Consider the following 288358-nt stretch of genomic DNA (forward strand, 5'->3'; position numbering starts at 1 on the left):
GTGAACAATGAATAATGTGTAAACCCTCGGCACCAGTTTAGTAAAGGCCTCGTCGTTACTGCTGTGGAGGCCGAGTTGCCACTGTTGTTAAGGTAGGCCGAGTTGGTGAGTTCGTGAAACGGCCTCTGGTGCCGTACACCGCTAAGACAATTTTTCCCTGCCACTATTACACAGCTGTACCGCAGGGTCAGGTAACAGGGTAGGAGAACGGAGGCTCTACAACAATCCAACAAATTAGTAACACAGTCTCACAATGAGTTAAAAAGGTTTACTTATCTTTGTGACTTGTTGAATAATGAAGTCTGCAACACTGCATGTAATATAACACAACAAAAGGCCCTCAGTGGCTAAGTGAAAATAATCGTAGGTAAACTTCGCAGTACATTGCGTATGCAATTTTACAAGAACTGTCTGTTCATTTTTAAGATTTCACTAAACGAAGTTCCCTATCAGCCCTGCACGATGATCTATAACCAAGTGGGCGAGAGATGCTCTTCTGTCTTTCAGGGAGGCTTCTCCGTTGTCGACTGGTCACTAGCGAATTGTACTCGGCCGGCAGTTGTCCGAGGCGACGTTGATATCTTCATCCTCAGCACCGCCCATGGCACTGTTGAAACTCAAGCAAGTGGCGAGTCTCTATGGCACTGGCACCATCTCAGATCTCTCCGCCTGCGTGCTTTTGCCCTAGCTGTGTTTTGTTCGGACGACACAGTAGAATAATTATCGGCGGAAGGAATGAAGTGCATGAGACGTTGCTCCAACAATAAGCGCGGCCTAGTAACCGTGTGTTATGCGGGAATGAGACCGTTGGTACAGTGCGGATCGGATCGGAGCGTTTACGGTCTGGAAGGCAGTGAAAAACAAAGAAATGAATAAAAGTAAACAGCACAACCGTATTCATGTACACAAAAGAAAATATTGCCTCAACTGTTTCACTTACGAATGAAACGTGATTTCTTTAAACTTAGATTACCATCGTATCGATTAGCAGGCTATACCCGTAAACGGCGCATTTTTGATGAAACAAGTACTTTTCCACACAATCGAAGTAGCAGATGCTATGTGGGACAGAATCGCAGAAGTCGATAGATATCTCGAACGGTCGAAACTGTGCACGGGCGCTTCAGGGTGACATCGACGGGAAAGTATCACGGTAGTGAACCATGGAGGTATAAATTTGATGTACCTAATGTTTCGGACTACGTAACATGGCGGACGTCGGCTTCAAATTTCTGGCCGGCCGTTCTGGCCGAGCGGTTCTAGGCGCTTCAGTCTGGAACCGCGCGCCCACTACCGTCGCAGGTTCGAATCCTGCCTCGGGCATGGATGTGTGTGTTGTCCTTAGGATAGTTAGGGTTAAGTAGTTGTAAGTTCTAGGGGCTGATGACCTCAGATGTTAAAGTCCCATAGTGCACAGAGCCATTTTTTTTTTCAAATTTGTGACGTAATGACAACTCTCTCCTTTTTTTATCTCCGTGACGACAACGGTTCATACTCATGAACAAACGAATGTAGCATACGACAAAATTATAGTTCATTTTACACGGCTATTTTCTTAGCCACGAATTGCATCGAAACGTACTGAAGGTAGTGAAAGTAAACAGAAGAAAAATGAAAGAGGAATATAAATGTCTAATTTAAATTAGTATCGCAAGTTATGCGTGTGAGAAAAGCACAAAGGCTCTCCAAACCGCATTACAGTACAGCGCATGGTGAAGTCGTAAAACCACGAAATGGCATTAAGTTTTATTAATAATTATTTATTCTAACCGGACGAGCGCAGGAAACAGAAGTCTGGCGATGGGAGAGCACAAAATGTAACAAAACAACGTGAAAATGAAATAAATTATAAAATATATGAAACAGTAGCATGAAACATGAAGAAACTGAGACACTAAATCCTAAAAGAAAAGCAAGTACAAATGTAACGAAAGTTCATAAACAGCAACAAATATTGGAATCGACAACTACTATTAACTGTACAGGTCAATTCTAGTTATCGATTCCAACCATTCGATCATTTATAATTTTGGACGATTTGCAGTAAGTCTTTGTGTAGGGTTTTGTAGGATTTCTAGAGTTCTCTTTGATTTATGAACTTCTGCAGAAAAGTAACAAATACTCTAGGTATCGATTACAAGCTTTTTTTCTTTTCCATAGAACTTAAGTGAGTAATACCAAATGCAGAAAACTTCTAACGCTGTAGTGCACACACTTGCTGCAAAAAAAAGGTCTAAATAACGAGCCGTAATGACTGGAATTCATAACTGCAATTAACTTATGAAGCTTAATTCCAGTAACCGACTCCAAAATTTGTTGGCACTATAGACTTACGCCGGAGTGCAGTGGCCCGACCACATCTTAAATAGTCCAAAACATTGGACAGACTGCTGTTTACGATTGCTTCTTGTTCATTATTTATGTCATGTGCAAGCAACAGCCGTTTTAAATGTTAAAAATTACAGGGTTTATGTGAATAACATGAGGACGGCAATTTCAAACTTTTTTTTATTCTTAAATGGGTATTTGCTCTAGTAATACAACGCATTTGGTATCGTTAATGTTACTGGTTTTTTGTTGACATATTTCGAATAACCAAGAAGAGAAGGAAATGACGTGAAAAGAATGCTTTCGTAATCAAATTAATTCCACTTTTACTGTATTTTATAGATAACACGTGAAGCTGGAACCCCGAAACCAATGCTTGTTTGCTTACTGGTGCTGCTTCTTCTTCGTTACATTTTCAGCTTTCCACTCGTATGTACAATTTTTTTATGTTCACGTTTGAAAAACACTTACCTCCGTGTTCTTTCCTGGCCTATAACGGCGTGCGATGAGGGAAGAAGCGACGCATGTTATTCTATCTTGTGAATGTCAAAGAAATAGAACTGTATAGAGATGTTCCTCCATGCAGAAGGGAGTTCTTGTTTCAGTAGATTGACACTATATTAGTTTCACTGTTGTTTACGCATCTTCTCGCTTTGAGATCGTAACCTATGATGCTTCATTCGGTCTTTGACCAATAATAGCAATTTACAGGGTAATTTTTTAAACATGTTGCAGCATTGTGCAATACTACAAACTCGATTAAGAGAATGGTCTCAAACGCTTAGACTCCCGTAAAATGGATATTTTGCTTTAACATGTATGAATTACATTTCTTTAGTGAAGATAACCTAATCTGTGAAAAAATAGTCCTACCTTTTCAGCAGTAGCCTGTTTGCTTCTTTTCCACGAATATTTCTCTCCAGTAACTCTGTCAATTTTCTCGGAATAACCGAACATATCACATTTGGAATGTACGTCTGCTTTGATCATTTGCTTCGTTTTACTTTCTAATTTCATTTTGAGGTTTTTAAAAGCTTAGAAGTCTATAACATGTATTTTGAAATGCCAGTAGTTAGTTTGTTAGTTTCATTTTCCACCTATCATTCGCCGATAAATTTTAGATTTTCAGTTTTTTAATTAAAGACAGACAGACGTTAATCAGTAATTCCTACTCATCACGATTTGCACATTACGTTAATAGTCTTCTGCAGAAAAGGAGGAGTTGTCAAAGAGAACGTTTTCAGTTTAGTTTCAGTTTTACTTTACTGTCTTTCTAGCATTTTTGTCACTGGCTAACTGGTCAAAACTTTTGGTTGCAGCATTGTGAACCCCTGTTCGTGCTACAAATCACCTTAATGTGGCGTAATGAATGCCATTATTTTCGTCTTTTATTGTAATTATTACAATTGTGGATTTCTTATATAAGTTTCACGAGGGAGTAACTACACTGTGAAGCGGTTTTATTGATACTCAGATGCACAGCAGCAGGCAGGAACGATAAGTGTTCACATAAGTTTTCGGCCAAAGCCTTCTTCAGAAAGGAAGCAAAGCACTCTCTCAAATTCATATAATGATACACACAAAACTCACAAACGCACGATCGCTGTCTCCGGCTGTTCTAATCAGAATCTTTTTTAAAGAGGGAGGAAATGTGAACAATGAATAACTATCGGAGGGACGAATTTTGGGCATGAGGTGCTGCACCAGCAATAAGCGCTGTCACGTATCCGTGTGCTATGAGAGGGCGAGACCGTTGATACAGTTGAAACGTCCCCTTAGAAAAATTATAAATGACTGTGCTTAAACTGACACAATATTTTTAGCGCAACGCAATCTGACTTTCAAAAATCCCTACAATAGAATGGCCCTGACTAACAATAAGGTATACCTTTCATGAATGACTTACCTCACAAAAATCTTCCTTACTCAAACTACTGCAATACAGTGTGCGCCAGTACTACCAGCTGATTAAAAGATTCTAACTACTGAAGGCACTAACTACTGATAGGCATACTTAGCAAATGAAAGATTTTGATAGAGAACAAACAATGTATTTACCTTAATAATGTTCAAAATCATTATATATATATACATACTACTGGCCATTAAAATTGCTACACCAAAAGAAATGCAGATGATAAACGGATATTCATTGGACAAATGTATTGTACTAGAACTGACATATGATTACATTTTCACGCAATTTGGGTGCATAGATCCAGAGGAATCAGTACCCAGAACAACCACCTCTGGTCGTAATAACTGCCTTGATACGCCTGGGCATTGAGTCAAACAGCTTGGATGGCGTGTACAGGTACAGATGCCCACGCAGCTTCAACACGATACCACAGTTCATCAAGAGTAGTGACTGGCGTACTGTGACGAGCCAGTTGCTCGGCCACCATTGACCAGACGTTTTCAATTGGTGAGAGATCTGGAGAATGTGCTGGTCAGGGCAGCAGTCGAACATTTTCTGTATCCAGAAAGGCCCGTACAGGACCTGCAACATGAGGTCGTTCATTATCCTGCTGAAATGTAGGGTTTCGCAGGGATCGGATGAAGGCTAGAGCCACGGGTCGTAACACATCGGAAATGTAACGTCCACTGTTCAAAGTGCCGTCAATGCGAACAAGAGATGACCGAGACGTGTAACCAATGGCACCCCATACCATCACGCCGGGTGATATGCCAGTATCGCGATGACGAATACACGCATCCAATGTACGTTCACCACGATGTCGCCAAACACGGATGCGACCATCATGATGCTGTAAACTGAATCTGGATTCATCCGAAAAAATGAAGTTTTGCCATTCGTACACCCAGGTTCGTCGTTGAGTATACCATCGCAAGCGCTCCTGTCTGTGATGCAGCGTCAAGGGTAACCGCAGCCATGTTCTCCGAGCTGATAGTCCGTGCTGCTGCAAACGTCATCGAACTGTTCGTGGAGATGGTTGTTGTCTTGCAAACTTCCCCATCTGTTGACTCAGGGATCGAGACGTGGCTGCACGATCTGTTGCAGCCATGCGGATAAGTTGCCTGTCATCTCGACTGCTAGTAATACGAGGCCGTTGGGATGCAGCACGTCGTTCCGTATTACCCTCCTGAACCCACCGATTCCATATTCTGCTAACAGTCATTGGATCTCGACCAACGCGAGCAGCAATGTCGCGATACGATAAACCGCAATCTCGATAGGCTACAATCCGACCATTATCAAAGTCGTAAACGTGATGGTACGCATTTCTCCTCCTTACGCGAGGCACCACAACAACGTTTCACCAGGCAACACCGGTCAACTGCTGTTTGTGTATGAGAAATCGGTTGGAAACTTTCCTCATGTCAGCACGTTGTAGGTGTCGCCACCGGCACCAACCTTGTGTGAATGCTCTGAAAAGCTAATCATCTGCATATCACAGCATGTTCTTCCTGTCGATTAAATTTCACGTCAGTAGCACGTCATCTTCGTGGTGTAGCAATTTTAATGGTCAGTAGTGTATATATATATATATATATACAGGGTGAGTCACCTAACATTACCGCTGGATATATCTCGTAAACCACATCAAATACTGACGAATCGGTTCCACAGACCGAACGTGGGGAGAGGGGCTAGTGTAATTGGTTAATACAAACCATAAAAAAAATCACGGAAGTATGTTTTTTAACACAAACCTACGTTTTTTTAAAAATGGAAACGACGTTAGTTTTGTTAGCACATCTGAACATATAAATAAATACGTAATCAGTGCAGTTTGTTACATTGTAAAATGTTAATTTCATCCGGAGATATTGTAACCTAAGTTGACGCTTGAGTACCACTCCTCCGCTGTTCGATCGTGTGTATCGGAGAGCACCGAATTACGTAGGGATCCAAAGGGAACGGTGAGGGGTGAGGTACACGTACACACGTGGTTTCCGTTTTCGATTACGGAATGAAATAGACTGTGTCCCGACATGTCAGGCCGATAGATGTTCAATGTGGTGGCCATCATTTGCTGTACACAATTTCAATCTCTGGCGTAATGAATGTCGTACACGCCACAGTACATCTGGTGTAATGTCGCCGCAGGCTGCCACAATACGTTGTTTCATATCCTCTGGGGTTGTAGGCACATCACGGTACACATTCTCCTTTAACGTACCCCACAGAAAGAAGTCTAGAGGTGTAAGATCAGGAGAACGGGCTGGCCAATTTATGTGTCCTCCACGTCATGGTAATGTACATGTGCGTCAGTGAAAAAGACCAATAAAAAGGTGTTAGCATGTGGACGTAATGTGCTGTTCCAGTCTCTTCTGTACCTGAGGTCCATCACCGTTCCCTTTGGATCCCTACGTAATTCGGTGCTCTCCGATACACACGATCGAACAGCGGAGGAGTGGCACTCAAGCGTCAACTTTAGGTTACAATATCTCCGGATGTAATTAACATTTTACAATGCAACAAACTGCACTGATTACGTATTTGTTTATATGTTCAGATGTGCTAACAAAACTAACGTGGTTCCATTTAAAAAAACGTAGGTTTGTGTTAAAAATTATACTTCCGTGCATTTTTTTATGGTTTGTATTATCCAATTACACTAGCCCCTCTCCTCACGTTCGGTCTGCGGAATCGGTTCGTCAGTATTTGATGTGGTTTACGAAATATATCCAGCGGTAACGTTAGGTGACTCAACCTGTATATATATATATATATATATATATATATATATATATATATATCAGTTCATGACATCCAGTCTTAGAAATTTACTGTCTCTGATGTACACACGTCCAGATCATCTGCTCTCAAAAGTCCGCCATCTCTATCCCCACATCCACCACTGCTGGCGGCTCACCTCCAACTGCGCAACGCTATGCTCCGTCCACATCCAACTGACCACCACTACAATAGCGAATATTTCAACAATGCCAACCAACCACAGACCGCGCACAGCACAGTCAGTGATTTTCATACAGAGCGCTACGTGGCGTTACCAGCATAGAAACCTAAACAGCCTACTTACACAGTGAAGCTCGGATATCGGAGCGTTTGTGATTTGGAAGGCAATGAAATACGGAGGAATGAATAAAAGTAAACAGCACAATCATAATTCAAGCACACAAAAGCAAATATTGCTTCAACAACTCCACTTACGAATGAAACGTGATTCCTTTAAACTTTAGATTACGATCGGATCGATTAGTACACCCGTAAACGTCTCCACACAGTCAAAGCACCAGATGCCATTTGGGATTCGACAACAAAAATTGACAGATATTCCCAACGGTTGAAGCTGGGAGCGGTCGCGTCAGAGTGACATCACGGGGAAATATCACCGCTGGGAACCATGGAGGTATAAATGCGGTGAACCTAACGTCTTGGGCTGCATAAGATGTCAGACGTCGAATTCAAGCTTCAGTTTTTACCTCTATGCGGACACTAGAATTTACTGCCATCTTGAGCACTAGCAAATGTATATTCTTTTATAACCTCACGCACAAGCTACATTTTTAGCAACGAATTCAATAAAAAGACTAAAGTCTAGAAAGTCTCTAACAAGTTCATGGAATAATTATTGCCTTCTCAGAGAATTAGACCTCTGTAATACTTCACAAGAAGTTGACATTTGAGAATATGAACAAATATTAAGTTATATCACCTACAAGGGTCGGCGCTGCAGCAAAACGTAATTTAGAACGCTATGATGGTAAGGACACAGCCCGTGAGTTGTGCCTAGGCGGCGTAACTCTTAGTTAATTGTTCTTGAAAAGCAATGGTACAGGCTGGAATTGCGATCCCATAAAGTGTTCCTAATTTTTCACACGGGAGCAAACACTCTTCTGAGAATATTAAGTATAGACAATGCCAGTGTCATTTACTCTAAAATAATAGGATTTTCTAGTTTAAGCCTCATGATTAAAAGAACCAACTTTATAAACGCTGAACTCAGTCGATGATAAAATTTTATAGAGCAATGGCAATTCCTACAATACTTTATGGAGCAGTGTTGGAACCTGACAGCGAAATGAAAACGAAAAATCCTTGCAGGAGAAATGAGATTCATACGTTTGCCTGCAGAAAACAAAAGTGGTAATCGCATCCGAAATAATGATATAAAACTCATATTGTACATAAGGATTATACTAAGCGCCTTTGAAATACACAGTGGTTAAATCGTATTGAAAGAACGGAACATAATAGATAATCAGAAACTATTTAACCACCTCTGCGGTACTAATTCTCGATTATGATGGTAATGGCGATCATGAAACAATATTAAAAAATAACAACTCTGATTTAAGTCATCACTGCACAGTTTCAATTAGATGGATCTCACAAGATAAGGTCCCCGTGGATGGAATCGACTTTTTGAAACCACCTACGCGATGGGATGCGTTGCAGTCCTAGGTAGCTCATTCTGCGATTCATTCTCACTATTAAGCCCTCGTCTGCAAGTAATCGTAAAAAAAATTAGAATTTCCAGTGATCCTCTGCGGCATTAGGAAAAGATTAATACAAGAATGGCGCCATATCGTAGCTGTTAAGTTATATGGTTGGTATGCTAAAAGATGTGGATTTGAGGCTTTACTGGTGCCATCCTTTTTCATTTATCGAAACGATTTGGAACATTTTTATTCTTTAATTAACTGCTCTACATATTTTTTTTTAATTTCTGACGCTTTGCTACATAATTGCAAACATGGTAGAACCCCTTTGATTGCTCTCATATTTTAATTTCTTTTATGTCTTTCCATTTGGAATCTTTCTGCATGCGATTGTAATAAGTTTTATTTATTTGTCATTATATGTAAATGCTCAAAAATACTGATCTATCTGATGAAAACAGCTTTATCTATTTGTATTGGCTGTCATGTAAAAATTTATTACTGATTACAGGATATACACGTAATCGTCATATAAACATTTAAAATTATATTCTTGTTGCATTTAAACGAAAAAAGGTTTTCCAAATAAAATGAAATTCAAGAAAAATGAATAACAAACGTAATGATAGCAATAATGCGGACGAATATATGAAGTGATGAAAAGAAAGAAATAAACTAGAAGTAAATGCATGAAGTAATTAAAATCATATAGGGAAAGATACCACACGGAAAAGAATAAAATGAAGAAAAAAGAGAGCTAATAATAAAGGTATGGATGATTAAGACGAAGTAGAAAAGGATTAGAAATGAAAAAAGAGTATTTTTAAACGGGAAATTGAATTAAATTAATGATCAGAATCATTTCGATTAAGATGTAAACAGAAAGGTAGATATTATTCTACAGGACGTGAATCCGCCGCCTTCATCATACCAAGCAAACTACTTTACCACTACGCTACAGGCTCGTTTTTAAAATTAACACCGCTTTTAAGGCTCTAGCTGCTCACAAGAAATATGAAAATTCTTTTTTGACGATCACTCGCACCGGAATGAATGACTGTAGGATTTGATACCTGGAACACTAACCTACAACACCGTGTCTGTGGTTTTAATAAGTCAGTTCCACCTCTGGGGACCTCTCCTTGTTCATTTTCAAACAGGATGGAGTTCCACTTCACTGGAGAAACAACGTATGTCGGTTTGTCTGTGACACTCTGTCTCAAAGCTGGGCAGGGCACATGGAGCCCGAAACAGTACCCTGCATTCTTGGCTTTTAAGGTCGTCAGACATGACCTCATGCGTTTTTTCCTTGCGGGCGTATGTAATGCAAAGAGGTTTCATTCCCCTTTACCTCTTGACATAGAAGAAGTGAAGAATTGACGCCATAACTTCTGTAAAAGTAGATACATAGTTTAAAGTTTATGACGAATTAAGCTATCGTCTAGATATTGTTCGTGCAGCTGCTGGTGCACACACAGAGCATTTGCAATAGCGTAACTAAAACTTGTAAGATTTTGTGAGTATTTTGCAGTGCATGCCATGTTTGTAACAAGTTTTTATGAATAAATAAGGAGTTTCGAAATCAGATCAGTCTTTATGAAACACCCTGTACATCACTAACGATGTCCAATCTACTTGTAACCGGCGAAATTTTGCTTCTGACGTACCAAATAGGATGACAAGCGAAAGAAGGAGGTTGTAAGAAGCAGAGTGGCACAGGCAAAGAGGTATTCCCTGCCAAAAAATTGTATTTGTATCAAACATGGGCCTTAATGCAAAAAAAAAACCTGTAAAAATGCGCGTCTGGAGTGCACGATTTGGGGAAGTGAATCATAGAATGTGGCAATCCCTGAAAAGAAAAGAATCGAAGCGTTGAAGTGTTCTTTTACAAAAGGGTGCTGAAAATTTGGTGGCCTGTTAAGAAATGTGTCCCTGCAGAACAGACAGAAGGCTTATGTAGAAAAACTTACTGGGCAAAGCGACAGGACGTAACTTCCATGGTACAAGAAGGAGAAGGAGACGTAGAAGGAAAAAGGCTGTAGGAGAAGGCAGAGATAGGTACAAAAATGGTACAAATGGTTCTGAGCACTATGCGACTTAACTTCTGAGGTCATCAGTCGCCTAGAACTTAGAACTAATTAAACCTAACTAACCTAAGGACTTCACACACACCCATACCCGAGGCAGGATTCGAACCTGCGACCGTAGCGGTCGCTCGGTTCCAGACTGTAGCGCCCAGAACCGCACGGCCACTCCGGCCGGCGGCAGAGATCGGGAATATCCAATAAATAAATGAGGATTTTGTTTAGAAGTGTAAACCTGTTCTGAGTTTGGCACAAGTGGCTGTACGCATCGAGTCAGTCTAAGGACTGAAATCCGGATTAAATAAATACTTCACCATCGATCTATCTCTACGTGGATGATGCATAAGCACTTCACCTACAACCTACCTCTGGTTGAATGACGCCTAAATACTTCACCAAAAACCTATCTCTTCAAATGATATATTTCCAACGAAACACACAAAACGACGCGATCTATATGTATCACTTTGCTATGAATTGATATGTATAGGTATGATTTAGGCATTAATACAGTTCGAGTGTCTTTTTCGCAAGATTTATAAATGAACGTTCTTTTACCACCTGCGAGGTATAACAATATATAAACTCTTAAGAGTGCTGTATTTACTCAGTGGCACTAGGTTACCTCTGATTCATTGTTTGCAAGCTGAAGAATTCCTATGATTTAACTTTTGTTCTGCATTGTGCTGCGACTTTCTATAGGTGTAAAGTAAATAATTTCCAAGATATTTAACAACGTTAATAATTTTCTTCGACAAAACCTAGTGAGATGATTGCCACTGCATATTGACAGTATTCAGACGATTGCAACCTGTGAGGAAATTCGTGGGTTTGAGCCTGCTTGCGTTCCGGCTTTATATACGGAAGAATTTTCTCAGATAAAGTCGTTAAATCAAATTTAAAATTTTCATCTTATGCAGACCAGTGATTTTTTCTCCACGGAAAGCGCTACGCTGCATGGTAGTCTCCAATCTGTCCTAAGACCTCCGCCGAATCCTTCTTCAAGTTTCAGCATCGGAAGGAATAGCATCTGCAACGGCGTGGAGCGTACAAAATTCTACGGCAACCGTCTTGTTAACATCTGCGCCTCTGCGAGATACTGAGCAGCGCTTTCAACAAATACAAACTGCTATCAAAGATCTATTCCTGTAACTCATTTATCTCGGTTCAATATACGAAATTGAATGGATCTGTACAACAGACTTTAACGAACTGCAATTTAATAATCTTAGCGTTTAATAAATTGAATTGAGTTAGACTTGACAAGAGTAATAACCTATTGAACTAAATGCCGATAGCCGTAAAACTAATTACCAGAATTAAGTCAAGTAAATCAAATATTGCCTTTTCACTATTAAAATACACACCACAACAAAACAAAACATAATTCCTTCTGAAATAAACAACGACGTTGGTTACTTACAAAAAAGTCATTACAAAGCAAAGCAAGCTGTCTCCTAAGTGTACATCTTGAAAACAAAATACTGAAAGTCTTTACCTCATAATGATGATTATTGGTCTTTAGTAGTAAGTCTGTCCTCCCCACACATGGGTAAGTTCTCCCACTCAGCGAGGCACGCTCTGTATGAGACTATCAAGTTTATTTGGGCTAAGGTCCCACTCCTCAATGACCGAGCGAGGTGGCGCAGTGGTTAGCACACTGGACTCGCATTCGGGAGGACGACGGTTCAATCCCGTCTCCGGCCATCCTGATTTAGGTTTTCCGTGATTTCCCTAAATCGTTTCAGGCAAATGCCGGGATGGTTCCTTTGAAAGGGCACGGCCGATTTCCTTCCCAATCCTTCCCTAACCCGAGTTTGCGCTCCGTCTCTAATGACCTCGTTGTCGACGGGACGTTAAACACTAACCACCACCACCACCCACTCCTCAATGGCAGCTTCAATGCGGTCCTGAAAATTGTCAGCTGGATTCGGACGCTGTGCAATGGCTACCTTCAACGGGTCCCATGCATGCACAAATTGTATTCATGTCTGAGAACTGTGCTAGTCAGTGCATTCGGTTGTTGTTGCATCTTTGAAAGTACCGAGACCTTGCCTTGTCATCGACTAGGATGATGAAGTTGTCACCGACTTCACGTCTGTATAGGGCCGTACAATCGTTTGTAGGACCTCTTGGAGCTATTGGGGACCAGTCAAATTGCCGTAGGTGGGAATCAGAGGTGTCTGTCGTCCCATCATTATTGCCGGCCTTAACATTACACTTCCACTTGCAAACGGATGGACTTCCTGAACGTATCGGCGTTCCTAGTGTAGTCTAGCACTTATCCAAACCCTAACACGTCTAGTGTTTGGTCGCAAACCAGTCCTGGTCTCGTCAGCAAATATGACATTACTCCAAACTGCACTGGTCCAATGTTGATGTACGAAAGTTCAAGTCTTTAGATTGAATCGGTTCCGTTGTTTTAGTGTAAGACTTATCATTGGTCTTCTGGAATGTAGACCACCCTGATGCAATCTTCTATCCACTCCTCGGTCCGAGATACGAGTCGCTGTTGCATGGGAGAAGTCATTTCCAATACTTCTGGCAGTTGATGTTGGGCGCCTGCTAGTTGAGATTTCAAAAATGTTCAAATGTGTGTGAATTCCTAAGGGGCCAAACTGTTGAAGTCATCGGTCCGTAGACGAACACACTAGTTAAACTAACTTATGCTAAGAACACCACACACACCGATATGAATCTTCAGGTTTTGGCGGCGCAAAGACTGTTCCATTAAGTTTCGGGTGTGCAGTCGCAAGAATTCTCCTCCTTCTTCTAATATTTCGGCGTATAACGTTCAGCCATCTTCACAGTGAACTGCACAACTGCCGCTCCAGTTTTTTTTTCTTTATTGAATTTCAATTTCCCCCGAAGGGGGCGGGCTGGCAGCAGCTTAGTATGCCGCTCTTCAGCCTACAGATTTTGCGAGAAAGTGCAAGAGAATAAATAATGAAAAACAGGCGATAAAATCGGAGACTTAAAGAGTAACATGGCGAAAAGAAATCGTGTAACTTAAAACAAACAACAGAGGGATGATGATGCTAATAAAATACATACGAAGCAGACAGGGAAAACAATAGACAGACAATTAAAAAACACGGCGACAGTTCCGCTCCAGTGCTCGCTCCGTCCCTTTATACTCGTGTACTGCACAACTGCGCATGCGCCCACAGATGCAAATGCGCCAGAGACGTTGGTCGGCGGCAGAGACGTGTACATTGCACTAGTTACATCTATGACTCCGAAGTCGATCTGTGTTGGCATGTCGATATATCATTGTGGGCTGCACTGTGATGTCGTCTTTGTGAGTTTATTACAGGAAGAGCCGGATTCCATGATTTGTCAAGGTTCAAACCACTATCTCTATTCATTAAATTCAATGTCAAGCGAATTTCAATTGCCTCCTTCACTATCGAGTCCCAAAAGATGATGTAGTTGCCAAAATTTCGACGTTGTCATATAATATACTGTGACCAGTGTCAATACAGTTCTCTGCCACCGCCGACTTGTTAGGTTGTAAAAGTCGTGTACACACGACTTTTACAACCTAACAAGTCGGCAGTGGCAGAGCACTGTATTGACACTGGTCAATACAGTTCTGTACATATTTCTTGGACAATACGAGTTGTTTGTCCAATGTAAGAAAGGCCACACTCACATGGAATATTGTAAACTCCAGATTTTCGGAGCCCACGAGTGCAACTGTCTTGGGTGGAGGAAGAAAAATCACTTTTACTTTGTGTCTGCTAAGAATCCGTCCTATTCTTGATGAGAGGCTACCCACATATGGCAGGAAAGCCATCGATTTAAAGGTTTCTTCGTCTTCTTCTGCTTTCTTTGTGGACTCTTTCGATTTCATTTTCAGGCCTTCTGTATTTGCTGTGGGGAGTACCCATTGTCTTCAAACATTCTTTGTCAGTGGGAAAGTTCACTTTGCAGACTGCTTTCGTCAGAAATAATATGCGCTGTGTAGGTCAAAGTTCGGAGAACACTCATAGTCTGGGCAGGATGGTGGCAGCTATTTGCACGGCAGTCTTGCGTCTCAGTCTGAAGATGGCTGAACGTTATACAGTCGAAATATTAGAAGAAGAAGGAGAATTCTTGCAGCTGTACACCCGAAACTTAATGGAACACACACACCCATGCCCGAGGAAGGACTCGAACCTCAGGCGGGAAGGACAGCGCAATCCGTGACATGGCGCCCTAAACCGTGAGTCCACTCAGCGCAGCAGAGCTGAGTTGTAGTTAACGATCCTTTAATGGTGTTGTCATATGAGGAGGACCACCTTGAGGTCCGTCGCCACACTTTATAAACACCACTTTGAGTGACATGTAACCTATCGCCAACATCTAGCTGTGTATGACCTGCTGAAAGTAAAGCCAGTATCCTGGTTCTATCAAAGTGTTGTATGCCTCTGCACATGGCATGTTACTGCAGCGCTGAACACAAACTGAATGAAGATGTTGCTGATACGGAGCTGCTGAAAGTACGCCACTGCAGCAGCGGTATGTTTATAAGACTGGGAAGTGGCCACAAACCGTTCCAGTAGTAATCACTACCCAGTATATGGGTTCTAACTGGATAATGCACGAAATACCTGGGTCAATGAGACATCTAGTGTTGTAGACTACATTTTACAATACTATACCAAACTTTTGTTGAGCAGTTCGGTTATTTTACGCTGACAGGCCAGAACATTATGACCCATGCCTAATAGCGTTTTGGCCCATTTGGAACGCAATACAGCACAGATTCTACACAGCATTGGTTGGTTCCAAGAAGCATGCAGCAGCAGATGTCCCCGCACATGTCACCCAATTACCGGCTGGTGGGACGGAGTGTGCAACCCGTCCTCCACATTTGGTGATGAGGAGTGGACTTTCAACACATCGTCACCCACTGGTGGTTTCTACCAATTCCCATAGACGTTCATGCCACTTGTATAGCAACGAATGCTTCGCCTCTTCTGAGGTACTCACTCACATGCGGCATGCTGTAACCAATCTGACTTTGATCGGAGTTGCTTATGGTTCAAATGGTTGAAATGGCTCTGAGCCAAACTGAAATATCTGTAACATTCCAAATGTTTCGTAAATGGTTTTAGATATCGAAATGAGACTTTCGCAAATAATAACACACAAAGAGGAGAAAATTTTGCAGTGTATGGTTATTATGTAAAACTACATTATCTACTGTGTTATTCCACTAACTACATTCATTTTAGATGAAAGTGTGTAATTTTTCAGGGCCATCGATAATTGGTGAAACGAGAAATGCTATGGGTTTTGTAGCAACGTCAGTGAATACATTACACATTTATTTTGTACTGAGGACGTGCTTTTTTGTAAGACACTGATCACTACCCAGTACCTTCCTCAGTACCTCCTGTAATAAACTAAATAAATCTTCTAGCAATTGCATCTGCACAGTATATTAGTGAGTTGAGACTGTGTAAACTCCGCTGCGTTTTGGGAAAAGAAGCAAATTTTAACATGGCAAAGAGAGAAATGTGTAGGTTTTACTCAAACTTCGCCACTCATGATGCTTTTCTCAAAGTTACAATTGGCTAAGAAGTCAGGCGAAAATAAATGGCTGCATTCTCTGCAGGATTATTTTTAGATACTACCAAAACCAGAGCTGTCAGGTTTTTTTTCGAAGGGTCACCATGGGGCGTAGACAGGCCCTACTTAATGCACACATAAAAAAAAAACGTTTGCATCACCCCAAGATCTCCTGAAGATAGACGTTGATTGTTGATATTGTATCACAGATACAGTCCCTTTGACTTTTCAGAGATGTTACTAAACCCGCCCACAGATGTAAACAACCATGCATGAGCAGCGCCTATTAGACGGAGGGTCGGGTCCGCATTGCTACTTTGTGCCAGAAAGGGCTCTCAACGAGGGATGTGTCCAGGCATCTCGGAGTGAACCAACGCGTGTTGTTCGGAAATGGGGGAGATACAAAGAGACAGGAATGTCGATGACATGTCAGGCTCAGGCCGCCCAAGGGCTACTACTGCAATGGAAGACCAGTACCTGCGGATTATGTCTCGGAGGAAAGCTGACAGCAACGCCACCATGTTGAAAAATGCTTTTGGTGCAGCCACAGGACGTTGTGTTACGACTCGAACTGTGCGCAGTACGTTGCATGATGCGCAACTTCACTCCCGACGCCCATGACGAGGTCCATCTTTGCAACCACGACACCATGCAGCGCGGTACAGGTGGACCGAACAACATGTCGAATGGACAGCTCAGGATTGGCATCATGTTCTCTTCACCGATGTGTGTCGCATATGCCTTCAACCAGATAATCGTCGGAGACGTGTTTGCTGGCAACCCAGTCAGGCTGAACGCCTTAGACACACTGTCCAGTGAGTGTAACAAAGTGGAGGTTCCCTGCTGTTTTGGGGGTGGCATTATGTGGGGCCAACGTACGCCGCTGGTGGTGATGGATGGCCCATAAAGGCTTTACGATACGTGAACGCCATCCTCTGACCGATAGTGCACCCATATTGACGGCATATCGGTGAGACATTCGTCTTCGTGGACGACAATTTGTGCCTCCATCGCGCACATCTTGTGAACGGCTTCCTTCAGGAAAACGACATCGCTCGACCAGAGTGGCCAGCATGTTTTCTAGACATAAACCCTATCGAGCACGCCTGGGATAGATTGAAAAGGGCTGTTTATGGACGATGCTACCAACCACTCTGAGGCATCTGCGCCGCATCACCATTGAGGAGTGGGACAATCTGGACCAACAGTGCCTTGATGGACTTGTGGGTAGTATGCCACGACGAATAGAGGTATGCATTAATGCAAGAGGACGTGCTACTAGGTATTAGAGGTACAGAAATCTGGTCCACCACCCCTGAATGTCTCGCTGTACGATGGTACAATTTTCTGTACAGATTCCGGAACTCTCGGAACCAAGGTGGTGCTAAACGTTTTTGATGTGAGTATTTACAAAAAAACGCGAGTTTAGGCTTCAGTTTAGAGCAGTACGTATCCTCCAGCGCTCGGCATCTCCTCTAAAGCGCCTTCCCATAACCCCCACCACTGCCGCTCTCCCCACACGTGCCCTGCCGTCTGCGCCTCTACCTGCCAATGTGTCGCAGTGGGCAGTGATCACAACGCTCCGGCCGGTCAGAGTATGCTAGAGACTGTATCGTCGAGGTTGGTCCGCCCTGCCCTGCTCTGCCCGCCGGCTTGTAGAACGGTGTGCCGTCTCCCGTGTTGCAGCCGACGCCGCTCGCCATGTCGCCGCTGGGCGGCCGCTCCCCCGGTGTGACGCTGACGTGGCGCGACGTCTCCGTGTACGCCGTCTCGCGGGGCGGCTTCTGGAGGCGCAGCCTCCACCACCGGCGCATCGTCAACGGCGGTGAGTACTCCACCCCCACCAAGGGCAGGTTTGAAGTCACCCCTGTTAAACAATATCACGATCATACGCCACTAAACGCAGCGCCTTGTTAACACAGACATTCTTCTCTGTCCTTCGGTATCTTCATCACGTGTCTCTCCCCCTCGCTCTTTTTCGTTTTCCTTAAAAAAAAACACACACACACACACTAATCGCATCTATGTGATCTGAAGCTCCAACAGCTAGTTATAAGTTCAAAAAGAAACGAGGCGGAGGCATAATTACAGAGGGTTGGGTTGGGTTGTCTGGAGGAAGAGACCAGACAGCGAGGTCATCGGTCTCATCGGATTAGGGAAGTACGGGGAAGGAAGTCGGCCGTGCCCTTTAACAGCAACCATCCCGGCATTTGCCTGGAGCGATTTAGGGAAATCACGGAAAACCTAAATCAGGATGGCTGGAACCATCGTCCTCCCGAATGCCAGTTCAGTGTGCTAACCACTGCGCCACCTCACTCGGTCATAATTACAGAAACCAGAAACCTGTATGTTAGAAATATTGACCCTGGCTGTTGAGACACTTGTCGCACTGCGACACAAGGCGGTGAATGGCTGTCTCATAAGAATTCCCGGTGCTGCGATGTTAACCAGTTCCGCACGTACAGCTGGATGTCGTCCGCCGAGGTGAATCGTTTGCCCCTCAGAACCTTTTTAAGGGGACCAAAAATTGCGTAATCACAGGGAGAGAGGTCCAGACTGCACACACCGAGCGGGGTGGCGCAGTGGTTAGACACTGGACTCGCATTCGGGAGGACGACGGTTCAATCCCGCGTCCGGCCATTCTGATTTAGGTTTTCCGTGATTTCCCTAAATCGCTCCAGGCAAATGCCGGGATGGTTCCTCTGAAAGGGCACGGCCGACTTCCTCCCCAATCCTTCCCTAATCCGATGAGACCGATGACCACGCTGTCTGGTCTCCTTCCCCAAACCAACCAACCAACCAGACTGCACAGAGGGTGGCCGAGAATGTCCTCTTTCAATTTCTACAGGAGTGTCGAAACTGTGTTGGCCGTATGAGGCTTTGCATTGTCGTGGAGCAGAATGACCCAACAGGTGAGATTGCCCGGTCTTTTTGATTTCATAGCTTGGTGAAAGGTGGTCAAGGTTTGCGAGTAACGCTGGGCATTCACTGTTGTCCCGTGCTGTGAAAGTGAATCAGGAGGGGGCCATCTTGGTCAAAGAAGAACGTCAGCATTACCTTTGCTGCACTCCTGTGGCTGGCCTTGACTTGTTTTGATGGTGGTGACCCTGGATGCTTCCACTGGAGACTTTGTCGTTTTGATTCTGTTTCGAAGTGATTACACCACGACTCATCTCCACATGGGAGGACACGAACATGACCACAGATTCCGAAAGCGAGGAAGGAACATTAAGTGAACATGATTCAGAAGGGATCAACATGTAAGGGACCAAAACCAACAACGTATGACACTGCATGCCACAACACAGTCACAAACAACACAACAATCATAAAACAAATAAACACCGGCACCACACACTGTCTAACATTCTGCGTGGTGTCTGTTTGTTCTAAGTCGTGTCTCCCTACCACTTACGCACAACGATGCTCTTAGTGTGCTTTTTAGGGAATTGACTAGTTTGAACCTGGGACCTGTTGCTGGTAAGGAGACGCCAGACCACACATGACATGTAGAGTTCAGGAGAGTTCAGTGAGACAAGCGATGATATAATCAAATACTCAATAATTTCAGTGTCAGTTCTTAATGCTAACTAAATTTAGTGGAAGGGGTTCAAGGCTTTCCTATTTTTAGTTAGCTGGTAAAATAACGTCGAAAAAGCAATTAAGTTTACCACTGGAATTTTTATTCTACTCACAAAACATTGTTTATAAATTGTGCTATTGATGAAAGGAAATATTTTAATACAGGATGATAAGAACCAACTGCGTTCAACAAAAATGTGAACGAACATTCCCTGAACTGGTTTCCAAGTTCTATAATGGATCGAAGGATGACCTATGCCATATCACATCTATAATCTCGGTTTAAATTAAGTTTCATAAAAGAGAAAACTATCAAAAATGGTCTACAGTGACCCTCAATTATCTTTAATTACTTATTTATCTTGTCGTAAATTACAGTGGCTGATGTGGCTTCTCAATAATTATATAACAGAAAAATCATCGTGTTTCAGATTTTAACTTCTAGTAGCAAATGTGAATACTATGAAGTTTAATTGATGATCGACACTAGTATTACGTAAAAAGGGGATGTAACAGATGAGACTTCTGAAGTTCTGAATGAAGCCTTATGAGCTCTCATGCAGCATCGTGTGCGTTCATTACCTTGTCGGTGGTTAGGCAGCGTCAGGGAGTGGTGGGTGGTGCAGGTCCACACACCTCGTCGTCTCAGTAGCAACTCTTTCTAACTTCTCCTTACTACAATTTCCCAAAGTTGGTTTAAGATAAAGATATCTAGCTGTGTTTTCAACTGACCATTCAGGGTCTCAGTGTTAACCTTAAGCTCTGCCCACAAAAATTCTGTCCATCCAATGAGAAATGTTATACTTTTCGTGGTGGGGCAATGTTTTTAATGTTTGCAACGTAACAGAGACGCGTATAGTCTCACGCTAAAACTTGCAGCTGGTATGGCCCTTTTAGTGCTATCATAAGATCTATACTGTTCTTCTGGAGGGCTCTATCTTTTAACATGGGCTGGGGGTTGCTCTTGGCGATGTGGGTGTCCATCCTTTATCATAGGGCCTTCTAGCTTACACAGCTCTGCTCTCGGCTTCTGTTCTCGTTTCTCCCCTCAGAACTGCGTCTGTTTCATGGTGGGAAGGTATGACATGCATTTAGGCGTTCTTGTGTTAGTCTATGGTATTCCATTTGCTCACTTGTTGATCGTATTACTTTGGTTAATTTAATGTCAGGATTTATTCGGAGCTATGTGACATACTGCTGGATTTGGTATCATGTCAGGGATTTCATGGAAGGTGTTGGATTTGCCTGACACCTTAAGTATCACTGCCCTTCGAACTTAATTTTTGCACTGAAGTTAGGCAATGATTGACTCATTGTCTAAGTCAGTCAAAAATTATTCCTTTATCTAAATTTTGTTGCCTACTGTTCAGCCACGTTATTCTAGTTCTACGCTAGTTTGTATTACTAATTTATATTTTTATATTCCTCCACATTATTCTCAAAAATATGATTATATTGACAAGAGAAGAATATTTTATGCTATTATCATTATTAATTTTTAATTATTTTCTTTCTTTATTTAAGTCTGAAGTTTTTTTTTTAGAAGTTTGTTATTGAAAGTGAGGAGTCTTTCACATCGATTTTCTTAGAAATATTTTTTTTTTATAAATGAATTAAGTAGCACCTATTTCTAACACATTTTCTAAATATCATGTACATGTAAATACTGTGATTGTTACACTAACAAATAAGAATTATTTCCAAGAATTGCTTTGACAAAGAAAGATACATACATAGGTATTGAGATATTATCCTAACAAATGGTACAAATGTTAAAAAAGGGAAAACATCCAACAAGATAATTTTTTATTCTTTGTTTTTATAAGGAGAAAATAAGTAAAATATAGTTATTCTTTTATTTTTATGAGGAGAAAATAAGTAGCATATAGTTTTAGTGTTTATTATGCCTTACTTTTGTTCTTTACACACTGTCCATTTCAGAACTAATGACTTATTTTTATCGATAGTCTATTTTTACTTAAGTCCATAGTCAATTACTGTTATTTTGTAGTTTATTACCTGTCTGGTGTGCTTTACTTATTTAGTTTTTCACACGTGTCTTTTGCACAATTCCTACATCACATGATTTCACACATTTTCACGATCCTATGAAAGTTTATGCATGAGGTTGATGAATGTTTTTGTATGAAGTTGTTGAACTTGAGCGAGATGGATGTGGGCAAGTATTTCATGTGCAGCTTCATTCGTCGTTCCTTATTGGCTTTGCAATGGTATATTGCTGTTGTGGAGGTCCCATAATGGAATGGAGCTGTAAGTGTGGAAACTAGTGGTTTACTGGCTTGTATGTGTGAAAGTCATCGTTATATGTCGCTGAAAGCGGTTGTTTTTCGTTGTAATATTTTGCAGACGACTAGTTTGCAATAGGATAGGGATTTGGGAAGGTATGTCCTCTATTCTTCACCCATCTTCTTTCTTGGTCTCAATTTTGCGAATCTTCAACTTCTGTTCTTCCTGCTTTTTCTCTGCTTCTTACTTGATTCTTGGTTCTTATCTGGGCAGGATATTGGAATATTTATTGATAACTAGTCACTTTGAAGTTCTCCTCTTAGTAACAGTCTGATAAATTGTTTGGACATCTCATTGAACTTTGTGGAAGTTTTCTTCAGTTTCGTGCTCCAGCGCTGTTGTTTAATTGCAGTAGTGTGACTTTTACACGTATTTTTTTGGCAGTGGTGGTTTGCCCAAGCCGTCTTCTCGTCGGGCCGTTTTTCGCTCGCACTGCTGAGTTTGGGCGTCCCGGCACCCTTCTGGCCTTCCGTCTCGTGTCCCTGCAGGATTCGCCTTAGCTGTAGATTTACAGCCGACTTCGGATACAAGTGCCCTTTGTTGGTCTCGCTGTCATTTCCCTTCTCTCGACGCTTCTGCCTTGTAGGAATCATGTCTTGCTAATTACGTCCTTTCCTTTCTTGATACTTCTCTTATTGCAACATGTGGGTCGTTGGATCTGGTTCTTGCTGGAGTTTTTTACAACGGTTCTTACCAAAAGTTTTACTTACAATCATCTAACATATGTCTAGTACCTACATTGTTTTACGCCTTTTTAAAAAGATTTACAAATTTTGGCGCCCTTTCCATGTTACAATTCTAAGATTAGTGAGTCTTAATGCATCTACAAGAATCCTCAAATTTATTTTTTATTTTTGTGTAGTGTCGTGGTGTATAGCATTTTAGTATTTCATGCTGTTAGACTATCTATGCTCTATCCCTTCACCTTAATTTATGCTACTATTGATGTTATTTTTGTTTTTATTGAAATTACTTTCTTTTTCCCACCTTCCTCTCTCTTCATTCTTCTCTCTCCTGACGATCTTATCTGCAACATAAACATGAAATATTGTGCTAATTATTTACTTGAACTTCTTGAAATTTTTCGTCAATTTCTTTATGGACTTCTAACATGAGTTCAGGCGATTCCCTCTTTTATGCATACCATACTAATTCTTCATACTCTTTATCTCGCATCATTCTTAATTGTTTCTTTATAACTGGTATTTCTTCTAATTTTAGCTTTTGCTCAAACAGAAGTGAGACATTCCCGAATGTTATGCTACCTTTGCCCATATCTATTATCGCTCGTCTCTCATTTAAAAAATCTGCACCTATAATCAAATCTACAGTTAGTGTAGGTGTAATCACGAAGTTGGCTTCGATCTTTTGACCTTGGCACAACAGAGTTATCCTTGTTTGTCTCGTAACTTCCGCAGCATTGTTTCTAATAGGACCTCTTACTTTAATCTTACGTGTTTTCAGAACTGGCAATTCCTCATTGGCATTACACTGCATGAATAAATTTTCTGAGATCGCAGTCAGTTCACTTCCGCTATCAATTACAATATTGACTGGGATATGTTTTACCATGGCTTTCACAATTGGTTGAATTTGAAAGAGTTGGTTCTGTTCTTCTTCTTCTTGCATCAACGAATCCTCCACTGAATCATACATGAGTCCTTTCAGGACTTTCTCCTGTGAATTCGAACTTTTTGTAGGATAAGCTTCGACTGCTACTTCTCTTTTATTTCCTCTTCTCTATTTCTTCCTTCATTTACGCTTTCTTCAACATCCTCTACTTTTTCATCCTCGTCTATCTTCTCCTTCTTCGTCGCTACTTCCTCATAATCGCATCTAAATGCTCTAATTATCGCTTCATAACTTCCTTTATTATATACGTTAGGTTGTGTGCCCACTAGTAACTTATTTTCAACTTCTGTCAACTGCGCATTATCCTCATTGAATTCACTTTCCCTGGTTTCCATCTCAAATAGCTCTGCAATACTCATTACCTCGTCCTTTCCTCCTACATTAGTTGTGCATGTCTCTGGTAATTCATCTTCCTCGTCAGTATTCTCCCAATTAATTTCGTCCCAACATGCTATTGTTATTTTCCTGTCTTCGTTTTCATCTGGTCCCTGCGATTTTTTTTCTTCCTTCTTCTCGTGATAAGTTATTTACTTAATTATCCTGGGTCGGTGCGTCATTCTCTTTGGCTTGGGCGCTTAGCTGTCAATTCGAACGTTTTTCGGGGTTTGGTGGTCTTACCTCCACCTCTTCTATCTGTATTCTCTTTTCTTGTTCAGCTTGTTGATATTGGTTTCTTTGTTGATAATTTGTTGGTCTATTGGTTCTCCAACACCCGTTCCGGTTGTCATTACTCCCTCTGTAATACTTGTTGCCATTCCTGGGTGAATTATAGTTATTGCCATATTCTCTTCTAAATCCATAACCGCTTCTTTGTTGAAATCTGTTGTCGTTTCTTGGTGAAAAGTTATCTTGTGGTTCGTAATTAATGTTTCTTCGTACTGTGTCTTGTGGATTCCACTGCTTTTTGCTTTCGTTGTCACGTGCGCTTCGTCTTTTTCTTGCGTCATCTTCCGAAAATATAAACTCTAGTTCCTTTAGAATTCCTTTAAATGCTTCAACGTCATTGCCTCCGCGACGTACTAATGATTGCTGGTATTTCAATGGTAACTTCATCGCACATAATTTAATCAACTCTCCGTCACTGTATGGTATATCTAAGCATTGATTTTTCTTTGCCATTACTTCGAAAAATTACACGGGACTCTTCTCTCCTGAATTTTCAAAGTATGGGTACTTCACTCTGTTCTGATCTTTGCTGGACCAATATCGTGAGAGAAACTTCTCTCTAAAATCTTCGTACGGTCGGCATGTCGCTGCAACATTCTGCGTGGTTTCTGCGACTGTTCCTGACATGTGTGCACATATGAAGTCTAATTTGTGTGCTAGCGTGCAGTGTTGTCGTAATCCTACTCGGAATTGGTCAATAAAAGTTCGTGGATGTAGTGAGTTTCCTTCTCGAAAGTGTTGAAATTTTCTGACTGTGAGGAAGTGATCGTTGTACTTCGTCATGGTTCCATATGAAATTCGCGATTCTTCGCCACTTTTGTTTCTGATCATTTCTCTCGTCGTTGTTTCCGGTTGTGGTAGATCCATTGGATATTGTCCACTGTAACTTTCGCCTACCCTTGCATGATATCGTTGGAGTGGTACGCAATAATTTTCTTCCATCGGTTGTGAACGTATAGCTGAATGCATTGCACTGTACTCTTCGCGACCTGGCTTTCCATTGTCACGTATTGATTCGGTATCTTGTCTGGCTAACCTTGCCGCTTCATTGCACGATCCAAACTGTCTTGAAACATACATCTGTGGTTCCGCATGTGTTTGTGGTGCCGTTTGTTCATCAAGAGTTTCGAAACGAGTTTGTTGCGGTGCAGGTTGTCTGATTTCACGTATGTTACTTTCCGCTTGTGATTGGAATCGCAAATGCATGATATCTTCGTTAATTGCTTGTTTTTCCGGTGCTGTTACAGATACGGATGTGGTTGCAGACTCAGTGCTTGTTCGATCCTGTTCACTACGCTCTTCAATGGTTTGCAACAACTCTATTCGCAATTTCTGAAATTGTTGCTTCGTTTGCGGTTGTATTTTGTCTATGCGATTATCATATCTTTTCAGCGCTGCTTTTGTGATACGTTTGTGTAACACACTGTTTTTAACCATTTCACGCGCTATACTCTGCTTGTCTAGTAATTACGTTTATCTGTTTCTCTACTTTCTTGACTTCTCCCTGGGTGTTGTTACGTAATGTTTTGATTTCGTCCTGAACGTCATTACGCAATGTTTGTACGTCCACTTGTACCTTGTCAACGTCGGTTCTCAGTTGATTGTGACCTGTCATTAAGTTTCCTATCACTTCTCGAGATTCTTTTGCCTCGTCTTCAATATGACTTAGGTGTAACTGAATTTTTTTTATTTTGTTCTTTAATCACACGCATTTGTTTCGTGGTTTCTGCAATTTGTTTCGTCGTTTCTGCATTCGGAATTATAATTTGTTTCGCAATTTTTTTATTTTGCCTTGTCATGGTTTCCGTCATTTGTTGTAATAATTCTGCCATATTGGTGGGTCCTACTGCGTTTTCTTCTGACGTCCTACGCTCTGTATTTTCGGCCAAGTGTTGGTTTGCAACCGATTGCATTGAACTGTGCGGTGACACGTTTCTGCTCGAATTCCTTGTACTCTGTTGTGAGGGAGCTCTGATTACTTGTACTATGGGCTCTACATATTTAAGACGCAAGTTAGAATCCTCATCGACTGTCTCTCTACTTTCCTGCTCCTCTGTCGTATGCTGACCTACGTTTTCTGTGCCTTGGCGTACTTTATCCTCGTTATGGTGCGTTATCTGTCCTATTTCTCCCGCTACTGCATCGTCTGTTGTACTGTTCTCTTTTCTCTGTCCGTCTTCATGCTGGATCTCTACCTCAATTCGGTCAATGTCTCGATCTGCCATTGCTAATCTTTCCGATTCCCTTATTTTCTGTTTTAAAAGCAATTCAGGCGCCCTACTTCGCGTTAACATGCGCTCATACGATCTCACGCGTTTCATAAACTTCTTGTTCACACGACTTGACACTTATTATACCCAAGACTGACAATCCATTCACTTACTTGTCGGGTTAGAACCAACTTGTCAACGATGTATCCGCCACCTGTGCTACAATATAGCAGGTCAGCAATCCAACGGAGAGCAGCGCGCTTCGTTACAGGATCATTTAGTAATCGCGAAAGCGTTACGGAGATGATAGATAAACTCCAGTGGAAGACTCTGTAAGAGAGAAGCTCAGTGGCTCGGTACGGGCTTTTGTTGAAGTTTCGAGAACATACATTCACCGAGGAGTCAAGCAGTGTACTGCTCCCTCCTACGTATATCTCGCGAAGAGACCATGAGAATAAAATCAGAGAAATTGGAGCCCACACAGAGGCATACCGACAATCCTTCTTTCCACTAACAATACGAGACTGGAATAGAAGGGAGAAACGTTAGAGGTACTCAAGGTACCCTCCGCCACACACCGTCAGGTGGATTGCGGAGTATGGATGTAGATGTAGATTACGATTCACTGTCAGACGGCTTTCATGCTTTCATTACATGTGCTGCGTTTCTTACTGATTAGTTACCGCGAAATGTCATTTTGGAGTACTTGTTTTCATAGTTGTCGTCCAGCAGACAACGTTTGTAGTTTTTGCCGCATTCACATCATTGCACACATAAACTTGCATAATTGATCGCTTCAGATTTGTCACTGAATGCATTTCCACCATATTTCTGTCGTTACACAAGTAAATTTGTATCACTGGGCACTTCACCTTATTCACTGAACAGTCTGGTATGTTTTGATAGATACATGGTGTTTACACACATATGTTAGAAGTCTGTTCTGTGATTAAGCTGAAGTGCTCAGCGAAGCAGAAAGAATCACTCTTGCGTTCCAGAGTGCTGCCAGCAGTCCACCTACCGTACTGACAGTCTGTAGACAGTTGAGAAGAAATGGATACATAGGTGGAAGAGCTCCTCTTAAGCTAAACATTTCTGTCGATAGGGCTAAGCGACTCTTGGGCAGGGGCAACGAGTAACGCCACTGGATCTTTGAAAAGTAGTGATTCAGAATGATGCATCACGCTACGCCCTGTGACAATCCGCTGGAAGAGATTGGTTTGGCTGATGCCTGGAAAACGTTAGCAGTCTGACATGCAGTGCCAACAGTGGAGTAAGGAGGAGCCGATGTAACGGTATGGGTGGTTCTTTTCGTGGTTAGGGTGTGATCCCGTTATTGGACTTGAGAAAACGATAAATGCGAAAACACATGAATACATTTTAGAGCATTGTGTACTGCGTACTGTAGAGTAACATTTCGGAGACAATAATTCTCCTATTCCCCCCCCCCCCTATGAACCATGGACCTTGCCGTTGGTGGGGAGGCTTGCGTGCCTCAGCGATACAGATAGCCATACCGTAGGTGCAACCACAACGGAGGGGTATCTGTTGAGAGGCCACACAAACGTGTGGTTCCTGAAGAGGGGCAGCAGCCTTTTCAGTAGTTGCAAGGGCAACAGTCTGGATGATTGACTGATCTGGCCTTGTAACACTATCCGAAAAGGCCTTGCTGTTGTGCTACTGCGAAGGGCTGAAAGCAAGGGGAAACTACAGCCGTAATTTTTCACGAGGGCATGCAGCTTTACTGTATGATGATGATGATGGCGTCCTCTTGTGTAAAATATTCCGGAGGTAAAATAGTCCCCCATTCGGATCTCCGGGCGGGGACTACTCAAGAGGACGTCGTTATCAGGAGAAAGAAAACTGGCATTCTACGGATCGGAGCGCGGAATGTCAGATCCCTTAATTGGGCAGGTAGGTTAGAAAATTTAAAAAGGGAAATGGATGGATTAAAGTTAGATATAGTGGGAATTAGTGAAGTTCGGTGGCAGGAGGAACAAGACTTTCGGTCAGGCAAATACAGGGTTATAAATACAAAGTCAAATAGGGGTAATGCAGGAGTAGGTTTAATAATGAATAAAAAAATAGGAGTGCGGGTAAGCTACTACAAACAGCATAGTGAACGCATTACTGTGGCTAAGATAGACACGAAGCCCACGCCTACCACAGTAGTACAAGTTTATATGCAAACTAGCTCTGCAGATGACGAATAAATTGAAGAAATGTATGATGAAATAAAAGAAATTATTCAGATAGTGAAGGAAGACGAAAATTTAATAGTCATGGGTGACTGGAATTCGAGAGTAGGAAAAGGGAGATAAGGAAACGTAGTAGGTGAATATGGATTGGGGCTAAGAAATGAAAGAGGAAGCCATCTGGTACAATTTTGCACAGAGCACAACTTAATCATAGCTAACACTTGGTTCAAGAATCATAAAAGAAGGTTGTATACATGGAAGAAGCCTGGAGATACTGACAGGTTTCAGATAGATTATATAATGGTAAGACAGAGATTTAGGAACCAGGTTTTAAATTGTAAGACGTTTCCAGAGGCAGATGTTGACTCTGACCACAATCTATTGGTTATGAACTGTAGAATAAAACTGAAGAAACTGCAAAAAGCTGGGAATTTAAGGAGATGGGACCTGTATAAACTGAAAGCACCAGAGGTCATACAGAGTTTCAGGGAGAGCATAAGTGAACAATTGACAGGAATGGGGGAAAGAAATGCTGTAGAAGAAGAATGGGTAGCTTTGAGGGATGAAGTAGTGAAGGCAGCAGAGGATAAAGTAGGTAAAAAGACGTAGGCTACTAGAAATCCTTGGGTAACAGAAGAAATATTGAACTTAATTTATGAAAGGAGAAAATATAAAAATGCAGTAAATGAAGCAGTCAAAAAGGAATACGAATATCTCAAAAATGAGATCGACAGGAAGTGCTAAATGACTAAGCAGGGATGGCTGGAGGACAAATGTAAGGATGTAGAGGCTTGTCTCACCAGGAGTAAGATAGATACTGCCTTCATGAAAATTAAAGAGACCTTTGGAGAAAAGAGAACCGCTTGTATGAATATCAAGAGCTCAGATGGAAACCCAGTTCTAAGGAAAGAAGGGAAAGCAGAAAGGTGGAAAGAGTACATAGAGGGTCTATACAAGAGCGATGTACTTGAGGACAATATTATGGAAATGGAAGAAGATGCAGATGAAGATGAAATGGGAGATATGATGCTACGTGAAGAGTTTGACAGAGCACTGAAAGAGATGAGTCGAAACAAGGCCCCGGGAGTAGACAACTTTCCATTAGAACTACTGACAGCCTTGGGAGAGCCAGTCCTGACAAAACTCTACCATCTGGTGAGCAAGATGTATGAGACAGGCGAAATACCCTCAGACTTCAAGAAGGATATAATAATTCCAATCCCAAAGAAACCAGGTGCTGACAGATGTGAAAATTACCGAACTGTCAGTTTAAAAACTCACGGATGCAAAATACTAACGCGAATTCTTTACAGACGAATGGAAAAACTGGTAGAAGCCGACCTCGGGGAAGATCAGTTTGGATTCCGTAGAAATATTGGAACACGTGAGGTAATACTGACCCTACGACTTATCTTAGAAGCTAGATTAAGGAAAGGCAAACGTACGTTTCTAGCATTTGTAGACCTAGAGAAAGCTTTTGACAATGTTGACTGGAATACTCTCCTTCAAATTCTGAAAGTGGCAGGGGTAAAATACAGGGAGCGAAAGGCTATTTACAATTTGTACAGAAACCATATGGCAGTTATAAGGGTCGAGGGACATGAAAGGGAAGCAGTGGTTGGGAAGGGAGTGAGGCAGGGTTGTAGCCTATCTCCGATGTTATTCAATCTGTATATTGAGCAAGCAGTGAAGGAAACAAAAGAAAAATTCGGAGTAGGTATTAAAATCCATGGAGAAGAAATAAAAACTTTGAGGTTCGCCGATGACATTGTAATTCTGTCAGAGACAGCAAAGGACTTGAAAGAGCAGTTGAACGGAATGAATAGTGTCCTGAAAGGAGGATATAAGATGAACATCAACAAAAGCAAACCGAGGATAATGGAATGTAGTCGAATTAAGTCGGGTGATGCTGAGGGAATTAGATTAGGAAATGAGACACTTAAAGTAGTGTTGGAGTTTTGCTATTTGGGGAGCAAAATAACTGATGATGGTCGAAGTAGAGAGGATATCAAATGTAGACTGGCAATGGCAAGGAAAGCGTTTCTGAATAAGAGAAATTTGTTTACATCACCTATAGATTTAAGTGTCAGGAAGTCGTTTCTGAAAGTATTTGTGTGGAGTGTAGCCAAGTATGGAAGTGAAATATGGACGATAAATAGTTTAGACAAGAAGAGAACAGAAACTTTTGAAATGTGGTGCTACAGAAGAATGCTGAAGATTAGATGGGTAGATCACATAACTAATGAGGAAGTATTGAATAGGATCGGTTGGTAGGACATGTTCTGAGGCATCAAGGGATCACTAATTTAGTATTGGAGGGCAGCGTGGAGGGTAAAAATCGTAGCGGGAGACCAAGAGATGAATACACTAAGCAGATTCAGAAGGATGTAGGTTGCAGTAGGTACTGGGAGATGAAGAAGCTTGCACAGGATAGAGTAGCATGGAGAGCTGCATCAAACCAGTCTCAGGACTAAAGACCACAACAACAAAAACAATTCTCCTACCAGTACGACAGTGCAGCCTATCATAAACTGGCATCTAAAAGGGGATGGTTTGTGGATAGTAACATTTCTTAAGTGAGTCCCGATACCGTCCCAGTGTACGACCTCTGGGGTGAATGAGAACGTCGACTTTGCTCCAGATACCAGTGTGTAACATCATTGCTTTTCTGGTTTCGGCTCTTGAGGAAGGATGGACTGCCATAGCTCCACAGACATTCAGACAATTCGCTGAAAAAGTCCCCAGCAGAATCCAAGCTGTCATACACACGGAGGATGGACTCAACTAGTGATGTAAAATACCTGGGAGTTTATGTATGTTGGGGCAAATGCCCAGGATGAATGCACGGCAAACTGTCCAGAATCCATAAATACCCGGGAATTTATGCATTTTGAGTATTAACTGATAAACTGAGCTTATAAAAAAATTTAAACTGATATTTCGTTTCCAAAAGTTGTTTTGCAACTCTGCTTCTGTGGTAATTGGGTAATCAAGTTGTAGAAGCTGCTTGAGATTTAGGGAAGAGTTATTAGGGGAAATAAATTGGACTCTGAACATAAGTACACATTTTTAGTGAGGTCAGTTCTTGGGGTAATACATAATTAAAAAAGAAAACAAATTCAAGTTCAAAAGTTATTCCTGAAATAAAGTATGGTTTGCATTAAGTAGGTATTCTGTAGGTAGCATTTTTACTTATACCATACTGCTGAAAAATATTAGAATAAAAGAAAATTGTCCATAGTGATTTTAATTAGGGATGAGTCGTATGTCGGTTCCGATTCCCTAAGTCCAAGAATCGCCAATTGTCTAGGAATCGACAAGTATTGGAATGGAACGATTGAAGCGTCATCGGCATCGGTTCTTTGTTTTAAATCTTTTTTGTGTCAATGTTCTCATTTTATCTTCACATCAGTGCAGGCATACGAAAGTAGGTAAAGAAAGGAGCAGGATAGGAAACAATAGTCTGTCTCATATGTCACTACACCTGACAATAAAGCACTTTCTTCTTTCAGCGAAAAGAGTTTAACGTACAAGAATACGTTTGTTATCCAGAAACACATGCCAGCTGTTTAATACATTCTGTAATAATTTTGCTTTCATTAACCATTCTTCAGTATTATCCGGCGATTCGACACGGATTATAAAGTATGTTACATTACAAACCGATGACGTAAGGACAATGTTTTTTTATATTTTTTTTTACCGGCTTATCACTACTGAGCTGTCCAACGCGGTGTGTGTGTGTGTGTGTGTGTGTGTACAGAGTACAAATGGTCAAAAAAAGAGGACAGTTTAAACGACAAGTAGCTGTTAGTAACACACGACCTTCCTTGTTACAACAAGTTGGTATGCTGTTAAAAAAAAAAAGCTTATTTCTTCTTTCCTTTCATTCAAAGTAATAAAGGCATTGGATTTTATACCTTTGTTTAAATTTAAACATTGACTAATTTCTGTTATTGGGAGTATCGTCCCATCCCTTATTTTAATTGGTAAGTTATGCATTCTAGTAGTAAAAACTTTTAAAAGTACTTTTTTTTATAAATGCCCAGATTTACAAGTGCTTTATGCAAATTCCCGGGCAAATTTTCATTTACAAATGTTCTGCCCACTGCCTGACCCACATCTCTAGACTCAACTACACCAATAGATGTCCGAAAACTGTTCATTATATAGTATACTTATAGCAGCCCCTCCTTTTACTGCTGAACTAGGTTCATTTCCTCTCCTCTCCGTTGCTAAATCTGAACTCTGCCTCCAAAAAGGCTGCCTGCAGTACTGCTGCATTCTCTCAGGCATCTGCGAGCCATAACTTGTACGTAGCGGTCGTAGATGGGTGTGTTGACGATCGCGAGAAGCCACTCAGAGGAAGATCTTCGCTGTTTGGCATCTCTATAGAGGCTGAACGTTTCAGTGGCGTCGACGTGGAATACACCAGCTCTGCGGGCAACTCTTTTTTTGTTCAGAGCGATTATGCACGCACAATAAAAGCTTGAAATGAATCTTAGAGGCACGTTGGAAAATTGGAAATTTGTCGTAAGGTCTTATGGGACCAAACTGCTGAGGTCATCGGTCCCTAAGCGTACACATTACTTAATCTAATCCAACTTAAACTGACATATACTAAGGACAACACACACACCCATGCCCGAGGGATGACTCGAACCTCCGACGGGAGAAGTCGCGCGGACCGTGACAATGCGCCATAGACCGCTCGGCATGAGACGGTTCATATCCTGGTGGTGGATGGAGATTGCGTTGCCGGTATTTGGCCGTAAAGGAGAGAAGATGTGGAGAGAGGCGGCGTAAAATTCCTGGAAACGAGTCTTGGAGTAGGGTCCTAGATTACATTTCAAATTTTCCGCAGTGTCTCAAGTGTGGGGCGAGTGAGGACATGTGAAGCTCTTGATGGCGATCCTTCCCTCGAATGAGGACGTTAAGTCCGGCGGCGTCCTTGGAGCTGTCCGAGAGGTGTAGGCTATGTGCCGTCACCAGGTTTCACCTTCTTCCTTCGCTCCGTCCATAACAACACAATCCCATCAATACAGTATACGTACATTACCCTCATCGACACTCTGTCTGCCTCCGTAACTGACAAGGGAACCTCCCCATCGCACCCCCCCACAGATTTACTTATAAGTTGGCAGAGTGGATAGGCCTTGAAAAACTGAACACAGATCAATCGAGAAAACAGGAAGAAGTTGTGTGGAAGTATGAAAAAAATAAGCAAAATATACAAACTGAGTAGTCCATCTGCAAGGTGGGCAACATATAGGATAATGTGAGCACAGGAGCGCCGTGGTCCCGTGGTTAGCGTGAGCAGCTGCGGAACGAGAGGTCCTTGGTTAAAGTCTTCCCTCGAGTGAAAAGTTTAGTTTTTCATTTTCAGGCAATTATCAGAGTTCAGGCACTCACACATAATCAACTTCGCTCTCCAAAATTCCAGGACATGTTCAGATTTGCTTGGACATATGCAGGATTTGACGGTCTACACACGGAAAAATTTGAAAACGTTAAAAACATATGTCTTGACAGAGCACAGAGAAAACTGTGCGACTGTGAAACTGTTGCATCCATTTGTTGCAGTTTATGTGACACACTCTTATGTTTTCATCACTTTTTTGGGAGTCATTATCACATCCACAAGAAAACCTAAATCGGGCAAGGTAGAAGAATCTTTTTACCCATTCGCCAAGTGCGCAACTTAGGTGGTCGACAACATATTCCAGTCATGTGACGCACATGCCATCACCAGTGTCGTATAGAATATATCAGACGTGTTTTCCTGGAACAAATGTTTTCGGTTAGCATTGGAGAGGCACGTCCTTTCTTCTACTAATCGCACAGTTTTGCGGTGCGGTCGCAAAACACAGACACTACACTTATTACAGTGAACAGAGACGTCAATGAACGATCGGACAGATCATAACTTTGCAAAAATAAAGTAAGTAAACTTTTCGCTCGAGGGAAGACTTGAACTAAGGACCTCTCGCTCCGCAGCTGCTCACGCTAACCACGGCACCACGGCGCTCCTGTGCTCACATAATCCTTGATGTTACCTATCTTGCCCATGGACTACTCAGTTTGTATATTTTGCTTATTTTTTCATAGTTCCACACAGCTTCTTCCTGTTTTCTCGATTGATCTGTGTTCAGTTTTTCAAGGCCTATCCACTGTGCCAACTTATAACTAAATCTGAGGGGGGTGCGATGGGGAGGTTCCCTTGTGAGTGGCAGTCTGCCTTTGGCAGGGCAACAGAGCGGACGCGTCCGTGTTTACCGTGTGCGGAGCGCAACCTAGCCTTGTTTAGATTCTAACGGCCGTTGCTTCAGTGCCGGCTTACCTTATATGGCGAACCGTTACCGAAAAATGTACTCTCAGATTTACTTTCGGCAACGATTATGCCCGACCCAAAGCACTTGAGGTGGAGCGTTTTCTGCGAGAGGAAGTTAAGATCCCGGAGAACCGATATAATCGGCGCTGTCTATGTTAAAATCATTAACGACGCGGCGTGCGAACGCATCCCGCCCCCCCCCCCCTTTTTTTCCACCTGTCTTCTAACTGGTTTGATGCGGCCCGCCACGAATTCCTCTCCTGTGCCAACCTCTTCATCTCAGAGTAGCACTTGCAACTTGGGTCCTCAATAATTTTCTGGATGTATCCCAATCTCTGTCTTCCTGTACAGTTTTTGCCCTCTACAGCTCCCTCTAGTACCATGGAAGTCATTCCCTCATGTCTTAACAGATGTCCTATCATCATGTCCCGTCTCCTTATCAGCGTTTTCCACATATTCCTTTCCTCTCCGATTCTGCGCAAAACCTCCTCATTCCTTACCTTACCAGTCCACCTAATTTACAACATTCGTCTGTAGGCTACATCTCAAATGCCTCGATTCTCTTCTGTTCTTGTTTTCCCACAGTCCATGTTTCACTACCATACAATGCTGTACGCCAGACGTACATTCTCAGAAATTTCTGCCTCAAATAAAGGCCGGTATTTGATATTAGTAGACTTCTCTTGGCCAGGAATGCCCTTTTTGCCATTGGTAGTCTGCTTTTGATGTACCCCTTGCTCCGTCCGTCATCGGTTATTTTACTGCAGGTAGCAGAATTCCTTCATCTACTTCGAGACCATCAATCCTGATGTTAAGTTTCTCGCTGTTCTCATCTCTATTAATTCTCTACGCATCCTACGTGAGACCACACAGGGGCTCCGCTGCTGTCATGCTGATGGAAATGTGGGGGTGGTAACCGTCGACCACGTGGACTTAGGTATGCGTACGATACGTATTTTCGAACTGCCAGTAGAACTTCCTGCTAAGGAAGTCGTCGCGGCACTCTGACCATATGGCGGAGAAGTGGATACAGTTTTGGACATACCCTGTCCTAAACGACGTCCGACAAGTCACCACTGACCTCCGAAGCCACGCCCCGTCCTACTTACAGGTCGGCGGGTGCGGTGTAAAAATTATATACCAAGGTCAGCGTCGAACCTGTTTGGGGTGCTGCAAAGAAGGTCACCTTAGATCCGAATGCCTACAACGGCGTATTACGCAACTTCCAGCTGCCGAACGACCACCCACGTCGCAACCTGCCGGTGTCCTGCGCCGCTACTCTAGGTTCTCCTACCGCTTCGCAACGCCGCCCTGACGCCACAAACAAGCCCGACTAGATCCCGCCGAAGAGCGCCTCGGACGGCCATTGACGTCGCTCCGACGATGCCGACGCGACCGACCGCCAAACCTACCCTCGGCAACACGATGGAGATCCACCCGCTCATCGTCCCTACGGCGGCCTTCCTGCCAGAGCGACGCGACGCCCTTCCGTCGTCAGACACGGAGGGTCGCACAAGGAAACAAAGTCCTCCGAAACGTCGCAACTGCCTCACCGTTTCCGGCCAAGAGGAGACGTTGCAGGTCGAGGATGACGCAACTGTCGACCAGCACGACGCCCCAGAACCCGATACTGCTGACGAAGACGTTATGAGCGCGGAGACATCCCCATGCGGACGCTGAACTAATTAATGGACATATCACAGCCAACACTAGACCACGAACCATTCCATCATCTTCTGCAGACAAAATGGACGATACACCGGTGCCCGCCTCAACGGCGTGGCACGAGGGGAGGTCGTTGCGGGATCCTGCGCCGTCGGAGCTGATCCACTAATCATATTCTCCCCAGAATCCCCTGCAGGTGAGCGGGATAACGTTCCACTGCGACGCCCACACCCTTGCGCTGACGCCAGAGTGGACCAGCCTCCAGCAGTCCGTCACCAGGCCTACCGGTTAGCAACCATTAATACCAACAACATCCGTTCCAGGGTGAAAATCCGCCTTATGCCGAAGGTGTTCTGGGCTTCTGATACTGATTTCGCCCTTCTGCAGGAAGTTCACTTGGCCAGTTTCCATGATGTCAATGGCTATACCACCCACGCCTTTGCGAGTAATCCTACGGACCGCGGAGTGGCCATCTACGTCCGCCACGGGATTTCTTTCACCGACGTCGTCTTCCTTCCATCAGCTCGGTGTACGGCACTCACTGCGACGGGGACACGCACCATTAATGTCTGTGCTCCTTCGGGCACCGACCAACGACATGAACGGTCGCAGTTTTATTCAGAGGAAATCGCCCCCTGTTTTTAAGGCGATATGACTAGTGCCTACTAGGAGGTGATTTTAACTGCGTTCTGCACCCCAAAAATCAGATTCCACACTATACTACGGGCGAGGAACTACGTATATGGTGCGGGACCTCCCGATTCACGATACCCGGGAAGTTCAACACGGCGACAGTTCTGGCCATACCCTTCTTACCAGTCACCCCGCAAGCCGACTAGAGAGTATATATGCCTCACAAACTGCGATATGGGGCGCCGAACGCTGGAAACTGGCCTTTTCTGACCATTGCACTTAACATCTATACGGTCCTCCTTCCGCCGCAATTTGTACAGCGCAGGCGTGCTCCATGGAAACTAAATACTTCTCTAGAATGAAATTTTCACTCTGCAGCGGAGTGTGCGCTGATATGAAACTTCCTGGCAGATCAAAACTGTGTGCCGGGCCGAGTCTCGAACTCGGGACCTTTGCCTTTCGCGGGCAAGTGCTCTACTTGAGCACTTTCCCGCGAAAGGCAAAGGTCCCGAGTTCGAGTCTCGGCCCGGCACACAGTTTTGATCTGCCAGGAAGTTTCGTTTAAATACTTCTCATCTGCATGACCTGGCATGTCGCCAACAAGTCACTGAGACGTTGACAGCGTGGGAACGCCGCCTTATCCGCTACCGCTCGACATTGACATGGTGGTTGGACTGCGTCAAAGGAACGATCCGGAGGACAATGATGAGATCCGGGAAGCACTTGGCCGACTGGCATCGCAACGCTGCTGACTTTTGTTATGCGAATCTCCGAGATCTGGACACTCAGCCGTCAACACCAGACAACCAGTTGGAACGGCAAAGAACTAAAGAGAGTATAATTGCGCTGGCACGCCGGAAATTGCAACGGGTGCTGATACGGGCGCGGCGCTGCGATCGTGCGGGTTTAAAAATTCCATCCATGCATCATATAGAATAGTCGGCAGATCATCAACACTCTGACCACGCCTCATGGCACGCAGGTCACCAATCAGAATGACATCGTCCACCCATGCTTCTTCTGCTGCTATTGAAGCTGACGACTCCATTTTGCATTACGTCACGCGCACCCTCCCCCACAGGGAGGCGGATTCTTTGATAGCGGCGGACACGCGAGACGAAGTCTACAACGCAATCGACAAGGGTGCAGTCAGCAGATTACCCGGCATTGACAGCTTACCGATAGAGTTTTACCGTACCTTTCGGGACCTCATGGCAACGCGGTGCACCATCAAGAAATGATGGCATCTGACCAAGCAGTCCCACCCGCCGTTGCTGACGGCATCATCATTCCGGTCCAGAAACCAGCCCGTGGTTCGACGGTCACGAGTTACACACCGATCACTGTACTCAATGCCGATTACAAGATTTGCGCTCGCTCACTGGCAATGCCTCTCAGAACAATACTCCCTCACATCCTCTCCCCAGAGCAAAGAATGCCTGGGGGACAGGTTAAGATAGAACTGCCACAGAGGAATGGCGCAACTTAATTGCGATGGCGGTGGCTTGCAGACTCGGTGCAGCGGTCGTCGCTATAGACTCCGATAGCGCCTTCGATGAAGTGCGCCATCGTTTCCTGTTTTCGGCCCGAATGCACATCCGCTCCTCTGTTCCTCGACGTCATCCGGCGTCTTTGCGACAGTGCCAGTTCACGTGTCCAAGTCAATGGACATTTAGCAGGGCCGGTACCTATTTGCCGTTCCATACGGCAAGGGTGCCCCCTCTCTACCCTCCTGTATGCCATTGCCCCCTCATTGGGGGCTTGACCACCAAGCTCTCTGGCCTCAATCTTCGCCAACACACTTTTCGCTGTCGGGCATATGCTGATGACCTCCTCCTCCTCATTCGCTCCGGCTCTGAGTTTCCAGCAGTCCTCGAATTGATGACACGTCACGGGGCTGCCGCTGGCAGTGCCATGAATGTCGCCAAATCTTCTACAATGCGCATTGGACGAGGCCTCCAAGAAGGTGAAATGCTACCCCTGCCGCTTGTGCGGACTTTCCGGTACCTGGACATTACCTTTACACCCAAGGTCTCACGCACAGCGGCACCGAATCCCCGCGTCGCCTGTTACACGTCATCCGCAACGACGTCCGCCAGAACCTCTTGCGCCGCCAGGACACATTTCAACCCGTTGAGTTTCTTAATCGTTATGTGGCATCAAAATTGGTCCACATCGCGCAAGTTCTCCCTTCGACAACCTGTGGTGGCCTTCGCTCTTCTCCTGCTTACGGGAGAAAGAGTGTCCAGGGCTGCTATACGGTTGCCTGAGGAGCTATTGCAAGGATCGGGAGGTCCTAGCGAAAGAGTTGGAAAGACAATCACCAAAGGATGTCCCCAAGGTTCCGTCTTAGGACCCTTCTTCTGGGACATCCATATGGAGCCTTTATTAGATAGTCTACAACAAAGTGATGAAGTGCTACAGGTGATAGCCTACGCGGATGACCTCCTCCTGTTGGTTGGCGGCCGTAGCCGCGAAGACATTGAACCGAAAATAGAGACAGCTTTAGACGAACTCCAACAGTGGTGCCATACGACTAAAATGACGATATCGCCCAGAAAATCCACTTACCTGTTGCTAAAAGGACATCTTATCAGAAATCCGACTGTCAGAATAGACGGTTCACCAGTTCTCCGACGACGTGAGAGACGCTACCTAGGAGTTATCATTGATGGGAGGTGGAGTTTCGGAAAACACATTGATACCGTTACCCAGAGAGCTCTTCAGATATTAAATATCCTCATTTCAATAGGCCATAAAAGATTCCATCTCCCTCCACACCTAATTAGAGTCTATCATAATAGTATCCTAACCTCAGTTGTGGGCTCCGGCTCGGGAGTCTGGGCGCACAGGCTCACGGGGGTAGTGCCCGCCATGGCAGTGAGAAGGGTCCAGAGAAGCATGGTATTAAGAGCTGTGGGTGCCTACAGAACATCTCCAGGGCGGGCCCTATTAGTCATAATGGGGCTCTGCCCTCTGGACATAAAGATAAGAGAACAGGCGGCTTGGTATTGGGCCAAAAAGGGAAATTATGAGAAGATCGTAGATATCATGGGTATTAGGGTGGGGGATAAAATAGAAATAAGGAAAAGAGGGGAGCAGCTCTGGCAGGAGTCTTGGGAGGCAGAAGAGGCTGGACGTAGAACTTTCCAGTTTATACCTGATGTAAGGGAACGCCTGGAATTGAAATACTTTGAGCCTACACGAGGTCTGATCCACTTTCTCACTGGCCATGGACCCTATCCGACATATTTATGTCGATTTGGGAAGAGGGCTACACCAGTGTGTGACTGTGGCGATCCGTAGGGTACACCCGAGCATGTAGTTTACGAATGTCCCCTCTTCAATGATATCGCAAACACACTACGAGACAGACTACCCAACAATGACACATATCAACTACTCAGACGAGAGGAAACTTTTCAGACCTTAAACACATTGGCTAACGAGGTATCTTGAAAAGTTCTAACTGAATACTTAAGAGAGATACACTAAATAATAATGACAATAACCACCGATTGCGTCCAAGAGCCCTATTCCCATGCCGCCTGTGCGTGGACTGGCCGATTTCATCTCAGTTGGAATCCGCCACGTGCAGGATTAGCAGGAGTAGGGATCAACACCACCGATTATGACACACACCCGATATGACGTAGGATAAGTTAGTTTGTAGGACTTAGTTATAGGAAATTACGATAGGAACTGCAGCGAATTTAACATCGAGGCCTGCCCAGTACCAGGGGCGTGCTCTTCGGGATTAGCTCGAAGAGCAAGGCATAAGAAAGTAGGTTTATATCTTTCACTGGCACACATGTGACGCTGCATAATAAATATAAATTAAAATAGTTATAGGAATTAGGTATAAACAGTAGATGTTAGATATTAAATGCCCATTGTTTGTTAATAACTGTAGCTCACTTATTAAAACTGAAACTAGCTGCAAACTTAATATAAATTTATAACTGTTATGACCCACTAATGAATTAAGGAAGTGGGTTAACTTGTATAATTATAATGGTTTTTGCTAATAAAGAATTTAAAAAAAAAAAACAATAAATAAATTTCTCCCTGGATGACTGGATAATATATAAAGATCAAGAATAAATATTAAAAAAAGGAAGGTTCTCCCTCTGCTGACGGTGACTGGGCGTAACCTTCAGGTGGCCTTTGGATATTGTCTCACGCCCGGTTCCATGTTTAAAGTCCGTTATGAGACACTTACCCTGCCCCCACGGGATGGTGGCCTCGGGGTCGTCAACGTCCGTATGCGAGCTGCGGCCTTGTACATGAGTACCATGAGAGGCCAGTGGAGCAGACAGGGCACATCTCTAACACGCAGCTTCCTTGAGGTCTGCCTACTCCCACCTCACCACCGGTGTCTGTCGGTCACACCGTGCCTCATTTGTCTCACATTTAGAGCTTTTTCGTCGACTACAGTTACACACATACCAGTCTCCCAGGTACGCGCCCACCCGGGACTAAGGATTTTTACAGCCTGCTGCTGCGCTGTGTTCCCCGGAATGTAATGGAGACCAAACATCTCTCCATCCAGTGGCCCATAGTGTGGACTACCGTCCACCTGACCTTCCTCCCTACGAACGTCCGGGCACTGTGGAATCACATAGTCAACAGAAATTTTGCCACGAAGCAGCGACTGCACAACATTGGCTTGTCTCCTTTGCCAGCAACTGGACACTGACGACGACCGTCCGACATGCGCCTCTTCGCAAGATGTCTGGCGCTTCGAGCAGCAAATCATTGCCTGCTGCCTCCGAGTGCCACCGCACCCAACCGAACCTCGAATGTTTCTATACCCGGAATATAAACGTTTTCCCACCGCCAAATGTCATGCAATTACATGGGTCAAAGGGTGGGCGGTCGCTTATTTTCTATCTTCGACGGGTCTTTGTTAGACCTCCACTAAGCTGGGGGGGGGGGGGTGCCTGGAGCTGTGGGCACCTACCCCCCCCCCCGCCCTCTGGCGGTGTCAGAGTTTAAGCCTCCTATGATTGATTCAACCTCTGACGTCCGTGGATGGGGAGTGCTCGTCGTAGATTGCGCGGATTTTTTTCTTTTTGTTTTTCTTTTCTTTTTTTTCTTTTCTTTCTCTTTACCCAGCACTTACATTTTTTTCTCTGTCGCTGATGTACGTTCCACATAATTTCATAATATTAGTGAATACTACAAAAACAAAATGTAAATAAATAAACAACAACGACTTCCACTTCTGTTGATTCCTGTATTGCCTCCCTCTTCCCTATACTCCACGGGCTCGGTGTTGGTGACGGAGACACCGTTGCCAGCTCTCGGGTTTCAACCGCTGCCCACTTTGCCCCCTGAGCCCCCACCGGTTGGTCCACTAAACCTACCTAAAAAAAAAAGAGGAAGAAGAAAAGGAAAGCGGTCAGTGTGCCGAAAGTCAAGCGGGGGTCTAGGTTCGATTCCCGACCGGGCTGGGGATTTTCTCCACTCAGGTCTTGGTGTCTTCATCGTCATTTTATTCTCATCGAGACGCAAGTTGCCCGAGTGGCGTCAACTAAAATGACTTGCTGCAGGCGACCAGTCACATGCACGTTTGATTTCATCTACACTTTCTGAACTACTGGCCATTAAAATGGCTACGCCAAGGAGAAATGCAGATGATAAACGGGTATTCTTTGGACAACTGACATGTGATTACATTTTCATGCAATTTCGGTGCATAGATCCTGGGAAATTAGTACCAAGAACAACCGCTTCTGGCCGTAATAACGACCTTAATAATCCTGGGGATTGAGTCAAACAAGGCTTGGATGGCGTGTACAAGTACAGCTCCCCATGCAGCTGCAACACCATACCACAGTTCATCAAAAGTAGTTCAAATGGTTCAAATGGCTCTGAGCACTATGCGACTTAACATCTAAGGTTATCAGTCGCCTAGAACTTAGAACTAATTAAACCTAACTAACCTAAGGACATCACACACAACCATGCTCGAGGCAGGATTCGAACCTGCGACCGAAGCGGTCGCTCGGTTACAGACTGTAGCGCCTAGAAGCGCACGGCCACTCCGGCCGGCATCAAAATTAGTGATTGGCGTATCGTGACGAGCCAGTTGCTCGGCCACCATTGACCAGACGTTTTCAGTTGGTGAGAGATCTGGAGAATGTGCTGGCCAGGGCAGCAGTCGAACGTTTTCTGTATCCAGAAAGGCTCGTACAGGACCTGCATCATGCTGTCGTGCATTATCCTGCTGAAATGTAGGGTTTCGAAAGGATCGAATGAAGGGTAGAGCCACGGGTCATAACACATCTGAAATGTAACTTCCACTGTTCAAAGTGCCTTCAATGGGAACAACAGTCACACCGAGACGTGTAACCAATGGCACCCCATACCATCAAACCGGGTGATATGCCAGTATGGCGATGACGAATATACGCTTCCAATGTGCGATCACTGCGATGTCGCCAAACACGGATGCCACCATAAAGATGCTGTAAACAGAACCTGGATGTATCCGACGTTTTGCCATTCGTGAACCCAGGTTCGTCGTTGAGTAGACCATCGCAGGCGCTCCTGTCTGTGATGCAGTGTCATCGGTAACCGCAGCCATGGTGTCCGAGCTAATAGTCCATGCTGCTGCAAACGTCGTCGAACTGTTCGTGGAGATGGTTGTTGTCTGGCAAACGTCCCCCTCTGTTGATTCAGGGATCGAGACGTGGCTGCACGATCCGTTACAACCATGCCCATAAGACGCCTGTCATTTCGACTGCTAGTGATACGAGGCCGTTGGGATCCAGCATGGGGTTCCGTATTACCCTCCTGAACGCACCGATTCCGTATTCTGCTAACAGTCATTGGATCTCGACCAACGCGAGCAGCAATGTCGCGATACGATAAACCGCAATCGCGCTAGGCTACAATCCGACGTTTATCAAAGTCGGAAACGTGATGGTACGCATTTCTCCTCCTTACACGAGGCATCACAACAACGTTTCACCAGGCAACGCCAGTCAACTGCTGTTTGTGTATGAGAAATCGGTTGGAAACTTTCCTCATGTCAGTACGTTGTAGGTGTCGCCACGGTCGTCAACCTTGTATGAATGCTCTGAAAAGCTAATCATTTGCATATCACAGCACCTTCTTCCTGTCGGTTAAATTTCGCGTCTGTAGCACGTTATCTTCGTGCTGTAGCTATTTTAATGGCTAGTAATGGAAATACACGTGCGACACAACTCTCACACATCCACAAGGAAAGGGACAGTATGCTCTATGGAAGTACATCCACTCCGAAAGGCGCCTCAGCCCATACGAAATTTATATTCTGGACAGTGTGGATGGTGCACGCAACCACAACTAGTCCACTCTTGCTTACAAAAAAAATGGTTCAAAAGGCTCTGAGCACTATGGGACTTAACATCTATGGTCATCAGTCCCCTAGAACTTAGAACTACTTAAACCGAACTAACCTAAGGACATCACACAACACCCAGTCATCATGCTTACAGACACAGCGCGCTCTACTGCCCAGTACCGAGGGTGCAGGTTTACTTATACTTCCATTACCCAAACGGCTGTAAGTAGCAACTTCCTGTGGTCAAAAGAGTAATAAGCAACAGGTTTCTAGTCATAAACTAACAAACGAAGTAATTAATGATCATAAACGTCTTTGAGCAGTTCATTTAATCCAGGAACTACTGTGCTCGCAGTTCAGTTGTTGGACCGTGCTCAGCTGAGCCTGCTGGTGGCTGTGTCTGGTGTTCCAGTGACCGGACTGGTGCGACCCGGCACCCTGGTGGCGATGCTGGGGGGCAGCGGCGCCGGCAAGACGACGCTCATGGCGGCGCTGGCTCACCGCTCACCAGGTGGGTGAAGCTCGTCTCCACCAGCCTGAGCGGGACCACCTGGTCTGCTCGTATTTGTTTATCTTTGAGCCGCGCAGGATTAGCCGAGTGGTCATGGACTGTGAGGCTGATCCCGGCGGAGGTTCGAGGCCTCCCTCGGGCATGGGTGTGTGTGTTTTCGTCCTTAGGATAATTTAGGTTAAGTAGTGTGTAAGCTTAGGGACTGATGACATGGCAGTTAAGTCCCATAAGTTTTCACACACATTTGAACATTTTTATCTTTGATATTGAGTTTTTATCTCAGAGCACACTGCAGGGCTTTATGAATGAAAAAATAAATCGACTAAGCTTCATGAAATAGTTGCTCATTAAGGGGACCACACCCTGCCCATCTAACCCATGTTAATTTAGGCAAGTATTTGACCCATTTTTTAAAAAACTATTTCATGCAGGACCTTAATAATTTTACTGTATGTTACGTGACGCTAATAGAGTCGGCTCTACTAAAATCTACTTTAGCCATTTTATGGTTTTTAAGAAATACTTTTTTAAATTTATTAACTAAAAATATTAAGTTTTCTCTGCAGAAAATATTTTTTTGTGAACTTCCTAATGGGGGAATATTAATGAATGTAGTACCAGATGTAGCATTTTATCTTACGCTGAGTCTCTGAAAATTTCATTCATTTATCTTTGACAGTTTCTGATATAATGGGCCATATGTAATGAAAATTTTAGTTTGCGGGAAACTGACTTTAAAGAAAAAAGTTTCGAAATTTGTTACTTGCAGTTAATTTGTCCTTCTGCATATGATTGCCCTTCTTTGGCCTCTAGCAGGTCTTCCAGCTTCTTTTTCACATTCCTCGATGTTTGTTCGAGGATAATGGAACGTAGTCGAATTAAATCCCGTGATGCTGAGGGAATTACATTAGTAAATGAGACACTTAAAGTAGTAAAGGAGTTTTGCTATTTGGGGAGCAAAATAACTGATAATGGTCGAAGTAGACAGGATATAAAACGTAGACTGGCAATGGCAAGGACAGCGTTTCTGAAGAGCAGAAATTTGTTAACAACAAGTATGGATTGAAGTGTGAGGAAGTCTTTTCTGAAAGTATTTGTATGGAGTGTAGCCATGTATGGAAGTGAAACGTGGACGATAAATAATTCAGACAAAAAGAGAATAGAAGCTTTCTAAATGTGGTGCTACAGAAGAATTCTGAAGATTAGATGGGTAGATCACATAACTAATGAGGAGGTATTGAATAGAATTGGGGAGAAGAGAAGTTTGTGGCACAAGTTGACTAGAAGAAGGGATCGGTTGGTAGGACATATTCTGAGGCATCAAGTGATCACCAATTTAGTATTGGAGGGCAGCGCGGAGGGTAAAAGTCGTAGAGGGATACCAAGAGATGAATACACTCAACAGATTCAGAAGGATGTAAGCTGCAGGAGATACTGGGAGATGAAGAAGCTTGCACAGGATAGAGTAGCTTGGAGAGCTGCATCAAACCAGTCTCAGGACTGAAGACGACAACAATAACAACGGATGTTTGTCTTGCTTTCTTGGCCATTTTAGATGCAGACTGTCTGTATCGGCCATTCTCATTTTATCGCAATGTTGCATCGCAGTGATCATATTTTCAGCAGGATTAGTTCCTAACTTTTTCAGTACCCATCACTTTCCAATATTACCACAATTGAGTGTAATAACAGCATCATGAACTACAAATACACTTTTAGGAAGGCGGTTCCAAATTATGCTCTTGAAACATTCATTAGGGTTATGCGTGTGCCCATGTAGAAAGTTCCTTAGAAGGTCAGGACGAGCCATATTTCTGAAAATATGTTTAATTGCTGTAATAACAGCAGCAGGAAGAGAATTCTGGTGAGAATAAGATTCTCCAGTTGCCAGAGCCCTATTGTATTTGCACCACAAATTTTCTCCTGATGGACACAATCCATGACATGGCTTATCATCAGTAGAGGACTTATGGAACAATATGGCCCAAACATCTCTCTTCATTGCCTCCAGATTTTCTTTATTTCTCCTAATCGCCTGCCAATAGTACACAATTTTCCATCTTCTAATTTTTTTCCTCTCATATCAAAAGTCCCCCCCCCCAAGAACCATGGACCTTGCCGTTGGTGAGGAGGCTTGCGTGCCTCAGCGATACAGATAGCCGTACCGTAGCTGCAACCACAACGGAGGGGTATCTGTTGAGAGGCCAGACAAACGTGTGGTTCCTGAAGAGGGGCAGCAGCCTTTTCAGTACTTGCAGGGGCAACAGTCTGGATGATTGACTGATCTGCCCTTGTAACACAAACCGAAACGGCATTGCTGTGCTGGTACTGCGAACGGCTGAAAGCAAGGGGAAACTACAGTCGTAATTTTTCCCGAGGGCATGCAGCTTTACTGAATGATGATGGCGTCCTCTTGGGTAAAATATTCCGGAGGTAAAATAGTCTCCCATTCGGATCTCCGGGCGGGGACTACTCAGGACTACGTCGTTAACAGGAGAGAGGAAACTGGCGTTCTACGGATCGGAGCGTGGAATGTCAGAGCCCTTAATCGAGCAGGTAGGTTAGAAAATTTAAAAAGGGAAATGGATAGGTTAAAGTTAGATATAGTAGGAATTAGTGACGTTCCCTGGCAGGAGGAACAATACTTTCGGTCAGGCGAATACAGGGTTATAAATACAAAGTCAAATAGGGGTAATGCAGGAGTAGGTTTAGTAATAAATAAAAAATAGGAATGCGGGTAAGCTACTACAAACAGCATAGTGAACGCATTATTGTGGCTAAGATACACACGAAGACCACGCCTACTACAGTAGTACAAGTGTACATGCCAACTAGATCTGCAGATGACGAAGAAATTGAAGAAATCTATGATGAAATAAAAGAAATTATTCAGATAGCGAAGGGAGACGAAAATTTAATAGTCATGGGTGACTGGAATTCGACAGAAGGAAAAGGAAGAGAAGGAAATGTAGTAGGTGAATATGGTTTGGGGCTAAGAAATGAAACAGGAAGCCGCATGGTAGAATTTCGCACAGAGCCTAACTTAATCATAGCTAACACTTGGTTCAAGAATCATGAAAGAAGGCTGTATACATGGAAGAACCCAGGAGATACTAAAAGGTTTCAGATAGATTATATACTGGTAAGACAGAGATTAAGGAACCAGATTTTAAACTGTAAGACATTTCCAGGGGCAGATGTGGACTCTGACCACAATTTATTCTGCAAAAAGGTGGGAATTTAAGGAGATGGGACCTGGATAAACTGAAAGAACCAGAGGTTGTACAGAGTTTCAGAGAGAGAATAAGGGAACAATTGACAGGAATGGGGGAAAGAAATACAGTAGAAGAAGAATGGGTAGCGTTGAGGAATGAAATAGTGAAGGCAGTAGAGGATCAAGTAGGTAAAAAGATGAGGGCTAGTAGAAATCCTTGGGTAACAGAAGACATACTGAATGTAATTGATGAAAGGAGAAAATACAAAAATTCAGTAAGTGAAGCAGGTAAAAAGGAATACAAACGTCTCAAAATTGAGATCGACAGGAAGTGCAAAATGGCTAAGCAGGGATGGCTAGAGGACAAATGTAAGGATGTAGAGGCTTATCTCACGAGGGGTAAGATAGATACTGCCTACAGGAATATTAAAGAGACCTTTGGAAAAAAGAGAACCACTTGCACGAATATCAAGAGCTCAAATGGAAACCCAGTTCTAAGCAAAGAAGGGAAAGCAGAAAGGTGGAAGGAGTATATAGAGGGTCTATACAGGGGCGATGTTCTTGAGGACAATATTATGGAAATGGAAGAGGAGGTAGATGAAATGGGAGATACGATACTGCGTGAAGAGTTTGACAGAGCACTGAAAGACCTGAGTCGAAACAAGGCCCCGGGAGTAGACAACTTTCCATTAGAACTACTGACAGCCTTGGGAGAGCCAGTCCTGACAAAACTCTACCATCTGGTGAGCACGTGTGTATGACACAGAGGAAATACCCTCAGACTTCAAGATGAATACAATAATTACAATCCCAAAGAAAGCAGGTGCTGACAGATGTGAAAATTACCGAACTATCAGTTTAATAAGTCACGGATGCAAAATACTAACGCGAATTCTTTACAGACGAATGGAAAAACTGGTAGAAGCCGACCTCGGGGAAGATCAGTTAGGATTCCGTAGAAATATTGGAACACGTGAGGCAATACTGACCCTACAACTTACCTTAGAAGCTAGATTAAGGAAAGGCAAACGTACGTTTCTAGCATTTGTAGACTTAGAGAAAGCTATTGACAATTTTGACTGGAATACTCTCCTTCAAATTCTGAAGGTGGCAGGGGTAAAATACAGGGAGGAAAGGCTATTTACAATTTGTACAGAAACCAGATGGCAGTTATAAGAGTCGAGGGGCATGAAAGGGAAGCAGTGGTTGGGAAGGGTTGTAGCCTATCTCTGATGTTATTCAATCTGTATATTGAGCAAGCAGTGAAGAAAACAAAAGAAAAATTCGGAGTAGGTATTAAAATCCATGGAGAAGAAATAAAAACTTTGAGGTTCGCTGATGACATTGTAATTCTGTCAGAAACAGCAAAGGACTTGGAAGAGCAGTTGAACGGAATGGACAGTGTCCTGAAAGAAGGGTATAAGATGAACATCAACAAAAGCAAACCGAGGATAATGGAGTGTAGTCGAATTAAGTCGGGTGATGCTGAGGGAATTAGATTAGGAAATGAGACACTTAAAGTAGTAAAGGAGTTTTGCTATTTAGGGAGTAAAATAACCGATGATGGTCGAAGTAGAGAGGATATAAAATGTAGACTGGCAATGGCAAGGAAAGCGTTTCTCAAGAAGAGGAATTTGTTAACATCGAGTATAGATTTAAGTGTCAGGAAGTCATTTCTGAAAGTATTTGTATGGAGTGTAGCCAAGTATGGAAGTGAAATATGGACGATAAATAGTTTAGACAAGAAGAGAACAGAAGCTTTCGAAATGTGGTGCTACAGAAGGATGCTGAAGATTAGATGGGTAGAGCACATAACTAATGAGGATGTATTGAATAGAATTGGGTACAAGAGAAATTAGTGGCACAACTTGACTAGAAGAAGGGATCGGGATGGTAGGACATGTTCTGAGGCATCAAGGGATCACCAATTTAGTATTGGAGGGCAGCGTGGAGGCTAAAAATCGTAGAGGGAGACCAAGAGATGGATACACTAAACAGATTCAGAAGGATGTAGGTTGCAGTAGGTACTGGGAGATTAAGAAGCTTGCACAGGATAGAGTAGCATGGAGAGCTGCATCAAACCAGTCTCAGGACTGAAGACCACAACAACAACATCAAAAGTTAGTTTTCTGAGCCTTGTTCACAAACGTTTTGAACATGTCCTACACATTCTATTTTGCTAGGAATGGCATCTCCATATGGCTTAGAGTTGACAGTGGGTGGGTTGACAGTGGGTGACAGAAAAGTGGGCGTGGTACATAAACACACGTGGTAGGAAAATGCTCTTAAAGCGCTCTAAAAAATTTTTTCAACAAAATCGTTTTCAGAGTATTTAAATAAAACCTTAATCTATCGAAATATGATGAAAACCGAAAATTGATTTTTTTCGACATGAACCACAGTGTGGTCCCCTTAAATAAGAAGGCAATGAACAGATGACAGGTTTAGGCTTGGGTCCAAAACGAAGCAGACCGTGTAGTACAAAGACAAATTTACACATGATTTTGCTTCCTCTTGTGGTATCGTCTTGAACCGAATGATATTTACCACATCATTCGTAGGGCAAAGGCAGCAGTTCGTAGTAACCGTAAGGTCTCACAGAATTGTTGAGTGTCTGACAGTTTTCGGCCAAAAACAAAACGATATTTGTTTCACACCAGCCAGATGATGTTTTCCTGTTCTCTACGCTCTAAAGGAACGGAAACGGGAAGCATTTGCAGGAGGAGACGAAATAACAATAGTTTGACGTACTGTGTGGACTAACAGTACAACTTAAGAAAGTATTTACTGCAGCGGATGAAATGTTCAAACAAAACAAGTGCATTGAGTTTGATGTATACTATATAGGAGATACTGCCATTTTCTGAGAGATCTTAATGATTGTATGATTCCCGATAGTTTAGAACCCCCGTGAGCCCTCCGAACCCCTTTGTATATGTAGTTACAGCAGTACATCCACATCTACACGAAGTTCTGCAAACCACTGTGAAGTGCATGACAGAGGTAATGAGCATTGTGCCATATGTCAGAGTTTCCTCCAGTTCCGATCGGGTATGGAGCGCGTTGTATTTTTGTCTAATTGGTCTCCACGCTCCGTAAGGAACCAATACGTGGGGGCTGAAGTGTGTTTGCAGATTCTCCACTTAGTTCTGATTCTTGAAACTTAGTAAGTATGTTTTCGCGCAATAACTGACCTCTGCTTTGAGCATGTATCACTTCCCATTACTCTATAGTGAGTGAAACAAGCCTTTGACAATTCATCCTGACTTCTTTGAATACGTAGAATATACCCGTCAGTGTTTGTTTGGTAGGTGATCAGCTTACTTGAGGAATATTCTAGGATGCATCGTAAGAATATTTTTTTACGCAGTTTCCTTTAAAGGCTGACGGCATTTTCCCAATAAGCAACGGGTGAATCGAAGCCTCCCTTCTGCGGTACGCCTGCGTTAATATCGTGTATGGTTTTAATTGAAACAATTAGATATGTTATTCAACCAGGAACATTAGCAGTACGATTAACCGCAAATATAATTGCTGGACATTTACTGCTAACATTATTTGGAAATACAAGACCATCAAGAGTAAAATATTTAATTTATTAATTATTGGAGAAATACATTCACTGACCATATGTGATCACTTCATTTCATACCACTACCAATTGTTACACCCACGTATTGCTGCCTTATTCCAGTTGTAACTGATATAGTAATCAGAGGATTATATTTTTCTGTGTTTTGTGAAGTGTGCAATTTTCATTTCTCTGCATTCGAAGATTGCTTACTTTTACTTTTAAGCACTTCTCCACTCATCAGCAGTTGCTCTATATTTCCATTCACCAGAATTCGTGGTCACTGCAGTCGTTCACATCTCTCTTCTTCTTCATTACAATTAGTCCCACTCTCATTGTTGTTCTCGATCCTCTGCACTTCCTCTTTCCCGGCTGCGACCACTCCAGGATTCCGAGTGACCACCATCCTTGCTGCATTTACTTTACATGGCCACACCATTGAAGCGCCCTTTTCTGGTTTTCCATATCAGTTATCTCCATGATTTCCTCATTTCTTTTCCTCTTTCCTCTGGACATCTTAGCTGCCCTCCTTATTACATCCATCTCTACTGCCCGTACTCCGCTTCTCTGCTGCGCCCACAGGTTTTGTTCCTCTGCACCAAATGTTAGTATACTTTCTATAACTGTTTGCAGAACCTTCTTCTTTGTTTCTTTTGATACTGCCCTGTTCCACCTTAACTGCTCCTCTTGCCTGCTGGATCCTGATTTCTATATCTGCATCACACCATCCCGACGTATGGACAAACTATGCTAATTATTTACACTGCTTTACTGCTTTCATAGTTCATTGCAGAAGTACTATATTTCATTCATCTCCTCTCACTACTAGATATTCTATTTTGCTCATATTTATCCTAAGCTCGTCCGCTTCAAATGCTTGCATTAATTTCTTTATCATAAATATGACATCCCCTCTCTCCTACTCTTTCCTATCAGTACTTGGTCATCGGCAAATTACAATGAGGATGTAGTGTCACACTGGAACAAAATTCCTATACCTTCGCACGACTGATTCCAGTATTTACTTCATATCTATTTTAAATAGGAGCAGCGACGTACTGCAGTCCTTCTAGGTCCTTTCGATGCATGGAATGGCTCACTCAACTTTCTAACTTATTTAACTACTGCTGGTATATTCTACATTTACATATATTTTCCACAAGCCACCTTATGGTGTGTGGCGGAGTATACATTGTATACTAGTGTCAGTTCCCTTTTCTTGTTCCAATTAGTAATAGTTTGCGGGGGGAATGATTGCTCGTAAGCCATCGTCCGGCGCCGAATCTCTTTAATTTTATCTTAATGATCTTTTGACGTGTACAAAATCATACGCCGTTTCTAAGTCTTCAAATATACTTAAGGGAAAAAAAAACACCAAGAGAAACAGTTAAGCTACATAAACGAAACTTGGTACGCGTGTTTCTACACCTGAAAGATGATGCGAATTCAGATATTGCGCCACTTGTATAAGAGTGGCGCTAGAAGCGGCACTATGAGAATGCCAATCGGGTTTGCTTTAAATTCACTCTGTAACGGTCGTGAACGTTGGTTACCCTTGAGATTGGATTTGGCGAGTTGACGTTCGTCAAGAATGCCTTTAAGGCGACAAACACGCCATTACCATTGCCTGACTGACTTTGAAAGAGGCCGTGTAACAGGGCTACGAGAAGCTGGACGTTTCTTTTCCGATACTGCCGGAATGTAGCCAGTGTACATGATTGCCGGCAGTGGTATTCACGTATTCACGACAATGTACTGTCGCGAGAAGACCGAACTCCGGACGACCACGTGGAACTACACTACTGACCATTAAAATTGCTGCACCAAGAAGAAATGCAGATGATAAACGGGTATTCATTGGACAAATATATTTTACTAGGACTGACATGTGGTTACATTTTCACGCAGTTTGGGTGCATAGATCCTGAGAAATCAGTACCCAGAACAACCACCTCTCGCCGTAATAACGGCCTTGATACGCCTGGGCATTGAGTCAAACAGAGCTTGGATGGCGTCTACAGGTACAGCTGCCCATGCAGCTTCAACACGATACAACATTTCATCAAGCGTAGTGACTGGTTTATTGTGACGAGCCAGTTGCTCGGCCACCATTGACCAGACGTTTTCAATTGGTGAGCGATCTGGAGAATGTGCTGGCCAGGGCAGCAGTCGAACATTTTCTGTATCCACAAAAGGCCCGTACAGGACCTGCAACATGCGGTCGTACATTATCCTGCTGAAATGTAGGGTTTCGCAGGGATCGAATCAAGGGTTGAGCCACGGGTTGTAACACATCTGAAATGTAACGTGCACTGTTCAAAGTGCCGTCAGTGCGAACAAGAGATGACCGAGACGTGTAACCAATGGCACCCCATAACATCACGGCGGGTGATACGCCAGTATGGCGATGACGAATACACGCTTCCAATGCGCGTTCACCGCGATGTCGCCAAACACGGATGCAACCATCCCGATGCTGTAAACAGAACCTGGATTCATCCAACGAAATGACGTTTTGCCATTCGTGCACATAGGTTCGTCGTTGAGTACACCATCGCAGGCGCTCCTGTCTGTGATGCAGCGTCAAGGGTAACCGCATGCATGGTCTCCGAGCTGATTGTCCATGCTGCTGCAAACGTCGTCGAAAAGTTGATGCAGATGGTTGTTGTCCTGTAAACGTCCCCATCTGTTGACTCAGGGATCGAGACGTGGCTGCACGACCCGTTACAGCCATGCGGATAAGATGCCTGTCATCTCGACTGCTAGTGATGCGAGGCCGTTGGGATCCAGCACGGCGTTCAGTATTACCCTCCTGAACCCACCGATTCCATATTCTGCTAACAGTCATTGGATCTCGACCAACACGAGCAGCAATGTCGCGATACGATAAACCGCAATCGCAATAGGCTACAATCCGACCTTTATCAAAGTCGGAAACGTGGTGGTACGCATTTCTCCTCCTTGCACGAGAGATAACAACAACGTTTCAGCAGGCAACGCCGGTCAACTGCTGTTTGTGTATGAGATATCTGTTGGAAGCTTTCCTCATGTCAGCACGTTGTAGGTGTCGTAATCGGCGCCAACCTTGTGTGAATGCTCTGAAAAACTAATCATTTGCACATCATAGCGTCTTCTTCCTGTCGGGTCCATTTCGCGTCTGTAGCACGTCACCTTCGTGGTGTAGCAATTGTAATGGCCGGTTGTGTACTAAGAGGGAAGACCGTCGCACTGCATCTCCAGCATCAGTTTCAGCAGCAGTGGGCACCACAGTGACAAAACGAACTGTTAAAAGTCGGTTACTTCAACAACAGCTCCGAGCCAGACGACCTATAGAGTGCATTCCACTGAACCCAAACCACTGCCATTTGCGACTTCTGTGGTGTCAAATGACAGCTCATTGGCGGGCAGGGTGGAGGCCTGTTGTGGTTTCTGATGAAAGCTGGTCCCGCCTGGGTGGCAGTGTTGGTCGGAAGGAGGCCTGCAACCAACCTGTCTGCGTGATAGACACACCGAACCTACTCGAGAAGTTATGGTTTCTGTGCTGCGATTTCCTGCGACAGCAAAAACATTCTCGTGATAATCTTACGTAACCTGACGGCAAATTTGTAAGTCAGTCTGGTGATTCGACGTGTTGTGGTGCCATCCACCAACAGCGTTCTAGAGGGTGTTTTCCAGCACGATAACGCTTCATGCCCTACAGATTGTGGACATGTTGCCGTGGCCTGCTTGATCAGCAGATATGTCTCCAGTAGAGCAGAAATGGGACACCATCTGACGGCAAGTCGCGCATCATCCACAAACAGCATTAACTGACCTTGTATTGACCCAGCAAGTGGAACAGACGTGGAACTCCATCCCACAAACTGACGTCCGCCACGTGTGCAATAGAATGTATGCACAACTGCATGCTTGCATTCAACATTATGGCCGTTACACAGGTTATTAATGTACCAGCATTTCACGTTTCACCGGCTTGTTTCACCTGTGTTCTTGCAATGTTAATCACTTAAATATGTAACCTAACTAAATGTATTTCTCAAATTTCATTACTGTACGTTAAATTTTTTGGTGTTGCGATTCTTTTCCCTTTGTATACACCTTCTCACTTATTTCTGTAAGGGTAAAAATATGATACATGCAAGATTGTCACACCGTAAAACCTGTCTGGTTCTCAAGCATATTTCCCTTAGTGTCGTTCTCCAATCTGTTTTCTGGATAGCGCTAGTAATTTTGTTGACAGGTACCATACCGCTAATGTTACTACACTTGCTTGGGTGTAAAGCAAGTTGTCAGTGTTTACACAAGACTGAAATCATAAATACAGCTGACTGGGTATTTACGCAGCCTTTTTCAAAAAAATGGTTCAAATGGCTCTGAGCACTATGGGACTCAACTGCTGTGGTCATAAGTCCCCTAGAACTTAGAACTACTTAAACCTAACTAACCTAAGGACAGCACACAACACCCAGCCATCACGAGGCAGAGAAAATCCCTGACCCCGCCGGGAATCGAACCCGGGAACCCGGGCGTGGGAAGCGAGAACGCTACCGCACGACCGAGATGCGGGCGCAGCCTTTTTCAAGTAGCACGTTATGATAACCGCTGGTTAAGATACAACACGAACAGCAAGGGTTCCAGTACACCTCCATGGGGCATGTCTGTGGTTACTTCTACTTCAGGTTTTTGTATGTGCATCCTTTTGACTGGAGATCTTGGGGACCAAGGTCGTTCACTATTGTAAGAAAATGAAACGCCTACAACCGTCCTTATGATCTTATTTATTGTGTAGCTACCAGTTTCGGCGCTTCAGTGCACCATCTTCAGGCCTTAGTTGATATATATACGCTGCATCAGTGGCCATCACAACTGGTATACGCAGACTATCTGTAACCGTCATGTCAGCGCTCCAACCATCATCTACCAATGGGAATTTTTCTGCAAGTGGTAGCTGATTGTTGGAGTCATTTACAGATGGTAAACCAGTTACGTTGCCCAATGATGCAGCGTATACACTATGTCATCAAAAGTATCCGGACACTCTAAAAAACATACGTTTTTCATATTAGGTGCATTGTGTTGCCACCTACTGCCAGTACTCCATTTCAGTGACCTCAGTAGTCATTAGACATCGTGAGAGAGCAGAATGGGGCGCTCCGCGGAACTCACGGACTTCGAACGTGGTCGGGTGATTGGGTGTCACTTGTGTCACACGTCTGTACGCGAGATGTCCACACTCCTAAACATCCCTAGGTCCACTGCTTCCGATGTGAGTGTGAAGTGGAAACGTGAAGGGACACGTACAGCACAACAGCGTACAAGCCGACCTCGTTTGTTGGCAGACAGAGACCGCCGACAGTTGAAGAGGGTCGTAATGTGTAATAGGCAGACATCTATCCAGACCATCACACAGGAATTAAAAACCACATCAGGATCCCCTGCAAGTACTCTGACAGTCAGGCGGGAGGTGAGAAAACTTGGATTTCATGGTCGAGCCGCTACTCATAAGCCACTCATAACGCCTCGCTTGCTGTACGGTGCGTAAACACTGGACGATTGAACAACGGAGAAACGTTGTGTGAAGTGACGAATTACGATACACAATGTGGCGATTCGATGGCAGGGTGTGGGTTTGGCGAATGCCTGGTGAACGTCTTCTGCCAGCGTGTGTAGTGCCAATAGTAAAATTCGGAGGCGGTCGTGTTATGTGGTGTTTTTCATGGAGTGGGCTTGCACACCTTTGTGATTCGCGTGGCACTATCACAGGACGGGCCTACACTGATGTTTTAAGCACCTTCTTGCTTCCCACTGTTGAAGAGCAATTCGGAGATGGCGATTGCATCTTTCAACACGATCGAGCACCGGCTCATAATGCACGGCCTGTGGCGATGTCATTACACAACAATAACATCCCTGTAATGGACTGGCCTGCACAGAGTCCTGACCTTAATCCTATAGAACACCTTTGGGATGTTTTGAGCGCAGACTTCGTGCCAGGCCTCACCGAACAACATCGATACCTCTCCTTAGTGCAGCACTTCGTGAAGAATGGGCTGCCATTCCCCATTAAACCTTCCAACACCTGATTGAACGTATGCCTGCGGGAGTGGAAGCTGTCATCAAGGCTAAGGGTGAGCCAACACCATACTGAATTCCAGCTTCGCCGATGGTGGGCTCCACGTAGTTGTAAGTCATTTTCAGACCGGTGTCCGGATACTTTTGATCAAGCTACGATCGCTGTTTCGAATCCTGTCTCGGGCATGGATGTGTGTGATGTCATTAGGTTAGTTAGGTTTAAGTAGTTCTAAGCTCTAGGGGACAAATGACCTCAGATGGTTCAAATGGCTCTGAGCACTATGGGACTTAACTTCTAAGGTCATCAGTCCCCTAGAACTTAGAACGACTTAAACATAACTAACCTAAGGACATCACACACATCCATTCCCGAGGCAGGATTCGAACCTGCGACCGTAGCGGTCGCGCTGTTCCTGACTGAAACGCCTAGAACCGCTCGGCCACCGCGGCCAGCTGACCTCAGATGTTCAGACCCATAGTGCTCAGAGCAATTTAAAATACAAAAACATCAGTTTCGAGATTCAAAAGATGATAGCATCTACGTCTACATCTAAATTTATACTCCGTAAGCCACCCAACGGTGTGTGGAGGACGGCACTTTACGTGTCACTGCCATTACCTTCCTTTCCTGTTGCAGTCGCGTATGGTTCGCGGGAAGAACGACTGCCGGAAAGCCTCCATGCGCGCTCGAATCTCTCTAATTTTACATTCGTGATCTCCTCGGGAGGTATAAGTAGCGGGAAGCAATATATTCGATACCTCATTCAGAAACGTACCCTCTCGAAACCTGGACAGCTAGCTACACCGCGATGCAGAGTGCCTCTCTTGGAGAGTCTGCCACTTGTGTTTGCTAAACATCTCCGTAACGCTATCACGCTTAGCAGATAACCCTGTGACGAAACGCGCCGCTCTTCTTTGGATCTTCTCTATCACCTCTGTCAAGCCGACCTGGTACGGATCCCAAATTGATGAGCAATGCTCAAGTATAGGTCGATCGAGAGTTTTGTAAGCCACCTTCTTTGGTGATGGACTACATTTTCTAAGGTCTCTCCCAATGAATCTCAACCTGGCACCCGCCTTACCAACAATTAATTTTATCTGATCATTCCAATTCAGATCGTTCCGTATGCATACTCCCAGATATTTTACACAAGTAACTGCTACCAGTGTTTGTTCCGCTATCATATAATCATACAATAAAGGATCCTTCTTTCTATGTATTTGCAATACATTACATTTGTCTATGTTAAGGGCCAGTTGCGACTCCCTGCACCAAGTGCCTATCCGCTGCAGATGTTCCTGCATTTCGCTGCAATTTTCTAATGCTGCAACTTCTCTGTATACTACAGCATCATCCGCGAAAAGCCGCATGGAACTTCCGACACTATCTACTAGGTCATTTATATATATATTGTGAAAAGGAATGGTCCCATAACACTCCACTGTGGCTCGCCAGAGGTTACTTTAATGTCTGTAGACGTCTCTCCATTGAGAACAACATGCTGTGCTCTGTTTGCTAAAAACTCTTCAATCCAGCCACACAGCTGGTCTGATATCCCGTAGGCTCTTACTTTGTTTATCAAGCGACAGTGTGGAACTGTATAGAACGCCTATATTGATCGTGATAACCCCTTCAGCATCAACTAAGGCCTGAAGATAGCGCATTGAAGCTCCGAAACTGGTAGCTAGACAGTAAATAAGATCATAATGATAGCTGTAGGCGTTTCATTTTCTTACATTACTTCTACTTCTGTCGACGATGCTTCCTTCTTACTAACAAATCCTGAGTCCCGTAACAAATTTCGTTTGGTACCCATGTGGCGGTACTTTCGCTAATAAACTTTGATGTGCTGGCTAGTGAAATGGGTGTAGGAAGTGGAAAAGTACTGCACGCATGTGTACCTGGTTTGTGTGCCTGCAGCGGGCACGCTGGTGGACGGCGACATCCGCGTGAACGGTCAGCCGGTGGGTCCCGGCATGCGGCGCCTCAGCGGCTACATGCACCAGCACGAGCTCTTCGTCGGCAGCCTCACCGTACGCGAGCACCTCACGCTCATGGTGAGCACCTGCTCCAGCCTTTGCGCAGCTATCTGGAATTCTCTCTCCACACATTGCTAACCAACAGTTCACCACAATATCGTTCTAGCTGCAATGCCACAACAGAGGTAATTGGGCCTCTTTGAACTGACGGGGCGATAACATACGGTGTAAGGTGTCAGGCAGATCCCACCTTCCATGAAAACCCTGACATGATAGCAAATCCGGTAATATGTCACATAGTTCCGAATAAATCCGGACATTAAATTAACCAAAGTAATACTATCAACGAGTGAGCAAATGAAATACCACAAACTAATACAAGGACGCCTAAATGCATGTCATACCTTCCCACCGTGAAACAGACGCAGTTCCGAGGGGATGAACGAGAACAGAAGCCGAGAGCAGAGCCGTGTAGGCTAGAAGGCCCTACGATAAGATCGGGACAATGGGACACCCATATAACTGGCCGACCGCCGGGAGGTCCATCCCCCAGCCCATGTTAAAAGATAGAGCCCTCCAGAAGAACAGTATAAACTTTACGATAACACACCAGCTGCAAGTTTTAGCGTGAGGCTATACGCGTCTCTGTTACGCAGCAAACATTAAAAACATTGCCCCACCACGAAAAGTTCGAGAGAGTTGCTACCGAGACGGTGAGGTGTGTGGAGCTGCGCCGCCCGCCGCCCCTGACGCTGACTAACCACCGACAAGGTAATGAACGCACGTGATGCCGCATAAGAGCGCATAAGGCTTCACTCAGAACTGCAGAAGTCTCATCTGTTACATCCCCTTCTTTACATAATACTAGTGTCGATCGTCAATTAAACTTCGTGGTATTCACATTTGCTACTTCAAGTTAAAATCTGAAACGCTATAATTTTTCTGTTATATAATTATTGAGAAGCCACATCAGCCACTGTAATTTATGACAAGTTAAATAAGTAATTAAAGAGAATTGAAGGTCACTGTAGACCATTTTTGATAGTTTTCTCTTTTATTAAACTTAATTTCAACCTAGATTATAGATGTGATATGGCATAAGTCATCCTTAGGTCCATTATAGAACTTGGAAACCCATTCAGGGAATATTCGTTCACATGTTTCTTGAACGCAGTTGGTTTTTATCATCCTGTATTAAAATATTTCCTTTTATCTATAGTACAATTTATAAACAATGTTTTGTGAGTAGAATAAAAATTCCAGTGGTAAACTTAACTGCTTTTTCGACGTTATTTTACTAGCTAACTAAAAATAGGAAAGCCTTGAACCCCTTCCACTAAATTTAGTTAGTATTAGGATTTTTTTACAGCGAGTGCAGCTGACGCTGAAATAATTAAGTATTTGATTATATCATTGCTAGTGTCACTGAACTCTTCTGAACTCTACATGTCATGTGTGGTCTGGCGTCTCCTTACAGCAACAGGACCCAGGTTCAAACTTGTCAATTCCCTAAGAAACACGCTGAGAGCGTCGTTGCGCGAAAGTGGTAGGGAGACACGACTTAGAACAAACAGACACCACGCAGAATGTTCGAAGGGGTATTCTCTCGCTAACGATTCCCTTAATGTTCACGACAAAGACCAAGAACGGACCTTCAGTTTCGATGAATTCTCCCATGTGGGCGACTACAGCGAAGGTAGACACAGGGCTGGGTCACTAACACCCAGTCCGTTTTGGTCACGACAGTGTCCTAGAGCAGACTTCGAGATTCAGAAAGATTCTTCAATGTGTGTCGTCGCTTATAAGGTAAACGCAGGGCTAGTCCTTTAAGGTACGAACATAGTGGGAGTCAAGCTTACCTGATTCTTTTATTGGTCACAGCAAAGCCTAAGAGCAGACCATACGGCATTTGCATCAAAAGTAGCCTGTAGACGAACCAGTTGCACGCAAGTCTTAACAGGCTTCACCGGACACAGTAATGGGAGGTACAGGAAAGGTGCAACTGTCTTTTTTCGCGACTCATTAGCTACGGCACGGGAGAGAACTCTCCTCAACACTACCACAAGCGGACTACGGCAGTCTGTGAGCCTGGTGTGAGATTACCATAGAGTAACCTATGCTTAAAACAAATTAAACATTAAACTTCTTTATTCTGTTAGTATAGATGTATACCCAGGAATGTAAATAGCTATCGTTACTTGAATTACTTGTCATTGGTTCCCTACTGCTTACTAGAGTTAGTACCTGAAGTTTTGGACTTTGTCCTGTACTACTGATTTGGCTAGCGCCACTGTCTTTGGGACTGTTGGAGTCGGTGATAGATTCTTCATTCCCTAAATCGACATGAGATACTTTTACTTCAGAATGTCTCGTAACATTTTACACTCTGACAACTACTATCACCTGACTGTATCGCTAACCGTGCTTATTAAAATTTAACAGTTTATTCTGGCAAAGTGACGTCTTTGAAACTTGTAGAAAGTTCGTATGGGACCAACTGCTGACGTCATGGGACCCTAGGCTTTTTTTTTTTTTTTGGTCATCAGTCTACTGACTGGTTTGATGCGGCCCGCCACGAATTCCTTTCCTGTCCTAACCTCTTCATCTCAGAGTAGCTCTTGCAACCTATGTCCTCAATTATTTGCTTGACGTATTCCAATCTCTGTCTTCCTCTACAGTTTTTGCCCTCTACCGCTCCCTCTAGTACCATGGAAGTCATTCCCTCATGTCTTATCAGATGTCCTATCATCCTGTCCCGTCTCCTTATCAGTGTTTTCCACATATTCCTTTCCTCTCCGATTCTGCGTAGAATCTCCTCATTCCTTACCTTATCAGTCCACCTAATTTTCAACATTCGTCTGTAGCACCACATCTCAAATGCTTCGATTCTCTTCTGTTCCGGTTTTCCCACAGTCCATGTTTCACTACCATACAATGCTGTACTCCAGACGTACATCCTCAGAAATTTCTTCCTCAAAGTAAGGCCGGTATTTGATATTAGTAGACTTCTCTTGGCCAGAAATACCTTTTTTTCCCATAGCTAGTATGCTTTTGATGTCCTCCTTGCTCCGTCCGTCATTGGTTATTTTACTGCCTAGGTAGCAGAATTCCTTAACTTCATTGACTTCGTGACCATCAATCCTGATGTTAAGTTTCTCGCTGTTCCCATTTCTACTACTTCTCATTACCTTCGTCTTTCTCCGATTTACTCTCAAACCATACTGTGTACTCATTAGACTGTTCATTCCGTTCAGCAGATCATTTAATTCTTCTTCGCTTTCACTCAGGATACCAATGTCATCAACGAATCGTATCATTTATATCCTTTCACCTTGTATTTAAATTCCACTCCTGAACCTTTCTTTTATTTCCATCATTGCTTCCTCGATGTACAGATTGAAGAGTAGGGGCGAAAGGCTACAGCCTTGTCTTACACCCCTCTTAATACGAGCACTTCGTTCTTGATCGTCCACTCCTATTATTCCCTCTTGGTTGTTGTACATATTGTATATGACCCGTCTCTCCCTATAGCTTACCCCTACGTTTTTCAGAATCTCCAACAGCTTGCACCATTTTATATTGTCGAACGCTTTTTCCAGGTCGACAAATCCTATGAAAGTGTCTTGATTTTTCTTTAACCTTGCTTCCATTATTAGCCGTAACGTCAGAATTGCCTCTCTCGTCCCTTTACTTTTCCTAAAGCCAAACTGATCGTCACCTAGCGCATTCTCAATTTTCTTTTCCATTCTTCTGTATATTATTCTTGTAAGCAGCTTCGATGCATGAGCTGTTAAGCTGATTGTGCGATAATTCTCGCAATTGTCAGCTCTTGCCGTCTTCGGAATTGTGTGGATGATGCTTTTCCGAAAGTCAGATGGTATATCGCCAGACTCATATATTCTACACACCAACGTGAATATTCGTTTTTTTGCCACTTCCCCCAATGATTTTAGAAATTCTGATGGAATGTTATCTATCCCTTCTGTCTTATTTGACCGTCCTCCAAAGCTCTTTTAAATTCAGATTCTAATACTGGATCCCCTATCTCTTCTAAATCGACTCCTGTTTCTTCTTCTATCACATCAGACAAATCTTCGGCCTCATAGAGGCTTTCAATGTATTCTTTCCACCTATCTGCTCTCTCTTCTGCATTTAACAGTGGAATTCCCGTTGCACTCTTAATGTTACCACCGTTGCTTTTAATGTCACCAAAGGTTGTTTTGACTTTCCTGTATGCTGAGTCTGTCCTTCCGACAATCATATTTTTTTCGGTGTCTTCACATTTTTCCTGCAGCCATTTCGTCTTAGCTTCCCTGCACTTCCTATTTATTTCATTCCTCAGCGACTTGTATTTCTGTATTCCTGATTTTCCCGGAACATGTTTGTACTTCCTCCTTTCATCAATCAGCTGAAGTATTTCTTCTGTTACCCATGGTTTCTTCGCAGCTACCTTCTTTGTACCTGTGTTTTCCTTCCCAACTTCTGTGATGGCCCTTTTTAGAGATGTCCATTCCTCTTGAACTGTACTGCCTACTTCGCTATTCCTTATTGCTGTATCTATAGCGTTAGAGAACTTCAAACGTATCTCGTCATTCCTTAGTACTTCCGTACCCCACTTCTTTGCGTATTGATTCTTCCTGACTAATGTCTTGAACTTCAGCCTACTCTTCATCACTACTATATTGTGATCTGAGTCTATATCTGCTCCTGGGTACGCCTTACAATCCAGTATCTGATTTCGGAATCTCTGTCTGACCATGATGTAATCTAATTGAAATCTTCCCGTATCTCCCGGCCTTTTCCAAGTATACAGGTAAGGCTTATACACTACTTACGCACCCATGCCTGACGGAGGACTCGAACCTCCGACGGGAGGAGCCACGCGAACCGTGGCAAGGCCCTCAAGACCGCGCGGTTACCTCGCGCGACAGTAACCTCTTACAGTACCTTTCCCTACAATAACTGCTCACAATTCTTTCGTATATAACTTTGCGTCCTGAAACTACACTATGTGCTCCTGCACTACAGTTATCACATATTGATGGTCATATGCATCAGCCATCTTAGAAGATTGCGGTGAATGTCGTTATATTGTGAAGTAAAAGACATAAACAGCCCACGTTTGTGTCGCCATTTGACACAGCCTTCCTCAATCTGGTAGCTTGCTGTGTGTCACGCTACCTGTATTCGTAATACCGGTAGTCTGCCCTTACCTGTATTACTGTGCACCTATCCCGGATCCCAGTGTCAGTTACAGGTTGCCTATAGAACGCTTGCAGGAGCAACAAACATTTGATTTTCAATATTTCGCATAATTATTGAACGAATTTAAGAATTTAAAATACTATCATAATCTACTCATTAAGAGGTATAAACTCTATATACAAATAGCAATTGTCCTGACTGAATGACTGACTTACTCGGCAGAACAGAAACTTGAAATTTGGAGACGATGAGGTTTTTATTCAGCAGGTGTCGTTTAAGAAATTTTTCGAAATTCTAGCCCTGATGATGTGACATAGGGATGAAAGACGTTCTTTTTTTTAATTTAATGTCGCTATTAAGACAATTTTGCAGCTATACCTGCGAAAATTGGTATTTTATTTCTCGGTCAGAAATAAAGAAATGCGTGTTGAGCGTTTTTGGAAATGTAACTTTATGGTTATGAAATACTGTGTGAAAGCATTTTTTTTTAAATATTTCATTATTAAATAAATATTATAGTACTTTTTAAAGCTACATCTATGAACATTGGTATTTGACTCCTGGGTTACAAATAAAGAGGGAGGTGTTTCAGTGGTTTTGGAAATTCAGCCCCCGAGGTGGTGGAATGGGGGATGAGGTCTTTTGTGAAACTATTTCATTATGAAAGCATTTTTAAAGATACATCTATAAAAATTTAATTTTGGCTTCTCAGGTAGAAATAAAAAAATACGAGTTTCACTGTTTTTGAAAATTCAACACCTATGGGGGTGAAATAGGGAATGAAAATTTTTAAGGAAATATTTTGTTGTGCAAGCATTTTTGAAGCTAAATCTATGAAAATCTGCATTTGGCTTTTATGTTGGAAGTAAAATATACACATGTCACTGTCTTTGGAAATTCAGTCCCTAATAGGGTGAAATATGGTGTGAAATATTTAATGAAAATGTTTCATTGCGAAACTATTCTTAAAGCCAAATCTTTAAAAATTGGTGTTTGGCTTCTCGGTCAGAGATGAAAAAATACGTGTTTTGTTCTGTTTGGAAATTCAGCCCCTAAGGGAATGAAACAGCTGACTCATCATCGCCCAACCCAAACCGCTAAGGACAGAAACTTGAAGTTTGGAGAGGGAGTAAATCTTATAATGTAGGGATCGTTTAAGAAGGGATTGTATGAAGTGTTGCTCCTGAAGGGGTCAAATAGGGAACGAAAGGCTTTATAAAAGTATGTCACTATTAAGGGAATTTTGAAGCGGAACTACGAAAACTGGTATTTGGTTTCTGAGTCAGATAATGAAAAATACGACTCTAAGCATTTTTGGAAATTCCACCACGAAGGGGGTAAAACAGAGGGTGAATGTTTTTTGAAAATAAATAGTTACTAAAGAATCATTACAGGATTTTTAAGGCTACGTCTATGCCCATTGGTATTTGAGTTCTCAGTCAGAAATTAAAAAAAAGTGTTTCAATATGTTTGGAAACTCAACCCTTAAGGGAGTGCAACAGACGATGAAAATTTATAAGAAAATATTTCGCTACATTAAAAAAAAATTAAAGCTAAATTTATGAAAAATGATATTTCACTTGTCGGTTAGATGTAAAGAAATATTTGTTAGAGGATGAAATTTTGCTATGAAAATATTTCCAAATGAAAGCAAAAGACATGATTAACAAAAACTTCGGACTCCAGCTTCCAGAATCGCTTTTTGGTCAGAAGTACATTCTTGGAAGACCATCCCTATATGGCCTTAATTAGCGTGAAAAGCTTAGAAGTTGTTGCAATTTGTGAACAACATAAAAATTTGATTAAATAAAAGCATCTTTGCAGGCCATACAGTCTAAACGAGCGAAGCAGCGGGTTGTAATACAGTCTTACGTTAAAAATTTAACACAATAAGACAACTATTGGAGTTAGAAACTGTATGTTTGTCTCGAGGCAGCGGAACTGACACCGATCAAATATCCCTAGTTTATTCATCCAGCATTTGAGCGTGAAAGAACTTGGCTACTTGAAATAAACTTTACACATAATTTGAAAGCCCTAAGAAACTTTTTCTTGCTGACATTCCCCATAAAACTACGAAAAGAAAAAGGTTTATCGCTTGCTGTTCTTTCGCTGTTTATGATGTAAAACTTCAGCAACAGACATGACGTTTTAATTTACTATTTTACTATAGCCGGCCGGTGTGGCCGAGCGGTTCTAGGCACTTCAGTCTGGAACAGCGCGACCGCTACGGTCGCAGGTTCGAGTCCTGCCTCGGGCATTGATGTGTGTGATGTCCTTAGGTTAGTTAGGTTTAAGTAGTTCTAAGTTCTAGGGGACTGATGACCTCAGATGTTAAGTCCCATAGTGCTCAGAGCCATTTGAACCATTTTGTCTTTACTATAGACTATTCGCAATGCATTTTGAAGACAGTATCCACATATACCACTGAATATACATGCGAAAATGTATCATTGTGCGACAGATTGATCAGGGCATATGACATCGTAAACATTTAGATGCGTGAGCTACTTGTTTTTTCATAAAATGAAGCGCAATATACCCAGACTATATGCATCCTGTTTTTTATACTGAGAGCGCTTAGCGATTCCCAACAAATTTTAATCATAATGTCCGCCTCCGCAGCGTTGCGGTACCGTTTCCGAATGTGACGCATGGGGCCCGGGTTCGATTCCCGGCTGGGAACTGTCCTTCGTCATCATTTTCATCATCATTGACCAGCAAGTCACCGAAGTGGCGTCAACTAAAAAGGACTTGCAATACGGTGGCCGAACTCCCCCGCATGGGGCCTCCCAGACGACAATGCGATATGCTCATTTCCATTTTTTTAAGCATAATTTCAAACCTTATCTAAACTTTTTGTCAAGTAATTGCTTGCCTTTAAATTTTTGACACCTCATTTGTAAAATAAACACTCGTTTCTAGCTGTATAATGTACGGGAATTCTAGCCTTTAAAAAACTGGAAGTTTACTGGTATTTGCTAAATGGGAGGTTCGTCTTGCCACAGCTCCTGTTGCTCGGATGACGGGAGCAGTGACAAGAAGTGACTCAGATGAAGGCAGCCTATAGCAATAGCTGAAGGTTCGTTATAATTATATTTCATATCGTGTCCTATTAACACAACAGTTTCACTGAATCGTACTGTGCTTCTAGTTTGACTTACATACACTCAGGCACGAGCAACACTGATAACCCAGAACATTATGACCACCCACATAATAGCCTGTATTTTCCACCTTTGCCGCGGGTAACAGCAGCGACGCGCCGTGGTCTGGAAGCAATGAGACCTTGGTAAGGTCCTGGATGGGGTTGGCACCACATCTGCACTCACGTCACCTAATTCCCCGGAGGGGATGATGAGCTGTGACGCCACGTTCAATCACATCCCAGATGTGTGTAATCGGTTTCAGATCTGGCGAGTTGGCTGGCCAGAATATCGATTGGAACTCGCCACTGTGTTCCTTGAACCACTCCATCACACTCCTGGACTAGTGACATGGGGCATTATCTTGTTGGAAAATGCCACCTCCATCGAGAAACATGATCGTCATGAAGTGGTCTGCGACCAGTGTAGGATGCTCCTTGGCGGTAATGTTCCCTTGCACGAGCACCACTGGATCCACGAATGTCCGCGTGAATGTTTTCCAGCGCATAGTGTAGCCGCCGCCAGCTTGTCTCGGTCCCGCAGTACAGGCGTCAAGGAGCCGTTCCCCTGGATGACGACGGATTCGTGCTCTCCTATCGGCATGATGAAGACGGTATCGAGATCCATCAAACCATGCGACGCTCCGTTACAGTATCGACGTCCAGTTCCGATGGTCACGTGCCCATTCCAGTCGTAGTTGCCGATGTCGTGGTGTTAACATTGGCACGTGTGTGGTTCGTCCGCTGTGGAGGCCTCTCCTTAGGAGAGTTCGATGCACTGCGTGGTCAGACACACTTGTACTCTGCCCAGCACAAGTCTGGTATTAGTTGTGCCGCATTTCGCCGCCTGTCCTGTTTTACCAGTCTGCCCAGCCTACGACGTCCGACGTCTGTAATGAGGGGCGGCCGCCCACCTCCACGACCCCTTGGTATCGCCATGTGTTGAAGACAAACACCACAACACTCTTCTAACACCCGACAAGTCGTGCAGTTTCCAAAATACTCGTGCCGAGCCTTCGGGCCATCAGAATCTGCCCACGGTCAAACACAAATAGATCGCGCGCCTTCCCCATTCTACATACGGACAGCACGTTGACTGACACTACATGCACCAAAAGGTTCAAATGACTCTGAGCAGTGTGGGACTTAACATCAGAGGTCATCAGTCCCCTAGAGCTTAGAACTACTTAAACCTAACTAACCTAAGGACATCACACACGTCTATGCCCGGGGCACGACTCGAACCTGCGACCGCAGCAGTCGCGCGGTTCCAGACTGAAGTGACTACAACCGCTCGGCCACTCCGGCCGGCCACTACATGCACCGTGCGTGTGTCTGAATTGCAGTAATTCCTCGTCTGGTGATGCTACTATCGTCTGGAAGAGGTTTACATCGACAGTAGGGTGGTTGTCATATTCTTCTGGCTGACCAGTGTATATTTCCTTCATTAAGGGCGGGGTAGGACGTCAAACGGGCCGACTTGGAGCAGGGGAGGCACCACAGGACATTTTAATTTGCACTGTCTATACTTTCGCAAATAAATTCATAAAACTTTGTCAGCGTGTCCAGGAAGGATTCAGAATTCACACTCTTCGCAGTGGAACTTCGAAAACAATAACCAAATAATTTTTTTTACATGTGAAATTTCATCATTTTTTTTCACTTACTAATGGCAGCATTTGTTGCTATATGTACACTTTTATTCATAAGTAAGAGAGATCCTTCGATGAATTTTGCACAGCATACAAACCAGAGGTGTATGAAACTCTAGAATTTTCCAAATATATTAAAAACTGTGGTAAAAATTTGTGTTTATTCTAATCATGAAGTTTAAAATATAGCACCTCATTCGTTTTTTCATAAATTAAATAAATTCTGGAGTTTCATACACCTGTAAGTATGGTATGTGTGCTGTGCAAAATTCATCGAAGTATCTCTCTAACTATAGTGTACCTATAGCAACAAATGCTGCCATTAGTAAGTGAAACAAATGATGAAATTTCACACGTAAAAAAATTTATTTAGTTATGTTTTCGAACTTCCACTGCAATGAGTGTGAATCCTGAATCCTTCCTGCTGATGCTGACAAAGTTTTATGAATTTACTTGTAAAAGTATAGACACTGGAAATTAAAATTTTCTGTGATGCCTCTCCTGCTCCAAGTCGGCCCGTTTGACGCCCTACCCCCCTTAACTCAGATATTACGGAACTCAAACACATGTTTTCTACGATATGTCGTGGCAAAGAAGTGGTTTCTCATTTTATCTGGTGTTCCTCCTGTGTTTTAATTTTGACAACAATTTCATTTTAAGTGTTGCCCAGTATCACCAGTGAGTGGCCACATCAAGTAGTCGAATTAGCAAGGGCCTGTTGCCTAGCTTTCCCTCGCCTGTCTGCACAGGCGCGGCTGAAGATGGACCGCCGGACGCACAGCAGCACCCGCGAGCGGCAGCTGCAGCAGCTGCTGGCGCAGCTGGGGCTGGAGGACCGTGCCGACGCGCGCATCGACGGCGCCCTGTCCGGCGGCGAGCGGAAGAGGCTCGCCTTCGCGGCAGAGGTGAGGGCTGCTCCTTCTGTGCTCTGTGTTACTAGTTACTATCTCTGACAACAACGTCTGTGCTCAACCCCTCGAACATGCTAATGCAACGGCCTAACTCCTCTGAAATGCCCCGCCTAAACCGCAGGACACGACACACAGAATAAATTGTGGAAAAAGGCCAAAATAAGGGGCTATCACTTACACTCGAACATACAACTTTATTATTTGACCAAACATTACAAGAGCCCAAAAAAATTTTTTTAAACACACAGCTTTATTCTTTGGGACTTAATTACCGGCTGTAAGCCACCTTCATTTAAAAACGACGGAAGGGCAATAACTTAAAACGCAAGCATAATCAGAAATTTAAAAGGCAAGCTTTATGTTAAAACATTTTGTTAGGCTGAAGTAAACAAGTTAAGGCGAATACTTAAATATCCAAAACATTATTTTTTTTTAAATACCAAAGTCCTTACGTGAAACAGTTCCTTTATTTAGGCTGAAGGCCTTAAGAAACAACAACTAAAACTCAAACCGGCTGAAGGCCGAAGACTTAAAAATTCAATACGTTGAAGTAAACAAGTTAAATTCAAATTGGCTGAAGGCTGAAGACTTTAAAAATTAAATTTTTTTTTAAATGCCGAAATGCTTACGTCAAATAGTACTTCACACTAGGCGGAAGGCCTTAAGAGTAAAACAAACTCTAATTTAAAACACAAAACCGGCTAGAAGCCACACAAGTACGAACAACAAGAACAAATTTAAAAAAAAAAAACTTCGTACACACAACAGCGCCCAGATGTTCGAGGGTCGGCCTGTAATTCAAACATTAACGCTCCGTTAGGTGAGACAGGCAGTCGGGTCAGCCATTCAGAATCCGACGACAACTCAACCAAGCGGCCGGCCGGGTGACCGAGCGGTTCTAGGCGCTACAGTCTGTAACCGGGCGACCGCTACGGTCGCAGGTTCGAATCCTGCCTCGGGCATTGATGTGTGTGATGTCCTTAGGTTAGTTAGGTTTAAGTAGTTCTAAATTCTAGGGGACTGATGACCTCAGAAGTTAACTCCCATAGTGCTCAGAGCCATTTGAACCAATTCAACCGAGCGAAAGTCAGCGGGCCCACCGACAAGGTAACTTCCACTTCACCCGACCAGGGCACAACAGGGACCTCAACGGCACAACGTGGAAGATATTGGCGCCCACGACAAATCATACACGTAGCTGTCAAACTACACACCGTGCTGGACAGCAACAACACGATGAGGAAACTACAAAGCCTGAAATTTACGTCAACGCCCAGGGCAGATAACGGGGACGGACACAAGGCAAAAGATTCCGCTGGTGCACTTCAATTCAAATAACCAAATACAGTGAAACTCCACTGGAGGGTGGATAGAATTTTCCAACTTGAAAACCACGTTCCAAAAGCCGACAACGAACTCCAAACGACACAATGTCAACAATCTTGACTTGCTGGTAGGTTAAATCAAAACTCAACTTTCGTGTCGAGGGTCGGTGAGCCACGGACCTCGTAGCAATGGGAACAGCCCCACATTCTCCGACTCCGCGTTAAGACTGCCAGCGGGCCCCGACCAAACTACGCGCCCTGCCGAGAATTCCTCACTGCTCCACGCCAACCGACCGACTCCTCAGAGCCAGTACTCCGACAACACTTAGAATAACATGTCAGTCAAAATCACACAAACTACACACAGTTTCACGAACAGTTGCACAAAGAACCAGACAATGCTAACGGCAGTGACTGTACAATAACAGGGACGAATCACGAGTCGGCACACACAGCCAGCCCACGAGCGATCGCCGGGCAAATACACGTCTTCCGGCAAGACCACCGACCGACGACCAACCGAAGTCGTCGCCACTCCAATCATGTGTGTCGGTAACCGTCGGGCGAGGCATGGCGGTTCGGACCTCACTGCTGCCTCACAGTGACTGAACTTGTGCCGCGTGCCAACTCAAACACTGCCAGGTCCCCAACTAACAACACACGACGACCGGGAAGTAACAGCAGTCCAGCAAGACAATACGGCAGGCCTATATCGATAAGAGCTGCTGCTGCCGCTCACGGGCAGGCAAGGCAGCAACGCAGTGACACCAGGAATTAACATAACGAGGTGGCAGTACTGTAAAAACAAGATGAAAATAAGAAATGGCACTAACACGAGCCACGCGCAGCTCTTCATCATCTTGTACCTCAAGTAGTATGTCACTGATGTGGTAACTGAAAATCCGTAGAGGTGTATTTCGCCGCTATTCGGAAGGCTGCGTATGCACTCTGTAAACCACTGTCCAGCTGCTGTCTCACTCTGTTAACTATTCTATTTCGCATGCAACGGCGCGGTTGTTTGTGGTTCGTCCCACAGAAACAATGCCATTCACGTTGCGGTAATTTCTTCTTCTGCAGTCAGGTCCACAGTACAATAAGCAGTATTACACGAGTTTAACGGGTGCCACAAATGTTTTTCAGTATCAGGTTAGCTGAACGATCAACTTAAAGGTAGTTTACGAGTGCAAACTTTAATATACTGTCAGTTGTTTGACACCAATACACTGCCAATTCCGTGATAACCTATAGTGATAGTTTACGCATTGGCATGCAATCACATTCACTCATTATAGCCAGATTTTCGTGGTTAACCGAAGCCGTTACCAAAAAGATTACAAAACGGTTTATAACACAATCTGACCACTACTAATGTTCAGTTTGCGGTCACGGATTATATATCACGGCACGCGTATTTTGGTTATTCAACAGCCATAGTTTACAATTAAAATCGGAATTTAGAGTTTTCGTCTTCCTCACACGTTCTCATTAACTTTGCGACACTCCTCGATCAAATTTGTAATCACTATGCTGCAAAATATGCGCATCTATTCAGAGCTCCTTATATCCGCGTCTCAACATGATCGAGTCTGAGCTCTGAACTGCAATTAGCCTTCACAGCTCAATTCTCTTCTCGTATTTTTATACGCGCGAACTTACTGTTATCTGATTGGCTGATATACAGGGTGATCAAAAAGTCAGTATAAATTTGAGAACTGAATATTCACGCGTCTAGCAATACTGAGTTTTTTTTTTGTTTTAATAAAACCCCATATCATTCCAAGCATGTGTGTCATTTTTTACCTTCCTATCTACATTATTCCGTGATTTTTTAAGTTTTCAGTTTTATATTGACTTTTTTATCACCCGGTACATCGCAAAAATCCAATATTAGTACTCAACCGTACAATGACGCGTCTTTTATTTTTGATCAGTCACATTTTAATAGCTTTTACGAACGATGTATCAAAAGAACAAATTTCTAGTTTCCTTGTTTTATCAGTCCATAAACTGGCTAGTTGCACTTTACAATTTGTCCTGGGTATGGTTTACTACCTCAGTGCACAGTTCTCATGCTAACGTATTCTCAGTTAGCAGACATAACAATACTCATTTATTTAATACTTCCACTCACACCATCATCACGTTAATAACTAAACAAATTAGCAATAACTAATTAAAGTCACAATAATCACAACAAATACAGTTTTGTTTGCAAAATGTACAGTTTTAACTGCCTGATAACTTCGTAGTCCATAAGATGCTGGCACCTCTCCGCCACAGTCGTAACTACTGGCAACTAGCTACTGGAGCAGAGCGCATCTGTCACGCCACAACCATGGCTCATTATATCTATCTGCTCGCTTCTGTCTCTTACTTGGGCGCGATGCAAGGCGCTAAGCTCATGCAAATTTAAACATCGGTAACATTATCTTGACCCTGTTCATATCCATATAGGCACTTTTAAGCATTCCTGCTCATTGCACAAATAAAGATAAATATGTATATTTCCAACCAAAACAGGGTACTTTATGAAATTATTGGCGTAATGGTAGAGACAATCTGGAAAAACACTGTGCTGAGTTGTTTAGAAAGCTGTTCTCCTTTCCTGTTGATCTGTTGACAATGTTCCTTTTGCCGTCCTTTCCCCATACCTGCTCTCTATAAGCAGGTGATCTCTACATCGTCCGCCCATAGGGCGTCCCCATCGTCTGGACTCTATATGTGACGTCCGCGCTTACACCAGTCAAGACCTTCACATTTCTTGCTACACCTGGCATCTGGAGAAGTAGTGCAGGAATACTTTCTTCGATTCTTGAATATCAAACGCTTCTTTTCCATCTGTATGCAGGCATCATCGCTTCATCAGTGACTGAAATAACGCTGCACTACGCTTGGACAACATAGAAAATCTTCAGTGGCCGAGTTGTGAATGTAATACCACTACTCATGACATATGATGAGATGAAAATCTTTACTCAGACTCCATGCTGTATTGTGGAAGGTACACTTCAGCAATGAGGTTCGCTAGGTTTCAGAGTACCATAAAACACAACACGCGCAATAGTGATTGTACCATTTGTATAAAAATGGCCACGAGTAAGACAATTACTGAAGGACGGTTCATAGTGAATGTTCTCACTTTTTATTACTCAGTCCGCTATATACACTGAAGAACCAAAGAAACTGGTACACCTGCCTAATATCGTGTAGGTCCCTCGCAACACGACGTGCCATGGACTCGACTAATGTCTGAAGTAGTGCTGGAGGGAATTGACACCATGAATCCTGTCCATAAATCCCTAAGAGTACGTGGGGGTGGAGATTCTTCTGAACAGCACGTTGCAAAGCATCTCAGATATGCTCAATAATGTTCATATTTGGGGAATTTGGTGCCCAGCGGTGTTCTTTAATCGCAGAAAAGTGTTCTTGGAGCCACTCTGTAGCAATTCTGGACGTGTGGGGCGTCGCATTGTCCTGCCGCAATTGTCCACGTCAGTCAGAAAGCACAATGGACGTGAATGCATGCAGGTGATCAGACAGGATGCTTACGTAATGTGTCACCTGTCAGAGTGTCGTATCTAGACGTACCAGAGGTCCCATATCACTCAAACTACACACGCCGCACACCATTACAGAGCCTCCAACAGCTAGAACAGTCCGATGCAGATATGCAGGGCCCATCGATTACTGAGGTTGGCCATACCTGTGCACGTCCATCCGCTCGATACAACTTGAAACGAGACTCGTCTCACCAGGTAACATGATTCCAGTCATCAACAGTCCAATTTCGTTGTTGACGGACCCAGGCGAGGCGTAAAGCTTTGTGTCGTGCAGTCATCAACAGTACACGAGTGGGTCTTAGGCTCCGAACACCCATCTCGATGACGTTTCGTTGAATGGTTCGCACGCAGAAATTTTTTGACGGCCCAGCACTGAAAACTACAGCAATTTGCGAAATGGTTGCACGTCTGTCACGTTGAACGATTGTCTTGAGTCGACCTTGGTCCCATTCTTGCAGGATCTTTTTCCGGCCGCAGCGATGTCAGAGATTTGATGTTTTACCGGATTCCTGATATTCTGAGTACACACGTTGAATGGTCGTACGGGAAAGTCCACACTTCACCGCTTTCTCGGAGATGCTGTGTCACATCACTCGTGCACAGGCTATAGCACCACGTTCAAACTTACTTAAATCTTGATAACCTGCCACTGTAGCAGCAGTAACCGATAACTACGACAGATACTTGTTGCCTTACATAGGCGCTGCCAACCGCAGCGCCGTGTTTTTATCTGTATATGAGTCTGTATTTGAATACTCATTCCTATACCAGTTTCTTTGGCGCTCAGTGTAAAGACATAACTCTGGTTCGAAAGACAGCCAGCCGTTGTCAGCTACAGTATTCGACAAGTTTCATTGTGAATCAAGGTCCAACTCCAGTTAATGGATATTTCCAAGAAATTTTAAACCCTATTACCTGTGGAAGACTGGCTGTAGTCTTTTATCTGCTGGATCTAGTTGTAACTAGAAGGCTGGCCGTCTGTTCTGGGAGTAGAACCACCGATTGAGTGTATAGGCGATTCCCTTTTGTAGGTCCGGGCAGTCCACATAGCCCTCATCTCGTGGTCGTGCGGTAGCGTTCTCGCTTCCCACGCCCGGGTTCCCGGGTTCGATTCCCGGCGGGGTCAGGGATTTTCTCTGCCTCGTGATGGCTGTGTGTTGTGTGCTGTCCATAGGTTTGTTAGGTTTAAGTAGTTATAAGTTCTAGGGGACTGATGACCATAGATGTTAAGTCCCATAGTGCTCAGAGCCATTTTAATCATTTTTTGCAGTCCACATAAATACCTGGCGGGCAGAAAGATATCGAGCGAAGGTCTACTTCCGCGTATGTATGTGTCGGTCATACAGCTTGAGACTGTTGCCAATGGGCATCACTGTGGGGGTCCGGATGGGGGTTTGTCGGGGACGGCCATCTCGTACCGCACATCCCCCGATCAGACTACGACTGTGGCTGCCCGGGATACTGCCCACATTGAGGCTGATCCCTCACGTGTGGTGGAGTGGGAGGTCGTCTCGAGGTGTGGTAGGGGGCGAAAGACATTCCGGAGGGCTAAACGGAAGGACTCTCCAGTTTGTCTGACGAACCGGTTTCAGGCTCTGTCTCAGGCTGATACTGATCTTCTGCCGGACGTGGCTGCTTGTCCTGTTCCAGAGGTTGCCCCTCAGTCTGCAGGATCCGGGCGGTCGCAGAGGGTGGGCATACTGGTAGTTGGGAGCTCCAACGTCAGGCGCGTAATGGGGCCCCTTAGGGATATGGCAGCAAGAGAGGGGAAGAAAACTAACGTGCACTCCGTGTGCATACCGGGGGGAGTAATTCCAGATGTGGAAAGGGTCCTTCCGGATGCCATAAAGGGTACAGGGTGCACCCATCTGCAGGTGGTCGCTCATGTCGGCACCAATGATGTATGTCGCTATGGATCGGAGGAAATCCTCTCTGGCTTCCGGCGGCTATCTGATTTGGTGAAGACTGCCAGTCTCGCTAGCGGGATGAAAGCAGAGCTCACCATCTGCAGCATCGTCGACAGGACTGACTGCGGATCTTTGTTACAGAGCCGAGTGGAGGGTCTGAATCAAAGGCTGAGACGGTTCTGCGACCGTGTGGGCTGCAGATTCCTCGACTTGCGCCATAGGGTGGTGGGGTTTCGGGTTCTGCTGGATAGGTCAGGAGTCAACTACACGCAGCAAGCGGCTACACGGGTAGCAGGGGTTGTGTGGCATGGACTGGGAGGCTTTTAGGTTAGATGGCCTCGGGCAAGTACGGAAAGGGCGGCAGCCTCAAAGGGTGCGGGGCAAAGTCAGGATATGCGGGGACCAAGCAGCAATCGGTATTGTAATTGTAAACTGTCGAAGCTGCATTGGTAAAGTACCGGAACTTCAAGCGCTGATAGAAAGCACCGCAGCTGAAATCGTTATAGGTACAGAAGGCTGGCTGAAGCCAGAGATAAATTCTGCCGAAATTTTTACAAAGGCACAGACGGTGTTTAGAAAGGATAGATTGCATGCAACCGATGGTGGCGTGTTTGTCGCTGTTAGTAGTAGTTTATCCTGTAGTGAAGTAGAAGTGGATACTTCCTGTGAATTATTATGGGTGGAGGTTACACTCAACAACCGAGCTAGGTTAATAGTTGGCTATTTTTACCGACCTCCCGAAAAAGCAGCATTAGTGGCATAACAACTGAGAGAAAATTTGGAGTACATTTCACATAAATTTTCTCAGCATGTTATAGTCTTAGGTGGAGATTTCAATTTACCAGATATAGACTGGAACACTCAGATGTTTAGGACAGGTAGTAGGGACAGAGCATCGAGTGACTTTATACTGAGTGCACTATCCGAAAATTACCTCGAGCAATTAAACAGAGAGCCGACTCGTGGAGATAACATCTTGAAGCTACTGATAATAAACATACCCGAACTTTTCGACTCTGTAAGTGCAGAACAGGGAATCACTGATCATAAGGCCGTTGCAGCATCCCTAAATATGGAAGTTAATAGGAATATAAAAAAAGGGAGGAAGGCTTATCTGTTTAGCAAGAGTAATAGAAGGCAGATTTCAGACTACCTAACAGATCAAAACGAAAATTTCTGTTCCGACACTGACAATGTTGAGTGTTTGTGGAAAAAGTTCAAGGCAATCGTAAAATGCGTTTTAGACAGGTAGTGCCTAGTAAAACTGTGAGGGACGGGAAAAACCCACCGTGGTTCAACAACAAAGTTAGGAAACTACTGCGAAAGCAAAGAGAGCTTCACTCCAAGTGTAAACGCAGCCAAAACCTCTCAGACAAACTGAAGCTAAACGATGTCAAAGTTAGCGTAAGGAGGGCTATGCGTGAAGCGTTCAGTGAATTCGAAAGTAAAATTCTATGTACCGACTTGACAGAAAATCCTAGGAAGTTCTGGTCTTACGTTAAATCAGTAAGTGGCTCGAAACAGCATATCCAGACACTCCGGGATGATGATGGCATTGAAACAGAGGATGACACGTGTAAAGCTAAAATACTAAACACCTTTTTCCAAAGCTGCTTCACAGAAGAAGACTGCACTGCAGTTCCTTCTATAAATCCTCGCACAAACGAAAAACTTGGCTGACATCGAAATAAGTGTCCAAGGAATAGAAAAGCAACTGGAATCACTCAACAGAGGAAAGTCCACTGGACCTGACAGGGTACCAATTCATTCTACTTGCACCCCTTCTTACAGCCGTGTACCGCAAGTCTCTAGAGGAACGGAAGGTTCCAAATGATTGGAAAAGAGCACAGGTAGTTCCAGTTTTCATGAAGGGTCGTCGAGTAGATGCGCAAAACTACAGGCCTATATCTCTGACATCGATCTGTCGTAGAATTTTAGAACATTTTTTATGCTCGCGTATCATGTCGTTTTTGGAAACCCAGAATATACTCTGTAGGAATCTACATGGATTCCGGAAATAGCGATCGTGTGAGACCTAACTCGCTTTGTTTGTTCATGAGACCCAGAAAATATTAGATACAGGCTCCCAGGTAGATGTCATTTTCCTTGACGTCCGGAAGGCGTTCGATACAGTTCCGCACTGTCGCCTGATAAACAAATTAAGAGCCTACGGAATATCAGATCAGCTTTGTGGCTGGATTGAAGAGTTTTTAGCAAATAGAGCACAGCATGTTGTTCTCAATGGAGAGACGTCTACAGACGTTAAAGTAAACTCTGGCGTGCCACAGGGGAGTGTTATGGGACCATTGCTTTTCACAATATATATAAATGACCTAGTAGATAGTGTCGGAAGTTCCATGCGGCTTTTCGCGAATGATGCTGTAGTATACAGAGAAGTTGCAGCATTAGAAAATTGCAGCGAAATGCAGGAAGATCTGCAGCGGATAGGCACTTGGTGCAGGGAGTGGCAACTGACCCTTAACATAGACAAATGTAATGTATTGCGAATACATAGAAAGAAGGATCCTTTATTGTATGATTATATGATAGCGGAACAAACACTGGTAGCAATTACTTGTGTAAAATATCTGGGAGTATGCGTACGTAACGATTTGAAGTGGAATGATCATATAAAATTAATTGTTGGTAAGTCGGGTACCAGGTTGAGATTCATTGGGAGAGTCCTTAGAAAATGCAGTCCATCAACAAAGGAGGTGGCTTACAAAACACTCGTTCGACCTATACTTGAGTATTGCTCATCAGTGTGGGATCCGTACCATATCGGGCTGACGGAGGAGATAGAGAAGATCCAAAGAAGAGCGACGCGTTTCGTCACAGGGTTATTTGGTAACCGTGATAGTTTTACGGAGATGTTTAGCAAACTCAAGTAGGAGACTCTGCAAGAGAGGCGCTCTGCATGGCGGTGTAGCTAGCTGTCCAGGTTTCGAGAGGGTGCGTTTCTGGATGAGGTGTCTAATATATTGCTACCCCCTATTTATACCTCCCGAGGAGATCACGAATGTAAAATTAGAGAGATTCGAGCGCGCACGGAGGCTTTCAGACAGTCGTTCTTCCCGCGAACCATACGCGACTGTAACAGAAAAAGGAGGTAATGACAGTGGCACGTAAAGTGCCCTCCGCCACACACCGTTGGGTGGCTTGCGGAGTATAAATGTAGATGTAGATGTAGATGTAGAAAAGTGGGGGTGGCAAAAGTGGTGCCCTCTGTAGGCCAGACCGAAACGTTGTCTCGCTGCTTAACGCCTGTTGAGAGGGCAACCCAAATGTCACGGCTGTATCGCAGGCAGCTCTGTGCCCCGCGGGATTCAGCACTCGCGTGTTCAAATGGTTCAAATGGCTCTAAGCACTATGGGACTTAACAGCTAAGGTCATCAGTCCCCTAAACTTAGAACTACTTAAACCTAACTAACCTAAGGACATCACACCCATCCATGCCCGAGGCAGGATTCGAACCTGCGACCGTAGCAGCAGCGCGGCTCCGGACTGGAGCGCCTAGAACTGCACGACCACCGCGGCCGGCTACTCGCGTGTTGACACATTTACATTGCACAAGCGAATTAACGCGTCAATTTTTCGAAACGCCCATTGCGATATATAAGTCTGAAATTTGGCTCAAAGGAGCCTACAATCTCCTCTGCAATGGTGCAAAAGCGTGGTGCCCTCCGAAGTCACTCCTGGGCACAACGACGCTTCATACACATGCGAAAAAATGGTCACAGCTCGGAAGTTCATGTGACCTGTAAGGTGGGTTAATGATGTGATATTGGCACCAAATTGCAAACTGCATCACAAATCTGCCAAATGCCACCGTGGACGTGTCACACGTTGGAAAGGTCAGCATAACCCCTCTTACGCACGTTTTAACCCTTCGTTTGACGGCTCTGCGATGGAGCTCACTACGGCGACACTCAGCGTTTACATTACGCGGTTTTATTGAGGAAATCATTCCAGACACACCTGCGCTCAGAATCCACATGAACAGCCCTCAGGAAGTAGCATAATGTGCGTCAATGAAAGCATCCTTTCTTTTGGGCGTTGATTGTCACACATTTCGTAGTCGAAAACGAAAGTTCGCAAACCTATGAGCAAGGAAAGACGTTCTTGACAATCAATGCCACTGCCCCTAGGACGTTTCAGCCTTCCTCTAATGACACTGTGAGGCTGCTTCTTCATTGAACGTGGTCTCGCCCCTTTGGAGTGCAGCGCGACAGCAATTTTTGCTTTCATTTGCAGAGACCAGAGACAGTTTAAAAGAGACGGTGGTTTAAAAGTAATCGACTAAATTTCAGCGTGATCCGATGCAACAAAGGGTACTTCCACTTTTTAAGTCTTCCTGTTTTCCACCCTCTTGTGTTGTGAACATGGGACGTACTACTTTAATATATACGCGAATAAATCGGCAAAGGATCTGTCTAAGATCCTTCTAGTTCGGACACTTCCTCGGCAACACCCATGCACCTTAACTGAGCCCGTTAAAAATGTACCTGTCAAAAACTTCGACTTACTTCCAGCCTCGCGGCTGCTCCTGCGTCTGAGGTGTTAGGCAACCACTTAGATACCCCGTCGATGAGGTTTGCTTACCATCAGGCGCTAGAGCAGTCGACTTGCTGAAATGTTGTCGAAGTTTCCGACAGACACATTTTAACCTGATCAACTAAGTTGCATGGCTAGCACCGAGGGTATTGCCAAATTCGAGTTCTTAGAGGGACCCTTTGCCATTTTATTCGCACGCATGTAATGTTGCACTATCCTGTGTTCACGTTGAAGGAGTGCGGAAAACGGGAGAGTTTAGAAATCGTAAGTACTCCTTAATTCTTCGGATGACGTTGAAATTGCGTCGAATGGTTTGAACGGTTTATGTTGGTTCCAGCTCGCCAGCTCGTACACGAGAGCAAAAACTGCGATCGTGCTGCACTCCAAAGGGATGAGATCATGTTCAATTACGATGCAGCGCCACAATGTCCACCGGACGCTGTGGCCGAGCGGTTTTAGGCGCTTCAGTCCGGAACCGCGCTGCTGCTACGGTCGCAGGTTCCAATCCTGCCTCGGGCATGGGTGCGTGTAATGTCCTTAGGTTAGCTTGGCTTAAGTAGTTCTAAGAATAGGGGACTGATGACCTCAGATGTTGTTGGGGGTTGGTTAGTTTAGTGAAGGAGACCGGACAGCGAGGTCATCGGTCTCATCGGATTAGGGAAGGATGGGGAAGGAATTCGGCCGTGCCCTTTCAAAGGAACCATCCTGGCATTTGCCTGGGGCGATTTAGGGAAGTCACGGAAAACCTAAATCAGCATGGACGGACGTGGGATTGAACCGTCGTCCTCCCGAATGCGAGTCCATCAGATGTTAACTCCCATAGTGCTTAGAGCCATTTGAATTTGAACCACAATGTCCTTAGAGAAGAGTTGAAACGTACGACGGTATCAGCAGAGTCAGGGGTTATTGTGATTAAAATTCTTCTGGGTATTAAGGCCGCTAAAAACTAACAACAATTTCGCATGTGTCGACACATTGCTATATGAAACATCGTCGATTCCTGGGGTGACTTCAGGGGGCGACACACTTCTGTACCATTATTGAGGAAGACCGAAGGCTCCTCGGAGCCTTTTTTCAAACTTATGCATCACAATGGGAGACAGTTCCAGGGCAGCGAGAAACGGATCCTTTAATTTTGTTGCGCAAGGCAAAATCGAGTTGGGGTAAATCTGATCTTCAGAGACTCTGGTTACTTGTTCGGCAAGGTTTGGAATCCCATGCATAAGTGCGAGGGTCACTGCAAAAGAAATGCACACTATTTTTTTTGTAAATGCAGCTTTTATTCTACAGGTTTGAAAGTTTTACAGTGTGTAGATACATCCTTCAGGAACAATATTTTCATTTCTCCATATAATTTCCATCCCTCTCAACTGCCTTACCTCATCTTGGAACCAGCGCCTGTATACCCGCACGGTAAATTTCTGGACCATCCTGTTGGAGCCTCTGTTTGGCAGCGTGCTCACGGGAGTCATCATCTTCAAACCTTGTTCCGCGAAGAGAGTCTTTCAGTTTCCCAAAGAGATGACAGTCACATGGAGCCAGGTCAGGACTGTAAGGCGGGTGTTTCAGTGTTGTCCATCCGAGTTTTGTGATCACTTCCACGGTTTTTTTGACTGACATGTGGCCGTTCATTGCCGTGCAACAGCAAAACATCCTGCTTTTGCCGATGTGGTCGAACACGACTCAGTCGAGCTTGAAGTTTCTTCAGTGTCGTCAAATATGCATCAGAATTTATGGTGGTTCCATTTGGCATGATGTCCACAAGCAAGAGTCCTCCGGAATCGTAAAACACCGTAGCCATAACTTTTCCAGCAGAAGATGTAGTTTTGAATTTTTTTTTCTTGGGTGAATTTGCATGATGGCACTCCATTGATTGCCTCTTCGTCTCTGGTGAAAAATGAAGGAGCCATGTTTCATTACCTGTCACAGTTCTTCCAAGAAATTCATCTCCACCATTCTCGTACTGATCCAAAAGTTCGCTGCATACCGTTTTTCTTGTTTCTTTGTGAGCCACTGTCAACATCCTGGGAAACCACCTGGCACAAACCTTTTTAACGCTAACACTTTCACTATACTCCAAACACTTTCTTCCCCTATCCCAATGTAGCGTGACAATTCATTCACTGTGATGCGTCTGTCAGCAGTCACCAATTCGTTAATTCTCTTCAACATTGTCTGGAGTGCGTGCAGTTCGAGGCCTGCCACTGCGAGGACAGTCCTCAATATTGCAGTGCCCGCTTTCATCACGTAACCTGCTTGCCCACCGACTAACTGTACTGCGATCGACAGCAGCATCTCCATACACCTTTTTCAACTTCTTGTGGATGTTTCCCACTGTCTCGTTTTCACAGCACAGCAATTCTATGACAGCACGTTGCTTTCTGACGAACGTCAAGTGTAGCAGCCATCTTGAAGACGTGCTGTGACGGCGCCACTCATGGGAACAGGTTGAACTAACTTTGAAAACAAGCGGGAAGGAGGTATCTACACACTGTAAAACTTTTACACACGCGGAATGAAAACTGTATTTTTACAAAAACAGTGTGCATTTCTTTTGGAGTAACCCTCGTGACAAGGGATGACGGAAGAGCACAAGGTAACGTCCGTGTGGGCGGACCGTATACGGAAACCTCCATCTCGAGAGCAGCCCCTACTTCTAGTGGGACACTCTCAACAGCGTCTCAGGAAAGCCATTGGAGGAAGACAGAGGAGGTCAGATATAAAGGGGACACTTCAGTCAATATTAGCCCCGGAAAATATAAGTCGTTACACTGTTGACTTGATGACGTAACGCACAGTGGCTGAGGCTGTGTGTTGTGTCGCCGCGCAGCTGATGACCGACCCGCTGCTGCTGTTCTGCGACGAGCCGACCACCGGCCTGGACTCCTTCTCGGCGCAGAAGCTGGTGCACATGCTGCGCCAGATGGCCGACCAGGGCCGCACCGTGCTCTGCACCATCCACCAGCCGTCCAGCGAGGTGCTCGACCTCTTCCACGAGGTCATCCTGCTCGCCGACGGGCGGGTCGCCTTCGCGGGCGAGCTGTCTGCCGCGCTGTCCTTCTTCAGCAGGTAACGTAGAAAGAGACGATCTTAAAACTAGGTCAGCTGCCGCTAAAGAAAGTGTACTAACTAACTTAGCGTCCGCTGCTTCACTCCGGTAGGCCGTACCGTCTGCTCAGACATTTTGTTTTTATTTAATCAAATTTTATGTTGGCCGCAAATTGCGAGAGCTTCTAAACTTTTCACACTGATTGAGGCCATAGAAGCGTGGTCTTTTCTCAATGTGCCTTTGACCAAAAAGCGATCCAGGGTTATATAATCGTCTTTTTCTTCCATCTTGTGGTGATACTTCCATAGAAACTTTCATGCCCTAACACATGTATCTAAATATCTAAGCTAGAAATGAAATACTAATTTCCTTTTTTTGCTTTCTTTTGCTACCGCCTTTATAACGCATTGTGCGCAGGGTCGGCAGGGTGAAGTACGGAATTGGCACGGTTAATTTTTAGGGGTGGCCGGATGCCCTTCCTGCCCCCACCCCATACCCCCCAGGACGGAATTAGTGTACCTCAGCCGTCTGCGTCTAGTGTAAATCGTGAAATAGTGTGAATGTGTCACAAATGTCTGCGAGTCGTGTAAATGAGCCCGGTATTCACCTAGTAGGATGTGGAAAACCGCCTAAAAACATCCAGGCTGGCCGGCACACCAGCTGTCGTTAATTCGCCGAGCAGATTTGATCTGGGGCCGGAACGCCTACCCGAGTCCAGGAAGCAGCGTGTTAGCGCTCTCGGCTATCCTGGCGGGTGAAATACTAATTCCCATAGGTTTTTATTAAAATTTTTTTTAATACAAGAAAAGTTTCGTTCCCTATTTCACCTCCTTAGTGACTGAATTTCCTGAAACGGTGAAACACGTACTTTTTTAAAAAAATTTGCGGCTGAGAAACGAAGCACCCAATTTTCGTAGCCCTAGCTTCAAGATAACCTTAATAGCGGGGTATTTTCAGATAGCTTTCATCCTCCATTTTACCCTCTTAGAAGTGCAATTTCGAACAATCCTTTCTTGAACGATGCCTACAGTGTAAGCTCCACACCCTCACCACATTCTATCTTTAGCGATTTTGGTTGGACGAAGATGAGTCAGTGAATACGTCTGGCCTTGTTCCACCCCCATAGGGGTTGAATTTAACAAAAAAAGTGAAACATAAATTTTTTTAATCTCCAACAGAAAGCCAAATACCAATTTTCAAAGGTTTAGCGTTAAAATGCTCGCAGAATGGAATGTTTTCGGAGAACATACAACCTAAAACATACGACCCCCCATTTCAACCCTTTACCGTTATTTCCAAAAAAGTGAAAATATATTTTATTTCTAACAAAGAATCGAAATACAAATATGCATAGATTTAGCTTCAAAAATGCTTGCATAATGAAATATTTCTATAAAAAGTTTGATCCCCAGACTGTTGAATCTCCAAAACCAGTGAAACAGTATTTCCTTATCTCAGACCGAGAAGCGAAGTTAAGATTTTCATAGGTTTAGCATTACTGTCATAATGAAATATTTTCAAAAAAAGTTTCATCCCTTATATCACCCCCTCATAAGTTGAATTCCTAAAAATATTGAGACATGTATTTTTTATTTGTAACCGAGAGCTCATATACCATTTCTCGTAGATGCAGCTTTAAAAATATCTTAGAATTTCTCTAATAAAGAACTAATTCCAAAAAATATTGACCTGTTATTCCACCTCCATACCGGTAAAACAGCCAAATATGCTCAACCACGTAATTCTTTATTTCTGACCGAGAAACCGAATACCAGTTTTCGTAGTGCTAGCTTCAAAATTGCCTTAATAGTGACGTATAATTCTTTATTAAACAATGCCTACGGTATAAGATCAAAATCCCCTGCAAATTTCAAGTTTCTATCCTTAGTAGTTTTGGCTGGGTGATGATGAGTCGGTGAGTGAGTGAGTCATTCAGTTGAGACATCGCCTTCCATATATAGTGACAGACTGACCAAGACATACAGTGTACCAGGTGTTTATATTTATGTGTGAAAACTATTAAAACGTAAAACTCAATGAAAATTCAAATAGTCCGCAGTAGCCGTTCCTATTGAAGGCGATTAGAGTCTCACACAACCCGTTTCGCAACATTTAAGTTGCGTCTTCTGGTGTATATCTGTACAGAAATGTTTATAAATTAATACTTCAGATACTGAGTGAGCAGACTTATGCAAGGTAGAAAATATTATGCATGTCATTAGGAATCTAGGTGTGGATCACACACGCCCCACGAAGAACGAGTCTATTCGTATACAATAAATAAAATTTGTAATATGTTAACAAAAGATGATTACTTACAGTGCTATGTCATATGATATAGGTATAACGTCTCCAAAACTGGACATTAAAGACTGTGATTTTTGTAACCCATGAGTAGAATGTCAGAAGTGTACAATAATTACTTTTCATCAGAGACAGTCTGAACAATAGAGCTTCCATCTCTGATATATGCATTTATCTACAATAATGTCTTTTCTTGTTCTATAAAAGTAGCGGTCGTAATAGCCTCTAAGCCTTCTATCTGTTGTTGTAGAAGGAGTCATTTACTTTGAAAAGGTGTGTATGTTGTTAATATATGTATGAAATGTTAGCGTCGTTATTATTGAAAGTAACCATCCGATCTCTGAAATCAGTGTATTGATCCTTTAAACAATTTCTAGCAATTTATAGCAGCCGCGCCGCCAGGAAACACAACATTGCTGGTGTGCACCAATCAGCTTCCATTATGCCCGGACTTCAAATATTACAAAATATTCATGTCTTTTTCACAGCAGAAGCCACAAAGCAGTGTAAAGCATTTCATCTAATAATAAATTGCTTAGCAAATAGTTTATTTTGTTACAATGTCAGTATTTACAGTATTTTGGATCCAAGTTAGATATAGCAGCTTTGGCCTTGACTACGAACGAAAGACTCTTAGAGTATATAAATTGTTTAGGTGACTCTTACGATAAAAGTGAACCCACCAACAAAATGGAAATGCAAAGCCAGTATCTTATTCTCTTTACATAGTCTTATTTCATTGGCTTTGCTACAGACGTATGACCTCTATCATACGCAAGTTAACTTAATTTATAGGCAGGCTTGGTGTTCCTAATCGAGAATAAAATGGAACAAGTGCCATCCTCTTACGTGGGGTCAGAACCAATTGATAAGCAAATATGAGACAGCAAGTGCCTGGCGCAGTTCTTAGATCGGTTACTACAGCTACAATGTAAGGTTATCACGATTTAAGTGAGTTTGAACGTGGTGTTATAGTCCGCGCACGAGCAATGGGACACAGCATCTCCGAGGTAGCGATGAAGTGTGGATTTTCCCGTCGACCATTTCACGACTGTATCGTGAATATCACGAATCAGGAAAAAGACAAAATCTCCGACATGGCTGGGGCCGGAAAAAGATCCTGCAAGAACGGAGCAAACGACGACTAAAGAGAATCCTACAGCGTCACAGAAGTGCACCTCTTCCGCGAAGTGCTGCAGATTTCAGTACTGGGTCATCCACAAATGTCAGCGTGCGAACCATTCAATGAAACATCATCTACACTCCTGGAAATTGAAATAAGAACACCGTGAATTCATTGTCCCAGGAAGGGGAAGCTTTATTGACACATTCCTGGGGTCAGATACATCACATGATCACACTGACAGAACCACAGACACATAGACACAGGCAACAGAGCATGCACAATGTCGGCACTAATACAGTGTATATCCACCTTTCGCAGCAATGCAGGCTGCTATTCTCCCATGGAGACGATCGTAGAGATGCTGGATGTAGTCCTGTGGAACGGCTTGCCATGCCATTTCCACCTGGCGCCTCAGTTGGACCAGCGTTCGTGCTGGACGTGCAGACCGCGTGAGACGACGCTTCATCCAGTCCCAAACATGCTCAATGTGGGACAGATCCGGAGATCTTGCTGGCCAGGGTAGTTGACTTACACCTTCTAGAGCACGTTGGGTGGCACGGGATACATGCGGACGTGCATTGTCCTGTTGGAACAGCAAGTTCCCTTGCCGGTCTAGGAATGGTAGAACGATGGGTTCGATGACGGTTTGGATGTACCGTGCACTATTCAGTGTCCCCTCGACGATCACCAGTGGTGTACGGCCAGTGTAGGAGATCCCTCCCCACACCATGATGCCGGGTGTTGGCCCTGTGTGCCTCGGTCGTATGCAGTCCTGATTGTTGCGCTCACCTGCACGGCGCCAAACACGCATACGACCATCATTGGCACCAAGGCAGAAGCGACTCTCATCGCTGAAGACGACACGTCTCCATTCGTCCCTCCATTCACGCCTGTCGCGACACCACTGGAGGCGGGCTGCACGATGTTGGGGCGTGAGCGGAAGACGGCCTAACGGTGTGCGGGACCGTAGCCCAGCTTCATGGAGACGGTTGCGAATGGTCCTCGCCGATACCCCAGGAGCAACAGTGTCCCTAATTTGCTGGGAAGTGGCTGTGCGGTCCCCTACGGCACTGCGTAGGATCCTACGGTCTTGGCGTGCATCCGTGCGTCGCTGCCGTCCGGTCCCAGGTCGACGGGCACGTGCACCTTCCGCCGACCACTGGCGACAACATCGATGTACTGTGGAGACCTCACGCCCCACGTGTTGAGCAATTCGGCGGTACGTCCACCCGGCCTCCCGCATGCCCACTATACGCCCTCGCTCAAAGTCCGTCAACTGCACATACGGTTCACGTCCACGCTGTCGCGGCATGCTACCAGTGTTAAAGACTGCGATGGAGCTCCGTATGCCACGGCAAACTGGCTGACACTGACGGCGGCGGTGCACAAATGCTGCGCAGCTAGCGCCATTCGACGGCCAACTCCGCGGTTCCTGGTGTGTCCGCTGTGCCGTGCGTGTGATCATTGCTTGTACAGCCCTCTCGCAGTGTCCGGAGCAAGTATGGTGGGTCTGACACACCGGTGTCAATGTGTTCTTTTTTCCATTTCCAGGAGTATATATGGGCATGCGGAACCGAAAGCCCACTCGTGTACCTAGCAAGACCGCACGACACAAAGCTTTATGCCTCGCGCGGGCCCGTCAGCACCGGCAATGGACTGTTGACGACTGAGAACTTGTTGCCCTTTCGGACGAGTCTCGTTTCAAATTGTGTAGACTGAATGAACTTGTACGGGTATGGTGATAACCTCATGAATCCATGGGCCCTGCATGTCAGCAGTGGACTCTCCAAGCTGAGGGAGGCTCTGTAATGGTGTGGAGCGCGTGTAGTTCGAGTTATATGGGACCCCCGATGCGTCTAGATACGACTCTGACAGGTAAGCATCCTGTCTGCTCACCTGCATCCGTTCATATGCATTGCGTGTTCCAACGGACTTGGACAATACCAGCATGACAATACGACACCCCACACGTCCAGTATTGCTACAGAATGGCTCCAGGAACATTCTTCTGAGTTCAAACACTTCCGCTGGTGACCAAACTCCCCAGACATGAACATTATTGAGCATATCTGAGATGCTTTGCAGCGTGCTGTTCAGAATAAACCTTCACACCCTCGTACTCTTAGGGATTTATGGATAGCCCTGCAGGATTCATGGTATCATTTCCCTCCAGCACTACTTCAGACAGGGTAGTCCATGCCACGTCGTGTTGCGATACTTCTGTGAGCAAGCGAGGGCCCTACACGATATTAGGTAGGTGTACCAGTTTCTTTGGCTCTTCAGTTCGTTGGTTGGTTTGGAGAAGGAGACCAGACAGCGTGTTCATCGGTCTCATCGGATTAGGGAAGGAGTGGGAAGGAAGTCGGCCGTGCCTTTTCAGAGGAACCATCCCGGCATTTGCCTGGAGTGATTTAGGGAAATCACGGAAAACCTAAATCAGGATGGCCGGACGCGGGATTGAACCGTCGTCCTCCCGAATGCGAGTCCAGTGTCTAACCACTGCGCCACCCCGCTCGGTAGGCTCTTCAGTGTATAACTATATACAGATATATAAATATATTTATATACAGGGTGAGTCAGGAGGAATGGTACGTATTTTGACGAGTGATAGCATTACTGATTCTGAACAAAAAATTTGATGTGGACATATGTTCTATTCCGAATGGTTTCTGAGATAGAACACTTTGAATGTACATTTCTATTTATTTTCTGTATTATTCAATGCCATTGTTTACAACATACCACAGTAATATAGAGGAAGTTGAGATGAACATTTTGATACAGGACGCTTGTGGTCTATCAAGTCGGAAAACTACCTCAAACTGGTACCAAAAGTACTTAAGCTACAGCGCACGTGCGTCGAGCGAGATTTCCAACATTCTCGCGATCTCTCCGCGCAAACTGTTAGTCCTAGACAAATAGTAAATAGTACCTTTTTTGTAGCAAATTTAATTTAGTTTAATTCTGTACTGAGACACGTTTTCGTTGGGGTGTGTGGTTTTCGAGTTATTAAGGAAAAGCATACAAAAGTGATATTAAACGTGACCTATCTCGGAAACCAATTCCAACAGGGCATATGTCAATATGAAGTTTTTGTTCAGAATTACCAATACTATCGCGTCTCAAAGCATGTACCTTTCCTCCTGACTTACCTTGTACATGTTGTATGTGATCATGTATATGTACTAGTTACGACAAAATTTGTCTTGCACGCTCAGACTACATTGAGAACAAAAATCGAAAATTATGAAAAAGTGAATAAATTAGCAGAGATGAGAGTGACGAAATATTTTACAGACAAACACGAACAAAATTAAATATGGGGGTAGGGGGGGGGGGTTACAGAATGCCGCAGAGTAACAGTGGGCGTTGCTAGGCATAGTTCTCAGGCTTTTACAGTTGGTAAAACCATCATCAATGACGGATGTCTCAGCCTATAAAAGCTGCGGATTCGAATTAGGAATCAGAAACTGATCCTTCACTAAAAAAAAAAAAAAAAAAAAAAAGAAAAGAAAAGGCTGTGCATCGCGGTTACTAAAATGAAAAAAGTATGGGAACAACCACCATGTAACGTGGAACAACAACCAAAAACTGGACTAACGTGTATTAAAATCACGAAATGTCGTCACTTTACCGATTAAAATTTAAAATATGTTACTGTGGGCCTGTGTCAAGCCACGGACGATGCCCATCGTAATTGTTATGCAGAAAAATAATGAGCCCTGGATTGATTAAAGAATAAAAATGAAGTTAGTGATGAAAACTAATAAAATTAATGTATAGAAATAGACTGAAAAAATTGTTTTTAACATATTTTAGGGGGCGCCAATGGTGCAGAGGAAAAAAACTGTGCTGAAGGTCAGACTTACGGAAGCCGACACGTTTATGTGTGTTTCTCACCAACATAACAGTAACCGTAGTGGCTGACACACAAGCTACTATATGACCACAGTGTATTGCCGAATCGTATGTAGCGGCTACCGTGCGGATTACTGAGACGGTCAAGTAAATCTGACTAAGGCGGGCAACACGGAAGATTAGAGAAGCGCGCTGTTAAGTGTTCTACTGAGGAACTGCGAGCTATGAGACTCAGCCAGCCGTGTTACATAAGAACAGAACTTGCGTGATACAAATGTAATAATGTTACTAACGTGAATTTTCTTTAAATACACTCCTGGAAATTGAAATAAGAACACCGTGAATTCATTGTCCCAGGAAGGGGAAACTTTATTGACACATTCCTGGGGTCAGATACATCACATGATCACACTGACAGAACCACAGGCACATAGACACAGGCAACAGAGCATGCACAATGTCGGCACTAGTACAGTGTATATCCACCTTTCGCAGCAATGCAGGCTGCTATTCTCCCATGGAGACGATCGTAGAGATGCTGGATGTAGTCCTGTGGAACGGCTTGCCATGCCATTTCCACCTGGCGCCTCAGTTGGACCAGCGTTCGTGCTGGACGTGCAGACCGCGTGAGACGACGCTTCATCCAGTCCCAAACATGCTCAATGTGGGACAGATCCGGAGATCTTGCTGGCCAGGGTAGTTGACTTACACCTTCTAGAGCACGTTGGGTGGCACGGGATACATGCGGACGTGCATTGTCCTGTTGGAACAGCAAGTTCCCTTGCCGGTCTAGGAATGGTAGAACGATGGGTTCGATGACGGTTTGGATGTACCGTGCACTATTCAGTGTCCCCTCGACGATCACCAGTGGTGTACGGCCAGTGTAGGAGATCGCTCCCCACACCATGATGCCGGGTGTTGGCCCTGTGTGCCTCGGTCGTATGCAGTCCTGATTGTTGCGCTCACCTGCACAGCGCCAAACACGCATACGACCATCATTGGCACCAAGGCAGAAGCGACTCTCATCGCTGAAGACGACACGTCTCCATTCGTCCCTCCATTCACGCCTGTCGCGACACCACTGGAGGCGGGCTGCACGATGTTGGGGCGTGAGCGGAAGACGGCCTAACGGTGTGCGGGACCGTAGCCCAGCTTCATGGAGACGGTTGCGAATGGTCCTCGCCGATACCCCAGGAGCAACAGTGTCCCTAATTTGCTGGGAAGTGGCGGTGCGGTCCCCTACGGCACTGCGTAGGATCCTACGGTCTTGGCGTGCATCCGTGCGTCGCTTCGGTCCGGTCCCAGGTCGACGGGCACGTGCACCTTCCGCCGACCACTGGCGACAACATCGATGTACTGTGGAGACCTCACGCCCCACGTGTTGAGCAATTCGGCGGTACGTCCACCCGGCCTCCCGCATGCCCACTATACGCCCTCGCTCAAAGTCCGTCAACTGCACATACGGTTCACGTCCACGCTGTCGCGGCATGCTACCAGTGTTAAAGACTGCGATGGAGCTCCGTATGCCACGGCAAACTGGCTGACACTGACGGCGGCGGTGCACAAATGCTGCGCAGCTAGCGCCATTCGACGGCCAACACCGCGGTTCCTGGTGTGTCCGCTGTGCCGTGCGTGTGATCATTGCTTGTACAGCCCTCTCGCAGTGTCCGGAGCAAGTATGGTGGGTCTGACACACCGGTGTCAATGTGTTCTTTTTTCCATTTCCAGGAGTGTATTACTATTTATTTCTGTGCCATTAAAACAGTGTACACATTAAATCGATTATATGACCTACAAGTGGACCAGCAGTGCGAGTAAACGTGGATATGAACATTAAAAAGGTAGTAAGCCAATCAATTTGCGTATCCAGGGATACTGAGACCCATTGCTTTCAGAATTCAGATATTCAAAATTGACCCGATTGTTAAGCGTATTATCAGAGCACTGTCTTATGGAGTCTGTTATATGTATTTTCTAAAGCACATTTAAAACACCATCCTTGATATCATTATGCAGCATCTCCAAGTTATTGTGGAGTTCTAAAATAGAATGTTGAACATCACGTAAGTGAGGTGTTAGTGTGGACTTCGAACTGCCTACATTGATGTGCTCTTTAAAGCAAATGTCGAAACTTGTATCAGTTTGCCCAATGTACTTCTGAGAACAGTCATTACAGGAAATTCAGTAAACATCTGGGGTCTTATATGGGTTGCTGGGTGACTATTCCCCGTGTCTATATTTCGCACCCGCATTCTGCGGGATAAAAAATGCGAGATTTTTTAAAATGTTTACCAATTGTTTCTGGAAATAGTATTTATTAAGGAATGCGGTGGTGGTTCTTGTTGTAATTCACCTGTCTAACTAGTGATAAAGAGGAAGAAAATGAGGAGTGGTTAGTGGAAGAAGTTTTCTACCTCAATAATTCTGTATTAATATTGTGAACAAAATTTTTTACGTAACCATTAGCAAGTGTAATACTACGCATAACATGATGCTCATGGTCGACAGGCTGGGGGATCAGGGGAACTTGCTGGAGGCGGTAGCAAAGCAAACGGAAGACAGGGTTTTTATATTTCATAGGATTTGAAGAACTCTGGAGTATGGTGTCAGTGGTTGACACTTCTCTGTAAATCTTTAAAGAAAAGTAATGTGTAACGTATTACTATCATTACGACGTTTCTCATCGAGCCATATACGTTATCTCGCATTTCTAGCTGCTTCTCTCACACAAATAACGGTAAAAATTCAGAAATTCAGGGTCGCCACCAGCCCAAGCCCTTCCTAACCATTTAAAAAAAAAAACGGAGTTGGAAAAGTATTAGTTTAATTACTTTAATAATTTAATTACAAGTATGCAAATTTATTTAAGTAGCCAGATAAATAGCACTCCATGTCGTGCATGAAGCAACTTGATTAATTCAGTATTGGAAATAGGAGTAAATGGGTAAGATCAACCCCACAGAATTTATCTTTCGCGTAGATTGTTTATTGTATCTAAGTATTTGGTTGCACATGCTAACTACACATAACTGGTGCCTGACTAGAAATATTTCAGTAAGAATTACGTGAGAATGTAACAGAGCACAATTTAACTACAGCAAGAAGAAACACAGAAAACGGGGGTGGGAGGCAATGATACTTTCATCTCCTTTACATTCATACCATAAAAATATCTCAGTGAGATTCGCATTACGATTCTACGCATGCACTGTTCTGGACAGAGGTTTAACCAATGCACGAGGTTGTGCGATAATTATTCAACATACTAACTGCGTCTGCTGCTTGCGAACGGCCGAATTAGAGAACGTGGTGTATTCCTAATCAAACTGTTGTGCTGCTTTGTAGAAAGCGCCCGAAAGAACAGATATTGTTGCAGAAATTATAGCTCATTAAACAAGCAAACTTTTAAAATAATGCCCACTGCGGTGCCGCGGTGGACCGTAAGGGTCATTGATTATCAAACACGTGGCACAAAATCGACACACAAAGACAAAAGCAACATCCACAAAATATAACATTAAAAATAATAAAAAATCATACTCTCTTCGACACGGTATTACACTCACGTACGGTTGAAGTGATCCTAACCAGCTTTTCCTCATCAGATTTACCGTTTGAAATTCTACTTCATCATTGTTCAAAATGAACAAAGTAACTTCCACACTTTTAACTCAAACACCCAAAAATCGCCTATTTAAAGCAGTATAATTATGGCACATTCGAAAAAATAACTCACTTCGCACGCTTCAGTTAAGCTGAAGTTTTTAAGTATTTCAACAGTTAAACATAACTAAGTCCTAACTCAACCTTCTTCCTATCACCTGAAAGCCCCTTTAAGAGCTACGAACCGTACTCACCAAGCGTTCACCGAAGAGTGCCGCTTTCTCTTTCGAGATTACCTAGCTCCCCTTGCAGAGGGGTAGCCCTCCGTCACCAACCTCACACACAAAAAAAAAACAGCCTTCGACACAGCCTTCGACTAAGATGGGTAAACCTCTCTGGTCAGGTACTGGAAACATAAGCTGGTCATCCTGAGCTCTCCTTCGAACGAGAAGCAACATAGTCTGCTACCAGCAGACGCTGACCAGCTCAGCGTTTCCCACAAAACAAAACCGAAACCGCACATTAAAACACACATATAATATTCAATAGGCCTTATTTGAGTGCTCAGTGTTTCTGGAAGAGTTCATGAACTGAGCTAAAATCAGGTAGTAAAGTGAACAAGTTGTACTGAATTCCACAAGCGTCTTATGAAATGACTTCACAGAGACGTTTAAAATGTTTCTTAATTTGATTAAGAGGGAAAGGTAAGGGATGTGCCATTATCACTGTATTCGATTTTAAACTGAATACCTGACTGCTGCGATTTCAAGTGGTCTATTAGGGAATCGCAAAGCTCAATGGGACCTTTACATAGTAAGAGAACGTCATCGGGATAACGAAACCACCTTAGTAACATTGTTACACTTGTATCGCTCACGTTCTGTTCTATGTAATACGGATAGCCGACCCTAATAGTTCGCGTGGGGACCACAGTTGCTCAACAGGCCCTTAGCAGAGAGCTTCTCTTCCGTATTGACCGCGTTAGTCCGATTTACTTAACCGCCTCGCTCCGGCGACATCCTGTGGACACCTCGTAGCTTGTGTTGCCAGCTGCAACGATTATTATCCTTGTGGTGACAAACACACGCAAACGCGTTGGCTTCCGGTAAGTTTGACATTCAGAATTGTCACTTTCGTTTCAATTTTTGGTGTCCCCAAAAGATGTTAAAAACATTTTTTCCAGTGTATTTGTACACATTAAGGTTATTAGTTTTCATCATTAACCTTATTTTTATTCTTCAATCACTCCAGAACCCAATATTTTCGTGTACAACATTTACGACGGCACCGTCCGTCGCTTGTCACATATGCCCGCAGCAACACATTTTAATCCGAAAGTGATGACGTTTCGTGATTTTAACACAGGTTAATCCCGTTTCTGGTAGTTGTTGCAGGTTACATGCGACTGATAGCATATCTTTTTCATTTCAGTTATTGCTTCGCCGTTTTTTAGTCAAAGACAAGTTTCTAATTCCCAGTTCAATTCCGTCGCTCTTACACGCTGGATATTTATGACTGATGATGGTTTTAACAACTGAAGAAGGCTGATAACTAAGGCACACTAGCTGTTACCCTGCGGCATTCTGGAATAACTTACTACTCCGTCCGAGTAGCATTCCAAGTAACCATCTTTTGGTATGAAATTACAAATCATATTTTTAATATACGAAGAAGCCCGTTCTTTGTGGGGCGTGTGTCATCCACACCTAGCTTCCTAACGGGATCCATAATATTTATTACCTTCTTTAATTCTATTCACTAAGTATTTTAAAATATGTGAGATAATTTCATTTCTCCATCATCGAAACTTTCTGTACATCAGAAGATGCAACTTAAAAGCTGAAATCGCCTTCAATAAAAACAGCAACTGCGGACTATTGGACTTTTCATTCAGTTTGGTATTTTAATACTTTAACACCTAAATGTAAACACCTGTTATACTGTACGACTTAGTCAATCAATTATGTATGAACAGATGCTGTATAATCGTGACAAAGCCCGTAACACACGGCGCAGCGCCAAGTGAACGAAGAGTCAGCCATCATAGCTGCATGCTTTTCCTGGCACGTAAACTCAAGACTAGGCCTGGTACACCGTAGGCCAGTTATTTAAACCGATGGTGAGTGATTGGTTCCTCGACGTTTTGAGCAAAATTATTTAGTGAAGCAGCTGAGTAGACTATAAGACAGCCGGAGGTATTGGATATGATGTCTGTCGTCGGCTGCCGATCCTATACGGTCACTTTCACTCCTTGTAGTCGTCGTAAGAATGGGTTCCTGACGCCCCACGTTCAAATGGAATGCTATCTGACTCAATGTAGATCGTCGATCGCGCCGTTTGGCTCAGCGGAGGCGATGCGACCTCCGTTGATAAAGCAGCTGTGGGCGACCTGTGTAACAATTAACATGGGTGGAACATTGTGGTAATGAAGATCAACAACAGTCAATGGTGACCTCGGAAATGTTAATATTCGCGTAATCTCCAGTATACTATAACCTACGTCTTGCACCGACTATCAACATATGTTCAAATTCGGTTAATTTGTGACGTGCTCCCATGCTAGTTACACACTTGTCTTTATCGAACTGCCGAGGTATTACGTCAACACTTGTCTCGTGTACCACATCTAGTTGCAACATTAAGGCATCATACACAGCACATCTTTAAATGTAACAACCCTTGGCTTGACTTTTGGGCAAACACTCTGCATTAGTGGACGGCAGACAGTTGGATTCCTACCATTACCACAAATCACTCCCCGACAGGTCTCAACGGCGTCCGTTTGATGAATTTCGGTAACACTGAGTCATTACTCAGCTCTCTAATCTCTGTTTACTGTGGTTGCACAACATGATTCCTAGAAAGGCTGAACGATAGTTAAATTTGTTATACTCTTACATAGAGGCACGTGTGATGTAAAATATGCCCTTGTACAGTAGATTTTGTCGTTTAAAGAGTGTCATCGTCATCAAATTACATCTAGTACAGCCCTTGTACAGTAGATTTTGTCGTTTAAAGAGTGTCATCGTCATCAAATTACATCTAGTACAATGGATACATAAAACTGGTTCTTATATTTTTTTGTCGGAATAACTTCTAGCAAACGAGTAACGGATCGCTGGAATCCAACCAACACTTCTTTTAATAGAATGATGAGGTAACATTGCGACATTTAAATATGGGGTGGTGTCACCTATAAGGTCCTCCCAGAATGGGAAATACGAGGGTCACTCCAAAAGAAATGCACACTACTTTTGTAAAAAATACAGTTTTCATTATGCATTTGTGAAAGTATTACGGTGTGTAGATACATCCTTCCTGCTTGTTTTGAAACTTAGTTCAAGCTATTCCCGTGAGTGGCGCCGACACAGCATGTCTTCAAGGTGACTGCTACACTTGACGTTCGTCAGAAGCAACGTGCTGTCATAGAATTCCTGTGCTGTGAAAACGAGGCAGTGGGAAACATCCACAAGAGATTGAAAAAGGCGTATGGAGATCCTGCTGTCGATCGCAGTACAGTTAGTCGGTGAGCAAGCAAGTTACGTGATGAAAGGGCGCAAGGCAATATTGAGGGATTGTCCTCGCAGCGGCAGGCCTCGTACTGCGCACACTCCAGACAATGTGCAGGGAGTTAACGAATTGGTGACTGCTGACAGACGCATCACAGTGAATGACTTGTCACGCTACGTTGGGATAGGGGAAGGAAGTGTTTGCAGAATACTGAAAGTGTTGGCGTTAAAACAGATTTGTGCCAGGTGGGTTCCCAGGATGTTGACAGTGGCTCACAAAGATGGACAACACTGAAACACCCGCCTTACAGTCCTGACCTGGCTCCATGCGGTTATCATCTCTTTGGGGAACTGAAAGACTCTCTTCGTGGAGCAATGTTTGAAGATGATGTCTCGCTTGTTTACGCTGCCAAACAGTGGCGACAACAGGTTGGTTGAGAATTTTACCGTGTGGGTGGGTATACAGGCGCTAGTTCCAAGATGGCGTAAGGCAGTTGAGAGGGATGGAAATTATGTGAAGAAATGCAAATATTGTTCCGAAAGGATGTATCTACATACTGTAAAACTTTCAGACATGTAGGATAAACGATGGATTAAAAAAAATAGTGTGCATTTCTTTTGGAGTGTCCCTCGTATCTTGGACTGACTAATACATGTGCATAATAATACGAGTACTTTTGACTATGACATATGCAGCGGCTTGCACGTTGACGAAGGCTTTAAAAACAATTTATTATTTTCATTTCTGGTTTCGTTTTATTAATTACTTACTTTCCTTCCAATTTATTCATAATTAAATGCAGTTTCAACATATACTTCTTGTTAGGTTATAAACTGTTATCTTTCTTAGAGCATTTTTAGAAATATAATTAAAAACAAACCATTATGTAGAGGATATTCCATGTATTAAGAGACTGTATTCTAAAAACTGTAGACAAGAGCGCAGGTCTTCAGCAAGCAGTAAACGAATGAATAAACAATAGCATGGTATACTTTTGACTTTTAAACAGCAACTGTTCTAAGGAACACATAGGTGGCTCGCCTCAAGAACATCTTTGCGGCCAGTACATTCCCATAACCGATTTCTAATCTTTTGGTGATTCCTCCATTTCTTACAGTGTAAGTATTGCTGCGAGACACATTGTTTGAGTCACCTTCGCTTTGCATTTCTTGTTCAGTAGACACTCTACAGCAGTCCACACTCGACCACAAACTAAACCGTGTCTATATGCACGTTTCCACTTGCTGCTCTCTAGTTTGGCAGAGATGAAAATCTCTTGCTACAGGACCAAATCACTGGGTTACTGGGACATACCACATTAAACATGTTCCCTCACTTCATTTTTTCTCGTTAAGTAGGGACACTAAGTCGTTAGCCATACAACTGAGTTAGTGGTCTAGTGTCTGTGAGCCGGCCAGTCGTGTGAAATAGACTTTGGAGAGTGATACGCTTCAGGTAAAGTGTGCGAACGCCTTCACTGAGGTTAATCCCTAGTGCACCTAGAAAATGAAATCAGGTACAACTACGTAAGGTTCAGTAGCATGAGTACAAAAAGACAGGGTTCATAATTTATTTACTAAATCGATGCATACGACAGCATGTGTACCTATTATGCTCCAAACAGCCGCGCATAAAAACGGTATTTTCCGGTGCTTATACCCCAGGTTCTATTGATGACAGAAAGATATGGCCAAGTGTTCTGGAAAGCCTTTGGGGTAGGGACCGTTTGTATTGCCAGTAGAAGGAACGTTTTAGTGTCACTATCGTACAGTACAGACTCAACGTATGAATATTACGCACTTCCTCCAACTTAGGCTAATGGAGCAAATCAGCTGGTCCCTTTAGCATTTGATGTTGCAGCGTGGAGGGTTACAAGTCGCGTTGCGTTGCGTGATTGATATTGCTGACTGCACTACAAAAAGTTCAACCTACCTCCCTACGGCGTCAGATCACCAGCCCGTTTCTCTGGATACGTAGAGACTGTTCAGACGATGTTAAAAGCAGCGTTGAAGAAGAACACCATTGAACCGTGAATTTACTTTCAAAGCATTTTCTTAAGAATTTACTTTATTTACTAGCGATTCATCAAGAACATTAACACATTTAATCACTCTATGTGAGCGTAGAAGTAGTTGCCAGTGGGTAACTGATGAAAACAAATAAAATTTCTTTCAGCAAATGGAAATTTTATTCCTAAAAGCCCTTTTTTTTTAAACAGATTTGAAATTATAATCAGAAAGTTACAATTTTATTCAGAGGCAGAAAGAACAAATATTGACATTATGAGCTTTCGGGCTGAGAACATTGCCGCTGCCTTTTGACACCACCGTAGTCAAAAATGGTTCAAATGGCTCTGAGCACTATGGGACTCAACATCTTAGGTCATAAGTCCCCTAGAACTTAGAACTACTTAAACCTAACTAACCTAAGGACGTCACACACACCCATGCCCGAGGCAGGATTCGAACCTGCGACCGTAGCAGTCCCGCGATTCCGGACTGCAGCGCCAGAACCGCTAGACCACCGCGGCCAGCCCGCCGTAGTCACGACCGCTCACAACAACCTCTGAAAGACTACACTGGTGCAAATCTGGAAGACACCAGATTACTTTAAACTAAAAATTTTAACAATTCACACAAATCGTTCAAATGGCTCTGAGCATTATGCGACTTCTGAGGTCATTAGTCGCCTAGAACTTAGAACTAATTAAACCTAACTAACCTAAGGACATCACAGACATCCGTGCCCGAGGTAGGATTCAAACCTGCGACCGTAGCGGTCGCTCGGCACCAGACTGTAGCGCCTAGAACCGCACGGCCACTCCGGCCGCCAAACTCACACAAGCACATAAACTATGCACCCCGTCGGACAACTTGAGATTTTACAAAAAACTCGTACGGTGGAAGGGTGGCAACTTTATATACTAAAATGACCATTTAAATAAAAACCTATGAAATGCAGTCTTATATAAAATATACAAACATGTACATTACACATATACCGGCTCTCAAGATGATAGGCAAGATAAAAACATATTTCAGGAATTCGGCCGTTACACTTCAAGCAATAAATTCGTTAACACCGAATCCGACAAACATAACAGAGGCAGCTATTAACGTACGGCAGACCGATAAAGAGACAGACACTAACTGCCTAACAAATGCTGACGGGAGATAGACGAACAAGCTGGGGACGAGAGACTGACCAAGAAAACAAGTAGAATTTAACAAGTAAATGAAACAATATATCACGAATCACTTAACTTCTAAAAAAAAAGAAAAACTGCGATGTCTGCTGAAGACCTGGCGCAGCACCCCGAAAACGCTCTCCCGAACCGTCCACTGCCAGCCGCTTCAACGGACGCAGGAAGGCGCGCCGATCTCCCGTCTCACGGCAAAAAATTCAAAATGGTTCAAATGGCTCTGAGCACTATGGGACTTAACATCTGTGGTCATCAGTCCCCTAGAACTTAGAACTACTTAAACCTAACTAACCTAAGGACATTACACACATCCATGCCCGAGGCAGGATTCGAACCTGCGACCGTAGCAGTCGCGCGGTTCCGGACTGAGCGCCTACCGTCTCACGGCGTCGCAGCTCGCACCGGCCAGACCGATGTCGTGGGTTGACTCCTGTTGCTCTCGTGTCGGCCGCGAAGCCACTACCCCTCGCTATACGGCGCGGCCCACTGGACTGACGTGGCGACCTCATATGTGCCGACACTCAAGACGGACAAGTCATCTTGTGTCCAAGTGCGCGACCGACCAACCGATCGATCCAATCGCCAATGACCATTGCCTGAACAAACTCGAGCAGACTGGCGGCCTAACACATACTAGCACTCCGGACGACAGCCAGACACTGACTGCCCCGCACTGACCCGGCTGACCAACTCACCAACTGGCGACCTCATAGCGCCCCTTAATTGCACGTGAACAGGCAACCTTTCCCCTTTCCCACCAGAGGGAGACACCAAAGCTGTGATTGCAACAGCGGCGCCACCGCCAGAAACGGAGGGCGACTGCTTCACACTACACACTGCAGCACGCTCTTCAAAACAGCAACTTTTACCACGGCTTAATCGTCAATACTTCGTTTGCACTCCGCGTAAACTCTGGTAGCAAACTATCCTGTAACATCTTATAACGATTTTCGGGTGGAGGACGATTGCTTCATTCTTTTAGAAAAAATGTCAAAATTCCGCAACAAGTTCTTTATTTCTTTAGGTTCAAAATTAAAGAATTTGCCATCAGCCCGTATTTATTTAAACGATTAATATCGATGTCCTGAGCTCACAGTTCATACAACCCAGTATACATGCGAGACAGCCAGAAATATACTTAAGTCCGGCGCGAATTATTACGTGATCTACAGTCAATGCTCTGCTATAATACACTCCTGAAAATTGAAATAAGAACACCGTGAATTCATTACCCCAGGAAGGGGAAACTTTATTGACACATTCCTGGGGTCAGATACATCACATGATCACACTGACAGAACCACAGGCACATAGACACAGGCAGCAGAGCATGCACAATGTCGGCACTAGTACAGTGTATATCCACCTTTCGCAGCAATGCAGGCTGCTATTCTCCCATGGAGACGATCGTATAGATGCTGGATGTAGTCCTGTGGAACGGCTTGCCATGCCATTTCCACCTGGCGCCTCAGTTGGACCAGCGTTCGTGCTGGACGTGCAGACCGCGTGAGACGACGCTTCATCCAGTCCCAAACATGCTCAATGGGGGACAGATCCGGAGATCTTGCTGGCCAGGGTAGTTGACTTACACCTTCTAGAGCACGTTGGGTGGCACGGGATACATGCGGACGTGCATTGTCCTGTTGGAACAGCAAGTTCCCTTGCCGGTCTAGGAATGGTAGAACGATGGGTTCGATGACAGTTTGGATGTACCGTGCACTATTCAGTGTCCCTTCGACGATCACCAGTGGTGTACGGCCAGTGTAGGAGATCGCTCCCCACACCATGATGCCGGGTGTTGGCCCTGTGTGCCTCGGTCGTATGCAGTCCTGATTGTGGCGCTCACCTGCACGGCGCCAAACACGCATACGACCATCATTGGCACCAAGGCAGAAGCGACTCTCATCGCTGAAGACGACACGTCTCCATTCGTCCCTCCATTCACGCCTGTCGCGACACCACTGGAGGCGGGCTGCACGATGTTGGGGCGTGAGCGGAAGACGGCCTAACGGTGTGCGGGACCGTAGCCCAGCTTCATGGAGACGGTTGCGAATGGTCCTCGCCGATACCCCAGGAGCAACAGTGTCCCTAATTTGCTGGGAAGTGGCGGTGCGGTCCCCTACGGCACTGCGTAGGATCCTACGGTCTTGGCGTGCATCCGTGCGTCGCTGCGGTCCGGTCCCAGGTCGACGGGCACGTGCACCTTCCGCCGACCACTGGCGACAACATCGATGTACTGTGGAGACCTCACGCCCCACGTGTTGAGCAATTCGGCGGTACGTCCACCCGGTCTCCCGCATGCCCACTATACGCCCTCGCTCAAAGTCCGTCAACTGCACATACGGTTCACGTCCACGCTGTCGCGGCATGCTACCAGTGTTAAAGACTACGATGGAGCTCCGTATGCCACGGCAAACTGGCTGACACTGACGGCGGCGGTGCACAAATGCTGCGCAGCTAGAGCCATTCGACGGCCAACACCGCGGTTCCTGGTGTGTCCGCTGTGCCGTGCGTGTGATCATTGCTTGTACAGCCCTCTCGCAGTGTCCGGAGCAAGTATGGTGGGTCTGACACACCGATGTCAATGTGTTCTTTTTTCCATTTCCAGGAGTGTATATGACTCTCACATTCGGTGTTTTTCAGTGGATTTCTAATAAAGAAACTGCTCGCCAACTATTCCATAGATGAAAATTAAACATGCCACGCGGAATTCTACAAAGGCCGGAAGTTCACACGCGTTTATCTTTCCTACTAAACACTTCACAAAGCTCAAATTTCCACAGTCTGTCCGTACTGTTTTCACGGCAATACCATCCGTATGCGAGATACCAGTAACTTCCTAATTTTACGCATAACGTAGACGGACACGTCCAACATGACCTGTACGTCCAGTAGCTAGCCGTTCCTTCCTGAGCCTATAACTACTTCCAATGCACTGGAAATGCTTAACTCTGATTGGTTGTTTAAATTGACCAGCCAATCAAAACAATCCTTCGAGTTCTATCTCGGGCCAAAACTGTCCTACGCCAATCAATATTCACACGTGCAAGTACGTCACTGCATCATGCAAATCTGAATAAAGTGTTTAACAAAAGCAAACGAAAAAAAAACTAATCTCGAAAATGACTTTAGAAAATCGTTACTCTGCAAATGGCTATTCTGGCTGCCATCTTACAAAAGCAAGTACCCTTGGACATACGTCATCAGCAAGGTAGGGAGGGAAATTACAGCTTTCATTGCAACTGCTTGCTTCACACTTTCCCATGACATAGTTACGTCATGTTTAACATAAGATAACATTGAATCTTCACGTATGTCCCACTTATACACTCTCACTCCCTCTCATTTATTCACACAACAACAACAAAAAAAGGTTCAAACGGCTCTGAGCACTATGGGACTTAACTTCTGAGGTCATCAGTCCCCTAGAACTTAGAACTCCTAAACCTAACTAACCTAAGGACATCACACACATCCATGTCCGAGGCAGGATTCGAACCTGCGAACGTAGCGGTCGTGCGGTTCCACGCTGTAGCGCCTAGAACCGCTCGGCCACACTGGCCGCCCACACAACAAAACAAATAGTTATTAAATAAATATTAATCATTGTTCTATGTTACGAAAATGAAAAATAGTGAACGTTTTCAGGGGATACGGAATCGGATTTTGGGTTAAAAAATCGAATTTTTTTTATTGGCGTATTATATTCTGCCATGTTTCCTCTTTAAAATGACGTATCATACATAGCTCTACTACAATTATAACTATTTTATTTTTATATATTTGTGAGATCGGGTATTGCGCTTTAGTTATACACGTCTCTCGTGGCTGACCATGAACTTTTTGGCAGTACCTTTAAAGTGACATGAATTCAAATATCCCGGTTTCCAGCGACTATTTATACACTAGTTGCCCGAAAATGTTTCTCTCTGGTTTCCTCAAGTTACTCTTTGACTTTGTGGCGGGACTGTTTTGTAAACAGTGTGATATAAGAAAGTAGTTGTTGTTGAGTTATTTCGTATTTAGTGCTTCATTTTTCGCAGTGAAAATGCCTAGAGCTAAAGCAAAAGTATTTAAAAAGCGTGTGAACTGGCAAAAGAAAAGAAATAATGATTCATTAGCAAAGCAAAGCAGTTCATCATCATCACTGTTGGAAAATGTGAATCCACTTATTACTGATTTGCCGAACGAACTTACACCAAATGAAAACAGTGCTTCTCATAAAAAACTAAGAGATTTGGAAGAGAAATATAATTTACTTGATAGAGGGAATGAAGTTTTTGAACTCATTGATACGAATATATTGTGTGAAGCTCTTGAAAACAGTTTGTGCTGCAAAAAATGTCATGGAAACGTTTCTCTGAAAGTAGAATCCCATGTTGGCCTGGCTGCCCAGTTTAATTTAATATGCAGTGTTTGTAAATACAGCTGTAAGTTTCCAAGTTCGGTTTCAGTAACTGTAAATAATGGATACAAGAAAACTGAACTTTATAGTGTAAATATTAGGTTAGTTTATGGATTGCGAGCGATTGGTAAGGGCAAAGCAGCTGGTGATATGCTATGTGGTGTTCTAAATCTTCCAAGTGCACCTTCAAAGTTTGAAGCTTACAATTATGTACTAGGATCTGCAGTTGAAGATGTAGCACAGAAGTCAATGCAGGTTGCTGTGGAAGAAGCAGTGGAAGAAAATGACGGCAGTCGTGACCTCACAGTGGCGTTTGATGGCACGTGGCAGAAAAGGGGCCACACCTCCAACAATGGTGTTGTAACAGCAACTAGTGTTGATACTGGCAAGGTTATTGATGTTGCAATAATGTCTAAATACTGTAGGTGCACAGGCAGGCTGAAAAATGAACACAGTGATGACTGTATTGCTAATTATTATGGTAGTAGTGGTGGCATGAAGGTTGCTGGGGTGAAGAAAATTTTTCATCGCTCTTCACAGTGGTATAATGTTCGCTATGTCAAATATCTGGGAGATGGTGACTCTAAAGCATTCAAAGAAGTTTTGGAAAGCAAACCATATGGGAACAGTGTAAATATAAGCAAACTTGAATGTATAGGACATGTGCAGAAGAGAATGGGTGCCAGGCTGAGAAGGTTAAAATCAGTTATGAAAGGGAAAAAACTAGATGATGGGAAAACCTTGGATGGCAGAGGAAGATTGACTGATTCCATAATAGACCACATTCAGAACTGCTATGGCCTTGCAATCAGGCAAAATACAGGCAATCTTGAAGAAATGAGGAGAGCTATATGGGCTTTATATTTCCACACCGCATCCACGGATGAGCATCCACAACATGGTTTGTGCCCCAAAGGTGAAAACAGCTGGTGTAAATACAATAGGGGACTAACAACAGGAGAGAAATACATTCACCACCACAGTCTACCATCAGCCATCATGGCAGAAATAAAGCCCATTTTCAGAGATCTGGCTGACAGAAGTCTTCTGATGAAATGTCTTCACGGAAAAACGCAGAACCCCAACGAGTGCTTGAATAGTGTGATATGGCATCGTCTCCCAAAAACAGTGTTTGTCGGAATTAATACACTACATTTTGGTGTGTATGATGCTGTGGCAACCTTCAATCTTGGAAATATAACTAAATGCCAGGTCCTTCAAAAGTTGGGTATGTGTGTTGGTTCCCGTACGGTACGTGCTATGTTCTTTTTAGATCAGCACAGACTAAGGCATGCTGATAATATAATCAAGACATTAGTGAAAAAAGCAAGACAGGTGCAGAGGGGTGCCAAAAGAAGACTTGAAGATGATTATGAAGACTGTGAAGGGGGTATTAGCTACGGATCAGGAATGTTTTAATCTTCTTTCTCCGTTTCCCGTAAGTTTACTTTTTACTTCATCTAGGAACATTATCTCAGGTACTGGTCAACCTAGAAGTCTGAAATTTTTATGACGTAGTGACATAGGTCCCTATTACATACTGAAACAACGATTTTTTAATTACTTGATTTACAAAAGACTTAGGGGTGATAGTCTAGTAAAAAGCGATGGAAAAAATTTACTTAAAAATAAATGTACAATATCTCTGTAAGAAAATACTTTGACAATAAACTGTTGTTTCAGTATTGTTGTAACATATGAATGCACATACAGTAAAATTTTTACCTCTCTGTCTCCAGTAGTTTGTGAGAAAATGTTCCCTATAGTAGGCATATATTAACATTGCGGGGATAGGTGATTCCGTATCCCCTTCAATTATAAAAAATCTAAATAAATTGTTCTGCCATTTAGTGAACTTCAGTAATAATTCCAAATGATACTAAAAGACAAACTCCTATTGTGGTGTCACCGCCAGACACCACACTTGCTAGGTGGTAGCCTTTAAATCGGCCGCGGTCCGTTAGTATACGTCGGACTCGCGTGTCGCCACTGTCAGTGAGTGCAGACCGAGCGCCGCCACACGGCAGGTCTAGTCTAGAGAGACTCCCAAGCACTCGCCCCAGTTGTACAGCCGACTGTGCTAACGATGTTTCACTGACTACATACGCTCTCATTTGCAGAGACGACAGTTTAGCATAGCCTTCAGCTACGCCATTTGCTACGACCTAGTAAGGCGCCATATTCAGTTACTATTGATATTGATATTGTGAATCATGTACCTTCAAGAGCGACGTTCATCATTAATTGATTAAAGTACCAAACTAGCTATGTCCGCTTTCTAAATTCTAATTTCTTGTCATGTTCCAGACCTCACGTCAGTATAGTTCTTCCCTCCTCACGCCAGCCTGCTTGAGCTAAAACGCGTGCATTTCGGCCTCCAGTTGTAACACGGTGTTGGCTCTTCAGCCAACACAACACCTATAAATCCTAACTGACTTCAATCTTATAAGTGTTTGTTTTTGGTGTTTTTGGTAATTGTCTCTAAATCTGACAGTGTCTCAGCTAGATAGCTGAGATTTTAATACAACCTTCTTTTTAATAACAAAGGACTGTACATCGACTTTTAACAAAATTGAATAATGTTTAATACTATTTATTTAGATTCTTAGGGGCATGAATATTCTGTCACTCGAACTAACACAGCCTGCGCTTCCCAAGGCTAGGCTAGCGCCAGGTGCGAATGAGTCACGCTAAGATACAAGCGGCTGTTTCTCTCACCGCCAACGGCTCCAAAACTATGATCCGTACTGGAAAGTAGTGCAATAAATGCTATTGCGTATTGAATCGCGACATTGCAATGCGTTATACGGTGGGCATTATGGGGCTTATGGAGGCACTGTTAGTTCATGGATGGATCCTTAGAAAACCTGTAAAAAGCGTTTCTTACCATTTTCGTACCGAAAGCGAGCTGCCAAGATGACTATGCACAGCAAATGACTGAAATTTTTGCGGCATACTCCGAAGCTCCCAGTCTCGTTCAACCTTGAGTATTTTCTTGATATTTTTATGTTTCTGACAACGGAACCTCCCCATCGCACCGCCCTCAGATTTAGTTATAAGTTGGCACAGTGGATAGGCCTTGAAAAACTGAACACAGATCAATCGAGAAAACGGGAAGAAGTTGTGTGGAACTATGAAGAAAATAAGAAAAAATATACAAACTGAGTAGTCCATCCGCAAAATAAGCAACATCAAGGAAATTGTGAGCTAAAGAGCGCCGTGGTCTCGTGGTTAGCGTGAGCAGCTGCGGAACGAGAGGTCCTTGGTTCAAGTCTTCCCTCGAACGAAAAGTTTAATTTTTTATTTTCAGACAATTATCAAAGTTCAGGCACTCACACATAATCATCTTCGCTCTCCAAAATTCCAGGACATGTCAGATTTGCTTGGGCATATGCAGGATTTGACGGTCTACACACGGAAAAATTTGAAAACGTTGAAAACATATGTTTTGACAGAGCACAGGGAAAACTGTGCGACTGGGAAACTGTTGCATTCATTTGTTGCAGTTTATGTGACAAACTCTTATGTTTTCATCACTTTTTTGGGAGTGATTATCACATCCACAAGAAAACCTAAATCGGGTAAGGTAGAAGAATCTTTTTACCCATTCGCCAAGTGTACAAGTTAGGTGGGTCGACAACATATTCCTGTCATGTGACGCACATTCCGTCACCAGTGTCGTATAGAATATATCAGACGTGTTTCCCTGTGGAGGAATCGGTTGACCTATGACCTTTCGATCAAATGTTTTCGGTTCCCATTGGAGAGGCACGTCCTTTCGTCTACTAATCGCACGGTTTTGCAGTGCGGTCGCAAAACACAGACACTAAACTTATTACAGTGAACAGAGACGTCAATGAACGAACGGACAGATCATAACTTTGCGAAAATAAAGAAAGTAAAATTTTTACTCGGGGGAAGACTTGAACGAAGGCCCTCACGTTTCTCAACTGCTCCCGCTAACCACGAGACCACGGCGCTCATGAGCTCGGAGTTTCCTTGATGTTGCCTATCTTGCGCATGGACTACTCGGTTTGTATATTTTGCTTATTTTTTCATAGTTGCACACAACTTCTTCCTGTTTTCTCGATTGATCTGTGTTCAGGTTTTCAAGGCCTATCCACTGTGCCAACTTATAACTAAATCTGAGGGGAGTGCGATGGGGAGGTTCCCTTGTGACATCAGAGGTTCAGAACTACCCTACTGTTCGTTATTATCGAGGAACTACAAAAACGTGGTTTTCTGGTACCAAAACACAGCTGCTGATTCCGAGACAGCTGTCGGCGGCAAAGGCCCTGAATTTTTTTCTCTGTATTCCTAAGATGCCGGGCTCGAACCACTTGGAAAATTTTCTTCGTATCTTGATCAGTTCAAAAAATGTTCAAATGTGTGTGAAATCTTATGGGACTTAAGGGGCTCCGGAAAGGCTCAAAATCATGAAAAGTTCAATTTTTACTTTTTTGCGTTTTCTGAATCTGCAGACTATTACCTTTTGATAGATATATAATTTATCCAATTCCGAAGACTACAACTATTTTTAAATTTTTTTTTGAAATGTGTTCTACATGGGCGTGACCCACTGTGGCGCTGTTAAACTGCTGTCAAATGGTGTTATTGTGGTGTCACCGCCAGACACCACACTTGCTAGGTGGTAGCTTAAATCGGCCGCGGTCCATTAGTACATGTCGGACCCGCGTGTCGCCGCCATCAGTACTTGCAGACCTAGCGCCACCACATGGCAGGTCTAGAAAGACGGACTAGCACTCGGCCCAGTTGTACGGACGACATTGCTAGCGACTAGACGTACGAGGCCTTCCTCTCATTTGCCGAGAGACAGTTAGAATAGCCTTCAGCTAAGCACATGACTACGACCTAGCAGGGCGCCATTAGCCTTACCTACTTTGAGAGTTATAGTATAAATGTCTCAAGAAGAACGCTGTATTCATCAGAGAATAAAAGTTAAGTATAAAGCAACTACGTACTTTTCTTGCTACCATTTATGAAGTTATCCTGTTCCAGAATTCACGCCCGTCTGCATTACATCGCGTGCCTTTCGGCTACCTCAGAGTGGCGTGGCTCTTGCTACGCCACAACAGTTATTATTAACGTCCGTGTTCATCAGGTACATTTTAGTGATGTGAGATAAAGTATGTGTTGTGGCTAAACCTATTTTCAGAGACTTAGCAGCACCTGAACTGTTGAAAAAGTGTATTCACGGAAAAACTCAAAACCCCAATGAAAGTGTAAATAGTGTTATATGGTCGAGAATCCCCAAGACTGTATTTGTTGGAATAGAAACACTTCACTTTGGTGTGTATGATGCTGTTGCGACTTTCGATGATGGCAACATTGTAAGGTGCAAGGTATTTAGAAATATGGGAATGAAGATAGGTTCTAACATGGTACGAGCGATGCTTGCTTTAGACAAGGAACGCCTTCGGGCTGCAGACAGGGCTGTAAAGAGTCTAGAAATACAAGCAAGAGTAAACAGGAGGAGGAACAAGAGGAAGCTGGAGGAGGAGTTTGCAGAGAATGAAGATAATCCATCCTATGGACCTGGAATGCACTAAAAAGTTAATCCAATCTTTGTCGCACGATTCCCAAAACTTTTATTTTCTCATACTAATTACATGTTTTCTAAGGATCTTCCAAACATTTTTGTTTCAAACTTTCAGTAAATGTTACACAGTACCTTCTGCATAATTTAACGCAGCCTTTTTCCAAAAAACTGTATATTTTTGAATATATAAATAAAAAATTGCAAAAAAATGTTGTGAATTTTCATTACAATTGAAAAAAAAAATCATCTTTAATAACTGAACTAAAATTTTGTAAAATCTCTGTGTTAAGTTGTAGCCCATATTCCAATAAATAATCTGTAAAAAGTTCAACTTCCTACATCAAATACTTTGTGAGGAAAGATGTAATTTATAAGCGTTATTTTAACATTGCAAGTGTAGGGCGTTCCGGAGCTCCTTAACTGCTAAGGTCATCAGTCCCAAAGCTTACACACTGCTTAACTTAAATTATCCCAAGGACAAACACACACACACCCATGCCCGAGGGAGGACTCGAACCTCCGCCGAGACTCTTGATCAGTTTCCGGGATGCAATATTTAGAGGATACTCTACTTACCCATCCGGCCACTGTCGCCGAGCGGTTCTAGGCGCTCCAGTCCAGAACCGCGCTGCTGCTACGGCGGTCTCAGGTTCGAATCCTGCCTCGGGCATGGATGTGTGTGCAGTCATTAGGTTAGTTAGGTTTAAGTAGTTCTAAGTCCAGGGGACTGATGACCTCAGATGTTAAGTCCCATAGTGCTCAGAGCCATTTTCTTCTCGCCCTACGCAGCCCGCCTGGCTAGCCGTGATGTCTAACACACTGCTATCTGAGCAGGAAGGCGTGCCACTCCCGGGCACGAATGCGCCTGGTGGGCTAATGTCGAGGTCCGGTGTGCCGGCCAGCCTGTGGGTGGTCTTTAAGGCGGTTTTCCATCTGCCTCTGCGAATGCGGGCTGGTTCCCCTTATTCCGCCTCTGTCACACTATGTCGGCGATTGCTGCGCAAACACTGCCTCCACGTCCCAATACACCATAATTACCCTACCATGCAAACATTGTGGTTACACTCGTCTGTATTGAGTCATTTCCGGGGGGTCCACTGGGGGCCGAACCGCACAATAACCCTGAGTTCGGTGTGGGGCGGCGGTGGGGTGGGTGGACTGCTGTAGCCTGTTGGGTTGTGGCCCACTGAGGGCTAAGGCGGGTACGAAGCCTCGCCGTCGTTTCCATGTCCCCAGATCAGTACAGACACACATGCATAACCTACCCACGTAAAATCCGGTGTAAGATGAAAACTTAGTTTATGAAGTAACGCAGTACGGAGAATCACATGTTGCAGAACTGAAGCACACGCAGACTGATTTTGCACGTAAAATCCGGTCAAATTTATGTTACGTTGTTTCAATTTCATTTAGTAAACTATCAAAATTTTACTGACCAATACATTTCTTTCCACATGAGTGGTATGTGATGCCCTTTAGGGCTAAGAACGGAACCAGCGCAAAAATGCTGCTATCAGAGCACAAAAAATTCAAATGTGTTCTAGTTTATTTAAAAAATCCTGAGTGAAAAGTTGGGGCCGGCTGGAGTGGTCGAGCGGTTCTAGGCGCTACAGTCTGGAACCGAGCGACCGCTACGGTCGCAGGTTCGAATCCTACCTCCTCGGGCATGGATGTGTGTGATGTCCTTAGGATAGTTAGGTTTAAGTAGTTCTAAGTCCTAGGGGACTGATGACCTCAGAAGTTAAGTCCTATAGTGCTCAGAGCCATTTTAACCATTCTTGAAAAGTTGGGTACCAACTACCTCATTCTAACTTCCTCAGCACCTTTAATAACTCCCAGAAAAATTTTGTGTGCGAACATAGTCACGTTTCTTAAGCTGAGAGAGAATAAGACAGCGGCAGTGGCAAAGAGACGGAAACGTAATAAATACTGAAAGATAATACAGGGTGTTTCAAAAATGACCGGTATATTTGAAACGACAATAACAACTAAACGAGCAGCGATAGAAATACACCGTTTGTTGCAATATGCTTGGGACAACAGTACATTTTCAGGCAGACAAACTTTCGAAATTACAGTAGTTACAATTGTCAACAACAGATGGCGCTGCGGTCTGGGAAACTCTATAGTACGATATTTTCCACATATCCACCATGCGTAGCAATAATATGGCGTAGTCTCTGAATTAAATTACCCGAAACCTTTGACAACGTGTCTGGCGGAATGGCTTCACATGCAGATGAGATGTACTGCTTCAGCTGGTCAATTCTTTCTGGATTCTAGCGGTCCCCACAGAAAGAAGTCACAGGGGTTCATGTCTGGCGAATAGGGAGGCCAATCCACGCCGCCTCCTGTATGTTTCGGATAGCCCAAAGCAATCACACCATCATCGAAATATTCATTCAGGAAATTAAAGACATCGGCCGTGCGATGTGGCCGGGCACCATCTTGCATAAACCACGAGGTGTTCGCAGTGTCGTCTAAGGCAGTTTGTACCGCCACAAATTCACGAAGAATGTCCAGATAGCGTGATGCAGTAATCGTTTCGGATCTGAAAAATGGGCCAATGATTCCTTTGGAAGAAATGGTGGCCCAGACCAGTACTTTTTGAGGATGCAGGGACGATGGGACTGCAACATGGGGCTTTTCGGTTCCCCATATGCGCCAATTCTGTTTATTGACGAAGTCGTCCAGGTAAAAATAAGCTTCGTCAGTAAACCAAATGCTGCCCACATGCATATCGCCGTCATCAATCCTGTGCACTATATCGTTAGCGAATGTCTCTCGTGCAGCAATGGTAGCGGCGCTGAGGGGTTGCCGCGTTTGAATTTTGTATGGATAGAGGTGTAAACTCTGGCGCATGAGACGATACGTGGACGTTGGCGTCATTTGGACCGCAGCTGCAACACGGCGAACGGAAACCCGAGGCCGCTGTCGGATCACCTGCTGCACTAGCTGCGCGTTGCCCTCTGTGGTTGCCGTACGCGGTCGCCCTACCTTTCCAGCACGTTCATCCGTCACGTTCCCAGTCCGTTGAAATTTTTCAAACAGATCCTTTATTGTATCGCTTTTCGGTCCTTTGGTTACATTAAACCTCCGTTGAAAACTTCGTCTTGTTGCAACAACACTGTGTTCTAGGCGGTGGAATTCCAACACCAGAAACATCCTCTGTTCTAAGGAATAAACCATGTTGTCTACAGCACACTTGCACGTTGTGAACAGGACACGCTTACAGCAGAAAGACGACGTACAGAATGGCGCACCCACAGACTGCGCTGTCTTCTATATCTTTCACATCACTTGCAGCGCCATCTGTTGTTGAAAATTGTAACTACTGTAATTTCGAAAGTTTGTCCGCCTGAAAATGTACTGTTGTCCCAAGCATATTGCAACAAACGGTGTATTTCTATCGCTGCTCTATTAGTTTTTATTGCCGTTTCAAATATACCGGTCATTTTTGAAACACCCTGTAGATAGCATGTGTTTTACAGAATGAGCGAAGTAGGCAATGGCAGTGTTAGAGAAGGATGGGGACGCAATGTCAGTGGAACATAGTTGACAGTGGCAGAAAAGTGTTGGGAAGAAGTGCGGTGGCGGCAGTGCCGGTGTGGGGCGGAGGGGGGGGGGGGGGGGTGGCGGAGAAGAAAGTGGAAGTGGGTGGGAGCCAGTGACAAAGTATATGAGAAAGAAGAAAAGAAAGATAGTGACGGCATGGAGAGATAGTGCACTAGGAAGAAAGGAATGAGATATCAGCAGGAAGAGAAAAAAAAGAGAGGCAGTGGCATTGCGAGGAGACTGTGTTAGTAGGACTAAACCATGTGGACTGTGGCTGTGACGCGGGAGACAATAACAGAGAGACACAAAGAGATAATGACAATGAGTTGAGCTCAAAGAGTGAGTGAAAAGAGCAAGTGGGAGTGGATAGGTACGAGTGAATTCGAGCGATGGACTAGTGGGCGTGAATGAGTTACAGCTAGGGCAGTTTGTGGGAGTTAGAGCTTGAAAGTTTTCCTTCTGGTTATGTATCGTTTACCTTTGTGTCTCTCTTCCTCTCTTTCCTTCTATCTATGCTAGAGTGTGCCGGACGTGTGTGTGGCCAAGGCGCCTCATTTACACGTGCTTACCCGCTTGGTTCAATGCTCGGAAGGATTGAACTTAAGGGGGACCGGCCCGACGTCTAGTTATTATGTTAAAAGTGCGCAGTGGATAACGCGGGGGGGGGGGGGGGGGGGCTCAGGAACCAAGTCGGCAAGTAAGTAAATGCCACGCTCTAACATGATCTATAAGAACTCCACTTTGTTGATAACATTGCTCTCTACACAGGACTGGGGTTTGTAATGACCACTAAATCCATGACCTCGAGTTTATTATCTATATGCCCAGAATCTTTACAAACTTAGTAACTCCAGCAAACAAAGCCAAGTCAAATAACTTCTAGTTTTGTCTCGCAATCAAAGTGCTTAAACTAACAGGCATCTCGTTGCTACTTAAGCACTGGGAAAGAGGATGGGACTACGTTGCTGCCCTTGTGGTCCGCCTGCTGGGACAGTGATCGAAATTCGCACCCGAGATCACTACTTGGACCGAATAACAAAAATTCTTTTGGCGGGAAAACGGGGAACAAAGCAGACACAGACGTTTCCCATATACACAAAAGACAGCAAAATCTTAAAAAATAAAACATCCTGTGAAAGTGGCAAATGAACAATTAACAGCACACGGAAGCATCCTCACCTTAACTAATTGCCGGCCGGAGTGGCCGTGCGGTTCTAGACGCTACAGTCTGGAACCGAGCGACCGCTGCGGTCGCAGATTCGAATCCTGCCTCGGTCATGGATGTGTGTGATGTCCTTAGGTTAGTTAGGTTTAATTAGTTATAAGTTCTAGGCGACTGATGACCTCAGAAGCTAAGTCGCATACTGCTCGGAGCCATTTGAACCTTAACTAATTTCCAAGAACGAACTGGTAGCTCGCTGGCAGTGCAATACGACACCACGTGGGTGACCGATATCAACAGCTAATTTCATTGTACTCACCCCTCACTCATTCTATACAATTATTCACACGCTCAACCTATTCTTTATGAAATTAGTTAGGAGGTGCTGCTTGCAAAAGGGGTTTAAAGGATCCGTGAACAAAATTTATGAGATGGTCTAAAAACTTACGTCGCATGCTTAGAACCTTAAGGAACTCACACGAAACATACGCATCTCCTACCAGGTTTCACACGGAATCGTCATCTTTATTCATCAGCCGCTACGACCACATGTTAACTAGGCAGGGTGAGGCCGCAGGTTACTTTATTGCAAACCGCTGCTTCTAATGGTAAAATAATACAATTTTTTAGAGCTATTGCTGCTCTCGTGTGCTGAAGGACCAAGTGATTGCGGCAATATAAATGGATAACGCGAGCCCCCATGCTCACCTCTGGAAAAGAAAGCCTAACTGAAAACTTTGATTGTACAGGCGAAATTTCTCAAAAAATGAATGAATGGCCGTAACGACACGCTAACTAATTCAGTTCTGCAAAAAACAGTGTAACGCATAATACCTCATTCCACAGTGAAATTGGTGGCAAAGACGGAAATCGCCCTCGCTTCCGTCCGCTCAGTTCAGCAGCTACCCCAAGAGTGATTATCATGGCGGCTCTCCGCTGCAGTCCGGAACCGCGGGACTACTACGGTCGCAGGTTCGAATCCTGCCTCGGGCATGGGTGTGTGTGATGTCCTTAGGTTAGTTAGGTTTAAGTAGTTCTAAGTTCTAGGGGACTTATGACCTAAGATGTTGAGTCCCATAGTGCTCAGAGCCATTTGAACCATTTTTTGGCGGCTCTCAACGGCCGTTCCCTTACATGGAGGGGAGGGAGGCCTGTTACCAACGCCGAACTACCCCCTGTCAAACAGGTGCATCATTGCTTCCTTACTCCAGGCTTAGGTTGGCACTAAACCGACCTACAGGGTGACCACATTTCTGCCTTGGCACTACCAGCAGACGAACTCTTAATACAAACCCCAAAAGTTAATTAATCTGAGGCAACGAAGAGAGAGTAAGGTAAGGGAGTGCATTTATGTAATTATGAATTAAATAAACAGGTAATCCACTTCTTCACTCGAGTTTAACTAAAAAAAAAACTAATTGTAAAGGGAGGGAATAAAACATGTTAAAAATGCCCGAAGATATTCGCATGCCAAAATTTTTGGGAATAGCTTCATAGGAGGCGAGGAAGATAGAATGACGTAGCTCTTACCCCACTTTTCAGTGAAAGTCTTTCAGATAAGCAGGAACATATTCACAATTTCGTAGATAGGACTATTTTTCCGCTGGTAGAACTAGACTTGTGCGCGACTGTCCGTCGGCGTATCGTGAAACTGGAGATGGCCTAAACTTCTTTCCAATCCTTAACTACGTTCCTCCTGTGAGCTGCGATAAACTACACTACTGGCCATTAAAATTTCTACATCTCGAAAAAGACGTGCTACAAATGCGAAATTTAACCGACAGGAAGAAGATGCTGTGATATGCAAATGATTAGCTTTTCCGAGCATTCACTCAAGATTGGCGCCGGTGGCGACACCTACAACGTGCTGACATGAGGAAAGTTTCAAACCGATTTCTCATACACAAACAGCAAGTTGACCGGCGTTGCCTGGTGAAACGTTATTGTGATGCCTCGTGTAGGAGGGGAAATGCGTATCATCCCGTTTCGGAGTTTGATAAAGGTCAGGTTGTAGCCTATCGCGATTGCAGAATATGGAATCGGTGGCTTCAGAAGGTTAATACGGAACGCCATGCTGGATCCAAACGGCCTCGTATCACTAGCAGTCAAGATGAGAGGGATCTTATCCGCATGGCTGTAACGGATCGTGCAGCCACGTCTCGATCCCTGAGTCCACAGACGGGGACGTTTGCAAGACAACAACCATCTGCTCGAACAGTTCGACGACGTTTGCAGCAGCATGGACTATCAGCTGCTGTTACCCTTGACGCTGCGTCACAGACAGGAGCGCCTGCTATGGTGTACTCAACGACGAACCTGGGTGCACGAATGGCAAAACGTCATTTCTTCGGATGAATGCAGGTTCTGTTTACAGCATCATGATGGTCGCATCAGTGTTTGGCGACATCGCGGTGAACGCACATTGCTAGCGTGTATTCGTCATCGCCATACTCACGTATCACCCGGCGTGATGGTATGGGGTGCCATTGGTTACACGTCTCGGTCACCTCTCGTTCGCATTGACGGCACTTCGAACAGTGGACGTTACGTTTCAGATGTGTTACGACCCGTGGTTCTATCCTTCATTCGATCTCTGCGAAACCCTACATTTCAGCACGATAATGCACGACCGCATATTGCAGGTCCTGTACGGGCCTTTCTGGATACAGAAAATGTTCGACTGCTGCCCTGCCAAGCACATTCTCCAGATCTCTCACCGATTGAAAACGTCTTGTCAATGGTCGCCGAGCAGCTGGCTCGTCATACTACGCCAGTCACCACTCCTGATGAACTGTGGTATCCTGTTGAAGCTGCATGGGCAGCTGTACCTGTACACTCCATGCAAAGTGTGACTCAATGGCCAGGCGTATCACGGCCGTTATTATGGCCAGAGGTGGTTGTTCTGTGTACTTCTCAGGATCTATGCACCCAAATTGCGTGGAAATGTAATCACATGTCAGTTCTAGTATAATATATTTGTCCAATGAATACCCGTTTATCATCTTCATTTCTTCTTGGTGTATCAATTTTAATGGCAGTAGTGTGCTTCTGGGAGAGGAGCGAGCTCTTTAACATGACCTCATCCGGTGCAGCTGCCTTTCCACCGCGGAGCGCTTTCAGTTTATTTGCTGCTCGGCGATCGCTCACCCCGACCCCTGCCGCTGACACCTTGCCGCTTGTCGCACGTGTTGCCGGCCAGCCTGGGGCTGGAGTGCCCGCCGCGCTACAACCCGGCCGACTTCTTGGTGTGCGCCGTGTCGGGCGGCCCCGGCCGGGACGACGCCGCGCGCCGCCTGTGCGACCAGTTCGCCGCCAGCAACGCCGCCGCCCAGCTGCTGGCCGACGTCCGCCTCGAGGAGCTGCCGCCGGGGCTAGGCCGCTCCGAGCCCTGCCTGCTGGTAAGCGCACCTGCTGCTCTCCCAGTTCACCGCTGTGAGCATCACTGATATCGAGTACTTCCGACTGAGAGTTTATAACCTCTGTTTTGAAATATTGAAAATTTGATTAATTGTATGAAGCGACGTAGTGAAATTCATGTTGTAGTTGTTGTTGTTGTGGTCTTCAGTCCTGAGACTGGTTTGATGCAGCTCTCCATGCTACTCTATCCTGTGCAAGCTTCTTCATCTCCCAGTACCTACTGCAACCTACATCCTTCTGAATCTGCTTAGTGTATTCATCTCTTGGTCTCCCCCTACGATTTTTACCCTCCACGCTGCCCTCCAATACTAAATTGGTGATCCCTTGATGCCTCAGAACATGTCCTACCAACCGATCCCTTCTTCTGGTCAAGTTGTGCCACAAACTTCTCTTCTCCCCAATCCTATTCAATATTTCCTCATTAGTTATGTGATCTACCCATCTAATCTTCAGCATTCTTCTGTAGCACCACATTTCGAAAGCTTCTATTCTCTTCTTGTCCAAACTATTTACCGTCCATGTTTCACTTCCATACATGGCTACACTCCCTACAAATACTTTCAGAAATGACTTCCTGACACTTAAATCTGTACTCGATGTTAACAAATTTCTCTTCTTCAGACACGCTTTCCTTGCCATTGCCAGTCTACATTTTATATCCTCTCTACTTCGACCATCATCAGTTATTTTGCTCCCCAAAAAGCAAAACTCCTTTACTACTTTAAGTGTCTCATTTCCTAATCTAATACCCTCAACATCACCCGACTTAATTCGACTACATTCCATTATTCTCGTTTTGTTTTTGTTGATGTTCATCTTATATCCTCCCTTCAAGACACCATCCATTCCGTTCAACTGCTCTTCCAAGTCCTTTGCTGTCTCTGACAGAATTACAATGTCATCGGCGAACCTCAAAGTTTTTATTTCTGTAGATCATGCTCAGAATGTGCTCAGAATGTGTAAGTGTTCATTGGTATAAAGCAATACGGGCTGGAAAGTAAGATGCTGCCAGGGCTTACACACTTTGTACACGATACTGGTACGACTGTCCCTCCATATGGTGGAGAGCGAAAGGCGTTCTGCTGCAGCAAGCCTACATCTACATCTACATCTACATCCATACTCCGCAAGCCACCTGACGGTGTGTGGCGGAGGGTACCTTCAGTACCTCTATCGGTTCTCGCTTCTATTCCAGTCTCGTATTGTTCGTGGAAAGAAGGATTGTCGGTATGCCTCTGTGTGGGCTCTAATCTCTCTGATTTTATCCTCATGGTCTCTTCGCGAGATATACGTAGGAGGGAGCAATATACTGATTGACTCTTCGGTGAAGGTATGTTCTCGAAACTTTGACAAAAGCCCGTACCGAGCTACTGAGCGTCTCTCCTGCAGAGTCTTCCACTGGAGTTTATCTATCATCTCCGTAACGCTTTCGCGATTACTAAATGATCCTGTAACGAAGCGCGCTGCTCTCCGTTGGATCTTCTCTATGTCTTGTATCAACCCTATCTGGTACGGATCCCACACTGCTGAGCAGTATTCAAGCAGTGGGCGAACAAGCGTACTGTAACCTACTTCCTTTGTTTTCGGATTGCATTTCCTTAGGATTCTTCCAATGAATCTCAGTCTGGCATCTGCTTTACCGACAATCAACATTATATGATCATTCCATTTTAAATCACTCCTAATGCGTACTCCCAAATAATTTATGGTATTAACTGCTTCCAGTTGCTGACCTGCTATTTTGTAGCTAAATGATAAAGGATCTATCTTTCTGTGTATTCGCAGCACATTACACTTGTCTACATTGAGATTCAGTTGCCATTCCCTGCACCATGCGTCAATTCGCTGCAGATCCTCTTGCATTTCAGTACAATTTTCCATTGTTACAACCTCTCGATACACCACAGCATCATCTGCAAAAAGCCTCAGCGAACTTCCGATGTCATCCACCAGGTCATTTATGTATATTGTGAATAGCAACGGTCCTATGACACTCCCCTGCGGCACACCTGAAATTACTCTTACTTCGGAAGACTTCTCTCCATTGAGAATAACATGCTGCGTCCTGTTATCTAGGAACTCCTCAATCCAATCACACAATTGGTCTGATAGTCCATATGCTCTTACTTTGTTCATTAAACGACTGTGGAGAACTGTATCGAACGCCTTGCGGAAGTCAAGAAACACGGCATCTACCTGTGAACCCGTGTCTATGGCCCTCTGAGTCTCGTGGACGAATAGCGCGAGCTGGGTTTCACATGACCGTCTTTTTCGAAACCCATGCTGATTCCTACAGAGTAGATTTCTAGTCTCCAGAAAAGTCATTATACTCGAACACAATACGTGTTCCAAAATTCTACAACTGATCGACGTTAGAGATATAGGTCTATAGTTCTGCACATCTGTTCGACGTCCCTTCTTGAAAACGGGGATGACCTGTGCCCTTTTCCAATCCTTTGGAACGCTACGCTCTTCTAGAGACCTACGGTACACCGCTGCAAGAAGGGGGGCAAGTTCCTTCGCGTACTCTGTGTAAAATTGAACTGGTATCCCATCAGGTCCAGAGGCCTTTCCTCTTTTGAGCGATTTTAATTGTTTCTCTATCCCTCTGTCGTCTATTTCGATATCTACCATTTTGTCATCTGTGCGACAATCTAGAGAAGGAACTACAGTGCAATCTTCCTCTGTGAAACAACTTTGGAAAAAGACATTTAGTGTTTCGGCCTTTAGTCTGTCATCCTCTGTTTCAGTACCATTTTGGTCACAGAGTGTCTGGACATTTTGTTTTGATCCACCTACCGCTTTGACATAAGACCAAAATTTCTTAGGATTTTCTGCCAAGTCAGTACATAGAACTTTACTTTCGAATTCATTGAACGCCTCTCGCATAGCTCTCTTCACACTACATTTCGCTTCGCGTAATTTTTGTTTGTCTGCATGGCTTTGGCTATGTTTATGTTTGCTGTGAAGTTCCCTTTGCTTCCGCAGCAGTTTTCTAACTCGGTTGTTGTACCACGGTGGCTCTTTTCCATCTCTTACGATCTTGCTTGGCACATACTCATCTAACGCATATTGTACGATGGTTTTGAACTTTGTCCACTGATCCTCAACACCATCAGTACTTGAGACAAAACTTTTGTGTTGAGCCAACAGGTACTCTGAAATCTGCTTTTTGTCACTTTTTCTAAACAGAAAAATCTTCCTACCCTTTTTAATATTCCTATTTACGGCTGAAATCATCGATGCCGTAACCGCTTTATGATCGCTGATTCCCTGTTCTGCGTTAACATTTTCAAATAGTTCGGGTCTGTTTGTCACCAGAAGGTCTAATATGTTATCGACACGAGTCGGTTCTCTGTTTAACTGCTCAAGGTAGTTTTCAGATAAAGCACTTAAAAAAATTTCACTGGATTCTTTGTCCCTGCCACCCGTTATGAACGTCTGAGTCTCCCAGTCTATATCCGGCAAATTAAAATCTCCACCCAGAACTATAACATGGTGGGGAAATCTACTCGAAATATTTTCCAAATTATCCTTCAGGTGCTCAGCCACAACAGCTGCTGAGCCAGGGGGCCTATAGAGACATCCAATTACCATGTCTGAGCCTGCTTTAACCGCGACCTTCACCCAAATCATTTCACATTTCGGATCTCCGTCAATTTCCTTCGATACTATTGCACTTCTTATCGCTATAAACACCCCTCCCCCTTCACTGTTCAGCCTGTCTCTGCGGTATACATTCCAATCTGAGTTTAGGATTTCGTTACTGTTTACGTCTGGTTTCAGCCAACTTTCTGTCCCTAGTACTATATGGGTGTTGTGATCGTTTATTAATGAGAGCAGTTCTGGGACCTTCCTATAGACGCTCCTGCAGTTTACTATTAGCACATTAATATTGTTATTCCCTGTTGCATTTTGCCTACTCCTATCTTGCCGCGTCTCAGGAGGCGTCTTGTCGGGCCTAGGGAGGGGATTCTCTAACCTAAAAAACCCCCATGTGCACTCCACACGTACTCCGCTACCCTTGTAGCCGCTTCCGGCGTGTAGTGCACGCCTGACCTATTCAGGGGGACCCTACATTTCTCCACCCGATAGCGGAGGTCGAGAAATTTGCACCCCAGATCTCCGCAGAATCGTCTGAGCCTCTAGTTTAAGCCTTCCACTCGGCTCCAAACCAGAGGACCGCGATCGGTTCTGGGAACGATACTACAAATAGTTAGCTCTGATTCCACCCCGCGAGCGAGGCTTTCCGCCTTCACCAATTCCGCCAACCGCCTGTACGAACTGAGGATGACCTCTGAACCCAGACGGCAGGAGTCATTGGTGCCGACATGAGCAACAATTTGCAGTCGGGTGCACCCAGTGCTCTCTATAGCCGCCGGTAGGGCCTCCTCCACATCTCGGATGAGACCCCTCGGCAAGCAGACAGAGTGAACACTGGCCTTCTTCCCCGACCTTCTGGCTATTTCCCTAAGGGGCTCCATCACCCGCCTAACGTTGGAGCTCCCAATAACTAATAAACCCCTCCCCCCGTGTGCCTGCTCGGACCTTGCTGAAGGAGAAGCCACATGTCCCCTCACAGGCAGAGCGGTCGATGCCACACGGCCAGCCTCCACATTGACCTTCCGCCTCGTGCGCCGCGAACGCCGCTGAACCCGCCACTCCCCTTGGGGAGAGGGTGGCCCAACCGCGCCCGGTACCCGCGAAGATGTCTCGACAGCAGGGACAGTGGGTGAAGCATGTAACACCTGGGGTGTACCTTGCGACGCACCAGACTCCCCATTGCCGCTACACTCCGAGGCAGCAGCCTGAAGACGGCTGACCGCGGCCATCAACACGCTCAGCTGTTCGCGAACAGTGGCCAGCTCCTCCTGCGTCCGTACACAGCAGTCACACATCCTATCCATCCTAAAGAAACAATTTACTGAAGAGAGTTAATCAACCTTTAACTAGACTGCTAATTCACTAAAGGCGGCTGCTTATTCACTAAACTGTGGTTGCTAGCCACTTTTTGTAGAAAACAATGAAAATAGCACTACCTGTCTCTGGACTGTATTGAAAACAAACACTAGCACTGCTGGCACTATGGTTGACTACAGGGATTCTCTCTGACTGTATTCAAAACAAACACGAAATCTATGGAACACTATTAAGAGCACTCGAAAATTAAAGCTTCCTAAAAGCAAATACACACGGAAGAAGAAGTGACAAGTAAGAAAAATACAGTTAATACTTAAATTAAGGTAGCTCGCTGCACAGCAGACGTGAGGCAGGCGGCAGTTACGACGACACTGACACTACTGGCACTATGGCTGACTAAAGGGACTCTCTCTGACTGTATTCAAAACAAACACGAAATCTATGGAACACTATTAAGAGCACTCGAAAATTAAAGCTTCCTGAAAGCAAATACACACGGAAGAAGTGACAAGTAAGAAAAATACAGTTAATACTTAAATTAAGGTAGCTCGCTGCACAGCAGACGTGAAGCAGGTGGCAGTTACGCCTTCCGGTATTTCTTCCCGGAATTGCGCTCGCTTGTTGTAATACGCATTCTTCCACTGGTGTGTTCTTGGTCTACCCGCATGTTGCACGTTGCGCTAAAATGAACTCGTCTCGAGCAGGCGCTTATGGGAACTGGTGAACACTCTTGTCTCTGGTTGTCTTCCCTGATAATCCTCTTTGTGATATAACCATGTTGCCTCCCAAGCGTTGCCATTAGCACGGCTGTTCATGGAATGAATGTCAGCATTTCTTCGTTTCAAAATGTGTGTGTTAAATCCTACACGTGCACACTGCATTTGCTGTTCACTGTGGGAGCTGTCTGATATGAGATTAACAGTGTTGTTACACTGAGGTGTCTCCAATTGCGCTTGCGTCGTATCAGGAAAACCATTACTTTCTGAATATATGTTCGCCAGAATGAAAAATGCTCCCATCGTAGCACAAAAAATGGGAATATGTCCCTGGCGCAGAGTTAGGGATATAAAAGAAGGGAAGCTGCTTTTCGACTTATCTGGCAGCATCAAAGAAATTTAAATCAAAACATCTTGGCATATTTGCGCTGTTTTACTTGTTACCTTAGACCAAGATTCGATACACCGATGGACCAAATTTGAAGCAAGTCTTGCTCCAGTTCCGGGTGATTTATGTGTGACTACTTTTGCGCGTATAATCCGAACGAAGGTGAGTGTTTTTGCACGTAAATTCCGAACAGTGCACACAGATGGTGCCATTAGCTGATCATTAATTTCACCCAAATTACAATCTTTTGCAAAATGAATTAATCGATTCGCACAATTTGCCTGGGAGCCAGTTCCGGTTCGTCGTTCGTATACATTTACGTCTACATTTACGTGATTACTGTACAATTCAAAATTAAGTGCCTGGGCGCCAACAAAATATTTTCACACTCTGAGGAGAAAATTGATGATTGAAACTTCATGAGAAGATCCTGCCGTAACGAAAAACGCCTTTGTTTTAATGATTGTCATCCCAGTGCACGTAGATGTCCATTGCGCTCTGTCCCCTATTCCGCGATGATACAGATCAAGTATCCCTCCTGTGAACTTTTTCGATTCCTCCGTCGATCCTAATTGAAGCAGATCCCACACTGCACAGCAACACTCCAGAGGAGGGCGTTCAAACCCAAGTGGGGGCAGTCTCTTTAGTAGACCTGTTGCATTATTTCACTGTTGCGCCAATAAATCGTAGTCATTGGGTAGCTTTAACCACAACATTATGTATGTGATAGTTCCAACTTAAATTACTCGTAATTCTAATCCCTAAGTATTCAGTTGAGTTTACAGCCTGTAGATTTGTTTGATTTATTGTATAACCGAAATTTAGCGGTTTCCTTTCGAGACCCATGTGGATGACTTCACACTTCTCATTATTTATAGACAACTGCACTTTTCGCACCATGTAGATCATGTGTCTTAGTTTGCAGTTTGTTTTTTGATCATCTGAAGACTTTATATGACGATAAATAACAGCATCATCTGCAAACAATCCAAGAGTGCTACTCACATTGTCTCCCAAATCGTTTATGTAGATATGGAACAGCACCAGACCTATGACACATCCTTGAGGAACTGTTTTACTTATACTTTCCGTCATTTACTACGAACTGTGACCTTCTGCCAGGAAATAACCAATCCACTAGCACAACTGAGACCATAGTCCATAGGCACACAATTTGACTAGAAGTCGCTTGTAAGCCTTCTTGAAATCTGAAGATATGTAATCAATCCCTTTTCAACAGCACTCACTACTTTGTGAAAATAGAGAGATAGTTCCTTTTTCACAAGAACGATATTTTCTGAATCATTTCTGGCTCTTTGTCAATAAATTATTTTCTTCGAGATAACTCATAATGTTCGAACACATCAAATGTTCCAAAATACTATTACAAATCGACGTTAGCGGTATGGGTCTGTAATTCAGCGGATTATTCCTTTTTCCTTTCTTGGGTGTAGGTGTGACTTCTGCAACTTTCTATTCTTTAGGTACGGACCAGTCAACGAGCGGTCCATTGTACACTATTGGCCATTACGATTACTACACCACGAAGACGACGTGCTACAGACGCCAAATTTAACCGACTGGAAGAAGATGCTGTGATATACAAATGATTAACTTTTCAGAGCATTCGCACAAGGTTGCCGCTGGTGGCGACACCTACAACGTGCTGACATGAGGAAAGTTTCCAACCAATTTCTCATACACAATAAGCAGTTGACCGGAGTTGCCTGGTGAAACGTTATTGTGAGGCCTCGTGCAAAGAGGAGAAATGCGTACCATCACGTTTCTGACTTTGATAAAGGTCGGATTGTAGCATATCGCGATTGCGGTTTATCGTATAGCGACATTGCTGCTCGCGTTGGTGGAGATCCAATGACTGTTAGCAGAGTATGGAATCGTTGGGTTCAGGAGGGTAATACGGAACGCCGTGCTGGATCCCAACGGCCTCGTATCAATAGCAGTCGAGATGACAGGCATTCGCATGGCTGTAACGGATGGTGCAGCCACGTCTCGATCCCTGAGTCAACAGATGGGGACGTTTGCAGGACAACAACCATCTGCACGAACAGCTCGACGACGTTTGCAGCAGCATGGACTATCAGCTCGGAGACCATCGTTGCGGTTACCCTTGACGGTGCATCGCAGACAGGAGCGCCTGCGATGGTGTACTCAACGACGAACCTGGGTGCACGAATGGCAAAACATCATTTTTTCGGATGAATCCAGGTTCTGTTTACAGCATCATGATGGTCGCATCCGTATTTGGCGACATCGCGGTGAACGCACATTGGAAGCGTGTATTCGTCATCGCCATACTGGCGTATCACCCGGCGTGATGGTATGGGGTGCCATTGGTTACACGTCTCGGTCACCTTCTGTCCGCATTGACGGCACTTTGAACAGTGGACGTTACATTTCAGATGTGTTACGACCCGAAAACTTACATTTCAGCAGGATAATGCACGACCGCATGTTTCAGGTCCTGTACGGGTCTTTCTGGATGCAGAAAATGTTCGACTGCTGCCCTGGCCAGCACATTCTCCAGATCTCTCACCAACTGAAAACGTCTGGTCAATGGTGGCCGAGCAACTGGCTCGTCACAATACGCCAGTCACTACTCTTGATGAACTGTGGTATCGTGTTGAAGCTGCATGGGCAGCTGTACCTGTACACGCCATCCAAGTTCTGTTTGACTCAATACCCAGGCGTATCAAGGCCGTTACTACGGCCAGAGGTGGTTGTTCTGGGTACTGATTTCTCAGGATCTATGCACCTAAATTGCGTGAAAATGTAATCACATGTCAGTTCTAGTATAATATATTTGTCCAATGAATACCCGTTTATCATCTGCATTTCTTCTTGGTGTAGCAATTTTAATGGCCAGTAGTGTATATGATTGCTGAATGTGGAGCTATTTTATCAGCATAGTCTGAGAGGTGCCTGACTGCTATACAATCAAGACTGGAGGCTTAAGTAATTTAAGCTGCTTTACTACACCGAGGATATTAACTTCTAGGTTACTCATATTGGGAGTTGTTCTTGGTTCGAATACTGGAATTACGTCATCCTGTTTCTTGAAGGAATTTCGGAAAACCGTATTTAGTAACTCTGCTTTCGTGGCACTGTCATCAGTAAAGTCAACTTCGTTATCGCGCAGCGGAAGTTGAGATTTTGTCTTTCCCCTGGTGTATTTTAAATAGGACCAGAATCACTTTGGATCTTCTGCAATATTTCAGGACAGAGTTTCTTTGTGGAAAGTATTAAAAGCTTCTTGCATCGAATTTCACGCTAAATTTTGAGCTTCTGTAAACTTCGCCAATCTCTAGGGCTTTGCTTGATATACTGTAACACAGCTATAATGAGACAAATGTTCGAATGGCTACACAAACGACCGTCGCTTAGGGATAAACTAAAAACTTTTTACCCTATGTTTCTATCTCTAATAGGAATCCAGCACAAGACCGCGCCGTTCCCAAACTGCGATTTTTCGAGCTGCCCTTTCACACACATTTGCTACAGCACGGATTAGTTGCTTGTTTTATTGTCCTCTGCTTGTCCCTTTCACCTGTAAGTGTAACATTCAGACACTTCTATAATGTTACTAAGAATGTCTCAACTAGCTTCCAATAACAAGCGAAAATTTGGTGCAGAACTACTCTGTAATGGTTCTGGTACCGAAAAAGGCTGCACCTGTAAAGCGCGTGGACACATAACAACAAACTGCACGGGAACGTTTTATGAACGACCACACACGCTGTAACTTTCTAGTCCAGTGTTTGCGATAACGCTAATCACCAGTGCGAATGCCGGGTGTAGTGTTCATAATAATTGCAGTGTCACCGCAAGGCACCACACTTGCTAGGTTGCAGGTGTCAAATCGGCCGCGGTCCGTCAGTAACACATCGGACCCGCGAGTCGCCACTGTCGACGCTAGCAGACAGAGCGCCGCCACTCGGCTGGTCTTACGAGACAAGCTAGCGAGCGCACTGCCCAGCTCTACGGCCGACTTAAATAGGAATGGTTCACTCGTTATAGCTTCAGAGATCTCATTTGCAGAGACGCCAATTAGCATAGCTAAGTCAGTAGCAGAGACCTAGCCAGGCGCCACATACAGTTAATGTATTACGAATTGATTTACACTCCTGGAAATGGAAAAAAGAACACAGACCCACCATACTTGCTCCGGACACTGCGAGAGGGCTGCACAAGCAATGATCACACGCACGGCACAGCGGACACACCAGGAACCGCGGTGTTGGCCGTCGAATGGCGCTAGCTGCGCAGCATTTGTGCACCGCCGCCGTCAGTGTCAGCCAGTTTGCCGTGGCATACGGAGCTCCATCGCAGTCTTTAACACTGGTAGCATGCCGCGACAGCGTGGACGTGAACCGTATGTGCAGTTGACGGACTTTGAGCGAGGGCGTATAGTGGGCATGCGGGAGGCCGGGTGGACGTACCGCCGAATTGCTCAACACGTGGGGCGTGAGGTCTCCACAGTACATCGATGTTGTCGCCAGTGGTCGGCGGAAGGTGCACGTGCCCGTCGACCTGGGACCGGACCGCAGCGACGCACAGATCCACGCCAAGACCGTAGGATCCTACGCAGTGCCGTAGGGGACCGCACCGCCACTTCCCAGCAAATTAGGGACACTGTTGCTCCTGGGGTATCGGCGAGGACCATTCGCAACCGTCTCCATGAAGCTGGGCTACGGTCCCGCACACCGTTAGGCCGTCTTCCGCTCACGCCCCAACATCGTGCAGCCCGCCTCCAGTGGTGTCGCGACAGGCGTGAATGGAGGGACGAATGGAGACGTGTCGTCTTCAGCGATGAGAGTCGCTTCTGCCTTGGTGCCAATGATGGTCGTATGTGTGTTTGGCGCCGTGCAGGTGAGCGCCACAATCAGGACTGCATACGACCGAGGCACACAGGGCCAACACCCGGCATCATGGTGTGGGGAGCGATCTCCTACACTGGCCGTACACCACTGGTGATCGTCGAGGGGACACTGAATAGTGCACGGTACGTCCAAACCATCATCGAACCCATCGTTCTACCATTCCTAGACCGGCAAGGGAACTTGCTGTTCCAACAGGACAATGCACGTCCGCATGTATCCCGTGCCACCCAACGTGCTCTAGAAGGTGTAAGTCAACTACCCTGGCCAGCAAGATCTCCGGATCTGTCCCCCATTGAGCATGTTTGGGACTGGATGAAGCGTCGTCTCACGCGGTCTGCACGTCCAGCACGAACGCTGGTCCAACTGAGGCGCCAGGTGGAAATGGCATGGCAAGCCGTTCCACAGGACTACATCCAGCATCTCTACGATCGTCTCCATGGGAGAATAGCAGCCTGCATTGCTGCGAAAGGTGGATATACACTTTACTAGTGTCGACATTGTGCATGCTCTGTTGCCTGTGTCTATGTGCCTGTGGTTCTGTCAGTGTGATCATGTGATGTATCTGACCCCAGGAATGTGTCAATAAAGTTTCCCCTTCCTGGGACAATGAATTCACGGTGTTCTTATTTCAATTTCCAGGAGTGTGTGTGTGTGAAGCAATCAGAATTGTAAAGAAGTATTCGCAGTTCAGCCTACAACTACACTTGTAAATATTATTGTTCAAAGTCAAGATCGACGTTCACGGCTGATGCTGGATTAAAGCTAAGTTTTTAATTGTACTCCTGTCTACTAACTTCTAATCACCTAAGATGTTCCAGATACATCCCGTCGAGTATAGTTAATTGATCCTCACGTCAGCCTACGTGATCAACGTGTGAAATTAATGGCCACACCTCGTGATCAGACAAAGAGTCAAATTGCACGACTCAGCCTAGTCACCCTTTTCCCAAGAAGCCCATAGTTCCGCTTCATACATAACAATAATGATCGCCAGTAGGGGGCCTACCTTGGAGCCCTTTCTGCAGATGGAGCTGGCCACGTAACAGCGTCACCACTTTGTATCTGTTGTTGCCTAAATTGTGTAGAACTAGTATCCTGAAGAAGTGCAAAGCTTATCGATGTCCTGTAATACCGAAACGACACAGAGTACGACTAGTAGTATATACATTATCGCTACACAAATCAAACTAGACATCTCACATTACCGAACAAGAATTTGTGGTGGTGTATTGATCGCGATTGATTTCAAAAGTGGAACCATTACAGCATTCGTGATGTAATAATATTTAAGTAAGATATGATAACTTGTTACGTATGATAGGCGACGAAATCATGGAGATGCAGCAACCAACATTATTGCTTTGTGCAGAGGCAGAGGTATATTTGTAGTTGACATGACATCGAAGCACAAACACGCGGTACGTTGTATTTCAGTTCAAAAATTCTCCAAAAATGCTGGAAAAGACATCTGTGCACGTATGACCAGAAATATTTGCTGTCTTAGTTAATTAATAAGTTGGCGCAAATAGTGGAACGCAACTTTTTCTGTAGAAAGACTGGGAATTGTTGAATTCAGTGAATAATTCAGATATTAATTTCATTCCTTAAAGTTATTTTTATCTCGATCGTTTCACAGATGATCGCAGATGTAATATTCAAATCATGTACATCACATACGTTTATTGATTCTCTGCCTTTCTGTTTCAGGTCGAAGACACGGAGATACTTGGAGAGACGTCGGAAAAGTTGTACGTATTCTTCAGTTCGCTTGTTCATAAGGTTCGTTTTTCTTGTGAAACGCCTTTCAGTTTTGCTACTATCGCCGTGCTAGTTCTCTGGTTAGATTATCGGAAGATTTCCGTTCGCCGCTCACCCAGTTCCATGATCCACAATTCCACATCAACCTGTTCGGTACCTATTACATGGTTTCACGGTACTGCCAGAGGAATAGAAATACTCAAATCATCTGTTATACTCTCTTCACATAGAATTTCTAAAATGTTCAGTTTGTTATAATAGTGTATTTTTTAATTGATTTCTGTTCCGGTTGACCCCACTGACTTACATTTTGCATGTATCTTTGATACTGTGCCCGAAAAAAATCGATAGTAAACCTAGAAAAATTATGCTTTTGTTGCTGCCACGTACCTATCGTTCTCATATCTACATAGAGCTTGCCAATATTTCACTGGGTAGTTTCAGGATCAGGATTCATTACATAGAAATTGGCCAGGTGCTAGTAGTACTCGCTCGCTGAGGGTTCCGTACAGACTTAATTACTTATCTAAACAGTTAATCTATTGAAACTTTCTGGCAGATTAAAACTGAGTGCCCGACCGAGACTCGAACTCGGGACCTTTGCCTTTCGCGGGCAAGTGCTCTACCATCTGAGCTACCGAAGCACGACTCTATTACGGGAATCTAAAATATCGAAGATTTTTGCCTGTTATCGACAATGATACTGGAAAGATATCGATCCCATGGGTTCCAAGAGTTTCGAGAATGTTGAAATTTCGAGTATGAGATCGCGTAAGAAATATATAATTAAAAATGAACGACTTTATGATTTTTTTCTCCCGTTTCTTGCACTGTGAAACCTTTCTTCCTGTCAAATTTCATGATTATACATCAAGGGGAGACACCTCATAGCTTTTAATGGGTGTATCAAAATATATGACATAAATGATCATATATTTTAACTGCATTGACTTAGAAGTTTAACATTTTTACCAACAAAGTAATATAGACATGAGTATGTGACATTCAACTTGTTACTTTCATCTGTTTCTGAGAAAATGGCTTTTAACACAGGGACAGTTAGAGACCAAAAAACAAAACCTTTTTTTCATGTGACGTAATTAAATATTCAAAATTTTCGAATTTTTTCATTTATTTTCACAGTGAAACCTTGCTTCTTCGTACATTTCATGATTCTAGGTCAACGGCGAGCACCCTTTAGATTTTGATGAGTAAGTTCGAGAATTTGTTATTATTTGACGTAGATGGCTGTATCTTCTGATTGCATTGATTTGGATGCTTCACATTTTACATCGCCAAGGGACCGTAGATCTTAGTATGTTACAAAAATATCAACTTGATAAGTCTACCCGTTCCTCAAAGAAGGGTTTTGAATAGTCGGGCACACAGACAGACAGGTGGAAGACAAAGTGATTTTATAAAAGTTCCATTTTTACCAATTTTGGCTCAAATGGCTCTAGCACTATGGGAGTTAACATCTGAGGTAATCAGTCCCCACCAATTTTGGTTCAGAACCCTAGAAACATGGAATCTTTGACCTCCATTAGCTGTGAAACTTTGCTCGTACACCAGCACAATGGATGTCGTTGTGCAGCTGACCTCGCAGAATGTAGGCGGGTGCTTGAGTGCGATTGTGGTTGTTGCAGCAAGGCGCCCTTCTTCACGACGTCGCTGCTGTGGCTGACGTGGCGCTACTTCCTGCACGCCATCAGGGACCCCACCGTGCAGAACCTGCGCATCCTGCAGAAGATCGTGAGTACCGTAGTGCACTGTTCGCGCCATGGCGTCCTTGCACACATTCTCGCTGTACACCTCGTGCCAGTGAACATTTGGTTATTCTAGACAGCTGAAGGTGGTAACACTGGATACTTCGACAACACAATCTACGTATGTACCGCTGATTGTTGTTGGGCAAAGCACAGATTATTTCGGCAGTCGAACCCTTTGCCATCATCAGAAAGGTAGCTGATGAAGGAGATAAGATCGGCTGCCGTAGTACACTTACAGACATGGTAATGTTATACCAAATGCTGCGTGAGCTGGTGTTGGGGATGACTTGACAAGAGATATATCTGGGGCAGCCCCTGCAATTCCTCACCCTGCGCTATACCTTCTACACTACTGTCCATACCAAGAAGAAATGCAGATGATAAACGGGTATTCATTGGACAAATATGCTAGAACTGACATGTGATCATGTTTTCACGCCATTTGGGTGCATAGATCTGGAGAAATCAGTGCCCAGAACAACTACCTCTGGCCGTAATAACGGCCTTGATACGCCTGGGCATTGAGTCAAACAGAGCTTGGATGGCGTGTACAGGTACAGCTGCCCAAGCAGCGTCAACGCGATACCACAGTTCATCAAGAGTAATGACTGGCGTATTGTGACGAGCCAGTTGCTCAGCCACCATTGACCAAACGTTTTCAGTTTGTGAGAGACCCGGAGAATGTGCTCACCAGGACAGCAGTCGAACATTTTCTGTTTCCAGAATGGCCCGTACAGGACCTGCAACATGCGGTCGTGCATTACCTGCTGAAGTGTAGGGTTTCGCAGGGATCGAATGAATGGTAGAGCCACGGGTCGTAACGCATCTGAAATTTAACGTCGAATGTTCAAAGTGGCGTCAATGCCAAAAAAAAAGGTGACCGAAACGTATAACCAGTGGCACCCTATACCATGACGCCGAGTGATATGCCAGTATGGCGATGACGAATCCACGATTCCAATGTGCGTTCACCGCGATGTCGCCAAACACGGATGCGACCATCATGGTGCTGTAAACAGAACCTCATTTCATCCGAAAATATGACGTTTTGCAATTCGTGCACCCAGGTTCGTCGTTGAGTACTCCATCGCAGGTGCTCCTGTCTGTGATGCAGCGTCAAGGGTAACCGCAGCCATGGTCTCCGAGCTGACGGTCCATGCTGCTACAAACGCCGTCAAACTGCTCCTGCAGATGGTTGTTGTCTTGCAAACGTCCCCATCTGTTGACTCAGAGATCGAGACGTGGCTGCACCATCCGTTACAACCATGCGGATAAGATGTCCGTCATCTCGACTGCTAGTAATACGAGGCCGTTGGGTTGCAGCACGGCGTTCCGTATTACCCTCCTGAACCCACCGATTCCATATTCTGCTAACAGCCATTGGATCTCGACCAACGCGAGCAGCAATGTCGCGATACGATAAACCGCATTCGCAATAGGCTACAATCCGACCTTTATCAAACTCGGAAACGTGATGGTACGCATTTCTCCTCCTTACACGAGACATCACAACTACATTTCAGCAGGCAACGCCGGTCAACTGCTGTTTGTGTATGTGAAATCGATTGGAAACTTTCCTCTAGTCAGCACGTTGTAGCCGGCCGGTGTGGCCGAGCGGTTCTAGGCGCTTCAGTCTGGAACCGCGAGACCGCTATGGTCGCAGGTTCGAATCCTGCCTCGGGCATGGATGTGTGTGCTGTCCTTAGGTTAGTTAGGTTTAAGTAGTTCTAAGTCTAGGGGACTGATGACCTCAGATGTTAAGTCCCATAGTGCTCAGAGGCATTTACCATTTGAATCAGCACGTTGTAGGTGCCACCGGCGCCAACCTTGTGTGAATGTTCTGAAAAGCTAATGATTTGCATATCACAGCATCTTCTTCCTGTCGGTTAAATTCCTCGTCTGTAGCACGTCATTTTCGTTGCGTAGCAATTTTAATGGCCAGTGGTGTATATCTGGATTTGTCCCTGCAAATTCCTCAACCTCCACTATCCCTTCTATTAATTTTTTTACTAAAGGATCATGATGAAATACGTACCCAACCATTGGCTGTCTTCTTTTCACTGTGTTCATTATTAGACATCTTTATGTCATAGACTCACCCCATAACGTTATGCTTCCTTACTGGATCAATTTATTTGACCTTGAACTCTGTCGTGCAACATCATATATCAAAGGCATCTAAACTTTTCATTTCTGTCCATGTTTCAAGGCTCGTGTTACAAATATAGCTCTTGATGAAACTTTTCCTGGTCTCAAGGTTCACATGTTTGGTTGACAGTATCTGTTTCTATTTACGGTACACACTTTTGTATTGTGCAATCATTTTTTCCATGTCTTTATTACAGGTTCCTTCTTCACCCATTCGAATGCCAGGATAGCAAAATTCGTAACTCACTCTTTGAGGTCCCCTCGCATTAGTGCAGTGTTACTACACAGACGCCAGTAAGAGCCACGCGGTGCCCTTCGCTCGCAGGCGATCGCGGCCATGGCGGGCCTGTGCTACCTGGGCACGGAGGCGCGCACGCAGCTGGGCGTGCAGTCGGTGCAGGGCGCGCTCTTCATCGTGGTGGCCGAGAACACCTTCTCGCCCATGTACGCCGCGCTGGCCGCCATCCCGCAGGAGCTGCCGCTGCTCAGGAGGGAGTACCGCAGCGGCCTCTACTCGCCGCCCACCTACTACGTCGCCAGGCTGCTCGCCGCGGTAAGACGACCGCCCACAGCTGTAAAACTACCGTAGGCTACCGTAGACTACCGTAAATAGGCGTTGAGTACAGTAGTTTTCCTAGTAGCTCGGTACCCGCGTTACCTCCGTGTTACGAGTGTTGCATACCTATCAGGCATTACCTCTTAACGAGAGCTCTCTTTACGAGGTGCATTCAAGTTCTAAGGCCTCCGATTTTTTTTCTAATTAACTACTCACCCGAAATCGACGCAACTGGCGTTACTTCTCGACGTAACCGCCCTGCAGAGGTACACATTTTTCACAACACTGACGCCATGATTCCATGGCAGCGGCGAAGGCTTCTTTAGGAGTCTGTTTTGACCACTGGAAAATCGCTGAGGCAATAGCAGCACCGCTGGTGAATGTGCGGCCACGGAGAGTGTCTTCCATTGTTGGAAAAAGCCAAAAGTCACTAGGAGTCAGGTCAGGTGAGTAGGGAGCATGAGGAATCACTTCAAAGTTGTTATCACGAAGAAACTGTTGCGTAACGTTAGCTCGATGTGCGGGTGCGTTGTCTTGGTGAAACAGCACACGCGCAGCCCTTCCCGGACGTTTTTGTTGCAGTGCAGGAAGGAATTTGTTCTTCAAAACATTTTCGTAGGATGCACCTGTTACCGTAGTGCCCTTTGGAACGCAATGGGTAAGGATTACGCCCTCGCTGTCCCAGAACATGGACACCATCATTTTTTCAACACTGGCGGTTACCCGAAATTTTTTTGGTGGCGGTGAATCTGTGTGCTTCCATTGAGCTGACTGGCGCTATGTTTCCTGATTGAAAAATGGCATCCACGTCTCATCCATTGTCACAACCGACGAAAAGTAAGTCCCATTCGTGCTGTCGTTGCGCGTCAACATTGCTTGGCAACATGCCACACGGGCAGCCGTGTGGTCATCCGTCAGCATTCGTGGCACCCACCTGGATGACACTTTTCGCATTTTCAGGTCGTCATGCAAGATTGTGTGCACAAAACCCACAGAAATGCCAACTCTGGAGGTGATCTGTTCAACAGTCATTCGGCGATCCCCCAAACCATTCTCTCCACTTTCTCGATCATGTCGTCAGACTGGCTTGTGCGAGGCCGAGGTTGTTTCGGTTTGTTGTCACACGATGTTCTGCCTTCATTAAACTGTCGCACCCACGAACGCACTTTCTACACATCCATAACTCCATCACCACATGTCTCCTTCAACTGTCGATGAATTTCAGTTGGTTTCACACCACGCAAATTCAGAAAATTTATGTTTGCACACTGTTCAAGTAAGGGAAACGTCGCCATTTTAAGTACTTAAAACAGTTCTCATTCTCGCCGCTGGCGGTAAAATTCCATCTGCCGTACGGTGCTGCCATCTCTGGGACGTATTGACAATGAACGCGGCCTCATTTTAAAACAATGCGCATGTTTCTATCTCTTTCCAGTCCGGAGAAAAAAAATCGGAGGCCTTATAACTTGAATGCACCTTGTACACACGGTGAAGAAAAATTCGCGCTCTCGGACTTCGCAGCGCGATTCCACACATACTAGCAATGTAATAATGTCTCTCACAAAACTGCGTCCTGTACATATGAGCCGTGGTCAGAATTACTGTTTTGAAGAGTGCACCACAGTGCGTAGTGTGAAGCAGTCGCCCTCCGTTTCTGGCGGTGGCGCCGCTGTGGGAATCGCAGCTTTGGTGTCTCCCTCTGGTAGGAAAGGGGAAAGGTTGCCTGTTCACGTGCATTTAAGGGGCGCTATGAGCTCGCCAGTGGGGTCAGTCTGGGTCAGTCTCTCGTCCCCAGCTTGCTAGTTTGTCTCTCGTCAGCATTTGTTAGGCAGTTAGTTAGTGTCTGTCTGTCGTTCGGAATGCTAGTAAGTCTGTCGTTCGGATCAACCTTTAAAGCCGGCAAAATTAGAGTCTTTCCACCCCACTAGTAAGAGAACTCAGCGAATGGTCGCCCGGTCGTGCCTTAGTTTCTGCATCTGAGTCTGCACGTTTGGCCGCCAGTCTGCTCGAGTTTGCTCTGGCAATGGTCATTGGCGATTGGATTGATCGGTTGGTCGGTCGCGCACTGGGACACAAGATGACTTGTCCGTCTTAAGCATCGGCGCATGTGAGGTCGCCACGTGATTTCAGTGGGTCGCGCCGTACAGCGAGGTGTAGTGTCTTCGCGGTCGACACGAGAGCAACAGCAGTCAACCCACATCAGTCTGTCTGGTGTGAGCTGCGAAGCTGTGAGACGGGAGATCAGCGTGCCTTCCTGCATCCGTTGAAGGGGCTGGCAGCGGACGGTTCGGGAGAGCGATTTGGGGGTGCTGCGCCAGGTCTTCTCGAGAAATCGCAGTTTATTAGAAGTTAAGTGATTGGTGATGTGTGATTTACTCTTGTTAAATTCTACTTGTTTTCTTGGTCAGTCTCTCACCCCAGCTTGCTCGTATGTCTCTTGTCCTCATTTCTTAGGCAGTTAGTGTTTGTCTGTCGTTCGGAGCTGCCTCTGTCATGTTTGTCGGATTTAGTGTGTTAATGAATTTATTACTTGGAGAGTAACGGCCCTAAGACCAGAAATATGTTTTGATCTTTCCTATCATCTTGAGAGGCGGTATTTGTGTACTGTAGAGTATCTTAACTTCATTGGACAACCTTGTAGAATTTTATATAAGATTTCATTTCATGGGCTTTTATTTAAATGATCATTTTAGTATACAAAGTTTCCACCCTTTCACCGGAAGACTTTTCTTAGAGGTTAAAATCAAGTTGCACCTTCGGTGGCAAAGTTAATATTTTAATTGTTTGTGTTTTGTACCATTTCCATCCACCCAGCAAACAATCTGCCCGACGGAGGGCCCTAGCCATACGATTAAATAAATAACTGTACTATGTAAATAATGTCGGATGCGTGTGGCTTAAAAAGCGGTGTATACTGCAGTATTATGTGGTAGAATGAAACTGGCAAATAAAATTAATACGCCTCGACCCAGAAACGAACATTCGATCTCATGTTTGTTGACCCAAAATGCAACCCACTGCACCAACTGCAGAACACAACTGTTGTATGCTGACGAAGACAGTTACCATATATGTGACTATAGTGTTTCCAGATGGACAATCTTTAACATCCATGTACTGCCATAAATATGCACAGGATAGAATTTTGTGAGAGATATTTTTTTATTGGTAGTACATGAGGAATCATGTTGCGAACTCCAAGTGCACGAATTTTTCTTCACCCTGTATATGCGATCAGTCTCTTACCGCATTCCCCCCGGAAACCAGAAGCGGTGAACCGTCTAGAAACTGAGTGGGAATATATAAACGGCCGCATAACCTACAGAACATTTTTCTACACAATTATCCTTCTCTCCGTAACATAAAAATGAACAGTATTTATAGCAAAATTCAACTTGTAGATGTTTAATTCCGATTTTATCCAAAACATATCGATTGTAACTTGAAACAGAGGAATTTTGTAGTTGGAATAAAGAAAGCAATGCAGATTTCTCATGGGACGCTTGAAAACGCAATTTCCTAAAATAAATAAAAGGAGCCGAAATAGAAATGCATCAATCATCGACTTCAAAACTTCGTCGAACTTACATATAACATATCTCTGTTATCCACAAACAACTTTCACGTTTATCGATAGTAACAGGAAACTATTACCTTTGATGAAGAACTTCCTACTGAGTACAAAATACCAACAATAATTACATATATCATGTTTGTGCATATAAACTGTACTTCCATTAAAAGAAATTGCTTTTGTTGCATTAAAGCGCAGAATTTACACGATCAACTAATTTTAATTACATATAAAATACAGTTTAGATTCTGTAAGTATATGAAATACACAATGGAATAACAATGAATGATGTGCGATTCTAATTGTGTGCAAAACAAACAACCAAACGATAAAAACCTAGCGAAATCGTTGTATCCTAGTTTCTCCCTCACACATCCTACGTTTCTTATCAATGCTATCCGTACTGACGGTAATCCTACATTTTACTACGTTGTATACGTATGTACTGTATCAAAACTACCGAAATGTAGTTTTGGTAGAGTGCAAGCTACGCTCGCCAATTTATGCTTAGCGTCCTCGTGTAGGGTCACAGAAACTGTGAAAGCTAGCACATGTCTTTTTAAATTAACGATTCGTGCAAAAGAATATGTGACTGATACAGCTGTATCCCCCCTCGCCCCCCCCCCCCTCCCCCATGCCCTTGTTGGGGAGGCTTGCGTGCCTCAGCGATAGAGATAGCCGTACTGTAGCTGCAACCACAACCGAGGGGTATCTGTTGAGAGGCCAGACAAACGTGTGGTTCCTGAAGAGGGGCAGCAGCCTTTTCAGTAGTTGCAGAGGCAACAGGCTGGATTATTGACTGATCTGGCCTTGTAACACTAACCAAAACGGCCTTGCTGTGGTGGTACTGCGAATGGCTGAAAGCAAGGGGAAACTACAGCCGTAATTTTTCCCGAGGGCATGCAGCATTACCGTATGGTTAAATGATGATGGCGTCCTCTTCGGTGAAATATTCCGGAGATAAACTAGTCCCCCTCTGGGCGGGGATTACTCAGGAGGATGTCGTTATCAGGAGAAACAAAACTGGCGTTCTACGGATCGGAGCGTGGAATTTCAGATCCCTTAATCGCGCAGGTAGACTAGAAAATTTAAAAATGGAAATGTATAGGTTGAAATTAGATACAGTGGGAATTAGTGAAGTTCGGTGGCAGGAGGAACATGACTGCTAGTCGGGTGAATACAGGGTAATAAGTAAAAAACTGAATAGGGGCAGGAGTAGGTTTAATAATGAATAAAAAAATAGGAGCGCGTGTAAGCTACTACAAACATCTTACTGAACGTATTATTGTAGCCAAGGTAGACACGAAGGCCACGCCTACCACGGTAGTACAGGTTTATATGGCAACTAGCTCCGCAGATTATGAAGAGAGTGAATAAATCTATGATGCGATAAAAGAAATTATTCAGATGGTGAAGTCAGACGAAAATTTAATTGTCATGTGTGACTGGAACTCACTAGTAGGAAAAGAAAGAGAAGGAAAGGTAGTAGGTGAATATGGAATGGGACTAAGGAATGAAAGAGAAAGTCGCTTTGTAGAATTTTGCACATAGCATAACTTAATCATAGCTAACAGTTGGTTTAAGAATCATGACAGAAGTTTGTATACGTGGAAGAGGCCAGGAGACACTCGAAGATTTCAGATAGATTATATAATGGTTAGACAGAGATTTAGGAACCAGGTTTTAAATTGTAAGACATATCCAGGAGCAGATGTGGACTCTGACCACAATTTATTGGTTATAAACTGTAGATTAAAACTTAAGAAAAAGAAACTATAAAAACGTGCCATTTTAAGGAGATTGGACGTGGATAAACTGAAAGAACCATAGATTGTAGAGAATTTCAGAGGAAGCGTTAGGGAACGATTGACAGGAACGGAGGAAAGAAATACAGTAGAAGAAGAATAGGAAGCTTTGAGAGATGAAATAGTGAAGGCAGCAAAGGATGAAGTAGGCAAAAAGACGAGATCTAGTAGAAATCCTCGGGTAACAGAAGAGATACTGAATTTAACTGATGAAAGGAGAAAATATAAAAATGCAGCAAAAAGCAGGCAAAAAGGAATGCAATCGTCTCAAAATTGAGATCGATAGGAAGTGCAAAAGGGCTAAGCAGGGATGGCTAGAGGACAAATGTAAGGATGTAGAAGCATATCTCACTAGGGGTAAGACAGATACTGCCTACAGGAAAATTAATGAGACCTTTGGAGAAAAGAGAATCACTTGTATGAATATCAAGAGCTTTGATGGAAACCCAGTTCTAAGCAAAGAAGGGAAAGCAGAAAGATGGAAGGAGTATATAGAGAGTCTATACAAGGGCAATGTACTTGAGGGCAATATTATGGAAATGGAAGAGGATGTAGATGAAGATGAAATGGGAGATATGATACTGCGTGAAGAATTAGACAGAGCACCGAAAGACCTGAGTCGAAACAAGGCCCCGAGAGTAGACAACATTCCAGTAGAGCTACTGATAACCTTGGGCAAGGTGTATGAGATAGGCGAAATACCCTCAGACTTCAAGAAGAATACAATAATTCCAATCCCAAAGAAAGCAGGTGTTTACAGGTGTGAAAATTACCGAAGTATTAGTTTAATAAGTCACGACTGCAAAATACTGACACGAATTCTGTCCAGACGAATGGAAAAACTGGTAGAAACCGACCTCGCAGAAGATCAGTTTGGATTCCGTCGAAATGTTGGAACACGCGAGGCAATACTTACCGTACGACATATTTTAGAAGATAGATTAAGGAAAGGCAAACCTACTTCTCTAGCATTTTTAGACTTAGAGAAAGCTTTTGACAATGTTTACTGGAATACTCTCTTTCAAATTCTGAAGGTAGCAATGGTCAAATACATCGTGCGAAAGGCTATTTACATTTTTTTACAGAAAGCAGATGGCGGTTATAAGAGTCGAGGGGCATGAAAGGGAAGCAGCGATTTGGAGTAGGAGTGAGACAGGGTTGTAGCCTATCCCCGATTTCATTCAATCTGTATATTGAGCAAGCAGTGAAGGAAACAAAAGAAAAATTCGGAGTAGGAATTAAAATTCATGGAGAAGAAATAAAAACTTTGAGGTTTGCCGATGACATTGTAATTCCGTCTATTTTGTTGGCAGAAGAGCCAATACCGTGTTGCTAGAGGAGGCCGAAATGCACGCTTTTAAAGCTCACGCAGGCTGGCGTGAGGTCTGGAAAATGACAAGGAATTATAGTAGCCAAAAATAGTACATAGCTTCTGGAATATTTAACATTAATTTATAATTGGTGTACATCGCTCTTCTTGATACATGTTTTACAATCTCAATAACTGGTAATGGCGCCTTGCTAGATCGTAGCAAATGACGTAGCTGAAGGCTATGCTAACTATCGTCTCGGCAAATGAGAGCGTAGTTGTCAGTGTAGCATCGCTAGCACAGTCGGCTGTACAACTGGGGCGAGTGCTAGGCCGTCTCTCTAGACCTGCCGTGTGGCGGCGCTCGGTCTGAAATCACTGGCAGTGGTGACACGCGGGTCCGACGTATACTAGCGGACCGCGGCCGATTTAAAGGCTACCACCTAGCAAGTGCGGTGTCTGGGGGTGACACCACACCATCAGGCAATGCAAAAGTCTTGGAAGAACAGTTGAACGGAATTAACAGTGTCTTGAAAGGGGGATATAAGATGAACATCAACAAAAACAAAACAAGGCTAATGGAATGTAATCGCATTAAATTAGATTATGCTAAGGGAATTAGATTAGAAAATGAGACACTTAAAGTAGTAGATGAGTTTTGCTATTTGGGGAGCAAAATAACTGATGATGGTCGATGTAGAGAAGATAGGAAATGTAGACTGGCAATGGTAAGGAAAGCGTTTCTGAAGAAGAGAAATTTATTAACATCGAGTATAGATCTAAGTGTCAGGAAGTCGTTTCTGAAAGTATTTCTATGGAGTGTAGCCATGTATGGAAATGAAACATGGACGATAAATAGTTTAGACAAGAAGAGAATAGAAGCTTTCGAAATGTGGTGCTACAGAAGAATGCTGAAGATTAGGTGGGTAGATCACGTAATTAATGAGTAGGTACTGAATAAAAATGGGGAGAAGAGGAATTTGTGGCACAACTTGACTAGAAGAAGGGATCGATTGGTAGGACACGTTCTACGGCAATAATGGATCACCAGTTTTGTATTGGAGGGAAGCTTGGAGGGTAAAAATCGTAGAGGGAGACCAAGAGATGAATACACTAAGTAGATTGAGAAGGACGTAGGTTGCAATAGTTACTCGCAGATGAAGAACCCTGCACAGGATAGGGTAGCATGAAGAGCTGCATCAAACCAGTCTCGGGACTGAAGACCACCACAACAACTGAAGATCATAAAAACAACAACAGCTGTTTATCCAGAAAGATGTATTGGAAAACCCGTCTGTCTATAAATTATGTGACGACAACAATTAACCTTCGCAAGGGTAGTGGAAAATCAATTTATTTGCCTCCAAAAAAAAAAAAAATTAAGAATTGCTCACTGCTGCAAGGAAAATAACTGGAACTAATGGAGTGTAAAGGTTATGAACCTTTTGAATCTAATGGAATGGTCCTTATAGACTACCTCCCATGCAATACACCTGTTTGCCAGAAACAATTCTGAACCTTGCTTAAGTGTAAAAATCCTGACCTCCGAACACACGAAAGAGAGATTTTCTCCGAGCACTCGGTGGAGTTTGATCTGCAGCCTGTGCTGGCTTCGGTGCTACATTTTCCGTCGATCTGCTGCAGAAGTACTTACCGGCAGGTGCTCACAAAAATGTAACATGAAATAATACTAGTGAAGTAGTGAAATGTGTCAGATATTTATGAGTCCCAGTGCAATTAAACACGGGATGCAGTCATTACGTGTCGTGTTGTTTACGCAACCACGTGACTGTTACAGTAACACAGAAATTGAAAACAAATGGGCACATCTGCATCGGATATGCCAATAACTTGTCATATTGGAAAATCGGACCGTTAGCCGAGTAGTTACGTTATATAAGGCAACAGGAAGTGCTCAGCCACATGTGAAACGTCCACCACGTCGTGCAACAAATGATGATGTCCAAGAAGGTGTTTTAGCTGCTGTCGCTGTTAATCCGCACGTCAGTAGCAGACAAATTGCGCGAGAATCGGGAATCTCAAAAACGTCGGTGTTGAGAACGCTACATCAACATCGATTGCACCTGGACCATATTTCTATGCACTTTGAACGTCGTGTACAGCTCTGCCACTGGGCACGAGATTAATTACGGGACGATGACAGATTTTTTTGCACGCGTTCTATTTAGCAACGAAGCGTCATTCACCAACAGCGGTAATGTAAACCGGCATAATATGCAGTATTGGGCAACGGAAAATCCACTATGGCTGCGACAAGTGGAACATCAGTGACCTTGGCGGGTTAATGTATGGTGCGCCATTATGGAAGGAAGGATAATTGGCCCCCATTTTATCGACGGCAGTCTAAATGGTGCAATGTATGCTGATTTCCTACGTAATGTTCTACCGATATTACTACAAGATGTTTCACTGCATGACAGAATGGCGATGTACTTCCAACATGATGGATGTCCGGCACGTAGCTCGCGTGCTGTTGATGCGGTATTGAATAGCATATTTCATGACAGGTGGATTGGTCGTCGAAGCACTATACCATGGCCCGCATGTTCACCGGATCTGGCGTCCCCGGATTTCTTTCTGTGGGGAAAGTTGAAAGATATTTGCTATAGTGATCCACGACAACGCCTGAAAACATGCGTCAGCGCATTGTTAATGCATGTGCGAACATTGCGGAAGGCGAACTACTCGCTGTATTGCCAAATGCATTGAGGTTGACGGACATCATTTTGAGCATTTATTGCATTAATGTGGTATTACAGATAATCAAGCTTAACAGCATGCGTTCTCAGAGATGATAAGTTCACAAAGGTACATATGTCACATTGGAACAACCGAAATAAAATGTTCAAACATACCTGCGTTCTGTATTTTAATTTAAAAAATCCTACTTGTTACCAACTGTTCGTCTAAAATTGTGAGCCATATGTTTGTGAGTATTACAGCGCCATCTATCACAAAGCGAAAAAAGTGGTCCAACTAAAACATTCATATTCCTTTACGTACTACACGAATATGTAATAAAAATGGGGTTACTATTTAAAAAAACGCAGTTGATATCCGTTTCACCTATGGCAGCACCATCTAGGGGACCAACCATAGTGCCATCTGGTTTCCCCCCTCAAGTTAGACAAGTTTCGTTCTTTGTAGATTGTAGATTATTTCGTGAGATATTTGGTCCGGTCACGATCAATGGATCACCTTGTATACACTGATGAGCCAAAATATTATGACCACCTACTTAAAATCATATTGGTCCACTTCTGCGACGCACTTCAGCAGTGATTCTGCTTCCAATGGATTTTATAAGTACTTGATAGATATCCAGAGGCTTGTGGCACCAGATGCGTACGCGCGGGTCACACACTTCCGTTTACGAACGGTTGGTTTGTGGAAGCATTCCAGATGATAGCATTCCAGATGGGTTTCACCGGATTCAGGTAAACCGAATCTGATGGCCAAGACATCAACATGAGTTCACTATCACGTTCCTGAAACCATTGGAGCACTAGTCTGGCCTTGTGACACGGACAGTTGTCCTGCTGGGAGATGTCATCGCTGTTGAGGAAGACATCAAGGATGTGGCGCTACAGGTGGTCCCTAATAACGTACACGTAGTCCACAACTGTCACGGTGCCTTCGATTATCACCACAGGTCCCGTGGAAGCCCAAAACATAATTCTACTCTCACAGGCCTGCATCCGTGGCGCGATGTATGTTTCGAGCAACCGTTCCCTGGATGACGACTTATCTGGAAACGACCATCGACCTGATTTAACAATAAACGGATCCATCCGATCGGGTGACACAATTCCATTGACCCGCGGTCCACTCTCGATGGTCCTGTGTTCACTGAAAACATAACTGACGATGTTGTTGTTTCAACATGGGAACACGTGTGGATCCTCTGCTATGGAACACCATTGTCAGTACTGTGCCCTGAACGGTGTGCGCCAAAACACCTGTGCCTGCGCCACGACTGTACTCTGTCGTCAGATCTGGCTCAGATAGCCGCCTATGACGCTTTAGAGAGCGGGCAAGCCTCCAAATCCCATGTTTTGTGATGAGATATGGGTGTCCAACTTCTTCTCGCCTACTTGTGGTTTCAGCACCCTTCAACCACTTTTCATATACGGTCACCACAGGAGCACGTGAACAGCCGACCAGTTTCCCCGTTTCCGAAACGCTCGCTCCCAGTCACTGAGCCACAATAATCTGGCTTTTAGCCGGCCGCGGTGGTCTCGCGGTTCTAGGCGCGCAGTCCGGAACCGCGCGACTGCTACGGTCGCAGGTTCGAATCCTGCCTCGGGCATGGATGTGTGTGATGTCCTTAGGTTAGTTAGGTTTAAGTAGTTCTAAGTTCTAGGGGACTGATGGCCACAGCTGTTAAGTCCCATAGTGCTCAGAGCCATTTGAATCTGGCTTTTGTCGAAGTCGCTTAAATTGGCGGATTTCCGTATTTGCGCCGCTTATCGTCGCTAGATTGACTCCCCTTTCGTCTCTTACTGGCTCATACACTTCTCTTGTCGCGTCACGTTCACTCAGCGCCACCAGGCAACTCACAACTTCGCTGTGAGCAGTGGTTAATATATTTCGGCTCATCAGTGTAATATGCTAAACCTCCTCAATCAACATCGAAATTCAAACTGAGTGCAAAAGAGATAACTTACCTTACAGTACACAAAAAATGATGGTATCAAAAGATTCGAACTGCCTCACTTTTGAATTAGAGGGCGTTCTAGAACCGTACATGGCCATACATGCTAACAGAATGTATGGATGCTCTGGTCCTCGTGGACACGCACCTCAAAACCATACATAGAGAAACTGAACTGTGAGACACGTCATGCATCCGCGCAAGCCAAAGAACTGCGGTAGGCAGTACACCTTCGGAACCAGTGTGTCAACAAGTGGGCCTCTTTGGACAAGACAGGATAGCGTGGCGTTAACTTATCAATGAAACGAGTCGAGGCGGAAGCAGACGCGTTTCAAGTGGACAGAGGCGGCTCCAACTGGAGTCACATTCTCAACCTGCTCTACCCTAGACTCACTAAATCACATACATTGGAGGTTAGTTACCACTGTGAAACACTAAAAAACGTGCACTCTGCAAATATTCTGGGACGGAAGTAGCTGAATCCATAGAAATTTATGTGCACTAAGTGTTACTGAATGTTTTGCGCTGCAAATGTCAACTACCTGACAACACTGCGATCGGTGAGTCTACGAAAGAACAAGTGACACGTTGACATAACGAGCGCCATTGGCACTGAAATCATCTTATGTACTGACGTGCTGCGTGCTGTACACACAGTATTATCTCCTAACTCCAGGAAACATTCAATTAGTCCCTATCAGTTCGCATACACGGTTGACCATTAAAATTACAACAGTACGAATGTTGATCGTTTTAGAGAATATCACATCATGCCTCCTGTGAGAAGGATATCAGCAGTGATCAACGGTATGAGGATGCAGAAGGCAATGGAAACCACTGCATTTAGGACAGTTAATGTGCGTCCCCAGGTCATGTGATCAGTAATTGCAAATGTCATGATGATCTCTCCATTGCCAAAAAATTCGAGGTTATAGCTACCAAGAGACAGCTGATCATGGAAAGAAGATGGAATAACCAACGAAAGGGTAGCAACCTATGAGCCGGAGCGTGGAATGTCAGAAATTTGAACGTGGTGTGGAAGATAGAAAATCTGAAAAGGGATGGACAAAGCGCCAGTCTACATATAGTGGTGTCAATTAAGAGAAATGTAAAGGAGATAAATTCTGGTCATATGAATACACGGTAATATCAACAGCACCAGAAAATGATGTAACTGGAGTACGATTCGTTGTGAGTAAGAAGGTAGGGCAGAGAGTGTGAGAAATTCAGTGACAGGATTGTTGTCATCAGAATCGACAGCAAACCAACACCGACAACAATACTTCAGGCGTACATACCGATGTCGCAAGCATAGGAATGGCATCACATTGTCTGTTCAGATGCGTTCCGGTTCTAAGTTTAGCTTCACGATGAATATATCTGGATAGAGACAGTCCCTGGAGGACAAGCAGTTTCTAGATTGCATAGTCATCGTCAAACCGTCCCATCATCTGGCGGGTTACTGTGGGATGCCACTGGGTACACAAATGATCACTTCTGGTACGAATAACCGCTAATACGGACAGCATCCGTTACACTATCTTCGAGGTCTTTCTGGAGTTATGTTTCAACACGATAATACAAGATCACACGTTCTGTGTGCAGTCCTATTCTACCTCGATACAGAGAGTGTTCGACCCTCGCCGTGAACAGCATGTTCTCCAAATATCTCACCCAGTGAAAACATCTGGTTCTGAATGGTCGGGAGATTGTCATGCCTACACATAACAACCACGACGATTGACGAACTCTACCACAGAATTCAAAGAGCAAAACGTCAAGTACCCGTGTCTGTCATCCTAGTTGAGTTCGACGCGATGCCCAGCCCTATCAGAGCCGTTGTAGCTGCCAGCAGTGGCAGCTCTGTTTACTAAGTGTCGCACCCTGTATACTCCAAAATCATTTACAAATTTTATCACATTGTTTCCTACTGTACAGTATACGCACAATGAGAACAGTTTTCTATGTGCCATCCTTCCTGGGTTGTAATCTTAATGGCCAGGAGTGTTTACTTCTATCGATTCAGGTACTCTCGCCAACCACTCGACGAGAGTCTTCTCCGAGTGGGCGTCTAGTATTACCCCTGCTCTTCCGAGATACAAGTATAACACTAGCCTGCAAGTTGGCACCAAGTATAACGCTATGCTTACAGCTTAGTGTTACCCTCTGGGAGGAATTCTGAAGTTTGTTTGACCGTGTGTTTACCTAATGGAGAGAGGGTATCGAACATTAATTCCGTATAAGTGGCAATTAATAGAAAGACTTAACAGGCTTTACTTTGGAGATGTTGCCAATGGTGAAGTTCATGTGAATGAAACAACAAACGGTCGCCAGCCTAATTAGGCATCATAATATGAAACATTATATTCATTCCCGGAATGCATTTCGACCAGCACGCTCCTAACCTCAAGAACAGCCTGAAGAAGCAGAGAACACCACGGGGTTGGTTTCTCTACCGTTTGTCGGTGGAGTGTATTTTAAGATAGGCAGAACTTTCAAGAAATACCGGATTATATGTTTTCCGGCCTCCAGCACGAGTGCAATCAATGCTGTGCTCTGTTAAAGACAACCTCGGCCTGAGGAGATCAGGAATATATAAAATCCCGTGCCACTGTGGGAAGTCTTATATTGGCCAGACGTGTCGTACGGTTAAAGACAGCTGCGACGAACATAAACATCATACGAGGTTTGGTCAGACAGAGAAATCTGCGGTTGCTGAACACTGCCTTGACATGGGACACGGCATGAACTATGAAGAAACCGAGATCCTCTCGTATGCCTCCACATACTGGGACTCCATTATCAAAGAGGCGATCGAAATATACGTATAAGCAGTGACCAAATAACCAGAGACACGGGGTTTCACCAGAGCATCCTGTGAGCCAGCCTTGGCAGCACTAAGGAATCGTCAGCCACAGATTAGCAACCGCACCGAGTCAACGCAGATAGGAAGCCTTAGCACAGATGCTTAAATCGCGCGCCAGCACTTCGCGCGCGCGAACGGGGTTCTTGGCTCCCGGCCGCATTTTCCAGCTTCCGCAGACAGCGACCCGTTTCTTCCAGCAGAGGGCTCTGGTATTCGACGTCATTTACGATTGGTCTTCGATGACGTTATGCCCCCGCTGGCGCCTGCGCTGTTCTAGAAAGCCAGCATATAAATTGGCGAGCTTCTTAGCGACGCGATTCACCTTCTCCTTTTCCTTGAACACATCCGCACACTATATATTGTCCGCCGCCTTGATCCCCCTCACCCCCTGGTGTCTCCCTTCCTCTCCACCCCCAACCAGTTGCCGCGCCTTTACCGTTGTGTCCCTCCCTCTCTCCATCTCCACACCCTCCACCTCCTTTTCCAACACAACTTCCACCATCTACCCCTCCCGGATGATGAGCTTCGCCCTGACATCTACCCTTCCTACCAACTCTAACCCCCTGCCTCCTCCTCAGGGCTCCCTCTCCTCCCCCTCCCTCCTTCTGAGCGGCTTTCCCCTCCTACTCCATCTCTTGTGCCTCCTTTCTGTGTCTCTGCACTCCCTCCTGCCCTGTCTTCCCTTTTCCTCTACCGCCCCATGTGTCTCCTGCCTCTTCGTGAACCCACTGTTGCCCCTCCTCTCTTCATCCCGCCGCTTCCCCAGTTGCCCCATGCTCTCCCCTCCTTTTCCATCCTCTCTGACCTTTTCCTCGGCAGGTCACACCTGGTAGTTTTATTCTTCATTGTGTGTGCTCCAAGTGGGTTTTAAGTGTGTTGTTTCGGAGTGTTTTTAATACTGTGGCCAACTTTTAATCTGTGCATGAGCATACAGTGTCTCCTCTGTGTTTTAAGAATCGCCAACTGTGTTTTTTAACTTTCTGGTGACTTTTTTAACTGTCCCCCATGAACGTCTACAAGTCCATGTCTTTTTACCTCCATTTTCTCCCCTTACTCTGTTTTATGTTCCCCTTTTTTATCTCCTTATGTATGTATTATTTTATTCTTGTTTTAGTTGTCGTGTCACTCGGCTGAAGAGCGGTGGATTGTGCTGCTGACAGCCCTCCCCTGCCGATATGGGGCAGAGGAATGAAATCACAATAAAGAAAGAAAAAATGCGACGCGACAGTAGCACCTGAAGATGGCGGGCAGTTGTCTCGCTGAAATATTGTGCGGTTTTTGAAATATTATCCGGCGTACTTCCCGGGAATCTATCAAGTAGTCTGATATTGCTTGATATTTACTTCTGACATCGTCATTTATTTTTCTCAACAAAAAGTAAAACGTGTCAGGTAATTTCAGCGTCTCCTTTCCTAACCTAATTGTTCCAGTATATCTTCATTTCTTTTGACTGCACTTATATCGATGTTCACTCATTACTTATTTTCAAAACGCTGTACATTTCGTTCTGTTGATCTTCCGCGTCCTTTGTCGGCTCTAACACGATTACGATGTCACTGGAAAACTTTAAAGTTTTTATTTATTCCCCTGAACGTCAAGCTTCTACTTAGTTTCCGTCACCCTTGGTATATATTACACAATGTCGTGTTGTACTGCGAGACACTAGTTCTCTGTTCATCAGATTTCTTATCGCCTGGGTAGCAGTGATCTTTCACGCCCAATGCGTATTGTACTCGCTTCTCCCGGTCGTTTGTTCGTCATCGATTCCCTTACAAAAGAAATGAAATATTGAGGCTGTATCGTTCATGATAGAAATTGTATTTGTGCGTAAGTTGCCATCATTACTACTCAAAATTTATATCGCGATTTCTGGATTACAATCGAAGGTAAAGAGGGGTATCAACACTGGCTTATGGTGAGGATTTACCCTGTACTACAGCATCGGCGTGGTAATTTTCAGACTGAAAGATTAACTGGATTCAATTTCAGAATAAAAATTATTCGAAAATCAGAAGTACAAAAACACTTTGTGGCATGGTACTGCAACATCGATAGTCCGCTGTCAATGACGAGTTTAATTGCATTTTTTTTACTAACTGGTTCGAAATTTCAACCACGGCAACCATTACCTGCACAATCGAGCGAGCTTATTACTACGCTCCGCTGTATACCAGCTGCTTGAAAGATGATTTATCTTGAAGAATAGAGAGATATTGTTTAATATCTAGATAGAATACCATTTTTTTAAAGATAATATGTATGTTTAGTCTTGCCTCGCGGTATCCAGTATTTGTGTGGAACGCAAAAGGATCATAGCTTTTAGCAATCGTTCTGTTCCTCTGTAGATGATTGAAAGTCAATAGTACTTTCGAAACATGACTTCTTAAACTGATCGTTCGGTAATACACGCACGTGTCAGTATCTGCTTTTTTAAAAATTCGATTTTTTCTACAGTGTTAAATATCTTTCTCTTTAAGTCACTCGTCAACAAGAGTTCTGAAAACTTTTAATGAGACAGTTGGTGCCTGCGAAAGCTGTGTACTGAATATGGTGATTCCGAAATCGCGTAAAGCAACACTACTGGCCATTAAAATTGCTACACCGAGAAGAAATGCGGATGATAAACGGGTATTCATTCGACAAATATATTATACTAGAACTGATGTGTGATTGCATTTTCACGCAATTTCGGTGCATAGATCCTGAGAAATCAGTACCCAGAACAACCACTTCTTGGCCGTAATAACGGCCTTATACGCCTGGGCATTGAGTGAAACAGAGCTTGAATGGCGTGTACAGGTACAGCTTCCCATGCAGCTGCAACACGATACCACAGTTCATCAAGAGTAGTGTGACTTCCGTACTGTGACGAGCCAGTTGCTCGGCCAACATTCAACATACGTTTTCAATTGGTGAGAAATCTGGAGAATGTACTGGCCAGGGCAGCAGTCGAACATTTTCTGTATCCAGAAAGGGCCGTACAGGACCTGCAACATGGCGGTCGTGGATTATCCTGCTGAAATGTAGGGTTCCGCAGGGATCAAATGAAGGGCAAAGCCACGGGTCGTAACACATCTCGAATGTAACGTCCACTGTTCAAAGTGCCGTCAAAGCGAACAAGAGGTGACCGAGACGTGTAAGCAAGGGCACCCCGTACCATAACGCCGGGTGAAACGCCAGTATGGCGATGTCGAATACACGCTTCCAATGTGCTGTCACCGCGATGTCGGCAAATACGGATGCGACCATCATGATGCTGTAAACAGAACCTGGTTTCATCCGAATAAAATGACGTTTTGCCATTCGTGCACCCAGGTTCGGTTCGTCGTTGAGTACACCGTCACAGGCGCTCCTGTTTGTGATGCAGCGTCAAGGGTAACCGCAGCCATGGTCTCCAAGCTGATAGTCCATGCTGCTGCATAAGTCGTCGAACTGTTCGTGCAGATGGTGGTTGTCTCGCAAACGTCCACATCTGTTGACTCCGGGATCGAGACGTGGCTGCACGATCTGTTACAGCCACGCGGATAAGATGCGTGTCATCTCCACTGCTAGTGATACGAGGCCGTTGGGATCCAGCACGGCGTTCCGTATTACCCTCCTGAACCCACCGATTCCATATTCCGCTAACTGTCATTGGATCTCGACTAACGCCAGCAGCAATGTCGCTATACGATAAACCGCAATCGCGATAGGCTACAATCCGACCATTATCAAAGTCGGAAACGTGATGGTACGCGTTTCTCCTCCTTACGCGAGGCATCACAACAACGTTTCACCAGGCTACAATAGTCAACTGCTCTTTTGTGTATGAGAAATCGGTTGGAAACTTTCCTCATGTCAGCACGTTGTAGGTATTGCCACGGGCGCCACCCTTGTGTGAATGCTCTGAAAAGCTAATCATTGGCATATCGCAGCATCTTCTTCTTGTCAGTTAAATTTCGCGTCTGTAGCTTGTCATCTTGGTGGTGTAGCAATTTTAATGGCCAGTAGTGTATTTCGTGTTCTGCTATATCTATTAAGGGTCATTGGGTTCTAACACGTAATCTATTGATTAAGTGACTGGTTAGTGTGCATCTGTGCTGCTTACCCCTTTGAGTCTGTGTACCAGAAGAATGAGGGCACTCTCATAGAGGCACTCATTACAAGCCAGACTACAATCGTTCCGCCGGCCGGTGTGGCCGTGCGGTTCTAGGCGCTTCAGTCAGGAACCGCGTGACCGCTACGGTCGCAGGTTCGAGTCCTGCATCGGGCATGTATGTGTGTGATGTCCTTAGGTTAGTTAGGTTTAAGTAGTTCTAGGGGACTGATGTCCACGGATGTTAAGTCCCGTAGAGCTCAGAGCCATTTGAACTATCGTTCCCCACAGACATGTGTGCGTGTCTGCGCAGCTGCCGGGCCTGCTGGTGGAGCCGGTGCTGTTCGTGCTGACCGCCTACTGGCTGGTGGGGCTGCGCGACTCGTGGCACGCCGTCGCCATGACGCTGCTCGTCGTCACGCTGGCGCTCAACGTCTCCACCGCCTGCGGTGAGCGCCCTCCTCACTTTACTCCTCCAATTTGCGCTCTTTACACTCTTACTCATTTCTGTTTTGTACACATTCGCGCTGACAGACTCTTCTTCGCTTACGTTTTGGGTTCGTTTGTATTACCTTCTCCAAGTGTATGTCAGGCCAGTCAGTCGTCCAGCATTTTATACATTTGTCGATTTACATGGATGGCAAAGTATGTTCCTGTTGTAACTCCACTTCGTCGACAATGATTGTTGTTTGGCAAAGCATAGATTATTTCGGCAGTCGAACATGTTGCCATCATCAGGTGGGTAGCTGATGAAGGAGACAAGATCAGCTGCCAAAGTACACTGACGGACATTGGAATTATGTACCAAATGCTGTGTGAAGAGGACAAGAGATATATCTGGGGCTGCCCCAGCAATTTCTGAGCCTCTACTATCCCTTCTATTAATTCTATTAATTCAGTAAAGGATCATTTGCAAATATGTACCCAACCATTGGCTATCTTCTTTTCATTGTGTATCAATTCATTTGACCTTGAACGGTGTCCTGCAACTTCGTACAGGGTGGTCCATTGATAGTGACCGGGCCAAATATCTCACGAAATAACCATCAAACGAAAAAACTACAAAGAACGTAACTCGTCTCGCTTGAAGGGGTAAACTAGATGGCACTATGGTTGGACCGCTAGATGGCGCTGCCATAGGTCAAACGGATATCAACTGTATTTTTTTAAAATAGGAACCTCCCATTTTTCATTACATATTCGTGTAGTGCGTAAAGAAATATGAACGTTTTAGTTGGACCACTTTTTTCGCTTTGTGATAGATGGCGCTGTAATAGTCACAAACGTATAAGTACGTGGTATCACGTAACATTCCGCCAGTGCGGACGGTATTTGTTTCGTGATACATTGCCCGTGTTAAAATGGACAGTTTACCAACTGCGGAGAAGGTCGATATCGTGTTGACGTATGGCTATTGTGATCAAAATGCCCAAAGGGCGTGTGCTATGTACGCTGCTCGGTATCCAGACGACATCATCCAAGTGTCCGGACCGTTCGCCGGATAGTTACGTTATTTAAGGAAACAGGAAGTGTTCAGCCACATGTGAAACGTCAACCACGACCTGCAACAAATGATGATGCCCAAGTAGGTGTTTTAGATGCCGTCGCGGCTAATCCGCACATGAGTAGCAGATAAATTGCGCGAGACTTGGGAATCTAAAAGAAGTCGGTGTTGAGAATACTACATCAACATCGATTGCACCCGTACCTTATTTCTATCCACCAGGAATTGCATGGCGACAACTTTGAACGTCGTGCACAGTTCTGCCACTGAGCACAAGAAAAATTGCTGGACGATAACAGATTTTTTGCACGCGTGCTATTTAGCGACGAAGCGTCATTCACCAACAGCGGTGACGTAAACCTGCATAATATGCACTATTGGGCAAGGGAAAAGCGACGATGGCTGCGACAAGTGGAACATCAGCGACCTTGTCGGCTTAATGTTGGTGCGGCATTATGGGAGGAAGGATAATTGGCGACGTACTGCCAACATGATGGATGTCCGGCACATAGCTCGCGTGCGGTTGAAGCGGTATTGAATAGCATTTTATCTATGACAGGTAGATTTGTCGTCGAAGCACCATACCATGGCCCGCACGTTCACCGGATCTGATGTCCCTGGGTTTCTTTCGGTGGAGAAAGTTGAAGCATATTTGGTACCGTGATCCACCGACAACATCTGAGAACATGCATCAGCGCATTTTCAATGCATGTGCGAACATTACGGAAGGCGAACTACTCCCCGTTGAGAGGAATGTCGTTACACCATTGCCAAATGCACTGAGGTTGAGACTTACATCATTTTGAGCATTTATTGCATTAATGTGGTATTTACAGGCAATCACGCTGTAACAGTAAGCGTTTTCAGACATGATAAGTTCACGAAGGTACATGTATCATGAGGTGTCACCGCCAGACACCACACTTGCTAGGTGGTTGGTAGCCTTTAAATCGGCCGCGGTCCGTTAGTATACGTCGGACGCGCGTGTCGCCACTATCAGTGATAGCAGACCAAGCGCCGCCACACGGCAGGTCTAGAGAGACTTCCTAGCACTCGCCCGAGTTGTACAACCGGCTTTGCTAGCGATGGTTCACTGACAAAATACGCTCTCATTTGCCGAGACGAAAGTTAGCATAGCCTTCAGCTACGTCATTTGCTACGACCTAGCAAGGCGCCATGTTCAGTTACTATTGATATTGTGAATAATGTACAGTCAAGAGCGACGTTCGCCATTTATGGATTAAAGTTAAGTATTCCACCAGCTACGTCCGTTTTTTCTAAATTCTAATTTCCTTGTCCCGTTCCAGTCCTCACGCCAGCCTGCGTGAGATAAAACGCGTGCCTTTCGGCTTCCTCTAATAACACGGTGTTGGCTCTCCTGCCAACCCACAACATATCACATTGGAACAACCGAAATAAAATGTTCGAACGTACCTACGTTCTGTATTTTAATTTAAAAAACGTACCTGTTACCAACTGTTCGTCTAAAATTGTGAGCTATATGTTTGTGACTGTTACAGCGCCGTCTATCACAAAGCGAAAAAAGTGGTCTAACTGAAACATTCATGTTTCTTTACGTAGTACACGAATATGTAATAAAAATTGGGGGGTTCCTATTTTTTTAAAAACGCAGTTGATATCCGTTTGACCTATGGCAGCGCCATCTAGCGGGCCAACCATAGCGCCATCTAGTTTCCTTGACAAGTTTCGTTCTTTGTAGTTTTTTCGTTTGACGCTCATTTCGTGAGATATTTGGCCCGGTCACGATCAGTGGACCACCCTGTATACGGAGGTGACGAAAGTCATTGCATATCTCCTGATGTCGTGTCGGGTGTAGTGTAGCAGTTCGACGTGGCATGGACTGAACAAGTCGTTGAAAGTCCCCTGCAGAAATATTTAGCGTCTACAGCCACCCATACCCAAATTCTATAAGTCCCTCCAGATCCTAGAGCGTCATGCACTCCGCCTCGTTCCGTATACGCCTCCCGTCCCCCACGCGGATCCTCTATGATCTCATTCCTTTCCCCCACCTCCTCCTATTCCTGGAACATATCCGCATCCTCTACACCTCCTGCCGCCTTGAACCCCCTCACCCCCAGGTTGCTCCTCTCCCATCCTCGCCCCCTGGCCACGTCATCACTGTTGTGTCCCCCCTACCCTCCATCTCTACACCCTTCATCTCCTTTCCCAAGGTGGCTTCCATCAACTCCCCTTCCCGGATGATGCCCTCTCTCCCTCCATTTATCCCTCCTATCAACTCTGATCCTCACTCCCCCTCCTTTCCTCTGTCCTTTTCCCGGGCTCCCTCTCCCCCCCCCCTTCCATCCTCTTTCTTCTCCACCTCCCCTCTCTTTGCCCCCTTCTCTCCCCCGAGTCGTTTTACATTTCCCTCCTCTGCCTCCTCTCATTCCCTCTCCCGTCTGCCCTTCCCCCCTTTATTAGTCCTCTCCCTCCTTGGTTCCCCCCTTTTTCGTTTTTTTTTCCTTCCTCCCTCCTTGTTCTTCCCCCTCCTCTAGGTCCCCCCCCCCCCCCCCATCTGCCTTTGGCTCTGGAGTGTCATCTTTGTGCCGCCACTTTCGTGCAGTGTTCTACATTGAGTGTTCTACAGTGAGTGTTCTACAGTGAGTGTTTTACAGTGAGTGTTCCGTGTTGTGTTTTTTAGGAAGTGTTGCGAACGGCTATCATACTGTCGCTGGGTGTGCCTTTTATCTCTTGCGAACAGAAACCAGACTGTCGCCGTGTTTTTTCAGTTGTGTGTGTACTATGTTACTTGTCTGATTCGTGTGTCTTTTATTAACGTTGCCAACCCCTTTTGCTTTCTGTTTTAACTTTCCGCATTTTTCCGCCATTTTACACTTGACGTCACCGTTTTATCGCCTGTTTGTCTTGTTTCTTTTCTTCTTCCGTTTTTTAAAATAAAAGTCTGTAGGCTGTAGAGCAGCGTACTAAGCTGCTGCCAGCCCGCCCCCTTCGGGAGCAATTGAAAATCAATAAAGGAAAACAAAAGCCACCCATAACAGCGCAAGTGTTGCCAGTGCAGGATTTTGTGTGTGAATTGATCCCTCGACTATGTCCCATAAATGTTTGCTGTAATTCATGTCAGGCGACCGGGGTGGCCGTGTCATTCGCTAGAATTGCTGAGAACGTTCTTCAGACCAATCGCAGACAGCTGTGGCCTGGTGACACATCGCACTGTCATCAACAAAAATTTCGTCGTTGTTTCAAAACGTGAAGTCCATGAGTGGCTGCAAATGGTATCCAGGTAGCCGAACATAACCATTTCCAGTCAATAATTTGTTTAGTTGAACCAGAGGATCCAGTCCATTCAGTGGAAACACAGCTCACACTATTACGGAGGCGCCACCAGCTTGCGCCGTACCTCCTTGACAACTTGGTTCCTTGGCTTCGTGGGGTTTGCGCAACACTTACCAACAGAAATCGGGACACGTCTGAACAGGCCACGATTTTCCAGTCGTCTGGGGTCCAGCCGATATGGTCGGGAGCCCACGAAAGGGGCAGCAGACTATGCCGTGCTGTTATCAGAAGGCACACGCGTCAGTCGTCTGCTGCCATAGCCCGTTAACGTCAAATTTCGCTGCACTGTGCTAAGGGACACATTCGTCGTACATACTGAACCGTCAATTAGGGCGGTTCACAAACAACAACTCAGGTACACATGTTATTCCAAAACATTATTGTGAAAGTAGGGGCCAGGAGGTGCTGGTGAAATAACACACACTGCTAAAGATACCCTTTTATTTTAACTACCTCAACAATGAATTTTTAAGTCTGGCATTCCTTTAAAAAAAATAATTTCAAAAACAGTTCCAATAGCTGACAAATTTTCTTTATGACAAGGAGATTGCAAGGTATGACGTTAACAACTTCCCAATAATCAGATTTTAAACTTTATATATATATATATATATATATATATATATATATATATATATATATATATATATAAAAGACAACAGTAAAAAAAACTCTTTTACAAATAGCTCTTTGTAAAGGATAGTGCAAGGTTTGACGTTAACAATAAGAAGATTTTAAACTTGTTATATCAATAAGGGAACAATTCCAAAAAACTTTAAGTAGCTAGCTTGTACTAAGCAAAAATCTACATCTACATCTACATCTACATCCATACTCCGCAAGCCACCTGACGGTGTGTGGAGGAGTGTACCTTGAGTACCTCTATTGGTTCTCTCTACTATTCCAGTCTCGTATTGTTTGTGGAAAGAAAGATTGCCGGTATGCCTCTGTGTGGGCTTTAATCTCTCTGATTTTATCCTCATGGTCTCTTCGCGAGATATACGTAGGAGGGAGGAATATACTGCTTGACTCTTCGGTGAAGGTATGTTCTCGAAACTTTAACAAAAGCCCGTACCGAGCTACTGAGCGTCTCTCCTGCATAGTCTTCCACTGGAGTTTATCTATCATCTCCGTAATGCTTTCGCGATTACTAAATGATCCGGTAACGAAGCGCGCTGCTCTCAGTTGGATCTTCTCTATATCTTCTATCAACCCTATCTGGTACGGATCCCACACCGCTGAGCAGTATTCAAGCAGTGCGCGAACAAGCGTACTGTAACCTACTTCCTTTGTTTTCGGATTGCATTTCCTTAGGATTCTTCCAATGAATCTCAGTCTGGCATCTACTTTATATGATCATTCCATTTTAAATCACTCCTAATGCGTACTCCCAGATAATTTATGGAATTAACTGCTTCCGGTTGCTGACCTGCTATTTTGTAGCTAAATGATAAGGGATCTATCTTTCTATGTATTCGCAGCACATTACACTTGTCTACATTGAGATTCAATTGCCATTCCCTGCACCATGCGTCAATTCGCTGCAGATCCTCCTGCATTTCAGTACAATTTTCCATTGTTACAACCTCTCTCGCCAGATACATAACTTATAATTGTTACAAGGTAAATGTGAATAAGCCAGCACCCAAACCTTCACATTAAAGACAGCTCCCCCCCACCCCCACCCCAAAAAAAAATCCTTAGTCAGTGAGGGAGCGACATGTGTACAGGGGCCCAAATCACAATAGGCGGAATAGTTACTGGTGGCCTACAGAGCCATAGCAGATCAGCCTCAAAACTTCCATTACAAGCCGCCACCTCCTCGAGTTACCCAAAACCAGAAGATGCAGCAAGGGCGGTGCCTGCACAGACTCCGAACGACAGAGACCCGCGACGCCGACCCTAAATCACCCAATCGAGGTGTGGATGAAAACGGCCCGACCAAGGAGCAATTACCACATTCCCGCGGACAGGCAAACGAAAACTGTGGTGGGAAGACCCCAACAAAACCACTGGTGAAGGAACTCATACACTTCACTAGAATTTGAATACCTTCTCTTACACAAACACACACACACACACACACACACACACACACACACACACACACACACACACATATATATATATATATATATATATATATATATATATATAACTCTGTTACATAAAAACAGTACTCAACTTCTCACACTCCACCCCAGCGCCGGGAACAAGTCGCACTTCCAAATGCTGGTCAGAGCCAACCGCTGCCAGTGGTTTTAACGGCTGATAAGAAGACATACGGTCCCACGCGCTGATCTCCTGCACCACGGCTTCTATGCTCCATAAGCCACGCACATGCGGGTGAGGCAAACTTGGCCCTTGACAGCCGAGAGGTCGGCCAAAGCACGTGGCGAGCAGTTGACGACCCCCAACAACGGGGCCCCACTCGCGCCGCCACCTCTCTCAGCTCCGCCCAGCACGTACTCCCCGATCGTCACGCGACCGATCACTTGCCCCACCTCCCGCCAGAGGGCGGTAGCGGTCCAAACAGCGCGCCAAACCGAAAGCGCCACCGCAAACACTAGACGCGAAGCGAAAGCACTCCGCCTGGCGCGCTTTTCGAAGAGCCGGACACAACTACGGCTCACATCCCACATTGATTTCTGCGGTTATTTTAAGCAGTGTGGCTTGTCTGCTAGCTCTAACAACTCTACACAAATGCCACTATTCTGGTGTTCTGCGCACCCTCTTGACACTGTAGAGCTCGGAATACTGAATTCTCTAACCATTTCCGAAACTAAATGTACCATGCGTCTTGCTCCAACCACCATTCCGCCTTAAAAGTCTGTTAATCCCGTGGTGCGGCCATAATCACGTCGAAAATGTTTTGACATGAATCACCTGAGTCCACTGCCCTTTTATACGTAGCGTAACCGATACTGCGGCCATCTGTATACACTCCTGGAAACTGAAATAAGAACACCGTGAATTCATTGTCCCAGGAAGGGGAAACTTTATTGACACATTCCTGGGGTCAGATACATCACATGATCACACTGACAGAACCACAGGCACATAGACACAGGCAACAGAGCATGCACAATGTCGGCACTAGTACAGTGTATATCCACCTTTCGCAGCAATGCAGGCTGCTATTCTCCCATGGAGACGATCGTAGAGATGCTGGATGTAGTCCTGTGGAACGGCTTGCCATGCCATTTCCACCTGGCGCCTCAGTTGGACCAGCGTTCGTGCTGGACGTGCAGACCGCGTGAGACGACGCTTCATCCAGTCCCAAACATGCTCAATGGGGGACAGATCCGGAGATCTTGCTGGCCAGGGTAGTTGACTTACACCTTCTAGAGCACGTTGGGTGGCACGGGATACATGCGGACGTGCATTGTCCTGTTGGAACAGCAAGTTCCCTTGCCGGTCTAGGAATGGTAGAACGATGGGTTCGATGACGGTTTGGATGTACCGTGCACTATTCAGTGTCCCCTCGACGATCACCAGTGGTGTACGGCCAGTGTAGGAGATCGCTCCCCACACCATGATGCCGGGTGTTGGCCCTGTGTGCCTCGGTCGTATGCAGTCCTGATTGTGGCGCTCACCTGCACGGCGCCAAACACGCATACGACCATCATTGGCACCAAGGCAGAAGGGACTCTCATCGCTGAAGACGACACGTCTCCATTCGTCCCTCCATTCACGCCTGTCGCGACACCGCTGGAGGCGGGCTGCACGATGTTGGGGCGTGAGCGGAAGACGGCCTAACGGTGTGCGGGACCGTAGCCCAGCTTCATGGAAACGGTTGCGAATGGTCCTCGCCGATACCCCAGGAGCAACAGTGTCCCTAATTTGCTGGGAAGTGGCGGTGCGGTCCCCTACGGCACTGCGTAGGATCCTACGGTCTTGGCGTGCATCCGTGCGTCGCTGCGGTCCGGTCCCAGGTCGACGGGCACGTGCACCTTCCGCCGACCACTGGCGACAACATCGATGTACTGTGGAGACCTCACGTCCCACGTGTTGAGCAATTCGGCGGTACGTCCACCCGGCCTCCCGCATGCCCGCTATACGCCCTCGCTCAAAGTCCGTCAACTGCACATACGGTTCACGTCCACGCTGTCGCGGCATGCTACCAGTGTTAAAGACTGCGATGGAGCTCCGTATGCCACGGCAAACTGGCTGACACTGACGGCGGTGGTGCACAAATGCTGCGCAGCTAGCGCCATTCGACGGCCAACACCGCGGTTCCTGGTGTGTCCGCTGTGCCGTGCGTGTGATCATTGCTTGTACAGCCCTCTCGCAGTGTCCGGAGCAAGTATGGTGGGTCTGACACACCGGTGTCAATGTGTTCTTTTTTCCATTTCCAGGAGTGTATGTGCATATCGCTAGTCTATGACTTTTGCTATTGAGCCGCGTGGCTCGATCAGGGATATTTACGCCACCGGTATGGGTCATCTTTCCGGTGGTGTGCGCAGAGCGCGCGGTGGCGCCACCAACCGGGCCGATCGGGGAGCGAGCGGTAAGCTCTGGCAAGTAGCGAGGATTTTTGCTTTGGGACGGTTAGCAGTAACGTCGTTTGCCAAGTCTGGTGGACAGTTCAGGTGCCGTGCGAGGCAGCAGGAACAGCAAATCTAAAAGGGGCTGTTTACACGGTTGACGGCGCCGTAGGAAGTATCGCCGGCATGGAAGCAGTCACGTTACTGGGGCCGGCCGAAGTGGCCGTGCGGTTCTGGGCGCTGCAGTCTGGAACCGAGCGACCGCTACGGTCGCAGGTTCGAATCCTTCCTCGGGCATGGATGTGTGTGATGTCCTCAGGTTAGTTAGGTTTAATTAGTTCTAAGTTCTAGGCGACTGATGACCTCAGAAGTTAAGTCGCATAGTGCTCAGAGCCATTTGAACCATTTGAACGTTACTGGGAAGCTGTTGGTGTATCTCCCTTACTATTTGTGTGCTGGCACCGGCGTCTGCGGCGGCTGGCTATGTCGAACACGCAAGAGGTCTGTTGTAGATACCCACTAGCTCTGGGATTTTTCGTGCCTATTCGTGACTGTTGCTGCTCCCGTTTGTGGGCCCATGCCGAGCCTGTGTTGGAAACAGCTGAGTGAGCGGGCGTCCGCTTCTGGGCGTGGTTTGTTGAATCCCACGAGGTTGCCTTGCCGCACGAAATTTTATGTTTTACATCCTACATTTAAGTAACTTGGTTGTGTGCCATGGTATCTGATTTGATGTTGCCTGTTCTCTGAATTACTTTGGTAATACCAATCACTGCAGTAACGAAAGACTGCGTTTTCTCGTTAAATTTTAGTAAATTGTTCTTCAGGTTGATCACAGTTTTGAGTAAATAATTTTAACTCATTTCACTAAATATGTAATACGCCATAAGTGCCGTGGTTTATGAATGTTTAAATTCTGAAGTAACTTTCTCTCATCTAAATGGTAAATTTAAAGACGTGGGGTAATTTTAAAAAATGTGTTGATAGTTTGTAAGTAGGCTGCTTAGGTTTTCTTATTGGCAACGTTACGTAGCGCTCTGTATGAAAATCACTGGCTGTGCTGTTTGCAGTCTGTGGCTAGTTTGCATTGTTGTCTGCCATTGTAGTGTTGGGCAGCTGGATGTGAACAGCGCGTAGCGTTGCGCAGTTGGAGGTGAGCCGCCAGCAGTGGTGCATGTGGGGAGAGAGATGGAGGAGTTATGAAATTTGTAAGACTGGATGTCATGAACTGCTATGTACATTATGACTTTTGAACAATATTAAGGTAAATACATTGTTTTTTCTTTATCAAAACCTTTCATTTGCTAACTATGCCTATCAGTAGTTAGTGCCTTCAGTAGTTTGAACCTTTTATTTAACTGGCAGTAGTGGCGCTCGCTGCATTGCAGTAGTTTGATTAACCAAGATTTTTGTGAGGTAAATGATTTGTGAAACGTATAGGTTAATGTTAGTCAGGGCCATTCTTTTGTAGGGATTTTTGAAACTCAGATTGCGTTGCGCTAAAAAAAATATTGTGTGTCAGTTTAAGCACAGTCATGTATAATCGTTCAAAGGGGGCGTTTCATATGGCGACCCTTTAGAAAAATTATTCAAGACTCTGCTTAAACTGACACACAATATTTTTAGCGCAACGCAATCTGAGATTAAAAAATCCCTACAAAAGAATGGCCCTGACTAACATTAACCTATACGTTTCACAAATCACTTACCTCACAAAAATCTTGGTTACTCAAACTACTGCAATACAGCGAGCGCCACTACTGCCAGCTAGATAAAAGATTTAAACTACTGAAGGCACTAACTACTGATAGGCATAGTTAGCAAATGAAAGGTTTTGATAAAGAAAAAACAATGTATTTACCTTAATATTGTTCAAAAGTCATAATGTACATAGCAGTTCATGACATCCAGTCTTACAAATTTTATAACTCCTTCATCTCTCTCCTCACATCCACCACTGCTGGCGGCTCACCTCCAACTGCGCAACGCTACGCGCTGTTCACATCCAGCTGCCGCTGCCCAACACTACAATGGCAGACAACAATGCAAACTAGCCACAGACTGCACACACCACAGCCAGTGATTTTCGTACAGAGCGCTACGTAACGTTGCCAATAAGAAAATCTAAACAGCCTACTTACAGGTTTTATTTGTTACTTGTCTTGTTTAAATGCGCCAAATAAACATTCATTGCAACTGTCGATGGTGATTGCCTGATGTATCGCTCAGTCCAGTCCTACGACCTCATAGCCTATTGTGCTCAGCTTGTGTCGTGTAAAAGGTTGAATTCCATCATGTGCTGACACATCAGTTATCTCACTGTAAGCAGCTGCTGTAATTTTTGTACATTGACGACAGTTGCCGCTGATATGTCTGCGTGAGCAGGGGCGCTAGTCCAAAGAAACAATACCGGGCACGGACACACATGAATAATAAGACTACTGAAATAACACCAAGTGTCTGTGACCAAATCTCTGATTTACTCAGCAACACAAGTACTCGCTCGGCAAATAGACATAGCCTATGTCAGTGTCCCTTTCACACTCTAAGTATTAGGTCAGCGCATAAGTTCGTAACGTTTTTCCATAAGTTTAATAAATACACACATACACATAACACAATGTCCTTCACTATTTACAGCAGTCTGCCAGCGCTGGGGTAATTTTTCCATTCCGCGACTGTAGAAGTCAGATGCCTCTGAGGCGAAGAACTCGCCGAACCATGAAACGTCCTGGCAGATTAAAACTGTGTGCCGGACCGAGACTCGAACTCGGGACCTTTGCCTTTCGCGGGCAAGTTCTCATATCAGCTCACACTGCACTGCACAGTGAAAATGTCATTCTGGAAGCACCCCCAGGCTGTGGCTAAGCCATGTCTCCGCAATATCCTTTCTTTCAGGAGTGCTAGTTCTGCAGGTTCGCAGGAGAGCCTCTGTAAAGTTTGGAAGGTAGGAGATGAGGTACTGGCAGAAATAAAGCTGTGAGGACGGAGCGTGAGTCGTGCTTGGGTAGCTTATTTGGTAGAGCACTTGCCCGCGAAAGGCAAACGTCGCGAGTTCGAGTACCGGTCCGGCACACAGTTTTAATCTGCCAGGAAGTTTTATATCAGCGCACATTCCGCTGCAGAGTGAAAATCTCATTCGTCGAACCATGTTCGAAGCGCGTTTTTGTTCGGGATGGAACTTTGTTGAAGGTTGTTCGATAGAGAGCGGTAAATATTGAAATCTGAGTGAATAAGGTGGGACTTCCCAGCCCAACTCTTGTATAGTGTTTTTTGTCAGTATAGCAGAATGCGGGCGGGCGTTCTCACGGAGTAGCATCACTTCAAGAAGTCTTCGTGGTCGTTGTTCTTGGACTGCGTTTGCATGACCTCTCAGTTGTTGACAGTAAATGTCAGCAGTGATGGTTACACCTCGGGGAAGCAATTCGAAGTACACCACACCGTCGTTATTCCGCCATATGCGTAACATTATCTTTTGTGGATGGGTGCAGATCTTCATAAGGGGATTTTCGCTATATCTAGGCTCAGCTTTCCCTTTATTTTCTTTATGTTAGAATACAGATACCATTTCTCGTCACCAGTAACGGTATAGGACAGGAATGGTCAGTGTTGTTCGTGAGCCAATTGATGACAAGTAAGCAGAGATGCACATGTGGGAACATGCTGATTTTTGTGATTTTGGTTTAGAGCGTGCGGTATCTGTACACCCGGTATTTCACCCTTCCCCACTGCATGCAAATGTCGCACAATGGTGGGAGGATCACAGTTCATTACATTTGCCAGTTCTAGAGTACAGCGCCGTGGATCACTGTGGATTACTGCGCTTAAACGAACTTCAGCGAACCTCGAAAGTTTTTCTATTCTTGAAGAACCACTAATGTCAACACTACCCTATTTAAAACGAGAAACCATTTTCTTTCCGTGCCCCATCCATAGGCATTAATCCCATACACGACGTAAATGTGTCTGCGTGTCTCTGCTACTGTCAACCCTCTATTCCACACGAGCGGAAGAATATGTCGGAAATGGTCCGGTTTCTCGAATTGGCGCTCCATTTTCTAGCGTCCGCAGTTCCACTCACTAGCTCCAGATGACAAAATGACAACATGCGTACTTAAATAGCAACAATGAACTACAAAAAAATGTAAATCGATAAATAAACCCACAGCAACCGGTATACTAACATGTAAAACATAAAACGCTACGAACTTGTGCACTAACCTAATACTCGACTGGCCATTAAAATTGCTACACCACAAAGATGACATGCTACAAACGCGAAATTTAACCAACAGGAAGAAGATGCTGTGATATGCAAATGATTAGCTTTTCAGAGCAATCACGCAAGGTTGGTGCCGGTGGCGACACCTACAACGTGCTGACACGAGGAAAGTTTCCAACCGATTTCTCATACACAAACAGCAGTTGACCCTCGTTGCCTGGTGAAACGTTGTTGTGATGCATCGTGTAAGGAGGATAAATGCGTACCATCACGTTTCCGATGAAGGTCGGATTGTAGCCTATCGCTTATCGGGACATTGCTGTTCGCGTTTGGTCGAGATCCAATGACTGTTAGCAGAATATGGAATCGGTGGGTTAAGGAGGGTAATACTGAACGCCTTGCTAGATCCCAACGGCCTCCTATCACCACCAGTCGAGATGACAGGCAAGTTACCCGCATGGCTGTAACGGATCGTGTAGCCACGTCTCGATCCCTGAGTCACAGATGGGGACGTTTGCAAGACAACAACCATCTGCACGAACCGTTAAACGACGTTTGCAGCAGCATGGACTATCACCTCGGAGACCATCGCTGCGGTTACCCCTGACGCTGTATCACAGACAGGAGTGCATGCGATGGTGTACTCAACGACGAACCTGGGTGCACGAATGGCAAATTGTCATTTTTTCTGATGAAACCAGAATCCGCATTTGCCGACATCGCGGTGAACGCACATTGGAAGCGTGTATTCGTCATCGCCATACTTGCATATCACCCGGCGTAATGGTATGGGGTGCCATTGGTTACACGTTTCGGTCACCCCTCGTTCGCATTGACGCCTCGTCGAACAGTGAACGTTACATTTCAGATGCGTTACGACCCGTGGCTTTACCCTTCATTCCATCTCTGCGAAACCCTACATTTCAGCAGGATAATACGCGACCGCATGTTGCAGGCTCTGCACGGGTCTTTCTGGATACAGAAAATGTTCGACTGCTGTCTTAGCCAGCACATTCTCCAGATCTCTCACCAACTGAAAACGTCTGGTCAATGGTGGCCGAGCAACTGGCTCGTCACAATACGCAAGTCACTACTCTTGATGAACTGTGGTATCGTGTTGAAGCTGCATGGACAGCTGTACCTGTACACGCCATCCAAGCTCTGTTTGACTCAATGCCCAGGCGTTTCAAGGCCGTTATTACGGCCAGAGGTGGTAGTTCTGGGTACCGATGTTTCAGGATCTATGCACCCAAATTGCGTGAAAAAGTAATCACATGTCAGTTCTAGTATACATCTACATCTACATCTACATTTATAGTCCGCAAGCCACCCAACGGTGTGTGGCGGAGGGCACTTTACGTGCCACTGTCATTACCTCCCTTTCCTGTTCCAGTCGTGTATGGTTCGCGGGAAGAACGACTGTCTGAAAGCCTCCGTGCGCGCTCTAATCTCTCTAATTTTACATTCGTGATCTCCTCGGGAGATATATTTAGGGGGAAGCAATATATTCGATACCTCATCCAGAAACGCACCCTCTCGAAACCTGGCGAGCAAGCTACACCGCGATGCAGCGCGCCTCTCTTGCAGAGTCTGCCATTTCAGTTTGTTAAATATCTCCGTAACGCTATCACGGTTGCCAAATAACCCTGTGACGAAACACACCGCTCTTCTTGGGATCTTCTCTATCTCCTCCGTCAACCCGATCTGGTACGGATCCCACACTGATGAGCAATACTCAAGTATAGGTCGAACGAGTGTTTTGTAAGCCGCCTCCTTTGTTGATGGACTACATTTTCTAAGGACTCTCCCAATGAATCTCAACCTGGTACCCGCCTTACCAACAATTAAGTTTATATGATCATTCCACTTCAAATCGTTCCGCACGCATACTCCCAGATATATTACAGATATAACTGCTACCAGTGTTTGTTCCGCTATCACATAATCATACAATAAAGGATCCTTCCTTCTATGTATTCGCAATACATTATATTTGTCTATGTTAAGGGTCAGTTGCCACTCCCTGCACCAAGTGCCTATCCGCTGCAGATCTTCCTGCATTTCGCTACAATTTTCTAATGCTGCAACTTCTCTGTATACTACAGCATCATCCGCGAAAAGCCGCATGGAACTTACGACACTATCTACTAGGTCATTTATATATATTGTGAAAAGCAATGGTCCCATAACACTCCCCTGTGGCACGCCAGAGGTTACTTTAAAGTCTGTAGACGTCTCTCCATTGATAACAACATGCTGTGTTCTGTTTGCTAAAAACTCTTCAATCCAGCCACACAGCTGGTCTGATATTCCGTAGGCTCTTACTTTGTTTATCAGGCGACAGTGCGGAACTGTATCGAACGCCTTCCGGAAGTCAAGAAAAATAGCATCTACCTGTATCTAATATTTTCTGGGTCTCATGAACAAATAAAGCGAGTTAGGTCTCACACGATCGCTGTTTCCGGAATCCATGTTGATTCCTACATAGTAGATTCTGAGTTTCCAAAAACGACATGATACTCGAGCAAAAAACATGTTGTAAAATTCTACAACAGATCGACGTCAGAGATATAGGTCTATAGTTTTGCGCATCTGCTCGACGACTCTTCTTGAAGACTGGGACTACCTGTGCTCTTTTCCAATCATTTGGAACCTTCCGCCCTCTAGAGACTTGCGGTACACGGCTGTTAGAAGGGGGGCAAGTTCTTTCGCGTACTCTGTGTAGAATCGAATTGATATCCCGTCAGGTCCAGTGGACTTTCCTCTGTTGAGTGATTCCAGTTGCTTTTCTATTCCTTGGACACTTATTTCGATGTCAGCCATTTTTTCGTTTGTGCGAGGATTTAAAGAAGGAATTGCAGTGCGGTCTTCCTCTGTGAAACAGCTTTGGAAAAAGGTGTTTAGTATTTCAGCTTTACGCTTGTCATCCTCTGTTTCAATGCCATCATCATCCCGGAGTGTCTGGACATGCTGTTTCGAGCCACTTACTGATTTAACGTAAGACCAGAACTTCCTAGTATTTTCTGTCAAGTCGGTACCTAGTATTTCACTTTCGAATTCACTGAACGCTTCACGCATAGCCCTCCTTACGCTAACTTTGACATCGTTTAGCTTCTGTTTGTCTGAGAGGTTTTGGCTGCGTTTAAACTTGGAGTGAAGCTCTCTTTGCTTTTGCAGTAGTTTCCTAACTTTGTTGTTGTACCACGGTGGGTTTTTCCCGTCCCTCACAGTTTTACTCGGCACGTACCTGTCTAAAATGCATTTTACGATTGCCTTGAACGTTTTCCATAAACACTCAACATTGTCAGTGTCGGAACAGAAATTTTCGTTCTGACCTGTTAGGTAGTCTGAAATCTGCCTTCTATTACTCTTGCTAAACAGCTAAACCTTCCTCCCTTTTTTTATATTCCTATTAACTTCCATATTCAGGGATGCTGCAACGGCCTTATGATTACTGATTCTCTGTTCTGCGCTTACAGAGTCGAAAAGTTCGGATCTGTTTGTTATCAGTAGGTCCAAGATGTTATCTCCACGAGTCGGCTCTCTGTTTAATTGCTCGAGGTAATTTTCGGATAGCGCACTCAGTATAATGTCACTCGATGCTCTGTCCCTACCACCCGTCCTAAGCATCTGAGTGTCCCAGTCTATATCTGGTAAATTGAAATCTCCACCTAAGACTATAACATGCTGAGAAAATTTATGTGAAATGTATTCCAAATTTTCTCTCAGTTGTTCTGCCACTAATGCTGCTGAGTCGGGGGGTCGGTAAAAGGAGCCAATTATTAACCTAGCTCGGTTGTTGAGTGTAACCTCCACCCAAAATAATTCACAGGAACTATCCACTTCTACTTCACTACAGGATAAACTACTACTAACAGCGACGAACACTCCACCACCGGTTGCATGCAATCTATCCTTTATGAACACCGTCTGTACCTTTGTAAAAATTTCGGCAGAATTTATCTCTGGCTTCAGCCAGCTTTCTGTACCTATAACGATTTCAGCTTCGGTGCTTTCTATCAGCGCTTGAAGTTCCGGTACTTTACCAACGCAGCTTCGACAGTTTACAATTACAATACCGATTGCTGCTTGGTCCCCGCATGTCCTGACTTTGCCCCGCACCCGTTGAGGCTGTTGCCATTTCTGTACTTTATTTAGGTTGAGGCTGTTGCCATCTAACCTAAATAACCGCCCAGCCCATGCCACACAACCCCTGCTACCCGTGTAGCCGCTTGCTGCGTGTAGTGGACTCCTGACCTATCCAGCGGAACCCGAAACCCCACCACCCTATGTTGCAAGTCGAGGAATCTGCAGCCCACACGGTCGCAGAACCGTCTCAGCCTCTGATTCAGACCCTCCACTCGGCTCTGTACCATAGGTCCGCAGTCAGTCCTGTCGACGATGCTGCAGATGGTGAGCTCTGCTTTCATCCCGCTAGCAATACTGGCAGTCTTCACCAAATCAGATAGCCGCCGGAAGCCAGAGAGGATTTCCTCCGATCCATAGCGACACACATCATTGGTGCCGACATGAGCGACCACCTGCAGATGGGTGCACCCTGTACCATTCATGGCATCCGGAAGGACCCTTTCCACATCTGGAATGACTCCCCCCGGTATGCACACGGAGTGCACTTTGGTTTTCTTCCCCTCCCTTGCTGCCATATCCCTAAGGGGCCCCATTACGCGCCTGACGTTGGAGCTCCCAACTACCCTTAAGTATAATATATTTGTCCAATGAATACCCATTTATCATCTGCATTTTTTCTTGGTCTAGCAATTTTCATGGCCAGTTGTGTATATCTGTGAATGTGAACATGTCCTTCGTGGCATAGACACTGTTCTGTGGTGATGTCTTACGCTACCGCTGAGTTGCTGATTTGCTGTCGGTCTCGCCGTCGGAGTGCGTGACGGTTCGTTCAGCAGACTGGTCGCTGCTTCCTGATAGGTCAGCTGCGATGTACGAGCTCTATTCAGCTTGAACTACCTGTTAAGGCATGGATAGTTGCTTATATCGTGGTCTGCGCAGTAATATCAAAGTGCACACTATTTGTTCCACGTGACTGATGATGTACAGCAGTTCCCGTTGTGCTGGCGACCTCTGTCGTCCGCCGCTCGTACTGCTAGCCGTCTCGCTCCGCTTGGCGTTTAGGCTGCCCCGTGCAACCTGCGCTGCTGGAGGGAAGGCTAGCGTGCAGTGGAGTTGTGGCCATGCGGTCGGATTTCCTTTTCTTTACCCATCTCCTTCTGAGGTACGCAAGAGAGAGCTGCCTAAGTACTGGATTTAGACTCGATACATTTCATACCAAAACTGTTGCACGAATAACGTGTTACAGTTTACTTGTCTGTCTCGCAAAACCTGTGTTTCTTCCTATCTGTCCATTTGTCAAGAGAGCGCACTTCCACTACACTTACGAAAAATCGGCACTTATTCACTCCGAGATCATTTGGCTTGTAGTGCGCACACTAAGGTATTCGCAAACTAACTGATGTGAAACATTTCATTGCTGAAGTGGTGAGAATTCCAGTGTCAGCTTTTCGACTTCATAAAAAAATACAAAACTATATTTTCCAGAATCAATCCACTGAAGACGCCTTTAGGATAAAAGCCGAAAAGCGCCTGGAACTTAAATAAAATATTGTGTTACACCAAGAAAATGACGTTGCGACGTTATAAAGCGAATGCTTAAAAAATTTCTGCACCGCCTGAACATTATCGAATGTTTGCGGTCGTAGACCAAAAGAGTGAAGAAAGTGAGGGAATAATGTTTACGAAATAGTATATTAATAACTTTATTTTGAAATTTGAGACAGAAACAAATACCGCCAGAACTATGGTTTTAATTGCGTTATAATGGGATCAAGAACGGCCTTGCCGCAGTGCACACTGGTGAGATCACCGAAGTTAAGCGCTGTCGGGCGTGGTCGGCACTTGGATGGGTGACGATCCAGGCCGCCATGCGCTGTTGCCATTTTTCGAGGTGCACTCAGCCTCGTGATGCCAATTGAGGAGCTACTCGACCGAATAGTAGCGGCTTCGGTCAAGAATACCACCATAACGACCGGGAGTGCGGTGTGCTGACCCCACGCCCCTCCTACCCGCATCCTCCACCGAAGATGACACGGCGGTCAGATGGTCCCGGTAGGCCACTCGTGGCCTGAAGATGGAGTGCTTATAATGAGATCAAGACTATTCCAGTTTATAATAAATAACACACACGTCTGTGTCTCCCTTCCATGCCAATGCCAGATCTTACAACAAAGAAAAGATAGTCTGTTCGAAAGGGCACGTATTTCAATATCTGGAAGATGAAAACCTGCTACTCGGTAACATTCACTACTTAGTTTCTCGATCTCATGCATAGTAACATAGTCGAATGCTTCTATGAGCGCTGTTCACAGCGTACTACTCAGTCGTGTCCCACTCATACACAAAAACCGTACTGAGATCGTCCAGTATGTGATGTGTGTTCCGGCGACGACACGCTGCAAGTTTCTACAGGCAGAAACGATGCCCAGTTGGGTTTATGTTAGCAGGTACGAGCCGGAAGCACGCGCATTATCGCCTTCGATAACTAACCCCTTCGAATGTTCTGTCCCGATACTCTAGTACCCTCAGATTACCCTTGACGGCGAAGAGGGGCTACGACATCTCCACTTGCTGCCGGCCAAACTCATGACTGATCTACTTCCCTTGTTGAAATTGTGTGACTCAAAGTCTGAGACGTCCAAAGAGTGCTGGAGCTACGTCCAGAGCTAGCCACACGTGACTCGTCATTCTCTCGCTTCTTGATGAAATATCAGCCACGTTTGAAACTTCTTTAAGTAAGAGATTCCATTCACACAGTCTTCGAAAAAGAAACATTCCTCTCGGCCCATATCATAACGCAAGTATGCTCCTTTTCATCTCCTACACATGGTGGAGATTTTCCTCAGACGAAAACCAATCTGTTTCTGTGTAACCTACGATGTATCGCACGTTCATCAGTATATGACACTCTTTAGCGAGACACTGTACGAGGATGTTCTGCCAACGAAGCTCAACAGGCTGTAATCTGCTGTTCAATGTTGTTGCCAAATAATTCGTTCGCAAACGTCAGCCAATATGTTTCCATATTCAAACATCTGTCAATGTGATCATGAATTACTGACCGTGATACCTGAAACTGCCCCTTTGCGAATGTATTTCATGTGAGGCCGCTTATGCGAGTGAGTGACCGTGACTCTCTTTCGCTGGACATTCGTGCGCCCACACAAACACACACACACACACACACACACACACACACACACACACACACACACACACGACGCGCGCCACTAAACGCTCATGAACGGTGTAACTGTGCCCATCCACGTCAGCCATAATCGCTACTAAAACGCAACTCTGCAACAAAAGTATACCGTACTGACAGGAATACTTTTCTTCATGTTCAAAGCACAGATACAGTAAAACAACTACTTATTGCCCCAGATGTACAAAGTGTTTGTGCGTGTGTGTGTGTGTGTGTGTGTGTGTGTGTGTGTGTGTGTGTGTGAATGTGTGTTTGTGCGTGTGTGTGTGTGTGTGTGTGTGTGTGAAAGTCTGTGTGTGTGTGTGTGTGTGTATTGGGGGTGAGGGGGGGAGGAGTGGTACACAGCCTTCTCCGACACCTTGTAGATTCCGTCTGGGTTCACACACACCTTCATTCATTCCTTTCGCTGCTTAAGACATTTCTGCAAGGTAGTTTCTTGAGGCGTCAGTGCAATTGCTAAGTTCTGCCTTATGGCAGTGTGCGAAATCGTGTCTGTGATACACTCCTCGGCCACTACCATTAGTTCTGGCATCTTTGATTGCTCTTATCGCTGCTTGAAAGCATATAAACAGTTGCTCAAATGCACCTGTTTTAATGGTTTCCTACCAATGCGACGATCTGACATCTTATCTTGTACGTGCTCTCGTATCAAATCTGCTGGATGTCATGGGGGGATCTACTTGTAAGCTTTTTGTTAACGCGAAGAGAAAGTAATGCATTGTTTTTGTGCTACTGCAGGCTGCTTCTTCGGTTCGGCTTTCGACTCGGTGTCTACAGCGATGGCGTATCTGGTGCCTTTCGACTACGTGCTCATGATCATGTCTGGGCTCTTCGTAAACCTCAGGTAAGAAGAAACATCTCGATATGACTATTATACGTTTTTATTTGACAGCAACTTTTTTTATTTTGGTTTAATTTGTCATACGATGCAGCAGTGCACACAGCTTAACTCTCCACAGAATTCAGTTGATGAAGTTCTGATGACCTATGACCTTTGGTCATCAGGTTGTGTCTGCAACAAATCAACGGTGAGCGACGTAGACCAGTATTCAGCATTAAGTATTGTTTTTGTTGTTAGTACATCCTGCGTCACGCAAAATCTACACGAGGAATTACATGACACCTCAAAAGTGTCCATATATACAATTGAAAGGGTTCTGTGTGACATAATGCTATAGATTTAAAAGTATACATGCCTACGCAACAATGCATTTACACTCTGCTAATGTGACAGAACGAGATGACCAGAAGAACGCTGTGAGCTTGCACAAAGCACATGGTTATCTATTGCTGGCCATTAAAATTGCAACACTTGGAGGACAGCAAATAATGAAATTTAACCTACTCGCGTATATAGCATAAATGGACGAATACATGAAGCAGTTTGTGCTGTACTGAGGATGCATAAAATATATCATTTTTGAGTAAAAGTTTTATTACTGAACTAGCTTAGCGCACGCTGCTTCGCTCGTGTAGTCTGTATTGTCTGCACTGATTTTGTTTTGTTTTTGTTTAATCAAATTCTTATATTGTTAGCAAATTGCAACACCTTCTAAACTTTTCATGCTAATTGAGGCCATAGAAGCACGGTCTTTCCCGACTCTACTTTTGACCAAAAAGCAATTCTGGTTGATGGAATCCAAGATTTTTGTTAATCATGCCTTCTGCGTTCTTGTGGTGATATTTCCGTAGGAACTTTCATTACCTAACACATATTCCTTTTCATCCAACCGAGAAGTGAAATACAGATTTTGACAGATTTAGTTTTTAAAATTGTTTAATATAATGAAATATTTCATTAATAATTTTCACCCATTTTTCACGCCCTAAGGGGCTGAATTTCCAAAAACGGTGGAACGCGTATTTTCAAATTTGTAACAGAGAAGCCAAATATAAATTTTCTTTGATTTAGCTTTGAAAATGATTTCGTAATGAAACAATTTCATAAGACTCTTCATTCACAATTTCACTCTCTTAGCGGACAGAAATTCTAAAAAACACTGGAGCAAGTTTCTTTTTATTTCTAACCGAGAATTGAAATGACAACTATCATAGATGTAGCTTTAAAAATGCTTTAGTAGTTCTTCAGTAATGAATTATTTCCAAAAAATTCACCCAGTATTTTGCACCCTTAATGCTTCAATTTTCAAAAATGCTGAAAAACCCATTTTTTATTTCTGACTCAGAAACCAAATACCAATTTTTGTAGTTGATTAAAACTCCCATAATAGCGATATTCTTCAAAAAGACTTTCATCCCTTATTTTAACTCATTTAGGAGTGGAATTTCGAACAATAATTTCTTAAACGGTACCTGCAGTATGAGATCCACACCCTCTCCAATTTCAAGTTTGTATCCTTAGCAGTTTCGTCTGGGCGATGAGGGATCAGTGAATCAGTGTGGCCGTATTTCATACCCCTTAGAAGGTGAATTTCGAAAAACAGTGGCACTCGCATTATTTATTTCTAGCTGAGAAAACAAATGCAAATTTTCATAGGTTTAAGATTCAAAACATATTCATAATGAAACGTTTCATAAAACGTTTCGTCTCTTGTTTCACCCACTTAGGGTTTGAATTTCCAAAACCACTCACACATGTATTTGTTTATTTGTAGCCGAGATGTGAAATAGCATTTCTTCCGGATGTAGCTTTGAAAATACTTTACTAGTTCCTCAATAGTAATTTATTGTCAAAAAATTTCACCTGTTATGTCACCCCCATAGGTGCTAAATTTCCAAAAATTCTCCAAAATGTATTTCTTAATTTCTGACTGAGAAACCAAATATCAATTTTCACAGGTCTAGCTTCAATATTGCAGTAGTAGTGACATGTTTTCTAAAACCTCTCATCCCCTATTTCATCCACTTAGGGACGGACGTTCTGAAAATCCCTTCTCAATCGACGCCTATGTTATAAGATCAATAGCCTCTCCAAATTTGAAGTTTCTATCCTTAGCGGTTTGAGATGAGCGATGATAAGTCTGCGAGTGAGTAAGTCAGTCGGAACATGCATTTTGTATATACATATAAAGAATATACAGTAGTTAACTGTCTTCCCAAAAGCACCACTTTAGAGACGTTCGACTAGTAATTACTTTTTATGATAGTCGAAATCAGGTTAACTAACAGCTCCGAGAAATTCAGGTAACGGACTCTGCAAAACTCTGCGGCAGAGTTGGAGCCCTCTGTGCATCGGACCAGAACTCTGGGTGTGGTCTTGTCACAAACTCCTGCTCTGCAGGCAACCCCACTGACCCTCCTGTACCTCGTAGAGCCACTGTGTCCCGTGGTTGCAGCAATGTATAGCTGATTTTGAGGGATACCGAATGCGAAAGTTAATAAATAGAGTTGTCGCCTCTGACTGCAACAACAGCTTTAATCTGGCTGGACGCAGAGTCGAACTGAAGTTGCGTGGGACGTACGGGTATCTCAATCCATGCTGCATCAACTCAGGGCCAAAGTTCAGTAGCCGCTGTCGTGTGAGCGCTTGCCGCTCTCTCGATACCACGTGAATAGCTGTATTCGTAGAGTGAGAGATCTACGGATCCTGCTGTCCAAGGTAACAGTCGAATGCTCTCTGTATCTAGATAGGTCAGGACAGCATGGGCACGTTGCCGCCTTGATATCTTTGTTGAAGGATAACGTCAGGGAGACGTCAGGGAGACAGCACTATCGGCCATAACACTTTCAATACTACGTTCGCACGCCGCAAAGGCGAACATCGATCGGCCGTGTGGGCAATGCCCGTATCCCGTACTGGCGCAGCTTTTCCGTTCGCTGAAACGTGTTTTCCTGCACGCTGCACGACTGCCGGCTGTAGAATTAGTCGTACTTGCTCGTATTTTGTGTCCTACGAGAGGCGGAGTCGTAGGATCATCAGACATCAGCTGTCGCAACTGTGATGAAGAACAGAAAGGGCCTCATTCTAGCGCTCGAATGGCAGTATGAATTTCATGTATATTACCTCTACACGAAACATCAGGCAACCCCCAATGAGATTTCTGTACGTTGAAAAGGAGGTCTTACAAGAACATTGAAACTAAACACTATCATAACCTAACATGAACAAGACTGTTGTAATCTGCGTCAGTCAGCCTTACAGCTGCTACCCCTTTCACGATTTTCTTATGTCTACTGGAAATAGTTTTATTTTGTACAAGGATGTCTCTAGATGAATTTGTAAAACAAGTTATCATGAATCTGGCAGCTGCAGAAGGAGATATTCGATCATTGCAACCAACACCAACAACCAGCCAAGGTAGAAATTTTGGTCGGTATTTTTCCCAAAAAGATACCACCCACTGTCAACAAAGTAAATGCCACACTTACTGTAAAATTTCCACTCACTGGAAAATTGGTAAGGAAAGAAAACAGATGGTGGTACAAAGTTTGCAGTGTTGGACTTCGTGTATCACATTGTTTTCAAGACTACCATTTGGAAGTAAATTATGTATAAATTATATGTAATCAATTTTTGTCATAAATATGCACTTTTGAGGCTATTTTTTGTTTTTATTTCTACTTGAAATCCTTGTAGCTTTTTCCGGAGGGGAAGGTTTCTCTTCTTTTTGGCAAAGCTAACACACTAGTACTGATGCAGACATAGATATCAGCAAGTAAATTTCCTAAACTATTGGGTGTAAATTATATGTGTCTCTAAGTTGCTTGGCTATTGTGCAGTTATTCTGTAGCCGGCCGAGGTGGCCGTGCGGTTAAAGGCGCTGCAGTCTGGAACCGCAAGACCACTACGGTCGCAGGTTCGAATCCTGCCTCGGGCATGGATGTTTGTGATGTCCTTAGGTTAGTTAGGTTTAACTAGTTCTAAGTTCTAGGGGACTAATGACCTCAGCAGTTGAGTCCCGTAGTGCTCAGAGCCATTTGAACCATTTTTGAATTATTCTGTAAATTTATTAGAAAATCTCCAGTTCACCTACGCAGTGAAGAGGAGTGACAACAGTGTTGAATGTGTTAAGATTTCACAAATGTAAACCGTGCTGTCCACATTATCTGCTATGCGACCAGAGGTGATCGTGTTTTGCACTCATAGGCACCTCTTACAGTCACTCAATGTGCTAGGCGCGTATGACACTAACGCAATCTACCAACGTTCGCTTTCCTTGGAGTCTTCACGCACGGATACTCTACGCAGAACGAGAACTCCTCTGAAAAGACGTCGTGGTGTCATTTCTATGTCCACAGTAGCCAGTGACGCGCATCTCTCAGCTGCCCCGTCAAGAGGAGCAGCAGCAATGGTCACCTAGCAGATAGTCTGTCGTTCTCTAGACGTCGTCCTATTGTCCATGTGAACTTGTTTTGCAGCAAACGAGCTCATTTACTAGCTTAAGAAGCTTGACATGACTGTACACACAGCCTTGGGAACAATATGTCTGTGCTCTCGAGCACTCGACGTGTGGGCTGATTGATTCCTTGCATGGTGTTCAGTGTTGCCCCCATCCATTGATTCCATATTTGAATCAAAATCGTGGGATGCCAAAATATTGCAACAACAATAGCGCAGAGTGATAAAATGTAATCCCGATCTTACAATCGTAGCACTGTCGAATTCAGACAAGTGCTGGCAGGCTTTCGTGCTGTTTACACAAAGCATAAAAATAATTTTCTCACGAACAACTGAAACTGAAGTGCAATATCTGAATGAGAAATTATCTTCGGAAGTTTTTATTCTTTAAATGATGTATGAGTGGCGTTCTATAACTAACGCAGCACATTTTTTTATGAAAGCAGGTTGATTTTTTCACGATTCCAAAACACCAAATCATTACCATTGTTTTAGATATCAAACCCTGTTTCCCAACATAATCTCCGTTCAATGCGATGGCCTAACGCCTCCTTACTGGCAGCGTACCACGGCACTGGTCGGCGTCGGAGCCAACGTCTTGCTCCATCAAAAACCTCCCCATCACCCACGCACTGCTTCCCACGGAGTGCACCCTCCGTTGAGCCAGACAGATGGAAATCTAAAGGCTCGAGATTCAGGCTATAGGGTGGATGAGGAAGAACAGTCAAATCAAGTTTTGTGAGCTCCTCCCACGTGCGCATAGTTGTGTGAGGCATTGCTTTGCCATGGAGAAGGCGAAACCCGTTTGAATTTTTCTGGCGGCGAACGCACTGAAGTTGTTTCTTCACAGCCTCACAGACGGCAGGACGAGGGAGATCGTAGAGGTTTGCACGACCTTGTTGCGATGTTGATAGACGCATCGCCCAACGGCTTACCGTGCTTTTGTACAATGTCAGGCAGGTATATTCGACTACGTCACACAACAAATTCCACATTTTCTCAACCGAAATTTGTCGGGAAATTTTTTTTGTATTACATATTGAACGCCCCACGTAGATGGCATTACTCTTACTTACATCGTGCGGCTATACAGCAATGCATATGATTTACGTATCCAAGTATGTAGTACACGTCGTGTCGATTTGACGTTTGTTACACGCCACCTTCATTAACAAGTGACTGGCTGCATCAAAATCACTCTAGTGCCGCCATTGTTAATAGAATTGCTCCTCATTTATGCGGTTTCTCGTAAACCACACATCTATATCCTACTCTATAAACCACTGTGAGGAGTATGAAAAGGAGTACTTCCCATTGCACCTATATTAAGGTTTCTCTTATTCCTTTCGCGTATGGCGCGCGGGAGACATTAATTTGATCTTGGCATTGCAATAAGTGCAAGTACGGCACGAAGGGAGTTTGATTCCCCACTGGGACTTAGAGTTTTGTAATAGTTCTTCACGGAATAATTTTCAACTATCTTCACGTATCTGCCAGCTCTGGTTTCTTCTATATTTTCATAACGCTATGTCGTCCTCAAAGAAACTTGTGACCATTGGTGTTGCCCATCCATGTATGCGTTCCATATCCCCTGGTAGTCATATTTGGTATGGTTCCCATATATTTGAACAGTATGCTAGAATGGGACACACAAGTGTTTTTTTTATGCATTTCCTGCCTATGAAGCTACCATAGCCAGACAGCAACGTTAGTTGCGCGCTTACGAGATGATTTCAGGAATGAGAAATGGAAGTGATGAATTTAAATGTGCAGTTATTTCTGCCGTTTCTGAGTGTAAAGGTATCTGGGATCAGACACATATATAATCGCAACCATCTAGTGATGGACAATATTAGGTACAATAACGTTTGGAAATTAGTTCCTGTTTCACCTGACATAGCATTTACATTTCAGGGGAAAAAATCTATAAATGTCAAATGCAGTAGATGAAGTGAATGTGGATAAAAGCTAAGAAAACACTACTTCAGAGCGAGTAGGCTAACAAATTGTTCCCCACAGAGATTAGGTTAACATTGTTGGGTTAAATCTTTGTGTATTTAACTATTCTGATTCAATAATATTTCAAATAAATTGAAAAAGTTGTTGGAAACGTTCTTAACTGTCTGAAAGTGTGCTCTGGATCATTTCTGAGCTGTTGCTAGAACTGCTAAAAGTATAGGCATCGTGGTCAGCATTCATTCAAAGGATGCATCGATGGTTGTTTCTCGTTCTCTTGTCAATACTAACATTTTTGACGTGAATGAAGCACTATAACTGTCATCAAACGATGCAGAGACTAACGTTTCCGCGTCGCACTTTGCAATTAATCCACTCGACTAGCTACGTCAACAGCCGCAGGACAATGGATCCTGGCGAGAAACAAAATGCGATATGCCAGCAGCGAGGCTGCAGCGTAAACGTAATCAAAGAAATTGTCTGGATATTAATTAAAAAATTGGGTAATCAATCTGCATAATTCGGATACAATTCTCAATCTTTCTACAGCTGATTCCGCCATCGTCAGGAGTAAAGTTACTGACTTGCGGGCTCGAGGAAGTGTTCCACTTACATGCTAAATAACCGTCAAGCATCTGACTGTACCCAGATCTCGATGAGAATTATTAAGATTTTAGCTAATCTTCTCTTTTTTTATAATAGAATCCCAATATCATGCTCCATGGACGAAAAATTCGTCTTTTCAATTGTATTTCCAGCTCGTGCTTGAGGCAGCGTTCAACCTCGGTCGATTTATTCGGCACGTTTCACGTTACGTGTGCCGTGTGCCCAGCGCAACGATGTGGACTGTTCGCCCTACATAGATGCTGTCGCTTTCATAGGAGGCTCGAAGACTTTTCTTTCCATTTTCGTTTTTTGGAGTCAGCAGTCCTCTGATTGGTTGGATGTGCCCCGCCATGAATTCCTCTCCTGTGCCAACCTCCTCATCCCAGAGTGGCACTTACATCCTACGTACTGAGTTATTTGTTGGATGTATCACAGTCGCTATCTTCCTTTTCAGCTTTTTCCTTCCAAATTTAACTCTACCATGGAAGTTATTCCATGATCCTATCATTCTGTACCCTCTTCTTCTCAGTTTTTCCCATATATTCCTATCTTCGCCGATTCTGCGGGGAACCTTCACATTCCTGGCGTTATGAGTCCACCTAATTTTCCAAATTCTTCTGTAGCACCACATCTCAAACGCTTCGATTCGCTTTTGTCCCGGTTTCCCCACATACATGATTCACTGCATCACAATGCTGTCCTCCAAACATTTATAACCAGAAGTTTCTTCCTCAAATTAAAGCCTATGTTTGATACCAGTAGACTTCTCTTGAGCGGAAATGCCCTCTTTACCTGTGCTAGTCTGCTTTTCATGTCCTCCTTGCTCCGTCCTTTATGGTAATTTTGCTTCCCAGGAAAAGAATCCCTGAATTTGGTCTACTCCGTTACCACCAATTTTGACATTAATTTTCTCGCTATTCTCATTTCTGCCACTTATCATAACCTTAGTCTTTTTTCGGTTTTCTCTCAGTCCATATTTTGTACTCAATGGGCTGTTGATTCCAATCAACAGATTGTGTAATTCTTCTTGACTTTCACTGAGGATATGAATGTTAACGTTGATATCGTTTTACCCCGAATCTTTTTCATCATTGCTTCTTCGCTGTATAAACTGAACCGTAGGGGGACTACATCCCTGTCTCGCAAACTTTTTAAGTCGAACACTTCGTTCTTGGTCTTCCATTATTATTGGCTCTTGGTTCTTGTACTTATTATACACTCCTGGAAATTGAAATAAGAACACCGTGAATTCATCGTCCCAGGAAGGGGAAACTTTATTGACACATTCCTGGGGTCAGATACATCACATGATCACACTGACAGAACCACAGGCACATAGACACAGGCAACAGAGCATGCACAATGTCGGCACTAGTACAGTGTATATCCACCTTTCGCAGCAATGCAGGCTGCTATTCTCCCATGGAGACGATCGTAGAGATGCTGGATGTAGTCCTGTGGAACGGCTTGCCATGCCATTTCCACCTGGCGCCTCAGTTGGACCAGCGTTCGTGCTGGACGTGCAGACCGCGTGAGACGACGCTTCATCCAGTCCCAAACATGCTCAATGGGGGACAGATCCGGAGATCTTGCTGGCCAGGGTAGTTGACTTACACCTTCTAGAGCACGTTGGGTGGCACGGGATACATGCGGACGTGCATTGTCCTGTTGGAACAGCAAGTTCCCTTGCCGGTCTAGGAATGGTAGAACGATGGGTTCGATGTCGGTTTGGATGTACCGTGCACTATTCAGTGTCCCCTCGACGATCACCAGTGGTGTACGGCCAGTGTAGGAGATCGCTCCCCACACCATGATGCCGGGTGTTGGCCCTGTGTGCCTCGGTCGTATGCAGTCCTGATTGTGGCGCTCACCTGCACGGCGCCAAGCACGCATACGACCATCATTGGCACCAAGGCAGAAGCGACTCTCATCGCTGAAGACGACACGTCTCCATTCGTCCCTCCATTCACGCCTGTCGCGACACCACTGGAGGCGGGCTGCACGATGTTGGGGCGTGAGCGGAAGACGGCCTAACGGTGTGCGGGACCGTAGCCCAGCTTCATGGAGACGGTTGAGAATGGTCCTCGCCGATACCCCAGGAGCAACAGTGTCCCTAATTTGCTGGGAAGTGGCGGTGCGGTCCCCTACGGCACTGCGTAGGATCCTACGGTCTTGGCGTGCATCCGTGCGTCGCTGCGGTCCGGTGCCAGGTCGACGGGCACGTGCACCTTCCGCCGACCACTGGCGACAACATCGATGTACTGTGGAGACCTCACGCCCCACGTGTTGAGCAATTCGGCGGTACGTCCACCCGGCCTCCTGCATGCCCACTATACGCCCTCGCTCAAAGTCCGTCAACTGCACATACGGTTCACGTCCACGCTGTCGCGGCATGCTACCAGTGTTAAAGACTGCGATGGAGCTCCGTATGCCACGGCAAACTGGCTGACACTGACGGCGGCGGTGCACAAATGCTGCGCAGCTAGCGCCATTCGACGGCCAACACCGCGGTTCCTGATGTGTCCGCTGTGCCGTGCGTGTGATCATTGCTTGTACAGCTCTCTCGCAGTGTCCGGAGCAAGTATGGTGGGTCTGACACACCAGTGTCAATGTGTTCTTTTTTCCATTTCCAGGAGTGTATATTATTCGTCTTTCCGTATAGCTTACTCCAGAGTATCTAAGACGTACGTCGTCTCAACTAATAATAAGTATCGTGGATCCTCGATCTGGAATTCCGCTCTCAATCCATATGCCTGGAAATGCGTCCTGCTTTCCTGGTCGTCGCCGCACAGATCGAGAGGTAAGCTCCCGGTTATGGCATGGAGAACCATGCCTCGATGGTAGGCGAAAACAGCTTCAGGATCTATCCTGATATTGCCATTTTTCCTGAACTAGAACCTCAAATACTGAAGTTCCACAGTAGATGGTCGTCAGCAGAAATCATCTTAGCAGTGTTACCAACATGTTCAATAAAAGCTTTTGTATATACAAGATGGCGAAGTTTATTTGCATACACTTACCTGTCGCCTTCAACCTGTCTCACATAGCGGAGTAGATCAGGTACTAAAGAAATATCCCCCAGCTGAAGAGCCGGCCGTGGTGGCCAAGCGGTTAAAGGCGCTACAGTCTGGAACCGCGCGGCCGCTACGGTCGCAGGTTCGAATCCTGCCTCGGGCATGGATGTGTGTGATGTCCTTAGGTTAGCTAGGTTTAAGTAGGTCTAAGTTCTAGGGGACTGATGACCTTAGAAGTTAAGTCCCATAGTGCTCAGAGCCATTTGAACCAGCTGAAGACAGAGATTACTGTGAAAGAGCCTGTATCATGCAGGAACTTTCGCGACTCAATTAGAGCGAAAGAAAGTTTTGATACTCTAAATTCCTAAGCCGATGCTGTGTCAGAAAAAGGTGAGTTAACTTTAGTCGACGAGGACCAGAGCAGACTTTATTAGCCACGATCATTGAACGAGAAAGAACCGCCATAATTCATCGATCATTTCTCCCAGTAGCGGAATGGTGAAGTAACGCGGCCTCGTCGGGGGACAGAGGAATCGTTGGTACTCAGTGTAAAGTGAAGCGATGCGTGCTGATGCGTCGCTGTGTTACCTTGAGGCAACAAGGCCAATCTGGTGTGGAACTTACACAGTAATTGAGCACACTCACAAAACAGCGAAGAGTGCGCGCCTTGCTCAGTTTAGTGCGTACAAAAAACGAAAGATGGAAAGAAGAATTAGAGTTTATTGCCGACGTCGATGTCATTAGAGATGAAGCGCAAGGTAGGCCTGGGAAAGGATGGAGAAGGATATCACGCGTATCCTTTCAAAAATGCAACTTAGGGCAGCACGGCAAACATCTCAATGGAAATGAGTCACCTGTATCCCCAGTGTGAATCTGCTACAGTAAGCATTTTGAAGGTTCTTACAGCAAACAGGAGACGCAAGACAGTGCACTACTGAGCTGTACATTTAGGGCCAACGATCAAATCAATATCAAAAGTAATACAATCAGTACTTAGGTATATTAGCTGCAATCGAGGTATTGTAAAAGTATTCGCAGTAGAAGTATTAGCAGATGTTGTTAAAGTACGATGTTCGAGGAGGTAATGGCAACAACAGTGAATTAACCACAATTGTAGACTAGTTACAATAATCATGAAGTTGCTAGTTGTAGATGTTCTTCGTGTGACAACAACAACAATAGCAGATAAGAAAGGTAAATGGGCAGTGAACCACGCACTGCTCGCGTTCATCCCATTTATTGTTTATCATCTATAACGGTTCTGCCGCCTCGTTTTCTTATTCCATTTACTGGCGTCACTAACTTCCCGCCTTACTTGCCCGTGAGCGGCAGCAGCAGTGCCTATCGATAAGTGCACTTTCGTACCATCTCTAGAGCGACCGATAGTATTTACGGGTCGTAATGTGTGTGACAGTCAGTTCGGTAGGGACCACTGCGGTAGGGACGCAGCAACAGTGAAATTTGGGGGAGGGAGCGCTGGTGAGGCGCCGACAGCCAGTGCTCGCCGACTGCTGGCGACACACATGAACTGTCCGACGGAGGGAGATTGGAGCAGGACGACTGTCGGTTGGTCATTCGGTTGGTCGTCTCATCGGCCGACTTATATTTGGTCCTTTCACCGTTTCTGGGCCTGGGCAGTCGGTCGGTTGGCGTGGAGCAGAGAGGAATCCTCCGCGGGATGTAGTTTGACTGGGGCTCCTGGCGGTCTCCACGCGGGGTCAGCGTGTGTGGGGCTGTTCCCATTGCTGAGGTCCGTGGCTCACCAACACTGGACACGAAAGCTGAGTTTTGATTTAAGGGGACCACACCCTGTCTATCTAACCCAAGTTAATTTAGGCAAGTATTTCACCCATTTCTGAAAAAACTATTTCATGCAGGACCTTAATAGTTTTACTGTATGTTACATGATCCTAATAGAGTCAACTGTACTAAATTGTACTTTATCCATTTTATAGTTTTTAAGAAATACTTTTTAAAATTTATTAACAAAAAATATTAAGTTTTTTTCTGCAGAAAATATTTTTTTAACTACCTAATGGGGGAATATTAATTAATGTGGTACCAGAGTTGCTTTTTGTGTTATGAAGAGACTCTGAATATTTAATTCATTTACCTATGATAGTTTCTGATATAATGGGGCATATGTACTGAAAATTTTAGCTTGCGGGAAATTGACTTTAAAGAAAAAAACTTTTGAAATTTGTTACTTACAGTTGATTAAAACTGTCTTGCTGCATATGGTGGCCCTTCTTTGGCCTCTAGCACGTCTAACAGCTTCTTTTTCGCCTTCCTGTATGTTTGTCTTACTTTCTTGGCCATATTAGATGCAGACCTGTCGGCATCGGCTATCCTCATTTTAACGCAATGTTCCAGCCCAGTGATCATATTTTCACCAGGATTAATTCCCAGCTTTTTCAGTACCCAACAATTTCAAATACTACCACAACTGAATGCAATAACAGCATCATGAACAACAAGTTTCATTGTATGCATGCCTACAAATACAGTTTTAGGAAGGCGGTTCCAAATTATGCAGTTGAAACATTCATTTGGGGTCGGTGTCTGCCCATGCAGACATTTCCTTAGAAGGTCAGGATGAGCCAAGTCTCTGAAAATAGGATTAATTGCTGTAATAACAGCAGCAGGAAGATAATACTGGTGAGAATAAGTTTGTCCAGTTGCCTGAGCCCAATTGTATTTGCACAACGAATTTCCTCCTGATGGACACAATCCACGACATGGCTTATCATCAGCAGAGGACTCGTGGAAGAATATGACCGAAACATCTCTCTTCGTTGCCTCCAGATTTTCTTTATTTCTCCTAATTGCCTTCCCATAATATACCTCCAAGTTTTATATTTCAGTTTTTGTTAACTGACTCTGTCCAGTCAACAATTTTCAATCTAATTTTTTTCCTCTCATATTGAAACGTCCCCTTAGAACAATTATACAAGACTGTGCTTAACCTGACAGACTGTGCTTCACCTGACACACAATATTATTTAGCGCAACGCAATCTGACTTTCAAAAAAATCCCTACAAAAGAATGGCCCTGACTAACATTAAACTATACCTTTCAGAAATCACTTACCTCAGAAAAATCTTCGTTACTCGAACTACTGCAATACAGCGAGCGCCACTACTGCCAGCTAAATAATAGATTCAAACTACAGAAGGCACTAACTACTGATAAGGATAGTTAGCAAATGAAAGATTTTAATAGAGAACAAACACTGTATTTACCTTAATATTCATAATATATACAGCAGTTCATGACATTTTTCAAAACTCCGCCATCTCTCTCCCCACATCCACCACTGCTGGCGGCTCACCTCCAACTGCGCAACGCTACGCGCTGTTAACATCCAGCTATAGCAGTTCATGACAACAATGGCAGACAACAATGCGATTTTCATACAGAGCGCTACGTAACGTTGCCAATAAGGAAACATAAACAGCAAACTTACATAAAGAAAACATAAACAGCCTACTTACATAGCCCCCATGCTCCCCACAAAAAATTTTACAAATGGTGTTGGGCACTGGCCAATACAGATTTGAAAAAATTTTTCATAATTACAATCACAAAGATATCAAATGTCTACACTGATTAATACAATGTTGGTCAAAAGCTAAAATTTTCTCACAGTCCATAAAGACAGTCCAGATTATTCATCACAATAGTAATTACAGTTTTTTTTTCACAAAGTCTCATTAGTAAAAAAAATTGCACACAGAAGTAGTGGATTTCCATGCAGTCTTGAAGAAGTAGTGTTGTCCTTCCAACGGAAAGACAGTGCTGACTCTTGACATGCTGACAGGTAATGGGCCACAATGGAGCAAACCCACAGCAGAGTCATTCGAAGTTCTGACGAATATTGGTAGGTAGGTCATCACAGAACAGACCCACTGTAGTCCTGGTAGAGATTACGGTATTGGTGGGCCACCAGAGGTGTAGACCCGCTGCAGTCCTTGTAGAAATAATGGTATTGGTGAGTCAGCAAAGGTGTAGACCCACTGCAGTCCTTGTAGAGATGGCCAGCAGCCATCTGTTGTGACTGTGCAGGTGCACAGTCACCATCGAAGAGTCTTGCGGGCAATATAGCAAGTCCATGAACCACCACTTGTGCACTCACAAAGTTTTTTGGAAATGTCCTTAGAACCAGCAATGCTGTTATCCAGTCCCTTGCTGAATTATCAACACACGTGCAAACACTAACAGTCCCTACTTCCCACATATTGTCCATATACTATGACCAACAGGAAAGTGTGCAGTGAAATGAATGCTTACAAGTTAATAATATGATGAACGGGTGTCAATTACAATTATATAACATAAGAATACAATTACAAAGATACAAAATACATCATTAAAAACATAACAATACAGATAATATTTGTAGTAATAGGGGCTTTACAAAAGAATAGAAATAAACATATACATCAGTGTTACAGGAATGATGACATGAGTACAAAAATAAAAGATCAGAATCACTTTTGAAACGTCAACTTCACACATGAGCATTAAAACAAAACAGAATAAATAATGTCTAACATCTTTACAAAGAAAATACCATATTATTAATGCCAATTATATTTGAGGAGAACAGTATTCCTCATCATAGTGAATGTAGCTTAATATTAGAAGAAAAAATTCTATGAAACTACACAGAGACAGGAAGAAAACAAATATACAAGGGTACACAAAGACATAGTGGGGTAACACAAAGAAAGGACAGGGTTTGTTTTACTGCAGTATTTGGCAAACAAAACTTTCTTTGCTTCTTGGAGATCTCCCTTCATTCGTCATTATTCCCAAAAAGTCCTATCTATACCTCCTTCCTGTATTCTATTCATATTTCTTTCAAAATAATTATTTCTGGTTGTACAATACTCATTTGGGCCCAAATCTTTTTCATATAACTTCGCAATGCATTCTTTACCTATTCTCCATAGTCAGTGTCTTACATAGTCTACCCCCTCTTAAGCTAACTTAAATCTACTGAGCTCAGATATATATACCAAGGGACGAGCCAATGCAGCATCACCTAAAACAGTTAATATAAACAGCAATGAAAAAAACGCAGATTTGCGAAGCAAGCAGCATTAAGAAATTAGCAAAAGTCAAATTCAATAACACTATGCCTGGCAAACAGCAGCAGCAAATATAAAAATATAAAAAATATAAAACTTATATCTATACATGACATAGCTCAAGCAGAAAAATATTACAGTAAAAACAACAATGCAGAAAAGGGAAATGTCTATCCACATCCTAATGTCTATGTAATTAAAGTGGTGCACCACAACAACTTATTGTAAAAAAAATATTACCATGTACTTGAAAAGAAAATTATGTGTTACTGTTACTAGTTCCTCCTTATTGTTCTTTCCTTTCCAAGTGCTCCTTTTTTAAAGAATGTGGATCAAAAAATAATTATTTAATAGATCTGTTGACAGAAAGTGTTCACATTAGCAAATGCATTTCATTTTATAAAAGCAATGCTGGAACACAGCTGGAAACCAGACATCAAATGAAATAAGCAACTACGAAAAGCAAAGCATAAAAATATCATTCAATAGTCATGTGGCATTTCGTAAGTCAGTAGCACTCAACTCTCAGAGAAAGACACTTGTCATAATCAGGTGTGCAGATGTACGAATATTTCCCATCAATTCATAAGCATTTCAGTAATTAGCACAAAGTATGAGTAATCATATGTTTTCAAGTAACGAGGGTGTCGCATTAGCGATGAAAGGCACACCCTAATGGCTTGTTCTCCAGGTGTTTGACCCAGCTGTGTGCCCACAACGCATTACAAAAATCATATGTTTTCAAGTAACGAGCGTGTCGCATTAGCGATGAAAGGCACACCCTAATGGCTTGTTCTCCAGGTGTCTGACACAGCTGTGTGCCGACGACGCACGTGCTGGTGGTCACTTAACTTTCTTATGGAAATATTTACGACAGCAGTTTCCGCTACAGTGACAGTCTCATATAAAAATATTTAACAGGTCAAGAATGTGCGTTGCAAATGTGTAGAAACAAAATCCTATGAATATAACAGTGTCCAAAAAAGTTTCGCCGGCATTGTGATACATTCACGCATCTACACACACATTTCATAATTCTTAAAGTACGATTCTTGGTTTCCAACATCCTTTTTCACAAGTCAAGAGTCCCTAAACACTACTCATTATTCCTTACCTTATTCATCAATACTTCTTCAATATTTCATCATAACATACGTGGAATAATCAAATAACTCATATAGCATTAGCTTATTGATCATAAACATACATCAGCAGCATAATACACATCGTCGTCGTAATAATAACATCATAACACCTCAGTCAAATCTCAAAAACGTCGTAGCTTTCTGCAATTGTTTCAAAACCTAAAGAAAATTCTCTGCTCATGTCAAAAGTGTCATCTGCCTCAAACGTACTTTAAAATCATGCTCCTTTACCAAATACATTATTCAAAGCTCTCATAGTATCACAATGGTACCAAAAAAATATGAACAGTTCGCACAGTACAGACAAAATACAATTTCGTAAGTGTGAAGTTATCCAACGGTGTAATTGCGTAAACATGTGTCACTGACGTAGAAAAAAAAATGTTTTTTCTCTGTTAAATGATCAGATAGCTGTGTAATTTATGTGTTAGAGAAATATGGTACCGATGTGTAAAGTTGTATAAGCAAATACCATATTAGCTAGGGCTCCTTGTGCTTGCCAAACACATGGTACACAAAGTAGGCGTGTACCCCCCTGAGGTTTATTGTAATTATACCCTCAGGTGTTACAGATTACAGCAATGGAATGAAATGTATCACGAAAAACTTTCTTTGTAATTCAAAAATCTTTAAAAATAAATGTTTTAAGTACAAAATTAATCACTCAAATACGTGTCCTGTAGCGCTTAATATGCGTCTTGCTGTAAAATAATCTCTGGGAAGTGTCGTAGTTATTGTCCTCCGAAAGCTAAGTTCTGCAAAAGTCAATGTACTTACCTCATGATACACAAAAGTGAAATGCTTTGCGTATAGATAACTTAGTTATTACGCTTATTGCCGTGATGATGAAAGTACTGTGCTGTAACGTATTGTTGTCCTACGGAAAAGGCTGTCTCCTTGTAGCAATAGCACAAAAGTCACCACTAAAACATGTCTCACTTTATAGAAGAATTCAGAAAAAACTGTGCAGATATAAAACAGATACACCGCAAAAGCAACATTGTAAATTGTCACGCATTAGCAGCGTCGTGATAAAATCGTGTAGCTGTCACATAAACTAACCAGTGTGTCATCTGGCATTTCACAGAAAGCACCTCAAATCCAGAATCCACTCTCAAGCAAACCAAAATGTTGCATGAAAATTTCATTAGCAGTGCTGGTATATGTTCTAAGTATGTAAGCCGTATATTCGTTACGTAATCGTGCAACTAACAAGGAGGAATGTATAAATAACAACACTGTGTCGTCTGTTCGCAATAACAATGCATTAGCAATTACTTGTCTAAGTTACCTATGTTCTTGACTGGATGGTTAGTTAGCTTTAAAACATAGTTGCATGTTAACAGTTTCTCAGTGTGACAAATTGTACAAGTAGCGTGAAGTGAAAATTGCAAAGACTAAGTTAAAAAGCAGATTATCTGTCAATAAATGGTTTTACATGAGAAATGTGGTGTAAACCTTTACTCTTCCTAGTACGCAGAGTTTCAACTTCAACGCAATTATCATGTGGTATACGTCGGATTCTGTAAGGTCCATTGTAAACTAGAAAGAATTTGTGACTCAAGTGTTTCTTCTTATGTGACAATGAATGAGCTTTAATGAGAACTTTCTGACCAATATATAATTTCTTTGCATTTGCTTTACCGTTTAGTTTTCTCCTTTTGTCTGCTGCAGATTTTATATTTTTAAGAGCCAAATCAATTATGTCTTTGTGTCGAAGTTTACGTGTATTCGGGAAAGGTACAAGCTCTCTGATTCTGTTCGGAGGTTCTACATTCTTCAGTACAAGAGTAGGTGGTAAAGCAGTGGAATCATGAGGCATTTCATTCAGCACATTTTGAAATAAGTGTAAATATCTGTCCCAATGCTGATGCTTTCTGTGACAATAAAGTCTGCAAAGCTTATTGATTTCTTTCATAATCCGTTCAGACGGGTTACAATGTGGTGAATACAATGAAATAAAAACAGGTTTGATTTTATGGTTCCGAAGCATGCGTGACCAAACAGCAGATCTGAATTGCGGTCCGTTATCTGAAATGACTTTACTAACGTGTCCAACTTCACGTAAGAAATTTTTAACAAAGGCGTTGGATACAGACCGTCCAGTGGCTTTACGTAACGGAGTGAAAGAAACAAATTTTGAAGTGAGTTCAACAGCGACTAGAACGTACGAAAATCCATTCGATGTTCTGACAAGGGGTCCCAAAAGATCAACAGCAGCAAATTCTTTTAATTTAGAAGGAATAATTGGAAACAACGGAGCACGATGTGAGATAGTAGACGGTTTCGCCTTTTGACAAAGTTTACAAATAGACAAGACTCTTCGAATTCGCTTTTCCATATTGTTAAAATAACAAGTCGTTCGAAGAATATGATAACATTTTCGTGGGCCAAAATGTGCGTAGCTGAAATGAATGTACCAAATGAGCTTATTAACAAAATCATCTGGAATGCAAAGTACCCATAGCTTGTCATCAACAGTGCAGCGTTTGAAGAGTATGTTGTTTCTAACCAGGTAATAATGCCGAATCTGAGTGTGTGTCTTTTCATGCCATTTACTTTTGATGTCTTTCCAAATCGGATCTTTATCTTGTTCATGAGCAATGTCCTTTAAAGATGTGGTGATGAAGTTTTCAAAGGCGACTTTCTGAATGTAAAGAATACTGAAATTTTTCTCGCGGTTGCCTTCTGTGTTACTTTTCTCAAGCCCAGCCGGTGCGCGTGACAGCGCGTCCGCAACAATGTTCTCCTTGCCGGGAATGTAGACTATTGTGAAGCGGAATTCTTGCAGAAACAATGCCCAACGTTTTAACCTATCATGATTTAATTTTGAAGACATAAGAAATTGTAATGCACGATGATCACTGTATACTTTTACGTGCTTACCAGAAAGAAAGAAACGGAATTTGTTAAATGCCCAAACGATAGCTAAAGCTTCTAATTCAGTAACGGAATAATTTTTTTCAGATTTTGTTAGCACTCGGCTAGCAAAAGCAGTGGTTTTCTGAACAGTAGTGTCATTTTCTATGGCTTCTTGAAATAAGTGGGCACCAAGACCGACTTTAGAAGAATCCGTACTAAGGCAGAAATCTTGTGACAGATCTGGATGAGCTAGTATTGGCGCGTGAAGTAACTCTTCTTTCAAAGAATTGAATTCCAACTGTGCTTGTTCGTCCCAGTTCCAAATAGTATTTTTTCCAGTGAGAGAACAAAGTTTTGGTGTAACTAGAATTTGCATATTCAGAAAACGACGGTAAAAATTTACGAGACCTAGAAAACTGCGGACTTGTTTCTTCGTGGAGGGAACTGGAATGGCTCTGATTGCTTCTAACTTTTCAGCATCCGGTTGAATGCCTTCAGAAGAAATAATATGTCCCAAAAACTTCACCTTTGTCCTACTGAATTCAGACTTTTCCAAGTTAACTGTAATTCCAGATTCTGCAAAAATACGTAACAAACTGTTGAGGATGCGATTGTGTTGTTCCCATGAAGCTTCTGCTATTAGAATATCGTCAACATATAAGGTGATGTGACGTTTTAAGAACTCAGGTAGTATTGAATTTAACCCACGAATGAATGCTGCCGAAGAAATGTTCAAACCAAAAGGAAGTTACCGAAACTGATAACAAACGCCGAAACAAAGGAAAGCTGTGTATTTTCTGCATTATGGATGAAGTTCGATCTGATAAAAGCTGGATCTGAGATCAATGGACGACAACACTTTTACACCATTAAAATTTTGAAGAAGTTCTTCCATCGTCTGCGGCCTGTCTGTTTCAGGAATAATGATAGTATTGATTTGTCTCGAATCTAAGACAAGTCTGATCGATCCATTTTTCTTCTCAACAACATGTAACGGATTGTTGTATGAGCTTACTGCAGGCTCAATAATGCCCTCATTAAGCATAGATTGTATTTCTGTTCTAACACGGTCCCTATAATGCGCCGGAATTACGTATGGTCTAACACAAAATTTAGTATGCTCACGAACACGAAATTGGTATTGAAATCCCTTGATTGTTCCTGTTTTGTGAGTAAAAACTGTGGAATGTGCTTGTAAAATCTCAAAAAGGTCCTGCCTATCAGTGTCATTACAGTTCTCAATTGTTTGAATTTTATTCTGAATTAACTCATTAATTTCAAATATGCTGTCGATGTCATCCCTGTCAGTACTTGCAGAGTGATTGTTAGTGTCTAGTTCCGTAGAAAATTCCGAACTGTTATCTAACAGAAGGTAAAGCCGATTAATTTCCTCATCATGGTTTGGGAGCCAGTCTTCAAATTTCAAAGCTATTGACTTACCTTCTTTCTCTAAACTTATTTCAGCATCGTGAAAGCTTAAGATTGCTTTGTATTCATTCAAAAAGTCTACTCCCAGTATAATTTCCGTCGACAATAATGGAACAATAAGAAAGTTCATAGAGAAGCTGTGGCTTTGACAAAAGAATTCTAAGTTGGTTTGTTGGCGTACATCTACACTTTTTCCAAAGATTGCACCTTGTAGTTTAATCTTACGTAACGGAAGTGTGGGGCAATCGTTCGATTTGTTGCATTTGCTAAAAGCTGTTTCACTAATTATTGAAATGGGACTGCCAGAGTCAAGTACTGCCGTAAATTTTACGTCATTTACAGTAATGTGAATCACAGGATATGCAATGTTGTTATGTTTTACGTCGTGTTCCTGGAGTAAGATGTCCCTAATGTCTTCCATTTTTACGTAATTACTAGCTACGGCAGCTCCGTCGTCAGTTTCATAAGTACGTATTGTGGCTGCCAGCGGTGTGAGTCATTGCCTATTGTCTCTTTGTTGGCGCGCGTCGTTATTGGGATTTGGAGACCTAACTTCTACAAATTCCCGTTGCCCAGAGGGCCCAGCTCTGTTAGAAACCCGCCAGTTCTGATGAAATTCACGTCTGTCGTTTTGTCGGTAGTTTACATAGTTTCTTTCTTGTCTGTCACGTGGTGCAGAATTTCTCCCTGAGTCGTAACTGCGTGCTGGACCGTTGCGTCTAAAGTTACTCTGTCTCCCTTGATAATAGTTATATTGGTTCCCATATTGTCTGTTTCTCTGATTGTCTCTGTGATAGTCACTACTGCGGAGAGGTGATCTTTCCCTGTAATTATTACTACTCTGCCAACGGTTGTCATACGGGTGGTGTCTATTTTGGTCACGATTTGTGTGGTGAGAATAGCCTTGTCGCGTCCAGTTATCGTTTCTGTCGTCACGGAATTGTGACGGATATGAGCTGTAGTGATTGTTTCCTGTTTTTGCATCCCGCGACTGTCTGTGTCAATTTCTAATTCTTGTAACAGTCCCTGAAAAGCTTCAATGTCGTCTTTGCAACGTCCTGCCAAAATAATATGCCGTAAATGTTCAGGTAATTTGATTAAGCAAATGTGGATGAGTTCTGAGGGGCTGTATGGGTTTGACAGGTACTGATTCTTGTGCAACATGTCTTCAAAATATTTGTCAAGACTGGAAAATTCAGATTGTTCAAAGTGTTTCATCATCATGATGCTATGTTTTACCCGGTCTTGTGTGGCTTGAGACCAATATGCTGAGAGGAAGGCATGGTAAAATTCTCCTTCACTGTGGCAATCGTGAATGACCGATCGCATTCTCACAGCTGGTTCATCCTCTAAGTAGCCACACATAAATTCTAACCTGTGCTCCAATGACCTGTTGGGAGGGAAACAATGAGAGAATTGATGGAGCCACGCTTGTGGATGAATGTCGTTGGCAGAATTCTTAAACGTTTTGAATTTACGTGTAGTAATGAACAGCTTATAATCAAAATCATCGTGTCGGCGAGTAGCATATCGGTCATTGTTACGTCGTGTCGGCGGTTCCATCTCAAAATTTGGTGCACATTGCCAATTTCTTTCATAACTTCCGAAATGCCCTGTGTTATTATATTGTGGCTTTTGCGTATTTCTAAGTTCCTCTTCCCGTGTTGGAGCGCGAGTGTCTTCTGAAATACGTAATTCTTGTATTACCTGTGTCAGCTGATCTTGTACTTCCCGGATTTCTCTTTAGTGTTGCGTATTAATTTGATTCAGATTTTGTTTCAGTTTCCTAATTTGTTCGCACTCTTCTGTGTCATTAAAGACTACCGGTTTTGTGTCATTCAGATTATCATCTACCTTCGTAGATAAGTTAGTGACCTGATCCGAAAGTTCGGCTACTTTCTCTGATAATGAACTAATTTCCTCCATGTGTCTTTCTGAACCAATTTTCAGAGTATCTACTGTGTCCTTTAAGTTTTCCTGAGTTTTTGCAAGTTGCGTAACCGAATCGGTAGATGCAACTGAGTCCATTTTAGCTTGCAAGGTCTCATGATTTTCATGAACAGTAGTTTGCAGTTCTTTTATGGCTGCTTCGTGATTCTGTAATGCATTTTCATGACGCGAAAAAATAGGTTGGAAATGCTCACAAATTTGTGTTTTTACATCATTACACACTTTCTGACATTTCGGTTCAATGTTATGTAACTCAGCAGTTAAATCTTCACGTGTTTGTTCGAGAGTTTGTTCCAATGAGTCTAACTTTTGAAGCTTTTGCTGTGTTTGTCTCTGATTTTGTTCCATTATGTGTAACTGTTGCTGTGTTTGTCTCTGGTGTTGTTCAATTGTGTCTAACTTTTGAAGATTTTGTCCCATTTGTCTCTGATTTTGTTCCATTTGTTGCATTAATTGCAATAATAATGTATTAGTGTCTGGAATCTGTTTCTCTATGCTTTTTGGCAGTGCATTTTCACCGGCAACATTCACATTTTGACAAGCTGAAAATGTGTCTTGACTTATTTGAGAAAACGGTGAGGACGCAAAACCTGAATCTACAGTATTTGCAAAATTGTGTCCTATCATTTCGGATTCCTGAGGCGAGCTGTTGCCGACCGATCGATCGATAATGCTTCCCTGTTCACTACCTGTTTGACTGTCTACACCATTGTTTGACGCCCGCTCCATTTCCCTATGCACAGTTACCAAATTACTACTTTGAATGTTAGTTAATTCATTACATGGTGGGGCCAACACACTGCTTTCGTCTTCACTGTCATTTCTTAGTTTACTTTGGAGCCGAGTGTTACGTTTTTCACACGCCATTATTGTCACAATATTTCACACGATAACACAGAAACAGAAAAGCACAATTTGAATAGCAAAAATAAGAGAACACATTAACATAGCACTGAAAATAATATGTAGTTAATTACAAGCGCAGCTGCGAAATACTTGGTGCAAATCTACATGCATGCCACAACTGTTTTACAGTACAACAATGGAAGACTGCAACTACAATGCAACTACAAAGGAGATTTTCTCTACAATTACGCGCTAGCAATAAACAAAAGCTACACTAAATACACAAACTACAAGAAAAACGTTGCCAATAAGAAAACATAAACAGCAAACTTACATAAAGAAAACATAAACAGCCTACTTACAATATCAACAGTTAGTTTTCTCAGCCTTGTTCCCAAATGTTTTTGTACATGGCCTGCACATTCTATTTTGCTAATAATGGCATCTCCATATGGCTTAGAGTTCACCACATTGCTGTATGCGTTACTGTCACCATCGCCCAAATATTTCGTGTAGCGTACACCTCTTGTTTCTACGGAGCGATGAAATATTTGTTCTACTCCATGAACTTCCATACCACCACTTGTTCCTCTAAAATTAGCCACACAGTTGTGTTCTTTATGTTCAACGCCTTACCAACATTTGCAATATTTAGACATTATCTGCACATCTAACACATTTAACCTACCAGCAAGTCAAGACTGTTCACATTATGTCGTATGGAGTTCGTTATCGGCTGTTGGGATATTCCCCCGAGCAACAACATGGTTTTCAGGTTGGAAAAGTCTAGCCACCCTCCGGTGGAGTTTCACTGTATTTGTTTATTTGAATTGAAGTGCACCGGCGGAATCTTCTGCCTTGCACCGTTAACGTTCCAGTTACCTGCCCTGGCCGTTGACGTAAATTACAGGCAGTGCAGTTTCCTCATCGTGTTGTTGCTGTACAGCACTGTTTGTAGTTGGAGAGCTCCATGTATGATTGGTTGTGGGCGCCAATATCTTCTATTTTGTTCCGTTGGACTCCCTGTTGTGCCCTCGTCGGGTGAAGTGGAAGTTGTCTTGTCAGTGGGTCCGCTGACTGTCGGTCAGTTGGGCTGTTGTCGGATCGTGAATGGTTGGCCCGACTGCCTGTCTCACCTAAGCGAGCGTTAGTGTTTGAACTGCGTGCCCGCAGCATATGCAAGCACGAAATTGGAGAAGAATTCTCAACTCCATTAAGGGCCTATGCAAAAGCCACGCAACCCGGCACCTCAACTTGCACCACAAAGTCAAACTAATCAATTCCTTTATTCTCTCTAAGGCGTGGTATATGGCGCAGTTGGTTAGCGTGCCAAAACAAATAGGACGCGCTATATCTCAAGCAGTATACTGGTTACTCTGGCGTCACGAAATTTTTAAAGTGCGGGCAACAGTTTGTGTCTTGGACCCGTCACATGGAGGACTCGGGCTAGTAGACTTCAGTCGCAAATGAGCAGCGTTACTCGTCAACCGCACCGCTGAAATGCAGGCCGGCTTTCCCGATGGATCGACAGCATCCCTGCTGGAAATCTATCGGCCAGAATCTGAAAGCGCCCCAGTATCGGTGGCCAACATCCCTTACCGTGTGTCCTTTGTACGAGAGTATATCCTAAATAGAAGCTACGTCCTCCGCACGGCCATGGATCCACACAGGACAGCACGGCAACTCGATATTGAATTGATGGGACAACCTCCCCTTAGTAAATTGGAAGTCCGCTTACCTACTGTAAACTGGAAGCAAGTGTGGTCAAATATCAATAACAATATTCTGCCGTCCGATGTGTCTGCCTTGTGGTGCAAACTAGTCAACAACACATTGCCCACCAATCAGCGTTTAGCCGATATTCAGCTTCTCGCCTCCCCCAACTGTAGCAGGTGTGGCGTGCCTGACACCAGAGAACACCGCCTGCAATGTCAAGCTGTTTCCGATGTGTGGAGGACTTGCCAGTTAATGGTGGCTCTCATCACGCTAACTACGCCGGCGCACGTCTCAGTTGATAGTGTCGTTGTACCGGATTTTAAATATTTCCCACTCGCAAAACACAATACTGCTGTGTGGTTGTTGGGCCACACTGTTTACGCCCTTATCGACCGGCAAATTCACGATGGACTCACCTTTTTGACTCATATTTGAGACCAATATTCTAAGATCAAAAATAGTAATAAACACCAAGAATATTTTGCCAATTTATCATCTGCATTGCGTCATGCATATGCGAAACAACTGTAAGATGTGTCCGAGCCCATCTTATTTGCATCAATTGTCTTTCAGTCTCGCAATTGAGTTTTGATGATACGTACACTGATCTCTTTCTTGCGTCTTACATGCAGTTCTATCAAAAATAAGTTTAGATATATAGTTAGTGTCAGCTGGTCAAATATAACCAGTCTCCATTCATTTGTCTATCTTTGTTATGTGCCGGCCTGTAAAGTAGTATACAAAAGACCATTTTTGGATAAAAAGAAATAAAATGAAGAAAGTTACAGAAAGAGAGTAACTGAGTAATAGGATGCGGTTCCAGTTTTGATGTATTAAAAAGAAAAGGAAAAAAGACAAAAGAATAAAAAACAAAAAAAGAGAAAAAAAACAAAACAAGAAAAAAATACACCGGTAAAAAATATCCAGGCCGAACGTCGAACACCTGAGCGCTCTTGGGTGTACTGCCTTTTTTATTGTTTTGTTGATTGTACTTGAATGGCTTCTAGCTGTTTTTTTTTTTGTTTTTCCCTTAAGGTGTAAGATTGTTTAGGCTTTCAGCCTAATTTAAAAACTGTTTCGTGTAAGACCGTTGGCGTTTTAAAGGTTTTAATGTTGAATTTTAAGTGTTAGGCGTCCAGCCGATTTGAGTTTAACTTGTTTGCTCTTCAAGTGTCTGATTCTTTGGGCCTTCAGCCTAACTAAGGAACTGTTTTAAGATAATGCTTTGCCTTTTAAATTTATGTTTTGGTTGAGTTTTGCCTAATTAAGAACTGTTTTACGTAAGACCTCGTTTGTTAAAAAAATTAATGTAGATTAGCCTTAAGTTTTGGGCTTTCAGTCGATTTTGAATCCAAATTATTTACTCTGAAAATCTCAGATTTTGTAGGCCTTCAGCCTAAACAAAAAACTTTTGTAAGATAAGGTAATTAAGTCCCAAGCATTAAATCTGTGTGTTTAAAAAAATATTTTTTGGCCTCTTGTAATGTTTGATCAAATAATAAAGTTGTATGTTCGAGTGTAACTGACAGCCACTTATTTTGGCCCCTTTCCACAATTCAAAATACCTGTCCTGTCCTGCGGGTTAAGCGGGGAATCTCAGGAAGTCAGGAAAACGAGTACACCGTAGTGAAAGTACAGGGCTATTACAAATGATTGAAGCGATTTCACAAATACACTGTAGCTCCATTCATTGACATATGGTCACGACACACTACAGATACGTAGAAAAACTCATAAAGTTTTGTTCGGCTGAAGCCGCATTTCAGGTTTCTGCCGTCAGAGCGGTCGAGAGCGCAGGGAGACAAAATGGCGACAGGAGCCGAGAAAGCGTATGTCGTGCTTGAAATGCACTCACATCAGTCAGTCACAACAGTGCAACGACACTTCAGGACGAAGTTCAACAAAGATCCACCAACTGCTAACTCCATTCGGCGATGGTATGCGCAGTTTAAAGCTTCTGGATGCCTCTGTAAGGGGAAATCAACGGGTCGGCCTGCAGTGAGCAAAGAAACGGTTGAACGCGTGCGGGCAAGTTTCACGCGTAGCCCGCGGAAAATTGGCTCATGCCACAACTGGAGACCGACAGCGCCGACTTCATCTTTCAACAGGATGGTGCTCCACCGCACTTCCATCATGATGTTCGGCATTTCTTAAACAGGAGATTGGAAAACGGATGGATCGGTCGTGGTGGAGATCATGATCAGCAATTCATGTCATGGCCTCCACGCTCTCCCGACTTAACCCCATGCGATTTCTTTCTGTGGGGTCATGTGAAAGATTCAGTGTTTAAACCTCCTCTACGAAGAAACGTGCCAGAACTGCGAGCTCGCATCAACGATGCTTTCGAACTCATTGATGGGGACATGCTGCGCCGAGTGTGGGAGGAACTTGATTAACTGCTTGATGTCTGCCGAATCACTAAAGGGGCACATATCGAACATTTGTGAATGCCTAAAAAAAACTTTTTGAGTTTTTGTATGTGTGTGCAAAGCATTGTGAAAATATCTCAAATAATAAAGTTATTGTAGAACTGTGAAATCGCTTCAATCATTTGTAATAACCCTGTACATGGTACTTCTTCCGTGACAGAATGTAGGACAGACGTGCACGTGTTAAGTGACTGACGCCCGCTGTGCTGTGATGTTCTCTGCCCGCAGCACGCTGCCCGTGGCGGTCGAGTGGCTGCAGTACCTGTCCTGGCTCATGTACGCCAACGAGGCGCTCTCCGTCGTCCAGTGGGAAGGCGTCACCAACATCAGTAAGTTTCACTGTGGTTCTACACACTTTACGAACCCACCATAACTTTAAGTAATTGCTGTCCGGCTGCAAAGCACTGGAAGAACTTCGCCTAACAATTACTCCATTACTGCCTTTGCTGAACGAAATAAAACTTTTTTGAAATTGTGATTGATAGTCTACCATGACACACACCCACGTGCAGGATGGATTACCTAAAACTTGCCCCACAAATGTTACGAAAGTTAAAAGTGCTATTGATGTGCGCTTTTCACAGAATGGATTGTTAGTCAGGGGCTCTTATTGTCAATAAACACATTGCAACAACACTCAGAAAGTGTATTTTTTGTACAACTATGCACTTTTTAAAATAGAATTCTGCCTAATGACATTGACAAACTGAAAGTGAGGTAAATTAGAAAGTCAGTGGTGTCTGTTGCAGGATTCTAGTGCGAGTCGCTTACGAGATATCGTACATTGAAAAGTTTCCACACCGACGCTTGTACAATGCCTGTGGTAACACACATTAAAGATGTAGGACAGCCGTATTGGAAGGCGGTGGGCGTGAAAGAACAATTAGAAAGATTTTAAGTTGGTTGGTTGGGTTGTTTGGGGAAGGAAACCAGACAGCGAGGTCATCGGTCTCATCGGATTAAGGAACGACGGGGAAGAAAGTCGGCCGTGACCTTTCAGAGGAACCATTCCGGCATTTGCCTGGAGCGACTTAGGGAAATAGATTTTAAGTAATAAGTCTTTTATTGGCCTAGGGAGGCGAGAGTGAGCGAGAGCGTAGTCAGCGGCGAACTGTAGTTGGCATGGTTAAGGAAAAGCGGTGTCTGGAAAGACAAAGCCCGTGGCGCCGCAGCTCCGGGAAGGGCAGGAGATGTTGACTGCTACAAAAGGCGTACAATCGGGCGGCCGGGTACATGCAACGTGGCCACACAGCTTCCTCCGCACTGATTGGTCAGAAGCCGAGGTACCTGCGGGGGCAGCATGGAAATTTCCAGAGCGTGGCCTGGTCAGTGTCGCATAGACGGCGTTACTTCGTCAGCACATGGGGGAAGCGCGTGATCGAGATGCTTGCTCACTTGCTGTTGCCACGCCGTGGGATGGAAAACTGCTACGGCTTGAGAAGAAAGCGACTTTTGAAAGTGAATAAAAAGTAAAATAAAATCCCCTACTATCGGGCTACTATCTGGCTCATCCTTACAAAGAACAACAAAAGACAATACACTACTTGTGCTGATTCCCACCAGTGACAAGACAATTGACCATCACATGTTATGTTCAAAATGACCACCGCCAACAGCAGCTTCCAGTCTGCACACGGGCTAGGATTTTAGCGGACACGTCCCAGCAGGCTGCAGTAACTCGCTGTTGCATATCATTGGATGTAGTTGGTATGTTCTTTTAGCTTTCACCGCAGAGAAAAGTCTACAGGTGTCAAATGCGGTGAACGGGCCGGCCAAGTTACAGGTTCTCTGCATCCAATCCATAGTTTTGTAAACAATTTGTGATGACATGCTATGGTACTTGTGGCACTGTGAGTTGGACAGCCGGCCGGCCAGAGTGGCCTTGCGGTTCTAGGCGCTACTGTCTGGAGCCGAGCGACCGCTGCGGTCGCAGGTTCGAATCCTGCCTCGGGCATGGATGTGTGTGATGTCCTTAGGTTAGTTAGGCTTAATTAGTTCTAAGTTTTAGGCGACTGATGACCTCAGAAGTTAGTCGCATAGTGCTCAGAGCCATTTGAACCATTTTTTAAGTTGGACAGCCATCATGTTGGTACCACAGGTTTCTCCTAGACTGCAGAGGAACGTCTTCTAGCTTCCATGGAAGATGGTCTGTTAGGAGGCTGCAATACTTGCGCACGTTCGGTGTTCCGTCTGTGAAAAACGGGCCCATGAGTTGATGGTTCACTACCCCACACCACTCCATGGCTCTGGTGTTCCACCTGTCGCCGCCAACGGGCATTGTCAACAGACCAGTAGTGCATGTTTCGGCGTCTTCCCTAGCTATGTCTGGTAAATGTGGCTTCATGAGTAAATGAAATACATGATACATCTGGAGTATCCTGTAGTATAGCCCAAGTACAGGATTGTCATAATCCATGCAGCTCTTGATGGAGAGAGATGCAATAACGATAGAAATTGAACCTATGTCTATGGAGAATGCGTAGATAGTTGCCTGGTTCATGCCATTTCCTCGTGCGATTGCGCGGGAGCTAACGTGCGGATCAACAGTAACAGCAGCAAGAACATTACTTTCCCCCTCTTCTGTCCTCACTTGTTTTCTTCTGTTACGTTGTCTAAGTGTTACACTACTACTTTCGCGTAAGTTCTTGAAGAGGTCGATAAATAACTGCCGAGATGGTTCATTTCTATTGGGACATCTTGCCGCGTACACTGTACAAGAACGAACTGCATTCTTCCTACACTCTCCATACACCACAAGCACGTCGGCTCTTCCTGCATTGGTAAATCCCATCGTCCACTTACGACCAACTGTTTGGACTGACACAAATAAATGACCTGAAATTCGCAGTGCACCCAAGGAATACGAAAGCACACTGAAAGCAAACATAACAACAGAACAACAAATTCCGGAATGAGATTTTCACTCTGCAGCGGAGTGTGCGCTGATATGAAACTTCCTGGCAGATTAAAACTGTGTGCCCGACCGAGACTCGAACTCGGGACCTTTGCCTTTCGCGGGCAAGTGCTCTACCATCTGAGCTACCGAAGCACGACTCACGCCCGGTACTCACAGCTTTACTTCTGCCAGTACCTCGTCTCCTACCTTCCAAACTTTACAGAAGCTCTCCTGCGAACCTTGCAGAACTAGCACTCCTGTGAGTACCGGGCGTGAGTCGTGCTTCGGTAGCTCAGATGGTAGAGCACTTGCCCGCGAAAGGCAAAGGTCCCGAGTTCGAGTCTCGGTCGGGCACACAGTTTTAATCTGCCAGGAAGTTTCAATAGAACAACAATTGTTGTCACTTCGTTATTAACTATCAAAGGAAATCTGGAATAAAAGTAACGGGAGTGGGCAAAAGTACGGAATCATCAGAAACATGGCACACATGCCGGGCCTAATTCGCTGTAGGAAACCCATTGGTTTTCAAAACCGCTTCCAGTCGTCTCGGCAAGGATAAGTGCTGGTCTCATATGGTCTTCTAGGGAATCTTATACCATTCCCCTTGAAAAATAGTGCCAACTTCCCGTGACGATAATGAAGGTAGATGACGATCACGCACTCTATACTTGACCAAAAGGGCTCAATAATATGGAGTTCTGCTTACTGTGCGGTCAGCACAGATGTGCAATTAATCCTCGCACTCACAAACTCAGTCCTGCACGATTCGAGCAGTGTAAACAGGAACCCTGCCGTCTTTGAACACAGCGTCGTCGCTGGGGACAAACTTTGTACCATGCGATGGACCTCATCAGCCAAAATTTTCGCGTAATCCTAGGTAGCAATCCTGTATCCAGAGTAATACCATGACATGGCTGCCCGAATAAAGACCGAACCCCCGCCATGTTTCACTCTTTGCACTTAAACTCAGGCAGAGGTTGGAAACAGTGTGAAACACACTCATCCGATCAAATGAGATTCTTCCATTTCTTCGTGGCCTAAGTTTTATGGCTTCGGTTTGGAATTTCTGCCAGCCCTGTAATTCTGTCCATACGGAGCTTCCTTCGTGTTGCTTTGACGCTGACAGGGTTCGTGAGTACGACATGGAGTTCTGCAGTGACATTTTCAGGTGTAATCCATTCATAATTTAGTCACAATGACCTTCAATGATCTTCTGTCACCATCGCACAAGACGCACTCTCGTCTACGTTCTGACTTAGCAAATGATATTTTTATGCTTTTCCTGTATGCGGTATAAATCTCCGATACCGAGACTCTTGAAACATCAATCACTTCGACTTCCTTGGTTACGGAAGACCCACCATGCGAAAACGGCCAATCTGCCCAAGTTCTACGAGGGCTATTCGGAAAGTAAGAAGTGATAGGTCGCGAAATGGAAACCACAGTGAAAATCAAAACTGTTTTATTTGCAACATTTAGCTACAACTTCCAGCTACTTATTTCCATAGTCGCATATCCGACTTAGACATTTGTCGTAGCGTTGTACCAACTTTCCAATACTCTCGTTATAGAAGGTTGCCGCCAGTGCTTTCCGCCAATTCTCTACGCTGGCCTACAGCTCGTTGTCTGTGCCAAAATGTTGTCTTCATCGCCAGCGGTTCATGTGATCAGAGATGAAATTCGGAGGGAGAAGATTACTGGCTGTATTGTAGGTAGTCAAACATTTCCAATTGTAAACGATTCAGGAGCATGTTCATTGTCCGTGCAGAATGCGCCTGAGAATTGTCTTGAAGAAGAAACCGCACGACAGTTATGTAATGTTGACTGCATAGCTTTAGGCGAAATTTCTCACCAGGCCCTCGTACTTGGCGGGAGACACTATTGTTCTAGGTATCTTTATGTGCTCCTGTGTGCTCAGAACTAAAAAGAACGACGTAACGCAATCGACGGGCATACTAGAGACACTGCCCAACACACCTGTGCAAAACCTCATCGGATTTTCACTGTGGTTTCCATTTCGCGACCGATCGTTCCTTACTTTCCGAATAACTAGCACACTCTAAGCTACGCATATTGCTGTTCTGACCACGAGTGTCTCTTGAAAAGTGTTGCGTGCATTGCACATGTGATGTTCGTGGTCAATTACAGAGCGCAACACGGAGCCTTGGTTAGCGTCTGTATTTATATTCAAGCATGTATCTCTCGCGTAATTTCAATATTTTTGTCCAACCCTTTTACTTTGTAGAATCAAGTGTTTATATAGGTACTTATATGTGAAAGTTTTTTAAACTTATTTGTTGCTTATAAGATGTTTGATGATTTAATAAAGGTCACACAGTGCATAATTGTGGAACGTGTATACTGGGACAGTGTGTCACAAGGCAGACTAGTGTTCTGCTAGGTGCTGGTTTCAGGGAGAACGTTTTATTTACTTTTACAAATATAAAAATATTTAAAACCTTTCAGAGTAACATTCAAAACCGTTTCAACTAACGCCATGTATATCCGCTCCCACTTGGATCAACCCATAAACGCTTCCAACTGTATTTGGTATCACTGGGAACCTCTCCTAAGAACAAATATGCCCTTAGACTAGCGTAATCCACCCTCCTCTCAGAGAATGAAGCAAAGTAAATCTCCCTTGCTGAACAGTAGACCACTGCTCTTAATTACAAAAATATGATATCCATGTTGTAGCGACCTGTTACCCAGTTAAACATGTGGTAGGTTCGCTTACCAGCGCCACAGTTGCTTTGACATAGTTTTCAACTGCTTTCGCTTAGCATGTACCCTCTTCATGTCAGCATAACCTCTGAATCCCACATCATGCCACAACCCACCTTAAACTCATATCTAAACAACCTGCTGAAATTCTTTTCTTCCTCCCTCCATCCATTCAACTACAGTTTTTAGCAACGACTCACGTCGTTATACGTGCCCAAACATTCTATATCTTCAACCATTACCTCCTTTACTATGTCTTTCGTGCACTCATTGAAGAACGTACCCGTCCTTCACTCGCTCTTTCCATCTGATCTTCAACAGTCACCTGTAACACAATATTTCAAAGGCTTATAATCATTTCATTTTTCGATATTGAGCTCTTTTTCACGGTGCACTTTAGCAACGTACGCTACGCTCCAGAGCAGTAAAAGGTTACTACGGTTAACACAGCTACTGAGTGACAGATCAGAGTCAACATTCATACTATTCATTGGGGAATCACTTATATACAATCGTAACACTGGTTTGGAACAGACGAGACGTCAAGTACAATATTTGACATTCATCGCTCTGAATCAAACTTCAAGCCCCAGTTGGTCAACAACTCCAAATAATTTTTCGAGGTCCAGTCGCGACGCGATGAACTGGTGGACGTACGGCTGCTGCCGAGAATAGTTGCTGGTTTGTGTCCATTGGAGCTCGTCGTAATTAGAAGGTTCGGCTTCTGCTGAGGAGCTAAACCCTCCGTCCGACTCACCAGTCGACCATCTCTCGTCGGACTGTGAAGCCCACAGAACAACTCTCTATTTCCGACCACGTGACTGGTGTTGGGCGGCAAAAGTGTAGCCCTCTGCAGACCAGACCGGAACTACGGCATTAGCCGTCCGTCGTCCCGCTACTTGTCGCCTGCTGAGCACGCAACCCAAATGACAGTACTGTACTGCGTGGAGCCTCTGTGCTTCCGAGGCATACAGCACGTTTCTGTCTTTTTATACAGTGCTCATTTACCTTTTGCAGTTCTTGTCACTACATCTTTGTTACTTGTTATTGCAGATTCATCTGTAACATTTAATTGTCCATCAGTCCACCAACATCGCACAGTATACTTCACATTTTTACCTTTTTGTATATAATTAGTCATTACGCACCCAGCTTAATCCCAGTTCATCGCCCCTACGTCACTAGCGAATCGTAGAGACTTTCCTTTATTTCTCTCACTGTCCCTTCCATATACAAGGTAAATATCAGTGATAACGTGACAGTGAGCCGCCCTTTCGTGCGTCTTTCTTCGTGCTCTTTTACCATTTCGTTAGTGCTGCTTCCCAGTAACAAAACTGATCACACTTCTAACCCTGTCGTTCGTACCACACCGCCTAATTACATTCTTTATATCATCATTAATCTTCTGTAGTTTCATAAAAAGCTGTATATTGTATTCAGCTTATGCACTTCGCATCTGACATACACTAATGTGCAAAACATAAAGACGAAAGTAACTTTCGCGTGATGTTTGACCGCCGAATATCATACCTCGATGAAACTAGTACCGTAAGTAGAAAGAACTGCTGCAGTACGGTAGACAAGGTAACTGAAAGAAATACGAAATAAGACGAACAGGAATGACACTGAAGTCACCGCGATTCATGGCGGTGCCCTGGAAACTACAAAAGGCGTGTCATGGTTCTTAATAGGCCGTGTGACCAGAACGGATGACCGTGCACGGTCAGCAATGCGCTCCAATGCATTCTACAAGGTTGCTAAGGCGTTCTTGTGGCAGGGCGTCCCACTCGTCCACCATCGCGATTGACAGCTGCGGGATGGTCGTTCGCGGATATTGTGAAGGTACAAATCCCCGTTACTAGATGAATAGGTCTAGTATGCAAGGATTGCTTTTTGGAGAGCGAGCGCGCGACATGGTGCGCCATTCACGGAAGCGTGTGGCGCGCCCGAGCGTGATTTACAACGGTCGGTGGGATGTCTCCACCACCAAGCGGCCACGTAGTCCGCAGCTTGGGGCATTGTTTGGCTTTTCGCGCATTTAGAGAAAACTACGTAACTTACGGTGAAGAGCAATGCGGCAGTGGATTATGTCAGCAATAAGCAGTTCCTGAAAGATCGATCTTTATTTTAAGTCACGAGACGCAAAACTTATAGTAACATGAAAATTGTTTAATAACACGAATACTGAAAGATTAATAAAAATAGTAAATAACAACTTACATAGATGAGCGAGCACTCATTAAAAACGTTTCGTCGCAGCGGATCGAGTGCTGTAGTTATATGTTAAGATTCATAAATAATTAAGCACGTCAAGAGCAATAAAGAAAGTTTGATGGCAAATTGTTTATAAAATTCAATAGAAAATTCATGACGTATAGAACGGCACCACATAATATTTTGGGCGGCATCACACGTATTTTAAACTAGTGAAGTTATACTATATACTTAACTTGCATTAGTTTTCATTGTTTGCAATTTATTATTAACATTTATTGCGCATAATTAAATAATTATTATAAATATGAAGATTTTGAGCAGCGCAATGTGCAGATCACTATAGATTACGTCTAAAAACAATGCTATATGCAGTTCTGTGTTAAAACTTTGCAGCACAGATGTAAACAAATAAATTTGCGCTGAGTGGTGAAATTTTGCAGTTTGATTTACGGGCGATAGAATAATCCTAGAAATTAATGTAACACAGTAAATGGGATGTACTTTTTACCACGGTTTCTGTTGAAGGATGAATGTGTCAAAATTTGTAACCTTGACTGGTGAGATTGGTACTTGCATAGCCTGGGGAGGTAGACGTCTGAGCCTATAAAAGCGAGCGACCATCTTGGCAAGGGGTCAGTCGTTCGTCAGTCGTTCGTCAGTCGGGGAGCCGGTGGGTGGCAAGTTAGCCCCACTTTTGGGTGGCCCTTGTTGTGGTTTGAGTAAGAATTTTTTTTCGCCCCGGTTTATTTCGACAAAGAGTGTTGTTCAATAGTGCAAGTGTGCAAGCATATATTTGGTGAACTGGAAGTGCTACGATTATTTGTGCAAGTACGAATTACGAGGTATACATCGGCGTAAATGAACATGTGGTGATCTGTGATTTCGCGCCAAACCTGCTACAACAAAGAGGACAGTGGGACTTGTGGTTCTGTTCAAACTCAGTGAGTAATTTTCGTTTATAGCAGCCTACATTACTGCTATTGGGGGCTCGGACTGAAATTATTGTTAAAGTAAAACTGTAAACCGTCTCACCAGTGCTAATATCATTGTATGAAAGAAAAGGACGACGCTAATAAATGGTGATAGGACTATGTCATGAAAAAATTATTTTTCTATAATAATCGCCCGATTTTTGTTCCCTAGCACAAACTGTACTCATGAATATTAATTCAAAAACTATAACTAATGCGCTGGTGTGGAACAGTGTACTTATTGGCCGGCCGAGGTGGCCGTGCGGTTAAAGGCACTGCAGTCTGGAACCGCAAGACCGCTACGGTCGCAGGTTCGAATCCTGCCTCGGGCATGGATGTTTGTGATGTCCTTAGGTTAGTTAGGTTTAACTAGTTCTAAGTTCTAGGGGACTAATGACCTCAGCAGTTGAGTCCCATAGTGCTCAGAGCCATTTGAACCAGTGTACTTATTGAGGGTAAAAATCATTCCCTGAGACTTACGTGAGAGCCAAAATTTTCACTTACATTTTTTGACAAACATTTTTATATGCACATTCGTGTGAACTCTTCAACCGCACATTATTTACCGCCGTGTCGCAATATGAAACATGTGAACTTAGTGCGATACTTCTCCCCAGCGCATCCGACCCGTGCTCGATGGGATTTAAGTCGGAGGAACGGGCAGGTCATTCAATTCACCGAATATCCTCAAAGAGATCCTCAACCTACGCTGTTCGATGTGGTCGCGCATTGTCATCCAGTATCCGTCCCCTGAAAGACGAACCTGAGGAGGGAGTACAGTGTCACAATACCCTTGATCGGTGAGTGAACCGTGTTCAAATATTTGAGGGTCAGTGCACTCTTGCAGTTATGTGGTTCCTCACACCCTAACACCTGGTACACGAAAACGATCATGTTCGATAATACTAGATGTAAACGTAATGCACTCTGGAACAATGTCGAACATCGTTTTGATGGTCCAGGTGTCATGATGCTGGAAGGTAAAATGTGCTGATCTCCAAAGCTTTGATCATGGTACACTCATCGGACAACGTTAGTGTGTACTGCCTCCCCATATGCGTCTTTACAGGGCTGAATTCAGCATTTTCATGGATGACAGTGCCCGACCTCATCGAACTACGTGGCTGGAGGAACTCTTGGAACCAGAGGACATTCGGCCAATGTACTTGCGTTCCCGTTCCCCCGACTTAAATCGTATTGAGCACGTATGCGATGCGTTGGAAAGACGTATCTGAACACATCCAAATGCGCTAGCGGTGATCTAGCAGTTGTTATCCGCACTGGTGGACGAATGGGGCGCCCTTCCACAAGAACGCCTTACGAACCTTGTGGCCGGCATGGGATCGCGTTGCAGAGAGTCCCTCGCAGTCCGTGTTGGTCACGAACCTTATTAAGGGCGGTGTCCCGCCTTTTACTATGTCGAGGAGCTGTCATCAATCGCGGTGACACCACTTAGTTATGGTCTTTGACTACAAGCGCCACACCTTTTCGTCTCATTGACTGTTTCTGTCGTTTACCTTGTATACTATTTTGTAGATGTTCTGTTTGTGTACGGTCCAAGTTTCATCGAACTGTGTTTCGTGATACTGACACATCATATCAGAGTTACTGCCGTCCTTAAGTTTTGCACACCATTGAATACAGGGTGGACCTTTGATAGTGACCGGGCTAAATATCTCACGAAATAAGCATCAAACGAAAAAACTACAAAGAACGAAACTCGTCTAACTTGAAGGGGGAAACCAGATGGCGCTATGGTTCGCCCGCTAGATGGCGCTGCCATTGGTCAAACGGATATCAACTCCATTTTTAAAAATAGTAACCCACATTTTTATTACATATTTGTGTAGTACGTAAAGAAATATGAATGTTTTATTTGGACCACGTTTTTCGCTTTGTGATAGATTGCGCTGTAATAGTCACAAACGTATAAGTACGTGCTATCATGTAACATTCCGCCAGTGCGGACAGTATTTGCTTCGTGATACATTACCCGTGTAAAAATGCACCGTTTACAAATTGCGAAAAAAGTCGATATCGTGTTGATGTATGGCTATTGTGATCAAAATGCCCAACGGGCGTGTGCTATGTATGCTGCTCGGTGTCATGAACAACATCATCCAAGTGTCCGGACCGTTCGCTGGATAGTTACGTTATTTAAGGAAACAGGAAGTGTTCAGGCACATGAGAAACGTCAACCACGACATGCAACAAATGATGATGCCCAAGTAGGTGTTTTAGCTGCTGTCGCGGCTAATCGGCACATCAGTGGCAGACAAACTGCGCGAGAATCGGGAATCTCAAAAACTTCGGTGTTGAGTGTGGTGTCACCGCCAGACACCATACTTGCTAGGTGGTAGCTTTAAATCGGCCGCGGTCCATTAATACATGTCGGACCCGCGTGTCGCCACTGTCAGTACTTGCAGACCTAGCGCCACCACATGGCAGGTCTAGAAAGACGGACTAGCACTCGCCCCAGTTGTACGACGACTTTGCTAGCGACTACACTGACGAAGCCTTTCTCTCATTTGCCGAGAGACAGTTAGAATAGCCTTCAGCTAAGTCCATGACTAAGACCTAGCAAGGCGCCATTAACCGTATCTGAAGATAGTGTCACTTGTATCGTCAATAGCGATGTACCACAAGGATGAAGTAAAGTTAAGTAAACATACGATACGTACTTTTCTTTAGTGCCTTCTAAAGTATCCTGTTCCAGACTTCACGCCAGTCGGCGTGAGTTGACGCGTGCCCTTTCGGTAACCTCACCCTGTGTCTAGACTGTCTTGTCTAGACACAACAATGAGAATGCTACATCAACATCGATTGCACCCGTACCATATTTCTATGCACCAGGAACTGCATGACGACGACATTGAACTTCGTGTACGGTTCTGCCTCTGGGCACAAGAGAAATCACAGGGCGATTACAAATTTTTTGCACGCGTTCTATTTATCGACGAAGCGTCATTCACCAACAACGGTAACGTAAATCGGCATAATATGCACTACTGGGCAACAGAAAATCCACGATGGCTGCGACAAGTGGAACATCAGCGTCCTTGGCGGGTTAATGTATGGCGTGGCATTATGGGTGGAAGGATAATTGGCCCCCATTTTATCGATGGCAATCCAAATGGTGCAATGTTTGCTGATTTCCTACGTAATATTCTATCGATGTTTCTACAAGATGTTTCACTGCATGACAGAATGGCGATGTACTTCCAACATGATGGATGTCCGGCATATAGCGTGCATGTGGTTGAAGCGGTATTGAGTAGCATATTTCATGACAAGTGGATTGGTCGTCGAAGCATCATACCATGGCCCGCACGTTCACCGGATCTGACGTCTCCGGATTTCTTTCTGTGGGGAATGTTGAAGGATATTTGCTATGCGTCAGCGCATTGTCAAAGCATGTGCGAACATTACGGAAGGCGAACTACTCACTGTTGAGAGGAATGTCGTTACACGTATTGCCAAATGCATTGAGGTTGACGGACATCATTTTGAACATTTATTGCATTAATGTGGTATTTACAGGTAATCAAGCTGTAACAGCATGCGTTCTCAAAAATGATAAGTTCAGAAAGGTATATGTATCACATTGGAACAACCGAAATAAAATGTTCAAACGTACCTACGTTCTGTATTTTAAGAAACCTACCTATTACCAACTGTTCGTCTAAAATTGTGAGCCATATGTTTGTGACTATTACGGCACCGTCTGTGACAAAGCGAAAAAAGTGGTCCAACTAAAACATTCATATTCGTTTACGTACTACACGAATATGTAATAAAATATGGGGGTTCCTATTAAAAAAAAAAAACGCAGTTGATATCCGTTTGACCTATGGCAGTGACATCTTGCGGGCCAACTATAGCGCCATCTGGTTTCCCCCTTCATGCTAGACAAATTTCGGTTTTTATAGTTTTTTCGTTTGACGCTTATTTCATAAGATAATTTGGCCCGGTCACTATCAATGGACCACCCTGTATATGTGACTGGAATCCGCCCGCTGGAACTTAAGTAGTTGCTGTCATGAGATAACTGGCATACACACTGCAAATGTATAGGTTTGTCCCACGGCCAAATTGGGATACACAACGGCCATTGCAATAATATTTGGAATTACAGATTAGTAACAGATTACAACGTTTTATTACCAGAAATTTTACAGTACTCGTCTGGTGTACGAAGATCGCCCATCGCGTTTTAGAACAATGTTGACTTTCAGTGATCTGTCTTTAAACACTGGTGTAGTCCTAAACCCAGTAAAGAATGACCAGCATGGCTTTTGTAATATCTAGTAGGGCTTTTCCTGGTGTCGACTTGATGATGAATCCTCAGGCAGTTCTAAAACTGTACGCATCATGTATTCAGGTACTGTGTAACTGAGCGTAGCCGTGTGTCTGCTTATACATACGTTTCGCCGATGGATTTCCACTCAGGGGCTATCTGTATGAAGTAATGCAGAAGCGTAACATTGTCGCTGTGTGCGATCCCTCTCTGGAGTGGGGCCTTAACTGTGTTTCACCTGAGTGGTAGGCAACACGGCGTTCTTCTATGCAGACCGTGCCCCATATCTTCTGGAGGACAGAGCATTTTAAACATGCTTAATCAGTAATAGTCATCATCGTTAGCCGTTTGGCAAATGCTGTTCCATTTGGCTCCCTCCAGACATATCCGTGCATTATGATCTCCAGCTGCGTCGGTTCCTGCCGCTCCTGCCAGTTTTCTAATATAGCCCACCCATCTTACATTAGATCATCGCCATGGTCTTTCCGTTGCAATTCAGTAAAGAACCATGACTCCCTGCTACCCGTTCGTCAACTTACACGTCATGTCCACCTCAGTCACAGTTTCGCTACACTTGTGATACTGTCTTCCACTTCAACCTAGTTCGTGTTGTTTCACTCCTTTTTGTTCCTGTGTCCCCTAGTAACTCAGAGCAAGCATCTCTCTGTTTCTTGCTAAACAAATTTTAGTTTTTGAAATGTTTTCGCTTTTAACTGAATAGTACTTTCTCATCTACTGCAATAAAACTGAGGAGTGTCCAAGTGACAATTTAATACTGCGCAGCTTACCAAACGCACTTTATCTAACTTTCTATCTTTTCCTGGCAATCCAGTCATTGTTCCTAAGTGCTCTAAATATAAAAAATCATCCACTAATTATATGACTTCACTGTTACTTTGTATGATTTTCTTTTAGATATGTTTGCTATATCCTGTTTTAGTGTTGATATCCAGGCCCACTTTTAACCTTGCTCTGTTAAGTTTTTCCATTCGTTGACGAGATTTATCTGCAGTTGAGGAAAGCAGTACAGTACGAGCATTAAAAGGAAACCAGTTTAAATATCTTCTGTCCACATGTTCTCCTCCTTCATTTTCCCAGTTACGTATCTTAAGACTTCCTCTCTGACTGTGTCCTCGGAGTCTTTCGCGACGGCATACATGAATAAAACGCTCTCGGTTTTCCAGCCGCGTCAATTCGAATAAAATGCTCAAAATTTCGATGGCCATCTGCGCCATCGTCGTCAGAGTTCACTGACTGCCGGGGCTGCTTTTTCTTTTTTTCTTTATCGTGATTTTAAACACCTTATACAAAGGCAGCAGCACAATACGCCGCTCTTCAGCCTCGAGTTTGACAACAAGTAGTACATAAAGGTGGCACAGAGAAGACAGCAAAACGGTGGGCAAAAAATGTAGACACTAAAAATCGAAAAAACATGGAGCCGTTCACGCTGGACGAGAAACATCACTAACACTAGGCGACACGGTGCACATAACATGGATGATGGCGACGGCACGTGAACGGTGGTGCGTGACGGCGAACAACACTACACACAAACGAAGGCACACACGAAACACTGACGGCGACGATCTCCGGCGCGCGAATGTTCACTGAGCGTGTACGAGTCCGGGGACCTACCAAGTGGGGAGGAGGAGGAGGAGGAGGAGGAGGGCAATGGGAGAGGGGAGAGCAGAGATGCCATGGGCAGAGGAGAGCGGGGAAGGGAGGAAGGGGGAGGGGAAGCCCGGGGGAAGAGGGGAGGAGGAAGGGGGGAAAGGAAAGAGAAGGGAAGGGAAGGAAGGGAGGGAAGGAGGGAGGGTGCCTAAAGGAAAGGACACAGGAAGGGGGGGATCAAAGTTGATAGGAGGGGTAGATGGAGGGGAGGAGGACATCATCAGGGAGGGGGAGCTGGCGGAAGCCACCTTGCGAGAGGGTAAGGAGGGTGGAGAGATGGAGACCGGGTGGGACGTGGGAAAACAGGCGCGGCAGCGGGCGGGCGTGGGAGAGGATCGGGGAGACGAGCAGGTGAGGACGATCGAGTTTACGGGAAGAGTACAGGATCCTCATCCTTTCAAGGAAAAGGAGGAGGTGGGGGAAGGGGATGAGATCGTACAGGAGCCGCGTAGGGGAGGGGAGACGGGTGCGATAGGCGAGGCGGAGAGCATGGCGTTCAAGGATTTGGAGGGATTTGTAAAAAGTAGGGGGGGGGGTGGAGATCCAAGCCGGATGGGCATAACAAAGGATAGGCCGGATGAGGGATTTATAGGTGTGGAGAATGGTGGAGGGGTCCAGACCCCACGTACGGCCGGAGAGGAGCTTGAGGAGACTGAGTCGGGAGTGTGCCTTGGCTTGGATTGTCCGGAGGTGGGGAGTCCAGGAGAGGCGACGGTCGAGGGTGACGCCAAGGTACTTAAGGGTGGGAGTGAGGGCGATAGGACGGCCATAGATGGTGATATAGAAATCAAGGGGGTGGAAGGAAGGGGTGGTTTTGCCTACAATGATCGCCTGGGTTTTGGAGGGATTGACCTTGAGCAGCCACTGGTTGCACCAAGCGGTGAACCGGTCAAGATGGGCCGGGGCTGCTACGGTCTCCCGCTTATATAGGCATGATGACATCATCAGCAGCCAATCACATCGATCCAATGTGACGCGCGCGTAAGTCGACCCGGGGAAGCTAGCGGAGCTGTTGCCCGTGGCAGCACCGGTGACGTCAGGTGGCGCCAGGGGGAGGCGCCACGTTTGGAACTGCCGCTCCCGCGTCGCGCATCTGTCTCTGCTTTCTTTCCATGTCCAACGCCCGTCCCCGTGCCCTGCTGAGCGTGTATCCCTGGTCTCTGTTGAAATTGTTGTTGTTTAAGCGAATGTCGGCCGCTTCCTTTATAACGGAGTCCCAATATGTCGACGCATGTGCCAACCCTTTTGTATTTTCGAACTGTATTTTATGTCCGTTTTCTAGGCAATGCTCCGCTATGGCCGACTTCGTTTTATATGGCGCTTGTGCTCAGTACAACGCTCAGCAACTGTGCGAATTGTTTGTCCAATATACATGCTGCCACACCATACACATCGGACACTCGAAGAGCAATCTCGTCTTTAACAGGGCGCAACATATCTCGTATCTTGGGGGCGGGCCGGACAACTGTTCTTAGTCCATGTTTCAGCAGAAGACATCCTAACTTACTGCTAGTTACTCCACAGTATGGCAGGAATACGTTGAATACGCGCGCACCCCATTGGATCGATTTGATTGGCTGCTGATGATGTCATCATGTCTATATAAGCGAGAAACCGTAGCAGACCCGGTTCTCCCTTTTTTCCTCTTTCCTCCTTCTCCCAGAGCGGATTTTCCTCCTTCCCCCTCCCCCTCCCCTGAGACCCTGCACCCCATACTTGCCTCTTTCCTTCCCACATCCCTCCCTACCTGGCCCTCTTCAGCGCCCCCCCCCCACTCATCTCCCCCATCTCTTCCCCTCCCTCCCTTCTTCCAGTCTCCCTCATCTCCTTGCGCCTGGCAGATCCTCTGTTTTGATCATCGTCAAGAGGTGTGATTTCAATTGTGTACTGCCTTGAGGTTCACCGTCAGTGTTTGTTATGTGCTACGCCATGCGTCGATACCTTTCATGCTCCAGTCATACTGTGCCTGTGCCTATCGCAGTATGTGGCTTTTTGTGTGTGCTACTTTTAAACAGTTTTAACAGTTTTTTTATCTCCATTTTACGGTCACCCCGTTTTTTGTCTATTGCCTTCCATGATTTTCCCCTTTTTTATATCTATGTTTACCATATTCTCTCCTTTGTTCTTTTTAAATGTTTTCTATTGTTTGTTGTATGTCTTTCGGCTGAAGAGCAGCGCATATGCTGCTGCCAGATGGCCATCAAAAGCTCGAGGATTTTATTCGAACTGACGCGGCTGGAAAACCGAGAACGTTCTATTCCTCTCTGACTAATGTGAAATGGAATCCTCTCCCCTGACGCTTGATTCCATTCTAATCTTCTCATTATCCTGGTGAAGTCTAATGTATCTGAAATCACTTAATTAAACTATGGGTCTGATAATTTACTGTGAAGAAATCTCGCTGTGTGCCTCAGTGTCTCAGTGCGTCTGTGTAGCGTGTGGAACTTATGCCGGAAGTCTGCTAAGAGTTTAACGGCCTATTTACTATATGAAATTACTCAAGCCAATGTGAACACGCTCTCACCGTATTTTGCCAGTTTTTACAGTTTTTCTTATCGAATTAGGTACATACAAATGTAAAACCCTATAACTAATACGAAAAAGTGAAGAAAAGAAATGAGAAATTAACTGAAAAGGAAACTAGAAACAAGACTGAACAAAAATGCCCAGATAACGACTGGTAAGTGATATCGATCAATAATTGTAAAGAGAATCTACCATTCAACGTAAAAGCGACGTGGTACAACGCAGCAAACGGGGAAGTACCGACCAACTCCAAACTGCATGCCATCCACCTACCACATGTCTCGCTGCTTTTGAGCGTGACTACTCGCGCCTGTTCACGCTCTCGCTCTTGAACACAGTAGTTGCGGCGTGGTGGACAGCGAGGGAGATGGGCGCGCGCCATGGTGTCGCGGCAACAGAGGGCAAGCGACAGCTATCAAACGCGGGAGGGAGGGAGGGAGGGAGGGGGGAGGGGCAGTTTTGACAGCGGAGCTATCCAACAGCAGCAATGGCGAGTCGACATTGTCTAACGCCGCACTTCAATCCGCAGTGTGAGGAATCATAATTTTACACAGAAAGACGATATTCAGTGTATCATAAGATAATACTTTGAGAAAATACTATTTACATAGCTGCTACATGTCCTACCACGTCAGACAATACGGAAACGGAAAATATGCAAGACATGAGTGTGTACAAGACATTTCAAAACTGAAAAGGAAGCGCTCCGATGAAGAGAAAGAAAATCAAGTGATGGTTCAAATGGCTCTGAGCGCTATGGGACTCAACATCTATGGTCATCAGTCCCCTAGAACTTAGAACTACTTAAACCGAACTAACCTAAGGACATCACACACACCCATGCCCGAGGCAGGATTCGAACCTGTGCGAACGTAGCAGTCCCGCGGTTCGGGACTGCAGCGCCAGAACCGCACAGTCCCCTAGAACATAGAACTATTTAAACGTAACTAACCTACGGACATCACAGAGATCCATGCCCGAGGCAGGATTCGAACCTGCTACCGTAGCGGTCGCGCGGTTCTAGACCTTAGCGCCTAGAACCGCTCGGCCAAACCGGCCGGCAAAATTCAAGTGACTCTACCGTTTTGATGATATACAGAAGTGCACTACTTTTAGCAAATTCCTTGCACTCTTTCACGGATGGTGATTTTATAAAGGAATACTTCGTAGTTGCTGCTGAACATTTTTGTCCACGTCAGTAGGGGGCGTTATCAAGCAAGACAATCACGCCTCCCACACAGGTTATGGCAGGCGATGTTCGGAGACAGCCTGCAATATGTTTGTAAGGATTTTGCTGCATATTGTTAAGTGCTTTATGAAAGTGTAGATCTCATGGATGTGAATTCTTTGCATCGCTGCGGAAAGTGCAGAAAATGTAGGTATCTCATGAATTTTATTAGCTTATTTGTCTACTAACGGAGCGCTGGTCATGTTCGGAAATATATCACTAGTCGTAGTGCAACCTAATGGTAAAACCTCCCAGTACTTAATTCGTGTTGATCTACAGCTTGAAGTAACTGATCTGCAGTGCAACAGCAAATATAGAAACAGTCTAGATGCAGCCAAGCGTTTGCCTCCGTTTACACAAGTGTCCACACTATTGCCCAGACTATTCCCTGTGACGACGGATGGAGTACAGTGCCCGCAGTCCAGCGGATAGCTCACGGAGCACGTTTGCTGTGAAGCACTGGCCTGGAATATTCGCCGCTGTGCACGTCTTGTAACGTAATAGATACAGAAGAACACAGATGTCTGTTCACAAGTGCGAAGGAAATATGGAAAGTTATTAAACAAAAGTTAGCAATCTTAAAAAGCAGCCAAGTAGATACACGACAGTGAAATACTATATCCAGATACAAAACTGAATGCCGTGAATTGACACGAAGTATACACATCTAACGTAGACTATAACAGGAACTTTGTCAACTTTTAAAAATACCAAGTTATGTGTAACGTAAAATTGTGGATCTATGTAAATGCAAGCACCAATAGAAGAATATTGCTTTTACTGGCCTTTTTGTTTTCATACATTTATTGTCATCATTACAAAAGGACGAGAGAAGACGCAGATTATTTCCTCTTACAAAAGGACGAGAGAAGACGCAGATTATTTCCTCTTTAAAGATACAGAAAGAAAATTTAATTTCTTTACAGAAGAGTTCATTCTTTTCTTTTTACTCGAATATTTTTCTAAAACTGATGTTTAATCAATAAGAATGCCGAAGAAAATTAAGAAGGATCGTGAAAGGTAAAGGTGCAGGAGATGAGGACGCTCCTAAACTGAATAAATAAAAGAGGTGCAGTTGGTTAGCGAATATTACCTGCACTTCAGCAGCCGTGAACAATGCCAGGGCTGTGAGTTCGAGCCTCACCTGCGGCACCCCTTTTATTTCGTGACACACGCGCTGCGAAAGTGCCAGAAAATATTTACGAAGACAAATGACGAGTTCCTTCATATCAGAAGTCACGATGGCTTGCAGGTCTCCCTATAATTGGTTGGGTAAACCACTTCAAAGGTCGTCAAGGGCTTAACACTACGAATGAGTCCTCGACTGCTGAGGTACTGCAGTATTCAAGCAAAACTTCGGCTTGATGAAAGACTTAACTCCCATTGATTACAAGCTTGGAAATTAAGTATTTCAAACTGTACGACAGTATACAGTTTACTAGGAGATAGAACAGGCCGTAACCGGAGGGTGACTAGAGTAATGTACTGGGCGACTATTATATCGTTCAATGGCTGGACAATGGGGACATCAGTTTTTGCTACCTAGCCAAAAATCTTACAGCAATTTTGTGAGATTAATCGTAATGATGTCTAACGAGACATTTTACTTCCACATTACACATTCATATGTAAATATGGCTAAATTCTGACCATTTGCAAGTACATTTTTTAATTTTACTATTTTAAACTACGGTTGTGAGTCGGAAATTACTGTCGACCATCTTTTACACTTTACGAAAAAAAAAATAGTTCTACGGAATAAAAGGAGCTGACAAAGAGAAGCCTTTTCAGTTTGTTTTCAAACTGAAGTTTACATTCTGTCAGGCATTTTATATGATGGGGTAAGTGATCAAAAATTTTGGTGACAGTACATCACTGTACATCTCTTTTTGTGCTAGAGAGACCCTTAATGTAGAATAATGAATGGCACTTCTTGCTGATAATGTAATTATGTACATCACTGTTGCTTTTGAAGTGTAGTGGGCTGTTTACAGCGAACTTCATGAGGGAATAGTTATACCGTGGTGCAGTAGCCAAACTACCAAACTCAAACAGATGTCTACAAAATTATCGTTGGTGGACATGACATATTATTCTTACAGCATTTCGTGGACAACGAAACGTACGTTACCCAGATAATTATTGTATATCCTATTATTGAATGAAAATACGCGAAATATATTCGCTTACTGATTTTATTTTAGGAGTTCCAAAATGTTTTTTTTTTTCCATTTTCAATTGTCAACAATATCGACATCTAAGTATTTGAAGTTACCACCCTAGATATTGTCTGCTCAACGTACGTCACATTTATCGTGAGTGCAGTACTGCTCTAGATGTGCGTCTTCTTGAAGCAGAGTAAGACTATTTACAGATAACAATTCAATAAAGCTTTTAAGGACATATTTACCGTTTCTTCTGTTGATGTATGCATGTCAGCATTGATTGTGATCTGAAAAAATGGGTAATTCTGCTTGTTGTAAGATGGAAGATCGTTTACATACACGTACGACAAAAAATATTGGACTTCACTGTGAACTTTGTGGAACCTCGCAAATGATTTCCACCCATCCAGAAGAATCTCTCCTGCTAATAGTGAAAGAATTATGAAGCAGATTTTTCTGCTCTCTGTTGACTACATATAGCGTTAGCCATTTATTGGCCACCCCAAAATTTTTTGAAACTTCAGTTTACCTAGGAAAATATTGTTATTCATGCCGTCAAATGCCTTATGTGGGTGGCAAAAAGTACCAAACAGTGCTATTTTCTTACAAAGAACTTGCAAAAATTGGTGAGTGAAAGCGTTAAGTAGCAATAGAGCAACTCCATTAATTAAAACTTCCGGGCTGAACTGCCGTGATCCATATATAAAACTTCTTCTCCTTCCTGACGTTTCGTTGCATACTGCGGGCAACATCTTCTGAGGTGAGTCGGCGACTGGCTGCTAGGCGCTGGAGGTCCCGCTTATATAGAGCGCTTAGATGGCGCCACCACTCATCACGTGCTTTCGACTTTAAAACTATATCTGCCTAATGCCATCTCTCTCGATTGCAGGTAATCGATAGTCACTTCGTTGGTACAGAGTCGACCGCCATATCTTGTCTAGTTTTAGTACTTCTTCTTTTTTATTAAAATTATTTTCGTGCTTGTAGATCTCTATAGCTTCTCTATACATGCGGGTACAATAATGTGAGGTCCTAGCTATCACGTTTGTCTCACTAAATTTTATTTCGTGATACCGTCTTTGAAAACATGTTCCGCTACAGCTGATTTGTCAATCTGTCCCAATCTACAGTTCTTTTTGTTTCGTTAGGCGGGTATTATCACTCCTTTTAGTTGTTCCAATATAAACCATGCCACAGCTACACGGAATTTTATACACACTTGGGGTAGCTAAGGGGTGTCGTGCGTCTTTCACCGATCTTAAACGTTCACTAATTTTCTTGGTAGGTCGAAAGATTGTCTCCACTTGAAACTTTGCCAAAACTTTCCCAATACGATCCGTGATGTTATGAATAAATGGAAGAAACACTTTTCCAGCCGACGGTTGTTGTTGTCGTGTATTTTCGGACACTTTTCTTCTAGGGTGGAGTGCTCGATCTATTTCGTTGTCAGTGTTCCCATATCTCTTGAAATCCGTTCGCAAATGGCTTAATTCATCTTGCAAATAAATTGGCTCACAGATGTTATTAGCCCTGTCCACTAAACTTTTTATGACTCCTCTCTTTTGCCTAGGATGATGATTCGAATCCTTATGTAGGTAATGATCGGTGTGTGTGTCTTTCCTATATACCTAGTGCCCCAAAGTCCCATCTGCCCGTTTAATAACCAATACATCCAAGAAATTTAGTTGTCCATTACTCTCTTTGTCCATGGTGAATTGTCTTTTTCGATTGAAACTGTTTATGTGCACCAAAAAATCACTCAGTTCCTCTTCAGCATGATTCCATACCAGGTGTCATCCACGTATAGATACCATAGGTCGACTGTACCAACGAAGTGACTATCGATTACCTGCAATCGAGAGAGATGGCACTAGCCAGAGATAGTTTTAAAGTCGAAAGCACGTGATGAGTGGTGGCGCCATCTAAGCGCTCTATATAAGCGGGACCTCCAGCGCCTAGCAGCCAGTTGCCGACTCACCTCAGAATATGTTGCCCGCAGTAGGCAACGAAACGCCAGGAAGGAGAAGAAGTTTTATATATGGACCACGGCAGTTCAGACCGGAAGTTTTAATTAATGAAGACAGCGGCCGTGAAAGCTTACATGCTATTAATAGAGCAACTCTTCTGAAATTCAAACTGTGATGCGAACATACTCAGCAGTTGACGATACGTGTAGTGCTGAGCTTGGGCGCTGCCAACAGCCTGCGACGGAGCGCCGGAGGGCGTGCCCTGCCTGAGGTCGGGCCGCGAGGTGCTGGACAAGTACAACTTCTCGGCGGACCGCCTCTCCAGCGACCTGGCGTGCATGGCCGGGCTGTGGGGCGGCTTCCACCTGCTGGCCATCGTCTGCCTCTGGGTGCGCGTCCGCTCCAACTGACCGCCGTGCTGAGGCACTGGTGGAAAAACGGACTGCCTACGACGGTCAGTGCTACACTGTTAGATTATCGGTCTGTAGTAGAGATCTCGAGTTCACATAAAACGTAGATATCTAAAAAATGTAAATATCATATCGCATTTTTGGTTCGGGGAATCCCATGGAGGAGGCTCTAAGCGGATATGGACGTCATAGCCTGTAGTATTTACCACTGTTTTGAAACTCTTTAACACAACATGTATAATCGATACTGAAATGAAACTTTAACAGTTAGTGTATTGTGACTTCTATCTGAAACAAAATTAAAATCTGTGGAATACATATTGGATTCATTATTGATTTGTATCTTACGCACTGAATTACGTGCCATTTTTATTTTAGGAACACTGTACTTCAACATTATTCAAACAAATTTTATTCTTTTAATTATTGACTTGTTGAAACAGTAAGAGAGGAACATTTACCAATTTCAAATAACTTACGGGCTTGCTGCCGGGTGACGTTGTCGATCACCGCCAATATTTCGACAGGAGCACACCCTGCCATTCTCAAGGCACAAATGCAAGGAAGAAGAAATGTGCAAGCAAATTTAATACCTCGCTTCACAGAGGAAGACACCACACACAGAACAAGTGTCAGCACAAACAAAGATAACCAACATCAGAAATATCGATAGTTACTATTAATCAACAGGTGAGGTAGCACTAATTCTGTCCCTCTGTTTTTTGACGAGAGACAGAGCAGGATTCCAAGCAGCATTTTAAAAAAAATCCACCATCTCTGTCAATAAGGTTGCTTGATAATCTGATTTCAACAGCTTCCTTAATAACACTATCCCAATAGCTGGGCGTGCAAGCCAGAATCTCCGTTTTGTTGTATTCCATAAGATGGCCGGAGTCAAGGCAATGTTCTGCAATAGCGCATTTGCTCGGCTGTTGTAAGCGTGTGTGACGCTTATGTTCAATACACCGGTCTTACACAGTCCTGATTGTCTGACCAATATATGACATGCCACAACTGCAAGGAATACGATAGACCCCACCCTTACGCAAACCAAGATCATCTTTTATGGCCAACAGGGCCTTAATCTTAGAAAGTGGTCGAAAAACACATTTCACGTCATATTTCCGCAAAATACGGCCAATCCTGTTGGAAATGCTTCTTGCGTAAGGCAAAAAGGCCGTAGACTATGGTGCTACTTCGTTGCCATCGTCACTCACCCGTTGTACTGAAGGCTGATTGCGCAACGCACGTTCGATCTGCCTCTCACTATAACCATTCTGACGAAAGGTGGCTTCGAGATGTGCTAGCTCAGCTGCCAAACTTTCAGGGTCTCAGATAACGTGGGCCCTGTGAACCAAGGTGCGAAGTACTCCGTCACGCCGAGCTGGATGGTGACAACTATTAGCTCGCAGACACAAGTCAGTGTGGGTGGGCTTCCTATAAACAGAATGTCCCAACGTACCATCAGTCTTCCTTTTGACCAACACAACAAGGAAGGGAGGCATCCATTCTTTTCCACCTCCATAGTGAACTGAGTATTCGGGTGGACTGAATTCAAATGTTCCAAAAACCGATTTAAATTCTCACTATCATTTGGCCTAACAACAAAAGTATCGTCTATATATCTGAAAAAACACGCATGTTTCAAGCTCGCTGACTCCAAAGCACGTACCTCAAAGTCTTCCATAAACAAATTGGCCACAACAGGTGACAACCCATTGCAACTCCATCAGTCTGTTCGTAGTACTGACCATTGAATAAAAAGTAAGTGGAAGTCAGCACATGTGTCGAAACAAATTTGTTAACTCGACACCAAACTTAACCTCAATTCGTTGCAGCTAATTGAGCACGTCACCCGACAGCAAACCCGTAAGTTATTTGAACATTCAATTCGCCGGGAAAAGTTAAGGTCTCACACTTACCAATTTGTTGTTCTGTGTATTTAAGAAAGAGGTTTTTTAAAAGTCAGTTTTTCCTCCCAATAATTTAAGATCATACGACATGCTCCACCTCAATATATTTAATACACTGTTGAATATTGTAGTTCACTGTGTAGGCAAGCACTACATTACTACACTCCTGGAAATGGAAAAAAGAACACATTGACACCGGTGTGTCAGACCCACCATACTTGCTCCGGACACTGCGAGAGGGCTGTACAAGCAATGATCACACGCACGGCACAGCGGACACACCAGGAACCGCGGTGTTGGCCGTCGAATGGCGCTAGCTGCGCAGCATTTGTGCACCGCCGCCGTCAGTGTCAGCCAGTTTGCCGTGGCATACGGAGCTCCATCGCAGTCTTTAACACTGGTAGCATGCCGCGACAGCGTGGACGTGAACTGTATGTGCAGTTGACGGACTTTGAGCGAGGGCGTATAGTGGGCATGCGGGAGGCCGGATAGACGTACCGCCGAATTGCTCAACACGTGGGGCGTGAAGTCTCCACAGTACATCGATGTTGTCGCCAGTGGTCGGCGGAAGGTGCACGTGCCCGTCGACCTGGGACCGGACCGCAGCGACGCACGGATGCACTCCAAGACAGTAGGATCCTACGCAGTGCCGTAGGGAACCGCACCGCCACTTCCCAGCAAATTAGGGACACTGTTGCTCCTGGGGTATCGGCGAGGACCATTCGCAACCGTCTCCGTGAAGCTGGGCTACGGTCCCGCACACCGTTAGGCCGTCTACCGCTCACGCTCCAACATCGTGCAGCCCGCCTCCAGTGGTGTCGCGACAGGCGTGAATGGAGGGACGAATGGAGACGTGTCGTCTTCAGCGATGAGAGTCGCTTCTGCCTTGGTGCCAATGATGGTCGTATGCGTGTTTGGCGCCGTGCAGGTGAGCGCCACAATCAGGACTGGATGCGACCGAGGCACACAGGGCCAACACCCGGCATCATGGTGTGGGGAGCGATCTCCTACACTGGCCGTACACCACTGGTGATCGTCGAGGGGACACTGAATAGTGCACGGTACATCCAAACCGTCATCGAATCCATCGTTCTACCATTCCTAGACCGGCAAGGTAACTTGCTGTTCCAACAGGACAATGCACGTCCTCATGTATCCCGTGCCACCCAACGTGCTCTAGAAGGTGTAAATCAACTACCCTGGCCAGCAAGATCTCCGGATCTGTCCCCCATTGAGCATGTTTGGGACTGGATGAAGCGTCGTATCACGCGGTCTGCACGTCCAGCACGAACGCTGGTCCAACTGAGGCGCCAGGTGGAAATGGCATGGCAAGCCGTTCCACAGGACTACATCCAGCATCTCTACGATCGTCTCCATGGGAGAATAGCAGCCTGCATTGCTGCGAAAGGTGGATATACACTGTACTAGTGCCGACATTGTGCATGCTCTGTTGCCTGTGTCTATGTGCCTGTGGTTCTGTCAGTGTGATCATGTGATGTATCTCACCCCAGGAATGTGTCAATAAAGTTTCCCCTTCCTGGGACAATGAATTCACGGTGTTCTTATTTCAATTTCCAGGAGTGTATTAATTCAAAATTTTGTTTCTGTAGCTTTAATACTGTATGGGATAATGATACTTAAGTATGCAAGAACATTCATCACGAAAAACTAAAACTAAAGACTTGCATGTTATTGGTTTCTCAATGATTTGTCAAAACATTCCATCTCCATAATGTTGTTGAATCTTTCATCTTCTTTAGTCTTCTTCCTTTTCTTGGTCATTATGACTCGTTTGTTATGCTTTCAACAGTTTTTTCAGTTTCAGCGACATGTTGCCTGTCCACTCGTGGCAGCTCACTTTTCATGTTGTCCCCAGTTTTGATGCCTGGTCTGCTCGCGGCCTGTATTCGGCTTGTTGCTCCATCATTAAAACACATTGTGGCATCCATCACACCAATCTGAAAAACTGACTTGCCAACAAAAACAGTGTCTGACTAGTGTAAACTCAAGTCATTTGTTTCTATCTACAGAAAGCTCGATTACAATCAATCCCTATTCGTAGTACAATCCACACGCTTTTCAAGGATGTTACACAAATCAGTTGCTACAGAAATAGTGGCGTCAAAATTAAATAACAAGACACTGTAGGCAAGGTTAAATATTTAACATTAATGTGACAGGTGCCTCATTCACGCGCCGCTTCTGCTTTAGAAAGGCACTTGAAAACGAAAATGATAAGATACTGTACATAAAGCATATATTATTAGAATCAGGAGGAATCATAGATCATTGTTGTTGTTGTTATTGTGACCAGAGACTGGTTTGATGCAACTCTCCATGCTACTCTATCCTGTGCAAGCTTCTTCATCTCCCAGTACCTACTGCAACCTACATCCTTCTGAATCTGCTTAGTGTATTCATCTCTTGCTCTCCCTCTACGATTTTTACCCTCCACGCTGCCCTCCAATACTAAATTGGTGATCCCTTGATGCCTCAGAACATGGCCTACCAACCGATCTCTTCTTCTAGTCAAGTTGTGCCACAAACTTCTCCTCTCCCCAATTCTCTTCAGTACCTCCTCATTAGTTATGTAATCTACCCATCTAATCTTCAGCATTCTTCTGTAGCACCACATTTCGATAGCTTCTATTCTCTTCTTGTCCAAACTATTTATCGTCCACGTTTCACTTTCATACATGGTTACACGCCATACAAATACTTTCAGAAACGACTGCCTGACACTTAAATCTATACTCGATGTTAACAAATTCCTCTTCTTCAGAAACGCTTTCCTTGCCATTGCCAGTCTACATTTTATATCCTCTCTACTTCGACCATCATCAGTTATTTTTCTCCCCAAATAGCAAACCTCCTTTACTACTTTAAGTGTCTCATTTCCTAATCTAATTCCCTCAGCATCACCCGCCTTAATTCGACTACATTCCATTATTCTCGGTTTGGTTTTGTTGATGTTCATCTTATACCCTGCTTTCAAGACACTGTCCATTCCGTTCAACTGCTCTTCCAGGTCCATTGCTGTATCTTACAGAATTACAATGTCATCGGCGAACCTCAAAGTTTTTATTTCTTCTCCATGGATTTTAATACCTACTCCGAATTTTTCTTTTGTTTCCTTTACTGCTTGCTCAATATACAGATTGAATAACATCAGGGAGAGGCTACAACCCTGACTAACTCCCTTCCCAACCACTGCTTCCCTTTCATGTCCCTCGACTCTTATAACTGCAATCTGGTTTATGTGCAAATTGTAAATAGCCTTTCGCTCCCTGTATTTTACCCCTGCCACCTTCAGCATTTGAAAGAGAGTATTCCAGTCAACATTTTCAAAAGCTTTCTCTAAAAATTAAAAAATTAAAAATTTTGGGGGGTCTCATGAAGTCCAGCTCCCCTTAAGCCGCCTATCGAAAAGGGTCTTCTTCCTTCGCACACATTGGCCCCTTTTCTTGCAGATATGAGAGATGTGTTGTCTGAACATTTCTAGAGTAGGGTATACGAAAGTATAATGAATGTGTGTAAACTTTGGTGTTATATTTGTATTTTACGATGATAATGACAGAAGAAACAGGGCGATATCCAATACCGGCACATGGGTTAGTTCTCTCGAGCAGCAGCAAGTCGCCCTCCGACCTTAAAGTCCTCATCCGAGGGACCTATCACCGTCAGTATTGTCACATCGCTCACTGTAGAGAACCGGCGGAGTGGTTTGGAATTTAACCCAGGACATGGGCACAAAGACTGGTGATTAGCAACTTCAGGCCACCACACCTTCTTCTCTTCCTAGGCAAATATTGGAAGTGAACATTTCATCCACGTCCAGGATACGAACCAGCTTTCTTCAGAGTCAAGCACCGCCCAAAAGGCATGCGTTAGGGACCTCGGTTACGGGGGCAGATTTTGCCACATTACCGACATAGATCATCAGCGAACACTCTTCTCGTTACAATGAAGTCTACTTCAGTCACTGGCTCACGTCAGTTTTTCTATTGGCTAAACCAGTTTCGACTGGTTAGTCATTGTCGAATAAGGAAATGACTCTGGCGCAAGTCCGTGACCGGGCTTTTGATCTGACTACTGGCAGAGTCTGTCTTTGCTCGCCGTGGCACTGGGAGTTGGCGGGTAGCGACCCCAAAGCCCCGGTCACCTTTTAGCTCCTAGAAAAGTTCCTAGTACCCATTTTACAGAAGGTTAAGTGGACCTGGAGCCATACTGGAGGACTGAACCTGAGACTATGAGGGTCGGAGTTGAGGCCACCACGGCCACACGTATAAAAGCCATATAAAAATTAGAGGCAGCATGCTAGTAGAGCCATAATGACATTACAATGATACACTAAATAAACATCTAAATGAACTACGGCAATAGTAAAATGATGCCATAAATACTTCCTTGTCCCGCCATAACATTCTAGGGGCCACAATGCAGTAAGACTTGAAAGACGCGCATCTACCTTGCACTTCCTTCACTTGTTTACGATTTACGATATTGTGGTCGTATTGTTATCATTACTGATACGGCAATAGCATGCCTGCTATTCTGCTGAATTTGTCAGTATCTACAGCATAATGAAACTGGAGAGAGGGTTGGAGCAAGGTACTTTTATTTTATTTTCATATTCAGTAGTTCCATCAGCTAGCCATGTTGGCTTTCCTTTTCCCGCGCTGACCTTTGAGCTTGGAAGCATGAGCCGGTAGTTTCAATGACTTGGAGAAGCCAAAGTAGTTCTTTTTATTTCTTTAAAGTCAGTACCGCCATTAGACTGTTTTTTATTTGCAGTGTTACATCTACACAATCATGATTTCGGCTTCAAATTGCCATTATCAAGTGTATTAAGTGTCATACAGTGCCTAAGTAGGCATACTGTCGCATTTAAAATACGCTATTAGACACATTGTGTAAGGGCCAATATTTCTGGTAAAGAAATTTCTGCTACCAGAAATATTAACCTTTAGACAATGTGATTTAAAATGGAATGATCATATAAAGTTGATCGTCGGTAAAGCAGATGCCTGGCTGAGGTTCATTGGAGGAATCCTAAGGAGATGCAATCCGAAAACAAAGGAAGTAGGTTACAGTACACTTATTCGTCCACTGCTTGAATATTGCTCACTAGTGTGGGATCCGTACCAGATAGGGTTGATAATAGAGAGAGAGAAGATCCAACGGAGAGCAGCGCGCTTCGTTACATGATCATTTAGTAATCGTGAAAGCGTTACGGAGATGATAGATAAACTCCAGTGGAAGACTGCAAGAGAGACGCTCAGTAGTTCGGTACGGGCTTTTGTTGAAGTTTCGAGAACATACCGTCACCGAGGAGTCATGCAGTATATTGCTCCCTCCTATGTATATCTCGCGAAGAGACCATGAGGATAAAATCAGAGAGATTAGAGCCCACACAGAGGCATACCGACAATCTTTCTTTCCACGAACGATACGAGACTGGAATAGAAGGGAGAACGGATAGAAGTAATCAAGGTACCCACTGCCACACACCGTCAGGTGGGTTGCCGAATATGGATGTAGATGTAGATGTAGTTTGTAACTAACTTACGTTTTTTTGATGTGGTTCAATAATTGTCACCATGGACGCGGCTGGCGTCGGTCGTTAAGCGACCGTACCTACGTTGAGCTGCACAATGCTCTGGGTGAAGATAACACGTTACATGTTGAAAATGGCGTGAAAGTTACAGCCCTTAAAGTCGGAATAATTTCCGTGCACATGACAATAAAAATTGCGTGAGAGAAGCGATACAATTAGAGGTTAAAACAGTAAAATGTAAACAATAGTCAATAGTACATTACACGTGTGATAATTCCTACAAATAGTCCTTGTATGTGCAACAATTTCACTCTAACGCTCGTGTTTGCAGGTTCACACGCGCCGTTCCTGTTTTGCCTCTCGTGGTTGCCACACTGCTAGCGGTTGGGGTCTGCCACGCAGAAGCCAGAGTCTGGAACCGCCGTCATCGACTACAGACTGTCACATATGTGCCAAATTCTACGACAGGGGCATCTCTAGCTATGGTCCGAGTACTCATCCAACAAAGAGGGATCATTCATTTACTGTTGCCATGCTTACAGACAATTGTTGCTCTGAGCATTAATACCAGAGGGACCCATCGATAAAAGGAGTATTAGTAAAACACGCTTGTGAAGTACCACGAAATATTACAAATTTGATCTCTCTATTAACTCCTGTTGATACTTGTTTAAACATGAACTATTTTAGCATAATGCAACAGATACGGCTGCGGCGTAACGTATTAAGCTATGCAACTCTGATGTATCTGCTTCATGTAGATGAAAGAAATGTTAGATTTTTATAGAGAAAAGAGACTGTTATTTATTGCCACTAACAAGTAAGTTATATGGAGATTTTCGTCTCATACAGCGCCTGTTATTTATTGCCACTAACAAGTAAGTTATATGGAGATTTTCGTCTCATACAGCGCTAAAGAAATTTGTGGGAAACGATTTAAAGAAAGTGTGAGCCGAATGATTCATTATATTTTCGTGTGTGTATTTTTATGACGCTATTATAATATAAAATAAAATAAGTCTGGTCCAGGTATCAGTTGATACCACTTTCAAATCCACCGAAGTGCAATATACAATTAATTAAGCATCTGTCTTGGCGAGGCACTTCATCGTTAAAAGAGACACAAACTTCCAGACGGTGACTCATCTGACACGGTGCAAGAAAAGAAAACCAATTGTCAGATTCATATCTGCTACATAATTTGTTGTCTGACAGTACAAATTGCTCAGTGACTGTGACATCGTTATTCACGGGTTCAGCTGCTCCCGAAATTAATTTTGTTGACATATGTGTACTACAGATAAATAGGGAGAGAATATAAGAGAAGAATCTGGATGATTTAACAAGTAATAAGTTTCCTCAAAACAAGTGAAATCTACAGATTGCAATTTGTGAAAAGCAGTAGATGTTTTAAGCAGCTTCATTTACCATCACAATGTATTCCAGAACTTCCAAAATTTCACAGTCCAGTTGTAGCTTCTGCATCAAGATATAAATTTGGCATTAAATTTTAATTGATTGCAAATGCATTTTTCTTGTATCGTCACAGATGTAAAAGTAAATTTCAGCGATAGTTTTTGGAATCAGCTACAGAATTGGTTCTTGTTTGCATTTTATGTAAATACCTGTATCGAATACAACAAATTACAATTTTTATATAACTTGTTCATTGTATAAAAGGCATCGGTTTCTTAATTGCTGACTGTCAAATAGAACACACTTTTTTCGTAAATTTCAGTATTTTGTACATTGTAATAATCATTTAAAGTAAACATATTGGTGACCCCGGTGTAGATTATTATTATTAACTAAAACCTAGCAAGAAATGAAATTCACAGTGTACATTTACGACATTAACACAGTGCTCAAATCATTTTGCTAATAATGAATACAAACCACTATCATAAATCATCATTGCACAGCACAAAAGAGCACCCTAAGGTCCTTCAAACCACAACGAGTCGTAGAACGACCAGGGTCATTTGTGAGTATAGAATTATCTTACGCTGCTCATAGAGTTTGTTCGATTCTTTTGCTCTTGTTCTGACAGACAGCAAAAATCTAAAGAAACGTGAAGCTGCCTCCATTTTGTAACAAGTTGCGTAATGGTGTGAGTTATTCCAATTATATTACTATAACCAAAGTGACACTACATTTACGCTTACGAGAAGTCGTACCAGAGACGCGTATCTGTTACTGTGCAGCACGGTCGTTCACACAGATGACACCGTCGACACATGGATTCCATGAAACAACGCAACAATCCTGAGCCGTGACCGCCCAACAACGGGTGTGGTCGGTGCAGAGTCCTCCCTCCCTCTAATGCTTTACAGAAGCTTCTGCGTGATCCTTCCTTTATGTTGCGACACTGTTCAATGTTCATTTGTAGTACACACAAACAGTTTGAAACCAAGAAAGACGTATTTTGTGTTAATTGGGTTTCAACTGAATGTGAATTCTAGAAGCTGTGTCAGCGACTATTATGATCATAGATTACATTAATGTAATTATGGAACTATGGACAGAATAAGCAATGTGATTACAATACTTTTTACTGAAAAAAGAACTACTGGTTACGAGTGTAGAGACAGTATTACATTGTCTCCTCGCTACTAGTTACAAAACTGCCTTATTTATTTTTCTAAGGTAGTTATTTTATACAGTGGTGATACTGTATCTTTCTATTCTAAAATGAACGAAACCTATATTTTGAAATTGTGGTCTTTCATAGAGAGCATGAACGAACTCTTAAAAAGAAAGGGACTGCATGTTTTCAACTTCTGAATATAACCAGATGATTCATAGTCCCGCCGTTTTATTTTTTTCCAGTACTATCTGCAATTTCTATTACAAAAGAAAAATCGCAAGTTCTAACCAGGTAAATATTCCTCAATCATTTTCTTTTTACTGTACACATCAGAGGACTACCCAACATCTTTAATTTTAAGCATACACTGTTCTCTCTTCCATTAAATAATAAGTGACTCCATGACATCAGTAACTTATTTAGTACCACCCATATGGGAATTAATGGTGGTACCAACAGTATTTTTAAACGTTTTATGTACTTCATCATTCACACTTTTATTCATTAAAAACCATGTACTTTTAAAACTTTTAGCCTTTCAAACAGCATCAGTGATCTGTAAGTTATACGTATGATTAACACAGTATTATTTGCTGTTACATCCATCTCTACAGCTTTTTGCATTGTGGATGATTCATGCTAACAGTACTATTCATCTCACGTATGGTGCGACAGAAAAAGGGTTGTTTTATAGCTTTGTACGCACACTTACCCCAACTGTCTCATTTTCGTAGGACCTAATGGTACATGGTGGGAACAGCAGGATATTTTCTCACTCTTCCCCGGCAATGGTTATCTAATTTTTCATGAGAACAAAGTGCTCATTCGTTGCACTGTCGGAGAAAACAATACAATGAGAAACTGTATAAATCAATAAACTGGATATTGTATTAGCCAATCCATTAAATATGTGCACTTCTTACAATCAAGTCTCCTACACATTGCGGATGACTCTAGAACAGAATAGGCATCAATGGCTAAACAAGCCACTAATAATGATAGACACTTACTTAGTTAATTACATCTTCTGTAGATCATTCCTGTGGTTCTTTTATCAAAATGATGTGGAACAAGTCAGTTCACAGGATATGTATACTTGACTGGTATTAACATTAATGAACCTTTCATTTTTAACCCTACTCATTTAAGTAAAATTAAAAACTAGTTTTTTACAGGCTACCAGTTTTTAAACAGATATTTGTCCATGTAATAGAAGTTGTTGTTCTGGAGAAATCATTTCAGGTTAAATGTAAAATTTGCTTTGCCATCTGTCAGAGATTTAATATTGTGGGGCCACTAATCAACGATTTTTGTTTCTGCGTATTTAACTCTTTTCTGAGCAACTGACAGCTTCAACAATCGCTAATAAAGGCCATGTGTTGTAGGTATGGACCTCATTGTTCTTCTCAAATTGTGATGGATTATTTATAATGAATTTCATTAGCAAATGTTTGTATTATGACCACGCAGTTAAAACTGCTAGCTTTTCGATGAGGTACCTACATGGTGTGTATGGGTGAACAGCATACATTATTATTACTTCTCGCTTTGGTGCAATCAATACTTTCTTTCTCGGTAGTGAATTAGAGGAGAAAATTATTCCGTAACATATTGCTGACTAACTATATGGAAAATGTGTTAAGAGGTTACTTCGTTTGTTTCGAAGATTAGCAGTTACACGAAGAGCAAAAGAAACTGAATTTCATTGTTTGTAAAGCTCAGTAGTATGCTTCTTCCAGTTCAAGTTTTCATCAATATGTACACCCAAAAATTTCGAGGATCCTACCATATTTACTGAATCCTGTTCATGTGTTGCATTAATTACTGGTGTGCCTCTATCGCTTGCACGAAACTGAAAATAATGCGTCTTTCAAAATTAGATAGAGTTCTTTCTCTGATAACCACTTACCTATTATTTTGAAAACATTATTTACAACCTCTTCCTGTGTTTTCTCTCAAATGAGATTTATTATAAGGCTAAATTTGTCTGCAAAAGTACTAGTGTCTAAGTGTTAAGTGGAAGGTCATTCAGACATATAAGAAACAAGGGTGAATACTGTGGGGACCCTTTGTGGTTTCACCCAAGTTACTAACATTTTATGCCCTTCCAAGAATTTTCGAATTATTCATTTTCGTCCTATTTATCAAGTATGGTTGGAACCACCTGTGTTTAAATCCAACAATTCCATGGAACTTGAATTTTGCTAAGGAGCGACATGATCTACACAATTTAACACCTCATAAGGATCACAAAAAATACTACTGGCGATAATTATCAATGAACACTTTTACTGTTTGATAAATGAATATATAAACAGCAGTCTCCATCGAACAACCCTTCTGGGATCCAAATTGAGATATGCTAAGTAAATCGTTTCTACTTAAGTGTGAGACAGCTCTTGAGTACATCACAGTTTCGAATATTTTGGAAAATGTTGTCAGTGAGGAAACTGGACGACAATTATTTGAATCTTTCTTGTCACGTTTTTCATGGAGAGGTTTAACAATTGCATATTTTAAACTGTCTGGAAAAACTCCCTGTGCCCATAACATTATGTATGTCACTAAAGACATTACTTAGTAACTTGTAACAACTTTCCATCATTCTCTTCTAAATTCCATCAATGCTGCGTGACCTTTGATTTCATAATTTTTATAATAAGTTTTGTTAAGTAACATTTTAGTATATTGTTTTGTTTCTTCGACTGAACGACTTAATACTAATTTTACTGTTACATTTAGAAAGTGATTCCTAAGAGTACTTGCGAAGATTAATTGCTATAGTACCTTGTACACTGACTTGCTGTCCTGTCTTCCATTTGATAGTATCCCACATAGTTTTATTCATACTAACGGTATTATTAATTTCTGACAGGATGTTCACGCTTCATGAGATTTTAATGACTTTCCTTAAAATATTACACTATTTTTTGAAGCATGTAAGTAATGTAAGATCTTGAATTATTATGGCCTTCTTATGAATTCCTCTCTTCCTCTTACATGTGAATTTAATTCCCTTAGTTACCCATGGTTTACTTTTTTTTACTGGATCATCTGCATAGCTTTGTAGGTATTCTGCAGTAACAACTCGCAGGCACATGTTTCTAGATGCTGATCAACGCAAATTCTGTTTTATATTTTTTACTTTGCGTCCAACTTTTACATTTGTTACAACGCCTTAAGAAAGGACAAAAGAACTAAGCAAGTATTCGTTAAATATAAGGTAATATCTAAATGAGTGAAGGCAGCAGTTATATTCAAATACTTTAATTGCCCTAAATATTCTGAAAATAGTTCACCGTTATCCCAGCTCCAACTTATCAGGTTTTCTCTTGCTTTGCTTTGCAGTTCCCTATCAGGTACATCAATGAGATGCAATTCATTTACCCCTCTTCCAGAATCTTTGTCTGACCTATACGACATTTAACGTAATTTCTGCATAAACACATTCAGTCCTAACAAAAGGAAATCTTTAACGTCTCTCTAAATGCTTTCTGCCTATTCAAACGCATTCATACTATGTGTCTCCTCTGTAAGACACTAGCATCTAAATGATTATTCACGAAATTATTCTTCCCTAGCCCCATGACAAATGATATTTCTTGAAATGGCGGTGCTTGATTGGTTGTCTCTTGAGGATTGAACAAAGGAAAGTAGAAAACTATTTCCTACCTCTTGTGATTTCCATTTTTACTCAAATTTCAATGACTAGAGGTGTTTTCATCGACTTTCCGTTTGCATTTCTTCCCCTGAGTTTCTGATTTCTCTTACTATTTTACGCTCTTTTTCCTGAGCTCTATAGACTGGTGGAATATGATACGAGTTCATAGCGGAGTTATTTACTTATCTTTGCCAATTAACTTTAGTAACTGGTATTGTGATATCAACAGTCCTCTACTCCACATATTGTGTTCCATGCAACTACAAATTTCATACAGAAATGCTTTCCAGCTACACTTGCAATTGAACAGCTCGCTCAGTATTTCTGTGTACCTTATGATCGCACCTTAGCTCCTTTCTGCTTTTCTTTAATGTTAGGAAATACAAGCAAGATGTGGTTATGCTGGATCTGGTATGATAGTATATTAGAGATTCCGGAAATCATATTGCAGAAATTTCACAGACCCGCCAATGTAGCTGAGAGCACTAACGCGCTGCTTCCTGGACTCAGGTAGACGCGCCGGCCCCGGATCGAATCCGCCCGATGGATTAATGACGACGGTCAGTGTGCCGGCCAGCCTGGATGTGATTTTAGCCGGATTTCCACACCCTAATAGGTGAATACCGGGCTGGTCCCCACGTCCCACCTCAGTTACACGACTCGCAGACATTCTGAAACACATTCACACTATTTCCCGATTTACGCTAGACACAGATAGCTGGTGTACACTACTTCTGTTCTGGGGGTATGGGGTGCTGGCAGGAAGGGCATCCGGCCACCCTTTAAAATTAACCATGTCAATTCAGAACTTAACCCTGCCGACCCTGTGCATGATGCAGGATAAAGGCGGTAGCAAAAGAAGAAGAAGATACTGGAGAAATTTCACAAAGATTCCTGAAAACTACTTCTCTGTTCTATCAGTTCACTGTCACATTCAGTCACAGAAGGTAACTGACCAGTCCTAAGTCAGTAAAATACATGCCGTGATATGCTCCAATAACTGGACCATAAATCATCTTAGACAATGAAATTTTTAGTAACACGCCTACTACCACCAAATTCGTCTGCTTTCATACAAACGCAATTTTGTGGCTTACACCACTGGAAAATTATTTCATCTGATGGTGACCGCTCAAGAATGCGCTCACAAACGAGCTTTGCAATTTTACGCCTGATAGCATTTACGAAATGTTCTTTCAAGTCCTATTGATAGCAGTTAACAACTGCAGTTGTCTCCACTTTACTGACACACAGGTTTGTCGACAATTCATCGATAGTCAGCAGTAGCTAAGAAAACACTGCATTTAATACTATGCTCTTTAATGCAGTTTATAATTTTACCCTCAAATATTACGGCGTAAAGTCAAGCGCCAGCCCGCCAATCGGGAACGAGAGAGCAGAGAGGGCTGTGAAGAAGACGTCATCGAATTGCATGCTCACCGACCCTTCTCCAGGACGACAACGCGACAACAGCGGCCCCTATGTGAAGAGAACATAAGCGCCGTGCCAGAATGGCCTTGGCTCAGTTCTACAAGAAGCTTAAAGACTAGCGACAAGGACAGAAGCGTCACCTAGGTCTCAACATTGACCGTCACCTCACCTGGATACCTCATCTCCGCTCCATCCAATCCAAAGCCCACAACCGCCTCCGACTCCTTAAACTCCTCTCTGGCCAGACATGGGTGTTGCACCCCTCTACCATCCTGAACACCTACAAATCCTTAATCCGTCCCATCCTCCGTTATGCCAGTCCCACCTGGATATCTGCCCCCCATCCCCCAAATTCTATAAGTCCCTCCAGAACCTTGAGCATCATGCACTCAGTCTCGTCTTCCGTATACGCCTCCCGCCCCCATGCGGATCCTCTATGACCTCATCCTTTCCCCCATCTGCTCCTATTCCTCGAACGTATCCGCATACTGTACTCCTCCCGCTGCCTTGATCCCCCTCACCCCCTGGTTGCACCCCCGCCCTCTGCCACGCCTCACTGTTGTGTCCCCCCTACCCTCCATCTCTACACCCTTCATTTCCTTTCTCAAGGTGGCTTCCATCAACTCCCCCTCCTGGATGATGCCCTCTCTCCCTCCATTTATCCTATCCCTCCTCACCCCCCCCCCCCTCTCCGTTTCTCCATCCTTTCTCTGGGCTCTCTCTCTGCCCCGTTCCATCCTGTTTTCTCCCCGCCTACCCTCACCCTACCTCCCTTCTCCCACCCCGAGTCCTTTTGTATTCCCCTACATCTACATCTACATCTACATGATTACTCTGCAATTCACATTTAAGTGCTTGGCAGAGGGTTCATCGAACCACAATCATACTATCCCTCTACCATTCCACTCACGAACAGCGCGCGGGAAAAACGAACACCTAAACCTTTCTGTTCGAGCTCTGATTTCTCTTATTTTGTTTTGATGATCATTCCTACCTATGTAGGTTGGGCTCAACAAAATATTTTCGCATTCGGAAGAGAAAGTTGGTGACTGAAATTTCGTAAATAGATCTCGCCCCCACGAAAAACGTCTTTGCTTTAATGACTTCCATCCCAACTTGCGTATCATATCTGCCACACTCTCTTCCCTATTACGTGATAATACAAAACGAGCTACCCTTTTTTGCACCCTTTCGATATCCTCCATCAATCCCACCTGGTAAGGATCCCACACCGCTCAGCAATATTCTAACGGAGGACGAACGAGTGTATAAGCTGTCTCTTTAGTAGACTTGTTGCATCTTCTAGATTGCACTAGATTGGCCTTGTTGCCTCTAGGCAACACAACGACGCATCAGCACGCATCGCTTCACTTTACACTGAGTACCAACGATTCCTCTGTTCCCTGACGAGGCCGCGTTACTTCACCATTCCACTACTGGGACAAATGATCGATGAATTATGGCGGTTCTTTCTCGTTCAATGATCGTGGCTAATAAAGTCTGCTCTGGTCCTCGTCGACTGAAGTTACACACCTTTTTCTGACACAGCATCGGCTTAGAAATTTAGAGTATCAAAACTTTATTTCGCTCTAATCGAGTCGCGAAAGTTCCTGCATGATACAGGCGCTTTCACAGTAATCTCTGTTTTCAGCCGGGGGATATTTCTTTAGTACCTGATCTACTCCGCTATGTGAGACAGGTTGAAGGCGACAGGTAAGTGCATGCAAGTGCATGCAAATAAACAATGTGGTTTTATATAAAATCAGTTACTATATCAGTTTCCACAGTAAAAGACACCAATAAAGTACAAACAATACCTGTCGAAATGGAAGCATATGCCTTTTGGATTACAACCCAAATGCCGCTCCGGAGCCGCATTTGCGGAAACGCAGCGCCGATTACGCAGAAAGAAGAGTCGCAAAACTACTTGCTTGGAAGGGCCAAAATGCAATAAACATCTGTCATTGAGCAAGGCGTTTTTGAGTTTCTGAAATGAGTCGCGACAGTCTGTAACCCACACAAAATGAGCAAGCGATGCAATGGAGCCGCGATCTGAGCGTCAGTCGGTATGAACCGCACGTAGTATGTCATCTTGCCTAGAACTGACTGCAGTTCAGACACATTGCGACGAACAGGCAGGTCACGCATTGCAAACAAATGAGACTGGAGGGGGTGCACACCCTGATGTTTATCACATGACCTAAGTACTGTAGTTCAGTTTGAAGAAAGTCATTTTTGAGACGACCCTTGAGTCCTGCTCCTGACAACAGTCGAAAAAGAATAAGGAAATTGGCAATTGTTCCTCTGGTGTACGACCGGAGACAATATCGTGAAGGTAGTTTGAAGAAAATGACACTTTTGCCGTCAGCTGTTCCAAGTGACGTGGAAAAATGGCGGGTGCGGAAACACTGCCGAACGGCAAACGCAAATACTTGAACTGTCATAGGAGTATATTTAGAACAAACACTTTCTGTGATACTTCATCCAATGGAAATTGCAACTAGGCATCACGCAAATCTTAGAAAAGTAGTACCCTGCACCAAGCTTGTCCATGAGTTCCTCGGGACGAGGTAACGGGTAAGTATCAACTACTGAGTTGGTTCCCAACAGGTGGTCCGCGGACCCCCAGAGGTCCGCGAGCTATGCGAGAGGGGTCCGCAAGACGCTATTAGAATAAAAAATATATTAAATATATTTCGTATGATAACAGATTTTTTTTTTTGGCCGCTTCTTGCATGAGCAGAGCTTTAGCGAACGCTAACTTCTACGTCTAGCGTCTTCCTAGAGCCAACTGACACTAGCACACTCTAGCGCAAAACTAGTGTTAGACAGAGGCAAATAGTTCTGCTGTATGCCGTTAGACTGCGCGATTTGAAGACAAAGATTCTGAACAATAATCAAAAATTTAACAATAACAATGATGGCTAAATTGAAAAAGTTTTAAGCTCAATATTTTTTCAATAATGATTACGTCAACGTTGGTCTGGAACCGCGCGACTGCTACGGTCGCAGGTTCCAATCCTGCCTCGGGCATGGATGTGTGTGATGTCCTTAGGTTAGCTAGGTTTAAGTAGTTCTAAGTTCTAGGGGACTGATGACCTCAGAAGTTAAGTCCCATAGCGCTCAGAGCCATTTGAACCATTTATGTTTTTTTCTAAGTACCAAAAATAGAAAACGTATAAAAAGACTCTTAATTTGGTTTTCTAGGTACTTGATACTGTGGTATAACAAGGTAACAATCATGCTCGATGAGTGGGCTCCTCGAGAAAATTTTGTTGGGTACCCCTGAATCACTGTGTTGGTTGAGTGTAGGCTTGAAGTCAACAAAACTGCGAATGCGACCAGAAGGCTTAGGCAACAAAACTAGAGGTCTTGCCCACTGACTAACTTGAAAGGGAGCAATCACACCATTATATTGCAGTTCTTTCAATTCACTGGCTACTTTGTCTCGTTAAGTAATTGGAACCGGGCGGGACCGGAAACACTTCGCATTGTCTTTCACTGTAACAAGCACCACAAAGTTATTAGCTTTTCCCATTCCTTCTGAAAATAGTTCAGGAAATTCTTTAAGTCTTGTGGAGCAAAATCCGATACTGGAAGTACAATGTCTTGGATGCTAAGGCAAAATAAATCAAAGGCATCTAAACCAAATACGTTCTCACTGTCTCTTGATTTCAACACGGTAAAATTCACTCTCCTATTGTGAAATTTTCAAATGGTAAGCAAACTACACTGACCAAGCATTGGAATTTCTTGTCCGTTGTAAGAAGTCAGGTGCTAGGTAGACTTAGAAAGGCGTGGTGCGCCGGAAGTTACTGAGGCAGCGGTGTCTAACTGAAAGATGACACGAAGGCTAGCAGTTCGCAATGAGACAAATAGTTCGTTAGAACGTCATTGCACAGCACTAGGGAGAGAAGGAGGCCCAACTTCAAGCTTATTTTTGTAAGGGCTGTTGTAGGTTTGAAAACATAGCGTTCACTGCATGTGCCATAGCCTACTATATTTCTGGGAGCGGGCAAAATTGGCGGTTTTGCGCCGTTGAGGTGGAACTGCTTGGACATGGCCTTTTTCCCCCCACAAGTGTAACACGTTGCTTTACGTGATGGGTAGTCCTATCCTTTACGGCGAGCAAACCATCTAGGGCAAGAGTTTACTAAATTCACAGGCCTATTTACGAAGCTACCCGGCTGCCCGCGCGGCTGTGTACGCCCTTCTTATGGCTGTTTGGGGCGGTCGCGAGCAAGGAATGGGGAAGGAAGTCGGCCGTGCCCTTTCAAAGGAACGATTTGCCTGGAGCGATTTAGGTAAATCACTGAAAACCTTAATCAGGATGGCCGGACGCGGGATTGAACCGTCGACCTCCCGAATGCGAGTCCAGTGTGCTAACCACTGCGCCACCTCGCTCGGTGCCAAATTGGGACATGGTCAAACTTATCGGCCGCCATGGCACCCGAATCATATTGCTCTAAGATTTGCAATACTTGGGGAAGTGATGGATCAGAGTACTTTAAGATCTGTTCCCGTATTCTACTGTATGGGACATTGAATGTTATTGCATCCCGTATCATGAGATCACTGCAAAATTTGCCACAATTACACTTAAATTTACACTTCCTAGTCGTGCCCGTTAATTCTGTGCACCACTGGCGGTACGCCTGTTGCGGAATCTTCTGCAAGCGAATGTCTGATGTCTAGAAGCAGCTAGTTGGACTTGCTTGTCATCGTAATGAGTTAATGCAGCTATTATTTGGTCATAGCTCAGTACGTCGGGAGACGCGGTTGGGAATAGTTTTTCTGGTTCAAATGGCTCTGAGCACTATGGGACTTAACATCTGAGGTCATCAGTCCCTTAGAACATAGAACTACTTAAACCTAACTAACCTAAGGACATCACACACAGCCATTCCCGAGGCAGGATTCGAGCCTGCGACCACAGCGGTCACGCGGTTCCAGACTGAAGCGCCTAGAACCGCTGGGCCACAACGGCCGGCAGTTTTTCTATTAACCTGAACACTGGGGACGCTGCAATCGAAAGGAATTATTGTAGCTTTACACTACCTTGAACACGATAAACTTGACAATGTGCTTGGAACTGAGTCAGGTATTCGACCCATTATTCCACTGTTTCTTTAAATTGCCGGAACGCTGGTATACTGGGCAGCGGCACTTGTTGGGCAGGTTGGGTGGTCCGTTGTGGTTCTGCGGACGACACAGCTTGTGCATCCAGTGGTTGTTGTAGCGTTTTCGGTAGGGTAGCAATTTGTTGGTTTTGAAACTGAAAAACCTGTATTAGATCCATCACTTTGGCCGTCTGAGGCTGAGGCGCGGGGGCAGGGGGTGGAGGGTGCAGGGAATTCTTGGTTTACACGAATACGTTGTAACAAGATGCAAGCAAAACCTCTGAAAAGAGAAACTAGATTAGTTCTGCGGCTCCCCTTGGAATACGTACAAGATCATAACAACAAATTAGCAATTAGAAACGAACATCCGTGCAAGCTAAAACACAAGAGAAACAAACAAAATCTTCAGCCAAGTTGATTAACTTCGATTGCCACTGAATTATCCTCGTCGCCACTGTAATGTCCTTGTCTCCACTGTGGAGTCTTGTACCGTAAGGTTCAAATTGTTCAAATGGCTCTGAGCACTATGGGACTTAACAGCTGAGGTCATCAGTCCCCTAAAACTTATAACTACTTAAACCTAACTAACCTAAGGACATCACAGACATCCATGCCCATGGCAGGATTCGAACCTGCGACAGTAGCGGTCGCGGGGTTCCAGACTGAAGCGCCTAGAACCGCTCGGCCACTCCGGCTGGCGTACCGTAAGGAAGCGAGGGAGAGGATGTTGTATGGGTGGCCGGCATCCTCTTTCTACCCACAAATGTACATGTGGATTAATATGGTTCTTTATTTACATGACCTGGATACTAAACTTTAATAGAGTCCATATGCTGTGGTAGAAGGTCCTCAGTAATAGTCCTCTTGCAGACAATGTCGGTATTCTCGCTAACTTTAGTTTCACTGCTAGTCCCGCTGTTCTGGTCGCTATGCACTATCGTAGCCTGTTACTAAGCAAGTCCGTTCTGTGAGTGATTGATAGAAGCAAAACTAGAATGAGTCAGTGAGTTAGTGCGGTCAGCGGCGGCGGCCCAAATACTTGCTGTCGAGAGCGCGTTGACGGCGCGTTGCTAGTGGGTGTGTCTCTGGCCCCTCTCGTCATAGGCGCTATAGATCCAGCACCTACTATCGATCTTCGAGTTACATCCTTGTCGACCAGTGTGCTGGCGAAGGCTTACGTCAGCACACTTGTAACAACTTGTTCTCGGCAGATCACTCACATTTTGGCAATACCTATCTGCAGCGATGTTTTCACACGTCACAGCTCACTGTTTACATACACTGGGGAATGGCGGCATGTTACTGGTACATCGCAGTGGAGGACTATTCTTCAAAACGGACTTGGACGGCAGATACGGGGAGTGTGGTCGCAGCTTCTTCGTGCAGATGACATTTCATCTGCAATGACAGCAGTTACCTCTCGCGCTGAATACTGTGATGTCTCCATCAATCAGCTGGCTCATTCACCACCCAGGCATAGGCAGCCTCTGTGGTGGTTGTGGTCGACTGGATAGGAATCAGACTGGAACAGCCGGCATGGTAGCATGGAGAAATGCCTTTGTTACACAAAGGGATACCTCCTCCAGCTCATCTGGTTAATGGTTCCATCAAGGACAGATGCTGACTTGCCATATCTGTCAAAACTTACAGAAGCCGTCATCTACAAAAACATTTGTGTGGTACTGCATAGGACTCGCAGTCAGACAAGACGTTTTCAGCAGGAGTGTCATCTTGCGGCATGCTTATTTACAGCGACCCCCTCCTCTCGTAATTCGCTGCATGGCACTTCTGTTTCGTAAATCGTTGAGTGCCGACGGCAAGTGCACTGAAACGCCAGGTAGCTGTGAGCTGCTCAGCTGGACACACCCGTTTTCGCGCCGCCTAGTGACGTAGGTCGAACGCCGCTGAGCGTTTCATTAACAGACCGACGTGATGCTGGAGAAGGGAGGTGGGGGTTGGCGGTCTGCCCGCCTTCAGGGTCACCCGGTCTCGCTCGCGCTTGGAGTACACAGCTGTTCTCAGTAGGTTGTCCATTACGTCACTCGGTGGCGTGTCTGCTTACGTTTCGCCGCCTTTCCGCTGGATGCTCCTGTCTTCACTCGGTGCCATCCCTTAGTAACTAGGGCGCCCGCGTTCCACAATTACATCGGATACCAACGTATCCTCCTTGATAGGGAGGGAAGACAGGCGATTCTTGCTCGTATCGCATTCCGTCTCATGTGCTGTCTTGGCGTCACTCTTTCAGCAAAATTCGGCTTTGACAGTGCACTTACAAACTAATATACTTTTTCACAACTTCGTTCCCCAATCAAAGCTTTACAAAACAGGGCTCCCAATCCTACGTCCTACTATGAAAAATTTACAGTGATTATCAAACAATCGAAAGTTTTAATTAAATCAAAATATGTGAGGGCGTGCTGAAAAGTAATGCCTCCGAATTTTTTTTCTGTTCTCAATATTGTTTGAAGTGTTACATGTCATGCATATTAGTAAATCAACTTTCCCACTTCGGTGATGCATGTTAGAACACTGTGGTGGTAGGATGGGGGGGCGGGGGGGGGGTCGAAATTCTAGCGGGTAACAAATGGCTGCACCGTACGGAGGGATATCTGTTGAGAGGTGTCAGGCCAGAAAAACGTGTGGTTCCTGAAGAGGGGCAGCAGGCTTTTCAGTAGTTGCAGGGGGAACAGTCCGAATTATTAACTGATCTGGCCTTCTAACACCAACCTAAACGGCCTTGCTGTGCTGGTACTGTGAATGGGTGAAAAAAGGGGACACTATAGCTGGAACCTCTAGTGTATGTTGTCTCTACTGTACGGTTAAGTTCCGATTCCTCTTGGGTAAAATATTCCGGAGGTAAAATAGTCCCCAATTCAGATCTCTGGGGCGGACTGCTCACGAGGATTTCGTCATCGGGAGAAAAAAAAAACTGGCGTTCTACGGATGGAATTGTGGAATTTTACATCCCTTAATGGGGCAGGTAGGTTAGAAGTGAGGAACACTCAGAAAATAGAAAACACGAATACATGGAACAGCCTGTCCTTTACCATAACAATGCCAAACCAGACACGAGAGCTGCGATATCTGCAACAATCTGGCGCCTTAGCTTCACTGCCATAGATCATCCTCCATGCAGATCCGACTTGGCTTGACTTTATTTTGATAGTAATGAAGCGGTGTAACCAACACGTCAAACATTCTACAGTTACGGTACCACCAAACTGGTCTCTCGTTGGCAGAAATGTTTTCATATCCAGGGTCACTTGCTGACATGAAGAATAAAGATGCAGAATATTAACAACGTCTGTTTTATTTAAAAAGCTGAAAGAGATCTCACATAAAAAATTCGGAAATGTTAATATATAACACGCCCTCATACGATCGTGAACGAAAGAAAAATGATCCGCATAACTGCCAATAGAATTAACATACAGAGGGTTTCGCACAAAGTTAATTATGTATATAGACTGTTCATCCATCCCGGGAATTGAGAATTTCGACGATTTTTGCTTGTTACCGATATCGACACTGGCAAGATATCAAAATATGTCACATAAATGGGCGTATCTTTCGATTGCATTAACGTAGAAACTTAGACTTTTACACCACCAAAGGACCACGGACTTTAGTATGTGGTATAAATTTCAACTAGATACATCTACCAGTTTCTGAGATAAAGTTGTCTTAACAGAAGGACGTCCTGGCAGGCGGATAACAATAGAAAATAATTTTTATTTCGTTTGATATATTTACAACCTAACAGTTTCCGCATATTTTCCCTTTACTTCACTGGAAAGCGTGGCTTCTTGCAAATTTCATGATTCTAGGTCAACTGGAAGTACCGCATAGGTTTGATGAGTGAGTTTGTGAGTGGCAAAATATGTGGTATCAGTGGCCGTTTTGTAACCTCCCAAGAAAAATAATAATAGAAATATTTAAATGTTAATGCGAATAAAGCCAAAGTGTAATCTCCCCACAAAAATGAAAGTCAATTTAATAAGAAATGTACGAAATCTCAGTGACAATGAAAACACAAATAGACCGAAATGTCGATCTTTAGGCGCTGATTAAACTCAAATTCTTACCTCAATAAAACTGCATCTGCTTTTATTTTTCGCCATAGCTTGGAGGAAATGCATCGCAAATATATTTGGTTTTTTTTTTAATTTAAGGGAAACTTTTCTTTAAGGAAATGCAAGGGAAATATTATTTCAAAAAAGGATTCTTTGTTAAAAATGGTTGCTTTAAAAACGAAATTATAATTGGGGCGATTCTTGAACAAATTAATTACACTTAAAATCCATTACATTATCAGATGTGCGCAAAGCTGCTTCATTACCTTATTTAAAAATATACCTCGTCCTGAATCTTGACCAGAATGCCATGTCGACGTCCGCCGACTCGTCACACACAACTGCTAACTCGCAACTGTAACTACCGACTCCCTACATGCAACTGCATTGTACTCTCGCGCGCTATTACTCTCTCGCAACTGAACTGACTACATGGTCTCTGGTCAAAGATTGTCATGGCTCACCATCGCTGCGTACGCGTTTCATAACCCTCTACTGGGGGGGAAAAATTTGGCAGCGATGGTGAGTCATTTGGACTTGCCAATCGCGGCAAAATTTTTTCTTAACTAATTAACTTTACAATTATAGAGAATATTCAGATGTAGAACATGAATTGAATATGGTGCACATGCACCGAGTACAAAATATTTCAGACAAAGACAAAAATATATGCAATGAGTACAAAGAAAATCACAAAAAAGGTATATACAAATCGTATCGATAAATGACAAAAGTGCACATCCACTGAGGTAGTGACTTATCAGGAAATCACAAAATGTATACAGAATGAGTACAGATCATATTGAAAAATGAGAAAAGTGCACAGGCACTGAAGTTCAGTAGAAAGCATATTAACTCATAACACAAGTGCATATGCACTGAAAATTCTTCAAAGTTTTCAGAATAACTAAATGTAATGGAAAAAAAAATCATCAAATCACAAAATGTATATACAATATAAATAACAAGAGTGCACATACATTGTATTTCAGAATATATCAACAAATCGAAAAAAAATGTCTGTAGCATTTTTACAACAAATAAACATAATGGCAAAAAAATCATGTTGACAAGTGACATGAGTGCACATGCACTGCAGTTTAGAACATATCATCAAATCACAAAATGTATTAATAAATGGCAAAAGTGCACTGTAGTGCAGAAGATATTTTTCTACAACAAACAAACAAATCAAGGAGTGTAATAAAGTGCTCATGCACTATAGAAGTCTAGTAATTTCAGGATAACTGATCTCATCAACAAAAGAAAAGAAGTGCACACGCACTGTAAATGACTTTTTCATTTTACAATAATTAGGGAAGGAATAGGAAGGATTCCGTCATGGTTGTAGCACTTAGGTTGCACGCAGCTGCACTGAAAGTCCATATCTTTCCACAGAAATACAACACCAAGTGAGACAATTTGCAGTTCTTTTCCCAGAAGTATTTATCAGCGTATCCAAGACACTGAAATGTCGTAGTAATATTCCCAGTTATCATTTTAGCAGTACATCAGGTACATCAAACAGTGGGACCATAATAACGTCTTCATCGCTCACGGTGGTGGACAGCATGTCGTGTCAACACCACGCTCTTACAAGGCACACCAACGTAGAATTAGTGCAAAAACCAAATATAGTGCTCCATGATCATGAGGATAGACAGGACAAATGGATATTACAGTAATTCAGGGTAGTTAGCTCAGAAGGTGAAGGACATTAAGTCACATACAAGTCGTCATTAGTAATTACATTAATAGTTTGCGGCATTCATAGCCCAACTATTGAACATTTCTGTACCATGAATGTAGTATTACAGAAAAATGTTCATAAAATTAAATTATTGGCATGATGGGTAATCGTATTACAATAAACAGTGGCAGTCCTTGGCCAGTTACAAAGTATATTTAGTATGACAGAATAATGTTCATCAGAAGTCATCATTGAAAAGGAGAGTCAATTATTGGCATAGCCTTAACATAATTCATTGAGTTATACTAATTGTTGGCACTCAGTGGCCTAGCAAGTATTGAATAGTACAAAACATTACACTAATTATTTGCACTCAGTGGCCAGCAAGTATTGAATAGTACAAAACATTTATCATCATTCAGTATTATCATGAGAAGTCATCATTGAAAACAGGAGCTAATTAATGGCATAATTATTAACAATTCATTAGTTACATTAAGTATTGGCACTCAGTGGCCAGAAAGTATTAAATAGTACAAAACATTACACTAATTATTGGCACTCAGTGGCCAGAAAGTATTGAATAGTACAAAACATTACACTAATTATTGGCACTCAGTGGCCAGCAAGTATTGAATAGTACAAAACATTTATCATCATTCAGCATTATCATGAGAAGTCATCATTGAAAACAGGAGCTAATTAATGACATAATTACTAACAATTCATTTAGTTACATTAATTATTGGCACTCAGTGGCCAGCAAGTATTTAATAGTACAAAACATTTTTCATCATTCAGTATTATTCAGAACTCTCTTAAATGAGTAGCATTATTTGAAACTGGTGATATACACCTCCTCTTTTTATGTGTCATTAAGAAGTCATTATTAAAAATCAGTTAATTACAGTCATAGCATTAATAATCATACACATTATAAGTAGTCTCATTACAATAAACAGTGCAGTTATTAGCCAGTTACAAAACACATTTTTAAGAAGTCATTACTGAAGTGACATACTATTCAGAGCTAATCACTATTAATCAGAATTCTCTTAAACTAGTAGCATTATTCGGGACTGGTAATACAATTTTTTTTTGTTTGTGCTAGCAATGCATTGCGTCGGGATCGATAATTAATTGCTGAGGCATAACAATATTTGCTTTTGACCTATTGCTGCAAATGAGGATAGGTAACGTCATTCGTCATGAGTCAGCTGTAGCAAGGTTATGAAACAAGGCAGTATATGTGATCACATTTATAAATGATAGATACAAATGGGTAAAAAAAATGTAAGTGCTAGTACAGGTATAATAAGTAACAGGTTTAGTAAGTATCATGAAAAGCTTCTGTTGGAAAAAAAAATACAAAATGGATTATTGAGCTGAAAGAAGAAACGTATGCTATGCTGAAAAGTAGTGAACTTCGAATTAACAGGTAGTGAAATGTGTATAAAAAAAATGTTCCATAGCTGTCCTTTCCAAAACCTTCATTCATCCTACTATGCAATATAACACCTGCTGTCAGAGCAAACTGCAACAAATACTTAAATAACTACATAGCATAAATACATAAACTTCAACATCATCCTCATCTGTAAAGAAAAAACTTCATTATCCATCACTTCATTATCCATAACTCCATCATGATCATCACCTGTAAAGAAAAACTTCATTATTCATAGTAGCATATTCTTCATCATTCTTCATCACTCATTATCATCTGCAAAAAAAATCACCTCATTATTCATTATACAATTATTCCTTATTTCTATCATATTTCATCACTAAAACTAAGATGTGTAGTTCTGTCTGACAGCCTGCATCAATCGTCTCGTATTCTGAAAGAAAAAATTAGTTAAGACTGCTATTCTGCGATGTGTATTGTATATTCTTGTTAATGCTTGTTAATTCTGATCCATTTACTCTTCTTCATAAGGTTTTTGTATCCTCTCTCGTCTATTCCGTAGCTGAAATTCCCATTTCCGTTTAATTTATTTCATTTACGCATCATTTCTTTCTGAAATTGATGAACAAAGATTAATGCCTTGCATTTACATCATATACTCACTAAATAATTACTGATTAACGGTAACATAATTAAGCATACAGCATAACATGACAGAAAACGTAATATGTCAAAAGCATAGACAGTGTTCAAAGGCAAAAATGTACAGAGAATATCACAATGCAGCAGCAAAAAAAGAAAAATGTAAAATAGTCACGATGCTGAAATATCATAGGGCAAAAAATGTCAAAGTCAACTGGTGTGTTATACCTTAACTATTTCACAGTGTGTACAAACAAAACAGGAAAATAATCATACATATAAAAAAATGAAGAATGTGCACGGTCTGATGTGTAACGACAAGAAAAACGACCTGCTAACCTTACCCTGCCAGGCACTTGCCAAGAAAAAACACGACAGTCATCAGTAAGTAGTCACCTAAATATAATTGCATAAGTGGTCATAAAATGTGTAAATTCATTCGGAAAATATGCACGGTCTGGTCTGTAACGACAAGAAAAGCGACCAGCTAACCTTACCTTGCCGGGCACTTGCCAAGAAAAATACGATAATCATCAGTAATTAGTCATGTGAATATAATTGCATAAGTGGTCATAAAAAAAATTAGGAAATGGCATTACTGTGCGATAAATCATAAAGTATGTTCATTCAATAAAGGGTTTGATGTCGGAGACGTGGTGATTGCCTTTACTTTTTTTTGTTCTCCAAGTTTCGACGTGTACAACATTGGGGTGAGGAATGCTGCGAATCCGATATGGACCTGCGTATAGAAGTTCAAATTTACTGCACTTACCTTTTATTTTGTTGGATAAATAGTGTGTACGTACTAATATCTTCTGTCCCACGTGAAAGTCTCGGCGTGTACAAACCTGTTTTTGCTGTCTTCACCGGCGCTCTGCGGCACGTTTGATGTTGTTCAGTGCAATGTCCATTATTTCACGGTGTCGTAGTCGACGAGATGTAGGAAAGGTTACTAATTCTTTAATTTTGTTAGGTGGTTCAACATTTTTCAGTATAACAGACGGAGATAGCATAGTGGATTCATTTGGTATGGAATTAATTACATCCTGGAATGAGTGTATGTGTGTGTCCCAATCAATATGTCTTTTGTGGCAGTATATCCTACACAGTTTACCAATTTCTTTCATCAATCGTTCACAAGGGTTCGAAGAAGCATGATAACTTGGATATATAGATCGGAGAAATGTTTCTAGCTCGTAACATACGTGTCCATATAGCAGAACGAAATTGTGATTACTTTCATCACATGCCCTACATGAAATAGAAAGTGCTTTACAAATGCTTGTGAAACAGTTTTGGCAGTAGCTTTACGTAACGGAGTGAAAGTAACAAATTTTGAAGTGAGTTCAACAGCGACAAAAATGTAGCAAAAACCTCTATTAGTTCTAGGAATAGGACCAAAAATGTCTACTGCTGTCATATGTCTTAATTTAACAGGTATAATGGGATATAATGGAGGAATATGTGAAGTTGTGTCTGACTTAGCTTTCTGGCAAATTTTACATGACGCTAAAACTCGTCGTATACGTTTTTCCATGTTGTTAAAATAACAGTTCTGTCTCAGTATAAGAAAACATTTTCTGGCTCCGTAATGTGCGTAACTTAAATGAGTGTACCAGATTAATTTTTTAACCAGTTCGTCAGGAATACATAATAACCAATTGTTGCTGTCAGGATGAGAGCGGCGAAACAGAATGTTATTGCGTACAGTGTAATGGTGTCTAATCGTAACATTATTCTTATCTTGCCAAAGGTATTTAATTTCTTTCCACACATTGTCTTTACTTTGCTCTTGTGCTATGTCCTGTAATGACGATGAAATAAAATTTTCAAATGCAACTTGCTGGATTTACATGATGCTGGAATTTGTTTTGCAGAAGTTGGTTGCGACGTCTTGCTGATTGTTGCTAAGAGAACGAGATAGTGCATCTGCTACAACATTTTGTGTTACGGGAATGTGAACTATTGTAAAATTAAATTCCTGTAAATACAGCTTCCATCTGCATAATCTGTCGTGAGTGAATTTAGCCGAAAGTAAAAATTGTATCGCTCTGTCGTCTGTGTATACGGTGGTATGTCTGCCATAAAGAAAGTGCCGAAATCTCGTAAAAGCCCATACAACACATAATGTTTCCAGTTCTGTAACGGAGTAATTTCGTTCAGCAGGTGACAAAATGCGACTTGCAAATGCGATGTTTTTAATTACAGTACAACCATCTTCTTCAATTTCCTGAAAAATATGTACGCCTAAAGCTGTGTTGGAACTGTCGGTGGCAATGGAAAAATTTCTAGTAAGATCTGGGTGCGATAAAAGTGGAGCATTCAACAAGGCTTCTTTCAGGTTCACAAATTCAGAATGTGCTTGCTTATCCCAGGACCAAATACTGTTTTTACCTGTCAATTGACATAATTTAGGTGTGTCTAAAGCAGAGTGATGAATAAATTTACGAAAAAAGTTAATTAAACCCAAAAAGCTGCGTAATTGCTTCTTCGTTGTAGGAACAGTAATGTCACATAGAGCTTGAAGTTTTTCCGGATCAGGCGCAATGCCTTCTGCTGAAATTACGTGTCCAAGAAATTTTATAGAAGTTTTGCCAAAGTGCGATTTACTGAGGTTAACTGTGAGTCCTTGAGCATGAAAAGTCTGCAACAGTCGTTCTAGAATCAGATTGTGTTCAGTCCAGTTAGCTTCTGCAATAAGAATGTCGTCTACGTACGTCGTGATTCTGTTTTTAAGTTCTGTCGGAAGTATTGTGTTCAAGCCGCGAATAAAAGCTGCAGAAGAAATAGTTAAACCGAACGGTAATTTACAGAATTGATAACAGTCGCCAAAACATAGAAATGCTGTGTACTTTCTGCAATTCGGATGAAGCTGAATTTGCCAAAACCCCGATTTTAGATCTAATGTGGAATAAATAGCAGTACCGTGAAGTTTCTGTAGTACTTCCTCTAGTGTCTGTGGTCGATCTGTTTCATTAACAATTATGTCATTAATGTGACGCGAATCAAGTACAAGGCGAAGTGAGCCATCTTTTTTCTTAACAATATGTAGCGGGTTTATGTACGGACTAACTGCTGGTTCAATAATTCCTTGGTCAAGCATATCCTGCAATTCTTTCTTAACCTGTTCTCTGTGGATATATGGAATGGGATAATGCTTTGCTTTAAATGTATCATGCGGTTTGACTTCAAATTCATACATAAAACCGGACATAGTACCAGGAATGTTGTCAAAAACTGGAGCTTGCTGTAAAAGAATTTTGTGTAGTTGCGTGCGTTCGTCGTCTGTATTTGCACAACTCTGTTTAACCTTATCAGAAATCAACTGCATTACATCATAGTCAGCTTCGTCTGGAGTATTACAGTTATGCACATACGTATCTGTGAACAATGTGGAATTATTGTCTATGTTTCGTGATACGGAAATGACCTCTGTGCGATTAATTGTCTGTTCTTCCGCAGATAAAGAATGCTGAAATTCTAAAGCCAATTGTACATCTTCATCCTTTAGCATTAAATAGGAATTCTGAAAATCAACCACTGCGTCGTGTTGTACGAGAAAATTGGTACCTAAAATAACGTCTGTTGTCAATAAAGGAACAATCCAAAAATTTGAGTGAAATGTGTGACCTGCAATACAAAATGATAAATGTGTCTGTAATTTAACGTCTACTCCTTTACTCGATACTGCTCCTTTCACTTTCATTTTGCCTAATGGTAATGTAGGATACTTATTCTCTTTGTTACACTCGTTAAAAGTTTCTTCATTTATTACTGACATAGGTGATCCGGAATCGATTACTGCTGAAAATTTCGATGAACCAATTTTAATTTCGATGACAGGGTGTGAAATAGTTTTTTGAACAACTGGTCTTTCCTGTAAAAGAGTGTCTCTGATGTCGTCAAAAGTAATTACATTTTCGTGAACAACATTCTGCGTGTCTAAAGTTGTGCTTGTGTTATTGGAAGATGCGACCTGTACAGTATCTAGTCAGATTCTATCTGACGTGTTATTATTTTCAGGACGATTCTGTGGCATTTCTACTATTTGAACTGTTCTATTACTTCTTCCAGACGTATTACGTTCTGGATGATACCTACTGTCGGGTTCATTCATGAGAATATGTCCTTGCGGATGATTTCGCTGTTGGTAAGACCGACTGTTATTATATGTATGCTGATAATTGTGCTCATCGTTTTTACGTCTGTCGTAATAGTCATTCCTATACGGTACATTGCGATAGGAATTGAAATACTGTGTTTTCTGTACATAGTTGTTTCTTTGCTGCCGTGCGTTACTATTTGTTGTACCAGGGACTATACGTGCACGCGGCGAAACATTAAAGCCCGGTTGACCTTGTGCATTCCATTGTTTGTTAGGTATGCTAACCGACTGACTTTCATGCTGTTGTGGTGGAAAACGTCTATTGTTACTAAAATGTGGTTCCTGTTGCTGAAAATTTTGACGATATTGATAATCAAAATTTTGTCTGCTATTAAAGTCCTGGTGGTTGTCGTTCCTAAAGCGTCTGGTACCTTTGCTATTGAAGTTACGTGGTTGACCGTAATTACTGTAAGTTTGTTGGCCTTGGTTGTTATATGAAAAATTTTTGTTTATAAAGGAATAATCCGATTGCTGTACTTCCAGAAGCTGTAACAGATCTCTGAATGCCGAAATGTTTTCCTTTTGCTGACCCGTTAGAAGCGACACTCTTAATGATCGTGGTAATTTAGAGATACATAATTGTATGAGTGCAGATTCACTATATGGTTCACTTAAGTACTGGTTTTGTTGCACCATGTGCTCAAAAAATTGCGTCACACTGGGAAAATTTGAGTTCTCGTAATTTGGTAAACTAATTAACTGATCTTTAATTCCGCGCTGTGTCGTCTTCGACCAATACGCTGATAGGAAAGCATTCTGAAACTCTTCTACCGAATAGCATTGTCTCGCTATCGGTCTCATACGAGTTGCCGGTTCGCCTTCCAAAAAACTGCAAATAAATTCAAGTTTATGCGTTACGGGCCAAGTCGGTGGAAAAGCAAAGCGAAATTGTTGTATCCAATCTAGTGGGTGAATCTGTGTTCTGTCATTTCTAAACACTTTAAATTTTCTCACTGATAGAAAATGTTTGTAATCAAAATTATCATCTCTGTATGACGGAACAGGTTCAGGATTGTATGGGAATCTGTTTGACTGTGGCTGTTCTGATTCTAAGTCCCGTACTCTCTGTAAATTACCCAAATTATATGCGCTGCGTGAGTCTGAAAAATGTTCGTAAAGTGGCGTCTGCTGTGATGTGTTATTGACTGAAATATTTTTTATCTCTGTTACCTCTTGCTGTAAACTTGACAATTTTCTACGCAACGTGTTATTAGACGAATCGATCTCATTAATTGTCTGCTGTAAACTTTGGAATTCAGGTGTTTGGTTAAATGAAACCGGTGAGGTATCGTCTGATTTGTTGTCATTATTATTTTCAATAAGATCAATACGACTGGCCAATTCATCACATTTTTCAGTCAGTATTTTTGCCTGATCATCGTTTTTACTGTCAGAAGCATTAATCTGTTTTTGTAATCTACATGTGGTTTCGTTCAATTTTTTAACGTCAGCTTTCACGACATCGGAATCCTGTGTTAGTTCTAATTGTTCGAATCTGTCTGTCACTGTCTGAATATCTGCTGTGTGTGTATCTGTTTTTGATTTAAGATCATAAATTTCATTCCGTAATTCTATGTTCAACTGTTTGATGGTATTAATTTCGTCGGACACTGTAGCAATATTGTTGTCCACGTATGTTTTTGCCTTCGCGAACAATTTGCGTTTGTCTTCTTGTCTCTGTGCAGTGATTGTTTCCATGACTTGACGTTTTACTTTATTTTGATCCTGTATAAATTTACGGAAACGCGTATTACTGTTTTCTATGTGGTGATTAAAACGCTCGTCAATTTGAGTGTTCTGTTGTTCGAATTTCGCGTCAATCTTTTCATCCATTGTGCGCGAAAGTTCTGCTGTCATTGTTTTAAACTCGTCGCGTAATTGTGTAGCCTTTTCAGAGCATTGTTTAGCGACTCCGCTAATTTCGTCTCTAAGTGTTTCTGTTGCAGCTGTTTGCATTTCCCTTAATTCCTGAGCAACAGACCTAATTTCTTCGCTACTTTTTCTTGAACAAGCCTCAATTTCCTCGCGTAACTGTTCCTTAGTATCATGACACTGCGCGTCATCGGCTCTGATCTGTTCACTAAGCTGTCTGGAATTGTTATCTAATTTATCATTTAACTGTCTGGAATTGTTATCTAATTTTTCATTAAAGTGTTGTTTGAGATTTTCGTTATCTTGTTTGTTATCTTCACTAAGGTTGTCTAATTTTTTACTAAGGTTGTCTTGTTTTTCATTCAGCTGTCTGTTCTGTTCACTAAGTTGTTGTTTGAAATCTTCACTCTGTCGTTTGTTTGATTCAAGAATTTGTAGCAATAATGCCCTAATTGGATCCGACACAAAATTATCATTTCTATTCTCTGTGCTGTTTAATGGTGGATCTTGAATTGTCTCGCTTTCTGTAACCATTTGGTTATTCTGAAATTTACAGAAAGGTTTGCCAGTCGAATGTACACTGTCGGTAACTATTTCGGAATTAAATGGATCCGTCGTACTTACAGTACCCTGTCCATTTTCATTAGAAAAATTTATTTGTACGTTACTTAAATTTTCCAAACCGGGTGCGTTAAGCTGGGCAGCGCTCATTCCACTAGAGCTCCCTGCGTCATCAATTGTCGTCAAATTAACAGAGGACACAATTAAGTTCGCTTGTTCATCATTAAGATCTATATCATTATGAGTGGTTGGAACGCATTGATTGTTAGTGAACGCAGGATTGTCATCATTACATTGCGTGTCACAATTACTATCGCTCACGTTGTTTAAATCGGTAATTTCATTCATAATACCTCGCGATACACTATTCAGTCTTTCGCGGCATTTTTACAATAGACACAATTATTCACAAATGAAATAAGCACAATCCAAAAGCAACACACAAATACAACAGAGCAACGAATTGCCGATGATCTGAGGAAAGAAAGTCACAAAATTAGTAAAAGCGTTGCGCCAAATGCTAATTATATTAAAGCAAATAAGAGCAGATTTCTGACTACTTTTCCGAAGATTCTCAACGCAATACGATCCTGGACCGGATGTCGCCAAGTGTAACCTCCCCAGAAAAATAATAATAGAAATATTTAAATGTTAATGCGAATAAAGCCAAAGTGTAATCTCCCCACAAAAAATGTTAGAGAAAAAAGACAATAGTGTAACCTCCCAGAGAAATTTTCTTATAATGACAATAATTTGAAATGACAGTTATAATCGTGCTAAGTGTAATCTCCCCAAAATGAAAGTTAATTTAATAAGAAATGAAATCTCATTGACAATGAAAACGCAAATAGACCGAAATGTCGATCTTTAGGCGCTGATTAAACTCAAATTCTTACCTCAATAAAACTGCATCTGCTCTTATTTTTCGCCATAGTTTGGAGGAAATGCATCGCAAATATATATATATATATATATTTTTTGAATTTAAGGGAAACTTTTCTTTAAGGAAATGCAAGGGAAATATTATTTCAAAAAAAGGATTCTTTGTTAAAAATGGTTGCTTTAAAAACGAAATTATTATTGGGGCGATTCTTGAACAAATTAATTACACTTAAGATCCATTACATTATCAGATGTGCGCAAAAGCTGCTTCATTACCTTATTTAAAAATATACCTCGTCCTGAATCTTGACCAGAATGCCATGTCGACGTCCGCCGACCCGTCACACACAACTGCTAACTCGCAACTGTAACTACCGACTCCCTACATGCAACTGCACTGTACTCTCGCGCGCTATTACTCTCTCGCAACTGAACTGACTACATGGTCTCTGGTCAAAGATTGTCATGGCTCACCATCGCTGCGTACGCGTTTCAGTTTCTTGATTGTTCTGACTTGGAAATCTTAACGTTGTTACACCGCCAAGGGACCATAGACTTCAGTGACAAAAAATATCAGCCACATATGTCCAACCGTTCCTGACAAAAAGGCATCTTAACAGAGGGACAGTTGGATAATAAATGAGAAAAAAACAAAAAAAATCGTTTCATGTAGTTACAAATCAACAACATCAGGAATTTTTCCGTTACTTGTACTGTGAAACCTCGCTTCTTGCCAAGTTTCATGATCCTAGGTCAACAACAATTATCTCATAGCTATTGATGAGTGAGTTTGCGAGTGTCAAAATGTGTACTATAAATGGCCTTACCTTTTAATTCCACTAGCGTAGAAGCTTATGTTTTATAAATCACCAAGAACTTATAAACCTTAGTATGCGACATAAATTTCAACTTGATACGACTACCCGCTCTGAATAGTCAGAAAGACAAGCAGAAAAAAATTAAATAAAATAATTAACTTTACAGTTCTGACCTATCAATATGTTGTTAAAAATATTCGCAAGCGCTCATCATTCTGAAACTTCCTGGCAGATTAAAACTGTGTGCCGGACCGAGCCTGGAACTCGGGACCTTTGCCTTTCGCGGGCAAGCGCTCTACCAACTTGGTAGAGCACTTGTCCGCTAAAGGAAAAGGTCCTGATTTCGAGTCTCGGTCCAGGACACAGTTTTAATCTGCCAGGAAGTTTCATATCAGCGCACACTCTGCTGTAGATTGAAAAATCTCATTCTGGACTCATCACTCTTCCACTCACAATCCATTACACCATTCATACATGCATGGCTAGAAAGGGAATAGAATATGATGAGCATCACGTTGAGTTAGCATAAAAAAATCCACAATAACATCACATTTAATCTAGCATGGCTACAAGTATATGCATATTATCTCACTCTACACACATGAAAGAAGCTATAGTTAAATAACATCCCGTGACTAGTCACTACCAATGGTCACTACCAAACTACAGCACTTTCTGTTAGGCTATGGCACGACCAAACACTGCTTGCTACACCACTTCATACAGCGGTTTGTTGGCATAACAATAATGTCACTTCATCACATGTGCGGTACCCGCCCTATTTCCCTGCTATGTCGATGTCATCGTGAATATGCAACATTGCATTTATCACAGTTCCTTAAACAATTTAGATAGCGTTTCTAGCGTCTCTTATTGACTTAAGAAATGTAATCTCCTTCAAACACATGAAACAACCCCCCAAATTATTAGCACTCGAAGTAAAAACGATCATGATGGAAATAACACGTATACACACATCAGTATCCTAAAAATAAAAAAAATAACACAAAATCATAAATCACTTTAAATCATTACTTTAAAAGTTTATCCTTTCCATGTGGCATCCTTATATCACGCTACCTTTATCATAACTCATCATCCACTACTTTATCTTTACTCTGTACAATTTTCACGCTAAGCACGTCTTCCACCTCTGTTCCTCTCTTCCACATGCTTCAAGAACTTAATGCAAATGCCAGTCATTTAATGAATTGTCCCAAAACACTTACTGGAAATTGAAATATAGATCAACACATATTACAAAAGGTTCTAAGTCTCTAGCAAAATGTATACAACATATCATCACTAAGTATCACATCACACAACACAAATACACTAAGGACATTTGCATGAAATACGACAAATCAATAGAACAAACGAATAATTATTTACAGTCACTTTTATTTCGGTAATCACGGTTGTTACCGGAACAATATTCCATTTACCAGCCCCCTACAACTCCATCCACAGCTTTGCATGGGATACACGACGCAAGTCTCTGCATCTGTAGTGTCTCAATGTGGACTGCATTAGAGCGCTGGGTCCTCCGTATCCTTAACGGACTTAAAAATACCATGAAAATGTTCTTCGATAATGCAGTGCATCTGACAGAAAAGCAGTTAGCCCGTGCGGAAACTTCCTGGCTAGCATGAAACGCCTTTGTGTTCCTAGCTTCGCAGTCTGGTGCTAGCTTCAAATTCCCTAACGCCATATTTTTGATTAATTGTCGAAGGAGTCGGTTTTCCTTTGGGCACTATATCATTTCCTTAAAGCGGTTGAGAGGCTTTCGGTTTTTCAGGACGAGAAAGGGGAGAAAAAAATGTCGATTCATTTGGAAACTCATTTATGACATCCGAAAGATGTATGTTGCACGTTCTATTCCATATGAAAGAAACGTTTCACAACATTAAAAAAGAATTTTGTAATTGTCTATATCACCCACACGGAAAAACATTAAAACTTTGTGACTACTTTCAGTTGAGTGAGCAACCATTTTCAAATCTGAGAGCAAGGAAACAACACAGACTTGTGTTAAATTTTACGAGCTAAACCTTGAACTTGCTAAAGTCGGATTGTGAGGAAATAAGGAAAAATAATAATGTAGCTCTCATGGTATATATATATATATATATATATATATATATATATATATATATATATATGTGTGTGTGTGTGTGTGTGTGTGTGTGTGTGTGTGTGTGTGTGTTTTGTGTCAGCACACAGCGTATTGAAAATCCTGACTTTCTATAGAGGTGGAGGTTATTTAAGAGAATGAAAATTACTGTGAGATAAGTGTCGACTATAAATAAATTAACAGTATTACATCAAAGAGGTGTCTTGTGAAACGTACATTGTCTGTGTGAGTAATGCTTTCAATAAAAAAATTAAAAAACAGCAAATTTAAAGCAACTAATTCAAAACCTATAGGAACAAAAGAAATATAACAATTATGTTTCAAACTGGAAAGCATTACAAAGATAAATCAGCAATAATATACGAAAAGGAATATGCTGTGCTTCATAAGACTGCAGTAAATTACAAGACTTACACACAACATTGTTTTCCATTCACTATGCAACTTACCTATACTTTACTATGTATTTTTCTATATTTCCTCAGATCGAGGTTTAGTTCAGAATATTTATGTTAACGCAATTTTGTGTTTGGCCCTTCTTCACAAATGTGATGATGGCTTCTTTGTGAACTCTAACAAGTTGTCACAGTTTCATGTTTTATAACGCATGCCATCTAGACAACTTTATAATTTTCATTTCTTGTAATTCAACAAATCTGTATTTGATCTTCTTCTCATAATATCAACTGTAACTAATAAACATAATTTAGCGAGTTCTCTCAAGACTCTCACCACCAGCTTACAAGTCCACTGTCATGAATCATCCGCTTCACCCTACTAAACTGTAAATTAACTCATATGAGGCTACCAATAAACACTGAACCCCCATCCTCCCCCACCGTCCCCCAGCTCTCAGTTCTTGAAAAGTACATCATCTTTCACTAAACAATATTGGCGTGAGGCTGCTTGGTCACCATCATACAGTTTCTGTTTTACTTCTCTTTTACTTCTCTCAACACCAGATCTTTAACTTGTTCATGAGAAGTTTGCTTCAATAAGAATATTGCATAATTTTTTAATAAAAAACAATCTTAGTTGCAATTTATTCTTCATTGACAACATGTTTCACCTTCATGGGACATCTTCACAAGATCTATAGGGATGACAACATTAACACATATTAGGATGTGTGCATGAGGAATTGATACTGAACTTAACATTTTCCGTTTAGAACATGTTAAAAACCATAAAATGGCTCTGTACTAGATTGATGCACACGTCGAATTAAATGAACCCACAGACACCTAGTCAAAAACCACTAATATAATAACGATGGAATAGAATGTTAAATAAACAAACTGAACGAAACAAACCTAATAGCTGTCGTACTAGCAGGCCAGAGTGGTGCAGTGGTAGAACCATACTCACAAAGAATTGAACACATTTGTATACAATGCACAGAGATACCAACATAACTTTATGGTATGAGTGGCAAGTGGTTACAGAGGCCAGCAGTGGCATGAGGCTTGCATACAGTGGCAGCAGAGGTCACATATAGGTGGCACTCAGAGTAGTTATATGACAGTCAGCAAATGTAATGCTTACAAAAAGCATACAAAATGGCTGAATCAACCTAAGTTTCATTTTACAGAGTTTTGAAGTGTCACATTCTTCAAGTATAACCAGCTCATTCTCGCTGTAACTCCCTGCAGAACATCGTGGCAATCAGTTTTTTGGTGTATAACAATTCATACATCACTGAATCTTACTTCATAGGGGTGTACAAATGAGCTTATCTCCCATAAGATATTTTTGCCAGCTGCTGTAGAGTTAAGTGATGTGGATGTACCTTTGTCTTTCCACCAAACAGGAAAAAAAATATTTTGAACATGGCTGCTCTACAGTAACGGTTACAGAGCAGCAGGAATAAAGGACAACCAACAAGTTGCAAAAAGTAATTTTCAAATAACCTTGACCACGGTTATGACAGAAGAAAAGACAAAATATCGGCATGTAGCTACTAACATGGTCTGTTATTCTAAGTGATTGTTTTACTCGTGTGACAATCCATTGATTATAAGGGCCTTAATTTTTACATGTGGACTATGGATCATTGCCGATAAATTTCATGTGGAGACAGCTTTTACTAACTTAACTTCTAATGTGAAGCTGTTTGCCCTTCTGAAGAAGAGAGGCTTAGTTCCGTCGGAACCGTGATCAAGGTTATTTGAAAACCACCTTTTTTTATTTTGCTACTGGTTGACTGTCCTTTATCCCTACAGAAAAAAACTTTCTGAATGCCCAAACAACGGAAAGTGCCTCGTGTTTGGTCACATAATAGTTCCACTCACATTGGAAAAAATGTGTTTCATAAAGAAGATCATACTTCATAACTGTAGATCACTACTTGCACCTTCCTGGATCAAATCTGCATTCCTCTTCCTGAACTGCCCGTCATTTGAGATAATATGTTACTTAGATCTGAATGTGGCAGAATCAATGTATTAAGCAAAGCATCTGTAATGATTCCAAATCTCTTCATGCATTTGCAACACACTCCCACAAATAATTTTTCGCTGTTAAATGACAAAATCGGGACATAGACGAAATAATATAATTTACAAACCTAGAAATACCCTCAGTTGTTTTTTACCATTGGGAACTGAATGTTCCTTCATTGCCAGAATCTTTTCCATATATCTCTGGATATTGTTTATTGAGGTAACATAACCTAAACACATAATACTTCACCTATAAAATTGCGATTTTTCTAAATTTACTATGACACTGGCCTGTTCAAATACTGTGAGTAATAGCCCCATCACATCATTGTGGTCTGCCCACGAATTTTCAGCATTCAGAATGTCATCCACATACAAGGTGATCCTTTTCGTCAAATCATTAAGGAGAGTAGTGTTCAGTCCTCTAATAAATGCAGCAGGCAGAGTTATATATGTATCAGAGGGAAGGCACCTGAGTTAACAACATGTGCAATAGCATAAAAATGCAGTATACAACTAACATTTGGTATGCAGTACAATCTACCAGTAGCTTTCATGTAGGTCAATGTAAAATACGTGTGCACTTCATAACATTTTTGCAACAATTTTTCCTAACTCTCAGGCTAATCTGTCTTGGGCAAGATGATTGTATTAACCTGCCAGGAATCTGAGACCATTTTCACAGTGTTGTCCTTCTTTGGGACTACTAGATGGGAGCTGTTATATGAAATGACTACTCTTCCAATAATATGTGACATTAACATATCTAGAACCTCCTTTTGCACTTTAGCTTTGTATGCTAAAGGGATGGGGTCAGGCTTACTAAAAAAAACAATTGTGCTTTGGTAAGAAATTTCAGACAACTTATTTCAGACTCTCCATTTAGAACAGAATATTGAAACATTACTCTCTCAATAATCCCTTTAACATTCATTTATGATTCGCTTCCTTCCAAGTCTGGGAACTATAAAATCGATGCCCAAAACCACACTATCATTCAACAATGGCGCAATCATTAAACTTGCTTCAAACCTGAAAATAAATACTGAATGAGTCTCTTCATTCCTATACTTGTGTTGAACATCGCTCTTAATGGCAAAGTCGGAGAAGTCTCTACTTCATCACACCTCTAGAATGCTTTCTCAGTGATAATAGAAAAGCGACTGCCAGCGTCGAAAACCTGTCGTACACCTTCTGGATTCACAGACATCGATATAACTAGATTAACTGCCAGAACTTTATGAAAATGACTTGGACTAAAAACACCTTCGTTATGTTATGACAAAATTAATATTATACCCTGGCTCTGCTTCCACTTCGTCTACCTGTGCCTCTTTTGCCACTGATGCTCGTCACTGATGTGTGCTGGCCGGATCTCTAGTGGATTGTATCACCACACATTGCCAAATCACAAATATTCTTGCTTCAAGTATTTGTTGGCTTTCGTTCTCACAATTCTGCCTCTTCCAATTTCGCCTACCCTGGCTATCCTGATGACGACTTCCCCCACACTCATAACTCTTGTAATGGTGGACATTCCACCCATTCTGTAAGCACATTTGGCGCAGTCCACCAAAATTATTTTGTGCACACATTCTCTTGTACCTATTGCACCTGATTCTACACTACTGGCCATTAAAATTGCCACACCAAGAACAAATGCAGATGATAAACGGGTATTCATTGGACAAATATATCATACTACAACTGACATTTGATTACATTTTCACGCAATTTAGGTGAATAGATCCTGAGAAATCAGTACCCAGACCAACCACCTCTGGCCGTAATAACGGCCTTGATACGCCTGGTCATTGAGTCAAACACAGTTTGGATGGCGTGTACAGGTACAGCTGCCCATGCACCTTTAACACGATACCACAGTTCATCAAGAGTAGTGACTGGCGTATTGTGACGAGCCAGTTGCTCGGCCACCATTGACCAGACGTTTTCAATTGGTGAGAGATCTGGAGACTCTACTGACCAGGGCAGCAGTCGAACATTTTCTTTATCCAGAAAGGCCCGTACAGGACCTGCAACATACTGCCGTGCATTATCCTGCTGAAATGTAGGGCTTCGTAGGGATCGAATGAAGGGTAGAGCCACGGGTCGAAACACATCTGAAATGTAACGTCCACTGTTCAAAGTGGTGTCAAAGTGAACAAGAGGTGACCGAGACCTGTAACCAATGGCACCCCATACAATCACGCCAGGTGATACGCCAGTATGACGAAGACGAATACACGCTTCCAATGTGCGTTCAGCGCGATGTCGCCAAACACGGATGCGAACATCATGATGGTGTAAACAGGACCTGGAGTTATCCGAAAAAATGACGGATTGTCATTCGCGCACCCAGGTTCGTCGTTGAGTACACCATCGCAGGCGCTCCTGTCTGTGATGCAGCGTCAAGGGTAACCGCAGCCATGGTCTCTGAGCTGATAGTCCATGCTGCTGCAAACATCGTCGAACTGTTCGTGCAGATGGTCGTTGTCTTGCAAACGTCCCCATCTGTTGACTCAGGGATCGAGACGTGGCTGCACGATGCGTTACAGCCATGCGGATAAGAAGCCTGTCATCTCGACTGCTAGTGATACGAGGCCGTTGGGATGCAGCACGGCGTTCCGTGCTACTCTCCTGAACCCACCGATTCCATATTCTGCTAACGCTCATCGGATCTCGACCAAAGTGAACAGCAATGTCTCGATACGATAAACCGCAATCGCGATAGGCTACAATCCGACCTTTATCAAAGTCGGAAACGTGATGGTACGCATTTCTCCTCCTTACACGAGGCATCATAACAACGTTTCACGAGGCAACGCCGGTCAACTGCTATCTGTGTATGAGAAATCGGTTGTAAACTTTCCTCATGTCAGCACGTTGTAGGTGTCGCCACCGGCGCCAACTGTGTGTGAATGCTCTGAAAATCTAATCATTTCCATACCACAGCATCTTCTTGCTGTCGGTTAAATTTCGCGTCTATTGCACGTCTTCTTCGTGGTGTAGCATTTTTAATGGCCAGTAGTGTACTTCGTTCTGTGATTCATGTCGGGTTTGCTGAAGCAGGTCATTACAGAAAATATTGTCCCCTACATCATATTCTAATTCTTACAACAATCTCTTGAAAGCTTCCACAATGTCTTTACATCTACCAGCCAAAATACCACACCTAAGATGCACACATAGTTTGCTGACGCAGATTCTAATTATCTCTGAGGAGCTGTGAGGTTTGCACAGAACCATGTGTTCAAGAAATCTCACTGGACTTTTAAATTCTGTAATTTGTGTGACCTTGCACACCCTGAGCCCAATATGCTGTTAAGAATGCCTGGCATGATTCTCAGAATATAGCACACCCTTGCGCTACTGCTGTCACGCGGCGTGTGGATTCTCCCTCTAAATATCCGCTCATAAATCCTATCCTACACGTACTAGGTCAGTTAGGCAGCAGGCAGCAGGGAGTAGTAAAATAGCTCCGACCCTGCCCTGCGATGGATGTCATTGAAGGAATTACAGAATGCTTCAGACTGCACTGGCAAGAAATGTTTATAAGCAAAGCCGTCCATTTCCTGCTGTGGCAAAAATCCTCGTACATTGCTACTACCATTTGCATCGTGTTTCAGTGCGTTTGCGTCTGGTCTGCAATCCTACTTGTCCTCGTGTCCGGAACCAGCTGAATCTTCCCTGAGACACGTACCACTAACCAGACTTTCCCCTACTTTGCAGCTATGTGCTGATCATTTTTTTACCTCCGTTATATTCTCATGAATCTCATGTGGAGCTTGTAATGCTGCAAATTAATTTTCATTCCCCTTCCTTAACCTTTAATATCGTGACTATACACCACTGCAGCCTGCCGGAGTGGCCGAGCGGTTCTAGGCGCTACAGTCTGAAACCGCGCGACCGCTACGGTCGTAGGTTCGAATCCTGCCTCGGGCATGGATGTGTGTGATGCCCTTAGGTTAGTTAGGTTTAAGTAGTTCTAAGTTCTAGGGGACTGATGACCTCAGAAGTTAAGTGCCACAGTGCTCAGAGCCATTTAAACCACCACTGCAACAGGTATCTTGCCACCATTGCTTTTTTGTCTTTCCCGGAATTTCCTTCATGTTCTCCGATAATTCAGCTGAGATTAATTCTAAGGCTTTCAGTTTCTGTTTCAGGCCTTTAGAGTGCCATTCCTCGTTCCGAAATATGTTCCTTCACATATGTTTGTTCTGTCCATACCATTTCAAGTTCTGTTCGTATATTTTACTCGTATTCTCTCGTCTCTTCGGGCAATTTTAGTGGCACTCCTTCTACTGTCACAACTTTCTCGTCGATTTTGGAGAATGCCGTGTCTTGCTCTGATTGTAATTCATCTCTTATGCAAATAATGAGAGCCCGAAACTGCTCTTCCAGTTTATCTTGCATCTCCTTCATTTTCTTCCTTAAATCCTCATTCTGTTTCCTCGCGTCACTGTTTACTTGGTAAGCATATTGTTTAATTTCATATTGTTTTCTCATTTCCCCAGTTAAATTTTCTTTTTGCTTCGTTATCACGCTTCTGAAATTCTGCAAACAAGTTATGATTGATTCTTGACCCATGACTAAACCTATTTGTGGTTCATTATCATGCTGTTGTGTATTCTTTTAACCCGAATTCATGATTCCATGTCTGTTAGTATCATCGCGATACTTCGCGTGTGCTTCCACGTTGTTGTTTCACGCACATTCAGTGTCCCAATTTCGCCACCTCCAATCACAGCACTTCGTCCGCAAGACAAAGATGCCATTCCTTGTCTGCCACGTGCACTTTCAATTAACACCTGGACAGTCTGTAATGAGTCTAAGTCATGTCACACCTGAGTTTCTCGCGGCATAACCAATGTTCTAATAACTTATGGCAATGCAGACGTCGTTGACAATGCCGGGAAAATAACGCTACTTTTCTGCCTAATGCATGAAGGAAGCCCGACAAGACTGGCTGTTTCATGTAAGACGGGTGTCTATCATATTCCTTGCAGTCGTTGCATGCCGTATATTCGTCAGACTATCAGGACCGTGGAGGACCGGTATACTGAGCGTAAACGTCACGAACGCTTAAAACAGCCAAGCAAATCGACTTTTGCACAAGACTGTGTTGGTACCGGATTTACTATGGAACATAACAACACGGAGATACCGGCATGCACTTACAGCTACTGGGGTATTGTTATTAAGGCAGCAGTTGAGATTAAATTAGCGAGTAACCTTGTTAATAGATATGTAGTTTGTGCTTAAATTCTGCGTGAAATCCTCCCTTTTCAAACACAGAGGGACAGAGTTTATACTACCTTACACGTTGTTTAATAATTTTCACTATTGATAACTTCTAAATGGCTCTGAGCACTATGGGACTTAACAGCTATGGTCATCAGTCCCGTAGAACTTAGAACTACTTAAACCTAACTAACCTAAGGACAGCACACAACACCCAGTCATCAGGAGGCAGAGAAAATCCCTGAACCCGCCGGGAATCGAACCCGGGACCCCGGGCGTGGGAAGCGAGAACGCTACCGCACGACCACGAGCTGCGGACTATTGATAACTTCTGGCGTCTGTCATCTTTGGTTGTGTGGTGTCGTCGCAAGTGTTTATAGTGTGTGTGTGTGTGTGTGTGTGTGTGTGTGTGTGTGTGTGTGTGTGTGTGTGTGTGTGTGATCTTTTCAAAATTTCTCAGCAAACCTATGCTTTAAATTCACTAGCACAGCGCTTACTCTCTGCAGTTTCGGCTTGAAAATGATAGGGTGCTCACCTGTTGGAATATCAGCGGTTGTCGACAACGTTACCCGACTGCATTCCCGTAAGTTATTTGAACCTCTAAGTTACGTCTTTGTTCATCTACAGTGGAAGATTAATCACATACATTACGCATTACACATCACAAATTGTCTTTTTTTTATCTTATCCGTATTGCCATTTTGCGTTATATTTACATAGGCACACAAAAAGAAATCCAGAAATACACAAAGTAAAAGAAAAGAAAATGCATACACATTTATACTTTCTAGCATGTTAACGCAACCTTTGCTACAAAAATTCCTTGTGGTTTCAGCACCATGAAACAACCGCTACCCTAGACTTTCAGATGCACATAAAACGAATCCAAAAGTTCGCACATATGAAATTAACCATAGACATACAATTACAGGGAATTTACTCTCATTTATTTCAAATAGATGCAGGAACGATAGTGTCTGGTAGATTGAAACTGTGTGCCAGACCGAGACTTGAAATCGCGGCCTTTGCCTTTTGCGGGCAACTGCACTACCGACTGTGCTGCTCACCCGGGTTCGATTCCCGGCCGGGTCAGGGATTTTCTCTACCACGTGATGACTGGGTGTTGTGTGATGTCCTTGGGTTAGTTAGGTTTAAGTAGTTCTAAGTTCTAGGGGACTGATGACCATAGATGTTAAGTCCCATAGAGCTCAGAGCCATTTGAACCATTTGACTGTGCTGCTCAAGCACGACTCACGACCTGGCCCCACAGCTTTATTTCCACCTGTACCGCCAGTATCTTTAAGCCTCCTCGAAGTTTCATGTCAGATCACTCTCCGCTGCAGAGTGCGAGATCCATTGTGGGACATCGCCCAGGCCGTGTCCCTGCACTATCCTTTCTTCCAGCAGTGCTAGTTTGCAACTTACACATGAGAATTTCTGAGAAGTCTGGAAGGTAGAATACGAGGTTCTGGCGACAGTAAAGCTGTGAGGGGGGCTGTCAGTCAGTAGAGCACTTGTCTGCGTCAATTACATTCTACTTCTGACGCGCCCATGGCCTAGTTCAAACGCGACTGTTGGACGTGGCACACCGTGTTTATGTGATGTGACGTTTCCTCTGCGAAACCTGGTACTGGAGACGCATTTTAAGTTCTCGTGCAGTGGAACCCATCGACAACCATTCGGTAGCATAAGCTCTTGGAGGAAACACGTTTACTCTTCCCTTTGAGGTAAGTGTACGACTTTGTATCTGGCAGAAATGCTGTTTACTTTTCCCAATATTCATTTAGTATCCCACCAGGGATCGAGATTGCGCACTATACACTAACCCTCTACGCTAACACAAGACTGGACACTGTTTATTATCAATGCTTACCTTCTGCCAGCTGGAACAAGAAAGATAAACGCAAATAGCAGTGCTTCTCCTAGCTCCTCCTTTTATTACACAGGTATGTACACATGTATTCTTAATTAATACATAGAATTTTTTGGCATATACAAAAAGTAAGTAATAGGAAGGAGGTCTCATAACAATGTGACAAAAAATTAAGAGAATCAATAAATCATAAATTTATACTACTGTGACTACCTGTCATCGTTTGCTCACATACATTTATGACCTAGAAATGACCTCTATAGCTAATCACAAAGTGAAATTGTTTAATTTCATATCGTTTTCTCATTTCCCATGTTAAATTTTCTTTTTGTGTCGTTATCGCGCTTCTGAAGTTCTGTTATCTGTAACTGACTTTAGTTTGAGTGTGGAAAATGAAACAACATTGCATGTCATTTGTAAAAACATTGTATAATTTTAACTCTGAATATGTCTTATCACAGCTAGATTGTAGATAATAGACAGTCCTAACAAACTTGTCTTTGAAATATAATACTTTTTACAACAAATCTTGTAGCTAGAGTATATTTGTTAGAGTTATTTCCTCTTTCTCTCTCACTCTCTCTCTCTCTCTCTCTCTCTCTCTCTCTCTCTCTCTCCCTGTCAGCCATTCTAAATGCACTTAAGTACATAATATTTCTCATATGTCTGTGTGTGTGTGTGTGTGTGTGTGTGTGTGTGTGTGTGTGAACACGACGGCATTATTACAAAGTTCAAGTGAACATTATGTTATTTTGTTAACATGGCGCCACTTTACACAATTCCAAGATTCAAGTGCATATTATGTAATTTTGTTAACATGGCACCATTTTACACAGTTCCAGTTACGGTAAGTATTTTTTCGATGTGGAACTACTGCATGTTTTTGAACCTGGTGTCATTTTTACGCAGTTCTAATAAATACAGGGAGTATATACAACCACTTCGGTTGTAGGCCAGTGTGGCCACGCGGTTAAAGGCGCTTCAGTCTGGAACCGCGCGACTGCTATGGTCGCAGGTTCGAATCCTGCCTCGGGCATGGATGTGTGTGATGTTCTTAGGTTAATTAGGTTTAAGTAGTTCTAAGTTCTAGGGGACTGATGGCCTCAGATGTTAAGTCCCATAGTGCTCAGAGCCATTTTTGAACTTCCATTGTAAAATTTTTTTGTCAAATTGACCATGGTTTCGATTGCACTACGACTATGTTCATCAGAATAAAAAGTTACATGAAATACGTAAAATATAATAACATAGCTTGAGATAAAATACACTTAATAGAATTACTTCTTAAATTACGTACAAGCAGAATGTACTTACATGTAATCACACCATGGTTAAAAAAGGTCCGAGCAAAAGCACTTTTTATTCTGATAAAGATATTCCTAGTGCAGTCAAAACCGTGATCAATTTGACAAAGTTTTTGCACAACCAAAGTGGTTGTATATACATCCTGTAATGAAATATAGCACATCTGCTGGATCACAGCCAATCAAAATGTTTAAAATTGCAGTACTAATAGCTGACTGTTTCACTTTTACGTCTACCTGTGATTGGGTGGAGGGGAGGGGGCATAATCATGTACTACATTCAAAGTCATTATCCCTGCGTCTGATTTTTTTTTACATTACAATTAAATTCTTTTTTACTTCATTGTGGAACACAGTCATAACGTACTGTTTGAATGAAATTGCTGCCATTAGACGGTAATTTTTTTTAATTATTCATTTATTTCACACTTACGAGATGTTGGGTTTATAGCCACTGTCATGGGGAGAGGTGAGACAGTCGCCAAATAACTGGCATGTCTGAACATTGCGTTGTCGTTGGCATGCTAAAACAGACGTAAGACCAGATACACGCTGCAGAGTTCCACCGATAATGTGTGATTCCGACATGTCAGATATGTATTAAGTATTTCACTTTTGTACATGACAATGGCTTTAAAGCCGAAACCGTGATAGTGCGAAATACATGAATAATAAAGTTCTTGCAGCCAAATGGCGACAGTTTCATTAAAATGTGATAATTTTAACTTTTTATCTGTGTGTGTCAAATCGTACCACGAGGAAGGGTGGAGTTGCCCGAGAGCGAAGGGATATGAGGGGTATGATTGCGTAACGTGTTCAAGGTCATTGCCCCTGCACCTAGCTTTTTTGATCTAATAATTGAAACGTTTTGGCTAGGTGCGTTAGGGTTTACAGAGCCATGTGACTAACTGGCATCACGTATCATTTTCGTCCGACGGCAACAACCAAGACTGTGAGACAGCGGGTACTTTGGCGCCTGGGAGGGTTGACTCCACGGACGCGCTGCACTCTCGTCTCTGAAGAGGACGTCCTTCGTCTCTCTGAAGAGAACACGACGATGAGTACCTGAAACACTGTCCATGCCTTGGTCTTCTCTATGGTCCACAGGGCAGAGCCCACTGTTTCTGCAGGGGGCGTACCGTGAAGCGGCAGACTTGAAAGTCATCTGATTTTTACTTGTTTTACACCAGAACGGTAAATTTCCGGAAGTGGATTCCTTATCAAAACTTCTTCCCACAGAAGCTCGTAATAAGAACACCCGGTAAAGGAGAAAAAAAAGATAGATGTCAAGGAATTTGCAGCTCAATCCACGTTTAAACTCTGGTCACTGTGGAAGGAAAAAAGATTAGGGCCCAAAGTCCCGTATTCGACTAGGGCGTTTGAGATGGAGCATGAGTTCGGATGGGGGAAATTGGTCGCACCAAAGAAGACCGTTCTGGTGTTTCTCTTAAGGGGCTCCGGAACGCCCTATACTTGCAATGTTAAAATAACGCTTATAAATTACATCTTTCCTCACAAAGTATTTGAGGTAGGAAGTTGAACTTTTTACAGATTATTTATTGGAATATGGGCTACAACTTAACACAGGGATTTTACAACATTTTAGTTCAGTTATTAAAGATGATTTTTTTTCAATTGTAATGAAAATTCACAACATTTTTTTGCAATTTTTTATTTATATATTCAAAAATATACAGTTTTTTGGAAAAAGGCTGTGTTAAATTATGCAGAAGGTACTGTGTAATATTTACTGAAAGTTTGAAACAAATATGTTAGGAAGATCCTTAGAAAACATGTAATTAGTATGAGAAAATAAAAGTTTTGGGAATCGAGCGACAAAGATTGGATTAACTTTTTAGTGCATTCCAGGTCCTTAGGATGGATTATCTTCATCCTCTGCAAACTCCTCCTCCAGCTTCCTCTTGTTCCTCCTCCTGTTTACTCTTGCTTCTATTTCTAGACTCTTTACAGCCCTGTCTGCAGCCCGAAGGCGTTCCTTGACTAAAGCAAGCATCGCTCGTACCATGTTAGAATGTTATTATTTACAGTTATAACACATACCTTTGGCTTTCCAACATTTCTCCTTTTCTTAAAAGCCTTCAGAGGATTTCTAATAACTTTACTTTTACTCATTATTATACTTCAACAAAACAGAGACTCAGGAAACAGAATTAATTACGAATATTTTCGAGATAACGACAGAGTAAATAAACATGAAACAATCGACAATCGCACCAGAGATATATATTGAACCATCACAGGTTAGCCACAACACATACTTTATCTCACATCACTAAAATGTACCTGATGAACACGGACGTTAATAATAACACCATTTGACAGCAGTTTAACAGCGCCACAGTGGGTCACGCCCATGTAGAACACATTTCAAAAAAAATTTAAAAATAGTTGTAGTCTTCGGAATTGAATAAATTATATATCTATTAAAAGGTAATAGTCTGCAGATTCAGAAAACGCAAAAAAGTAAAAATTGAACTTTTCATGATTTTGAGCCTTTCCGGAGCCCCTTAAGCGACTTGGTGAAACCACAATAAACGTAAATCAGGATGGCCGCAGGGGGTATGAACCGCCGCCCTCCAGAATGCGAATACACTGGGCTAACCACTGCGTTATTTCGTTTGGTGCCTCCACTTAGCGGGCTCCCGTTTCCATTCCCGGCCATCTCGGAGATCTTTTCACTCAGGGACTGGGCGTTCGTGTTGTTCTCATCATTTCATCTCATTTTCAATGACTTGCAAGTCTCCTAAGTCGCTTCAAAAAGAAAGAGTTGCAGCATACGGCCGATCAAACCCAGACAGGGTCTCCCACCATTTTACGAAAACGCCATCCCGGAACCCGGTACCAGTTGTAAGGTAGGGGCAACAGAAAGTAGACTCTCTATATTTCACGTATTTACAGACCGAATTTAACAATTTAAAATGCTGTTAAAATCTACTCACTAAAATGTATACTCTCTTGATAAGGGCAAGTATTACAGTTTGCAGCTATGTGTTTGTCTTGAGGCGATGCAACTGACGGCTCGCAAATACTCAGATTTTATCCACCCAGTGTTTGAGAATTAAAACTTGGCGACTTCCAACAAAATTTACTCATAATTTCAAAGCAAAACATATTTCAGACTGTATCCACATAGTCCACTGCATGTACCTTCAAAATTGTATCATTGTACGAAGCAGAGTCCAGGAGACATAACGTCGTAAACATTTAGATGAGTGAAAGAGTAGCTTTTGCTAAAAATGGCACACAATTAAATTTCAACAATTGGTATGACTTTTTAATTCATTACTTCTTTACTAATAGCCTTATTAGGAAGACGCTTGTCCTACAGTACCTACATACATCGCTTAACGCACTTGCAAAATTACGTAATTCTACGATCCATATTACAGAAGATATGGTGTCAAACATTGAGATGAGTGAAAAAATAACTTTTGCTTAAAATGCAGCGCAAACTCTTCAGCTTACATTCATCCTGTGTTTAATAATGAGAGCACTTACGGCTTCGAATAAACTATAAGCATAATCTCAACTCTCTACTAACCTTTCCTTGCTTACAAGCTCGAAATCAAATATTTAACTCATTAGCTCGTTTCTAAAGTAATCAGATGTGAGTTCTATTCGGGGTCATTTCATCTGCTTCGTTCAGTTTGATTGACGCGGGGGCTGTGTTGAAGTCATGTCCCCGCACTATTGCAATATGTAAATAAAATCCAAAAGCGTCTGGCTGTTGAGCTGCGATTCATGTTTCCTAGTGACTTCTAAGGCTTGTTTACTGTTTACTTTGCAGCTTAGTGAGGCAGACGAAACACGGTGTTCCCTTCGGTGGAGCCGCAACATGAGGCAGAGTTAATCAGCACTCTGTTCATTATCTGTCGCCTCAGTACGAGCAGATAGCGCGGTTTAAAGTGATAAGCAGTCTTCAGCGTGGGACAGGTATGACATCACGAGCAAGAAGCACGTGCTTCTCACTGAACAGCGATAGTAATGCTAAAAATAATGATGCCAAAATACTTGACTCTGACGTAATCTCTCAAAAGTGACATGACACGCGACAGATTTGGAGATGACAATAGACCATGATATCAGAACGGGATCAGCTGCCACACGCCGAATGCGGTAGATCCCAATCGAACGGTTGCTCGAAACCTTCCACTCCTTACATGTCGATGTAGCTAACTTTATTCTATACAAAATTTTCTTAGGGTTGACTCTTTCGCAGATGTACTTGGGGAAGTGGAATAAAGTTGCCACATTTAGCGCAGGACCAAACACATAATCTTACGCGGCGTTCAACTCGCTTAAACATACAAAATATTCCGTTTACGAACTTGGAACTGACATCTGTATTTTTTTGTTTCAGATCTACTTATGGCAACAAAATGATAAGAAGATTTACAGAATGTCTACAGAAATGCATTTCCTGATTTTTTTAACAAATGATCGATAATCGAGATCCTCTTTTGGCATTGAAATTGGGTATAAATATTATGCGCACGAAATCTTCAGAATTTTCAAATCTATCTGATCTCTGACACGAGGTACTTGGAGTAAAATGCTATAGATCACGCTGCGGTCTGGCGAAAAGAACTTACCGCTTGCCACCTGGGTTTCAATGTGAGAAATAGATCGGTAGGTCATATTACTGTTACTGCACTTTCCGTGGGCACCAGAAATGTCAATCATGAGAGGCCAGGACATGGGGAACTGTAAATGGAAACTTGCGACTGTCTCGAAAAAGACCTGCTTCCTCAAGGGTGACAATTTTCTGAGTACACGGTATCGCTTTCAGCCACGTAATAATAAACGTAGGGAAGTATCGCATCGTCAGGAAATAAATCTGTTGCATAACTCACTTACCCATAAAGCCCGTTCCCCAGAGTTTCTAGCTAGAACTATTTGCTACCTTCACCTTTGTTCTCGAACACTTCCTTAGGGTCTTCAGAAGCATTTTCATTTACAATCAAAGTTGTAGCAGTTCTTTCGCTAACTCTGCTATAGTATGGACACGATAAAGTGGCAGTCGACCACGGACGTAAGGAGACGAGAACTTATACATCCCGAGGGGACGGTGTTGTCAACGTCCCAACAACGGACTTTCCGACCCATGATATAACATGGTGTTTCCGACCACAAATATTTTGGGTTTCCGGACCGTCAAAGAAAGCCCCAACAGAGAATGAGGCTGTGATCGGAAATAGAACGTTGCAAATGTGATTGGCCGGAAGTGCCACGGTATCTCTGGTACTTACAAAAGGGTCGGGAAGGGCAAAGAGCCATGGGGATAGGTTAGGTGCGGGTGGAAAGGCCACGCCTCAGCAGGGCTGACAGCCTGGCTTTCTTGGAGATCTACGTATCGCTGTTACTACTGTTAAAACATATCACAAGAGGTCGGCCTTGAACTACCACATTTATGGCACTGCTAATGTTCGCAAACAATTGCGTAGTAGCTTCTACACAACGCAGCTTTATTATGATTGTATGTTGCTCGGTTTTATTTTCTTATTTTGCGATAAGTGAAGAGACTAACCCGGTTCCACCATGTGATTTGAAATTGACTCTCACAACAACAGAAATGATAGGCGATCCCTATGAGGCGTCATGTGCTCGAAACTAGGCTTGTGATTTCAGGCAGCCCCTGACGATTCAGTAGGGCACGCTGATGTTCATTCCATTACACCGAAGCGCAGCGTTGTAAACAGTTTCCCTGCTTTTTTTTTATCCCTCCACTTTCAGAGGAGGCCTTTGAGAATGTTGGCACATTTCTGCAAAGTGATGTCGGCCTATCTTTTTAAGGGTCGTCGAGGGGTTCTAAACGCTACAGTCTGGAAGCGCGCGACCGCTACGGTCGCAGGTTCGAATCATGCCTCGGGTATGGATGTGTGTGATGTCCTTAGGCTAGTTAGGTTTAAGTAGTTCTAAGTTCTAGGCGACTGATGACCTCAGAAGTTAAGTCCCATAGTGCTCAGAGCCATTTGAACCATTTTTTTAAGGCCCGATGGGTTTTAGCGAAATGATGTGCGTCCAAAATGGTCTGGAAGGAAGGAAGTAAAATTGAGTTTAACGTCCCGTTACATCGAGTTTATTAGAGAGGGAGCACAAGCCCGGGTTGTCTGAAGGATGGAAAGGAAAATCGGCGGCTCCCTTTCAAAGGAACCATCCCGGCATATGCGTAGTACGATTTAGAAAAATCACGGGAAACTTAAATCGAGATGGCCCGACGGAGGTTTGAGAAGACGCAAGAACATATGTTGAAGTACACTGAAACTGAAGAAGAAACTTGTGCAGGCATGCATATTCAAGTACAAGATATGTAAACAGGCAGAATACGGTGCTCCTATATAAAGCGACAAGAGTCTTGGGTAGCTATTGAATCGGTTACTGCTGCTACAATGGCAGGTTGCCAAGATTTAAGTGAGTCTGAACGTCGTCTTATAGTTGGCGCACGAGCGAAAGGACACAGCATCTCCGAGGTAGCGATGGTGTGAGGATTTTCCCGTACGACCATTTCACGAGTGTACCGTGAATATCAGGAATCCTATAAAACATCAAATCTCCGACATCAATGCGGCTGGAAAAATATCCTGCAAGAATGTGCCCAACGATGACTGAAGAGAATCGTTTAACGTGACAGAAGTGCAAGCCTTCCTCAAATTGCTGCAGATTTAAATGCTTGGCCATCAAATAGTGTCATCAACGAAACATCATCGATATGAGCTTTCGGAGCCGAAGGCCCACACGTGTACCCGCGATGACTGCATGATAGCTGTCCGCCTCGCCTGGGCCCGTCAACACCGACATCGGACTGTTGATGACTGGAAACACATTAACTGATCGGACGAGTTTCGTTTCAAGTTGTATCGAGCGGATGGATGTGTACGGGTATAGAGACAACCTCATGAATCCATGGACCCTGCATGTCAGCAGTTTACTGTTCAAGCTGATGGAGGCTCTATAATCGTGTGGGTCGTGTGCAGTTGGAGTGATGTGGTGATACGTCTAGGTACGACTCTGGCAGGTGCCACGCGCGTAAGCATCTATTCATGACCATTGTGCTTTCCGACAGACTTGGGCAATTCCGGGAGAACATTGCCACATCACACACGTCTAGAATTGCTACAGAGTGGCTGCAGGAACACTCTTCTGAGTTTAAACACTTCCGCTGGCCACCAAACACCCTAGACATGAACATTACTGAGCATATCTGGGATGCCTTGAAAAGTGCTGTTCAGAAGAGATCTCCAGCCCCTCGTACTCCTACGGATTTATGGAGAGCCCTGCAGGATTTGTGGCGTCAATTCCCTCCAGCACTGCTTCAGACATTAGTCGAGTCCATGCCACGTCTTGTTGCGGCACTTCTGCGTGCTCGCGGGGACCCTACACTATATTAGGCAGGTGTATCAGTTTCTTTGGCTCTTCAGTGTATTGGACTATCTGTAAAATGTTGTCACTTTTGATGTGTTGGCCAACGGGTCATCCGATAATTACTCCAAAAAAAAGTATGAGCTTTTATCGTGAGAAGGTACGTTTTTTCAGCAGACAAGGGACGATTTTGAAGGTTTTGCCGACTGTATACTAAGTTTTTCATGTCTTACCTATACGAGGGGTGAGATAAAGGTACCAACGATGCGCTTCTCGGAGTGGGAGAGGCGACGGCTTTAGACGAATGTATGAGGGAATTCACTCAGAAATTGATGGAGAAGTAAATGTACCGTCTTTACAGTCCGTCATGCATCTCAAGATGCTGAGATAGGAGGCTAATTGTTGTGTATTATCTTCTCTTCGTGGCAATGACTGAGGTTCATCCCATTTTACAATATGTGTTCCGCAAAGGTAATGCTGTTCACAGAGCTTGCATCGCCCAGGACTGGTTTCTTGAGCACAAGAATAAATGTTCGCATCTCCTGTGTATACCACAGTCACAAGTTTTCAATGTAATGGAGCCTTTGGAGAGAATGGTGCGTGAACGCCATTCACCTCCACCAAACTCATCTTAACGTCATACTGTTTTGCAGCAATAATGGTATAAGAAGCCCTCGAAAACTACACAGTACCTGTATTTATATATTCCGAGATGACTTGTAGGTTTTTTTGACTGCCACTAGTTTTCCTACACTCTCTTAGGTATGGTTATGTGTTGTGCTTTTAGTGTATCCATATTTTTGTCCATCAAAAATGGTTCAAATGGCTCTGAGCCCTATGATACTTAACATCTGAGGTCATCAATTCCCTAGAACTTAGAACTACTTAAACCTAACTAACCTAAGGACACCACGCACATCCATGCCCGAGGCAGGATTCGAACCTGCGACCGTAGCAGTCACGCGGTTCCAGACCGAAGCGGCTAGAACCGCTCGGCCACTCTGGCCGGCTTTTGTCCATCCCCTGTACTTCTGAATACAAGTCTCTTACAAATCAGTGCAAACAGCTCTGTACACGTCCAGAATGAGATTTTCACTCTGCAGCGGAGTGTGCGCTGATACGAAACTTCCTGGCAGATTAAAACTGTGTGCCGGACCGAGACGCGAACTCGGTACCTTTGCCTTTCGCAGGAGAGCTTCTGTAAGGTTTGGAAGGTGCGAGACGAGGTACTGGCGGAAGTAAAAGTGTGAGGAAGGGGCGTGAGTCGTGCTTGGGTAGCTCAGATGATAGAGCGCTTGCCCGCGAAAGGCAAAGGTCCCGAGTTCGAGTCTCGGTCCGGCACACAGTTTTAATCTGCCAGGAAGTTTCAGCTCTGTACACGTGTACAACTAGTTACATTAAAGTTGCTCTTGCTCCTGTCTTTCTGGCTGATCTGTGCGCGTAATATCCACTTGACCGGTATCACAAGCAAAAGGCGTGTCGTTCCCTCCATCAATAAGTCACAAACCAACACGTCTTAAACTTGAAGATAGGCAGTGGCATCCGAGAGAGTACTGAAGCACCGAGGTACAGCAAAATTACACGGCATTTAAAGCAGGAAAATATTCGTATAATAATTCATCGAATCAACTAGCTTGCTTTAAGGAGCACCGAATGATAGCCACTAGACGTTGACATGCAGACTGTACCATGGCTGGGACTCGAACCCAGGTTTCTTTCTAATTAGGCATATGCACTAACCACTACATCACGCTGGCACAGTGGCATTGCGCTGCTGCACGGTAGGGACCGATGACCTTGCAGTCTGGTCCCATAGGAACTTAACGACAAATTTCCAAAAACAACTGCACGGCCTATCGTGGTACCCCTCGCGTACCCGGACCTACTGACGGGGGGAGGAAGGGGGGGGGGCAAACTGGGGGGGGGGGCGTATCTGCAGCGGGCGGATTTTGAAGGGACGCCAAATTCATATTCTTGAAGAAAACAAAGAAAAAAATCTTGTTTCACAAACCGCCTAGCATCCACGGCACGTTGGTCCATCGTTTAGTCATGAGATTTTAGAAAATTTTTGAACACATTCTAAGTTGATTTCCGAACCAAACATTACTTTAGTTTTGAATGTATGCGTAGTGTACGCGACGTCTCTGCCAAGAGAATCCCCGTCACATCTAGGAATAAAAAACTTTCCGGCAGACGAAAGGGGTCGGGGACTGAATAAACGCGAACTGGTGAATGCCAATTGCTGTTTGATTATGTGGTTGATTGCTTGCGCGAATGATCAGCGTCCTTATAATTACTAGCGAAATCCATAGATTCAGACTACCAGAGTGGAAATAAACGACTAACAGGAATAACAGGTGAGAAAGATTACGTATTATCTTCTCGGTGTACCCAAGAAAATGAAATTTTGACAGAAAACTTTTCCTAGATCGGTACACTACTAAGGGCCAGCTGTGCAGTCCCCTGGTAACAGCCGCTTTAAGTTCTATTCTCGAAGCGAGCACGCACGTAACAACGCCTGACCGGAGGCCGGCCATTGTGGCCGAGCGGTTCTAGGCACTTCAGTCTGGAACCACGCGACCACTCCGGTCGCAGGTTCGAATCCTGCCTCGGGAATGGATGTGTGTGATATCTTTAGATTAGTTAGCTTTAAG

The 288358-nt window shown here is 43.6% G+C and overlaps 1 protein-coding gene across 1 annotated transcript; it reads left to right on the plus strand.

Annotated features, from left to right (window-relative positions):
* The first annotated feature begins 32194 nt into the window (after positions 1 to 32194).
* Positions 32195 to 236889, plus strand: LOC126176630 (protein scarlet-like). The gene is made up of 14 exons (XM_049923789.1): positions 32195 to 32201; positions 45256 to 45411; positions 60190 to 60326; positions 71000 to 71155; positions 85338 to 85576; positions 121041 to 121239; positions 133888 to 133928; positions 135585 to 135690; positions 138181 to 138408; positions 157029 to 157164; positions 178273 to 178378; positions 206108 to 206208; positions 228776 to 228995; positions 236753 to 236889. The coding sequence occupies exons 1-13, from the start codon at positions 32195 to 32197 to the stop codon at positions 228949 to 228951; spliced, it is 1788 nt and encodes a 595-aa protein (XP_049779746.1). The 3' UTR covers positions 228952 to 228995; positions 236753 to 236889.
* The last annotated feature ends 51469 nt before the right edge of the window (positions 236890 to 288358 follow it).

This window comes from Schistocerca cancellata, chromosome 3, assembly GCF_023864275.1.
Source record: "Schistocerca cancellata isolate TAMUIC-IGC-003103 chromosome 3, iqSchCanc2.1, whole genome shotgun sequence".
Taxonomy (NCBI): domain Eukaryota; kingdom Metazoa; phylum Arthropoda; class Insecta; order Orthoptera; family Acrididae; genus Schistocerca; species Schistocerca cancellata.

What these genes read in the sequence shown, in the direction of transcription:
- LOC126176630 (XM_049923789.1), top strand. An exon ending in TGCGCATCCTGCAGAAGATC is followed by an intron (nt 135,691 to 138,180) that starts GTGAGTACCGTA and finishes CTTCGCTCGCAG; the next exon opens with GCGATCGCGGCCATGGCGGG. An exon ending in CAACGTCTCCACCGCCTGCG is followed by an intron (nt 157,165 to 178,272) that starts GTGAGCGCCCTC and finishes GTGCTACTGCAG; the next exon opens with GCTGCTTCTTCGGTTCGGCT.